The sequence below is a fragment of the Aythya fuligula genome, chromosome Z (genome assembly GCF_009819795.1).
Source record: "Aythya fuligula isolate bAytFul2 chromosome Z, bAytFul2.pri, whole genome shotgun sequence".
Taxonomy (NCBI): domain Eukaryota; kingdom Metazoa; phylum Chordata; class Aves; order Anseriformes; family Anatidae; genus Aythya; species Aythya fuligula.
This window is the reverse complement of record NC_045593.1, coordinates 65279385-65544237: the sequence shown is the minus strand read 5'-3', so window position 1 is coordinate 65544237 and position 264853 is coordinate 65279385. Positions and strand designations below refer to the sequence as shown.

General features: G+C 39.6%; 3 protein-coding genes across 4 annotated transcripts; 2 read left to right on the top strand and 1 right to left on the bottom strand.

The window, feature by feature from the left end:
• Positions 1-99677: 99677 nt before the first annotated feature.
• Positions 99678-133454, top strand: SNX2 (sorting nexin 2). Of its 2 annotated transcripts, XM_032205769.1 has the most exons (16): positions 99678-99796; positions 107618-107735; positions 118115-118278; positions 119386-119452; positions 119665-119708; positions 119805-119946; positions 121721-121799; positions 124991-125066; positions 126351-126464; positions 126692-126785; positions 128561-128766; positions 129607-129750; positions 130231-130242; positions 132425-132505; positions 132599-132670; positions 133292-133454. In XM_032205769.1, the coding sequence occupies exons 1-16, from the start codon at positions 99689-99691 to the stop codon at positions 133340-133342; spliced, it is 1572 nt and encodes a 523-aa protein (XP_032061660.1). In that variant the 5' UTR covers positions 99678-99688; the 3' UTR covers positions 133343-133454. The 2 variants fall into 2 exon arrangements, with proteins under 2 accessions (XP_032061660.1, XP_032061661.1); XM_032205770.1 differs by lacking the exon at positions 130231-130242.
• A 6969-nt stretch (positions 133455-140423) lies between these two features.
• Positions 140424-234146, top strand: SNX24 (sorting nexin 24). Its single transcript, XM_032206543.1, has 7 exons — positions 140424-140553; positions 187654-187737; positions 192960-193064; positions 225584-225678; positions 227421-227453; positions 228354-228418; positions 233118-234146. The coding sequence occupies exons 1-7, from the start codon at positions 140494-140496 to the stop codon at positions 233186-233188; spliced, it is 513 nt and encodes a 170-aa protein (XP_032062434.1). The 5' UTR covers positions 140424-140493; the 3' UTR covers positions 233189-234146.
• Positions 234147-235769: 1623 nt separating this feature from the next.
• On the bottom strand, positions 235770-242903 carry PPIC (peptidylprolyl isomerase C). Its single transcript, XM_032205746.1, has 5 exons — positions 242790-242903; positions 240018-240131; positions 239468-239561; positions 237663-237847; positions 235770-236299 (listed from the first exon to the last, which is right to left on the bottom strand). Exons 1-5 carry the CDS (start codon positions 242895-242897, stop codon positions 236171-236173), a joined length of 630 nt encoding a protein of 209 aa, XP_032061637.1. The 5' UTR covers positions 242898-242903; the 3' UTR covers positions 235770-236170.
• Between the last annotated feature and the right edge of the window lie 21950 nt (positions 242904-264853).

Here is a 264853-nt window from a genome sequence, read left to right as displayed (position 1 = left end):
TGTTCCCCAGGACAGCACCCGAGGCAGCTGCATTTGTAGAAAATACTTTCTCAAGTGCTTTATAAGGAGAATATGCTTCAGGCCACTCTTTTCAGATGATGTTTCAGTTCACAGTTGTACTTGAACTTTATTAAATCTTACCAGTAATAAGAAGTATCCTCAAAATACTTACCTAACATTTTCCATGTCAATGGTTTCATAAGAAAGCGTTTCTCAATGCATGGCGTTTAAATAAAGTTCAAGTGCTTCTGGGTGCAATGTTCTGACTGTTCCCAACTAAAGGGCACTCGGAAGTCTCAATCTCTTAAAAGTGTTTGTTTGGCATTTTCCCAGGCATCCCCTCCTAAGCTTCGTCTCAGAAGCTATTTTCCCAACGTACTCTGAAGTAGTTAGGAGACAGACAAACATATTTATGGGCAACACTAATTATCTGATGAAAAATTCACCATTTTCAGTAGAACTGTGCTTTCTTTGTGAATGTAATGGTGGTGAAAGTAGATACTATCAAGCATACGTCAAAGCTTTAAAAGACAACATGTACAAAGAAAACTCATAAAGCTGAGCAAATGCAGCAGCAGACATCACAGTAGAAGAAACAAGGAGCAAATCATTTTCATTCTGTAGGGGGAAAAAAAAAAAAGAAAAGAAAAAGAAAAAGCATTCTCCTTCTTTTCATTTTATTATACTTTTACAACAAACATCGAAGATGCACATATTTCAGGCAACGTTAAATAGGCAGAACATCCATATGGAGATCAAATGCTTATGTGTGCTCCAATTTGTTTTGGAGTTTTATTTATAAAAGTCTGCTACTAGAAAACAAGTAATTCTCTTTCTTTAAATTTGATTTCTTCTGGTGCAAAAATTTGCCACAATTTGGGAGAGAAAAAAAAAAATCCTCTATAATGAGGTGTTATTCATCACTTTCTAGCCCTTTTCAATAGAAAGAAAGGAAAGATTTCTGCTTCAACATAGGATTTTCAGGGGAGAAGTTGTGTGGTTGTGTGTGCTCAACAGATGTGTTGTCTGCTCTGAAAAGGCTTTAAAATAGGGACAGACCATATCCAGCAGAGACTGAGGAGGAGAGAGCTTAGTGTTGATTGAAACCAAAGAAGCTATGGTACTTGGAGATCTCTGTTGCTCTCTCTTAGAGAAGTGCTGGGCTGTCAGGAGACCACTTCATGCTTCTCCTGTAACAGCACCTTTTGAAGCTGCTGGAAGTCACCATCTCTTGGGCAGGTAAGTCAGACACGGGAACAGAACAAATTTATTCTGGGAGCAGAGAGAGCACAAGCATCCAGGAACAGGGGAACTCCACTTCTGACAGGGAGAGATTTTTGCTCCTCCATCCTTGTCCCACAGATGGATAGGTTGGTAGGAAGGTGGGCATTCTTTCATGTGTATATACAAATGTGTATATACCAAAAGAATTTAACATGTTGCATAGGTCTAAGACACAACTTGGCAGTTACCTGTTAAACTAATGGGTGTTCTCTGGCATTTTGTGCTCTTTATATATATTTGTGTAGTAAAGCTTGTGTCAGTCAGCTGCTGCGCATTCAGAGTGATGGCACCTTCAAAGCAGTGAAGGTGTGCTGTGCAAGACACCGGTGAGCTGTACAGGAAATATTTCAGATGAAAGCCTTCTTAGGAGTCAGAATTTTCCTGATGGTATATTTAGGTCTTGATTCAATATCAGTTTTGAAAGAATTTACTTACAAACTTCTTAAAAGTTAAGTTCAAACTACATTTAAAACTCAGAAATCACAAAATCATGTCAGTGGTATGAGCACCCAGTTATCCTTAGTGCATTCATTTCTCTTTCCAGGCACTTTTTGCGTGCCTCTTCCAGGGCAGCCAGGTCCAGGATTCAGAGCATAGCTCTCACATGGTCTCCAGCTCCTGTCACTATGGTGTTACGGGAGCATCTCTCAGCAACCTGCTGACAAAATGGTTACTGCAGGGGCTGAGCTGTCAGCACGTCATGCTTGCAGGCGAGAAGGCAGGCACCGTTTGCATTCGGCCACGCGCTTTTTAATCTGCAAACGAGCTGTGTCCCGCGTGTAAAGCGCAGGTAGCAGCGAAACTGCAGCTGCAGTCGGCGGTCGGGGATGCTCCGGGCCGTGCAGCCGCCAGGCGGAGATAGAGCAGGGCTCGGCACGACGCTGGGGACCTTGCCTCAAGGCAGGGGGAAACTGTTGCTACTAAAAAAGGCACGTCTGCATTAATATGTAGTTGCCCCGATACCTTTTTATCTAATAACAACATAAATTCTGGGGGACAGAGGACTGCATGTTCCCTTTTATAACCATGATTCTCGCAATTAGTGTGTGCTACTGCACAGCTGGGGAGACAGCAGGGATCACCTCCAGGGCCTGACGCCTCCCCAGCTGTGAGACCTGCCTGTGAATGATGGACTCAAACCTTCCCTGCCAAAATAACCAGCCAAAATAACGATTTAGTGGTCCACAGTGGCAATGACTGCTGGAGGAAAAAAAAATAAAAATAATCTGGCATTATTAATCTAAAAAACATGGTGTTGCTCCAGGCAATAGACCTACAGATCTCAGAGGTGTCGTAATTACCTGGACGAGATGGGTTCACACAGCTACCAAAGCTAATCAGCATCCTCTGCTCTCAGGAAGCGAGATTTGCTAACTGCCTAGCTGGCTGAATGTCTCTGCTCTGGTTTCTATCACACCTTATTGATTGGAAAGGAAAAATTGGCAGCTTATTGATTTGCGAGTAGCTGGGCTGTCAGACTCTGTTTTTCACTGCAAGTCCACTCTGACATCTCTCAGAGCAGAACCATCCCTTAATGGCCATGATAACGTGGAGGCTCAAGTGCTCTGTGCTACAAAACACACGCAGAAAGTCTGTCATTTCTCAAGTGTGCCTGCCCATGATTGTGGGAGGAAAAGACTGCTTTGTGCTCACTTTAAATTAGCAGGTGCAGTACAGTTTTCAGCTATTCAAACACAGAGATACGAAGATTTCTTCAAAATACGGGGGAGAAAGACAGCTCTCACGGCACTCAGATGTTCTCCAAGGTAACAAAAATCATTCAATCAGGAATTTTGTTCTATTAAGAAAAGTGTCTTTGTGTACGGCTCTGGCTTTGACTCATTTTGGCTATTGCAACTCCTTTAGTTTGAGCTTGGAAAAAGTGTTCCATATGCTGGTTTTATGAACCATTTATTTTGCAGCATTGAAGTGAATGCCATTTCTGGATCATTCAAGCCAACGGGATTACCTGGTTATTAATTGGTTGGGTTTGGTTTTCATGGAAGTTTTTCATGTTTAAGAATAAGCCTACACAGCAGGCACATAGTATTCTTTTGTTACTTTATTTCTCTCAGATTCCAAGTTTCTAAGATTATTTCTAATAAATTTTCTGTTTCTGATTCTAATAAAAATAAAAGAAATAAAAATATTTCTAATATTATTTCTTATGTAGCTAAGCTTCTGCTAGTTTTTACATGGATTCTACTTAGCAGGTAAGGAGAAGCAGCTGTATGTGTTTTTTCAGGAAGTTCACGTATTCATCTCAATATGATGTGAGCTGGATGTTTGTGTGTCAGCATTAGCTTAATGTGCTTTAGGAAATCTCTGCGTTAGAGCAAACAGGAAGTTAAACTGAGGACAAAAAGTTTCTGAAGAAGGAAAAAGCTTAATGTTATACCTCTTTTGAACATCCATTCCAAGATTTCTTTAGAAAATATACATTACTCTTGCTTTTACTTTTTTGTTGTTGTTGTTATTTTGCTCTCTTATTTAGTCATTTACACTGTACCCATCCTGAAGAAATTTAGCCATCTGTACTATGTCATATGAGCCAAATACTCCTTCAAATGAAGTCCATGGGAATTTTGTCATTAATTTTCAGCAACACTGGGAATTTTTCCCAGTGTTCTGCAATTAAGTAATGCCTTTCATTTCCAGAGACCCTCAGCACTTCCCACTTGCTGCAGACCTGCCCCCAGGGTCCCCACTCCTTCAGGGAGCTCATTTTCAACTATGGGCTTCAGGCTGTCGTTCAGCCCCCAGGGTGTTGGGTGCGCATATATTTAATGTTTTTATATCAAAAGCAGTTTTGCAAGGGTGCTTGTGTCTGCATATGCTCGGGCAGGCTGTGAGCTTTGACCAGCAGAGGCTGGTCTGCAGTGACGGAGGCACTGAGATCTTTGGGAGTCAGGGAGACAGCTGAGATCCGAAGAAGCAGTTCAATGCTTTCTCATCATCTGCAAAAACATTTTCTCGGCAGGTTGGCGTAGCCTGCTGGGGGTGTGCGTGTGTCTGTCTCACAGCTCCCTGCTGCTGGAGAGGCTGTTTCTTCTCCAGACTTTCAGGCAACTTCAGTGAGGAAAGACCTCTGGCAGCATGAAGGTGGAATACACAAGCCCTTCCTACGAGAGGCCAACTTCAGAGAATTATTTTTCTTTCTTTCTTTCCTTATTTAGTCTTTTGATTTGAAAGCTAATATACATTCTGATACAAACTGCTAATAACCCCTCTTAGGTCTGCATGGATCGTGTTGGAGCCTGTGCCGCCACAGCCACTGATTGCTGTGCAAACTCCTCTGTACCTTCCTCTGTGCTCTTTCTCCTTTCCCCAAATTATGGAGGGAAGGAAGGGTTAAATCCATGTCCTCACAGAGGAGTAATAGTTCTTCCCAACAGACAAGTCACAAGCAAACTATTTAATTGTAAATGTCTCGCTGAAGGATTGGTACACGAGTGAGACATGACTTCATCCTTTAACCCACATGCTTCACTGGTCTAGGGAACCCTGGTGGGCTTGGCCCATTTTAGTCATAGTTGTCATGGGAGATCCTTAATGACTTAGTAAGGTAGCTTAAAAAATCTCCATACAGAATCCAGCATATGGTATATTTATTGGCAAATGCTAATCCCCCTAGGAACGAGTTCTGTAGTAACAAATGATGAATTATGTGGCTTCATAAGCACTCATGTCATCAAATGCACCATTGACCTTTTTACATTTTCAGGGGGATTTTCTGCTCTGCGCAGTTTCTCTGGTTTGGAAGTGAAGCAGTTTAACAATGTGTCCTGAAGGAAACAGGTAATCAATAATTTCATTTTTGGTTACCGTAAAAGGTAAATGAGACCCATATATTTGTTGGGCAAGTAAGCAATCCAGGGGTTAGTGAAGCTGAAGCAGGAGCTAACAAAGAACACAAATGCTCGCAGTACAGGAACACAAAGTAGAATTCCTTGTTGGGGGAAAGAAGTACGAGTAGGTCAAATATATCTCGCAATGACAAAGAGAAAAATGTTTATTTTAAGCATGCTTTTTGGGCAAGAAGCAGAGCTGGGAAAGCACCTAACTCCAGTGAATAAATCTGTTATGAATTTTAGCAGAAGATGCTTATACGGTAGCCTGCTGTTAGCAACCAGGAGGGTGGACCCCGTTCAGATTAATCTGGTAGGTGATCAGAAACAGTTGCCTGGATCCTATGAATAAAATTTTGGTCCTGGGCTTGTTAAGACATGGGAAATCTAAGATCTCTCTTGGGAATGGGAGAAGGGCTTTGTGCAGTAACCAGACAGAGAAATGGAGCAGAGAGCAGGATGCAGGCATGCCTGCCAGTCCTCCTAGCTGGACACTAACCTGGCTTCAAGATGTCATTGAACCACTTATTCAGCAAAGCAGTAAGGCAGCTGCCGGTCCAGAGCACCATCCCCAGCAGAGAGGTCTTCTCAAATGAGTGTTTTAAGGTCTGTTAGCAAAGATCAGATCTCAGTACCCGTCTGTAATGCAGACAGACCTGCGCGCACAGTGCACAGTCTGTGCTGGTCAGGCACCCACACACAGTGGTGCAGGCAGAGCTGGGACAAAGAAAGCCTTATTTTTTCTCGTTGACCCTTATAGGTGTTAAATTCAAAGCTACACCCTGCGTGGAGCCAGCTGACAACTTTGAGCTGTTCAGTCCTTGCCTTAATCACCGCCACAGCCTGCTGTGCCCAGGGCTGTTTCTGAAGGCTGGTGCCAGAGCTGGTGCCAGGTCAGGAAGCCCAGCTGGGGGAAACCAAGCCGGGGCTTCACAGGCTGCCTCCGCTGCCAAGTGAAACTGAGGCACCCACGGCTGCTGGGTGAAGCATTTATTTCTGTGCTGGTCTCTCCCTGCACACCATGTAGCAGCTGAGATGGACTAAGACGAGGTGGTGGTGCCAGGTTTGTGCTGCCCAGCTGTGGGTGGGCAGATAGCTGTGGGTACCACCTCTTCTCCTTGTGCCCAAGACTGTGAAAGGCAAGCAAGTAAACAATGGGTTATCTTGGTTGTACTTGTGAGGTTGATGTGAGCAGAGTCTTGCAAAACAGCTCATATTTATTTGCCATGTGTTGCACCGGCACACCAAGTGCCTCTAAAACCAGTGCTAGGGATCAGTGACTAGCCAGAGGGAATGGGTGAGCTCTCATGGATTGCCACCCACATTTCTTCATGTTGCCATGTTTTCTATGGGGCTTTCAGTCCATGGCCTGACTAAGCTGGGCCATACATCACTGCAGAAGCTGAGCAGGTGACGGTGAGCTAAAAGTGCCACTTTCATTCCAGTCATGAAAACTGCCCATGACCACAATGAGGGTGCCTCTCCATCACACATCAGGCTGCCCATTCGTGCCCACAGCAGAGCTGACCCTCTTCTCTCCTGTCCCTGCTGATCACCTTTTTGATCCTCAGGTCCCAAGGTGTATAAACACCTTCTCAGCACCACAGAAACCTCTCTTGAGGTCCCACTCGCCCTAGAAGTATGAGGCAAACCACTCCAGACCAGTGCAGGCACACTGAAAAACAGTAATTTAAGCAGACTGAATTGCTCAGGGCTTGGGCTGCCAAGGGAATTTTTGGGCCCTGAGAACGTTTATACGCCTCGGGCCTGAGACGTTTTCTCCATCCCATCATGACTAATGGTCCTAATTGATCGGAACTGCCAAGCCCAGCTGCCAAGCAGAATATTTTTACAATCCTGGGTCTATTTATTCACTGACAAATACAAAACTCAGTGTCAGAAAGGAAAGTGCAAAGCAGAACTGCAGGAAAAGAAACACATCTGCAGAGAGGGCCATGAAAGAGTGGAGGCCGTCACAGCGCGATGGGGTGGGACCGGCTGAGAACCTGGTGCCACCACGGGTAGGCTCCCCCAGGGCTTCAGGCAGCATGTGGGACATGATTTCAGAAGTAGTCCTAATCTGAAACATCCACTGGCCTCTGCTGGAGATAGATGAAACATTTGCCTGTCTGATTTTAGTCCATTTCTGGGACAAGTGCCACCCAAATATGTCACTTGCACCAAAGTGCATCAAGACAAAGAACCAAAGCTATTACAAAATGACAAAGAAGCTCAGTAAGAACAGATTGTTTTTACTGTTCATGACTGGGAAAGAAAATACTTAAAATAAAAATAAAAATAAAAAAAATAAAAATAAAAATAAATCCCTCTGAGACAGGACTGCAACTTGTTCAGGGAGGCAGAGGAGAAGGTGGGTTTCCTGGTTTGACCTCTTCTGTTTGCTGGACTCACCAGCGCACCTCCGCTTGCCAGAGGAATCACCTTGGAGTGATTAGGTACACTAGCACACGAGAGCCAAGCTCGTCCAAACTGAAATATCTTTTCTCTCCCTGTGCTGCCTGCAAAGGGCAAGAGCACAGTGATGACGGTGGAGATGGGTGCCCCAGCTCATGCATGAAGTAGGTGACCAGGTCTTTTAAGTGATCCTCCATAAGCAGAACTGCTGAAGTCATTTGTCACCCTAGGGCTGGGACAATGGCTCTTGAGTTTTGCCCTTCTGTCTGCCTCCGGATGTGAAAATTGATTCCGTACAGACTGCATGGCACCTTGGCTTCCCGCTAACAGCATGAATTAGGGCTTGCCCACACAGGCTGGGGCGAGGGGCTGCCCACACACAGTACGCCCTGCCACTGTCCCCATCCTGGCACCGCTGAGAGCAGCAAGCCGGGGGCAGAAAATCGCCACTTGTCCCCTGTGAGGGGACACGAAGCTGTGGCACGGCCCGGCAGCAGCGGGCACGGTGGAAAAAAGGCGTTTTTAGGGTGGTCGCATCGCCCCTGGGGGAGAGGGGCGGCCAAACCTTCTCGGCATCCCTGCAGCAGGAGGGATGCTGGGCTTTAATGTTCCCCCAAAAAACAAACACGGCTGAGCCCAAGTGCGCCGGCGGCTGCCGAAAAAGCCTGTTTTTCTCAGGAAACTCGTTTCCTGTAGAAGAGCAGCAGAGGGGGCTCTTGCCCTGCCGTGCGGCACCGGCGCTGCCGGAGGGGAGGGAGGAAACCAGGACCCTGTTGCCTCTCGGGGAATGAGAGCCTGAATTTAATTAATGCCCAGCAGCGGCTCTAGGGAGGGTGGGCAGCACTGTCTTTTGCTGTTACCTGCTCCAGACCCCTTTTCCTGCGAGGGGCAACCCGAGAAAACGCTCTTCCCCCTCACCACCCAGTGCAGGTCCGGGTGTTTGCACCCCCCTCTCTGAGGCACCAGCGTGGGCATGGGTGTTTTGGGCATGGGCAGGCTTCTAAAGAAAAGAGAAATCTGGTCAGAGCACATTGTTACCTTCATTTTCAGGAGAATCAGCCACAAAGCATGGCATGCTCTCAGTATTATTTGACTTTCTGTGGAAGTAACTGTGAGCAGCACACATTTGCACCTCTCATGAGGCAGCAGCCACAGTCCGCAAAGTGAGAATTTTCCAGCTTATTTTCCCGGTGTATCAAGTGCACTGTATGAAACTCATTACAAGTATGGAATGAGTTTTCACTAAGAAGGCTTCAGTTTTGAGTCACATATAGGATTAAAGAACAGATTGTGAAGAACTGATGTAGCACTCACCCATCATCAGATTTTGTCTTATCTCTGTGCCTGAGCCAACGACGCAGCACGGATGGTGATGGGGTAGTGCACAGAAATGCTCATGATGGAACCTGCTTGTGAGACCCTGTGTAAAGTCGCAAAGTGTAACTGTGTTGGCAGCTATCGCTGCAGAAAGGTTTGTTTCAGTAAATACTGTTTCCTGAGGGCTCATGTTCTCTACAGGAGTAAGAGTGAAGAATTGTCATGTATGATTCACATTTATTCCAACAGTGTTTGTTAAGCAAGAATCATGTACCTCAGCATAAAAGACAACCAATCTATGCTGCACCAGCCTACAATTTAGAATCATAGAATCATAGAATATCCTGAGTTGGAAGGGACCCTTAAGGATCATCAAGTCCAACTCTTGACACCGCACAGGTCTACCCAAAAGTTCAGACCATGGGCCTAAGTTCACAGTCCAATCTCTTCTTAAATTCAGACAGGCTCGGTGCAGTGACCACTTCCCTGGGGAGCCTGTTCCAGTGTGCAACCACCCTCTCTGTGAAGAACCCCCTCCTGACGTCCAGCCTAAATTTCCCCTGCCTCAGCTTAACCCCGTTCCCGCGGGTCCTGTCACTAGTGTTAATGGAGAAAAGGTCTCCTGCCTCTTGACAACCCCTTACGAGGAAGTTGTAGACTGTGATGAGGTCTCCCCTCAGCCTCCTCTTCTCCAGGCTGAACAGGCCCAGTGACCTCAGCCGTTCCTCGTACGTCTTCCCCTCCAGGCCTTTCACCATCTTCGTAGCCCTCCTCTGGACACTTTCCAACAGTTTCATGTCCTTTTTATACTGTGGTGCCCAGAACTGCACACAGTACTCGAGGTGAGGCCGCACCAGCGCAGAGTAGAGCGGGACAATCACCTCCCTTGACCTACTAGCGATGCCGTGCTTGATGCACCCCAGGACACGGTTGGCCCTCCTGGCTGCCAGGGCACACTGCTGGCTCATATTCAACTTGCTGTCTACCACGACCCCCAGATCCCTCTCTTCTAGGCTGCTCTCCAGCGTCTCATCGCCCAGTCTGTACGTGCAGCCAGGGTTTCCCCGTCCCAGGTGCAGGACCCGGCACTTGCTCTTATTGAACTTCATGCGGTTGGTGATCGCCCAGCTCTCCAACCTATCCAGATCCCTCTGCAAGGCCTTTCCACCCTCATTCGAGTCCACAACTCCTCCAAGTTTGGTGTCATCAGCAAACTTCCTCAAAATACCTTCTATTCCTACATCCAGATCGTTTATAAAAATATTGAAAAGTACCGGCCCTAAAATGGAGCCTTGAGGGACCCCACTGGTGACCGCCCGCCAGCCTGACGCAGCCCCATTTACCATAACCCTTTGGGCCCTGCCCGTTAGCCAATTGCTCACCCATCGTATGATGTTTTTATTTAGCTGTATGGTGGACATTTTGTCCAGTAGGATCCTATGGGAAACCGTGTCAAAAGCCTTGCTGAAGTCCAAAAAAATCACATCAGCTGGTTTCCCTTGGTCCACCATACGGGTGATCTTATCATAAAAGGAAATCAGGTTAGTTAGGCAGGACCTACCCTTCACAAACCCATGCTGGCTGGGACCAATGACTGCTTTGTCCCCCAGGTGCGCCTCAATAAGTCCGAGAACCAACTTCTCCATGATTTTACCAGGCACTGACGTGAGACTGACAGGCCTGTAATTGCTAGGGTCTTCTTTCTGACCCTTCTTGAAAATTGGCACAACATATGCCAGCTTCCAGTCTACCGGGACCTCTCCAAATTCCCAGGATCGTTGAAAAATAATTGAGAGAGGTTCCGCGATGACATCCGCCAGCTCTTTCAGCACCCGGGGATGAATCCCATCCGGACCCATGGACTTGTAGGGATCCAGGTGGAGTAGCAAATCCCGCACACGTTCAGGGTCAGTTGGGAGTTTGTCATCCCCACCGTCCCGGTCCTCCAGCTCAGGGCACCCTGGGTCCCAAAGCCCATCATTGGCATTGAAGACAGAGGCAAAGAAGGTGTTAAGCGTCTCTGCTTTGCCTACGTCATCGTCTGTGAGGAGACCTTCCCTATCAAGGAGCGGCCCTATGTATTCTTTAGTTCTCCTTTTTCCATTTACATATCTAAAAAAAACCTTTTTATTTTCTCTCACAGACACAGCCAGCTTCAACTCTAGCTGTGCTTTGGCCACTCGAACTTTCTCCCTACAAACACAAACAGCATCCCTGTATTCTTTCCATGACGCCTGGCCCTCCTTCCAGTAGTGAAACACTCTCTGTTTCCGCCTAATCTCCATTAGAATGTTCCTGGTCAGCCACGCCGGCCTCCTGCCCCGCCTGCCTGACTTGCGATATTTAGGAATTGCCTGATCTTGTGCTTCTAGGAGGCATCGCTTAAAGAGTGACCAGCACTGGTGGACATCGAGGCCTTCAAGAGCAGTTTCCCAGGGGACCTTACTGACTAGTTCCCTGAGCAGCCTGAAGTCCGCTTTCCCCATATCTAGGGATGAGGTTTTGGTGGCACTTTTCCTTCTGTCACCATAAATTTTGAACTCAACCACTTCATGGTCGCTATGACCGAGGCGGCCACCAATCACCACATCTCCCACCAGACCCTCTCTGTTTTCTAGCAACAGGTCTAGGAGGGCACCTTTCCTAGTTGGCTCCGTTAGCACCTGTACCAAGAAGTTATCATCTAGGTGCTTCATGAACCTCCTGGACTTGCTCGTGTCAGCCGTGTGGCACTCCCAGTTAACATCCGGCAAGTTGAAGTCCCCCATAAGGACAAGGGGAGTCTTAGTTCTGTAAAGAATAATTTATCGGCACTATCGTCCTGGCCAGGCGGTCTGTAATAGACTCCCACAACGACATCCCCTTTATTCGTTCGTCCCTTGATCCTTACCCAGAGGCTCTCAACTTTGCCATCGCCGACCTGAAGTTCCACACAGTCCAGCCCCTGCTTCACATACATCGCCATCCCACCACCTCACCTACCCTGCCTGTCCCTCCTGAAGAGCCTGTAACAATCTATCGCAACACCCCAGTCACAGGACTCATCCCACCAGGTTTCGCTTATGCCGATGATGTCGTAGTTGCGGGACTGGGCCAGGACTTCTAGCTCATCCATTTTATTCCTCATACTGCATGCGTTCGTGTAGAAGCACTTCAGGTGCGTCTCCTTACACTCAGCACCTTGTGGATCTGACCAAAGGACCCCACTGGCACACAGCCCCTCTGATTCTAGCGTACCATCCCTTAGGTCTTCACCGGCGCGCCTGGTTTTAGCCCCTTCCCCCTCCGACTCTAGTTTAATTTAGGCAGAAGACAGAAACAGAAGGAAAAAGAACAGTACAATAAAAATACACTTTTTTAGAATCACAGAAGGGCTGAGGCTGGCAGGGACCTTGAGAGGCACTGCTCTAGCCCCTGGTCCAGCAGGGCCACCAAGAGCAGGGTGCCCAGGAGTGTGTCTAGGCAGATTTTGGAGGTCCCCAAGGGAGGGAGGCTCAAAAACAATTCTGGGCAGCCTGTGCCAGTGTTTCTCACCTGCACAGCAAAACAGCACTCCTGGTGTTCAGAGAGAGCCTCCTGTGTCCAGTCTGTGTCCAGTGCCTCTTGTCCTGGCATTGGGCACTCCTGAGAAGAGCCTGGCTCCATCCTTTGCCCTCCCTTCAGGTATTTATACACATTGGTAAGACTACCCTGTGCCTTCTCTTCTCCAGGCTGAACAGCTCCTACTCTCAGCCTTTCCTCACAGAAGAGATTCTCCAGTCCCTTCATCGTATCCATGGTCCTTCCCCTGGGCTCTCCCCAGGATGTCCATGCTCCTGTCATATTAGGGAGGCGAGAACTGGACCCAGCACTTCTGGTGTAGCCTCAACGGAGTTGAGTAGAGGGGCAGGATCACTTCTCTCTGCCTGATGGCAACTCTGCTCCTAATACAGCCCAGGTTACCATTGTCCTTCTTGGGGAAAGGGCATGTTGCTGTCTCATTTTCACCTTGACGTCCACGAGGATGCCAGGTCCTTTCCTGCAGAGCTGCTTTCCTGCTGGCTCCCCCTCCACCTACACTGGTTTTTCCTCCCAAAGTGCAGGATGCTGTATGTCCCCTTGATGATCTGCATGAGATTCCCGTCAGCCAATTTCTCCAGCCTGTTGAGGTCATTTTGGATGGCAGCACCGCTCTCTGGCATATCAGCCACACCTCCTAGTTTTGTGTCATCAGCAATGTTGCTGAGGGTGCAGTCTGTCTCATTGTCCGGGTTGTTAATGGAGATGTTAAACAGGATTTGAGCTGGTACTGGACCCCTGGGGTACACTGTTACTGGTTCCAACTAGACTTTATGCCACCCTCTGACCCTCTGGGCCATTCATACAGTTCTCAGCCCATCTCAGTGAGACATAGAATCACTGAATCGTTAAGGTTGGAAGCGACCTCCAAGATCAACTGGTCCAATCATCACCCTACCACCACTGTCACCCACTAAACCATGTCCCTAAGCACCACGTCCAGCCTTTCCTTGAACACTCCCAAGGACAGTGACTCCACCACTTCCTTGGCAACCTGTTCCAATGCCTGACTGCTCTTTTCTGACAGGCCCGTAGTTCCCCAGGTCCTCCCTACAACCCTTCTTATAGATGGGTGTCTCATTAGCAAGTCTGCAGTCATCTGGGATCTCTCTGGATGACCATGACTGATAACAGATGATGGAGAGCAGCCCAGCAATCACATACACCAACTCCTTCAGAACCTTCTGGTGGATCCCATTTGGCATCATGGACTTGTGACTGTCCAGATGGAGCAGCAGGTCTCTGTTTCCACCTGAACTGTGGGGGGTTTCTTCTGCTCCCCATCCACGACTTCCATGTTGGGAGGCCGAGTACCCTGAGGATAAGTGGTCTGGTTAGTAAAGACAGATGTAAAGAAGGCGTTAAGAACCTCAGCCTTTCCCTTATCTTCAGTAGTCATGTTCCCCCCTGCGTCCAGTAAAGGATGGAGATTCTCCTTGCCCCTCTTCTTATTGTTAAGAAGGAGGGTATTTGTAAAATGTTATTTGTAAAAACATTTTTTGTTATCTTTTACCGTAGCAGCCAGGTTAAGCTCGTGCTCAACAGCTTGTCTATGAGGACCTTAAGGAAGAAAATGAAATGTTTGAGTCCTCAAATGGGCATTTTTTATGATGATCTGACAAGAATTTGTGTAGAAATTGTAAAGTACATCACCATTTATATATATATATATGTGTGTGTGTATATATATATATTTAAGTGTCTGGACAGGAAGACAGACTGAGGGGGGAATAAAGAGATTAGAGCACTAAATTATACTCTAATTTTAATACTGATTTAGAGTTTTTATGCATAAAGGAGAACATAATTTTCCTTCATGTTGTTTTTAAAAAATAGTCAAGAGGAAACATGTACAAAAGGTGTGGAAAATGGGCAACAATTTGATAATTTGAAATAAAAGCAACCTGTCATTTCTACAGCTAAGCAGCATATATGGCTCTGTGAAGGCTTCACAGGGTAGCACCAAGCTGGGCTTGCCTGGGACCAAACATCAGGCCAGTGTGAGGGCACTTGCACACCTCCGTGATCTTGTGCAACCCCAACGCCGGCTGAGAGCCTTGAAGCTGTCTGATGTCCATGCCTGCACATGGGTAGCCAAAAGCATGAAAAGGCTGGTGCTTGGGCTAGCAGTTATCATCCAGTGATGCTACAGCACTGAGCACATTTCTATGGACCTTCGGTAAGCTTTCACCACAAGCAGTCGCTGCTTCCATCAGCTGGGCAAGGATGCACGGCTGCTCCTGGCTTCCTGCTGAGCAGGGGCAGAATAGTTACACAGCTCTCACCACCTCGAAGCATCACATCATTACTGTGCCTCCTCCCTGTTCATGTCTCAGCGCCGTGCTGAGGTGTTCCTCCCACCACATTCGCATGGGACAATGGGCTGGAGGTGCTAGGTCCCTGTTATAGTGCACATCTACCTGGAGATCCAAGTCTGCCTTGGTGTTCACTGTGTCACCTCTATCTTTGTGCATTAGTGCTGCTGCTTCTTGCTGGATCTTGGTTTTACAAGAAGTCTTCTGACAATAATAATAGGAATAATATTTGATTATAAATAATGTGCAGTAATAATTATTCCTGGGGACCTGGTCCTCCACATTAACTCAGAAAACCATCCCTTACTGGCTTGCATTACACTGCTGAGGTGCTGCTAACCTGATACTACTTCTTGTACATCTTGACTAAAAAGTTAACATTTGATTTGGAAACAGTACATTTTTTATTTTAAATGGAATAGAAAAAAATTGATTTTAAGCCCTAATTGCATACATGTCAAATAACACGTCACATTTAAAGGCTGTCATGGGAGCCAAACAGTGTAATTGTATATGGACAGTGTTATCTAATTTACCCTGGTTTGTATGATTTAGTGGCATGTTTTGCTGTGGGCTGCATTATTTAGTTGTTTGATAATCTCTTTTTACTTTCTATTGTGATTTATGAGATGGAATTTCTGTTTGTTTTATATCAGTGTGTTATTTTGTCAATCACAATATCTTTGTGCAACAGTGATGTACCCCAAAAAAATGACACTGGAGAACAACCCATAGAGTGTATGTAATGTGTGTTTTAAGCATTATTTATGGAGAAACATATCAGAGGAACCAATTTGGAAAGCAACGGTTGGTTATATGTAAAGAACAAATGCTGCAATCAGCACTCTGTGGGTTTGCTTGCATATGTTTGTGGATCTGTACAGTTGTCTACATGATTAATGAGCACAAAATGAAAATTTCTTTTTTCCTTTTGAGCCTTTGTACTTTTCCCTTCTCTCTCCTGATGGTGGAGTCATATCCTCTGTCTTTGCTGCACCGCATTTCCTCCTCACCTTCCCAGCCGTATTGGGACTGAGCACAGGGACAGTGTGGCTGTCACATTTCCCCACCAGCAGATGCAGACTGGGGGAACTTGGAAATTTTTGTGGGATTTGGACACTTTGGGCTGGTGCAAGAAAAAGGGGATGGCACACATGCTGAGTGGTCAAGGCACTGTGAATACATGACAAAGGCTGAGTGTAGAAAAATATCTTTATCGTGGTTCTTAATATCTCCTAGTGAGATGAGGGAGCAGTACTCCGATCGATCTCTTTCTACATTGTTATCAGATTTAGCATTTCATGGTATGCATAATTTTAAAAGCTCTTTAATGACTGTTAAATTAGGTTTTTATCTGGGAAAAACACTAAAAGAAAGCACTTACTGAAATAAAGTATAATAAAATAAAATATACTTTAGACCTGTGAAATATATGGTTTACTATGAACTCTCCCTATTTCTGCTGAAACAGACAGCCATTCATATAATCATCCCGAGTCCCCAGCTGTTGTATGATGATGGATGCAGTACATGCAGGCAGCCTTCCCGTGTTCTTACAGAGGCATAAACACTCTGCCAAATTGGTGCTGTTCAGTTTTGTACCTCTGACTTCACAGTTCTGTTCCTGGCAACAGAAAAAATCAAATTGGCTTCTCTACAAGACAAAAATTCACCCACTATATTAATTTACGAGCTGAAGTCTTCAGTCTCTAATTATGACCTCAAGTACTTAGTATAAATATGATCTGTGTAACATACAGATATGTCAGCATGATGTAATTGGGAATTTGCATTAATATAAAGAAAATAAATATAAAGGAAAAATGAAATTACCTCTCCTGACAGGGAGCAAGTACATGAGTCTGAAATAACTTGGGAAGCTGGGGCCGGTTTGCTGATTTCAAAGAGCTTTGAGGGGCATGCAGACCGTTTAGTGCAGCTTTGGTATAAGGTGTGCTTATACCTTTAATGCACTTTACATACTTGTTGGGGAGAAAAAGTGAACCTATTTTTAGAAACAAACTTTGCCAGAGAAAAGGGAGCATGAGAAAGTGCAGCTCCCACCTTAGCTGTGAACTGGTATTTCCGGGTTAAGAGACCAGCAGCCCCATGTCCCATGTGCAGTCCCTACGCACAACTATAGTTTTACTTTTTTTTTTTTTTTTTCCCCTGCCTTTATCTCTGCTTTTACACACTCACTGGGTGTGAGGTATTTGGCCAGAAGATGATGAGCTATTTCCTCAGAACAAGAAAACCTCACAGGTCTGGGTGACTTCAAAATTTTCAAAGCAAAGATGGAAAGACGGAAAATGAAATAACTTAATTCTTTAACATCAGAAAGGCTGCTCAGAAAAATCCAGGAGTATTCTTACTTTATTGTTACTGTTATTGTTGTTGTTATTATTATTGTTATTATTGTTATTATTATTTCTAGGCACCCAAAGAGCATTTCCAAGGAAGATATAAGACAAACAGGATTCTAATTTAGATGGAGGAAATAAGAAACAGGTATGGTATTTTGTTATCTTTCTGCCAAAAAGTAAAAATTCAAAAAATTAACTGCAGAGGCAGCATTCACAGTGTGTATAAACCAAAGGCTTTCCTTTAATCTATTACTAATCCCTTATTTATCTCTCCTGCTGTACAGGCATTGTTAACAAAGATACAAATGGAGCAGAGACACGCAGGCACTCTAAGGGAGTTAAATTCCAATATTTCAAGTCCAAAATGCAGAACACCTTCTACTGAAAACAACATTATTTAATTATTAATACACATCACATTTAATTATTAAGATCTATAAAACATTTTCACAGTAGTTAATAGCTCCCATATGTACATTTGTAGATTATTGAAATGTTTCTTTTTTTTTTTTTTTTCTTTCCTTTTTTTTTTTTTTTCTTTTTTTTTTTGACTATGTTATATATGGGAGATTTTTAAAGATAATGTAATAATCACCTTTGATCTATACCAAAGTACTAAATTCTCATTATTTTTTAGGAATAAAATATAGGAAAGTAATTAAACCTCCATTTTTTCATGTATCTTTTATGAGAGCTATTGAGTTAAAATATTTACCTTTTGCTAGAAAAATACTTCTTGTGAAAGAAAAACAGAAGTTGGTCCCTAAATGATATTTCAGTCCTTTTCTGAAAGTTAGTCCAAAATGAAAGTAGGTGGAAATAGTGTAAATTATTGACAGGGAATGCACTGCTTGTATCTGAAGAACAGACCATTCATAGTGATAATGAATTTGGCATTTGAGTGTTCCAGAGACCTGCACGCTTTTGTTAAAGGATACCATGCAACAGGAATTTTCAATCTGCTTTATTTCAGACAATTTAAAAGAGACATGGCTACAAAAATGAAACGCAACTTTGACTGTTTAGGTTAATCTTTGTTTTGTTTGATTCTGTTACATATATCATTTTGATTGTAAAGTTGCAGTGAAGGGGAAAACCTTTGCAGATATAACTTGTATAATCAAGTGTTGTTAATTCCACATCCCTCAGTGTGTATTTTAATGGCGAAATGTGAAGGATTATCAAGTCATCGAGTGTGGAGGTGTCTGTGACTATATTATTTAATACTAGATACTTTATGAGAAATCTACACCATTGTTCATTTCACACATGATGTTGCTCGTGGAGGTGTGAAGCAAAGTTACAAACAAACTGGGAAAAAAAAAGAAAAAAAAGAAAAAAAAAAAAAAAAGAAAAAACTCTTTAGAGACTGGATAAATAGTAAGAAGCATGTTTAATACAACTAATTTATAGATGAATGTGGTGCCAAGCCAGAATACATTAACAAGGTAAGGCTGCAGGGTCTCTAGGTAAGATAATATATTGCTTTCATTAAAAAGCAATCTGCATGGACCATATCCACTAACACTGGAAACTCTGCAGCTGTCACCTTTATCAGGGGAACAAGAGCAAGCCACTACATTTTAATCACTGGAGTTTGTCAGGAACGAAAAACAGCCAGCTTCCCACAAATCAACAGACATGTATCCTGATAAGGAGAGTGAATTGGAAAAGGACAGCTACACCCCGCACTACACCACCTATTCTGGAGTGATCAAAGCGCTGTAATTGTAGCAGATAAATCTACTGAATTAGGCTCTGGGATAAAACACCCGTCTTTTCACAAAACAAATGCGTGCTTTCTTGGGTCATCCATGACACAATTCACTTTTTAGTTTGAGTATTTCCAGTAGCTCGCAAAAGCAGTGGCAGAGAAAAATAGGATGCTTGTATCCAAAATCTGGCAGCATTTTTCCAGAGTCTCTTTCCTGATCATTACACAATAATTAATACCTGCACTGCAGCTACTGAGTTATTCTTTTGTGTAGCTCTGCCAATAAAAGTAAACATTTTATTTTTAAATACTCCTAGTCTTTAAATTTTGTCATATCTGACATATAGAACAACAGATAGCATTTTACTTTGATAATTATTCTCCAAAAAGACAGAAATAGGGAATTAGGAGGAGCCATGCCTGAGATGAGAACTTGAATATTCTTGAGGAATACATATTGTGAGAGAAAAATTTTAACCTTTAGTGTAATCATAGTTATATGATAGCTATAGCTATTTAGCTATACCTACTGTGTATACCTTATATATACCTTGTATAGTTATGTGGTAGGCAGTGATAGTAGATGTGACCCCTGTAGAGATAACTTACTTATAATAAGGATTTCCTTTAATGAACAAAGAATTAACCACAACAATGTCATAGAAAAATCTGTTGTACAGGGCAAATATGGAAATATTTGCTTGTTTGTGGATGGATGACTTAAGTTTTTTTTAAGGCAGGGAGGCAGGGATGGACAAGTTTTGTTGTGGGGTGTTTGTTTGTTTCTTTAATGAACCAGCACATGAAAAGAGGATTAGTTTTTGGGGAAAGGTACTTTCATTTGTAAGAACTTTGGAATACTGACTAAAATGAGTATCATGTAAAAGATGTCTTCTAAAAAGAAGTAATTCTTATACATGTAATCAAAACTTGGAGGGAATTAAATACATTGGTTTCATAGGATTCACAGTTCTAGTCCCCACTAACCTATTAAATTGGCTGGGATTAGCCCATTTCCATTTGCTTATATAGGCCATGCTGGCACTCCAACTGAGAGCATTTAGCTAAACAGCTTATTTGTACCTGCAGATCGGGTTCTTCATCAGCAGTGAGAGGTGAATAAAATAATTCTTCACAGGGCAGCAGTACTAATTTTGAGAAATACAATGCACTGAGGATCATTACTGTGATCTGTTATTTGCTTCTCATTAGAAGATCAAATTTAGATGGCACATTTCTTCTTATTTATAGTAAGTACTACACAGCTTTTTAGCATTCAGAAAACACTCCAAATAAATCAAGTATATAGAATGTTGGAGACCTTCAAAGCAGTGCATATGTAAGATATATTCTCCATTGCTTATATGCTTACAGTTAGCAATCATCAAATGATAAGGCCACGAATCTCAGAATTTCATTTGATTTCATGATTATAGAATTAGGTTGCTGCATAAACTTAGGAAGTGCCTGGGCATTTGTGCAGTTCATATACCCAAGCTCCCACCAAAGGCTCGTAAGCTGGGACTCTAATTTCTAGGGGCAATTTCATATGTTCATATGATTTTTAGCTGCATGGCTGCTTCCCCCCACCCATTCCCCACCCTCATATGGCCATGCCAGTGCACACAGAGGTCACAGGACTGTTTCTCATTTCTTTTGTCTGCCTGTAGGCCTGGCCAGCTATGCCTGAAAAGGGTGCAAGGCAATTGCAGTGGTGCCATGCTAAGCAGGTAGCTACACAAAACAGACCCCAATGTAGTACCGGTTGTACCAGAAGCCATGACATCCAGGCATCCCCCCTAAAGCCCCACAAACACAGAAGCAGAAACTTGACTGCCCATGTGGTCAGCTGCACTGTGGGATGCATCCACAAATACAAGATTTTGCCTGGTTTCACTAAGGGATATACATACATTTATTTATTTATCTATTTATTTTTTTTTACTGCTACAGAGGTAGGGATGACAAAATGTGTTCTCCTAGGCTCACTAGATCAGCAAAGAAGAGCCACCTACATCTATTTTCAGTCTCTGTTTAATTTTACCAATTATCTCAAAGTATGAGAGAATGATGTTACTAAAGTATTTTGGAAAACAAAACAAAAACAAAAACAAAACAAACAAAAAATCATGTTTCTATCTTCTGTATCCTCCAAAGGCTTATGTATGAGGAAATCCCAGACAGAATTTTATAATATCCTTGAAACCTGTTGGTTAGCTGAAGACCAGAAAATCAAATATGTCAGTATATTGTTATGTTTCACGCTTCAGAATCAATTATTTTTATTTCTTCTGCATTTCAACAGTCTTTTTAAGGGTAAAATAACATCCAGAATGGAATGAAATCAAAGATTTCTTTTCAGCTATCATTTTCCTTTGGAATAAAAATTCATGTAATCCATCATCCAGAGAGCTACTGAAATAAAATCACCAATAGTCTGTCAACCCTACTAAGAAAGTCCCATTGTCTTTCTGTTTTCTTGTACTTTACAAGAGAAGATCTGAGTATTTCATGTTGATAGCTTGATTGGCTGCACTGGGACTCTTTAAAAATACTAAAAAAATCAACAGTCTGGTACAAATCAAACACAGACCTCTATCAATCATGTGCTTGGAGTATTATCTGAGGTTTTTACCCAGAAAGATGTCATTAAAAGTTGCAGAAATTAATTGGTGCCATTGGCTGTAATGGCCTTTCCTGACACAGTTTCTCAAATGTAAAGAAAATTATGGATAAGGCAAATTCCTCATGGGATTTTTATAGATGTCTGCTTTGTTCTGTTATTGTTTATTGCAAATGTTATTACTGTGATCTATTGCCCCATCATGCTTTGTCTGTAATGCTTATGCCATTTTGCAGCCCTCAACAACTGAGGGCTTCCGTCACTGACCAAGAGAGCATTTATTTTTAAATTCTATGTTTTATATATTCCTGTAGCAATCTCTAGGTGTTAATTCTGTATGTTTAAAATTTCATACTCAAACAGATCTTGTTATTTGGTTGATTGATTAAATGTTGCCAACACTCTTCCTAGCACAATTGTGAACCTTTTCTCACTATGTACATCTTCTACAGTTGGTTTAACTGCTGTACAAAGCAACATTATTTCAGTTGATGTGTTCTGAATATCTATGAAATATGTTTGTTACAAGGCTGTTTTCACTCTCTTCATTTTATAATTTATTAATTATAAGATTAACTTCTTAACTACAGGTTAGATTATCCTGAGAGCTGATCTTCAAGAAAGGTAAAACTTCTAGGAACAGAAAACTGTAAAAATTTAGCCTATGTCTTGCAGCAGTGCAAATATAGCAGTAAGTGAATCCAGAATTTTTGATTTGAGATTCATAAAAGGTTTCATATTTCATATCAGAAGGTCTTCAACCCGTGAATTGGATCATGCCATTATATAACACTGCATTTTTCATTCTGGGGCTTGAAAGACCCATTTAAATTTGGGAGCATAAGTTTTGCTTTATAAAAACTTATGTGAATTAAACTTTAAAGCATACTTTCTTCATTAAGCATCCTCAGAATAATCTGTGTGTAATTTATCGGACCTTTACGTTAACTTGTTCACAGTGCTTTCTGCAGAATGCCATAAATTGAGTATGAAACGATCTGGCAATGTAACCAAAACACAACAGATTCAGGGAAAGAGGAATACCTACTGCTATATTATAATTTCACCTGTGTAAGAGTGTTGTTTCTGTTTGTTTGTTTGTTTGTTTCCCTAATCTGGGCTTCAGGCTCATCATACACAAATGTACTTGAAGTAACATAAAAGGATCAGTAACATAAAGGATCAGTAACATAAAGGATCACTGAAAGAGTGATGTTTAGCCTGTTGTCTTCCAGTATTAATCTGCTCTTGTGGTTTACATTAGTAGCCTCTCTTCTGCCTTTCTATTTTAACTTTGCGTCTGGTGGTGCAATGACATTACTTTATCTAGTTCTAACTTCAGCATATGGCTTTTGAATGCACATTTTCTCTTTGTGACTGTTGGTTTGTTTTTGTTTGGATAGCTTCAGAGCTGTGTTTCATTATTTGAATTGATTATCCTGTGCTAAAGTTGTAAATCCTTTCAGAGCCTCAGCAAGGGTTCACTGAAAATGGGAACAATGGGCTGCATGGCTCCAGAGATCAGTAATAAAGTGCTTTTCTTCTGCACAGCTTTTTGTGGTGCATGTTTCCTCATAACTGATAGCCTTACCATAAGGTAGGCCTTTGATGCTTATTTTATGCAGCATTGCAGTTGCATCATGGTTCTAAAGTCAGGCATAGCCATGGTGAAAATGTGGCTATTGTCATGTACACTTTTGTTGTGAGTCTCAGGAAAAAAAAAGGGGTCTGCATTTTAAAAGTTTAAGAGGCCTAACATGGCCTCTGTCATGAGGGCAGTCCTTGCCAGGCTGCGTTGTTGAGCTGGAGAGGCTGACAAGTCCCATCCTGAGGATCTCTCTGATCAGTGGGAAAGGAATGTCCCTACCCTTTGCTGGTGATTTCCAAGACTACTGCTCTGCCACCTTCCTTTCTTCATGTTTACGGTTTCATTCCCAGCTCTTTGTTACGGGCTGGATGTCCCATACCCTTTAATGGCCCTTCTTGGGTCTAATAGGGAACCACGGCTGTACGTCTGGTGTGACATTGGGTCTTAGGGACACTCTGTCAGAGTGGCACAAATCTAAGCTGGAGCTCCCAGTGACACTGTTCCTGTTGGAACTACTGGCCATGTTGCTTTTGGGACATCCCTGCAGAGAGCAGGGCTGCTTTGCCATCTGCACTGCAGGACAGACCATGCTCCCACCCAGTTTGGGTGTCTTGGCAGAAGGACTCCTGTCCTGCCCTGTCACAGGTCATGTACTTCCAAAACACGTTCTTGCTTGAGAAGTGGGGCAGAAAAAGGAAAAGATGTCCCTGCATTGCTTGAGTCATTTAAATCCTGTGTTTCTTTCTCATGGCTCAGCTACCACATAACTTGATGAGTGCTTGCTTTTGCTGTCCCACACAGACAAATATGGAACAATCCACCCTCTGGAGACTGCTTGCCATTAAAGCAGCCAGCACACATGTATTTCTGCAGCACCTGGGACTTAAACCAGTGCTTAAGGCATGCTGAGATCCTGCCTCCCTTTGTCTGAGCATCTGTGAGCTCCATATGGTTTTCCAGGTGCTCATTATACATATGCTGATGTCATTCTGTGAAGGTGTGACATAGACATCAGGTGATATGGCATATATTTGGCAGTTGCAGGAAAAGCTGGAAGTGCTCATAGGCAGGCACATTTTTAAAGCCAACTGTTCATCATACGATTTAGATTACCCATTATTTTATAAAGTTGAAATCTCTTACCAAGCAGATCATGAAAAGCTATGTTTGCCAGACTGTTTTCAACACCCTATTCAATTCCCTGTAGTTCACGCCTAGAAAGCTAAAATGACATGTCTGAGGTCTCATAACCACTGTGTGTACTTGTTTGTACTGAAAAGAGAGACTGGGATGTAAGTCAAGTCCCTTGCTTGTATTTGTTTAAATTCATAGGAAGAGAGACCCTTGGACAGTGTTCTATTTTTAATTTCTCATTCAGATACACTTGTACATATGCACCCAGAAGCAAGGCATTAGAAAGGTCCTGGGTGCCCATGCTAACCACCCATATCTGGCACCCTCCCTTGGCTGCCAGCTCCCATGTTAAGACCTTGAGCTGATGTGAGGAGCACCACCAGGGATGGTGGGCAGTCTTTTCGTCCACACATTATCCTCCCTGCACTTCAAATGCTAATGGAGCAGGCTGCTCTCACCCACATCTGATTTTCACCAAGGGCTGGTCAAATGATATCAGACAGATGCAAGGACATCAGCTTGCCAGATTTCAACCCCTTGCTCTGCTTTGCACAAGTTTGCAGGAGCAGCAACCAACAGGTCTCAGAGTGGTATTTCCAATCTGGGCAGTGTAGCACAGGCTAATTATGCTCTCTATATTGCTTTTCTGACCACCACCACCCTTACAAAGAAGAGCTGTCAGCCTGCCAAAGTGCTTTGGGAATGGAGTTAAGTTCTCTTGGAGGATATAATTCTGGTTTATGGAACCCAATCTGTTGACAAAGTAACTAGAGAGAAACTATTTTTTCTGGTCATCCATGTAGTCAGGCTACAAGCCTCTTTGTGAAGATCCTATAACATACAGGAAAAACAAACAAACAAACAAACAAACAAACAAAAACCTACTGTGCTTCTAGTAATGTTGAAGAGGACCTTCTGATTTCTCACTGTGTAATCATGATGCTCCCAGAGGTACAGAAACAGTACATAAGAGCATTGTGTGGTCCATTTAAAGCCCTAGAACAAGAGAATGCAGACCTGGCCAGCACTTTTTCAGAAATGAGCATGTGCTGGATCCTTAATTTGTGTAAATTGGCACAATTGTGTCTAGCTCTAGTAGGGAACTGAAGCGATTTAAAACAATTGAGAGTCTGGTTCCCTACGCAGAGCAATGAGAAATGTAGGACAGCTAAAAAGAGACACAGACCATTAAAAGCATATAATGACAATAGAGGCTTTATATATGTATATATATATATATATACACACACACACACACACACACATATATGCACACACATTAAGTTTGTCTTTAACCTTTAAAGTTTTAATTTTTGCTGTCTGAGTCAGAACATGATGAATTTTTGATATATTTTCAAAGGTCAGGCCCAAAGCCATGCTCCTTTAGAGGCCTTATGACTATTTGTGCTTTTTTTTTGATGTTTGTACCATCATCCAGACCTGATAAGTAGATGAATGACCATGATAAATGTGCATAATGAGAAAGTGATAAGAATTCCAGCATCTGACATGAGTTATGTCTCTCTTGTCCAGAAATGGAGATGCTCTACTTTTATCTTTACTTTCTAATTTCTTAATTAGAAAGAAAGCATATTTTCCACCCAGTGCATATGTATTTGGCAAGCATGTTGTCTAATAACAAGACATCTCAGCCAATGACCTTATTATAGATACTGCTGTAATTTTGTGTTTAAAAATGTCTCTCCTCCCTGTAGAGAATGAGCCACAGGACAAAGCTTTATGCAGTGATACATAACAAAAATTGCTAGACATAAAATCTGATGGGATCCTGATGATTTGAAGAAAAAGAAAAAAAAAAAAAAAATAAAAAAAAAAAAAAAAAGAAAAAAAAAAAGGAAAGAAAGAAAATAAAAATAATAATAATAAAAAAGGGGCGGGGGGGGGGGGGAAAGGGTTAGGGCCCAATCCCAAAAGCTTTTGAAAATACATGCTCATTTACTCACATATATGGTCTGATTCAAGTTGCTGGGATTAGTTATATGAGTAATGACACACACATGTATTTAGAAAACCTAGCTACGCAGATCAGATTTTAATCTCAGATGCCCAGAAAGTCTGGATCCTGAAAGCCTTATATGGTCAAAATTCCCTTTAATGAGATTTCTCCCATTGATAGCACTCTGGCTTTAGAGAGGCAACAAAATCAGAGCCATTAAAATATTTTTCTTAAATGAGCCACTGCATGTTGCTGGAGAATTAGAGCTGTGGATTTTTTTAGCAGAGTCTGTATCCAGGAACCTTAGTTTCCCAGAAATAAAATGAATGGTCTGAATTAATTTATAGCAGGGATGCTTTTAATCCAGTGATGGTTCATAGTCTTATGTCTCTGCTCTGCAAAGATTGACACACTTGCATGCTTTTTTTGTGACATGTATTTCAGCTAGAAAAAAAAAATACATTTGTGGAAGCACAGCTTAATGGATTGAACCTACTTCTCTCCTAGTGAGTGGCAAAACTGTTCACTTGAGTGAGAGGAAGATAAGATTAACTGCAATAAAGCTATACTAAGTTAAGAAATTCTGCATGCTGAAAGCTGCAAAACTGTATTGGCTTCAAAGGCACAGAAAGAGAAACTCAGTCATCTCTTTTGATTAACTACTGCACAATTTCTGTAATACAGTATTTTATTCTGACATTTAATTATTTGCATCACTTTACTGTAATAACACCAGATTACTTGTGCTTAAAAGCTATCATGAACTGGTAAAAGCAACTATCCCAGGTGGCTTTAATAGTATGTTGTATATTACTTTTTTGTTTGTTTGCATAAAAATGCAAAGTTTATAAACATTGCCAATACAATGTGTAGCAAGCAAGAGAGAAACATTTTGTAGAGGATGTTTATTTAGATTTTCTTGGTTTCCTTTCAAGCTAAGATTTGTTTACTAGAGGCATTACAATTTAGTGAGACAAATTAGGCTAAACTTTTTATCTCTGGTGGTTTGCACATGCACTGATTGAACTAGTATTTCTTCTAAAGATTGCCTAGGAAGATAAATGAACAAGAGGAGCAATTAGAGTAAGGAAAAACTAAAGATTGGCTGACATGATTTAAGTTTACCGCTAAGGCAGTTTGTCATTTTGTCTCTATAATCTCTATCAGAATTGACTAAAACCGTAAACATAAATCATTATACTAATTTATTTCAACACACTGTGGTCTGGGAGAAGAAGATTTCATTTTTTTCCACAGACTTCGGGGGATTCAAGCATTTGCAGAACTTTTTTTTAATATAGTAAAAAAAAAAAAAAATAGCCTAAAGGATCATTGATTAGTATTTCAGCTTCTTTAAAATCTAATTTTTTTGGTGGTAAGCCAAGAAATGCCCTATTACTGTTGCTAAAATAACTATTAAGAATTCAGAATAAATGGGCATGGATTTGATTTTTTAAGTGACTATATAAAGCTTAATGCATGACAAAATGTAATGCAAGGCCATCAGTTAATACTTCACACTAGACCAGTTAATAAGCAACCTTCTCTCCTGAGATGCATCAGAACAAAGTCTGTGGGATGGTGGGATACCTTTGTGGGAGAGAAATCAGTAGATATCTGAGGACATCCTACAGTATAAATCTCCATTGGCTGTCACTAGGCCTGTTATAGACTCTCCAAAAATAGAGCTCTGTATATCTTCATTAGGAACTGTACTAACAACACTGCCTGCCTGCATTTTATTCAGAAGCTACAGCAGAGCAAGGATTATATTATGTTGTTCTCGTCAAGTGAAATATTCCTTATCAGGGATTTAAGGGAATGATTTTCCAATGCCATTGACACATCTAAGCGCTGACCTCTCCGGTTGAGAATGGTCCATTCGACTCATTGGAGCTCCTTGCAGATGCCCATGGCAGTAGGACTGCCACCTGCATTGTTCCCCCAAAAGAAGATGTCGAGAGATTTAGCTTCCCCCATGCCTGCACTCCTTCAGACCTCTGACAGCATTGCCTAATTTCACTGCCCACCAACCCTACAAAACCAAGACAAATCCAGATCAGTTCTGGTACCTAGATCCAATAAAGGAAGGAGGTAGAGGCTACCTCATGGTCTGGGAGGGCAGTTAAATCAGGTTAACTAAATTGCAAATATTCAGAGTATGTTTCTAAACATGGGCCAGGGGTAACATTTCCTACAGAAACCTTACTTAACAATAGGTAGTTCAGTAATCACTGGAACTGGAAGAGGCTGGTTTCCTGTGGATTTGTGCTTCCTGGCTAACATGCTTCATAGCCAAGAATGTCTGGTACAGCCATGTCTTCTGTCAGATTATCTATAGGTCCTGTGCTCATCTTTGGCAATTATGTTCATGAAACCTTATGGAGTTTCACTCTCTCTTGGACCGTTTCACCTCCTACAGCTCCATGTAATCAAGAGTTCAAATGATATTATGACAGACAAACAAATGGAGTTATATACAGACAAATATTACACATACCTTGAGGGCATGATTGCACAAGCCATAGGAAATTTTACTAAACCAGGATCCATCAGTATTTTCAAGCAGAAAGTTTCAGGGTTTTTAGAAGTTTAGCTTGCCTTGATAAAAGTTTCAGTTATCAGTCTGTGTCTGTACTCAGTTTAATTTACACTAAATTCAGCACAACAAAAATATGGCAAAAGAGTATGTCTTTCATTACTATACTGCTGCTTAACCTAATGCACACACCACAGATATGCACATTTCATTGAGAAATGTGTATAGGATTTAATATTACATTGGTTTCAGAGGCACATCCATTGCAGGTGGCAGTTCAGAAAGGGAATTTTCCTATGAGGCAAACTGATCCTCCGTAGTCCCTGCAAAACCCTGAAGCAGCCAAAGGGGTAGGGTGTAAGCAGTGGGATAAACTCTGCTATCTTTGTTTTCTTTTCCTTCCATTTCATGAGTTTCTTCCCTTTTTCACTGGAATGTATATGTAACTAAAATCCCACTCTTTTTTGATTTTATATCTAGAACAGAGCTTTTACCAATTAAGTTTTGTGAACTAACTTTCTTTCTTTCTTTCTTTCTTTCTTTCTTTCTTTCTTTCTTTCTTTCTTTCTTTCTTTCTTTCTTTCTTTCTTTCTTTCTTTCCTTCCTTCCTTCCTTCCTTCCTTCCTTCCTTCCTTCCTTCCTTCCTTCCGTCCTTCCGTCCTTCCTTCCTTCTTTCCTTCTTTCCTTCTTTCCTTCTTTCCTTCTCTCTTTCTTTCTCTTTCTTTCTCTCTTTCTTTCTTTCTTTCTTTCTTTCTTTCTTTCTTTCTTTCTTTCTTTCTTTCTTTCTTTCTTTCTTTCTTTCTTTCTTTCTTTCTTTCTTTCTTTCTTTCCTTCTTTCCTTCTTTCCTTCTTTCCTTCTTTCCTTCTTTCCTTCTTTCCTTCTTTCCTTCTTTCCTTCTTTCCTTCTTTCCTTCTTTCTCTCTTTCTTTCTCTCTTTCTCTCTTTCTCTCTTTCTTTCTCTCTTTCTTTCTCTCTTTCTCTTTCTCTCTTTCTCTCTTTCTCTCTCTCTCTCTCTCTTTCTCTCTCTCTTTCTCTTTCTTTCTCTCTTTCTCTCTTTCTCTCTTTCTTTCTCTCTTTCCTTCCTTCCTTCGCTCCTTCCTTCCCTCCCTCCTTCCTTCCTTCCTTCCTTCCTTCCTTCCTTCCTTCCTTCCTTCCTTCCTTCCTTCCTTCCTTCCTTCCTTCCTTTCTTTTTCTTTTTTATTTTTAAAGTGGCTCTCAACAGCCAAATTCCCACAGAAGACAATAGAACCACAGGGACCATTGCTTATTTTCAACTTGATTTCCTGTGGTACTTTTTTAAAAACTTGCTGCAAAATATGTTAGCTGAGCTTTTCATCTTTTTTTTTTTTTTTTTTTTTTTTTTTTTTTTTTTTTTCTGTGATGGCTGTTAGATCTGGAACATTAATTTCCATAATTAATGGTAATGTGTGGGAACAAGAAAATGCTGATGCCCAGAAACGCTAAAGACTTCTAAGCTTCTTTGAAACTTTGTTCTAAAGTCAAGATAAGCATTAGTAATGTAATGAACCAAGATTAGCAGCACTGCTGGCTTGGCCCTAAAGCAAAAAGTGCATTTTCAAGGAAAAATATTTCAGTGCTCTCTATACCAGCAGGCCAAAGAAGGCAAGCTGACTGAAAGCCAGAAAAATTCCTGCTCTGTTGAAAACTCCGGAAGGAAACAGAGACTAAAAGTGACAAGTCTTCTGCCTGCTCGGGAAAGACATTGCATGTTGAGAAAACGCTCATCCCAGCTTTGAACTCCAGAGGGCAATAGTCCACAGCACGACCGGTATGCAAGTGTCTACTGGAAAAAAAAAAAAAAAAAAAAAGTATCTTTCATGATACTACCAGCAGAATTGGGGTCATACCAATACTCATATGATAAGGATTGCCAGAACCACAACTGGTAACAGAATGTGGGACTAATAGGAAAAAAGAGAGTTCACTTGGCTCTTAAAACTATCAAAGAGAAGTTCAGTAGCGCACTGCAGGAAAAGCAGGGCTTTATTACATAGGGGGGTGGAAGTCAAGTTGTAGGAGCTTGTCAGAAAGGTCATGTAATTTGGATAAGTCCTTGTGTGTGCTTATTAACAACTTTAATCCAAACAATACAATGTATAAAAACGTATGATTATTTATTCTGATTATACTTACAAAGTCACATTTTCCACATCCTTAACAGGGTAAATTCATATAGCACAGGGCTTAAAACTTCCATGCTTGCTTGTAACTAAATCCAGAATCTGTTCTATCACTGCCTTCGTACTGAAAGCACTACATTTGCCTGTTTTAGATACCTGAGGGTCACATTTCCTTCTGCAGAGATAACCTCTTGGGGCAGCTGCATTCCACTCTACCCAGGAAGTTACCATGCAGTGAAGCTAAGGAGGATTTTGCTTCCTTCTTATTCCTTCTGACTGAGAACAAAGTTTAGAATGGAAGTATGCACACGATACAACGTGACACTGAGGGAGGTGATCCTATCCAGTATAGAAGTAAAACTCAAATCTGCATTTAACTCTTTGAGTTCAATGTGAGTTTAAAATAGGAGTGGCGATTGTGAAAGCTCCAGTACATGAGGTCACGAGTCAGGCAGAAAGGCTCATAAGAAAACTGTGATACTGTACTCAACTTTACACGTTGGTAAACAGCTCATAGCTAACAGAAAACAAGTGATTGAAGCAACTTAATCTTACAAGGTTCAGTACATTTCCTCAGTAACTGATCTTGTGGAGAAAAACAGAGTTTCCTGGAGTCCAATAAAAAAAAAAAAAAAAAAAAAAATACACTCTAACATGGAAAATTATCACTTAAAGTAGAGATTAATATAAGAATTGTGAAGCTAGTAGGTAGCAGGATAAAAATGAGGTGACAGCAGGTTCTTTTGAATATGAGGTTAAATACCTGTTACCATGTTACAAAGTGTCTGAGTGGGCAGTTATGTACTCAGCAATCTTTGCACAAAAAGTGCAGAAGTGCATTTATGACAATTGTCTCAGGTGCAGAGCGAAGAAAAGCTGTCAGTAGAAGGGGCTCCAAGCGTCCTAAAGGAGTAGCCAAACAAGCATGATGTTACAGTACCAGAACCAAAATGGACTTAATCATAAAAAGTGCTAGATTAATAGCATAGGCACTGGTAAAAATCTCCGCTTTGAGTGACCAGCTTTGTACTTGAAAATGAGAGAGGGAGGGGAAGAGCAGCAATCATTGATCACAATATAGTCCTCAATCATGTATGAGAAGGCAAACAAACGATGATATAATAAACCAGAAATACTGTAAAACACTGACAAAAACTTGCTGAGACTGCATGGGGATGTATGAAACATAAAATTTTGGTGTCTGTTAAACATAAAAAAGTCTGCAGGTGTTGAGAAAGATGTTCAGGGACAAAAAATATATTACAAGGTCATTTCCCTCTACCTGTGTTACTTCAATGTGTACTCAAGGTGAAGAGTGTTCTTGTTCTCTAAGAGGACAGTTCCTTATATGTGGATTTGTAATTGTTGTAAATCTTGTAACTCACTTCCTGTTCTTTCACTGTCACCCTGACCCTCAATGATCTTGTTTGGAGAGGTCTTTCAGAGCTCTTTTCCAATGGTGTCTTCTTTCTGAAAGTGGAAATTCAGTGTCCTTGGCATCTGCCAGACTGTTACTTGTGCTGTTTCTAACTTTGGAGTCTAAAATATTTCCTGTGTACCAGGTAAATGTGAGTAATATCAACAACCTCAAATTTAAATTAAGGTTCTGCAGTTTTTTAAGAAGAAGATTTCAGGTTAAGACTAGGTGTGATGCTGAAATCTTTGGATCAAAACAAAGACAGGCCAATTAAGAAAGTTACATGAAAAATACACTAATCCACTACCTATAGTATGACCAGTGGTGTGGGGCGTGTGTGTGTGTGTGTATTTGCAGTGCAAGAAAAAGACATTCATTAGATTTCAAATCCTGTATTGGGTAGGAAAGGAAAAAAATTGCATTGAAACAGAAGCTTACATGGGGAAGTCTTTGCCTCACAGAGCGTCTCACTATTAGCATTAAAAAAATTCAAAACATTGAAGTAGCTCTTCAACATTACTCAAATATGCAGCTAAGGCTGCCATGTGTGAATGTTATACCAAGAATTTCCATTACTACTGTTGTATATTAATCTTAATTTATGTGAAAACAATAGCTTCATTCCTAGCATAAACTTCATCTGTATTAAAAGCATATTGTACCTTAAAGTGACAAAAAAGTGCTGTAACACTGTAACATGAGTTTATGTCCACTAATTCTGTGGGTTTTTTTTCCACCCTCACCTTTCCACATCTCTCCATTCCATGCACTTGCTTTCCAGGACACACACTAACTAGATTAAGTACATTATGGGATAAAACAATTAAGTTTTAGTTATAAATATATTGCATTCTGTTTTTTTCTTGAAGCACAGTTTTATTCCCTGTATATTTAAATCATGACCTCCTAAATTTGTATCCAGCCTTTCTGACCTTTTGTGTCTGTGTCTGCCTGATGCTCTTAGAGTGCTGACAGCAGGCTGCAATGCTACCCTACACCTAGTTTTGTGAAGAGTGGATGCATCCACTGAGAGAGCATGTCCTGTATCCAATCTGGCCACAGATTTGCTGGATCTCCAACACTTAAAAAAGCCCCGGTAAGTTCATTTCTACTGTGTTTCCACGAAGGGTCAAAGTAAAAGGATTGCAAAAAGTAATAAGGGGCTCTGTTCTGAGGTGTTCAAACCTTCTCACACCAAAGCCAGCTCCAAGCTGTGTTTCATTCATTGTATTTGTTTTTATAGGGATATCTTACTGAGGTATTGTGTACACAAGTCCATACCACTCAAGTATATTTTATTCAAATGCATCTTTCAAAAGGAGAGAAAAGGTGTGATGGACGAAATGTATGATTGCTAACAAGAGCTCACACAACTTTCAAAATGCGATGTGGCAGGCATCTCTTCACACACTGGGCAAATGGCACACGGTACCAGGAGACATTAGGTTTTTAAAAGTGAAGTTAAACTGATAAATTAGACCTCATTTATTGAACAGCAGTTACAGCCAATTGCCCAGGGAGTCATCTGACACCTTTGAAGACCCTGCTAACTTAATTGGTGATAGTTTGGGGGCTGAAGGAAACATTTAAGCCTGTAGCAGCAGGACACCGTGCAGCATGAAAATGGAGAAGACAGGCACTCTCACTGACAAGGGGAGTCATATATAGATTTTTGTGTCCATTGTTTTCGCTTATTTGTGTGTGTGCTTTACTCAGTCAATCAAATATAATTGACACCACTGGGTTCTGTTGTTTTGTGGATGACAGGAGCTAATGCAAGGGAAAAAAGCTGGAAGTAAACTTCCCTCTGAAAGGCTGTGTAAAGGTTTTTCCACCGGGCTTGTGACATTTTTTGCTCAATTGTATTAATTGATGTAGTGACAAGGCAGTTGGAAAGATGATGGATACTGATCACTACACTTTTCTTTTCTTTTTTTTTTTTTTTTTTTTTTTTTTTTTTTTCATTTTCCTTTTTTTTTTTTTTTTTTTTTTTTTTTTTTTTTTAGGTATTTGGGCATTAACATAAACTCTGCTTTGTGTAAGCAGTAAGAATGCAGACAGTGGAAGTCTAAGGTGAAGGTTTAAGCACCTGCATACTGAATTTATGGGACTTCACAGTCACAACTGGACATTGCTACCTAGTGAGCAAGAGAGGTTGCCTTGGGACATACTTTTAGTTATGATACCCACGTTCCCACCCCTTTTCTGTTCATTTTTTTTTTCCCTGTTGTTGAAGCTCCCTAGATGTTTCAGATATTTGCACCATCTCAAAGAAAATTTCCTGATGTTTCCCTGGATTTCCCTGTACCCTCAAATTCAGGTTGGAATCTTGATTGCATGAATGAAGCAGGAAAAGAGACCTTGGTTCCTATCCACAGTTAGTTAGCCAGTTGGCTCTCTCCCAGCTCTGCAAAGGACAAGTATGTGTGATGCCTGATTCAGGGCACAATATAGTAACTACCACATGCATTCCAGTGAGGATGCAGACAGAAATCATACACAAATTTATTATTCTGCCTCACGGCTTTCCATAGAGGACACTACAACACAACACATTCCCAGCACAAAGGAAATGTCCCCATGTACACCTGACTAAGTCCAGAGACATTGGGAATATGGCAACACAAGTGTAGCTTTGCATATAGATGCCAGATCTGGGCTAATACAGACATCAATCAGTTGGTTTCCTAAAGGGTGTCATCTCTGGAGTTTGCTCAGTATGTAAATTGTTTAATCACAACCTTAGTGTTTTTTTTTGTGTGTGTGTGTTTTTTGTTGTTGTTGTTGTTGTTGTTGTTTGTTTGTTTGTTTGTTTTTGAAAAGACACCAACATCAATTCCTTGCTTGTGGACTTTCATTAAATTGGGGTGGCTAAAACGGGGGGGTTGTCACAGTCTAAACTACTAAAGGAGAAAGTCCAAGTCCTCGACACAAAAAAAGAAAGTACAACTGTGAATCAACATTAGGGGGAGCATAGGTATTGTCTGTGAACACACAGATTAAGTGAATATTGAACCGGTCATATTCTTCCATTTAGTCCTTGTCTATAGTCATGGTTCCTAGCTTGGGATGATTAATGCATTCCATGCATTAATCTCCTAATTAGAAACCTCACTTTAAATGTCCTGCCATCTTCTGCTGGATACTATTACCTATCATCAGCTTAAGACCTGCAGATAAGAGGGGATATTGCCAAAGAAAACTCTCTCTAGAAACCTCATCCAGATACATAGTTTTGTTAAGAAAATTCAGGCAAATTCAGGGAAATCAAGGCATATTTTTTTCAAAAAGAAATGGACCCATGGGTGACACTATGCCTTAAGTATTTTTTTAAGCCACTTGAAAGAATTGTGCCTATAATTTAGGTGATCTGAAATCATTTTCTCCTGCTACACTGACATTGCATATGATGGTGGCAATTTAGGATGAAAGTCACAAAAGAACATCTTGCTTCTTCTAAAAATCCTCAGTATAAAGCAAAACACTCTTTTCCTTCCCACAAGGCAAATAAAATGATACACATACACAAAAACAAACAAACAAACAAAAACTGGCTATGTTTTGGTGCAAGTTAACCAGAAAGAAATATGTGGAAAGAAGATACTCACCTCCATCCTTCTCATTGAGCTAAGAGGAATCTCTTGCAGCCAGACCTGTAGCTGGGTAAATTTCCTTTTGTCAGATTTCTAACTCAGTTCTTTTCACACAGTGCACCTTGGTGGTACAGTGCCTCACAAGAAATGGTACCTGGTTCACTGCCCTCTTCTCTCTGACATGGGACACAGTTTTGAACTTGGTCTCAGGGAAGCATCATGACCCCAGGGCTGTGGGATGCCAGAGGAAGGTCCTTGTATGTTCTCATGTTGGAGCTGTTTCAGGAGTGGATCTGGCCAGTGTCAAGCCTGGCTTCTGCTGTTGGTGGCTGTGGGAAGTAATTCTCCTCACTAAGCAGTGAGGAGTTTAGTGCCAGGACTTGTCTAATAGTGCAGGTACTTAAGGGTTTTCTGGTGGACACATGAGAGTCTGGATACTCTGTCTTTTTGTATCTGAAGACAGCAAAATTATTTTTCCAGTATAGTCATAAATCCCCAGGGAAAGTGTGAAAAAAGGGAAATCATTGTTACCCTCTGATTCCAGGCTTCCCAGACCTTCTCCTTTGGACTTTTTGGTGCACCTGATAAGTATCTCTGACTTGTGTGCCTGGTGATGTGCCCAGTGTGTAACGTGTAATGTGTGAAACAATCAGGTCTCCTGAAAGGCCAGATATTTTTGGGGGAGAGGTGGGGAGGGTGAAATGTGGTAAGGCTATAAAATGGGGCCAAGGGATACCTGAACTCTTTCAGCTCCCCAGCACATCCTCCACTCTACCCAAAGGATATCAGGCACCCCTCCAAACCTCATAGCCAAGTGGACAGTGAGCATCACAAGGATCAGAGATGTCTCCCAGTGGCTGCTGAAATCACCGAGTGTTCTCTACATACAAGAAAATACTGGGATATAGGCTTAAGCTTAGGGGCTCACAGAAGGAAAAGTGTCACATTTGTGAGAAAGAAATTTTCTTGCCCTTGTAGAAACTCACAAATTATAAGGAAACCAAACCTCAGCATCTTGAATCAAGACATGAAACTTAAAATGTTAAGCCGATAAAGAAAGAAACTGCTTCGAGACTTATAAATTTTATGCCAAATGCTTAGGACTATTTAACTTGTCTTCCATATTCAGATGTAGTACGATGTGGAGAACATGATTTTCCTAGAACAATATACCCACTACACAGAGGAATCAAATCTAGAATGCAGTTCTTCCGGTGCTAACATACAGCGCTGTTCTCTGAAACATATTGTTACCACAAGCTGCTGATTCTACCAGGGAATCAGCACATCACTTGTATTAGCAAATAAGTAGAGAGCTTTTAAAGTGCATAAATAGAACCAAGCATTTTCTGCTGCCAGAAAAAGCAACACACATCTGAAAATGGGGATTTCTTGCAACATGTAATGAAACAGGTAATGCTTTCTGTTACATCCCCTTTGAGGTCCGGCACTACAGGTCTCTAAAGATAACAACCTATACAGAAAAGATAATTTGGACATCCACAGGTGAAATGGAGTATAGAACTTCATTTTTTTCCCCTTTAAACCCACTACTGGTATCACCCTGGCACTGACCTTACTAATGCCATCATCTTTCAAAATTTCATCATAAATATTCCAGGTTATGTGTCTGTCATGTGTCTGTGTCAGGAGCATGGCCTGGCATCACTGAAAAATTCTGTCAGTGGATATTTTGGTTGATTTCTAACAGGAGAGTTTTTTTCCACACAGCCCTTGTATGAGCAGAGAAAGCAAGCTATTTTCAGACTTTCCTGAAACTGAAATAGCTTCATGTTAGTACAAACAGTGTGAAACAAATGTACAGACACTCCCCCCTGCAGATGTTTTTAATTTTCTGGTTAAATCTCTCAATGTAATTATGACAGTGTGGGAAACTTTGGCAACAGTGGGTGAGTTTGTAGTTAACATCCTTTCTGTGCTTCATTATGAATTTGGAAATACTCCTCTGTGATGGGAAGATAAAATCCAGTATAGCCTGGGAGTTGTAGATCTGGAATCAGCTATCTCTCCATAGTGAAATTAGTATTGTTTTCAAACAAAACCAAGAAAATTGAAGGTGAGTAGTAGTATTTCTTGTTGAGGCTGTGAACATCCTAAATTAAACTTCATGATTTTTTTTTTCAGCTATTCTTTTCTTGTCTGCATGGCAATTACTTACGTCCTCAAGATAAACAACAATGGAAATCCTAATGCAAATTGAAAAAAATAAATAATGGAATGAAGACTGAATTCATTCAAAGTAAAATGTTTCCCAAAGTATTCCATAATCAGTCATCTGTGGGAACAGTGATGCCTTTAGTAAAGATCACTAATGCATGATACAGCTCATCATTCAATTTACCATCCATCTGTTGAAAGAAATCCATGCATTGTTAATTATTATTCTTCCTGAAGTATACTGAATGCTTTGCAGAAGACATAGACAAACATGACTTCTATCCAAGTGGCTTACAGTCTATGCTTCAGCTGTACCACAGTAAATGTGATGAAAATAAAGACAGCAATGGGTGTAACCCAGTATAAAAAATAAAAATTGAATTGAAAAAGTGAATCTTCACTGTAGAATTGAGATATTGTATTATTTTCTTCCAAAGTACAGTCGCATAGTAATGTTGGTCCCTTCATACGTAGTCCTAACATGTACGCTTTTCAGAAGCATATTGAATACTGATCAAGCATTTTTTATTTTCATTCTGTAAATTCTCTGACAGTATCCTTTGGATGTTTATAATACCTATGTCATAACAACATGCAGATGATTGCTGTGTATGTTAGATAACTACAAGTCTATCTACAATTGTATTTCAATGCTGTTTTACCTATATGTATATGCAAGTGTATGCTTGTTATTTGGGCAAAGCGAGGTTTATCTGTCTATCCACCTGTCACATTCTACACAAGCAGAAAAGCTACAGTTATTTTTTAGAGAAACCTGGTGTTTCTGATGTGGCATGTTCAGAGACAGCTCTTCCATGCACAGACATGCACCAAATCCAAGTGCACATGCCAAGTCAACTCTTGGCAGTCTGTGCCACTCCTTTCAGATCTCTGATAGGTAATTTTGTCTTAAGATACACTAGGATCCTGACTCATGCATAGTGAAATCATGGATGCACAGCAAGCAGAGGGCTTATGTCAAGACAGGGAAGAATGAAGCAGCTCTACCTTCAGTCCCCTTCAGATCATTAGTGCCTGGTGGATTATCTCAACCACCACAGCAATGCTTCTTCAGTTTCCCACAGCTGAATGTGGTCCTAGAGGTAACTTCCTTGCATCAAATAGTGTGGGACCTTGCTTTTTAAACACCTCCGTTACTGAGATGCCTCTGTAATTAGGCTTATCTAATAGAGTTTATCAGGAAGTAGTGTCCTTTTCTTCTTTGCAATTAGCATCTTAATTCTGCACGTTAACTCGATATTTTAATAAGGCTTCAAAAGATCTCAGTATGGAGAGTGCATCAACGAAGTAAGCAACATAAGTAGCATGTACAAAACATTTTGTGCATGTGGAGCCCATTACATGTATGCATTACTTTTGATAATGTCTTAGATTAATCAGTCTGCAAGCAGCATACCTGCATTATAAAATTCTGTATTTTGACAAATTTAATATCTGCAGCCCATCAGAGCACTTCATTTCCAGTTTTTCACCCAGAGACAAGGCAGGTGCTTGGATGTATATGCAAGTATGTTAGATGGGCCTCAAATGAATGCAAACAGCTGCCAACGTTTATTGTAAAATCAGAACATTCTTTAGTAAATAAATAAAAGTTTATTTTCAGTACAGATCTCATGACACTTTTGTACTAAACTTAAACTAAAAAAGTCAAGGCTGAACAGTGAAATTTAGTAATGTAATAAAAACAGAGAGGGGTCAGAAAATACAGAACAAAGTAGAGCCTCTAAGTGAATTGTCATACTACTGCTTTTGCTGAATGCATGCAAATGGCAGATAGGTCTAAACTTTGTGTAATCACAAGGTGTATGTGTACACTTGCATTTGCTAAGCAGGATGAATTTTTCAGCTGATTTAAACCAGCATATTGGATCAATGCTGTTAGTGTTTTACATCAGTGGAGAATGCTGCCTGTACTATGCAGCTGGCATGCTAAAATAAAAAGCTAGGTTTTTCTTGAACTTGCTACCAGGCTTGCCACAGTGGGAGGCAGAACTGGTGGACATATCCCATTTAGCAGTTTCATAGGTGAGTGAAAATGTAGTGTACGAGAAATATTTGACACCAGATGTGGTTGGATTCATGTAACAGACACAACATTTGTATGGTTCACTCTAGCTTTGACACCTGCTCTTCACCAACCCAGTGTGATTGTGCCTGCATGTTGGAGTGAAGCTGACAACATCCTTGCAGGCCCTCCAGGGGCCTGTGCTATTACTTTCCACAGTAATAGATGAAAAACGAGCACAGCAAACTGTTGGTGTGGTTATCCAAAGTTCATTTTCTCTTTCTGTTTATTGTCCTGCAATTGTTTCTTTAACCCTCTCTATTGATCTAGGGAGGGAAGGCTTAGTGCTATGCCACAGTCACCTGCTCCTCAGGGAAGGAATAAATGATCCCAGAAAAGAAGGGGGAGAAAGAAGGGGGAAAAAAAAGAAAGAAAGAAAGAAAAAAAAAAAAACACATACTGAAGATTGACTGGCTGGCTGGGGGCCCTAGTGGATTCCTTCTTACACCAGAGCATCATTTAAGTCTATGTTCTCCCATCTACCTTGTTTGCAGTAAATAGCTGCCCATTATGTCAGGTCAGGCAAGCGCTGTGGCGTCACAGCTCAGCAGCCGTGATCAGCTTGCCAAGCATGCAGGGGACAGCCTCTGGGGAGCAGGCACATGTGTCAAGTTCTTGAGCTGTCAAGGCTCAAAGCGACAGTTTATCTGGAGGGTTTAAAACATCCTCACGAAGTTTCCCCTTCCTTCCTTCCCCCCTCCCCTTGTTGACAATCTGCTTGAAAGAAGACAGATGCTGGAGCAGTTTTCTTTAGACTTGCTTTAATTCCACAAGGTGCAATACACCAAATGCAATTCTGCCCGTTGTTTAAAAGGCCACGTTGAGGAGCAAGGCATGTAGCTGGGGAGGGAAGAGGCGTTCCCTTGTGCTAGCATAAATATTTCCAGATAAGTTTGATGCTGACATTGTGTCATCCTTATGTGCATTGCCCACAATAAATGCACTACATTAAAGTTCCTAGAGCAAACAAAGAATTGTGGCTGAGATGACGTTTTTCAATCCACTCTTCAACCACATTTAGTTGAATATTTTATAGCCTTTTAACATAGCACCAAGTACTCAATGTGACATATTTTTCTCTTAGATCATTCTAGGCTAACAACACAATAGGATTGTCTGTGGATTTGTTTGCATTAAAATAAGATTTATCTTGTAAACAGAGCTGAATTGCTTAGGACAGCGTATCTTACAATGCCAGTTTCATATTACTGCCACCTTCACAAGATGATTCTGCTCATGGTACAAATCCAGAGCCATTTTTTAGTAAATATCACCTTAAAAAAGAAAAAAAAAAAAGAAGACGAAGAAGAAGAAGAAGAAGAAGAAGAAGAAGAAGAAGAAGAAGAAGAAGAAGAAGAAGAAGAAGAAGAAGAAGAAGAAGAAGAAGGAGGAGGAGGAGGAGGAGGAGGAGGAGGAGGAGGAGGAGGAGGAGGAGGAGGAGGAGGAGGAGGAGGAGGAGGAGGAGGAGGAGGAGGAGGAGGAGGAGAAGGAGGAGAAGGAGGAAGAGGAGGAGGAGGAGGAGGAGGAAGTTATTCTATACTGTCTTTGCACTTTGTCATCCTCTGACAACAAGGAAGCACATTTTCACTCCAAGCAAACTTTTTTTTTGTTTTTGTTTGCCTTTTGATACACATGAAAGATACTTTCTTTATTAGCTTCCTAAGTTGCACCTACATGTACATGAGGAGAGGAAGCCATCAGGCCATCTTCTCTCTTCTTACTATGCTCTCCTACTGTCTTCTGCAAACATTATCCAGGCAGCCATTAATAGCAAACCTTCCTTGGAGACCCTCCTGCCATTTGCCATCTTCACAGAATAAAATAAATTATAGAAGTAATGAAGAAAAAGTGGAATGTTTCTCCCCGAACACTGTCATTTCTATGTTTGATTTCCTTTAATAGTTGCCTTTCTCCTTCAGAAGTTTAGAAGAGTTCCCAACAGAAGAAGCATAGCTCAAGCCAGAAATAGACAGAAAGGTGCGTCAGGTTTCTTCTGATGCAGTCTCAGTTCTTCAGACATGTTAAGGAGTGCCCCTGAGCTGCCTGCAGACACAACTGATCAACCGCTTTGGGCTTCCACATAGACACCTTCAAACTCGGGGCCTGCAACCTGGTCAGCATGGCATCCTCACTTCTATGTATGGTTTTCCTGTGCAGTTCTTGATGCATACAAAACAAAAAGGCACTGGTTAATCCTTCCTCTAACAGGTAACCAGTCAGACCTGGAGTTAGTATCATGACCCAATGTTAACTCTCCTGGATTTACATTGTCCAGAAGATGCAGTTGCAGTCAGGCTGGAAAGCCTCTTGTCAGAGAAGCCATCTGACTAATCAGGGAGGTCTGTTATGACATCTATCCATACTTTAGTATCCATTCCTTCAGAAGGAAAATGTTCATAATGAGCATACATGTATTTGCAAGAGATCAGCTGACGGCTGAACTTCTTCATGGAAGCTCCTTGCTAAATGCCTTCATGTTGCCATGGTGTATTCAAAAGACTTCTACAATTTTCTTCTGATTTCCACACAGTCAGAAAAAAAATAATAATAATAATTATGCTGGCCCTGTTAGCACTAGCAGTGACATCAAGTCCGTTTCTCTGGTCTAGACAGTTTCCTGTGCCTCTCTCAGATTTCTTAAATGTGTTACATTAGCTATTGCATCCAAACCTGAGCTGACAGGTTAGTTACTGCCGGGAGGGCACTATTAATCTCACTCAGACACAGCCTTACAGTAGCACTAAGCTCTACATGTATGGCCTGCTCTGTGCTGAACTTGTGGCATGTACAGCCTGGAACTGAAGAAAAGGAAGCCCAGCCACTGTGGTATAAGTAATCTTTCTTTTCCCAGACAATCAGCAGGCCATTTAGATAATTTTTATAGCAAAAATTGTTGCAGATCAAGTGTCACAATTTATTTATCACTTGGTTGCTCTGCAAGTCTGAGACATCCCCTCTATTTTTGTCTGACTGCTTACCAGCCACTGGCCAAGGCACAGAGCAAGTACATCTGGAGCTCTTTTGGATCTGTAAACTGAGCTGGTATGTCATGGCACAGAAATGCCAAAAAGTAAGGTTTCCAACCTGGAAGGCAAGCTTCCACAATAAAAGAAACAGAAAAGTAAACTCTTCAGCAGCAAAATTTTACTAGCAATGCAAGTACATACACTGATATTTGGGCTCTTCAAGCCTATTCTTAAGTCATACAACTAGATGATGCATTTGGCATCATAGTATTTTTGAACGCATGATGCACTATGCAAACTTGCAGTTATTTCAACAAGGATATTCAGCAAAAACATTGTATTTTTGTTTTTGTTAGCTGTTTGTATGTTTTTCTTATGTGCTTTTCACTTGTGCCTCCATGGAGAGGAATGGTTGTTCATACCACATTGGAAAGCAGGAATTTGATTATAGCAATTGCAAAGTACTACAGTGACTGATTTTAAAATATTTTTCCTATCACATTGAAATCAATAACCTTGATACATTTCCTCACAACTAACATGATTCCGAAGTCACCATTTGTTCTGTCTCTTTTGTGTCTTCCAATAAATTGAGAAAGTGGTAAGGTTAACTATCTTACATGGCATTCAGATTTACTTTTCACAGTGGCCTTGCACACAGCAATCCATGACCACGCCTTTCAAAGGAGCTCTTTTCTACCATATTATGGAGGCTTTGAAAGATGTATTGCCATCATTAGAAAGCCTTTCTCAACTTTGAAATGTGTTTTTAAGAAGATGTATTTAATCTTAAATAGCAAAACTGTATGGATTTTGCTTTCTCCACTAAATTTCAAGATTTCAGAGATAGTAACAGAGCTCAGGATAACACTGTTAGGATTCTGTTAGTGCCCTACTTGTTACAAGGTCCAGTGGAAACTTGCTAAACCATCGTTTAGGATATCAAGACTCTATACATTTCAGAAATGCTCAGAATTATAACTAGGAAGCATTTCAATTCATAAAAAGCAAGTTGTAGCCAGGAAAAGAGGATTTATCAGAATGACATCTTAAAGTGATTTTTGCTGTTAAAATGCATCAAAATGAGTAACTGAGCCATACTATTGCTATTCAAGGAAAAATTTACCTAGTGATTAGAAAATGTTATTAAAAAGAAAATGATTGGCTGTAAAAGTCTTTCCCTGATAAAATGTGTTGACCTAAATGATATTCCTCAAAGGTAAGTCAGAGTGTTATGTGATGTTCTCTTATCGATTGTTGATTCTGTGTGTACCTCTGGGAACAGAAACCACAAAGAAATGTTTTGAAAGGAAAAAGAGTGACCTTTTCTATGGAGGCATTTTAATACTATGTGATGCTGAAATAACTAACTGAAAGTTTAACAAAGGTGTGGGGGGGATTTTTCTGAAAAAGTAGGCATTTTTATATATTCAGAATGAAATCAGAGTCAAAGTACAGCAGATGCTATCTGCTCTGTCAGCTATAACTTCAAACCAGCACTTTAAATTCATGCACTAATATTGGAGAGGTAATCTAAAGTGGGATTTATTTTATTTATTTATTTATTTATTTTGCATAGAAAGTGTAAAAACACTCTCCTGGAGGACAATAAACTCTCATATCACCCTCTGTGTTGAGAACAGTAATTTCTGCAGTACGATTTTGCAATCCTTTTATATCACAATATATATATATATATATATATATATATGCTTTCCAAGGTTTGATATTTCAGCCAAAGCTAGTGATATTGTTTATTAGCCAAGGTTCTGCAGTCTCATATCCTTAAAAGAAGAGGCTTGGTAGATGCTATAAGAGTGGAAGGAAATTAAACTACTTTTATGTAACTGAAATAACTCAAAGATCATGACTACTTTTAGTGCAATATTTGAATCATGTTACTGGAAAGCTTATTTCTGGCCATCTGTCAGGCTGACTTATATATGCTCAGTTATATACAAGGCTTACAGGGAGTACCATTTGACTTATTCTTCATCAGTTTCTTTATGGTCTGAAGAGAACTAAACAATTCATCCTAAGCCTAATGTATTCCAAATCCCAAGAGGAAGAGGGAGGGTAAGTGTGGATCTATAGAGGGTTATGACCTTTAAGAGAACTCCAATTACAGGTACGGTGGGTAATTTCTCTTGGATCTTTACATTCCTAGAGACTAAGTAGTTACTATTCTTGTGTTCAAGATACAGCTATATAAACTTACATATATCATGAAAGTATTCCTAAACATTTTAACTAGAATATATTTTGTACATGGTATTCATGAGTCACAGGAACAGTTTAATACTGAAAATCAAACAATGCAGAATGGAAATAACGAGGCACTTATACTAGAAAGAGTTTTTGTGGCATAGTGCAAATATAAATATATTTTGTTTAGACAGGATATTCCATCTGTATTTTGTATCTTGTTATTGCTAATTTATAGTAGTCATAAAGCTGAGTAAACTGAGATTAGTAGCTAGTATTAAGAACTAAATCTAGAGTTGGGATGCCAAGTCTCAACTGGGGATAGGAGGCCAGAGGCTTAATCTTCACCTTTCCTTCCAAGGAAACCAGAATTCTCATTTTTATTTTATTTTTTTATTAGTCTTAGAGAGTTGATTAAACTGTTTCCAGGTACTTAACTTTCTTGACTTTTTTTTAAATCCTTTCTGAAATTAGAAATGAAGTATGGAGAAATGTGCAATATCACCAATCCATTCCTGGACAGGAAAGCAGAGTAGGCAAGTATTCAGCTCAGTCTTTGTAGCTTCCTTGCAGCGATATCAAAGGGATACACAAGCAGATTTTTTCCTCCCCAAAACTGGATAACAGATTTGCTCACTTTTATAGTTATTGTTTGTGTGAATTTACCCACTCTTTAGTTTACCTCTGCTCCCCCACAGCATTTGAAGCCAGGTAAGATACCTCATTTCTGCCATGAGTTGGAACAATGACTTTTTCTTTGGATCAAGTTTTATAAAAACTCTGAAATTACATTTTGGTAATTTATGCTACTCTACCTAATGACACACAAATTAACCTCACTGTGACTGAAGATGTTTTAATTTTAATGTACAGAGGATAAGACAATAGAAATACTGTGCAAGAAAGGAGAGGAAGAAATATCTCTGGTGCAGAATGTGGGCTGTAGGTCTGCCTGCCCAGCAGATCGGCATGCACCACAAGTTAGAGTATGCCAGCATCCATCAGAACTCAGCAAAGTGGATACTTCAACAGAAAAGGCAAGTGGGAAAGGACACTGAGCAGATGGCTTGTGACATTCTCTCCCAACTCCCCCCCCCCCCAAAAAAAAAAAATATGGCATAGCTCTGAGTGGGCAGTATGGGGACTGAACTCTGGTTAGAAGAGAAATCATCTTTTTTCTGCATTTAAATATTCCACAAAAACAGTAGGGAGCCTGTCAAACTTGGAAGCATTGTCCTTCCAAAAATCAGATTAGGCAATTCCTTCACAATTCGTTAATGGATAGGACTGTAAAGAACAGAACTTTTCCATACTTGTGAAAGCCCAACATGTTAAATAAGAGAGCAAATCTGATGTTACCCTGTGTTTCTTCTTCATTCCCATGGCACGGGGAATTCTTCTATTTGTTAGCACTTTTTCTTCTTTCTTATGGAGAATCTGGCTTCAGGGCAGTAAGAGGAAACTGAATATCTGGCAAAGGAGGGCGCTGCAGAGGAAAACAATACTTTGGTACTAGTCAGGAATCTTCCCAGCATCTCCAGAGCTTTCTTGGGTTGAAGAGATGGATCAGGACAGCAGCTTCATACCTGGCCAATTCTTCAGGTTCTTTTCTTCCATAAACAGTCTGTTCGTAATTATAAGACATGAATTCAGACAGGAGCACAGCCAACAATGCCATAGTCCAGTACTCAAACCTGATGCATTCTCTATCACTAGAGCATCCACTCAATGGATAATGGATACATCCACTCCAGGATAGCAAACTTCTCAATTACTCCTTCATTTCCCTTCATATTCAGTCCCTAGGTTTCAGGATTGCAAAACCACCAACGTGTTACCAGTGTTGGTACTCCATCCCTGATCATAGAATCACAGAATGTTTTGGGTTGGAAGGGACCTTCAAGACCATCCAGTTCCAACATCCCTGCCATGGGTAGGGACACCTCCTGCTTGACCAGGTAGCCCAAAACCCCATCCAGCTGTCCTTGAGCATTTCCAGGGATGGGGCATCCACAATTTCTCTGAGCAACTCGTTCCAATGCCTAAACACTGTCAGAGTAGATAAGTTCTTCTTTCTATCTAATCTAAATCTACCCACATTTAGTTTCAAGCCCTTACCCCTTGCCCTATCCCTACACTCCCTGATAAAGGAGATATGGAAGCAATGTAGAGCAGACAAATTAGAGTACTGTGTCTTTATTGCGTGCAGAGGCAACTGGGGTGGAGCAGCTCTTAATGGTGTCCCAAGCCTGCAGGCCTTCAAGGCCCAGGCTGCTTTGCACAAGCAAGAAGAGCTGGGCACATGGTAGCAAGGCAAGACCCCGAGCTCTCTTCCTCTTCCAGGGCTCTGGTAGGAAAAAAAGTGAGCAGGAGAGCATGGGGGCACCAGTGGTGTCTGAGTGCTGCAAGAGCAGCCAGCAGTGGTACAGTCCAAGGTGCTCACCAAAAACCCTGGCAAGGGGCCGTGCTCCATGATACGAAAGAGAAAGACGAAAACCCCCGGGGACCTGTGCCAATCTGCCATGGGGAAAAATTCCTTCCTGACCCCAGTGAGCTGGTGATCAGTTGCTCCCTGATCATAGAAGTAAGACCTGCCAGTGGGTCCTACATGTTGCTGCAGCCAAGAGCCCTGCCTCAGCCCTTTCTTCCCTCCAGCTGGAGCCATCTCAGGGGCCCCTATGAGTGCCAAGAAGCCACTGTCCTGATGGCTGTGGGAGGAAAGCATCCTCTGTGGGTGGCAGAGCACCACTGGTGGCTCCGAAGCTTCACAGCAGGGCACAGACAGTGGTATTGCTTGCAACGACTTTGCAACCCCTTTCTTACAGCTGCTGCCATTGGCTGCAGAGGGGGGATGATGGTGGCCACCTCTGCTCCCATAGTTCCAAGAAGGCATTTCCCAGGGCTTTGCAGGCCACCAAGTCCACCCTTTAACAAGGCTATCCAGCCCTAGGCCCCTCCTGAGGGTAGCTGTTGCTGTTCTCGGCTTACCACATGCTTGTGTCCATTTTCCAAAGGGAGCTTGCTGGGAGCTGTAAGTGGAGCAGAGAACCTCCAGAGGATGCTCCAAGCTCCAGCTATTGTCCTTTGGCCCCTTCCACCCCTTCTGCGGGCTCCTCCAAGGCTTGCTCTCTGATATCATGGGGCTGGCCACAAGCCAGCCTTATCCCCATGGCCAAGGCTGGCAGGCTTGCAGGGGGACACAGCCTCTTGTATCCTGCCCTGGGCCACTGTGACTGGCAGCACTTTAACACGCAGGTGCCAGACCCCTGCCACAGCCCTACACACCACTTTGGGGCCCAGTGGGATCCTGAGCAGAGTGAAGGTCCTGGGGGCTGCTGGCCCCAACAGGGCATGAGAGGCTGTATAGTAGCCCGACACCAAAGCATCTGGGGCTTTTGCTCCACCACAAGTTGAAGCAGTGTTGACAGGAGTGCACCCTGGCAGCCCAAAAAGCCAAGCGTATCCTGGGCTGCATTAAGGCCAGGAGAGCAAGCCAGTGGAGGAGAGGGCTTGTCCTGCTCTCCTCTGTGCTCGTGTGGGCCTCATCTTGAGTCCTGTGTGCAGCTTGGGGTGCCACAAGGCAAGAAGGACACCAAGCTCATCGAGTGTTTCCAAAGGAGGGCCACCAAGATGGGGAAAGGCTTAGAGTGCATGAGGCAGCCGAGGTCACTCAGTTCACACAGCTTCAAGAACAGAAGGCTGAAGGGTGACCTCCCTGTGCTCTCCAGATTGCTGATGAGGGGGAACAAAGGGGCAGGTGCCCATCCCTTCTCTCAGACGCCCAGGGCTAGAACAAGACCCACTGCAATAGCAGAAAGCTGCCTCCTGACGAGCTCCTCCCTGACAGGCCTATTGGGCACTGAAGCTGGCTCCCCAGGCAAGCGGTCCCAATCCCAAATCTGTTTTATTTGGAAAAGGCTCTCAGACACATGGCTTCCTCTGGAGGGAGTTCTGTGCAGAGCCAGGAGCTGAACTTGATGCTCCTGGTGGTTCCTGTGCCTAGAGGACCCAGCAAGCTGTCCCTTTCCTCAGTGGCCACACATTGGGCACAACTGGGAAAGCCTGCAGGGCTCCCTGTCCCCTGGGCATGCAGTCACCACAGGAGGGATGAGAGTCAGCTCCCAGCCTGGCCTTGCCCAGGGGCTTTTCCTGCTGCATACCAGTCAGCCAGAGAGCTTGTTGGTGGAGGGCAACCTTGCACATGCTCTTGGCCTAAAGTGGTAGAGTGCAGCCCTCCTGTGCCAGAGCCAGTGTGGTGAGGCCTGGAGGTGATTCTTGCTCCAGCTGGACAGCTCCCACAAACAAAGGGAGATGCTGCCTTCCAGCAGGTACCCCTTGAAATCTCTCCTGGGGAAAGGATGGATCATAGCGGGGTCCAATAACAGCATGGTGAGGAATCTGAGCCTGAGTAGCAGTCAATCCCTTTCTCTTAGAGAGAAAGCAGCAGGAAAGAAAGGTGATGGAGCAGGTCTTTCTCCAGCTCAGCTGTAGTTCATGATCAACTTGTCTTAACAATAGTCCTCCACTGTCAATCAGTAACAGGTGTAACTGGTGAGTATCAACAGGCACTCCCTGGTCATCTTTCCAACCCCACAGCCTGGGCTTTGGGGGTTACCAGAAGAGTGCATTTTGGAAGGTACCAGAATGGCAGGCTTGGTGGAAAATACCAAAATATCCTGCTCTGAATCATAGTCAAAATGGAAGAGTACAGAAAATCAGAGAATGCATCAGGGAGTGGTTTTGTTGGAAGGAACCTTAGAGACCATCCAGTTCCACCCTGCCCCTGATGCCATGGACATCTCTGGGCAATCTGGTCCAGTGCCTCACCAGCCTCAGTGAAGGATTTCTTCATAATGTCTAAGAGTCCCTACCCAGCTTTCCTGTAGGCCCCCAGTAGCCATCTTCAAATTCTCCCTAGATCCCTTTCGCTTCTCACCAGGGCATGCTAAAACCAACTCCCTGCCTGAGCTTTTATGTGTTATAAGATCTGGATTGGTAATATGAAGAATAAAAAGCACAGGAAAATTTTTACTGCCTACACAGTTGCTTGTTTTACACATGTTTTTTTTTTTATGTTTTACTTAGGATTTTTTTTTCAACATTTTGTACTTTTGCTGCTGTTATTTCCCTTTAATGTTTGTACTTTTTTTTTTTTTTTGCTATCTCTGACTTCACTTTTCTGATTTGCTCACACAACCTGTTTGCATTTGATTTCTTGTTCTTATCTTTCTTTGTATTTGATTTCATTGTTTGCCCGATTCATACCAATTAAACGCTCTGTTTGCACAAGCTGCCTGCTTTCCATGTGAGAGGCTTGGGCAAGGAGGATTAGGAGACCATTAAGACCTGCTGAAGACACATTGCCTGCCATACACAGCCAGTCACACTGGCAGGCAGAAGGTGGAGGGGGGAGAAACTGATGAAGGAGTAAGACTAGACCAACTAGTGTTGGGGGAAACAATTACAGAAAGCAGCACTCAGAAAACATCAGGTGTAAAACACTTCAGGTTCTCTACAAAACAGTGACGTGGGCTTTCCTTGCAGTACAGTGCTTTCTGGCTCTCATGAGCAGCAAAACAACTAAAATGGGTCCTGCTATTTCCCCTTGAGTGGGGCGATCCAATCCTCCATTTGCTGCAAAATATAGCAAACAAGTATTCCACTGAGGGTCACCCTTGAGTGTGGTACAAGTGGGCTTCTGTCTTTCCTTTCAGATCAATAACATTTCAGTGCCCCACAGAAGTTGCTGAGGTCCCTTGGTAAGGTATATTGATGACCACAAATGGTTTTGTGGAACCAGATCCAGGGTGCAACTAACAGCTCTGCTCTGTTATCATCTAGGGCTCCTGAGGATGCTACAGTGAGGCTTGGCTGAGTGGCCCTAGCACAGCTGGAGCAGTGAGGCACATGGGCGTCACACTCTGTTGAGTTTCAGGTAGTGGTAGATGGCCACCACCAACAAAATTATGTCTTTTTTGGCTGATGAAGAACTGCAGAGACCAAGAGGGAGCAAATAAAGATTACCATTGTTTCCATACCTCTAGTGCAATCTTTAATGCCCATACTCACAGTGGTCCTTGCTTAGGCACACGCATCAAATTGAGACTGTGTGGGATGTGATCAAGCAGTGTATTCTCACAGATTACAAGGAAGACCAATGATCTTCCTACTCCAAATGGCTCAGGAAAAAAGATGGAGCTACCAGGAGCAGTTGACAGACAAATATAAAAACCCCTATTCCTTATGGTTAAGGGAACAGAGCATTCATTCCCTGATTTAGACTGCAAAGGCCAAGATCAGAAGTGAGCCCTGTGACAATCGACACCTTTTCAAGACACTACCAGCTTTGCAGCCTGAACTGCAGTCACACCCCATCCTTCTCTTTCCTACACAGACACAGTAGGTCTGGGTAGGCGTTCATAGGATCCAAAGACAAGGTCCAACAGAATGAAATACTGCCAGTTTTGAGACCAGGAGCAGGTCCTCCTGGAAACTGTAGTAAAGCACCTGGAGAACAGTGAGGTTAAACTAAACAAAAGTAGATTTAGATTAGATACAAAGAAAAAAAATGTTTTACTCTGAGCAGTAGATGATCTTCAAGATCCCTTCCAACACAAACACTTCATGATTCTATGATTTTTTCCCCTAATTTCCAGAGACTTTAGTCTAAAGAAGCTTCCCAGTCCCCTGTGGTAGGTGCTGTATGACAGCCTTGTCTCCCCAGAAGTTTTTCTGATGAGCAGTGGTCACTGATCCATCCACTGTGAATCACTGTGGACACACACATGGGCAGAGATGAGAGAATCTTGTTCCTTCATCTTAGTTCACATGACAGTCCTTGCTTCCAAGGGCTCATTTTACCCTCTATGTCTAGTGCAGGGCACAAAATTAAGACAGTTTTACAGCTGTTTCCAGGTGCCTTAAAAAATTTTCCACCTACCTGGAAATGTTCAGAGGAAAACTAAGCCACAGCACTTCTCCCAACAAAGGAGCAATATCGTACATTTTGGGGGAGGCAGAACAAAACTGTAATCTTATCCAGCACTTATATCAGTTGTGTCTACATGGGCACGGTGAAATAAGGTCCTGAAAATCATCCTGGCAGTTTTGTAAACAAATAAAATACAAGATCTTATCCAGTGTATAATTTTATTTGCTCAGGTGATAGATTTATTGTGTTAATATGAAACACGACTTTAAAAAATTGTGATTGCCTGTAATCTAGCCAGTCTTGATTGTATCAACATTTTGCTGTAAGGCAAAAATGTGACTCTGAAAAATATCCTGATCTTGTGCAATCTGGGACTTACATGGGAGAGATGTTATCAAGATGTATCCAAACATTACTTACAACTCAAGGAAAAATAAAAAGAGATCTGTATGGCAACACTAAACTGTGTTTGTCTTCTTCAAGGCATGGAGTCTCATCCATTTACTGCTACAGACTGCTTTGTAGGTTTAAAAAATAATACCTGGTAAGAGATTATGCTCTCTTCTGTGATTGAAAAAAAAATATAACAGAGAATGAAGTTTCCTGCTGCCTGCTTCCCCTCCTTCTGGTCTATTTCAGTGTCTTTTTATGCCAAAACAATCTAATTAATATTAACTCAAAAATAAGATTACATTTCCAGCTGCCTGCAGACAGATTCCTCTATATTAATCATTCTTGTAACTCCACAGTGACTCAGTTAATTTTAGTGCAAGGTAATTCTGTAAATTTCTTTTATAGATTAGAACAAAGCACAGGAGATGCTGGTGACGTATCTATCATTAAAAAGGTTCAGCAGTTATAAAAGAATAAAAAGAGAGAATAAAAGTTTTAAAAGTTTAACAAATCCTGGCAGGTAAGTGAAAAAGGAGCTTTAAAAAAATTACACAATATAAATGTGGACGAATGATCACTGTGTTTGTAAAGCAACTTTTTTAAGAGTCTGCTAATCTATAAATTATCTTATGGATAAACATATCTAACTTTTATTTTGTGGCATTTATGATAAACACATTATTAATATCACTTAAAGGAAGATGATATATCATCAGCTACTTCTGAAACATCATTGACTTTTGCTAACCTGAAGAAAAGGCATCTGAGGCTATTAAGCATCAGCATGGACTCCAATGGCCTTGGCACAGTCTCATAGCTTTTTGTACATACTTTGGGAAAGTCAGTTTCAAAATCAAATTCCTTCTCCTGGACACAACTGTAAGAAAGACCTTCATCTGAGGTTTGTTTTCCATAGAATGGTTTGTGGGAAGGGACCTTAAAGATCATCCAGTTCCACACCCCTGCCATGGGCAGGGACACCTCCCACCAGACCAGGTTGCCCAAAGCCCCATCCAACCTAGCCTTGAACACCTCCAGGGATGGGGCATCCACAGCTTCTCTGGGCAGCCTAGTCCAGTGCTTCACCACCCTCTAAGTGAAGAATTTCTTCCTAATGCCTAATCTAAATTTATTGTATGTTGAACACTTACGCAGTATTATAAGACAGGACAAACATATCTACCACAAACTAAACATGGGCCTTTATCTGATATGCACTATCAGTAGTAATCTTCAGTAGTTGATCATTGCAAGTCAATGGCCATTTAGGATTTGCTCTCCTTGTAGGTCCACATGAAATATATATTTGGGATTTCTAAATGAATGTGTTACCAGGTGATCCATTTTGCAGTTGTTCGGTACAATAGTGAAAGGAAAGAGTTTGTGATTGGATTTCTACTCTTCTGCCCTTAGTCCATACACATTTCCTATTGATTCAGGTAATGCATCCATCAGGGAAATAAAAATGTTAAGCCTTATTTAATTAAACCAAATTACTTTCATGGCTTTTACATACTTTTGTTTATTTTCACTCTTCTGGGAGTCCCAGTAACTTGTGTTGAAAGCTTTGCATTTTATATGTAACCAAAAATTTAAGAACAGGAATTAATTTTTTGAATTGCAGAGATATATAAACTATCAGAGAGGCTAAATCGAAAACATTAAGTGAATGTCCTTTGAAATAACATTTAACTTTAGAAAAGGATCAAAAAGCCAGAAAATCTTATATTACTTTGTTTGAATCTTTGTTGCTGTATTCTTTTATGTATGAAATACATTCAGAATGGCAGCTGACTGCAAAGCAAGTTCCAGGTCTGAAACAGTCTCAGCTGGAGACCACTAAGAGGTAAACATGTGATGGTAATAGCCTACAGAATACAGTTGCCAGCAGTAATGTCATTTCAGTGATCAGTGATCATAACATATGCAATCTGCAGGGTTGAAGACAGAGGTTCATATGTATTTTGGAAGACCCACACTTGAGCCTTGTTTAAATAATTCAAGTTCATAGAATTCTAAGATTACTTTGTACACCTTTGAACTCCAGTTATTGCAAATTATCGGTTAGTGATGATGCAAAATGTACTTGCTTCAATATGCATGTTTCTGTGCACCCACATGATAGAAAAACAGAGGAACATGAGTGTAAAACCAGCATATCCCATGGCTGTCCCCATTCTGACTTGGTCTCATTATGTCTGTGTCATATACTTGCCTGGAAATGCTACAAGCAGCTTTAGAAGGAGCTCTAAATGAATTGAAACTCTGAAGAAGCCAATTTCTTCACTATATTGAAGAATTTTTATAATACTTTTTATTTGGAATATTTAGAGGCTCAGCTGACTCAAACTGTCTTAATTGCTATCTAAATTAGACTGTTCTTTCCTCTGTAAATATTCCAAAATATGCAACAAGAAGGAGGCTATTCTTCCAATGGAGTTTATTTCAATAATCTATTTTGAAACATAATTTCAGGGGTGTCAGTGTGGGAAGTCTCAAATAATCAAATAACACAATGTTTTAGACCAGCTGACAATCCTATCATTTCTGCTTGTTTCTTTCATAGACACTCATAATGGATACATCTGTTACTCAGGAGGATAGTAATTATTCTAAAGCACTAATTTGTTTTCATTGAGAATGTTTATGTAAATAACTAGATGAGTACAGAGTGAAAATTTAACCAGGAGGCGTTACATGGCAATTTCCTGAGCATCCTGAGATGATAGTAGGCTCTGTCAGATTGCAATGGGCTTTCTTCTTTGCAAATTGATTATCACACAGAACTTCTCAACCAAATAAATTATTTTCCAAGCTATTTGCTACCTGATATAATACAGAAAAACAAGCTGGGTGCCTGATCTTAAAACCACAAATTAATTCATCCTGTTAAGTCTTTCTTTCCCGTATGCAACATAAATATAAAATTACAAATATATTGCTCACAGATATTTCCATGTTTCACTAGCACAGCTAAGTGAAGAAAAAATAACAATAGGGGCCTTAACAACTGAAGTATATTCTGACAAAATGTGCCCCATTAATGCTGCAAGAACAAGAAACATCTCCCCACAGATGTTAAGAAAAAGCAATAACTCTACCCCTGTTGGAGGAAAACTTATGTGCTTCCTGGAATGATTAATGCTGCTCATGAGTGAGAGAGCTTTTTCTTTTTGCCTGGATACCTGTCTTAACTGTTGGCACTCATGTCAAAGGACTGTGAGCAAGCAGGACAGGACCAGGCAGCCGGGCCAGACACAGGACAGGGTGACAGAAAATGTAAAGGGGTTCAGTACATCATGGCTGGGAGCATGCCAAAACCATAGCTAACCCGAACAGATCGTAGTTCCGATTAGGTGTAGTGCAGTAATGGAAAACCATCAGATTCATTCAGTATTCAAGGTGGGCAGCTGTATAACAATTTGTTTCACAACAAAAAGTTGACAGAACAAATCCAAAACAACTCTGTGTGCATGTTTACATGGGAAGCTATTGGCATCAGCAGTGCATTTGAAGGTGTGCTTCAAGTCCCTTATGCTTTTTGTAACATTTTCAAATTCATTGCTGTCTTCAAGATGACAGGAAATTCAGGTCTGCCTTCCTCCTGGGAGATCTTTATTCACAGACAAGTCAAAAACCCTTGACAAAAGGCAACCAAGGGAACTTGCTGACCTTTTAGCTGCCTGTCTAACATCAGTGCAAGTATTGCTTCCTGATAAAATGAGAAATTCAATTTAAGGGGAAACGTAGCAGGTATTTGAGTAGGCTCTCATTTTATTTTACTTCCCGGGCTGTCTCTCAAACAGAAAACAAATGTAAATAAACAGGACTCCATCCTTCATTCCCTGGTGCACTTACCAGAGCTCGCAATGCACACAAAGGTAACATCATTCTTGCATTATTGTCCACCCTTCTGTCTGCTGATTTTAATCTCCCCAAAATAAACCTGTCGTTTATAAATCCTACCCTTATATTATCTCACTATTCCTTTTATCCTTAATTTTAGGAGGACAGGTCCCAACTGCATCAAAAACTCATTCATTTTTGAGAAATTAGCTTAACTATGGTTGACCATGGTAACGTCCATCACTTGGAGGAGAGACATAATGACAACACGCACTAAGCTTGCTGGGGGGCAAAGGTAGTCTAGATATGTGTTTCAACATATCCAACACCTTTTCAGAACAAACCCCTTTTCATCTACATAATTTGCCCCTTGTGAACTACTTGCCCGAAATATGTCCTGCATGGAAGCCTTGAAATGGTAACTTGGAGAGATTTAGCTGAGGGGTGTATCAGGGACAGGAGCATCTCTGCTATGAGGAGAGGTGGAGAAATCTGGGGCTGTTCAGCCTGGAGAAGGGAAGGTTCAGAGGGAGACCTTATTCAGTATGAATACCTAGAGGAGGGGTGCAAAGAGGAAGGAGACAGACTCTTTTCAGTGGTTCCCAGTGGAAGCACAAGAGGCAGTGGGAACAAACTGAAACACAGGAGGCTCCCTCTGAACAACAGGAAGCCCTTCTGTGCTGTGCAGGTGCCTGAGCATTAGCACAGGTTGCCCAGAGAGGCTGTGGAGTCTCCCACCTTGGAGATCTCCAAAAGCCACCTGGACATGGTGCTGGACACCCTGCTCAGGGTGGCCCTCCTGGCCCTCCTGGAGCAGGGCCTGGACCAGGTGCCTCCAGAGCTCTCTGTCAGCCCCAGCCCTCCTGTGTTTGTGTGATGCATACAGGATATTCATAGCCAACAGATAAATTGGGTTCTTCAAAGGAGAAGAGTGTCATTTTATTTTTGGGAAGAAAATTAAAAGAGCAGGTGTCTCCAGGTTTGAGAAGAAGGATGACATTAATGAGGCTTGCATTAATATATTACCATTTGCAAATATCTCTCTGTTAAGATATTTTTTCTTCCTTTAGTTTACTAACAAGTACAAATATTTTATATGTTGCTACTTTATTTGCTTTGGGGTTTATGTAAGAATGTATTATTTCATTTGTATATAGAAGACAAATAGCAGGATAGTTGCAAATAGAAATTCTCTGATGCTTGTAGAAACCAATACACCAGTCTAAAAGTAAGTCATGGTCTGCTATGAAAAGTAACCCCTAAATGTAGAAATCTGTAAGTTCAATTTTTGATATCACATCTTTATTTATCTGGCCTGATTTGTATGCATTTATTGTATAACTTTGGCCTCATTAGCTGAAATTTACTAAGCTGGTCAGTACAACTCTATCCAGAAGCAATGTCTTAAGAGTTTGTTCCCTTAAAGTTACAACAGAAGAAATACCTGTAGTAAAGAGTCCAATAGAAAAAAAGCAAAGACTGTTCTTGGACTTACAAAGCAATTCACATTGTGGTGTCTTTTAATTATTTGTTCTTTGCCATTAACACATGTGTTGTAATTGGTGGTTTTAGGAATCGTAGCTGTCTAGCTCTACCAAGTAATGTAGTGCAGCTGACCCCTGGAGTTCCTTGTGGTTTCAGTTTACTGCAAGTAGCTAAAGTATACTTGCTAACTCACTGCTTCCCTCCAAGCAATCTGCAAAATTTACATCTAATGAATGGAACAAAACAGATTCCTATCTCCTGCATTAGACGTACAGGAATAAATATATGCCTTATGGAAACCTGCTTTCTTAACAAGCCTTGCTGTTTACAGAGCACTGTATTCAAGCATGCGGGGGACATCCTCAGGCACTGAAGCACAACTACCTATTAAAATTGCCTGGCACCATGCAGGCCTGCCAGCCAGCACCCTGCAAAGCATGTGGAGCATCCCTGGGCTTGCTCCCAACAGGCAGCTCATGTGCAGCCAGCTGGTTTTGGACTTAAAAGGGTTTTACCTGAACAGTTGTGGGCTTTTCTGTGCAACTTGGTCTTAGCTGAACCCTTTTAAAATATTAACATGGATTCAGCCTATTAACAGAGCTTATGCATGACTGCTGGTAAGCTGTGGAAAGGGTGGGCAGAGCTAGCGGAACCTGTGCCTAGGTACAGCAGGTTTTGCAGCAGTCTCCTTTTCACCTAGTTCGTCTGCTGTCTTTACATTGAAGAATATCACTGCAGTTGAACAAAAAGCACAATCCAGATGTATTTTTCTTCAGGTAAGTAGTATTTTTATCTGCTGTAAAGATGCATGTGGAAACAAAGGTGATCAGCACTGTGATGTCAAAATCTATGAAATAGCTGAAGTCTCTCATCTTCCTCATTTGTGTTCTCCCCTCAGCAAAGCTGCAGTTACAGTGAATGCAGATGTGTGAGTTCCAGAAATTTCCTCATGTGACACTGCCAGCAAAATTAAAACTATTAGGAGCTATTTTTCCTTCATTCATATCCATGGTAACAAACTTTACCATGCATACACTGTATGTGAAGGTCTGCAATGCTGATTTCTCTTCCTTTTGGCTGAGCTGTGAAGTTGTTTTCTCACTGGTATTTTTGCTGTGTATTACTGCCCTCCCTGCCCGAGTAGTGGGATAGAAAAAAGTTTATTGAAGGTACTTCATGGGAGGCCAGAAAAAGACGAGGAATTTTGAAGGAAAAAAGAAACAAGAAAAAAAAAAAAAAAAAAAAAAAAAAAAAAAAAAAAAAAAGGAAATGTAGAACTACCTTATTTTTCCTGAGCTTTCAAAAGATCCAGGTAAATGCTGCAGAGATAGCACAGAAATAACACTTCAGATTGACACCACAGAGCTCTGTAGCATCCCTCCTAATTATTACATATTACTCCATAGGACCAACATTTTTCAGAATGTCATTATCATGAACCTTGGACTACTGATGGCTATGACAACTAGAATTTGATGATTGAAATGCTGTCTGCATGATCCATCAAAATAGCAAAAGGCTTCTCACTGGAAAAGAAAACACACTTCCCTGTGTAATACCATATGTCCTGCATTGCTTCAGTGATGATGTATTCGGGATACTGAAGATATACGAAAGACATATAATAATCCAATCCTACCAGCTGCTTCATATTCAGTCCACATATCCTGCTAGAAGTGGCAACCACCCTTTGAGAATGGCCTTAGCTTCCAAGTGGAAAAATAAAAGGCAAAAGAAATTGTCATAACTGAGCCAACTGTCTTTGTAGGCAAGTTGCCTCTTCAGATTCATATTTGCTAAAGCAGTCCACTTCGTGCACTGCAGCAAGGTCTCCTCCACACACACATGTTCTGGTATCTCCTGATGGTGGGCATAATCTTCAGTGCAGTTGTGTGTATGGAGAACAGAGACTTTAAAGGGTAAAACGGGGGAACAGTTTATCAAATGCCCACACCTGCTAGACCTGCTGCCATGAGTTGTCACTGTTCCTAGAAATCATTTTTCTGAAACATTCAGAGAAATTGGTTTCCTTGAATGTTGAGCTGGAAGCAGAAAGGCAGAGATAAGGAGGTTTTCTGATAGTTCATTAAGATTTTTGGACTTCTGTTCTCTGCTCTGAATAAAATTTTTTCTGCTACAGGAAACCCCAATAGTTCAAGCTACGTGAACTATGGATGAACACTTGAACTAAAATACTTGAACTAAAATACGGAGCTTCTGACATCCGTCTACCTATCATTTGTCTAATGAGTATAGTCTTCCTTGAAGAGCACAGGACAGGGCTAGCAGCACCAAATCCCACAACAAATTTTGGAAAAGTTAGATGATCACCTCCTTGCTGCTTCACTTTGACTAAAAAGAAGGGATCATATTTATAAAGTCATAATTCCTTTTATTTGAACTCAATTATTTTGCACTATCATATGGTTGCAATACATCAGGGCTTCATGAAGACCAAAGTAGTGTTAATTTAAAAAAAAATGAAAAGTTACATGCAGGACTATAATTTCTTCGTTATTATTAATAATAAAAAATAATAATGCAGAAGTGCATGTCATATTATGATGAAATCATATGTGCAGATTACTCTTTCAAATATTAATCACAAATATTTTAGTTAAGCAGCATAAATTCCCCCATAATGTTAACTTCAGCTGCCTGTGATTATGCTCTTTATGGTGGCTCCCTTGGAAAATATGAAAGAAATCCTTCCACAAGGGTGAGCTGAAGGACTCTTCTCAAAGCTGTAGTGATTGCTGTTGCTACAGCATTTCTGAGTTACTAATCACTGGCAAAGGAGCCATTCAGTGGCTATTGAAAAGAGATTATTTCATCCTCTCTAGAGGTGCAACAAGTCACAGCAGTACTGTGGCTCTGTGGAGAACAAATTACTCTATGTAAATAATAATAATAATAATACAGATATTTCCATAAGGTATAAAGGCATACCATCCTGCATAGCAAAGTCTCCTTGATGTTTTCCATTCAGACATGAAAAGGAAGGTAGTCAATCACACTTCGTCTTACCCCTGTCATGTCCCATTATGCAGAAGTACCAACTTTTAAGATAGGGTAACAGTTTCATTGCATAATCTATATTATATTAAACTAATTTGTATTCTAACCCTGGCTGCAGCATTCACAGGCTGGAGGAGCCCGGAGACACTATGTAATATGCAGCCTCAGCAGAGAATGTGTCACAAGGCGGTCCCCTGGTGGAGTTAACCACTAGGGATGCAAGGTTTGGGTGCATAAACTGGAGTAAGGAGGGTGTAGGAAGGCCTGAGAGAAAAGGGCAGATGTAGTGATCACACAGCACAGTCCATATTGGCGTGTCTTAGTTGCACTGGTCACAGCCTATGATGACATTTACCTACATGCAGCTTTGTTGCTGGACCCAGGAGACACAGGTTTTAAAAGAGACACACTTTGTAAAATGAGGCTCCTTCTGGGCTGTGTTTTCACCTTTCTTAATCACAGGCTCCCCACGGCCACATTGGTCCCAGCTGACTGCCAGGCACCCAACAACACTAACTTCTCCAAAGCCTTTTTTTCTTCCTGTGACAGCTGTTTCACATGCTCTGGGGCACTGCAAAGCCACTGGGCAGCTGGGGCATGTAACACTAGGAGGAGGTTTTTGAAGTAACCTGGCCAAAAGGTGTGCTCAGTGGGGCTGAAGTGAGTCGCCAGATCTATCACAGGCAACATCTTTCTCCCAGAGATGACCTCTGTGTGGTAGGAAACATCAGACATGGCAGTATGTCTCATAAAAGAGAAGCATCTTAGGTGAAGTTACCTATTTGTTGTGGTTTATGAGAGAAAATTCCTCCTGTGCCTTGTCAGAAGCACCAGGTGTTGCATAAGAGGTAAGGTGAGCTGAAATAATCGTCCCTTTAAAACAAAGAACATTGTTCTGTGTCATACAAAGGGAATGGAAGTAAATAAATGCACATCCCAGACCCCCGTCCCACACAGCTCCCCTGCCACAGCACTGGTGCCAAGGGGCAGGACCAGGCACAGTGCTGGCTTCGGGGAGAAAAAAGGTCAATCCTTGCACATCTAAAGCCAGCAGAAGCAACTCATTGAACAGCTGTCCTGCTGTAAAGGACCTGTTGGGCTGGGGACAGGCTGAAATAAAAGTCCATCTAGCAAATGTTTGGCTCCCAAAGCCCACTCTATATTCTGTCCAGACCAAGGCTGAGGGTGCTGTGGTTGGATGAAAAGGAAGCAAAGCAGGTGTCTGAGCCTTCAGTTCTCCCCCTAGCCCTCCCTTCATCTGCAGCGTGCAGAAAGGATGATGGAATACCCTGGAGACCATTTACAGTTCACTGGTCTATGCAACCTACAGGATTTAAACTGAATTTAGAGATAAATCAGGGGTAATCCAGTGGGTTTTCCACAGTTTATCCCTGCAATGCTTGTAATTCCCTCGGTATATATATTGCTCTTGAACCTGTTTCTGACAAGAGATATTGGTGAAGTGGGCAGATTTATGAAGGTTAAATCATATTTGATAGAATTTACTAGTTAATGTTTTATGTGCTAGCAATCCATCTAGAAATAATGTTTTGTCCTAATTTTGAGAGATATTTTGAAGATCTCTGCACCTGGCATAAGGAAACTGCACTCTCTGTGTTCCTGCTTGTAATCCTTGTCCTTGCAGTTCCCCCAGCAGAGCTACAGGTTCTCAGGAGACTGTGGAAGAGACCCAGACTGCTGCATGCTATTGATCACAGATGAACAGGCTCTGGTAACAAATCCTAGAGATAGCTCGGCACTTTTTTTCTGAGGACCTTTTCAAACCTTTCTCCAATCACTGGGTGGAAAGCAGTAAATTACAGCAGCAAGTTCAGGCTTTGGAAGTGCTTAGCAGGCAGGGTGCAGCAGGAGAATGTACAGGAGTTTGAATTATTGCATGCTGAAACCTTCCACATTTACATTTGAGTCATAAATTACGGAAGTGAGCATAAATAAGAATTAAATATCTGCAAAGTCTTTTTTTCTTCTGTCTTTTGATTACAACACTGTTTTATTTATGACTCCCAAAAGAAAGCCAAACTTCTATTATGTGACATTTCTTCTGTAAATTGTTAAAGAATCACAAAAATGAAATACTTCACAGCGGGTTTTTCCTCTATTGCTACCTGCCTGTGGTATTGGCTTGGTCCCTATCCAGACTCTCACTCTAGTAGGTGATTTTTTTTCGCTAGTAGAGAAGCATCTTATTATAGTTTGCTTTTTCTGTGATTTTCTCTTAAGCCAGATGAATTAGATGCACAAGGTATTTGATGTTTCTGCCACTTTCTAGGCTGCTGTAATATTTTCACTGGTAGTTCCTGAAATATAAAAAGGAAGGAAGGAAGGAAGGAAGGACGGAAGGAAGGAAGGAAGGAAGGAAGGAGGCAGGGAGGGATGGAGGGAGGGAGGGAGGGAATTTTTGGATGACCAGGTGATGAGTTGTGCACTGAACAATATTAGAGGTGATACAGAAATTTACTTGTGTGGTCAAAGCAACATCTTCTTGTCCCACCCAGTGCATCCCTGGGCCACTGTTCTGGAACATCCCTACACTGATAGAAATGCTCCTCTGAATTTCGTCTTTGGTTTATTTATTGTTATGTCATATTCATTTTTCCTTGTATCAACACCATCCTTAAATAGTTCTTCTCCCTCACAGGTATTCATACCTAACTGTGTTTATAGAATAGCCTTTTCTATCCTCAGCTTTCATTTTGCTAGACTAAACAGCCCTAAAAAGATAAGAAATAGTGCCATGAAGGGCATAAATCTGAAAGTAACATTCCTATAACTTTATAGTCTACTGCCTCCTGCATCCTTTATTTGTATTTATTTGTATTTATTTCATTCTTTCCCAAGCAGAGTACCCCCTTAAGTATTGTATACATGATTACTTGTCCAGTCCACTTCTATTTCTGTAATATTTTGTTTCATCTCTTGCATTGGTAATGGCCATTCTTCCAGCATGCTGTCTGAGCTTCTTGCGTTAGTATAAGAACATTTTGGTTATTTCTCTCTGGTCACACTTTAATTCTTCAATGAATTATATTCAACCTTTTCACTGATGCTTTTACCTGCAAGACTTTACCTGCAGTTATCCATATTAGTCTTCATTTTTCTCATCATCTTTCTTTCTCTGGTCCCTTTTCATCTACTATTTTGCCCTTTCACACCTGGGATTTCTATAAGAAATCCAGATTTGGAGGGTGCACAGACTTCCTGACTATGCTCCCTTCATTTAGAATTCTTATCACTCGTGGCAGCCTCCATTCCCAAAAGATAGTGCCCATGGCCCCAGGCAGGGTCCATCTGCCAGATAGGGCTGCATCTCCTGCGCAGCTGACCTTCCTCATCCTGTCACCCTTCCACTGCTCCCTCTCATGGACAAGATGCTATTTTGAGCATCTTCCCTTTTCACCCCCAATCTCTTTATGGGGGATCTCATGCTGCCATTTGCCCTGGTGGGAAAGTTCACCATGGGTCCCATCAGGACCATTCCCTTACCTCACACATGCAGCCAGATCCTATCCTTGTTCCTGGTGGTCAGTGGCTCCTTCCTGGGGCTGCTCTGGCACCATCCTTACCCACCTCTGCTGAAGGACTCCTAAAGCCACAGGTTCATTGCTACCCAACAGTGCCAGTGCTCCCTGTTGCCACAGCATTAAACCTTGGGCCATTGGTGATCTCCATGTCCTGCATTTCACAGGACTAGCAAAAGGCTTTTCCCTCTTCTCTGCTCTTTTCCAAGAGCAGGAGCCGAGGAGTGCAGGCACCAAAGGGTGACCCAGTGCTGGGTGTGATTTCCACTGCACGGCTGTTCCTGCACAGCGGGAATAACTGCTAACAAAAGGTCTTCAATAACTGCTATCTAAAGGTCCCTGCTTAAGACACTTCTCACTCCTCTGACGCCAAGGCGGCTGTTGAGTATCTGAGTAGAAGCATGGGAAGGGAAGGGAAGGGAAGGGAAGGGAAGGGAAGGGAAGGGAAGGGAAGGGAAGGGAAGGGAAGGGAAGGGAAGGGAAGGGAAGGGAAGGGAAGGGAAGGGAAGGGAAGGGAAGGGAAGGGAAGGGAAGGGAAGGGAAGGGAAGGGAAGGGAAGGGAAGGGAAGGGAAGGGAAGGGAAGGGAAGGGAAGGGAAGGGAAGGGAAGGGAAGGGAAGGGAAGGGAAGGGAAGGGAAGGGAAGGGAAGGGAAGGGAAGGCTTTTGTGAAGCCCTTGTTTCACCATTTCTTATTTTCTACTTGCTTCTGATATAATTTCTTTCTGACCTGTGTTATAACCAATGTCTGATCCTGCAAACCATTAACACTTGGAATTAAGTTTATTTTTGCACAGGATTATTTTGAAGATCTGGAAAGATCATAATGGTCAGAAAGCAAACTGCTGTTTGAACATTTAGCTGAATCTGCTCATTCCTATCTGTTTTGCGGCAATCATGACAAATTCTGTTATGTAAGAAATCATTGCTTAATAACAGACACACATTCAGACACATGTTTTGTTAGGCACTGCTGTCTTCAGCATACAGCATTGACAGGAGATGACAGAGATGATAACTTGCCCCCTGACACCTTATATCCTCCTTCTCAGTCCATTATCCTAAATGCTGGAAGGGTCTGGACTGAGACCTCCTTGCCATCTGGCTGTCTTTCAATGTTTGTTCCTATAACACCTATCTCTATGCTATTTATGGACTGAAGGGCACATATGGAGCAGGCTCACCACCCCATAAGCCATTCTTATATCTGTGTCAGTATGTGGAAATAGTAGCATCTGACCACAGGCTGTGTACACACACCACCAGCTAATCCTAGCAACACTTTCAATATGTATTTTGAAAGAAAAGTGAAGTCCAAAGAGAGCCCTCCAATCTGTTGTTGTTCACTGTTGTACACACAGGCAGAAAACAACCCGCAGCAGAAACAATGCACCCCAGCAGCCTGAACAATAAAGACAAAAAAATCCTAGCATACAGAGTTTGAGTTAAGCTGCACACTTCCATTAAGAGAATGTTATCAGTAAACTCACAAATAAAACTATATCACATTGTCATCAGCCTTTTCTTAATGTACTTTGAAAATATTCATCATCTAAATCTGTTTCTCTCTCAAGCCCAGCTCTGGAAGTGAATCAAAAAGATTAAACACGGCTCTCCTGGCTCAGGCTTTATCACACCAGACTGACAGCGATGTTCCCTCTTCTTCCTGCCTCTCACTTTTAAATGTTTTCGTAAATGAATGTATTGTTCTTATTTCTCATTAGCATTGCCAATTCGGGGAAACACATTGCTCTTATGAAGGTGGAGTCTGTTCACATGTTCCCTTCTGGGACTGGTGTAACAGGTTTCTGCAAGGATTGTATCAAAAAAAGAAAGCAGAGAGTGAGAGAGTGTCAAGATTCATTTTTCCTTGGCCAAGAAATTTCCCCAAGAATTCTGCAGTGTGCAAATTGGAAAAAAAAAAAAAAAAAAAAAAAAAAAAAAAAAAAAGTAATAATAATAATTAATTTAAAAAAAAAAAAAAAAAGAAAAGAAAAAATGCTGTAATTCAGCTGTGTCATCATACAAAGGTTGTCATCTCATAGTGAGTATCCTGTGTCTATGATTTCTGTGCTTAAATCAGCCTCATCCTATATCATGCAAATCCCAACAGCCCTCTGAATGTCACCAGTCTGCACATACTCTACATTTTCTTTCTTAATTGCATTAAATTGCTCAGGAGAAGCACATATTGTTGATCCTTTTTTTTTTTTTTTTTTTTTTTTTTTTTTTTTTTCTGTAAAGCATATAGCTCTACCCTTGGAATAAATTATTTTTAAAGCATCACTTGTACTATATTAGTATTATGCTGCTTTCATACATATTTTGTCTTCTCAGAAAAATAATTTTGTTTTTATTCCATAGTGATTTTTATTATTCTTTATGTCCGTATTTTGGGGGTTTGTATCAGGTAAATCACTCAGTATTACTATATAATATTGTCCTCTGACAGAATCGTTGTGTGCTCTCTTGCTTGGAAAGTAAGTTGATAATTAAAAGCTGCACTTTTCCCTTAGCTCACGGTGTGGTTTTTTGCTTAATTTGAAGAAATTAAATTCACTCAATAACACTCAGAAATTAAACTCCGATTTTCAAATGTAACAAAGTTGTAGCTTTGAGTACTGATTTGCTAACTGAACTTTTCTGTCATTATTAGACAAGTGGGTCATCAAATGAAACGAGGAGATAGAAATTCTGTTTCTCAAAGGACTGTTATGAACAAGGATTTTAGAAGATTAACTGAGGGATATGGATTCTTTGGGGAGAACATGGGAATTCTCAAAGAAATAAAAGAAGCAAATATTCCTGATTTCTAGTGGAACATCAGATTCCTTAAGCAATCATCATACTCAATTAGGTGATAAGGTAAATTATTATTTGACTCCCTAGATGTTTGAGATCAGACACTCAACTTCTTTCCAAAACACTGGCTGCTGTTTTGGCTCTCCTTCCCTCTTCATTGTTCCTGGAAATCAAACTGGATGTTTTGACAAAAATCTTTTTCCTGCTTTCACACAGTCTAAAAGCTGTCCCTGTAAGGATTTAAACTGTACTCAGGTAGCTGCTGACTTGAGCAGAGGCTTATGTAGTTGAGCCTGAAACCTGAAAGGCCTGGTATCTTTGTAGGTTTTTCTCCCTTTTCGGGCATATCAGGAACATTTTGCTCTGTGGCTCTGATGAGTGGTATGATATGAATGACTGAAGAGCACACTGCTCCATCCACAGTGCTGCTGCGAAGCTGTTCTGCAGAGATACTGTAATATCAGCCCGTGAGGACGCAGTGGAGGCTGTCCTCCCTCGAGCTTTTAGCGTCCCCGCTCTGACAAGGGACCCCGCAAGCATCTGGCTGCTGCGAGAAAATGTGCAGACATCCTGAGAGATTAGATATGCCCATCCGAGCTTCACAGAAATGGAAACTAAAAGTGATTGAAACATGTCAAAGTCCGCGGGCCCTGTCCCTTCCCAGAGGGCTCATCCTGTACCCGGGTGAGGGACAGCCCCGACTGCCTTCTCCCACCGCCCCGCAGGCAGCACTGCCTGGGGCACAAGGCAGTGCTGGGCCCATGGGGAGATAAGGGCTGATGGATGGCCTGGATGGCCTGCAGGACCAGATAACACCAGGGACCCAGGAGCACGTATGTGGGGAGCAAGTATGCGGTGGGAGGAGATGCTCCCTGAGACCACCACGGCCCATCTCCCACTGCCACGTGGGCAGGAGGCAAGGTCTGAGCCCCGTTTTTTGTTATGGGAGCATTCCCACCTTCCTGAACAGAAACTCTTACCTCAGAAAAAGGCTGGAAAATTACCTCATACCTTCAGAAGCCTCTACCAGGCATCCTGGCCCACACACCTACTCCTCAGTCACAGTCCTTGGTTCATTGCTCTCTTAAGCACCCAGTGAGCTTGGGTGTGCTTGGTGGTTTATTCCCTGCCTCTCTGCCACTTCACACCCACCTCATCTCGCCACATCTTGGTACTGTGATGCAGCAAAGTCTTCAACCCTTTGTTGGCATCATCTTCAAGGGAAGACGGTGACTCTCTTTCATAATATTGAAGACTTTCTTGCAACTGGAAAAACTGTGGAAAGTCCAGAAGGAGAAAAGGTGCTCCATAATTCTTTCAGACAAAAGAAAAAAAAAAAAAAAAAAAAAGCCCAGGAGACTACTGCCAGAGTTGTGCTTCCACCTGTTTTAATTAGACAGTTCTACTTCTTACATTAAAAAATAATAATAATAATTAAAAAAAAAACTTCCCCAAATTTGAAATAATCCTTCGAATCTTAATAATACATTGTTAGTATTGCTTCTGCCACAAAGATATCTGTGAAGATAAGGATTTTTTTAAATGAAAGTGAAAAAAACAGGTGTTTTTAAAAATGTGAGGTCATGGAATGTGGGAAATGAGATGAACAAATTTATTCTACTTTGAAAAGACTTTTAACGTTATCAAGTAAAGCTGGCTGATGATCTCTTCAGGAGTGAAATCTCTTCAGCAAATGAGTGTTTAATAATCCTCATGCTCTCATTTTTGTAATCACTTCAGTCTGATATTAAATATGACTTGTTCAGATGTCTCTCTGATACAAAGTATGTGTGTCAGTGTTTGGACAGAGAATAATTGGATTTATATCTCTGTTATGCTTTCAAATTGCTAGGTCAGATTAGGGTCTCTGGCTGTAAATTCTTCAATTCTATTCTAAGTCAAAGGAATGTGACAGATTTAATACCTAGAATAAGTTATTAACTGCAATGATGCATAAACCAGTGGCACTTTTAGAAATAGCAGTCTATACTGCTCCTGTTTTCCAAAGGGGAAAAAAATGAATCTTATTTCTTTGTTTCTTGCAGTTCTTGCAAGCATTTTTCTTGATTAATCCATGAAGAACTTGAAACTGATGTGTCCATAAGTACAATCTTCTGTTACTTTTTATTGCAGTAATAACTTCTGTCGGAATTAGTTTCACTTTCAAAATTAGTATTTAATTTATAAAAGTGAGAGGAATTTATACACACACAACATTAAAACATCACTATCTATAAACAGAAAGTGCCTGTTCCTACCATGAACTGTTTATGAAAGACTAATATAGAATTACGGGCTGTGTGGAAAGAAATCAAGAAAGATTGGGCGAGAAGGGAGCTTTGCCAACCTATGCATGTGCTCAGCTGAAAAATAGATGGAGTGACCTGTTGACTTTTTAAGACTGAAAGTACTTGGATTTGTTTCTCCCACAGATTGGTTAGCTGCTGTATGCTTTGTGGTTTCCATGCCAGCTTGCTTTATCCCTGTGGCTGGTTTGGACCTCAGAGATGTGGTTTCTACATATCATTTTGCCAATAGTCTAACTGCCCCCTCTCATATTTTGGAATCATGGCTTAGCATTACTTCTTTTCTAGCCCTCTCAGCCAATTACCCTTTGTAAGGAGAGGTTCTTACACTTCCCTCTTTAGTTAGCAGATAATAGTTGGTGGACAGCTTAGGAGAAGGCAACATACTAGCCTACTAGCTCTGCCAATATGATTCATTTTTGACTTAATTATGTTAGTGAATTTGTCTATGTTTGACAGACTAAAGGATCACTGGCCTACTCTGTGTTTGAAGGAAGGTCTGTGGGAAAATGTACTAACGTTTTGCTATTTAAGCTGATACCAAAAAAAAAAAAAAAGTGGTTCTGCAGCACACAAACCAGATATGGAAATTTTGATATGTAAAAGAAAGCCATATATTGCCTCAGTTGGTATTTGCTTAATAAAAGCTAAAAAACAAGTGCCATACATCATACATTTCACATGCTGATATCCTCCAAAATCCTACAGCATTGTGTACACCATTATTGCTAGACATCTGTTCTTTCTTTACAGCTATTTGGAGGAATGCCTTCAGAAACATGCCCCCTTTTTTTTTTTTCTTTCTTTTTTTTTCTTTTTTTTTTTTCTTTTTTTTTTTTTTTTTATTTTCTTTTCCAAACAGATCAGGTATTTTTTTTTTAACCAGAATAATATTATCTTCTTTTGATGTCCAAATTGTAGACGTGGTCTCCTACATTACTTCAAGAAAATGATGTAAAATAGGTCCTTGAATTTAGGGCTCCTGTGTCCCAGAAAAACAGCATAATTTCAGAATTATGTCTCTCACTTTGACTGTAAAATTTGCCCTTGATCCAAGAAAATTATGTTTTTGTAAAAAGTTCACATCTCAGTATGTTTTCAGAAAATGTTTTTACTGAAATGTTGCCAATTAGCCCTAACCAGAACACAGAATATAGTACATAGCATAGAGCAACTCTAGAAGAAATATACTTTAATGAGTGTTATATCCTTTCTACTACAACAGCGGCATTTTGGGAAAACTGCCTACTAGTCTAGAGCCAAGAGAATTTATGAAGCTGTCATGAAAACCTACGAGAACCATGAAACCTGAAAAGGACACTTTTGCTTATTAAGTAGCATAATAATCACAAGACATGATGACAATATATTGTCCTTTTAGGAGTGCTCTCATGAGAGCCTTCATCCTTCCCATTCAGAAGCTATGTTTAATAAGTATTAAATATTTTCCCTGAGGTAGTCCGTACTGGAAGGTCTAACAGCTCTTAGCTACTAAGTAGTTAAGCACTAGTGGTAAGGGAAAATGACTGGGCTGGGAGATACTACTTATTTATTTATTTATCTTTATGATCCTGGTAATATCTTTATAAACCTTTATTATTGCATTTTGCTTTTTTGAAATATTATACAAAGCAGTTTAATATAAATATGACATCATCATGGCTAAGTGCTTGGACAAAAGTGATAAATTATAGGAAATCTTGAAGCTGAGACTGCTGTGCTATCTTTAATTCAGTGTTGTGTCTAGTTATGGCTGGGACCCCAAAGCAGTAGGGAACAATCTGCACCTATAAATCATGACCAGTCATATGCACTCTTGTGTCTTCAGTCTTATTTTGATATGAGAATCAGTTTCTGATGTTTTGGGTAATTTGGGCATTTTATTTTATTTTTTTTTTTTTTTTGGTTTATGAATAGTTACTTTTATACCAAATGATATATTACACTGTGACAGTGTGATCAAAGAAATTTTTTCTCTTTCACGCTTTAGGCAAGGTCACTACACAGGGCACCGCTTACTAGTGGCATCAGTAGTGCCTGACCATGGGTGGCCAATGTGGCAGTAGGAAGCACACAGAATGGTGCAACCAATGGCAAACTGCTTTATTATTTCACATAACCAAACACTCTAGCTGCTCTAAGGTGGCATTATGTGGACTGGAGACCACAAGAAGTGATAGAATTCTGTCAGTGAGTTAATTTTGATGTAAAGGTCCACAAAATGCAGGAACAAGAATTATCAGCAAGAAAGAAAAGGTCATAGTGATTTCAGAAGATTGCCACTAGGATCCTTCCATTGTTATTTTGTGCAATAAACAAAGCTACTGCGGTGAACTTCATGACTTTAAGGTTATTTGTTTTTTAGTTGATTTTTTTTTCCTTTTCTTTTTAAGAGTGGGACAAATCTCAGTAATTTAAGAGGTATGGCCAACTGAATTTAAATTACTTCAGTTGGAGGATCCAAACTTTATCTTTTAGGAAGAAGTAGCAAAACCCAAATCATATCTTGGAAAAAATGTTGAAATGGGCTTTCATTTCATTCCTTGTTTGATGTATTGAAGGTAGTTTTCGTGATGTCATCCAGATAGTTTAAATAAACTGTTTGCATATAAGGTTAACAAGCTGCAGTGGTAGCAGGGTCTGTGTGGGATTATATTAGAATTAATTTGATCAATTGCTCTTAGTTCCAGAGGTCTCCAGATGAGACAGAAGCCAGCATATGCAGTTTGGCAGATGAAGAATCAGTGCAGTCAACACATGCCGTGAAGGTAATGAACATTCTTTCAAACTTCATTTTTCATCCTGAGCAGAGAAGACAACTAAGCCCAGACACTGCTGCTCAGAGCAGCCAAAATGATAACCATAAATAATCATAATAGAGGGCCCATAGTTTACATGCATTTGAGAAGGATAAAATAAGTATTTTACCATTAAGATGATGTTGTTAAACCCAGAATTTTCATTATGATTTGCCCCGGAGCACAGGAAGGTTCCTTTACCTTGAGATGCAGGTTCTGAATTAAAAGATCACTGAGCATTTTTGTTTGACAGACTGCTTGAAAGAAGAAGCTGGGGTAAACAGTGTTTAGTCAGGTCAGGGGAAACTTCCCTGACAATGCACTTCACTTCCATGGCTGAAGTGAAATTCAGGAGGATCAGGTCTGCAGGCCAGCTCTCACAGAAGGCAGTGGGAGGCTCACCCATGAAAAGCTGCCGTGGGCTCAGAATTGCCCAGTATTCATACTGCTGTGTACACAGACCTCCTGGTAATTCATTAGAAGCTTCTGACATTGCTGGAACTGTAAACTAGGACTGCAGATTTTCTACATTCAACAGCAGCAGCAAGCAGCCAGCCGTCCATAAATTGAACCTATTATGTGATAATGAGAAAAAAATTGTTATTGGATGGAAATTTGTTAGAATCCAAGCATAACTAAAATGGTACCTTAGTGGAAATTGGAATGAAAACTGTGACAACAAATGCAAAAATGTAATATGTCATGCATTGTTATGCATATGTACTCTATTTTCTGCCAGCTGTGTTTTCTTTCTTTTCCTGTCTCTCACTAATAACCTCTCTATAAGCAAGCCAGATGTGCATATGACAAGTCAGCCACAGGGCCATGAATGCCAAACAGTTTGTTGTTGCTCCTGTCTTTTAAACAAATGTAACAATGTTTCTCTTCTAAGACAAAGCCATTGTACTTTTAAATTTCAAAACATAGATTTAGTGTGTTATCCTTTACTGTGAACTTGCTATAAATTTTCATTTAAACGTAGGTGCACAGTTTCATATTAGGTTGAAATTGTCAAGTGGCTTGTATGTGTTAAAAGTGTAAAAGTTCATGATTTGTTTTAAAATATGTAAAATTCAGCTAATACAGGTTTGTGTTTGTTTTTTTTTTTTTTTTAATGTCTTCTTTTAAATCTAATTTATCACTTGGAAAAGAGAAATAATCTTTGTGACTATTACCATGCAACTTTTTTTAGTTTCCACATTTTAAAGTAAGACTATACAGAACTGAATCACATTCTGTCCTATCCTACCCTATCCTATCCTGTCCTGTCCTGTCCTGTCCTGTCCTATCCTTTAACTTCTTCATTCCAAAAACCTGTGATAGCAATATTTGCAACCTGGTGATTTTTTATACCACAGACATTTATATTCACTGCAAGCCATGCTGTTCTGCCTTAAAAATCTAAGATGTACAGTCTCAAAGAGATTTAGCTCTACCTGCACAAAGGCAAATTGTAATCAACCCAGCTTTGATGCCCAGATTTCCTCTCACCTTCCAAAACAGTCATCTCATCTGCATACAGCTATTACTGAGTGATTAGATGCACAGTCATGCCCTTGTACTTTCCAGTCACATAGCCATCCCACTGTGCTGCTCTTGAAGAGAGATTCTGGGCAGAAATCCTGCAGTCCACCTGGCACATTGATTATCCTCATGTAAGTTTTAATCTTCACTGCAAGAGCAAAGATGGCCTTGTTAGAGGCTGTATTATCCCTGCCTTCCTCCTTCACATCTCCCACTGTTTTTTCAATAGCTCACATAAGTGCTCTCTCAGCCTCTTCTGCACGCAGTTCCACGAAGAGGCAGCAAGCTATCTGCAGCACATGCACACCCAGCAGCAGGTGGCCATCAGGTATACGGCACACCAGGTCGTTAACGTCTGCCGTTCGCAGGGAGAGCAGGGAACGTGGCATGTATAATCAACACCCACTGTTCATTAAGTGCCTCTCGGCTGCTATAGGTGGTGGTGCTTGTCAACCGGTAGCAGCCCACAGCAGTCAGCCTTGATAACATTATTTCCCTATCAAAAATTTGGCTACCGCAGACATAATGAAATGTTGACAGTAGGTGGTTTTACATGTTTGCAGTGTTCAGGCACTGGGAGGTAAGACTTCCACCATGGCTTTTACTTGATAGGAGACTGTGCATCACCTGGCACCACAGCAGTCCTGGCTGTCAGGACACGCTTGCCTTCAGGCTGTCTTGCTTGCTCTGTATTATCTGGATATGTAAGAGTGCACATCTGAAGAAACGCTTATTGACTTCAGTGAGATTTAGAGTTTATACGTCCAGGAACACTCAAGAAAACAAATTCAGGTTAACAAGAGGTGTGAATTTAAAGTTGTGATTACTTTAACTGTGTTACATTCACATTCTCATTCAAAATTAAAGTGGTCCTAATTTGATTTAACTAAATTTACTTCCAAAGTAAATTAATACATTATAAATGAGAGTTGGCTACACAGACATTTAATGTGGTTTAGCCAATCCACATTAGAAGTTAAATCAGATTGATTTTTCTGCATGTTCCAGACAAAACCATCAGCTCTTAAACCACCTAGCTCTGAAATGGAATGTTAAATCCTATTTCTTTCAGGTGTGTAGTTTAAAATGTTACTCACTAGCTCCTCTAAGGATTACCCTGCATGTCTGCAATCCATGCGTTATACTTAGATATATTTTTTAAGAACTGAAATAGTACTTTTTTCATTTGAAGAGCTTCTGCAACTGATTGTGGAGGATTCCTACAGAAATGTCACTCAACATCTGACCTTAAATCAGCAATAACTGAGTGTTTTAAAAAACTGTGTGTCTATGTCAGCTTTGAGAGCTGTTCTAAGTTTCCAGAATGAAGAGAAATTAACAGAGTACTGTTACCCCATAAAGTGCAGAACAAAAGTCAGGGCCATTGGTATCTGTAGGTAAAAGTTAAACTGGACTGCATCAGAGAAGTTGTTCCAAAGCTAGCATTACAAAGTCAACCATACAGCTCCGGTCTCTTCATAAATTAAAAGCTAATGGGGCATGTGACACTAAAGACTCACATTAGCTGCTGGGCCACTGTCAGTGTGACACACACTTATGTGCTGCCTCATGCAACAGCAGAATGAAATATAACAAAAAAGCTGATGGAGGATGAGTCTTGATATCACCACCACCACCACCACCACCACCACCACCCCCCATTCATACAGAGGTAGCAAACGATATTTTCTTAGAGAATAGCATCACTTAGTATGTTTTACCTATATAACAGATTTAGAAGAGGAGAGCAAATACTATTTTTCACAAAGATGCAGCATGCTTTGCTCTCCTGGTGAGAACTGTTAGTATATCACTAGTTTGCCATTAGCTCAAACAGCCCCAATTGTTGATTGATTGATAGATAGACAGATAGAAGAACTATATTTATTACATGTATGTCCTGTAAAGATAAGTTAGAGGAAGACTTATGAAGTGCCTCAATGAGTTAGTATAACAAATTTTACTGGCAGTCAATAAAGGTTTGTGCTCCTAACCTTCCTGGTGATTTTGATGAGAAAGTAAAGATATGTCTGCCTAAGAAAGTGCAATTGTATCACATCCTAGTATACAGCTTCTAATTTAATTAAGTGTCCCTGGAGAGTTTCTTTTCTGATAACACACACTAAGACTGTGCTGCTGCAATGGCTGTTATTGCTGTCAGTGCTTGCACTATGAGGTTGGCATGGATAAACTACCATGCTAGTCATAGTTCAATTGTGTTATGTAGATGAGCCTGAGGATGACAAAACATCTTTGAAAAAAATGTTCATTATCTAAATAACATCAAAAAAAAAAAAAAAATGGGGGCAAATTTAAGTTAATATCTAGTAAAGTTAGGTGTGAAGGACCTTAGGATTTTTAAAGTTAGGTTATAAATTGTAAGATAGATTTGTCTTCTGGTGTTTTGCTCCTTGGTTTAACTTTAAACTGAAATAACTAAATAGCTAAATTAGGTTTGCAGGTATGCAGATATTCATGCAGATGACTTTCATGATTTTAACATCTGCTCTTAAAACCTTATCTTTTCCTTTCAGATCATTTGATATTTCAAAGATCTAAGCATAATAAATCTTCCAAAATCAAATATATAAATGCCCAGAAAAGTGCCACATGTTTAGGTCTAAAGCAATCTAGATCTTATCACTCAGCACAGTCCTGTTGAGGAGCCATACAAAAATTTAATGTCTCAGTGTGTACACAAGCTGCATTCAGAAGTCAAAGCTAGTTCTTGTGGTTCCAGCACTGCATTTTCATACTTCTTTGTGAGTAGTCACGTAAGAGATGTCCCATATTTAAGGAACTTTCTACCACCCGTCTGAACTAGCAGTTGTATTCATGGAAATAGAAGAAATGAAATTATCTATGAAAAAAGAATGCACAGGTGAAATACCTCTTAGTCACCTTCATGTCTTGCTTCATGTCCTACTCAAAAGCAGGACCCTCATCACATACATGCCATTTCCAGAGTTCATTCTTATGCTGTTAACATAAGGACAATTTGAGAAACAAAAAACTACACTGAAAAAAGGAAAAAAACTTTAATTAACTGTGGAGCAAATTGATTTCATTTTCTGCTTGGTAAAGGCTATTTAATATTCCTTCCTGAACATACAAAGATTTCTCTGAGACTGATGAAGCAAAGTAATAATGATAAAGGCAGAACACACTCACGGTAAAGTCTAAGCTATGCAACCGACTCCATGACATAGAATGTTTATTGAAAGTGCTGTTGGTTACTTGTTCATGAGTATGCAAACAAGTCAAATGATCTGGTACAATATATTGGCAAGCTTTATGTCTAATGCATGCAGATCTATTTGTGTAGAAGCTGTAGTTAAGCTTCAGTAAAGCTGTTCCAAAAATAAATAAATTAATTAATTGATTAATAGATAAATAAATAAGACAGTTAACATTAGACATTTGTGGGAAACACCATGAAACAAGCTATTTTCCTAAGGTCACTGCTCTTAGGCTCCTGTGAGGCATTTACACTGCAGCACCAGGGGAGGTCTCTGGTAGCACCTGTAGGTGTTCTCCTTTGCAGCTGGTCTGGCTCCTGGCCCTGTGCAGGCTCCCACCACACTTCTCTGCTGCTGCTCCTGCTGCAGCTGCTTGCAGCTCCTGGATCACTAGCCAAAAAGGACAGGGAGCTTCCACTCTAACCTTCAACAGCATGTTGCATTTTGTATACCTTAAAGGAGGCTGTAGCGAAGTGGGGGTTGGTCTGTTCTCCCACATGCCTGGTGACAGGACAACGGGGAATGGGCTTAAGTTGAGCCAGGGGAGTTTTAGGTTGGATCTTAGGAAGAACTTCTTTACCGAAAGGGTTGTTAGACACTGGAACAGGCTGCCCAGGGAAGTGGTGGAGTCACCATCCCTGGAGGTCTTTAAAAGACGTTTAGATGTAGAGCTTAGGGATATGGTTTAGTGGGGACTGTTAGTGTTAGGTCAGAGGTTGGACTCAATGATCTTGAGGTCTCTTCCAACCTAGAAATTCTGTGATTCTGTGATTCTGTGACTTCTGCTGTGTCTGCCTGCTCCTCAGCAGCTCTCTCCTGCTGTCCCTCCTTTCTCTGTGCCACACATGTATGTCCCACACTCCAGTACAGCAAAAATGTCAAAAGGGCTCACAGGGGTGCTTCTAGATTTCTATATCAAAAGTAGCCTCCCTGAGAACATTTTGAAATGTGTGTGTCTCTCCAGTCAGATACCTTACTCTGCGTCAGAGCAGCCTGGATGCACATGCAGCATGGTAAATGCTTCTCTTCCAGTAGGAGTCACAGCACCTGTGAAAGTTACTTTGCTGGTTTTCAAGATCTTTTTACAAATCCTAAAGTTGGCAGCAGAGTAGTTTTGATGGTCCTTTTATTAATTTTAAGGTTGCAGGGGTCATTATAATGATGTAGTAAAGTAATTCCTCTGACTGTAGGTTCTGTTACAAGCATTCATCTTCTGTTTGGGTTACAGCAAATTCCTCTTCCATAGTATTTCAGGTCCCCAGTATAGATAAGAGTCAGAGCACTTTTGGCACTGGAAGAGAACATACAGCACACAAAGGTATCTACTACCCTTAGACAAGTAGTTTAAGACAAGAAACTGTAGGTACTTGAAAAAATGGGAAAGACTAATGAAATGGTACAGTTGTACAACAGATGTACCCATTCATTTCCAAGTATGAAAGCTCTACTAATCAAAATGGGATTTTACCTGTCCATTGAAAGAGAGTACTCAAGTTTTAAATGTATTTTTATGCCAGACTTTTTAGGCATTATTGTTAAAGCTGGTAAGAAAGACCAGCCAAGTGTTTTCTCTACAATAGTGGGTGAAATATAATTTGATTTTATTCTTCTTAAAAATGCACACATTGATTTTGTTCAAAGTTCCAAGAAAAAATTGACTATTCATAAGACAAAAGCATATTTCAACCCAAAAGGTAAAAATCTGAAATCGGTACAGAGGAAAATACCACTCCAATGAAAGGCAGCTAAGTTTATTTGCCACAGAACACTTGCCCCCAGATGTTTGCAGGCAGGGGAACACATATGTGTATCTGCTATATACAACATAGGCTTGGAAGGTTACTTACATTATATCAAGACTTATACAGTGAGGTCCAAACCCACAACTGTGGCTGAAGAACATACGCACTGGTTCAACGGAGCTGGTGGCACCATTGAGGTGGCCTCTATGCCTTTCTGCTTTGGATCAGCTACCTAGAAGTCATCACTCCTGGTACTTCTTGAAAGCAGTTCAGCTGTTTGCAGTCCTCAGGGATCAAGACCATAGCCAAAGATCATGGCTACAGACAGTGGCTGTCCTGATGTGCCTGAGCAGCCAGCCGGAGGCTGACACCAGAGTTTCTCTGCTGGCTGCTTGCCTGCAGCTGGTGCTTACACTGGAGCAATCCCCACATGACAGACGAGTCTGCTTTTGTGAACCCATCTGCACTGGCAGTGGAGCAATAAAAGCTGTAAAGGAGAAACAAGACTTGCTGCCTCAAATACTACCTGTGTTCTGGACCAGAGCTGTGCAGCAAATCCCAGGAGATGTAGAGTTATGTGGGAAGTTAAATTGGCTCAAAAAAAAAAAAAAAAAAAAAAAAAAAAAAAAAAAAAAAAACAAGCCCTCTCCAGTCATGGTCACTTAAACTGTAAGACTTTTTGGACAGGGCCAAAACATACTGCGTTTGTACAGCAGCTAACACAGTAGGCTCCCAGTTGATGATGTGGGCTCATGCATGCTATCACATTACAAAATTCTAAGAAGCTATTTGGTTATGTTATTACTGTTTGGTGGATGCCAGAAAGTGAAAATGGTACTTTTTAAAAGCCAAAAAAAAAAAAAAAAAATCATCTCTGCAGTGTTTCAGTGTAACAAATAAATAGTCGCTCTCCAGCTCATCAGGAGAAGTCTAATTACAGCTCACTGCAAGCAGACAAATGAATGTATGTGCAGTCTCAGTCTGCAGTGCAGGCACACACATGCACATCAAAGTGCAAGAGGAATGATGATGAATCCATGATCCCCTTCTATATTCCTTTTTCAAGGCATGGGATTTGATATCTGTTCAAAGTACAAAAGGGGGAATAAACAAGCATCAGTCATTTTTAACAAGAGAGGTTCAGTAAATGGAAGAAAACACAAAATCTGTCTTCAGTTTATGCTAGCCATAAAAGAAACAAATTCAAATGCTGAGCTTTTGAGGGAATGCAAGGGAAAAAAAAAAAAAAAAAAAAAAAAAAAAAAAAAACCTTCAATATAAAAAAATAGAAATAAAAAATCCACATTTTGGCAGAGTCATTTTGGGAAGGGAAAAAGAGAAAAATAGATGTAGGAGACAATCACTTTTCTGTATCCTACACAAACAGACCTTGACAAAATAGCCTGTTAGCTTCAAAAGACATCTCTCTGGTTTGGAGAAGGAGCTCCCACTGACACCAGGATGGTCCTTGTGGACGTCAGGGGGCATGGCCTCTCTGCCCAGTGACTTTGCCACAACAAGATACGCTCCAGATGCAGCTGTGTAACACCAAGTTTACTCCACAGTCAGTAGCAGTCAGTGCATTCAGACTGAAGTATTTTGACAGGTAGGAGGATACCATGGCACAAAGCCATGGTACCAGTGTTGAGGAGAGGCCCTGCCAAAATATACTCCCTAAAAGCTAGCTGCTTACTCTAATCACACATCATTTATTGAATATGAAAGACAGTCTGATACAAGCAGGGTGCAATGACCTTGCAATTTATTTCACTTCTCTTTGTCACAGACAAGACACATCTGGGTCAGACTGAGGTTCTTATCCACTCTCTGACCAATATATGCTTCCCCCCCCCCCCCCTTACATTAGTTTTCTTTACACAGACCAATTAGGAGAAATTCCTCTTCAGAAGTTAGCAGCTCAGATACAGTGCAGGTGTTTACACTGACCTGTCTCAGCTGCTCACAGTGAAATCTGTCCAGAACACAACCCAGTATCTCGGTGGTCTCCAGATAGCATAGGGGCCCATCCTTGCTGACCTTGCCTTGCTTGCCCAGGGCTGGAGTGGAGACTGGGACCACAGATACTGGAAATATCACATGTCCTTGCATGGTGCATACAGACACCTAGCAGCCTGGGCACGCAGAAAGATAATTCTGGTTTTGTTGTTGTTAGTGATTATTATTTGTTTGTTTTATTTTGTTTTGTTTTTCTTCAGGTACCCTTTTGGGAGCGTCTTAAGGTATCGCTCTGAGTTTCTCACTACTGGAATGTACAGGCTGTATTAAATGTGTCTGTGCAATTCTATGCATCAGGTGGTTTTCCTGAGTTTTAACTCATTTATTTCTTTCATGGCAAACAGTATCACCAAGTGTAAGATGTATGTGCACAATAAGATGGAACATGCATGAAAATACAAATCTTGTTAGGGACTTCCATGTTTTGGCTGCTCCCCAGTGCCTGAGCTCTCCTCTTATCTGCAGGTCTTTTTATTTAAATAATTAGTGTGTTTTGTTGATTCCACTGGATTTGAAAGCTTGAATGACTCAGAGAGTTTCAAAAGATACATTTACCTCCTTTCACTGCATCAGTCTCTTTCAGTCTTTTCATAGCACACAGACAGTGGAAAAATTTCCAGTGGATACTCCCTGGAAACTTGACAGACTTCACTTACCCGTAGACAACCAGGATAAATATGTTATTGATATATATGCAGATAACAGGCCGTGGGCAACTTTTGGCAAGTGACCATCTACTGACATGACAAATGTGCTGCATTTTTGCCAAGTGCCATAAACAACCACGTACATGCTGCTTTTTTTCTAATCCATAGACAGGGTAGTTCAGAGGTCTATTCTTATTATATATATATATATATATGTATATATGCTGCTTGAGTAAACATAGATTTATTTACTTAATGAGGTTACCTGCAGAAAGTCATGCAGCTCAGGACCAGAAAGCACCATAGGTGCATTCATTCAGCTGGCTCTGCAATACTCTTGTGTCAAATATCCCGTTCCACATGTACATAAACCTTTTGCTTTAGTTCTACTAGTTAATATCTAGTTAATATTCAGAGAGTGCTTTCTATTATTCTCCCAAGAAAACATTGCATTATTTCATTTTGCCTGAACAGCTTTTCCCCATTTAATAACATGGTCTTCTCTCTTTGTTTTTCACAGTGCATTACTGTGTTTTCCACTTGTTTTCCTGTTCTCTTGACCTGAGGTCACAAAGTTTGATAGCGCAAAGGGCAGTCCAAGTCTTTTTCCTCATAAATGAAATAGAACCAAAAACATTTAGCTTTGTATTGCTTTCAGAAACCAATGACTACTGAAGGATTTAGGATTCTTTCAGAGAGACAGAGAGATGTTTACAGAGAGTACTAAGGGTCAGGGTTAGAATTACATAAGGCAAAGGTAAATAAGGTAAGAAAGAAGTTGTGTACTCCTTCAGCCTTAACAATCTTTACTCCTTGGCACTAAGGATGTCATTAAATGATAACAAGAAGAAGATTCCTTCAATTTACAATGAAGAAAACTTTCAAAACTATTAGGGTCACCAATAAACTTCTGAATTCCCTAATGAGCTGGGATCCAGCCCATTTAAGAAAGGGTTCTACCAGATATAACATAGTGGATGCAGCAAAGCATCATGTGTAAGTCCCTCCTGAGTCCCTTCTCTGTTTCATAACACTGAAAGCCATGTAAACAAGTGTTGTGTTGAAAAAGCTGGAGAAATAAACACAACCTGATGTGAGAATATGGTTGGGGAAAATCAGCTCATGAAATCCAAACTTTACATTAGTTTTGGACTTCACTGATTTTTTTTTTTATTATTATTTTTTATTTTTTGGTGCAATTGTTACCTCAACTGTTGCTCTGGGAATTTTAATGTAATGTTTTTCTTCATAGCCTTTAGGGCAACAATTAATGAACACTTTGTGATAGTTACTATTTGTATAACATAAAATATATCAAGTTTATCTACTTTCCCATGGTGTCCAATGAGAGGGCAGTACAATCCTCGCTGATCTTTGATTCTAACATCAAGGAACTAAATCTTGATTCATAGGCACTGCTGGTGTAAATGCCCTGACTGCACTCTATGTCAACCCACAGTGCATCTATCTTACAGAAAAACTCCCTAAAAATTATATTTTCAGCTGCTCTCTGATGGACTAGCTCATTACTTTCTTTAGTGGAGCCTTAGACTCCTGTCTTCCTCGTCATCATCTGTGTTTTAGTACATCCATTAACAGACCTTTGGGGATGGATGTTGTGGAGACAGCACAAGACTGGTGAGAATCTTTCCTAGCATCAAAGCTAGCTAACAGCTCCAAAACAGAATGATCTCCTAGGAATGACACGAGCCCCTGCACATTGTCAGAACTACCATGAATTTTTACTTCAGGGACATACTTTTGTTACTTTCAATTTGTCTTCTGAAAGTACTTCCAAGCTTTTTCACTTCTAAATGTAAGTTCTTGCTTGTAAGTGCTTGTAAGAATCCCTGTCACTGAAGCGCACTGTTCTTGCCTACAGAAAATAAAGGTTGACTGGGTAAGCCCCAATATTGTCTGGGGGCTTTCCAGGATTCTCAATGAAATGACCATTGTTCAGACTGGATCAACATCTTCTATTTGTACAAACAAACAGCATGTAGGAAGTCACTGTATATGCTCTAAGTTCTCTCTTGTTCCTTGTTTTCAAATGAAAAAGATCTTTGCTGTTAGACATTCAGAAATACAGAATGCTTCTCAATTACTTTAATTCTTCTTGTAAATAGATGATAAAATGAAACATCCAAGCCTAATGAGTTATAAATAATGCAGAGTTTGAATTTCCCCCTCTGAACATGCTCGTTTTCTTCTTTTTTCTTTTTTTTTTCATTTTAGATCATTATTTATAAGCTGGATTTTCAAAATCCAGTTGCTAACCTTGGGTTTTCTTTGCAGAGCAGCACTGAAAATAATGGCAGGATGTTCGGACCAGAGGTTGTCACCAGTTCTTCCAGCTGATCCCTAACTCGACAATGGCACTAACACAGATACAGCAACAGCTACTGAAAGAGAGGTAGGGGGGAGGCGGAAGAGGGGTCACAGGAAATTCTCAAAAAGGAAATTGAAAATTGATTTAAACAAACAAACAAACCCTCTGCAAGCTCTTACATTATTGAAATCCAACTTTCACCATATAGCTATCAATTTTGCTAACACAAGGGTATCCTGGTCTATGTGATCATGGAATTTAGAAAAATAAGACTCTGTTTTGCAGGCAGTTTTCATTAATTTTACAAACCCTCTGTTTTACATAATTATCTTCTGCCTTCAGGTTTACCTTTGGTGTGAGAGCACCTTCCAAGAAGCTTAGGCCAGATTTTTCACTGGGAGTTTTTTTTCCAACAGAACAGATAAGTACCCAGTTGGGACATCACCTGTCACTTTCAGTCTGGCTTTCAGTCCTGCTTCTGGAATCAGGTTCATGCTGAAAGAGCGAAGAAGGGCATATGGTGCCCAGAGGAAACAAGCAGCTGCCAGAGAACAAGAGCAGGAAGCAGCAGCTTGGATGCAACATGAAGTAATCATTGTGTTATTATGTGGTGTGTCCAGACCACAATAAATATGCAGTCAGAGTAGGGAAAAATGGAGTGAGAAAGTCTTGAGATGATTATCAACAATTACCAATATCATTTCTGTGCTTCTTACATTTCCATTTGCTTCATTGGAAAGATACCTTGCTGCTGATGGCTCTTTTACAGCAAGTCATTTCATTCAGTTCTCTTTGCAGAAGCATCTGTGAAGATAACAGAGAAAATAAGGGCAAAGGAAAGACGGAAGCTAGAAAAAAAAAAATCTAGAAAACAAGAAAAAATGCTGTAAAATAGCATGAGGAGGAAAAAAAGAAAAAAGAAAAAAGAAAAAAAGAAAAAAAAAAAACATAGTTAACAGAGCAATGTGTTGGAAGACAGGCAGGGAGGTTTATTGTATTGTACCAGGTTCTGTTTAGGCACGCATTATTTCTCTCTCTACCTTGAAATATTCATCTCAGTTTTTTGTTGTTGTTGTTGTTGTTTTTTTGTTTTTTTGTTTTTTTTTTTCCAAAAATCAGACCAAGAAATCAGAAGAAAAAGATTTTATTCTCTAAAAGTGGATCTGTGCATTTTTCAGATAGGAGTCAGATAAGCATAAGGCAATGGGATAACTGGAAATTTCCTGAGGTCCTTTCCAGCTCCAGCTCCAACGATCCCATGATAAGGCAGAAAGTTATCACAGGCAGATACATAACTGACAAAAATAACTGATCGGGTTGAAAAAATGTGAGACAGAAGATCTTTTTTTTTCGGAGAATTCTTAAAAAAATACTATATCAAGGATTTATATTGTGACAGAATGATCTAAGTGATTTTTGGTTTATGTTTTAGGATTACTATCTTGCTTCACGTGAATCTGAGCACTTGTTTGTGTTGGATGCTTCCCTTTTAAAAATTCCCCTGTGGCTTCCTTTACAGATATAAATAAAGTTGGAAAAAATATGTGAAGTGTGGATGAAGGAGGATAAACAACAGATCCAGACTCCCTGGTACCATTCAATGGCAGCAGATGCCAAAAATAACAAATAAGTTTTACAAGCTTTATGCACTAATCACCTTTTTTCGAGAAATCTGTGAGGCAAGAAAAAATGAGTTGAATTCTGTGCCTCTCAATAACCACTTTCAAAAAATCCATATATTTCCAATGCAATGAGAGAAACCAGTGCTTTTTTTTCACATTTATGGTGACAGTCTAAACCTGAGCTAAAGGTGTTAGCTTACAGTAGTCGCGTAGACCCAGAGGTAACAGGTCTCATCCTGTGACCTAGACAAACGCGACCCAATTCCAACTAAGACCACATATTCCTAGACCACTTTTGAAATACACTGCCCAAAGTGCATTGTAAAGTGATTCATGAAAGAAATAATCCAGTTGTGATCAACTCCCCCAGTATTAGAAAGTCTTCTCATTATCTACTCAAAACACCTTTATGTGCAAACTGAGCCTTCACTTGTCGCATATGAGGGAAATGCAAAATGGCTCATGATCAGCTTCTCTACTTCTTAGTTATTAGGCTAACGTCTTGTCTCCCTTTGTTTTCTCTGCTTCTCCTCACAGATTATGTTATGTAACTTCTTTTCCTTCTTGTTGCTCTCCTCTAAAGTCCTTTCAGTTTGTCTACATCTTTCTTACTCTTAATCATTTATTTATTTATTTATTTTGAATCACTGAATCATAGAACGACTCAGGTTGGAAGGGACTTTAAAGATCATCTAGTTCCAACTCGTCTGCCATAGATCATCTTACTCCAACTCCAATGGGCAGGGACACCTCCCACCAGACTAGGCTGCCCAAAGCCCCATCCAGCCTGGCCTTGAACACCTCCAGGGATGGCGCGTCCACAGGTTCTCTGGGCAGCCTGTGCCAGGGCCTCACCACCCTCTGAGTGAAGAATTTCCTCCTAATGTCTAGTCTAAATCTCTTTTAGTTTAAGACCTTTCCCTGTTGTTCTATCATTATCTACCTAAGTAAAGAGTCCTTGTCCATCTTTCTATAAGACCTCTTTAAGTAATGAAAGGCTGCAATGAGGTCTCCCTGGAGCTTTCTCTTCTCCAGGCTGAACATCCCCAGCTCTCTCAGACTGCCTTCACATGAAAGGTGCTCCAGCCGACTGATCATCTTTGTGGCCCTCCTCAGGACCTGCTCTAACAGCCCCACATCCTTCTTGTGCTGAGGGCCCGAGACCAGGATGCAGCACCCCAAGTGGGGCCTCACAAGGGCAGAGCAGGTGAGGGACAATCCTCTCCCTCCATCTGCTGCCCACCCCTCTGTTGATGCAGCCCAGGATGCAGTTGGCCTTCTGGGCTGCAAGCACACCCTGCTGGCTCATGTTGAGCTTTCTGTCCATCAGAACCCCCAAGCCCTTCTCTACAGGGCTGCTCTCAATGCATTCTTCAATTTTTTGAAATTGTAATAGGCAATTCTCTAGTTTGTTAATTCTCAATTTTAGAAAATTAGAAATTTTATTTGAAATCCTCTTTTAACTCCTCTGACTTAACTACAAATTTGTAGACCATCTACAGATTTAGTAAGTGCAATTCTGTTTCACCAACTAAATCATGGATTGGAGTGAAGAATCACAATAAATACCCGTGATATCAGTTTGCAGGATCTCTTCATTCTGTATGGGAAGCATTAGCTATTCCTTCTTGATATGGCTTTTTGACTCCCAGTCATGGTAGATGGATGAAATAGCAAGGTGTAGCCACTTCCTGTCAGTTTCAGATAGCCTCTCAGGGAAGCTGATGTGTCTTTTATAATGCATATTATAATAATTACTCAAAACTATGAAGTGAAATTTGTTTGTTTGTTTGTTCCCATAACTCAGCAAAACATTTAAGGTTGCCAGCCAGTGGTGTGCAATGGCTTTGATCTAGTGTATTAGCATTTTTCATATTGCAAGCCATTTCTTATTTTTTTATTCTTTAGTGTTTTCTTTATCTTCTTGGATGGGCAATGCCTGGAACGTTTTTTATCTGGCTAACCAGTGCACAAAGTTTTATGATGCTTTTCTGGCAAACATTGCCATGGCTTTCGTGACTGAATGTGGTATCTGTTTTATAGAGAAGCATGAAGACAGGGCCAGTGACATTTTTTGCACAGTAAGTTCTGACACACAAAGTCTAGTTCTTTACCAGTACAGCCACCTAATAAGCCTAGAAAAGGGATGATCACTGGATAGTCTAGATATGAAGTTAGCCACCAGAGGGAGTTTATGTAGCTCCACATGTAACACAAAATACTCTGTAATCTCAGAAGACAAGAAATATTTCAGAACATAAATTTTAATACAAAGTCTGAGAATATATTTATGGAATATAAGGACCTGAGTGGCAACTCTAAATTATTCTGGGTATAATCTGTGTTTCCAAGTGTGGTATAAATACTTATGTTAGAAAAAGAAGCCTCTCAATTTACTGAATTCATAAAGCACCATGCTGCTTATGCCAGCTTTGACATAAGTGTGAAAATGAAATCTAATGCATTGTTTTTCTTTGAGGAAGAAAAAATACAAAATCCTTTGACTGAGACTGATGATTTTTTTTTCCAGAAGTAACATGCTCATCTAAAATAGGTTCCATGTCAACATGCAGACTTATCAGAGAGAAATACGTTCTTGGCAATAGCTTGGAACTGTTACAAGAGAACAAAAGGCTCACTCATCCAAAATAGCATTTGCTTCATTTTTTAATACTTCTGGATAAATAACAGTATGGGAATTTCCTAAGGCTGATGGTTTATGTTCATGATTTTTTAAGAGAAATGGCTTCTAAATAACATTTTCTCTCCAAACCAGAAAACCCACAATGCATTCCTGTCATACTGAAGTCATAATTACAAATCCACTAATGCTTTCAATTGGATTTCATTTGGATATTCTAGTGCTTGGATCTAACAAGCAGTACTATGTCAGCGTTTAAGTTTTTCATCCATCAGAACCTCAGAGAAGACTTTCATTTCCTCTAAGGCTTAGGTCAAAACGCATAAGCCTCTGGGAAAATAATAATAATAATAATTAAAGAAATATATTCCATGCAGTATTCAAAGGGGTTACACTAATTGTGATCTTGTTTCAGTATGCATAAATTGCTTAGATCACACCGAAAGATGAAGTTATACCATGTACTCATAACCCTGCCCCCACATTGTCTCAGGGAACACGGTAAAATGAATCAAATGACCATATCTTTACTTACCTGGCCATGTTCTCACTGCCAGCCTTCAAGGCACCTCCTGAGTGCTCCAGCTGTATCCACAAGTACAGGGGAGTGGGCAGAGAGTGTGCTAGCACAGGTTTTCAGTCCTCCCTGGACTAGGAGGATATGGAAGTCCATCTGTCACATGCAGTGGCTCAGCAACAGCAAACACTGGTCTCAGCAGGTCTCAGGGTCACAGAATGAGCAAATGGTAGCCACCAGATGCAGCTCCAGGTGCTCCAGGGGACAGCTGTGGTGGCCAGGATGTGAGCAGAGTGCCCAGGGAGTGCTCCTGGCCACCCACTCCTGCAGACACCACCAGCCTGTCCTCCGGGGCAGACCCTGCCCTGTGGCTGCATAGGCTGTGCCCCATCCCCTCCTGTTTCAAGGCTCCAGCACTGCCATCCAGGGAGGCACCAGGCTTCCTCTGTTCCAGACAGTGTGAACGAGGCAGCTGATAGCTCTGGTAGTGGCTTGTACCGTGCTGAGAGCCCCGGGTGGATTTTTTCCTTGACAGAGGCAGGCAGCTTCCCAGCAGGTGCCAATTGATAGCACAGCAGTGGTTGCTTTCAGGAAGTCCTGGGGCTGCAAGGTAAGAATTTGTAGTTGCCCATCTAGCTACGTGCCTGTGTGAATTAGGGGTTTATATGCACAAGTTTTATATATATTCTGCTGAGTACTGCAGCTAAATAATTGTTCAATCATTGGGTTAACAAAATAAATATTGTCTAAATGTCAATATTAATTCCGAACTATTTCTGAACCTAAACCATCATGTTTTCTTCACCACTTCTCACATGTTCTCTTCATTACTTATTTGTCATGCAGGATCTTTTTAGTATTTTTAGTCCTGCATTTCTGTCACCAGGAATGAGGGGGCTCTTTCCAGACCACGTGGGATGAAATCAGCCTTCTCCAGTTCAGACTGAACCCAACTCAGCTGGGTTCTGCAGGGGCTGGCAAAGTCGTCACTTCTGATTGCTCTTCTTGGCTGATCTGTTGGAGGACGAGTGAAAGAAAAGACTTAGCAATAGGAGACAGGGCAACAAAAAACAGAACACAATAATTTCCTCTGCTAGCACAGAGGGAACCAGGCTGGATGCTTGGGCAGAGCTCAGCAACCTGTTCTGCACACAGCAGGTCCTGCTACCTGCCCGTCCCTTCAGCTGCCTGCAGCTGCATCCTACTGCCCTGGCTGTTCATCTGGTCACTGCTGGCAGTGACATCTTCCACGGGTCTGAGCTCCTTGTGGAAATGAATGCTTCAGCGTAACACACATTTTGGAGACTCTGGACTGATTTATGAAGAGAAAGGTGGGCATGTTTGTTGGAGGAAATTATTCAAAACAATTAAAAGAGCACAAATATCTTGAAATAATTCCACAGAATTGTTATGTTTGTTATTCTGGATAACTCTGCTTGTCAGCTACTAATGGCCTATTTTCTTATTTTCCGGCGGGAAGTGGGAGGTTACTCTTCCTTCTTCTATTTTAATCGGTAGAACTGCAAACAAGAAGGAGGAACTGAGATGTCACTCCATTATCACTATATTAATGTGTCAGTATGGTAGCAGACACAGAAAGAGAACTTAGTGATCTCCAGGAAAAATAAAGTTTTTGTTATGCACTAAGAAATTTTACAGAATATACCATTTTACAGAATTATGCCACTTTGACATGCTCATACAGAATTTTATTAATATCATTTTAACTTCTTATTAAATTTGTCCCAAACATTTTACTAGTTAGCCTGATGGCAGAATCATACTGTAAAATCTATAACATTGAAATGAGGTGTTTGAAGCCATGTTTTTTGGCATACATAACAGCAGGTTAATCAAAGGAAATAAATTACACTCTAAAACACAACATATAGCTAGATAAACAGAGGGCCAGAAAACTGCATGCACTGTTCTGTAGATAAATTTCTAGCGTATGGAGGTCAAGTACTTTGAAATGCTTCCTAAGACGTCAAGTGATTCTCAACAGTTTGTCTCCGAAGCCCCCATTTCTTTATCAGTGGATTCCTCACTATCTTAGGACTGCACGTTCCTGTACGGACTTCTCTGAGCTATAGAAGGTGTTTTCTTAACAAGAAATTTGCAAATGTGATTATTTATTTATTTAGGCAGTATATTAGTTACTTTTTCAATGCTCTTGAGAGATGCATCCTTTTTATCTCTATCTATGTTTAGCACTTGTTATCTTATGGAACATAGACTTAAAGAAAAAAGCTTTTCCAAGCCCAAACTTACTCCTCCGTAGGCTAAATTTAGCTGGAGCACACTGAAATAAAATTTGTCAAAGAAGGACAATGTTGTAAAATAGATTTTGGCATAACATGTCTGAAAATAACTTAAAGAAAATCAAATATATATGTATTAATGCTCTTGTGGTTACAGCTCCAGGTTTCCTCTTTTGCATGTTGTTCACTGGACATTTACAAGCTTCCCTGTTACTTTGGGGGAAAGTCGTAATCAACATTAAATTGATAAACTAATTGTTATAACAGCCAGAGACAGTGCTATTTGGTGGAAATCAATTATGTTAGAAGTTTTTCATTTTTCCTACTTATCTTTTGCCTGGTCTGGCTATAATGTAGACAGATGCCCCGAGTCAGTTTACAGCAAAATTGTAAATGATGCAAATTACAGCTGCATTTGGGCTGTGGAACTTTGAAATAAAGCAAATACTGGTACATGCATACTCAGTGTGCAATTTTCAATGAAAAATTACTTTCACTTGCTCTTATCTTATATGTTCACAAAGTGGGGGGAAAAAATCAGTGGATTGGAGATTGTGTTCTGAAAAAAATGACTAGACATTTGTAATAACCATTTTCTGTTTCTAGGTCTCTTAATCCATGTAAAAGCAAACATTTTCAAGGACATCTTAAAGTTTCTGCTTTTTTTTGTTTTTTGTTTGTTTGTTTGTTGTTGTTGTTGTTGTTTTTTCCTCTTATTCTAGGGACCCGGATTGTTTTGATTATTTCTTTGTTGTTGTTGTTGTTATTTGTGTGGGGTTTTGTTTCTTTTGTTTAGTGTGTGTGAGTTTGTGCTTATTATTTTGTTTTTGTTTGTTTGTTTTTAAGCAGCAGTACTATATGCACCAGCATGTCTGGAGTTGATTGAATTTGTTTTTTCTCAGGCTAATTTTGGACTGAGTATTATTAATAGTATTTTGAGTCAGGTTAATTCTACAGTCAGTTTATAACTTTTATGATGACAAATACCACAGTAAGCCAACAAGGCACACTTAAGACTAAGGCTCAATAACCTAGAGGGTTTATAATTGAGGATATATGCATATACTTTGCTGAATGAGATTTTCTCACCTAACTGCAGTTGTCCTGAAGTTAAGCATCTATCTAAGCATTTCTATAATCATCCTCTAGGCAATGGAAATAGGCACTCATCGCATAATTCGTCCCTGCACAGCAGTTTCAGACAGGTAGGATTGCAGAAGAATCATCTTTCCCTTTGACTCCCACTTTCTATAACCTACAACTTGAGCTGAACAGCTTCAAGCAGATTCTTGCATTTTAGCCAGCTAAAATTAAGATGGCCAAACTGTACCCTACATATATAGGAAAACTCTGGTGAACAACTGAAATGCAGGTTTTTGGAACAATGAGTTGGATATGTGCATTCTTAAAATTCCAGCAGTAATGTCAGAGGGCAGACTTCTCTTTTCTTAGTTTCTACTTTTAAATCAAAGTGAAATATCTCAGGTCACCCACACACTGCAAACCGAAAGGGGCAAACTATTTTAACGTAGTGAATATCTATATAAGAGCAGATGCAACACCTCTTTCTGAGGAACTGCTGGGACCTGTAAACCTAGTCCCCCACAAAGCTCTTTGAAGGCCATCTTAGCAAGTGCTCTAGCAATGGCTTCAAAGGCTTTTCACTCCCGAGAACACACAACAAAATACTTTGTCTCTAGCAACGTTCCTTATCCAGTCCAAAGAACTGAATTTGTTTTTATGCATATTTTGTAAACAGATGAATTAGCTGGCAGCTTAGCTTAATGCTTTAACACTGTAGACCTTCTTTCAGAGAAATCTCCTAGCAAGTAAAACCTGTTTTTGTTTCTATGGTAACAACTGAAAACTCTCTGCCACCTGAGGATACAGCAAGGCCACCAGCGCTGTGATCCCACAGCATGGGAGCTGGCTGCTCTGTGTGTGCACTGCAGCCTGTGTTTTGTGCCAAGCAAGAGGACAACAAGCTTCCTTTGCAAAGGCTCCAGACTTGGCAGAACTCTACAGTGCTGCCAAGGTTTATGTTTATGGTGCTCAGCTGGGAGGTGACCTGTTTTTGTTGTATGTCACTCCTTTTCTTCCATGCTGCCACTTTGTCTACCTTTAGGATTCTGTCATGAATGCCCATAAGGTTCTCATATGCAAAAAGCTTCCTCTTCATTCAAATTATGCAGTGTTTCCTCCTCAAATCTTCCAGAGATTAGCCACAGAAATACAGTTCTTCGAAAGAGTAAAACAGTACAAAACCTCCTCACTTACCAAGTGATAACACAAAACTATTCTGAGCTCTCATCTACAAAACTATTCTGAGCTCTCATCTAAGTCCTACACTAGATGGGGATAGTACCTCTGGCTGAAAAACATACGCTGAGATGCAGCTCTGATTGAATTTATTTTTTAATAAACTGTGTGCTTTCAGCAGGTTATTTCTTCCCCCTCCCCCCCCCCCCAAAAAAAAAAAAAAAAAAAAAAAAAAAAGACCTAACACTTGCAAATGGATTGAAATGGATTGTTTGTTTTTTATTTTTCCTGAAACTGTTTTCACTATGGTTCTGACCCTAATATTCTCACTTGATTAATTTTTTCCCTTGAGAAATTAGATAAAAATAAATGGTAAAGTTAAATTCTCTCCTTGTGAAAAAGTGACAGTAAGAGTTAGGAGGCCCTTCTGAGCAGCTTCTGATGCAGCAGTAGAAACTAGCTGTAGAAAAAGAGAATTGCCTCTAACCTTACCTTCCAGTTGAGGAAAGGAAAATGGTAAGGGACTGCACAGTTGAAGAAACTTGGAATCCATTAAGGAAAAATCACATAATAGCTACAAGAAACCTATGCTCTGGGCAGGGGGATTTCCATATGTTACCTTCTGATGTTCCACAGAGGGAAGGTGACACCAACAAGGACTGCACACTGCCTCTTCTCCACCATCACTCTGTATTGGAGCTCCAGACTCCATCCCCTTTTACTGTTTTTTTTTCTCTAGGAACTCTTGTATTGTGTAGTTTTGGCTGAAAGATGATTCAATACATCAATATAAACAGGTAGCTCTGAAAAAAAAGAAGTCAAAGAATATTCTCTGAAATGAATTGCTCTGAATATCACTTAGCAGCTAAAATTGCGTGCAAATCTTTAATCAGACTTACTACTTCTACTGCTCCTACCTCTTTAACCAAAAACCCAAAACAAAATTGAGAATATTAAAACAAAAGGGATGCTCATATTATTGATTTGCCCTCAAAAATCTTGTAACAATTCACCCCTTGTAAAGTGTGTTAAAATTTTTTAATAAATTACTACAAAAGTTTAAACCTCATCTGGGACCAACTGCAGACCTAACAAGATTTTTTCACTTTCTCTGAAAGTAGGAAAGCAGGTTGAGACAGCTCTGTAGTTATAGGAGTGCATGAAGCAGTCTTAGTTGTGGACAATGGACATCAGTTATATGGTCCCAAAATTTTACTGAGCTGTGGATGAGCAAATAACTACTCAGTACTTAGGCTGCACTTACGTGAACTCAGCTCTCTTTAACATAATAACGACTATACTTGTCTCTTCTACAGGGACCATAAGCAGATGCTTGCAGAAGGGTGAGCTTCGGGCAAGCAGATATGATGCTTCTTCCAAATACTGACCTACCTCCAACAATTCTGGAGCTTTTGAGATGCATATCTGCTACTTTGGCAAGAAGTGCCTCAGGTTTCCTACTTGCTGACAGCATCCTTGTATTTGTTTTCAGTGTGACTCCTTACCAACTTTGGGAGGCAGTGACAAATGAAGCCCAAAGTAAATCAAGATATCTCAGAGGCTGCTTTGTATTTCTCATCAAATTACAAGGGTCAGGTTAGGATTGAAGGCTGTTAGTGCCAAAATAAAAACAAATCTTTGCTAGAAGGCATTCTGTTTCTTGTAAAGCATAAGCAGTGGAGGACAATCATGACAGCAGATAAATGATGAACGTGTATCACAGTAACCAGAGTTTCTCACTTGGTTCTCAGTTGCCATAAGCATTTTTGAAGATTAAAAGAAAAGAAAAAAAAAAAAAGAGAAAAAAAAAAAAAAAAAAAAGCTATTCTTCTACATCATTTTACCATTAGGGCAAAGAGAAAATGGCCTGCTAACACTTCTAGAACTTATTTAATCTACTGCAACATTAGATGAACTAGAGAGCAGAAATTCCCATTACATTACTTGATCAAGGGTGGTATTTGTCACTACCCCAGCAGCAACTTAAATATCTAACTTGTTATTACTGAACCTGTTTTTATCACATAAGTAAAAATTATTTGTTTCTGGTAAATGAAGAACACTGACCACATGTTAGCAAAGAATAAAACAAAGATGCCAGAATATGTATGTATGTATGTATATATGTATGTATGTATTTATTTATTGTAGAACATGCAGTTAAATACTCAGATGGAAAGATGGCATATGTTTCACAGAACACTCATCATGAGCTGAAGTCTAATGTTCATTTGGCTGACTGGATGAGTGGGTACGTTTCAAATACAAAGATTTTGTAAATATTTGTGTTTTGTAATTTTTCTTGGGAAGGATGATTCACTGCAGTGCTTTACTGCTGCATGCAAGCGTAGGCACTATGCAATAGAACATTATTCCTAGTTTAATATTTTCTAAATGGAAAAAAAAAAATCAAATCTCTAAAATTCATCTACTCTATTTCTAAGCACTCTGGTGGTTATTATTCCCTTATTGCACTTAGCCATTTTCTTACAATATTACTTAGTGAGGAAATAGTCTTTAAGTATTTCTTGAGCATTCATCCTTTATGACATTTTCACAAGGAAGCTAATGGAACAGTATGTGCAACTTAATATAGAGTAGGCATGGAACTGGTGAGAAAACAAACTCAGAGAGTGTTTTTCCATGACTACCATTGTTACAGAAGGATGCATTAAATGAAAAATGACAGTGGTATATCACAGGCCCGCTATATCTTCAATGCTGGAATGGGGACAATTCATATTATATTTGCAAGCGATAACAAACAGCTGAAGCACAGTAAAATAATCCAAAATGGTCAAAACAGACTGGAGTTGATGCCAGTAAAAAGAAAAGCAAAATTCAGCAAGGAAAGTGAGATTTTACCCCAAAGTCTGAGCAAACCACTTCAAGGATACAAAACGAGGCCGAGTGTCTCTAAGTAAGATCACAGCGGAAGGCAGCCCAGCAGCGCCACATGATTACCAAGCCATACCTCACAGCAGGGTTCATCACTAGCAGGAGAGCCATGGGCTTTTAGCTTAGGCATGAGATGCCTGAAATATTTTTCTGGTGCTAGATAGCAAAGCACTAATCTGGCTTGCCTGATGAGGCTTTTGGGTCTTCACCATTGGAGATGTTTAAGAAAAGGTTTGACAAACATTTTACTGGCTAAATTGATTGCCCAGATGATTTCCTGGGGCTCCCTGAAGACTGAAACTACAGGCACTGCCTTCAGGCTTGTGTAACTGTCACTGTCTCCTCCAAAACTACTTTTTCTTAGTCTTCAATCTCTTGTAGTTTAATTGATACTTCAATCATTAAAAAGACATGGGGCTGCAGTGGCTGCTCTGTTGGTACAGTGCTGAGGCAAAGTCGATGAAGTGTCTCACACGTAAGAAGGTATGTGAAATCTGTCACGTTTGACTGTAAAACCTTGATTCAAGTTGCTTAGAAATTTGTCAACTTCTTTTTTATTACCTAATTTAGCTGTTATGGGACAGATGAATAGACGTATATCCAGGCAAAACAATAATATTATTATTTTACCCATGCCCAAATAACTTAGAGCTATTTCAGTCCTTCAGCACCACTGCAGCCTGAGTGAGGGAAAGGAAAATAAAGCTCTGGCACTGCTGTATTGTTCATTTTTAAAGCTACATAAGATCAACAAGATTATAATCTTCAGTGAAACATATTTCTGAACGATAAAAATTAGCTTCTTTTATTGTACAGCCACTCCCAATAGTGTTTATCCAGGAGGCATTTCTGATTTCTTTATCTCCCCTGAGTGGCTGGGCTGCAAAGGCTTGCAGATTCCGCAGTTGCTGTAGGCAGAGTCATGAGAGGTGCAGTGCAGTGTCCGTGCTGCAGATGTTAGGGCCTTGGAAGAACCACTGGCCAATAGGTCAAAAGCAGAAATCCCCTGTTTTGGAGGGTTCTCATCTTCCCTCAAAGTTAATCTAGAAAATATGGGAGCTGACAAGGGCTGGAAACAGGAAAGGAAGGAACAGAAGAGAGGAGCAGAGGAATAAAAGTCCATTCACAGGGGTGTGGATATGGCTAGTACTGTGATGTCGAGGCTGGCTGCCTTGTTAAAGAAACCATTGAAATGTTAGGTATTCTAGAAAAACATAAAACTTAGCTACCTCAAGTTGTGGATCTGGATTAGCAAGCACTTTTTTTTTGTTATTTTTCATCCTCTGCACACTGCCTGTAAAATGGGCAACGTACTCCCATAGGAATACTCTGAAGAAAACATTCGTCAGTGCCTGTGAAACTCAGATTGTGTAGCAAGGAGCCTCGGAGAAAAGCCTGCAAGGAGATGAATTGTTTTGTCTGCAGAGCAGGGTAGGAACTGCATATAATAAATGAAGTATGTAGCTAACCGTGGTATCACAAAGAAAAACGTCAGTAGCTGTGCAGTCAATGGTCCCTGGGAAGAAGGCTTCTATGGAAATATTTGCATGCCGCCATGTAATTAAAGTGGTCACGATGCATCTACACAAAGGCCTGAATCAAGTTCCACAGGTAAACTTTGTCTCATCATTTCCACTGATCAGTTTCTTGACTTCAAAGCCTTAACACCCCTCTCATGTAGTGGTGTAGGGTTGGATTTACTGTCGGCAAAGAAATTGGTGACTGCAGATCCCCTTATCATACACAGGTACCTTTCTCTTTTTTCCTTTGGATTCTCACTTTGCAGCGTGCAGTAGAGTTGAGCTATTAATGGTACACATATGAGCACCTGTGTGGATGGGGATGAGGCTTGCCTTTAAATTTAGCTTTTCTTTGCAGTGGCACATCGCTATTTCATATATGACTGGCTTTTTGAAATCATTATAAGTTTTCTTGAAGCATTAGAGTTTTCCCATTTTATTTCCTCAGATGTTTTTCTCTGTTTTAGATTTTTTTTTCACCCAGATTTATTAACCCACAGTTTTCCAAACTGAATTTTCAGTTACTTTAAAATATAGAAACCTTTGTATGACTCCTTTGTATTACGGTACCTTTGTATTACTCCTTGGGTCCTTCTCTCATAAAAACATCCATAATGGATTTCCATGCCCACAAATCTCAGGAGTACTGGGAGAGCAAGTAAACAATAAATGATAATGTTACTTTGAAATAAGAGGATTTAAACTCCTCACATACCCTTGTTAATGAGTGAAAAATAACACCAAAACTGACATCTTGTCTGCTCTTTATTTTATTCTGCTTCTGTAGCATACTCAATTGGTGTGATAGATGACTACTTCAAGGTGTTTAGGAGAGCTGATTTATAGTCTAGCCACATGAGCGTTAAAGGCATGGGTGTGAATCTTGATGAAGTCAGAAAACTAGTCAGTCTGGTGGAAAACCATTAAACACCTAAGCACGATGCTAGATTAGTGCATTTGCCAGAAATGTAAAAAACGTAGTACATATCACGTGATCTTCCAAATCAGAGAAAACAAAGTTATGGTGAGAAATGTTAATGGTGTAACGTCAGAGGATATGGAATTACTGGGGAGGTGACTGAATCATAACTTCTCCTTAAAACATGCGTGTGCCAGTTATTTGAGAATTTTCCAGAAACAGAATAGCAGAACAGGAATGCCACAAGACATCGGAAAGGCAGTGAGGCTGTGCTATCCAATGATGATCTTATTCACAAAAAAAAAAAAAAAAGAAAGAAAAAAAAGAAAAAAAAGTAGATGCCAAAGAGCTAGATTTCTGGACAGAAAATACTTGCACACTTTGAATAGGTTTTTCCATTTTCCCTCCTTGAATTTTTAAGTCTTAAAAAGATGTCCGAATGTTATTTAGGTATAATGAAGTGTGCAACGGGCTGTTTCGGGCTGCTCAGTACAAGAAGGACATCGAGGCCCTGGAGCGTGTCCAGAGCAGGACTACAAAGCTGGTGAAGGGCCTGGAGCACAAGTCCTGTGAGGAGCGGCTGAGGGAGCTGGGTGTGTTTGGTCTGGAGAAGAGGAGGCTCAGGGGAGACCTCATTGCTCTCTGCAACTGCCTGAAAGGAAGGTGTGGGGAGCTGGGGGTCAGCCTCTTCTCGCAGGTTACTAGTGGTAGGACTAGAGGGAATGGCCTCAAGTTGTGCCAGGGGAGGGTCAGGTTGGAAATGAGGAGACGTTTCCTCTCAGGAAGAGCAGTCAGGCACTGGGACGGGCTGCCCAGGGAGGTGGTGGAGTCACCGTCCCTGGGGGTGCTCAAGGAGAGGCTGGACGTGGTGCTTGGGGACATGGTTTAGTGGGTGACACTGGTGGCAGGGGGGTGGTTGGACCAGGTGATCTTGGAGGTCGCTTCCAACCCGAATGACTCTGTGGTTCTGCGACATTAGGAACAGAGTAGAAGCGTGCACAGACGGTGTTTAACTGAGCGTTGGCTGTGCAGGAGCGGGGCATTGCTGCCCTCAATGGGGTTTGGGGAGGAGAGGGGTCTCGGCGCGCGGCCCCGCGCTGCCTCAGGCGCAGCTGCGCGCTCCCGCCGCGCGGTCACGTGCCCGCCGCCCGGGGGCGGGGCTGGGGCTGGGGCTGGGGCTGGGGCGGGGCGGCGCAAGATGGCGGCGGAGCGGGAGCCCCCGCCGCTGGGGGAGCCGCGTCCCGCCGAGCTGGAGGAGCTGGAGGACGGCGAGGAGCTCTTCGCCAGCACCGTGTCCACCATGGAGGTGAGGGGGCGGCTCCCCGGGCACGGACAGGCCTGCCCGGGCCGCGGCCGGGCCAAAAGCGGGGCCGGGAGCCGCGGCCCTGCAGCGGCCGAGGGGGTGTGGGGGTGGGGGGCGGTTAACGGCCGGGCGCAGGCCGCCTCCTGTCAGCCCTGCCCCGGGCACCCCCCCGCAGGGGGACAGTCGCCCCCCTGCCTCCTGCCGTGAAGTTTCCTGCCCCTGACCTTTGCGGCGATAGGATCGCTCCTGGTTTTTTTTTTTTGTTTGTTTTGTTGTTTTGTTTTTTTTTTTTTTCCTCCTTTGTGTTGTGCCGGCTGTCCTTCGCGAGAAGGCACAGCGCACAAAGAGGCTGTTAAACGTGTTTTGTAAAGCAGAAAAGCAACCGCTTGTCTTCTCTCTCTTACCTCTTTTTCTTTTTGTAGATGCGTAAAATGTGCAGTGCTAGGAAAAAAAAAAAAAAAAAAAAAAAAAAAAAAGATGTGTGGAAGCGTGCTGTGAAGGATAGCGAATGGTGTGGACCTGCAGTTGACAAGGATTGCACTGATAGACGTCCGTACATCTGCGTATCACTGGGGTCTTGGTCTGTGCACCGAGACTGCAGAAAAGCATAAACATTGTCTTCTATCTCCTGTGGCTTTAATTCTAGACCATGGTAGACTTAATGCCTAAAACCCAGTTAAAAGTCCTCTTAATGATTAAACATAGTTACTGAGAGCTCCTCTGACTTGGAAAGCTGGCAGCGAAACACACTTTGCATTGAGTGGCTTGGTTGACAGTCCCCTTGTGCTGCTTCATTTTTGTATGCAGTTTATTTGGAAGAAAATAGCTAAGGGGAAGTCTCTTTGCTTAAAGAGAAGCTTTGAAAAGCTTTGTCAGTAAAGTTTTTTTTGTCATCTAATCAGCTACAGCATTTAGGGAAGAGCCTCGCTCTTGTGACTTCCTAGCAAATTTGGAAGGAAAACTTGAATCATGACAACTGAGTTTGAACTAACTGCTCAGCACCATGAAGCTAGATCATATAATTCAAGTGTATAGGGCACCTTTGCCCAAAGAAGGGCAGTCATCCAAGGTGTGGGCTTAATTAACCTGACTTGAGGGTTGTTTTAATCCTATAAATATTCATGTCTCTAAATGGCTGTGGAGGTTCTTTAAAGTAACAGCAGCTCTTTGCAGTTGATCACATACTTGCTTGTGGATTACCTGAGGGGAAAGTGAAGCAGGGGATGGTGAGGTCCAAAGCTGGTTTTGATGAAGGTGGTGGTATTTTGAAAGGGTTCCTAACTGGTTTGTCTTCAAGCTGCACATATGATTCTGTATGATTAATTCCTCTTCTTACCCATCCTGAGCATTTTTTCTTGCTTTCACTCTTATTGCAGCTCACAAAAGGCATCTTGCTTCTTTCTTACTTGGATGTGCAGTGGAAAAGGTGTGAAACTGCTAATAGGTCTTCCAAATAGCTTTTGTGTTAACAAAATGTTTCCTTAGAAGACACCCACTTATTCGTCTGAGTTTGTTCTGACAAGATACAACTTTCACATGTACTATGAAGAGTATACATGGAATATTTAAATGCAGTTTATGAGGAAGGCTTACTTGTGTAATTAAATGGAGACTTGTATATTTCAAGGTGGTTTCTCTGGATGTGAAGGAAAAGGAGCTGGAGCTTTAACAGTGCAAGTGTACATACTGAAAGTTAGTGTTTTGCATTGAACCCTCTCAATTCCAGAATGAAAAACATTAAAATGTCACACTGAGCTGTAACATCTGGAATTTCTGGGGTGTAGCAGGAAGGTGTTCTAGGACTTGAAAAGTTGCTGTGCTGGAGTTAAATGAGGGCGCTTCCCTTTTTGTGAAAATAGAGCTTGAAAGCTCTGGGCAGCTGTCTGAGCAGCAGCTTGTCAGAGCTGGTAGGGAGCTTGTTTCCTTGTCAGATATCTGCAGTGCCTTTGAGTAGTAGAATGATTCTTGGGTTTTTATTATGCCAACTGTATTGTAATGTCTCATGGACTACCTCCCATTGAATTCATCATCACAGAGTGGTCTCCCATTAGCTGCCACAGTTGCTTTCATCAGTGGAAACAGTCAGACTGTATCAGACAAATGGTCTGTCTAAGCCAAGACTGCATTTCCAACAGTAGTCAGTGGTAGATGCTGTGCAAAGAATATTGCTGACGATTGTGTGTATGTGCTGGCACTCACCTGCAGTGCTCTTCCAACTACGAGGATTTTGTTCAAGGGCTTCCTGAGCCCTCTGTAGTTTTGTAATGTTCACAGTCTTCATGGACTTACCTAGTTGCTAAATTTTCAGATGCTTTTTTTTTTTTAAAAAAAAAAAAAAAAAAAAGTTATCTAGATATGTGTGAGAAGTCCTGGAAGTTAACTCTGCGTTACAAGGATAATCACCTCCTGTTACAAGTTTTTATAAATAAATTGCTAATTTTCCGACTGTGTCCTCTGCTGCTATTAGGAAAGACAGCAAATGACCACGTGAAAGTCACGTTTGGCAACATACGTGAAAAAGCATACCTTAGATTTTCTGAAAAATAGTACATTTAGTATTTTTTCATCATTACCTTGTTCTCCTCTTCCTCCTTGCCCCAGTCTGTTCTATTCCACTACTGCTTGAAAATTTTCTTTGCCATCTACTTCCTTGTTTTTGTTGCCACTGTTGTGCCACTTCTTACTCCATTTCCTTCTAAACACTTCTCACTCATTTCTGTATCACCCACCTCCATCTTCTGTAAAACAGGTACTGTGTGAACATGTGGCTGAGCTGCTACCTACTCATTACAATTGGTATTAATATTCCTGTTGTGGTTTTTTTTTTTTTTTTTTTTGTAATGGAAGAATACATGGAGGCACTTGAAAACAATGAGTAAGCAGATGTTGTAATCTATCAAGGACTGTTATTTAGGGCAGGGTGTGTATGCAATCTCATTGCCAGTTTAACAGTTTATGTCAAAGACCTGCAATATGTGCTTGGTTTTCTGTGCAGAAGGCAAAATATTAAGTAGGAATCCAGATGTCTTTCTAGATATATATTGAATTTAACACTGGCAATTACAGTGGAAGCAGTAATAATCTCAGTAGAATATCTGAGAATAAAATATTAAGTCCTTGAACACTATACTATAACTTTGCAGAAGACTAATTCTGTGCTCAAATTTAATTGGGGTAATTCAGCTGGAAATACGTCTCTTGTTCCTTGGTGTTAAATCCAGGCTGTAATGGATGCACAGGGTAGTTCATTGTAGGGTAATTGTGTGCTCTAATTTTAGGGCATTATGCTCCTACTTGAGTCTTTATTCTCTCTGCCCATGCAGTACTTTGTGAGCTTCTGAAACAGATTCAGTGAAAACCAGCCAGATGGCCTGGAGCAACTGGAGTACTATGGTGGTCTGCCTGTCAGCCTACTGAGACCCCACCAAAGGAGGCTTGGCAGAGCTCAAACAGGTAGCTGAACTGGTCTGGGGGAGACCCTGTTGTTAAGGGATGATGTCCAAACATCCAGGGCTGTAACATCAGCCAACAGAAAACACAAGAACTTGTTTTTGTGCCTTCGTAAGTCAAGGCTATAAAAATACTCATTTATTGCTACCGCAGTGTAATGCACAATTGAAGGGAAGAAAATTGAGGTTGTGATTACCAGTTTGGGTTGGAATGGGCCCATAGTCCTCTCATCAGAATTCTGTTTCTAGACAACAAGCAGAGCAGGATCCTGAATGTCCTGGCCATTGAGTGTCTTGGTTGTTGGGTGCTTCCCTTCAGTTTCGGCACAGAAGCTTTACAGGCAAAATGTAAACCTGTCCATGTTTCAGGAAATGGACAGGTTTGTGAGTCACTGGCATCAAGAAAGTGTAACACTTCTAAACAGTTATGCTGCCTGTGTGTGTGTGTTGTCTAGGCAATGAGTTTGTGCAAGTCTCTGTCTTCTGTTTCTTTTCTAATACTCAGATTTTCTCTTTGTTATGTATTTAATAGCTTCTCTGACTGCCATTTTTATAGACATTTTAGCTGTACTCCATAGGCGTAAAAGAAAGAACTTACCTACTTACCTGCTTTTAGCTTGTACCTGTAGGAGAGTGTAACTGGAATAGCTTCATGTTACTAATACTTGTATGGGTGCATGAGTACATCTTTTTTTTTTTTTTTTTTTTTTTGAGAGAGAGAGGCTGAATAGCACTCTGTTATCCATTTCTTGTGTAAAATAATCAGATGATTAGGAATTATTGACTGTAATTTCTGACACATTCAGGGCAGTGGCTTTCTGTGCCTTCATAAAGTTCACTGAGAACAGCTGTCTGTTTTGAAGATGACTTTTGAAGACAGTGTCCTAACCTGTTACAAAACTCTTAAAAACAGGTTGGTTCTGTGTCCAAAACTACTGTAGCTGTTCAGACCATTAATCATCTTTTAGAAGCTTGTATGTACATATACATTGTTATTTAAACTTTTCGTTTTTAGTTTTCTTCTTCATATAAAGACAGTTCCAACTGTTTGTCACCTCCATCCTTAACTTACCTCCTCTGAGAATGACAGCTGTTTAAAAATTCCAGAGAGCCATTTAAAGATTTATAGGTCCGGTAATTCTGTATTCAGCAAAAGGCAATTTTAAATGACAGAAATCTTCCTTTAGAAGTGAATCATCCTCAAAGCTAAATGTTAATACCTATTATTCTTAAAAAGCAAGACGTGAAGTACACAACAAATACAAATTTTATTTCGTATTCATATAGCAAATAATGCATAGGAAGAGCATGTGCTTCACTGGAAGTCTTCCTCTGAGAGTTGCTTCTAGACCTCACTCCTTTTTAACAATTTATAACAGCTGCATGAATAAGCTTTGTTTGTTGAGCCTTTCTGAGGTGCCTCTGGGGTTTGTTCAAGGCCTCTCCTTTTGCAAGTATTCTCCACTTGTGCTTCATGGAAATGGGGTAAACAAATTACGGAGGAAGCACACTGTAACTGATCTGTGACTATGCCTGTGAAGCCTAGTACGTAGTGCCACTTGAACAGTGCCATGGACAGCATCTTTCCCAGCTCAGTAATGAAAACAGATCCATAATCCTACCAGGGCTCGGTGGCATCTTTCCGTGTGTTTGTCTACTGCTACGAAGACTTTCCAGTTTTCGAGGTAGGAATGGTTTGCTATTGGCTTAGGTTAATTCCTCTGTTTAAATTGTTGATTTAGGCACATAAATGTGTTCTTATTACGCAGTGTGTGGATCAGGTCTAAGAGTTCAGGGTGATTTTTCTATCTGGTAGGTTTTTTTTTGTAATTAGAAGCCAGATGTAGTCAAAAGTAATCATCAGTGAGCAAAACAGCTGCCTCAGATAAAACTGAGCAGATAGGCTGGGAGAATATCTTGAAGATGTATTTTTTCACATTGTTTTTTTTTCACCATTCAGTAATCAGGTGCACAATTAAGGGATAAAGCTGGAAGCCATCTGCTGTGTACAGTAAGTGTCAGGAAGGCTTTTATTCCCTGTGCTTGGCCATGTTACGGCTATTTCTCCTGGAGGTGAACTGACAAGCATGAACTGTGTGTCATTCTGCATCCCTGTTGGTGTGGGGTACCCACTACGTGCTAAACCATAAATAGACGAGTGGGGTTTTACTCAGAGTCGAGCAGTGGAGAACCTTACTTGGAATGAGTAATCTGTGATGTTTCTGTGCAGAATCACTTATGCTGATAAAACTATAAATTGCTGGAGCCTCACAGGGAAATAAAGGCTTTGCTGTTCTAGCTGAGGTACACAACCTTGAACTTGCAGCTCTGTGCAGCCCTACACAGAGAGAGAGGCTGTTTCTTCGGGAATGTGCTACTTGCGAGTTCTCAATTCGCTTCAGTGTTGACCTTTCCATGTGATGCATGCTATCTATGCTATCGTTAGTAGAATAATGGAGCATGTCAAGTGGTGATTTTTCTTTAACTTGCTAGCTCATTTCCTCTAAATTAGTTATGTGTCTTGTGATACAATTTAGGATGGTGCTTCAGAGAATGAACAAATACAACTTTGTTACCTCTCAGCACTGTGTTTGCTGTGGGATCATTTGGGCATTGGTGTAGTATGAGATGGGAAGTGTACCTGTGGCTAGTGGACTATTTGCTTCTAAGTTTATAAACTCTACTACCTTCGTATAGTTCCCCAGTGTTTCTGCTTTGACTTTCTTAGTAAGCTCTAGGGCAAAAGCATAGCAAGCAGTTTGAGAGGCTGCTGCTTTTGTTGCTCATGACTTTATTTTTTTATTGTTTTCCCCACATTACATGTGGAATTCCCAGAGAGTTGGCAGCTGGTGGGAGAGGGAAGGGAATATAATCTCCTTCTGTAATTTGAATGGAACATGGGGTTTCTGTTTAAAGGAACACAGACTTTCTGGCATACTTGTATTTTCTTTCACCTAGAAAAAAATTTTTTTTAGAAGAAAAAATTTTGAGGTCAAGAGAGTCTTGATTTGGTTTGTCCCGTAGAAAACAATTTTGTACTGTTCCTGAGCTTCTCGGGCAGGCTTCTGCTCCTTGCTTACTTCCTCTGACCAGAATTTCAGGTGACTGTGATCTGGGTTGATGTGGGGGCCAGGATGCTGCTCTGTGCTGCTTCAAGTAAAGCTGCAGTTGTGTACGTATGTTGTATCAGAACACAACACTGTTCTTTGAGAGCCGGTGGTCAGGAAGACCTCTCCCTTAGGACCAATATCCATGCCATGCTTTATGCATGCTATGTTTATGAATGTACAGTATATAATCTGAACAGATTACTTTTGTGTTTTTTTTTTTTTTTGTTTGTTTGTTTGTTTGTTTTGTTTTCAGGCTTTTTTTAGTGTTTTGTAGCCCATGATGTTTGTTGAAGTGTAGCCTGAAACATTTCTTACCTATTTTGAATTTTGGTTCTGAACCTAAATTATGACAACTCCCAGCAAAAATTAGGAAACACATAATGACGTAATTTACAGATGCCCTTGAAAAGGGCATGCATTCATGAATAGATACGCTGTTGTTGAAAAGCTCTTAGCTAGCTATCTGGGATGGAACTGTGGGAAGTGAGTCTTGCAAATTTTCTAGTACTGTTGCAGTAACCCTAGCTGATGCATACTCAACAGAATTTGGTAACTGAAGCACTGGTCTTTTGTTACATGTGTATTTGTTTTTTGAGTAAGCTGTATACTTGGAACCTCAACTTCAGTATCGATTCATCTGTTTTCCTGAGTGTCTTCCGAGTATTTCTCTCTTCACAGGACAAATTCTAGTCTTCAGTGAATTAAAAAACCTGTATCAGTGGCAAGCCTAGCTTCCATGTCAGTGCAGTGTGACCCTGTGTAGGAATAATCCCTGAATTCAAACTGTTAAAGATACCAAAACTTCTTATGGCTGCAAGCAGAGCTGAGTTGTTTTAGTAGCATTAATCTACTCTTTTAATCTCTGAAAAAATGGGATGGAGAACTTGAAGATTTGTTTATTTTTTTCTATGTACAAATCTAAATATAAGCCTTTTGAAAAGGAGCTTAATCAAATCACATTCAGCAATACTAATAAAATGATTCAAGATACTTCTGTAGCAGCTTTTGTTTCACGCTAATTAAACTTGAGGAAATGAGTAACTTTTTTTTTTTTTTCTCCAACAAAGAAATGAAGAGAGTTGTTGACCAGCTCATATCCTTTGTTCATTGTTATCACACTAAGAGTAGGAAATGGAAATAGCTGACAGGGTTTCCTTTCTGTACATCTTTCCCTGTTTCTTTGCAATGAAAGAATGCTTGTTGCAATAATTCTTATGTGGACACGTGGCAACTGGCTCCGTGCTAATTATTTCTTTTTTTAACAGTCAAGTCCTTCATCTCCAGAGCCAGCAAGTCTTCCTGCAGAAGATCTCAGCACAAACTCCAATGGTCCAAAGCCGACAGAAATCATGCTAGATGATGATAGAGAAGACCTCTTTGCTGGTAATTACTTGTTTCTTCTGGTGTGTCTGCATAAACTTGTTTGCTGTTGGACTTAGAAAGAGTATGCTTTTCTGGGGAGGAGGTTTAAAACCTTTTTGTGCTGTTGAAGGTCATTTTCTTGGCTTGGCTGTAAGGAAATACGAAGCAGTACTGTTGCAATGGAAAGTTAAATTTTAATTTTATGCAATTGAGAGTTGTAGCCAGTCTTAACTGTTTCTTAGTCTGTTGAAGGTACACTTCCTGGAAATTTCATTAAGTAATGAATTAATGCATTCAGGTATTAGAAGTGTCCCTTGCTGCCTTCAACATTGTTTGCTATGTTCAACAATCATGTATTTACTTAAAGTCCTATGGTCTTATGAAATACTGTTCATTTTCTGAACTTGAAAGTTAGCAGGAGAAATAGTGCACTAAAAAAGAAAAAGATATGAGATTCATCTTTGCCCAAAGTTGTTCTGTCATTGTTAATACATCTTGCTACTGATCGTGCATTATTGTAAAACTGTTTTGGAATGTAGCCTTTCATTTTGAACTCAAACTAGGAGATTTTATCTTTCTTATTAGTAAAAACAAAGTGATATATGACTTATTCTTCAGGTTAGATAAGTTTTGATTAATTGAGAAAGTGAAATTGGGATTTTTTTTCAACTAAACTTGCGTGTGTGGTCTCAGGAGTAAACACTTCTATTACACTCTTGACAATATATATTTTTGTAAAGTAAATTAAAAATTACTTGCACATACTGAATTAGTGGCACCTCAGGGAACTTATTTAATAGAAAAAATTAGTGTATTTTTTTCATTTGACAATGATATACAGTTTTTTTCTTGTGCGACTATAGTGTTGGTTAAGTCTGTGTAAGTACTAGTTTCTCAGTGGTGTGTACCCTGGCTGTGTAGAGTGGCAGTGTTAGCTGGTTAGTAACACATTCTGGTGATAGCAATAAAGTAGTAAAATGTAATTAACAAAACAAAAAAAAACACACCACAATTTAAGTTACATCCTTGTTTTCTGCTTCATACCTATACATAAGGTATTCGTGTCATTTCCCAGTTATGAAGAAAGGTAATTCAGATTGTATTATAAGCCAGGGGTTATTTCCTTTTTCCGCAAGACTCTTTTTATTATAATGAAAAGGTAACAGACCAGCATAGAGGAAAAGTCCTATCAATTCACTAGCATTTGATTCATGACAGTACTGCATGTTTGAAGAGAGATATATGAAAGCTTTGATAAGTAACCAGTCAATACTTCCAATCCCTTATTAATCAGTCACTACTTAATGTTGCTTGTCTACTAACCCATATCCTAACATGGGATATGGTTTCTGTCACAGTTACAGGTATATTTACGGTTCAGGAAAGGAGATATAATAGGTTTATGGACATCAAGAGGTGGTTTCAAATGTTTCTTCTCAATGGTAACAATGTTTCTACAACTACTTACTGAGTGAGTCAGTTGGCTGTCTGCTTTGAATACAATCCTAAATTCATCTTCATTGATTTCCCTGTTACAGTCACTCAAAAATAGAATCATTTAGGTTGGAAAAGACTTCTAAGATCCAGTCCAAGTCTATCACTATACTGTGTACCTCAGCGCCACATCAACGTGTTTTGTGAATGCCTCCAGGGATGGTGACTCAACCAGTTCCCTGGGCAGCCTGTTCCAATGCCTGGTCACTCTTTCTGAGAAGAAATTTCTCTATTTCTAACCTGAACCTCCCCTGGCACAGCTTGAGGCCATTCCTTATAGTCTTGTCACCAGTTATCTGTGAGAAGAGGCCAACCCCCAGCTTCTTTTCAGGTAGCTGTAGAGAGCAATAAGGTCTCCCCTGAGCCTGCTTTTCTCCTGACCAAACACCCCCAGCTCCCTCAGCTGCTCCTCACAGGACTTGTGCTCCAGGCCCTTCACCAGCCTCATAGCCCTGCTCTGGACACGCTCCAGGGCCTCGATGTCCTTCTGGTACTGAGGGGCCCAAACCTGAACACACAGCACTTGAGGTGCAGCCTCACCAGAGCTGAGTACAGGGGGATGATCACCTCCCTGCTCCTGCTGGCCAAGCTATTTCTCAGTTTTAGTTTCTAAATTAACTAATTAACTGTTTCTAAATTAACTCTATTTAGTTCTGGGCTATTTTTTGTAGATAGATTTATATTCACATCTATTATGTTTGTTCTGAACTTACCAAACTTATATTTGCATATATTGGAATGTACATTTGTTTATGACACCGTCAGAATATATTAACTAGTTTACTAACTCTCTGAAACTGTTTTAAGAGAAATAGAGAGTAAAAACCAGAGGCATTTTCCTATTTCTTTTGTATTTATTTTGCCTGATTTTATGACTTAGAAAGACTGGCAGTGCTTTAAAAATGAAGCTTTCTAGTACTAGGAACATATACAGTATTTAAAGTCAACTTTTTGTAACCATAGAGCAATCTGGAATAGATATTTTAGGAAAGCCAAATTCTCTTCTGGCTGGAAAATATAAAGGAAGAAGGTGGCTGGAGTAAATATTGATGGGAACCAAACAGAAGGAACAAATGTTAGCAGCCAGATTGTTTCAACTGAAGTGGATTCTGTGAGAAAACAAACGGAACTGATTTAATGAGTTTGAGTTTGCCGTGGGAGGCATTCTTTGAAATGTGTATGGCACTGAACTGAAAGCATTTAACATACTGCATGTCTAACACGACAAAAAGTGGTCTGTAAAAGGTCAGTTAACATACAGACTGAGGCTAGGATGGGCTCTGAAGCAGGAAAAAGAGCAATTAGTGGAGCTTAGGATAGAATATGACATCTTTCGCAGTATCTTGTTCTAAGCAGGAAGTTTGCATGAAACAGTTGTATCCTAGTGAATAACTTCTCTCTTTCTGGTTCTCTTTTTTAGGACTGTTTTGTTAGACAGTGATGTTAATCCAGTCCTTGAAAGAAACAATGCCATGGATAGAAGCAGTGTGAAGGCTGTGTGAGAGATCTATTTTCTTGCCTTCAGCTTGGTTGCATAAGCCTTGCTTTCTATGAAAGCAAGACCTAGTTAAAATATGAGTGAGATTGAGTTTTGTTTTCTTGGACATGTTGAAATTACAGAGAAATCTCTAGTTCGCCTGTAGGGACAAGAATGGAGTTCCACAGCTTCCTATCACTATTAGATGCTATAAAATCCAGGTGAAGAAAATCCTATGGATGGCTACTGGAAGGAGAGATTCTGACTCTTTGTAGGTATAAACAATTATAGTTTTGTAGTCGTACTTGTGAAAATGTGGTAATCACAGAATCATCTAGGTTGGAAGAGACCTCCAAGATCACCTAGTCCAACCTCTGACCTAACACTAACAAGTCCTCCACTAAACCATATCACTAAGCTCTACGTCTAAACGTCTTTTAAAGACTTCCAGGGATGGTGACTCCACCACTTCCCTGGGCAGCCTGTTCCAGTGCCTCACAACCCTTTCAGTAAAGAAGTTCTTCCTAACATCTAACCTAAAACTCCCCTTGCTCAACTTTAGCCCATTCCCCCTCGTCCTGTCACCAGGCACGTGGGAGAACAGACCAACCCCCACCTCGCTACAGCCTCCCTTGAGGTACCTATAGAGAGCGATAAGGTCGCCCCTGAGCCTCCTCTTCTCCAGGCTGAACAAGCCCAGCTCCCTCAGCCGCTCCTCGTAGGACTTGTTCTCCAGACCCCTCACCAGCTTCGTCGCCCTTCTCTGGACCCGCTCAAGCACCTCCATGTCCTTCTTGTAGCGAGGGGCCCAAAACTGAACACAGTACTCGAGGTGCGGCCTCACCAGAGCTGAGTACAGGGGGACAATCACCTCCCTAGCCCTGCTGGTCACACTGTTTCTGATACAAGCCAGGATGCCGTTGGCCTTCTTGGCCACCTGAGCACACTGCTGGCTCATATTCAGCCGACTATCAACCAATACTCCCAGGTCCTTCTCCGCCTGGCAGCTTTCCAACCATTCCTCTCCCAGCCTGTAGCTCTGCTTGGGGTTATTGCGCCCAGGTGCAGGACCCGGCACTTGGCCTTGTTGAACTTCATGCAGTTGACCTCAGCCCATCGGTAATGTTAGTGATATTTCTCTCTGACTCCTGTAGGCTTGAAATTGATTTATTATCTATCTAACAATGCAACCTTAAATAAGGTGAGGGAGAAACGCTATGATTTCCTGAATTGTGTTAATGCAGTTCAGAATCTGTTGGTTTTTTTTTTTAGGCTTTTTTTGACTGTGCTTAAAGACTCTTTGCTACTGTGTTTCTGGGGCAGCCATTAGAAAGTGCATGAAATAAAATGTTTTAGATATTCCTCATCTCTGCTGACTTGTAAGTGCTTTGTCAGGGCTGTTAAAAGTGGCGTGTGAAGGTGGAAGAAACTGAGGTCTCTGTCTGCTGTTGGAGATGAGTAGACTTTGCTGCAGCCTTTGTCAGTATTGTGGTTCTTGGTTCTGTAAATGAACAGTCCTACTAAACCCATTTAAGCACTTTCACCTTTAGAATGAAAGTCATTGTGATGATTATTTGGCCAAAAATGAATTACTTTATCTTAGCCCATAGTTTTCTTACGCGTGGGAACCATAATAGTCAGTGCTTCAAATCATTCAGTGTCAGGAGTACCTCAAAGGTCTTTGAGTTGTGTCTGTAAAACCTAGCCATCCATAAGGTTCTACGAGTAATGAATATGATAAGAGTAATGAATTAAACCTTGAATCATTTTTCCCAAAATGTTGGCCTCCAGATCCATATCTAACTGCAGAAACATGTTGTGGACTGCCTTTGCAGGACATGGCTGTCTATGCTTTCTTCCTTTGGTGTTCACAGGTGACGAGCAAGCCTGCTAAGCAGTACCATTGCGCAGTTACCATTTTCAGAAGAATAGAAAGTTCAGTTTTTTCCACTCTGATTGTGAATGTTAGCTTTTTTCCGTTCCAAAAGGTGTTTGGGAGTGCATCCTCTTGTACAAGTAGCTAGCTACTGTATCCTCAGGGAAACTTGATGTATTTTGGTAGGGATTTTTTTTGTTGATTTTTTTGGGGAGGGGGTGTTGTTTTCCTTCAGGCTGTTACAGATACATCTTAGCTGCCTTTGTTTTTTTCTCCTGGAAATTTGTACAGAAAAGAACATCCCAATTCTGTGGACCAGACAAGATAATACTTGAAGCTCAGCCGAACAGCAAGTTTTCAGCTAGCGTGCCTGTCAGGCTGTTGTCATGTGATAGTCTGAGCAGAGCAGATATGTGCAGATGCCTGGCTGCCTTTTAGAAACTGGTTAGTGAGCTCTACGTCTTTTCTGTGAGAACCAAACACAAAAGCACTTGAAGCTACTGGTTTATAGTGCTTCTGTTCTCATTAAGATTATTTTTAGTCCTCTTCTTGTAAAAGTAAGAGTCATGGGCTATGACTTAAGCATAGCAGAACACTCAGTTCTGTTAGAATATCCATCTACAATTTGTGCTATACCCTGGTGAAGCTTTTTTTTTTTTTTTTTCTTGTAATAAATAAAATGTATCCTTTGTTCTGGACAAGAGTTTCGACTTCAGTTTACTTCCAAATCTATGTGAAAATCTATGTGATCATCTGAATAAATTTGCAAAGATAATAAAATTTGAGCACTCACGTGATACCAGAATGTTAAGAGATCTATGATGTTTAGAAGTGTGATCAGTAAAAATAACTTACTCAGCTGAAGTGAGCTGCTTGTGAAGAATTGCAAACTTGCACTTTCTGAGATGATGCTTGACAAATACTGGTGGTGAAAGGTAAAGAAACAGGAGCTGTATGATGCTGAGATTGAGCTCCCTGCTTAAGTGCTGATAGGAACTTGGAGCAGTTGCCTGTAGAATGTTAAACCTAACTAGTTGTCTTTTGTAGCAGGCAGAGATATTTTCATGTTCTTTTGAAGCTAAGCATCTTGAGAGATCTTTTGTCAGAGACCACTGATGGGTTATAGAGCAGGCATTCGTGTGCATAAGTCTTACAGCAATAGATTGGTTGGAGTGCTTACCATGTGCTGATAACTGCCATGGCTGACATGAAATATGTTGGACCTCAGTGTTTCTTCCTTGAAGCTGGGCAGAGCAGTTGCCACTATTCCAGAAGAGCTTATGATTTTGAGAACTATACAGTAAAGCAAGACATCCAAATTTCATTTTTCATGCAAATATTAATACAGAGCTTAACAAACAAAACAAAACAAAAACATATGCAAAGACTGCATCACCTGATTTCTCAAATTGAAAGAATGTGTGTGAGAAGCGTGACTGCCAGAGGTCATCTGAACAAATCTGTTTCTTGGGAAATAATCCTTTAGCAAATATACTAGTTAAAGACTGCTTTTCTGAGGGGAAAGAATAGCTAGAAAGTGTAATAGCCTGCTATTCTTATTATAGAGCTAATGCTTCTTCTCCCCTTCAGAATCTGTCTTGAATGACAATAACCTACTTCTGAAATTAGCTTCTAATACTTTGCCTCTGAACAAGAAGCATGATGTCCTTGTCTTCTCCTGCTCTCTCCACTCACCCCCTTCCACTGCTGTTTCCATTTCACTCTTCTAGATTTATGTAATATGCTGGGTGCATGCAGCCTTGGGGGTGAGAGGTAACAGGAAAGGACAGCATAAACTCTTCTTCCTAAAATAACTGACTTGTTGCTATCATTCGGACATACTTTTTTTCCTGTCCATAAATCCTCTCAGAAAACAGAAGAGGAGGACTCATAGGCAACACTTTGCAAGACTTGTTAATTCTCAACCAACCTGGAGTCACACAGGTCCAGAAATGCTGGTGTGAACGAAGTCTGCTCTTACGCCAGTTCTAATCCTGCAGTTGCAAGTTGGTGGTCTTTCTGAGAGGAAAGCTTCTTGCATTTTCAACTGCTTGTTCTTGCTGCTTCCTCTTACAGAAACAATCCAGCAGAGTAGCTTCAGCTGTTTTCTGAACAGTGGTAGGGGGCTGATCCTGGGTTGATTTCATGTAGTAATCAACTCAACCTGGGTCAGTTCATGTTACTAAGGGGTGTGTGGATACAGGTCTGAGAAAGAGGAGTGGTGGGGAGGGTGTGTGCCACTGCTTTACCTGACAGCAGTGATGGTTTGACACCTTTAATTCACACTGCCTTTGTGAAGTCATATTTTCACAGAAATGTTTTCTCAACTGATGATGGTGAGAGATCGGTGTGGTGTGAATGCCTTCAGTACTTGTGTTATAGTCCTGTCTAAAATTTTAAGGTACAGCAGGCTGATTACTGATGGCTAGTGGTTCGATTTCCAGACATTTGTGTTGGAACATAGCTGGTGGTAGAAAAAGAGTGAATTAAAGCAGAACAGCTCTATTTATGTATGTGTGCATGTGTCCATATATACTTATATACTTTGGTGAAACAGTCAGTTGAATAAGTTCTTACATATGTTGAATGCTGCTAGCAGACAAATAAGAGAACTACCTCTTTTCAGTATTTAAATGTGGTTCTTCCACCGTCTCAGTCTAAAAGCTTTTTTTCTTTTCCATCTGTGTCAGCATGACTACCCGCCTCATCTGAGGTTTTGAACTAAACTTCTTTGTTGTATTAATGGTATATCCTTTCTCTGTGGCATTTGAGGGTAGGAAGGAACAGCAGGATTCTTCAAAAAGATTTAGCAATAAGAATAAAAAAGGGGAAGGAAAATTATGAGCTTTTCAAGAAAAAAAACATTTGCTCATATTAAAATGGAGAATTTAAAAGGTGCTTGTGTTTAGTTTGAAAGTACTATGTAAATCAATAACCTGAAAATTAGGAAGAAGATTGCCAGCAGGTCAAGGGAGGTGATCCTTCCCCTCTGCTCAGAATCCTCACTCAGAGTGCTGAGCACAGCTCTGAGCTCCCCAGAGCTACAGGGCAGAGTCCAGGAGAGGGCCTCTAACATGATAAAGGGCGTGGAGTGCTTGGCACAGGAGCAGAGCCTGAGAGAGCTGGGACTGTAGCCTGGAGAAGAGAATCACAGAATCATTTAGGTTCGTAAAGACCCTTAGGATGGTCCACTCCAACCATCCACCTAACACTGCTGACCCACCACTAAACCATGTCCCTAAGCACCATGTCCACACAACACTTAAATACCTCCAGGGATGGTGACTCCACGGGCTACAGCACTTCTCTCTGCCACCCCTTCACGGTCACTCCCTGCCCCTGCTCCCATTGGGGTCCCTCCCAGGGATGCCGTCCTTCCTGAACTGAGCTTGCGGGTACTGCCCACAGGCAGCAGCTCTTCAAGCACTGCTCCCACACGGCTCCGTCCCACGGGGTCCATCCATCCATCCATCCATCCCCCAGGAGCAAACTGCTCCAGCACGGGTCCCCCACAGGTGGGCGGCAGCTCCCCCCAGACCCCCTGCTCCTGCGTGGGCTCCTCTCCACGGGCTGGGGCCTGCTCCTGCGGGGGCTCTCCATGGGCCGCAGCCTCCTCCAGGCCACATCCACCTGCTCCACCGGGGGCTCCTCCACCCATGGGGGGGCTGCAGCGTGGAGATCTGCTCCATGTGGGACCCATGGGCTGCAGGGGGACAGCCTGCTCCACCAGGGGCCTCTCCCTGCACAGCCCGCAGGGGAATTTCTGCTGCTGCCTGCCTGCAGCACCTCCTGCCCTCCTGCTGCACTGCCCACGGGGGCTGCAGGGCTGCTGCTCTATTTTCTCACCCTTCTCTCCCAGCTGCTGTTGCCCAGCAGTTCTTTCCCTCCCTTAACTCTGCTCTCCCAGAGGCCCACCCAGTGTCGCTCATGACTGAGCTCTGGCCAGCAGTGGTTACCTCTTGGAGCAGCTGGAGCTGGCTCTGCTCTGGCATGGGGCAGCTGCTGGGCTCTGCTCACAAAGGCTGCCCCTGCAGCCCCCTGCTACCAAAACCTTGCCATGCAAATCCAGTATGAAATATAAAAAAAAAAAAAAAAATAGCCTCAATACTGACCCCTGAGGAACATCACTTGTGACTGGCCACCACTGTGAGTGGCCACCATTCACAATGACCCTTTGGACCCATCATCCAGGTATTTTTTTGTCTAGCAAGTAGTAGTACATCCATCCAAGCCGTTAGCAGCCAGTTAGCATACAAAATGAGACTTCTTCACACATGGTGTAACAATTTCAAAAAATTTAAAGTAGATCAGATCTTTAAAACTGCTCTTTTCTTAACCCTTACATAAGGACTTGTAATACTAATAATACTTTCAGAGCACCAGGCTTTAACAAGGTTAGAAGGAAGGTAGCTTATTTTCTTGTGACAATTGAGCTGTTACATATACAGAAACTGCAAGAACAGCTCTCTTCAAATTTGCATATTTGCATAGTAAACCTTTTTGGTAACTGCACAACCTGGAGTGGATCTGCTTTAGTGCCTGAAGCTAAAAGTGGTTGGAACTTTATGCAGGGAAGTTTGTAAATGCATCTTGAGATAAGCTGTGGAGTCAATTTCCATATCAAATGATGGTTCTGTGGTCATTATTATCCTTTAGGGAACTAAACTTCTTTAAAATGCACATTTACAAGAACCACAGCATTAGTTAAGTAAACCAGAATTGGAACTTCTCTATACCCAAGAAGTGTATAGTTTACCCACAGTCAAAACCAATTAATCAAGGAACACATGCAGGATTTGGAGAGCAGAGATTTAGATCCTCTTTAAATACAGATGAACTGTATACAGTCTTAAAGAAATATTGTTTCTAATGAACTGTTGTAAGCCCTAAAGAGGTGGTAGAAAATAAAACTGTTTTTGCTAGTCAGAATGCCTCATCTACTGAAAACACTTTTATTGTATAGATTATGGCCTATTTATAGGTTATTGGTTATTTAATAGATGTAACCTATAAATAGGTTATTTTATAGGTTATGGTCTTGGGGAGGGGATGCACTGTGGTTCTATTTTAAACTTCATTTAAAACATACTACTTTGCTTGGTATGTTTGATTATCAGCCTGTATGAGTAAATAAGCTGTAAATAACCTGTATAAGTAAATAAGCTTCATGGTACAAAGCCTAAAACTGGCGTAGGTGCTGAAAAAGAGCAGTCTGTAGGATAGAAAAAAAAATCATCAGTTTTCACAAAATGTCTTACAGAAATGAATGGATTCCATGACTGCTTTAAAAGACTGTTTACCTGACAGCATGTGAAAAAAGAATTGTGATATTAATCTTACTTTAACCCATTATACATGAGAGTCAAGTATCACATACAGTTTTAGCTATATATTTAAAGAAATTATCTAGCACAAATGGATGCTATTTACAGGTGATCTTACTAAACTTATATATTGTAATTTTTTTTTGTTTTGTTTTTGTTTTTTTTTTTATGATGGACATATGTATCAACTACGTGAAAACTTATTTGCTAACTCAAAATCTTTACCTAGAAGCCACAGAAGAAGTTTCGTTGGACAGTCCAGAGAGGGACCCAATACTTTCACCAGAACCTACTCCTGCAATCACTCCTGTGACACCTACTACATTAGTAGCTCCCAGAATGGAATCGAAAAGTGTAACATCCCCTGCAATTTTCGATAGATCCAGAGAAGAGGTATCCAGCAAATTGTAAATTATGGAAATGTTTTGTTTGGTTTTTGAAGGTTATTTTTTTGTTATTTTGGGGTTTTGTTTTTATTTTTTAAATGATAGTTCCTAAATTTCAACTCACAGGACCATCCATTGGTAAGGGGAAGTATTAAAAAAATAATCTATTTTTTGGCATTTAAAGTGTGATAGGCATTTGAATATTTAAAATACAAGGAAAATTCCTTAGCCAGGTAACTGTGTTGGAGATCAATAGAAATGTTACTGATGTACAACTCTTGCTATCGTGTTACAGTTTTTAACTTGGATTTCTGAAGTAATTGTTAATGGGGAAATGGAGAGAGCAGTTTTCAATGTTATCCTCCATGTAGCTGAGGCTGATTGTGGTTTTAAGATGGCAGATTACATTTGGTGTTACATTCAAAGTCAGGGCATTGGCAAATGTCATTCGTTCCAGAGTACATCCTCTTACTGGACAATGTCAGGGGCAAACGAGTTTGCAAGCAAGACTTGTCTGTGATTTGAAGATACCTGCTTCCTGAAATGCTTCAAGATGGCATTTTATTCTTATTTTCCTCACCTTCAGCCGTGTCACACTGTCCTTTCTGCCATGGTGTTCCCTTAGATCTCTGTTCTATCAAACTTAGAAATATTGCATGAAAAGGTCAGGAAATTGTGCATGACTACAAGCAAGTATCTGAAATTCTTTAGCTATCATTTCTCCCCTCCCAAGCTCTTGTGTTACTGATACCATTTGATTAAATGCTTACAAAAACATTGGGAATGAGAATGCTTTTTTTTTTGAACCATACTATCTGCTGACATTGGAGGAGATAAAAACCAAAGTAATATACACTCAAGTTAAATATATGATAAAAGTTGAGGCTAACGTGGCTTGAAAAGGGGCTGCCATACTAAAGGCTTTTGCAGAAAGGCTTAAAATTAAAACCAGTATTAGAAAGTATATTCACTTCATGTTGGATGGTGGGTCTAAAACAGATTTTAGTTACACAAATACTTAATCTTCCTGCTACTTCCCCTATACCCTTATCCTTGTACCTGTGTATAATATGTTCATGTTATCTTGCTAAATACGGCATATCCTTCTTCCTAGATTGAAGAAGAAGCAAATGGGGATATGTTTGATATAGAAATCAATGTATCAGATCCAGAGAAAGTTGGTAAGTTCCTTCAACCTAGTAAATCAGATGGGGGTAGACTGTCACATTTCTTGAAGACTGTTGTGAGATTTTAGTATTATTTCTTACTCAGTTACCTTTTGGTAACTCTTAATATCTAAATGGAAAGATATGTAATGTATAGTTTGGAACAAAAAGTACATGAAGGGATTAAAGTAACTTGCTCTAGGCTAAGTATTTTAATTTTCTTACAGGGGATGGCATGAATGCTTATATGGCATACAGAGTAACAACAAAGGTAACTAGCGCAAGAAATACTTGCAGATAACTTTATATCGTAGCTAAGTAGATGCATCAGAAAATTGTAACTAAAACTATTATTATTTTTTTTAAGACATCCCTTTCTATGTTTCACAAAAATGAATTCTCTGTTAAAAGAAGATTCAGTGATTTTCTTGGCTTGCACAGCAAATTAGCAACAAAGTACATGCATATTGGTTACATTGTGCCTCCAGCTCCAGAAAAAAGTATTGTAGGTAAGTCTAGTTTCTGTAAGGTTTAACGTATGCATGTCATTTATATACTGTAATACAAATGAAATATTTTAATACCTGTGTTGTGCTTGTGAAATAAGTTCTAATCTGTGCAGTCATATTCACATGTAAGACAAAGATGGGTCTGAATTCAAGGTTCCCCTAGAACAACAAACGGCACAAATACTGTTATACCTGGAAGTCAGCAAAATGGTGGGCCTTACTGTAGCATAAGCAAGCACTGGCAGTGACTTAAGAAAATTTCTTTGCAAGAATCTGAAGGTGTAGGTAAGTTAGGAAGGCTCACAGACTCTGTAGGATGTTTTCAGAACAACATGAAAGTCATGCTTTAAACTTGAGCTGACTCCCCTTCAGTGCATGAGTGTTATTTAGTTCTGTCCAAAAATGTATCGTCCATAGTTTTCTAATTCTGAAGGAATTCTGATTTAAAATAAGATATCCTAAAGCAGAGAGCTATTAAAACAGCTGAAAGTAAACAAACGTTTCACATCACACACATTTATTTTTAAAGTCTTATTATGAAACATTCTATATCCAGTTTTATGTCATGTGTGTTCTACAAAAGACCTTCATCTGTACATTCTATTACACTGGTTGATAATGCCTGGAATTCCAAGCTTGATTTTTATTTTGTGAGGGGTGGGAGTGGCCTGCATTTGAGGCCTTATTCACAAATTCAAATGGTGAATTACTGAATATCCCGTGGAACAAAAAGGTAAAACTGAGTCGGTGGTGAGCTGGAGTTGGACGTTCATCTAAACCACCTTACTGCTTACATATCTATTTGGGAAAATCATGTTATGTTTTTTTTTTAATTACTATTTTTAAGAAAACAAACTGGCAGAGAAACAACTTTGGAAACTGCTCATGTGACTGATCACAGAGTACCGATTCAAATATTCAGAGTTTTCTGCACAGAACTCGTAGCTTGAAAAGCACAAAACTGATAGAGCAGAAATACACAAGTAGAAATTAGTTCTAAATCATAGCATACCTCTCCTATGTCTTAGAAGATAAGAATGATTTTGAATGTTCGGTGTTTCGTGGTGGTTATGGTAGGACTCTGGTTCCTGAACCATCTGAGTTTGGGTTTTTAGCATGAAAGATGCTGTTCACACTCTCACAGTTTTAGAGGTCTTCTGTTTATAAGGTTGAATATATTTCCCATACCACAAGACATCAAGAACTCCACAGTCATGGTTCTTTGACCACTATTGACTTCATCAGAGGAAGTGATGTAAAGCTGTGTACGTTTTACTCTCCATTCAGTGTATAGTTGTTCATATGCTTCAGAATTTTCAGAGCTGGGTAGTTCGTTTGTTAATTGAAAACCTCTTAGTTTTAGAATGTAGACTACAGTAGAATGAAAATATTGGTAATGAACATACCAGTTAATTGGATTGTAACTGAAATTTATTTTCTTTTTTTGGTTTATTAGAGTGTTTTCTTATTTTGAACCTGAATGACTAGTAAGACTCTGATCTTCATTTAGATTGTCTTAAATCCAAATTCAAAAGATCTTTATAGCTTTTAACCACAATAATATATTACAGGAAATCACATATTCCACAGAACTGTTCCTAGAAGACCATGTAGCATGCAATGTTTACATTCTGTGTGTTCCAGAGTAGTATTTGTCATTTTAATTTGACTTAAATACCTGAATTTAGGTGAGCTTTATCTTCTAATTGTATCAGTTATGTTAATGATTTTTATATAATAAAGTAAAATCAATATGATGACATTTTCTTCAAAGGCATGACCAAGGTTAAAGTAGGCAAGGAAGATTCTTCATCTACTGAATTTGTAGAAAAAAGAAGAGCAGCTCTAGAAAGGTAATATATGCATCTAAAACTTGTTTAGCTTCAAGATGACTTGTAAGATACTTTGCGGACTCTGTAACTGGGATCTGGGCCATCTGTACCTAGGTGAATTCTGGAGGCTGCATGCGTCTCCTAAATCTTTGTAGGAATGTGTGTAATTCCTATTAATAACTGGAAATGTAGATTTATTCATATATGGGATTAATGCTACATCTTTTCAAACTGGTAAGTGCTTAAAATTGAGATTGCGGGAATCCAGTAATCAGAACTTTCTTCATCAGTTTGCTTAGGCATTTTGTTATTCAGGAATTAAGTCATTTCAGAAATATGTCTCTTTCATAGAAAGTCAGCTGGCTGGGAAGGGAAAAGGGTGAAAGAGACCCTCAGTCACTGGAAACTAAAGTGGTGCTTTGATGACTTGCAATGTGTAGTTGTCACTAGCTGAATTTTGGTGGAAAAAAAAAAATCACCCAGCGCTGGTATCCAGCTAATATTGTTAAAGCATCTCTGCCCCATAAGGGTACCTCTGTAGATATACTGCATCATCCCTTCTTGTTGGCATGGGTAAATAAAGAAGTTTGAAAGCAACTAGAAAAACTTGTGCAGATATACAAACTTAATTTTAGTATGATTTTATTTTATGCTGTAGCTGTGATTGCATCATTTGAGAACAATATTCCATATAACAACAGTTGTAGTTAAACGGGAAAATTGAAAGTGGAAGGTTTTAGTTTGTCTCCAGGGTCCAAAAGCTCAAGAACTTCATACATCATCCGTTTGATACGTCTTTTGACATATAATCTTAATCAAAATACATCTCTTTGGAATCATGTTACTAATATCTTTTTGTTTGCTAAATAATAGAGCATCCAACTGATACTGAACCTCAAAAATCTCAAATACTGATAGGATGTCCCATTTTACAGTTATTTCTCACTGAAAATTGGCATGTGACAAAATTTCCTTCTTAAAATTGCACACAGAAGTTACTAAAGTAGTTCTGTCACTTGGTGTAGAACTGCAAAGCACGTTGTTCATGCTTAAATAAGTCTGTTCCTAAATGAATGGTGCTGTGAGACAAAGATGGAGTAACAGCTGGGATTGGAGTAGATAACTGAGCAGATGCTTCCACACAGCTTTGTCAATAACAAAGATGACTAGTTTCCCCCTGGGTTGCTCGTTTGAATGACTTGGACAAGTTTAATTCATTAACTTGTATGCATGCTTTAAATGCTCATTTGGCACTTATTTGCTAAAGGAATTCTACTGGTATACAAGTTATAATAGATGTTAAGTGTGCCTCCTATACTGGGGAGTGAACTTGTCAGGACTTTTTGATGTTGTTAGGAAGACTTCACGCTATTACATCTCTTTTTTTTCTTTTTTCTTTTTTTTTTTTTCCCTCAGAAAGACTATGAAAATCTTATCTGGCAAGGAACAACTTTTTCATCATGCCAATTTTAACTGGCTTTTTCTTTCAAAATGAAAGTTATCTGCCTACCATGGTGCTCAAATGGTATTCAAAAGCAGTGGTTTTGTTTTTTGTTCCTAAACCTAAGCAAAACATTACTGTGCACCAAAAAGTCGAACCAAAGACATCTGCTTCAATTTGCTTCAGTGAGCCGAGAGCTGTGGGGAAAGTGGGCAGCAAAGCAATGTGCCTGATTGAGTTCACTAAAATTCATGGCCTAGAATATTGAACTTACATACTGCAAGTCTGCCAGATACCCTCAAGCAACACTGCCAGTTGTGTCCAAGGAAAATACTTGAAACCTCCCTTGGACTAAGGGTTATTCTGTAGCAGCAGATTTCTAAAGAAAAATCTCTTCAGCTGCCTGCCATGTCAACTTTAATGTGTTGAGTGTTTGGAAGAGCAAGGAAAAGTTGAGCAATCCATTGAGTGAAATAGTTTCACTGCAACCCTTAAGCTTCTTTAGGAAGAAAATAAAAGTATCTGGTTACCATATCTAATGGCAGATGGAGAAAATACCCTGTTCATTGTCAGTGTACTCATGCTTTCAGTTGAGTCCCTTTCCACATTTCTAAGGTCACTTTTTAAGCAATCTGTGAAGGTAATGGGTTGGGTCTGGCAATTCACAGCAGAGGCTTGGGAAAAATTAAGCTTTCCAAAAGGTACAAAGTGCTGTTGATAGTGTTCTGTCAGAATATTTTAATTGGCAACATTATGTACTTAGGCTCCCATGACATTTTGAAGTACTACGTTTCTATAAAGCACTAATGTGACACTTTGTCCATAATACCAAAGTCAGTTATGACAAACTTAGAGCAGTTTTTAGTGGAAGAATGCTGTTGAAATTTCACTCTTTAACCCGTGCTTGTTCAATAGTTATTAGATCAACTGGAAATGCAAAAAAAACTGCAAAGGAAAGGAGCTGCATTAATTTCACTTCTGAGTGGATGAGTCCTGCAGAACTACTTGGGGTTGAAGGTCTAGTCTAGCCAGCAAATAAAGAGCTCATAGCTAGAACACAATCAGCTCATTTTTTCAAGACTTCATTTTATTCTAAAACAACTGAGGCAAAATTAGCTGTAACAAAAAACCTGTCTAGTGCACTGTGCAAGAATTTTTAAACAAGCTCATCTTTTTGTTGTTGTTGTTTTCTTTTTTTCCTGGCCTAAAGTGACTGTTATTGGAGCAGGAGGATTTCATTTAGCTGTCAAAAATACAAAGTATAATATTTTAACACTGCACGATGTACAGGTATGGCAGATCCCACCTTAAGGAGTTTCTGGTTTAAACAAAGTAGTTTAGAAACCATCAACTTTGCTGTGTTGTGTTATGGTATGCAGTGCATGGGGCTAGATCATTTTTAATCAGAAAGTTCAGGTTTTGTGGCAGCCTTGCTGGACTAAGACTTCATTGAATGTTCAAACTGCTTAGTGGTGCTAGCCTGTAACTCTTTGTAGCCCACAGCCTAAGCATATGTTGGAGAAAGGTGTCAGAATGCAGAAGTATGATTTGAACACTCAGCAGAGAAGCAAAAGGCTGAAGGGGCAGAGACTGAATTGTCCTCTGAGTGTTTAGAGGTGACTTTACAGGAGTGTTCAAGCCCCATTAGATATTGAGGGAGACTGCGTGCTGCCTGTATTGTACCAGTTCTTTAGATGAAGGACACTTTCCAATGCTGTCAGTCACATTAAATTTGTTCTGTTATCTAATATTTTAATTTTTAAAATCATAGGTATCTACAGCGAACAGTAAAACACCCAACCTTGTTACAAGATCCAGATTTAAGGCAGTTCTTGGAAAGTTCTGAGGTATTTAAGTTCTTTAAAGTTTTCCTATTTATTTCTAGATATGGTAATATTCAATATAATATATTATACTCTCTTTCTGTTGAGACCTAATCTCATAAATTCATAAGAAGTAAAACTAGATTGTACCCTTCACGGGACAGAATTGCAGAAGGCAACCTAGGTAATAATCTGCCTGTGCCTCTGATGAAACATTGTCTGATAGTGCTGATAAAGCTGTCTGCTTTACAGTGACTTCTCAAATGAGTCAGTCTGTACCATTTTGAGTGAAGCTTGTCATGCATACGGTGACGATCTGTTATTGAGGTTACTGATAGGTAAGTAAGATCAGGAATTAAGCTGACTTGGAGATGGGTTTCTTGCCTCTACAAGTCCAACCTTATGTTTGCTGGGGGGATAACGTGATCATGCTTGCAGCACTGCTGGCCAGGCTAGGAGTTTTGTGAACAGAAGACTTCAGTCAGTAGTGCAGTGGAAGTCTGGCACCTTTCACAAAATTAAATGTATTGCTAAAGATATTATATACCTCTGTACATGCGCATAGTGGATTTTCTGTAACATTGTCTTTTGGCCACTGTTGATGTCTTAGCTATGCTAATAAGTTTGAAGCCTCACTACTGACAAAAGCATCACTGATAGATAACTAAAAGTGGTTTTGTCAACACTGCTGACAGGCAAAATATTACACGTGAAAGGTAAATGGTCTGACATGGGAGCCCACCTTGTACAGTGTATTTAGACTAAATTGAAAATAATATTAAATTACTATTATATTACCCTCTGAGGATTTCTGAATACCTAAACAATACACAGTTCTCTCAATGCTGATGAGGTAGGTTTTGAAATCTGTCTTCTATTGAAAAACAAAAATACATCAACGTTTTATGATCAGTATACAGTGCAAATCTTGCATTATAATGAATTACTTCACAGATTTTTTTTCTTCTAATTTATTGTAAATCTAAGCTTCGCTGCTCCTGCAATGGCAGATTGTTCTCTGTAGCATATAGGTGGCTAGTTAGGACCTTTGGCTAGTTCATAATAACTTTGGACAAGTAGGTTGTTTGTTCCATTTAAATGTAAAGATGTAGAAGAAAAGTAAATAGTCTATATTTTTAAGTTTTCCTCTGAGAATGTAAAAGTAGTAAATCTGAGAAATTAGATTCCACTATATTGAAACACATAGGACTAAAGAAAACACTATATCCTTTTCTTTCCCCCTTGTGCCCAGTTAAACCTCCATCCTTTTAACCAGTCTGTTTGCCCTTATTTGTCATTCAATTCCAGCTGCCGAGAGCGGTTAACACCCAGGCTCTGAGTGGAGCAGGAATATTGAGGATGGTGAACAAGGCTGCCGACGCTGTCAACAAAATGACAATCAAGATGAATGAATCGGATGCAGTAAGAGCTGATTTTTCGACTTGAATAATGAGACGAATTAATGAGGCTCAACAATTGCATTTTAAGGCTGTAGAAGGAGAAAATGGGTTATTAATTTGCTTATTGGCTTGGATTCTTAACTGTGTCAGTTGACCACCCTGGCAGTACATGGATAATTTGCTGCTTTAAAACAAGAAATGTTGCTGGTAATCTAATTTGTAATGCTTGACTCTTTCATCTTTTGTCAGTGGTTTGAAGAAAAACAGCAGCAATTTGAGAATCTGGATCAGCAACTTAAGAAACTTCATGCCAGTGTTGAAGCATTGGTCTGCCACAGAAAAGGTAATTCTGCTTTTATGTGGCTGCATGACCTTACGTGCTTAAAACTGTAGGAAACGGTGATGGTCTTAACTACTAAGTAGAATTATACAGTAAATTTTAATGAAAAAATCTTACAATTACGCCTGTTATTGTAAACTGCTCTTGCACTTTTGGTATACCTAGTTTAATCTTTATTTTATTGAGAATATCTGTTATCCCTTCTGTTGAACATGAAAGTTGCTGCATTTTAGTTGTTTTTGTCTTGCAGAGATCTAACACCATATCTAACAAGTGATTCTACTACAGTAGACATCCATAAACATATCTCTAGATCTCATGGCAAGATCAATTTCCTTCCAAGCAAAAAGTTGTTGTATAAATCCATTTAAACATCTCATGATTCAATATTGCTCCAAGTTTAAATTCTTAAACAGGAATTTTTTTTGTTTTGTCCACATAATGACATATCATTAGCTACTGCTAAGGTAAACTTTTCTGGAAAGATAACTAATCATAGAACATCAGCTTTGGGCTTGCTTGTATTACAGAGAAGCAATGCCTGTGAGTTTGTTTTAATGTTTTAACCACCCGTGCAGCTGTTTTGTCAAAGATGGATATTAAATAATTAAAAACAACAACAACAAAAATATATAAAAAAACAACTCTGACTTGTAGTGTGAGCAAGACCATAAATGTGCCTTTTTACCTTACTGCATCAAGACAAAATTTTGAGTAGACTTGCAAAACTGTATTTTAAAAAGTACATGAAGTTGCTTTTTCACAATCCTCCCAGGAATCATTCTCCGTAGTTAAATAAATAAACAAATATTTGTTCAGATGTCCTCGAGATTAAAGAGTATTTTAAGAATTAACGAAAATGGAAAATAGATACACTTGTTTGCCGTTGATTTGACAGCTGCTTGGAGATTTGAGGAAGCAAGGATTTTTTTGAGAGATGTATTTAAATTGTAAGTTTTAAATATCTGAAGACGTTTGTTTTTGCTGGCTTTTTTTTTTTTTTCCTACAAACATTTCTGGTGTTCTTGTGATTCTGCAAAAACAACGAAGTTAAAAACAAGCCTGCACTTTCAGTTCTTAAGTGATTGGATTAAAATACGTGTTCAAAGGTCCCTCATAGGAGATAACTTTGTATAGGAAGGCTTGCATGGGATTTGAAGAGATAATTGCCTTAGTTAATGGATAAGCTCAAATCTTCAGCTCATAGATGCCAGCCATGCTGGTATCTGTTGTTTTGGTTTTGTTTTTTTACCTAATGTTTGTCAAAACATGGCAATGTATTACGTTTCGCATGATTAGAGGTACTTCAGTCAACAGTCCAAAAGAAATAAATTCCACTTGTGGTGGTGAAATGCATAAGTTTTTTTTTGCACTGTCAGCTTCATGAAACAACTGTGCTGTAAACCAGTTCAGTTTGGTTTGAAATTGTTCTGTAGCTTGCTTAGCTTTTGTTTTATGGGCTTGTATTTTACCTGAATTAGGTCTTTTGGATAATAGTCTCATGACAGAGTAAATGTGACATTAACAGGCTCAGGAAAACATTTGTGGGTGGAGAGTTTTTTGTATACTATTCTCCTATTTTTGTATACTGTTCTCCTAAATGTAGTTTCAATGTGATCTCCTTGTGTATTTTGTCATGAGCTTTGGCAATACAGCTTGCATTTTTCAGTTGGTGAAATTAGGGTTGCAACAGGCAGAGATCTCTGCTCTGGTGATCTATACCATAGAGTAACATAACAAATTAGCTACTTGTACTGAGTGTTACTTCTGTATTTCAGAACTTTCAGCCAACACAGCTGCCTTTGCTAAAAGTGCTGCCATGTTAGGTAACTCTGAGGACCACACTGCTCTGTCTAGAGCTTTGTCTCAGCTTGCTGAAGTTGAGGAGAAGATAGATCAGTTACATCAAGAACAAGCTTTTGCTGATTTTTACGTATTCTCAGAACTGCTTGGTGATTACATTCGTCTCATTGCTGCAGTAAAAGTGAGTACTGCTAAGAAAAATATCGGTTTTAGTGTTTAAAGTCCCACTACTAAACTTTGAGGTACAAGGTAAATGAATGCTTGTGTGTTTGCACATTTGTTACACAGTTGAGACTAAGTTTTTGTATTAAGTTCCATCTAAATAAAATGAATGAATCTGTGATAGTTATTCCAATGATAAAAATGATCGTTATAACTGAGAATGTATTTTAATTCTGTAATAATAGGATCCAGAAAAAATGTAAATGGTGAACATCTACCTTGAGCAGTACTAATTGTGCACAGTATTTGTGCACACTATGCTATTATATCTAAGCAAGAACATAATTTGGCAATATTTGTTGGATAGCCAAAATCTTCTGTAAATGTGAAACAACTATAATTCGTGGATCTACATTTCATTTAAGAAAATACTGGACTTTAAGTCATACTGTATAGTATAATTAGGTTTTGACATGGGAAAGGAGCGTAAGAATTTTATCCAGAGTTATCTTTGAACTTGCCAAATTGTTGTATCTCTTCCTTTGTCTCCTCTCCCTTTCCTCTGTTGCCCCTCTCTGCCATCGTTGTTTGCTTGCTTTGGTAGTGTTTTGGTGGAATGAGGAACAAAAAATAGTTTGGGGCACAGAGGTGTTTGTTCTGAAGGGGCTTGAATGTCCATTGTACATGGTGTTTAGCTGTGCAAGCGTGCTGTCAAACGAAGTACAAGAAGATGTAGTAGACATAGTGGAGTTTCTTTGAGTATAGTTGTTCCAGTTTTATACAGAAATACCTTCTTATACTGTAAATTTAGATAGCTCTAACAATTCCAGTTGTTTAGTAAATTAATGCATCATTACAGGGTGTGTTTGATCACCGAATGAAATGCTGGCAGAAGTGGCAAGATGCTCAGGTTACTTTACAAAAAAAACGTGAAGCAGAAGCAAAGCTCCAGCTTGCCAACAAACCTGATAAGTTGCAGCAAGCTAAAGATGAGATAAAAGAGGTAATGTTATCAAACATTATTTTAAAGGTCAGACTCTCTGCATTGACTCATTCATTTTGCATTAATGCACTACTTTATGCCATTTTTATTTAAGCACCACTTACTCATTTGCTGTTTTCCATATTTATTGAAGATGTTGAAACTAATTTACGGTAAAAATATGCACAATTGTTACTGATTGTAAGATCTGTAAGGCGGTTGAATACTGTCTCTACAGAGTCTGGGAGACGGGAGGAGGGGAACATGGACAAGTTAAATTGCTTCTAATAGTTAACAGATGACTTGGGTAGGCAGTGGAGTGTCTTCTGGCTTTTAAAGCTAAGATCTCACAAAAACTAATGGAGAACTGTTCCCATGTTTTGCTTTATTATGCAGCATATCTAGCCATATATATGTATATATGGTGTGATTTCAGTAAAAATAAACCTTACGTATTGAAGTGTCATAACCTATACACTTTTTCTGTCATGCTTCACTAAGGAAATTGAAGAGGTAGGACAACTTAAATAATTAACATTAATACATTCTGATTATGCACCAGTATTCTCTCATTAAAAAATGGGAGAACATCATTTTAGATTTCCAACTCTTATTATGCAGTTATTTTGTTTGGCTTCTTCATTGGTCACTAACCACAATCTGCTTTGTTCTTTCTGCACTTCAGTATATTTTGCATATGGTATTGAAGTTTCTCATTAACTTGGCTTTCTTATTCTTTAAAAAAAAAAAAAAAAAAAAAGCCACTGTTTACTGGCAAAACTTACTGTCAGTCTTATGTGACCACATTCTTGTTGGTTGGTACTCTTGATGTGACTCATCCATCCACAGTGCTACAAGTGAGCCGACTGCTCAGCCAAAATACTTCCTGAGTGTTGGGAGTAGTAGGAAATAGCGATCCCTTCTCAATCCCAATGTGAAAAGAATTAGCGATGCTGTTCCTAAGAATTTTTTCCTCTTTACTGGATGAGTAGAGAAGGTTGTTAGTAAGCCCTCAATTTGAATCTGCTGGTGGAAAGATTGCTTCCATTTAAATAAACTCAGAGTTGCCAGATTCAGTGGTAGTAGTCCTTGTGGCAGAGAAATTGCGGCTTGAATGTCATCTGTGACAGCTATTTTTTGCAGGAAAAAAAAAAATCCTAGAAATACTGTATTGAAAAGTGTAAATTCCTACATGTCAGAAACTATAGGGTGGCAGACCATCATGCAGTGATAATTTATACTAAACCTGGCATTAGGAGGTGATGAAACAGGGATGGGGGTCCCCTACACCTATAGAGCCTTGCACTGAAATTTCAGGTGCCCCTAGTTGCAGTGGTAGAATGGTACAGTCTTAATCTACCCTTTTCTTGTCTGAGTTTTGTATTGTTTCAGTGATTAGATAACTGTTCAGGCTGTGTTTCCCTGAAGCACATCCGGTTACGACGTATTATATGGCGTCATAAATGTGTATCTGAAAATAAGGGGATTCTGGAAAAATGTAAACTAAAGATAAAAATATCAAGATATTTATTGGAACGGGTAGATTGTGTTCATCTCATAGCACAGCAGTAAATTGATGCTGCAACACAAAATGCCTTTGTGAATAGACAGTACCGCTGGATTGCTGACAAGAACATGTTACATTAGAGTATGTTGCTTCCTGGCAGCCTTTTTCTGAGAAAGGTGGCTGTTACTGGGTCACTTAGCTCCCATGATTGGGTTAGTATGTTGAGATGAACAGATACAGTTGCATTTTTGAAATGTTAGCCTAAATGAGTCTGTGGTGTCAGGCTGATGGTCTTTTTCATAGCTATCTACACAAAGGGTTTGAATTTAACAATATAATAGGTATGTAAAACCAAGGGCAAAAGCAAGCCTACTAGTTACGAGGCAACGTATACGATAATGATCTCTTACTGTGTAGCTGGACATCTTTTCCCATAAACCAAGAACAAATATAAGCTAGTGTCATGTAGTATTTTTACATGAATACCACACTCCCAGTATGGCATAACCCTCAGGCAACATCACCTTATCTGAATTTTCCTTTTATGATCTTACCTGCAATAGCCTTTCTACTCCTCGTGTATCTTCGGTCACCACTGAAAAAGAGAGTGTGTGCTTTGCTTTTAACTGTAAAACAAAACAAAAGGCATTGTGAGCTTATCTGTAATAGAACTATGAGGAAGATAAGGATATACATGACTGTAGGCAGAGATGATGTTTGGACCTGAAGGTCTTTTCCAACCTAAGTGATTTTATGAAGAAATTAGGAAAGTACAGGGAAGTGACTTCCCAGACTCTTGTATGTTTGATTGGACAGGCAGTGACAGGAAGCTTACTGGTTTAGATTCTTATTAGAACAGTGTTTATGAAGGAAATGGCCAATAAAGCTTTAGAGATTCTTTTCCTTTGCTAAACAATCTCTTAAAGATTTTAAGTATTCCTGAGTGACAATAGTGAAATATTTGTCATCTACAGATGTCACTGTGATAGAGATACCATCATTTAATGTGATGTCCTATTATACAAATATTTTGAAATTGTTATTGTTAGACTTTCCCTTAAGTATGGAAAAGGACAAACAGGTCCTTTTCAGCTCCTGAATGACTATCATTAATACATGAAAATGTTGAAATATTGATGAACTGAATGGAGAACACAGTTTCATTTCTGCATGTCTTTCCTTTGCCAGTGGGAGACAAAAGTTCAGCAAGGAGAAAAAGATTTTGAGCAGATCTCCAAAACCATTCGCAAGGAAGTGGGAAGATTTGAGGCACGTATAATTCTGAGTATATGGCATTTTTACTTTAGATAATACTGATGTTCCATGTAAAATTGGTTAATGCCATAATTTATTTATTAACAGAAGGAACGAGTGAAAGACTTTAAAACTGTTATTATCAAGTACTTAGAATCATTAGTGCAAACACAGCAGCAGGTAAGATAAATTTTAAGTTTTGTACCAGTTAATATTTAATGTTACATATTAGGTTAGTTAAAAAAAAAAAAAAAGACGGGCTGTAAGTGTAGCAGTTCCTAAAACAAAAATAACTACTTCTAGTCTGTATGGTATTGGAGAACACATACTGCAGTTTTCTAGCTATTACTATGCTCCTTTGCACAGCTCTATTCAGGCAAGCAAGGGAGAAGCTCCTGTAGGGATATGGGGAATGGAGCTTCTTGTCTGTTTTCCTTCTAAAACTGAAGTAATACTTGAACTTTTAGACTGGAATAAATTGTAATAAATACGTACTTTGAATTATTGAAGAGGCTTGCACACGCTAGAGGTAAGAATAGCAAATTAACCTGGCAAATTCTTTATAACTGTATTCTGTAGTATTTTGCTCAATGTGTAATAATAACTGTTGCTTGAGCGAAGTTGTATATTTTTTACTTGTATTCTCTTGCATAATGTAATAATGTAAATAGATAATATGATGAATCTGTGTTCTTACTGAATTGAGTGGAGAGAAGTTTGCCACAAGAAGAGGAAGGTATATGTGTTTTCTTTTCCGACGGTTAGTACTTAATAGTGATTTTTTTCCCCATTTTCTTCAAGCTAATAAAATACTGGGAGGCATTCCTACCTGAAGCCAAAGCCATTGCCTAAAAGAAGGATATTCCAAATGACAAGACACTCTGGATGTTTGTCCTGGATAAACCTAAATTCCACAGTGAAATCACTTTAAATCATCCAAATAAACCACTATATATTTTATGAATTAACATGTGGCTTTTTTATATACTACAGCATTTTATTAACAAGCTGCATGTCCTGACCCTCATTGAAGTGGACTGTGGCATGATGTTCTGCAATACATTGCTGAATTGAACACTATTGTGTCTTAATACTTGCACTAAAATGTGCACTGCAAGGCCAGAAAGCTGATATTTTTGTTCTTTACAATACAATGTTCTGTAGTTCGTTTACCTGATCTTTATGAAACAAATGTAGTTGCATCGATTAATGTTCACTCAAACATTCCTGTACAAAATCATGTTTTTGTGATTACAATAATAAAGGGATGTACCTTGTGAAACATTAAACACTGCCTTTGTGTCTGTAGATATTTATTGGTGTTCTCAGAAGTAGTGTTCATAACAATTTCAGATTGTATCAAAGGCTGAAGCAAATTCAGTGAAGAACGGTGAAGATGGTGTTAAAGAGGCACAGGCAAGTATTTGTGGTAAACTGTTTTGTAATTCTGATTCTCCTTGTTACAGGTATTCTTTTAACTGAAGTTTATCAGTGCCCTGGTAAAATATAATGCATGAATACTCAGAGACAAAAGACATGCATTAAATGAAATCTCATACAAAGTTTCTGAAAGATTAAGATCACCTGCATGGTCAAATGCTGATGTCCTACTCAACTGATAAATTACATCAATCTTAACCTGGTTGTTCATGGTCTCAGGATTAGTATAATATTAAAATCTTGCAAAAAATGTAATTAGGGGAGGAAGAAAAATCAGCCCTTCAGCTGAGAGTGTTGTAAGATAGTTGTAAGGGCTGCTATTCTACTTCTCTGTGTTTTCCTCAGTAGAAAATACATTTGCAGAGACTGTTCATATCTTCTGTAAGACACTAGAACAGTTAAACATTTTTCTGAAATACAAAAGATTAACATTGGAGATGCTACTTTGTCCATTGTCATCTTAATGACATACTGATTTCATCAATGGCATGTATTAACAATATTAACAATTTAACTGATATTAACTGTTACCCGGGTAGTGAGAGGCTGTTGCTTTCAGCTAATCATAAGATGATAAGCACACAGATGTGTATTGCTAATGGTCAAACATAAAGAACCAACCAGTACTATTTCTGAACAGATGGGAATATAACATCTTAACAGCAGCTGTAAGATCATATAGTCTGACATATGCAACAAAATTAGTGAATACTTTTAAGATTACCATCTTCCATTTTGTCTCTACAGAATTCTGATGACATAGTATTTCTGGGAATTTTCAAGAGAGGTTGGACAGACACAGTTATTTGAAAAAATATTTGTCAAGTTTTTAACAAGCATCTTAAAATGCTGAAGTACTAAAACCTTAAGCTTGTAGCAACCTGTGCATCAGTGCTAGTCATTTAGCTTGTAACTGATTATAAAAGCTCAAGTACATAGTAAGTTTATAGTGAAGAAACTGATCCACGCATATTTATGATATATGTGTTATGATATATGTGTTATGATATACTTTAGCTTGCAGGGTGCTAATGAAAACTGACAAGCAGCTTGAAATTTGTTCCAAGGTGAATACTTCGAGAATTAGTCTACTACATTTGAATTGGATATGCAAGGCTCAAAATGGGTAAACATACACATTCAGGATATTTTTTTCTTGAAGTATTTTCTCCAGCTTTCTTAGTGCTGAGTCTTCCCTTTACCACAGTATCAGAAATAGAATTCAGGATCCAGTTTCTTTTCTCTCTGATGGGAGAAGGAATAGCTTTCACATTAGTCTTCTAGCAGGGAATAGTATGACTATTTTATCCGCACTAGACAGCTGAAAACAAGAAGGAGATGTGTAGGCTTTTTTTCTGAAAACCAGAAGCCTGTGGGAGAGCAAAAGTATAATAGCATTTCTGGAGTTCAGTGTCACAGAGGGTTACTAATACAAAAAATGTGTAGTCTTTTTTTGCATCACAATACACTAGTGAAATTTCACATGTGGCTTGCATAAAACTCTTGTGTTTCAACAATTTGATCATTTACTTTGTTTGTATTCCCCCCTTTAGTCCACTTATGAGACTCCACTTATAGTACTGCCTCTAGCAGTACTATAGTACTGCCAGCATGAGAGAGTCATGGACCTGTTGGAGTGGGTCCAGAGAAGGCCCACAAAGATGATCATAGAAGGCTGTAGCACCTCTCCTGTGAGGAAAGGCTGAGAGAGCTGGGGATGTTCAGCCTGGAGAAGAGAGGCTCTGGGGAGACCCCATTGCAGCCTTCCAATACCTAGCGGGGGGCCTACTGGAAAGCTGGGGAGGGACTCGGGGGGTATGGTGATAGGACAAGGAGTAATGGTTTTAAACTAAAAGAGGGCAGATTTAGATTAGATATAAGGACAAAATTGTCTACTGTGAGGGTGGTGAGGCACTGGCACAGGTTGCCCAGAGAAGCTGTGGATGCCCCATCCCTGGGAGTGCCCAAAGCCAGGCTGGATGGGGCTTTGGGCAGCCTGGTCTGGTGGGAGGTGTCCCTGCCCATGGCAGGGGGGTAGAACTGGGTGGTCTTGAAGGTCTCTTCCAACCCAAACTATTCTGTGATTATGGAGATTAAAGACTTAACATCTTTCCTAGTATGATTAATGTCTTTATTAGCAGTTACTCAAACCAAGTGAATGGAGATATTGCTAAAATACATGTGTTTTCCCTGAGGAACTCACCACACTATATTGTACATGTTATAAGTGTTATTTCCCTGAATCTCCAAACCCAGGTACCACCATCATCAGTATGAATAAAACTAATGTGGATGAAATACTTGATTACTGCTGTAGAAGTAACTAACATTTGAAATGTTGAATAAAAGACAAAGCACTACTTTTTTTTTTTTTTTTTTTTTTTTTTTTTTTTTACAAATTTAATTTTTTTTGGTCTAATTTAGTTTTTTAGATTACAACCACAAATTTTAAAACATGCCCATTCCCATCTGTTGCTTTTTGAATTAAAAGTATATGGCCACTGAATGATGATGTGATGGGGATTAAATCAAATACATAGTTACCGTTCTTATACTTACATTCAGTCTACAGTAAGTCTCTAATTTAGTCACTGTCTATTTTAAAATTGAATATTCTGCTTTTTTATCAGTCAGTCTTCTACCTCTCCTGTATTATTTTTCTGTAAAGGCCGTATAAGGGATTTTGTGTTTTGGCATCTCTTGGGTTTGTGCTCCAGATACGTCATTTTCTTTCAAATTCTGGTGGAGATGAGCTGCTGGCTAGTATATTCTGTGCATTTAACTGAACAACCAGCATCCACTACAATTATGTCTACAGTGACAGGTTTCTTTTTAAATATATATACTATATGGTATTTCATTTGTAGGCTAGAACAGACTGTAATAATTTAAATCTTTGGCAAAATCTGAGTTTATTGCAACCATACGAGGAAAAGAAGTTCAATACTGAAACATGAGGAAGTGAGGTTTCAGGGTTATTCAAAATGATATGCTGTAATACTAAGCCAATTCTGTGGTTTGTTTTTGTTTTTAGTCTCTAATCTTCTGCCTTCCATAGTTGAATGGGAATTGAAATTGCTAATAAGCAGAGTAACTTTTGACAAAGTGACTTCTGTCTGTATTACTAAAATAGCTCTTTTTTGGTCGTCGTTTCATTTTTTTTGTTGTTGGTAGTGGGTTTTTTGTTTGTTTGGTTTTGTTTGTTTGTTTTGATTGTTTGTTTCTCCTTAAAATCAACAAGGAAATCACTAACGTAGGGAAGGCAGGGAAAAAAAATCAAGATCTGTCTGCTGTCATTAAGAAAACTGGGAAAAAGTGTCTCAGAAAAGGCAGCTCGGACAAAAAGATATTGTATGAAAACTAGGGTAAAAGAAATATGCAATGAGAATGGAAAGGCTTGAGGTAAACCACATGTCTGTGGTTTAGAGATACCAAGATAGGAAGAGCACAAGGAAGGAAGATGGCACAAATCACAAGAAAGGAAATGCTTTTATCTTAACTTTCACATCCGATGTGGTACTCTGGGGAAGGTCTCAGCAGGTTAGAGGAGCACTGCACCATCTGAAAGTCTGTCGTTACCTTACAGTAACTCAATTCCCCCCTGCCCCACCACCCTTCTCACACGTGCACTGATGCTGTTCAGAAAATTACTTTTTTGTTGGCTCCAAACGTTGTGGCCGTTTAGGAGGAGGAGCAAGTTTCTTGTTTGGTACAATGAGTTCGTGTGGAAAACTGACTGACAGCTTTCCAGATTTAACCTTTTCCGCATCTTCGCCAGCATGGTCTGTACACTCACTGGCTGCTGAAAGTCCTTTGTAACTCTTTAGAAACAACTACACTGCCACCACAGCAAAGCTAGATCTTTTGAGAAGCAAGGAGGGTGTGAACTCCTTAAAAAGCAAATTTTGCTGTTCTACCCGAAGTTTTATGAAGTGTGTTAAACTTTGCTACTATTCATGTAGGAGACCAGTATCAGTAGGACTACAGTGAGGTGCAGGCTTAAAAACAATCTTCCTGGTAGCAACTGAAAAATCAGTAAACTGATGTTCTGATCATATTAAGGACTGTCTTTTTAATCTGGTCTTTTGCTCTGACATGAACTTTACTTATCATTTTGATTAAAATTCGTACATACCTATTTCTAATCAGGAAACCAGTCGTTCAGAAAGTCCCTAAAAAGAGAGCATTGCTTAGTGGAAACAGATCTTTGAGAGGTGTCTGTGTCCATCCGTCTCTCTCCCCCATGGATTCATTCCAGAGTCAGGAACGTGGAATTGCCTCTGTAGGAGGAATTGCACAAGAACAACTTTGGAGGAGAAAAAAAATAGTCCTTTTTTTTTTTTTTTTTTTTTTTTTTTTATTTCCAATTCAAAAATGTTTAGTTTTTACGTACTGTGAAAAGATGATTGTAAAAATGCCACGTTTGCATTCATTTACTTACTGGAAGTGTGGCATGCTTCATTGGTTGGACATGCTAAATGATGATTCATAGCCTCTGTGATCATGGAAAAGTCTAGAGACAGGTAACAGTTGAAACAGTGGTGTATTTACCCATTTATTTTACATTCTGGATCAAGTTAGCTTAAGAATATAACCTAGGGCTGCAGCATGACCTGCAATCAAATGCAGTGTTAGTAATTCCGGGAATGCCAAAAGCTACAGTGGACCTCCTAGTGCCTGCTCCACAGCGGAATTTGAAGGCTGCCTGCATAATTGTTACCAGTAGAGCTCAACCATTTTTACAGTTTTCCTTTTAAGGTTACTGACATGATTTTAATAGAAGTTACCCCAGTTCAAATCGTGTTACATTTAGAATACATTCTCCTTTTGTGTGTGTGGGAGGGAAGAGGGGGATAATCACCATATATTGTTTGTGCAATTAACTTTCAAAAGCAAGAATTCTGGGTGGTTTTCAACACGTTGATAGCATTTTGTGAATTAATGTTTCTTAAATTTTTGTTCCTCAGTGTGTGAGACAAAGACAGTCCTTGGTCTGTCAGCCATGTGGAGAAATCCTATTTTTTCTTCAGCAGTAACTTTAGAGATTAACAAACTAATGATGATGTATCGTGCAAATTAAGTATTTAACATTCCAAAACATATTGATGTATTTGAATTCAGCTCACCATGTAATCTTCCTTGTTCCTCTTGGCTGATGCACAGTCAAAAGTTCCATTATGTACTATTGAATTTGAAGCCAGATTAATGTCTCAAACTTTTCTTTGTTAATAAGTTACATGGTATTAGGGCAAAAAGTAGCTTTTTGAAATTATTGGTTATTAGATGGCAAACAACCACAAATATTTCCCCTGTGAAATTCTACTAGCTTCGCATAAGTATCAGTGCATTACAGCATTCAAATGGTTCATCCATTTTGTACTTGGAGAACAGAAACTAAGATTAAAAGATTGGAGTTTTAACCAGAAACTAAAAATTATGATAGCATGGCAATTATACTTTAGCGTGCCCGTGTTTACTGGACTAATTAAACTATTAATATGTAACATATCTTCCCTTGGGACGATTATAATAATGTATTTGCCAGAGGTCGCTTTGGGGAAAAGTCAGATTCCTTGTTCAATGGCTTTACTCTCCGTTGTGGTCCAAGAATTTGACGCCTACAGCATGGGCAATGTCAAATGGCGCAATGGGACTGGGAATGAACATCTGTTTGCTTGTGTCACCTCTGCCTCAGAGCAGCACTAGGACTGTCTGCTGGTCATCAGCAGCTTAGGTCAGCAGCACAAGGAGCAGCATTGTGCAGAAACAAATGTCCAAGGACTGGCTAGCTTTGATTTCAGGACATTTTTTTATTATGTGTGGTTCTTTTTTTCCTTTTTTCCTTTTTTCCTTTTTTCCTTTTTTCCTTTTTTCCCTTCCCTTCCCCCCCACTTGTTCCACTTGTTTTTAGTCAAAGCATTCTATTTTGCATTGAATTCTTCAGGTCGTAGGTCTTGCTTAGAGCAAAATACAATTAAATTTAGCTGGCAGTAAAACGAAGAGAAATGGAGGGAAAAGAGCTTGTAACTTTTTTTTTTCTTTCTCCTTAATGTTTCTAGTCCAGAATGAAGCCAATTAGTTCTCAGAAGATGCTTCTAAAAGCTGGTCCTAGAAACACCGAGCTAGTGTAGCCACAGATGTCAGGGAACAGCACTCGTTTATCATTTGCGCCCACTTTTAAGGTCGGTTTTTGGCTGCTTATGCAAAGGGGGAGCTGGGGGGCGGCCGCTTCTCGCAGGTAACCGGTGACGGGACCAGAGGGCACGGCCTCAGGTTGTGCCAGGGGAGGCTCGGGTTGGAAATTAGGAGACTATTTCTCCTCAGGGGGTGTGCGTGGTGCCGCAGCCCCGAGCTCCGCCTGTCCGACGCCCCCCCCCCCGCCCCTTCTCCCCTCAGCGCCTCCAACGGCCGCGTCCCAACGGCCGCCCCGCCCCGCCCCGCGTCACGTGCGCGGCGTCACGTGCGGCGGGCCGATGGCGGCGGCGGCGCCGTTCAACGGCCGGCGGCGCCGGTGAGGCGGGAGGGCGGCGGCGTTGGCGCTGGCGTTGCCCGTGCTGCTGGTGATGGAGGTGTACATCCCCTCCTTCCGCCACGAGGAGAGCGAGCTGGAGCGGGGCTACACGGTGAGGGGGCCGGCGGGGCCCGCGGACCCCGGTTGGGCGTTTAAATCTCGCCGAGCCGTTAGCGCTAACGGCAGCGGGGAGGGGGGGGGGGTATGGGGGGTGAGGGCGTTAACGGCCGCGCCGGCAAGGGGCGAGCTGCCTGAGCATCGGCCGGGGCCGCAGCGGGGCCGCGTCGCTGGAGCTCGCAGCGGTGACCGGGGAGCGGGCACGGGTCTGGCAGCGGCGAGGGGCGCGCAGCCGCCTGCAGCCTGCTGCGGCGCAGCCCAAACTTCGTAACTGAGGCGTTCCTCGTGCCGTTACTTGGCCTCTTCAGCCAGGGGTGTGAATTTCTGCGCTGCAGCCCGCTCAGAAGCGACCGCCGTGGGCAGCTGCACCAGAAGTCGTAGCTGAAGTTTCTCTGGGCCAGGCGCACTTGCGGGAAAGGCAGTAGAGGTCTGCTCTGAGCGTAGCTCGGTGGTTTTCCGTTACGTCTCAAGGAGCTTGCTGACCGTACGTGAGCAGGGCTTACTCCCCTGTAATGGTAAATGTGCTGCTCTACTACGTAGTTTGCATAAGTGTTGTACCAGGGGCTGGAAATCACAGCCAGTGCAAGTGGGCATACCATAAGCCCTCCCTCCTGCAAAGCTGAGGTTGGTGAGACCTTACTGCTGCCCTGTGCTGTGCAGGAAGAGAAATTTACCGAAAAGGAAACAATAACAGCAATTATTTTGCATTGGAAAAAAAGGTGACTTCACTGGGAGAGTTGGAAGCATGGGCTCAGTGTCCAGACCCCATCAGCTCTCATTTTTTGGGGGCCCAATGTAGGATTCATAGTCAGAGGCTATGGTTTTAGTAGATACTGCCCTAAAAAATGGGGGTTGCAGGGTATTGAAGACTTTCAGTGATGAAGTAGATGTTTCTCCAGTTCTGGGCTACCTGAGTCTGGTGAATTAGAAAAGATAGGTAAGAGGAGAAAGTGGCACTGTGAAGTGCTGACTCTCCTTGAAATGCAGCCTTCAAATTAAAGGGAATGGGTGACATTCTGGAGGATTACAAAGTTGATGAGTGAAGTACGTTTTTTCTATGAAATGAAATCGTAGAATACCCCAAGTTGGAAGGGACCCATAAGGATCATCAAGTCCAACTCCTGGCACCATACAGGTCTACCCAAAAATTCAGACCATATGACTGAGAGCACAGTCCAAATGCTTCTTGAACTTCTACAGACTTGGTGCCGTGACTACGTCCCTGGGGAGCCTGTTCCAGTGTGCAACCACCCTCTCAGTGAAGAACCTCTTCCTGATGTCCAGCCTGAACCTCCCCTGTCACAGCCTGACACCATTCCCGTGGGTCCTGTCACTGGTCACTAAAGAGAACAGATCGGCGCCTGCCCCTCCACTCCCTCTCATGAGGAAGCTGCAGGTCGCTGTGAGGTCCCCCCTCAGCCTCCTCTTCTCCAGGCTGAACAGGCCCAGTGACCTCAGCCGCTCTTCATATGTCTTCCTCTCTAGGCCCCCAAGGGTATGGGTAATTCAATTGGTTGTCTTCCATCATCACCCTTATGTACAATATTAACCTCTAAAACAATATGGTGATGATCCTAGAAGTGCTTCTCAACCCAGTTGAACTTTTACCACTCTCTTTCCCACAAGTGCTGGTTTGCTCAGAATGACAGTGCTTTCAAACGTGGCTGAAACAAAGGGATGCCAGAGATGATGTGATTAATGCTGTAGAGGATGATGCAGCTTGGTGTGCGTTGGTTCCCTGCCAGCCTGGTCATGTACCAGGAGGTCTCAGAGGGTGTCTTCTGTGCTGTGGTTGTCAGAGGCCATGACAGTGAAACGGTCTGAAAAGGTGTTTTCTTGAGGAGGGTGTTGTTGCTGGTTCTCATTTCTTTGTTTCTAGAAGTGGTGATGGTGGTAACCTCCTGCGTGAAATGGCGGACTGTAAGGGACCCCTTTCTCTCTGCAGGTAACAGGACATGCTTCCTTGACATCTCCGGGCTTCTGGTTACTTCTTTGTCAGAACACGATGCGCTCATCCTGCCACCATCTCACTGCCTGGAAAGGAGAGATGGAAAGAGTGTTTGGCCTTTTCTGTAAGGAAGGTTGTTACCAACCGGCTGGCTTGCTTTCAGCTTGCTTTCCTGAAACCTGGTGGTTTTCTTTCTCTGCTTGGTACCACTAGGCAGCACTGGGAAGATGGCATAGTCAGAGACCTGTCAGGCACCAGCTGCAGGAGCAGAATAGAGTTCTGGAGAGGGTGAAGGTTACAGAAACTGGAAGCTGCTTCCCGGTTTCAAAGGGAAAACCAGGGAGAAATCAAGAAGTAGAAGGACCCAAGACCAAGTGGGGTCTTGGCCAATGAAAAGGTCAGGTCAGGAGAGAAAAGATTAAAAAGAAAAATGAGGTGAAATTCTGTAGTGCCACACTTCAGATAGTGCTCAGTCAACAAAGTAAATGGGGAGCTCACTCCCTTCTGTCTTTGTTTCAGGAGCTCAGCTTTACTAAAGTGCTCTTCTCAGATACAAAAGCCTAAAACTTTACACCTCCTCCTCCCCCTCAAAAAAATAATAAAAATAAAAAAAAAAATCTTGAGTAAACTTGCACTTGTTCCAGTTTTGTTCAGGGCATATGTAAAACAGTGAAATACAGAATAAGGAAAATGTCTGTTTTCCTTGTGGACAACTAGATTTCATTGTCAGTTTAAATTGATGACACTACCTTCCAAACTATTGAGCCTGTGCTAATAAATGCAACAGTTGTTCATAATTTGGCAGTGAATGACCTTTAAATGTAGACGCTTACTAAGGATATCTCTAGGGAACAATTTAACTTCGAAATGACACCCATGTGTTCTTGTTATCATTTAAATATGCTCCCTTTGTCAATAACAGAATAATAAATACTAGTTAGATTTCTAATGTTGATTCTGATGCTAGGGAACTTGCTGAATAAATTAGTGTATGTTTGATTTATATTGACCAAAAATTTTTTACAGTGGTATATTGCAGGTCAAGGTGACATACATTTAAATGTGTTACAGAGCAGAGGGCATACTTGACTGACACATGTGCTTACTACGTTTTTAATTAACACTTCAATACTACTCCCAAAATTGCTCTTGGAGTTGCAAATGTTGTGGAAGCAAGATATGACCTGTAAGACAGTGAAGTGCCATAGATTTATTTTTTTTTTTGAAAGTATGTAGACTTTATCTTCACAGAAGCAGCAGTTTAATTACTAGGCTATACTCTTTGCTTATGAAGTATAAAATTGCACAGGCTTGAAGTTTGGTACAAATTATGTACTTCAGCATTCTTTCTTCTTAAAGCAGGTATGTACAGAGTCAAAAAGTGAAGCTGTTAGGTGTTCTTCCATAGGTAGCCCAAGACTAGGCCACTGTAGCAAGTGATAAAGGGGGAATATTTGTAAGTATTGTTGTTGTAAAGCGTGGAGTAATTATGTGAATGAGTTTACTTCAGAAACTTCAAGCATTACTATTCCAAGTCTTTTTCTGAACCTCTGGGCCATGTGAATTTGGTAGTTTAAAAAAATCAGAACTGGGTCTGCCTGCCTTGAGGAGGATACTGGTGAGGATGAAAACTTTGTTCTCACCAGTCTGGCTTGTGCAAGCTCACCAAGTGTTACTTTGAATCACAAATCCTTCTGAAAAGCAGCAACTCCAACCAAGTGCAAGGGAGATAAGTAGAAATGTTGGGTCTGTTGTTGCAAGTTAGATACTCTTTTTGTCACAGTATCTAAACAAAGAGCTTTCAAATGTGGTGGTGTCTGTACAAGGGAGTCATGGCAGGTGTGTACACATATATTCTCTCTCCTACATCAGAAGAAGAGAATAAAGTTGATTTGAGAGATACCAATGATTCTGTAATGTCAGAAAAATGAGGTGGGAGACCATTGCTTTCTTCAGTTCCAGTGGAGGAGAATGAATTAGCAGATGATATTGTTAACCAAAATTTATTTTTTGGTTAACTTGTGCATTTGGCAGAGCTGGTGATTAAATTTCTTTCCTCCAGTCAGTTTTCCTCTTGACAGACTTTGAGTCAGTGATATGAAACTGACTGCTTTGTGTGCAATGGGAACTTGAAGGGTATAAAGCAAGTCAAAAGATAATTTTGCAGTGCACTCGAAGGCAGCTAAGGCAGAAAAAAAAAAGTAAAACCAAAGTGAAAAAACAGACCGATTGTGTACATAGCGATCAGTTAGAGTTGTTTCTGGTTTTGTGTTTAATCAATTTGGGGATGTAGGCAGATTTGACAGAGACATATAGTTCCCGTGATCTCTAATTGTTGTGCAATTGTTCAAAACCACTGATTCACAGTCACGAAAAGGGCCATGTCAGTGGAAAGGGCCATGTAACATTTCTTAGAGCAAGAAATCACTCTCAATGTGCTCTTTAGGGAATTCAGCAGTAAAATAAAGAAGTAGCAGAATGATGACCTGTATCAATTTACCATCTGAAAGACCAAGAGTTGACACTTTCTGACAGTAAACCATAACTGCTAAGCATCCATTCCGCAGTTCTCTCACAAGATTACTAATTTGTGGTTTTGATGAGGAAGTTACATTTTCAGAAAGATAGGGGGTAGCAGAGCATTCAGACATGCATCACAATGAAGATGTATTTGAATTTCATTGAATCTCTGAGAGGTAGTAGTGACAAAACTTTGTTAATAACACAATGCTACCAGTGGAATTATTTCATCAGAGGGATTCATGCTTAACTGCTTGTGCTGGTGTTTTCTGTCTCTATAACATCAAGTTATGCTACTTGTAAAATCTTGTCAACAAAGATAGCGTTAATACGTTCTTCACTTCCCTGGAGGAGTGAGAATGTACCAGGCTTAGAAATCCAACATGAGGGAGGATGGAATTGATCACTCTATTTTTTTATTATGGTAATGCACATTTTAATTGGTCTTTGAACTTTTTAATGTCCAGTGCAATTTATTTGAGGTTTAACTGTTAATTAGTTATCATTGTAATGTCATTTATTTTATTGGAATTTCAGTTTGTAATGATGCCATTTTTGGTAGGTGTCTGATGAGCCCTTAAAAAGTTGAAGATGTGTTTTTTTTTTTGTCTAGAGCACTGACTAGGCTATTATATTAAGTAAGTTCATATTGAAGGAGCAGTTTTAGAAAACTGTATTTTTAATAATAGATATTTATTTTTACGATAACAGGAAATCCTACAAATTCTTCAAACCATTACAATTCAAAACTATCAGCTGGAAAACACTACCAGATAATCCATCCGTTTATAAGTGATAATTTTTGCAGACTTTATGAGAATTTGCAAATAATTTGCATGAATACTTCGTTCTCAACCTATCTGTCTCCCTTTTTAAGTCCACTTTTGAAAGTTTAATATAGTGGAATTTAAAGGGTAGCTTATGTGGAGGCTGAATATGCATTCAAATCTTAGTGGATCTTGAATAATGGTCTTTAAGTCTTGGTTGTTCTTGGAATACAGAAAAAAATAGGAAAGAAGTCGATGGAACTTTGTACTACAGCTTGGTGACCTGGTTGTGTTTCTTGCTCAATAGGCCACTGAGGACAAAGTTTAGCCAGCTTGGGCCCAGCTTTGCTGAGATGCAGAGAGGCGCGGAGAGGTGCATGTCCCCTGGCGTGCCGGGAAGGGGGAGACCCCAGCACAGGCAGCTGGCTGGCAGGGCGCTAGGAGGTGGGACCACAGTGCTGCCCCTCAGCCTGCTGGAAGTGCGCCTGTTCTGTGCCCCTGGGCAGGCTGCTAAGCAGTTTTGATCGTTCTTACTGTCAGCAGCCATCATTTTGCGTTATGGTTTTACAAGAATTGTAGGAGGATGTGTATCAACTTTTCATATTCACTTTTTGGTAAGCCTTAGATTTCTGTGGCTTGGGGCAGGCTAACATCGCGTTTTGTTAGGGTCCTCTGAAAGAGGATTTTGATGACAAAGCAGAAGTGTTGTCATCTACTTTGAAAGTGTCATTGCGTTCTTTATGGGAAATAAAAGGACTTCCTGATAACAAGTACCTTGTGGCTAAAACATGGATGCTCTCTTCCCTTGAATGGCATTTATTATTATTACTATTATTACTTCTACCTAAATACAATGCAACAAGCATTTCACGTTTGGTAAACCAATAAATGTTGTGTGTTATGTTGTTTTAAATGAAGTTATATGGCACACTGCGGCAGTGCTTAGGTACCTCTGGGCGTTTGAATAAGATAGGAAAGAAAGAGCCTACAAGAAAGGGGCACCATCTGCGTTCCAGGTGCTCATCGAAACACCACTTTTCCTCCCATTCCTCCGCGGCAGGTGCGGTGAGAGCTCCCCCTCCTGTTCGTAACACTCTTCAGCCCTAGAAATGCATGTGTAGGAAATCTGTGAAGATGCTTTTGAGGCTGAAGCTGCCACCAGTGCGGGTAGGGTTGGTATTGTATCACAAATGACCCTCAAGCCTCCACAGCATCTTCCATTTAGTAGATTATTTATTTGTGTATCACAGTGTTTGCAGGTCACAGTTAAGACCAGGGCCTCTAGGCAACAGTTAAACTGCGTGGTACAGAGAGTTTCAAAACTCATTCTTACCTAAACTGGTAATAGCTGATTCCTGATGAGATGCTGTGAGAAGTAACATCTGTCCTTACCCTGCATCATTACTGCATTGCTATAGCATCGTTATTGCAAGACTACTCAATGCTTCAGTATAGTGAAAATGGTATGGGACTTCTGTGGTGGTCTTTTCTCCCACTAGTGTACCTTGAGAACTGTGAGATAAGAATTACTGATCTCCATTATTTTATTTTATGTATTCCTTGTCTCATCCTGCAATTGATTCACTTCTTAAAAATGGATTTTTTTTTTTGTACAGGAGCAGAAGGTATTCATGTGTTGCAGTATTTCCAAACTGGAAAATAATGAAACCTATCATCTCTTACATAAGGACAAAGAAAGTCTTGATTGTGGGGTGAAACAATCAATTGTTCAGCAGCAAATTTGTATTGATTACAGTGAACTGCTTTTATGAAAAGTGACCATACTTACCTCAGTGAACTGCCTTTACGTATGGCCTCACACTGGTCTCAGTTTCTTTGCATTTAGATTCCTGTCTTGTTACTTAGTGGTCAAGCTCTGTCCAGGAAGAGAACTACCTGGTCATGTGCCTTGCAGTCAAGCTGTGATGGTAATTACACTCTAACTTTCATGTTCTCTTGAGATGTGAAAACATAAGGAACATGTCTTCATTTTAATCATAAATTAAAGAACTAATAGATTTACAGGAATGTCAGAATGTTATAACAACATTTACTTTGCTTGAAACCTGTGAAGAAAAAACAAAATGTATTTGGAGTAGAATGCTATGTAACTGTAAAACAGATTTGGAGTTCAGTCCAATGCCATTATAGGATCAGAAAATGTATTAGCCTGTTGCTTTTCTTAGTTCTGCCAAATTTTAAGAAAAAATATGTTCTGCAGTGACATAAGCTACATGAAATTCCAAACTGTTCCATTTTTAAAAGTATGTTAGAGAACATTTAAAAGCTAAATTTTAATATTAAAAAAAAAAAAATCCATTCTACCTCAAAAATACAAAGACCTAGCTTCTGTTTTTAAGTAATAATGAGAAAGTATAAAAGGACTGTAAAAAAAAAAAATAAATAAAAAGCATCCACTTTTGGTATTGAATAGAAAATATCAGAGGCTTTTCATTTTGCTGAGTGCTTAAAATATGGATGTGTGATGGGTAGCAAATCATTCTTTTTACCATTCACCGTGTTTTAAATCTGTTTTGACACAGATTACAAAACTCAAGTACAGATTACAAAGCTAAAGTGTGGCTGAGGATGCTATGTTTTTCCTGCTGTATTTTTCCTATACATCACAATCTGGTTCTTTAATATTTTCAATTTTGCCTTCCCTTGGCAGAAATATTATGTCAGACTTGCAGGCTTTGTCATAAATTCTTCATACCAGTTAGGAAAAGGGAACAAATATTCTTCCCTTTTAAAACAGAACTTAATAAGAACTTACCAGGAGTGCTAGAAAGGGTAGTAATTGTCTTCTCTCAGATAAGACAATCTTTATGTTGTCCTGAATTAGAGACAAAGTAGGATAATATATTTTAAGTTCATTGTTTTCAGTTAAGAAATCTAACATTTTCTCTTTACCTTCCAGTGCATAATTTCTACCATATATGTATCCAAAAGTAAGTGTAAAGGGAGTATGTTGATAGGAATCATGAATAGTTTTAAGAATCACTCTATTCCTACATGCATTTAATATTCATGTTTGAGTTTTTCCTTTACTACTAAATGGTTTGTGGCTAATTGCAGCTTTGGAAAATCTCTAAACCTAGTTCTAAGACTGAAAAGAAGGAGTAGCATCTGGTTTGTAACACAAAACCCTAAATTATAAGCCTGATTTTTGCACAGTCCGTGGAAGAAGGAAGACGTTTTTTTCTGAAAGTTCAGTGTTCTGTAAACTAGGAAAAAGGTGACCAGATTTTAGTTGCCTAAGCCATGAATGCCACTGCTTCTTCTTCTGATCTTTTTTTTTTTTTTTTTTTGTGAATGCTATGAATGTCATTATTCTTCTTAAATTCAGTAGCCAAGATAATACTGCTAAAGCAAAACTTTTGATCTGCTTGAGTGTTTGAATAATACATTTTGTGAGCTGACACAGGAGAATGCAGTTACTTTAGTTTAGAGATGCATTTGGTGTCTAGGTAAGAAGTGGCAATGTAGTGCACATTTAAAACTATTTTTTGCTACTCACCAACTAAATTGTCAAAAATTGCTGATTTGAAAGGGGGTAAAAACCTGCTTAAAGTAATCACAGATATAACTGTTATCTGTTAAGGGCTAAGAACTTAATGCCCCATTTCTCAAATGAGTTTTTGCAATAACGAGATAGCTGTATCACACTCCTAAGTGAAAAGCTCATGAACCTGCCTACATGGTTATTTCCAACCTCTACTGTGCTAACAAGCTCCCAAAGTTGTTGCTTATAAAAGTGGAAAATGGACCTGATAAAAATGTTTAGTCTGCAGGGCTGCATTTTATTTATCATATCACAAAAGAACAATGTTTTGTTGCATCATGGTCAAAATAGAAGCGACCTTGCTTGTTCATGAGTGCTCAAAGCTTACAGATAAGAGGCAAAATAATAGAGTACAACAGAAAGAGTGTAGTGTAATTATTTGTGGCTTGTCAAGTGAAGCCCTCTCAGGCCCCAAGTGATTCAAATCTGGGAACTCTGCACAATTCTGTACACTAACCATAGCCAGCATCAGAGAAATCTAAGCCAGCTTCTCCGACAGTGCTGAAATTGCATCAGTTTGTCATGCACTGAGCATGCCAGCTTCACACAATATCATTTGCTTGCAAATCGGCCTGGCCCCAACGCCCTGAGACACATTCTTTGGTATCTGACTCTTGGCCTGTGATTTGTCATGTCTCTAGTGCTATCGGCGTAAAGTAATTTTAATAGATTCTGATGGTTTGCCTGTGGAAGGTAAAGAATGCACTACAGATTGTGTCAGGTAGCTTTCTATGGCATGTAACGTGGCAGAGGCCCTCATGATGGTGATAGCCAAACAAAGAGTATGGAGAAATGAGAACCCTATTTTGAGTGGTATTTAATGCCCCCCTTCTCAACACCCTGCAGTGGACGTCTTTGCTAACTCAGCAGATACAAGAATTTGCAGCTTAACAATGCAACATTATTTGTGCTTAAGTGTTGTTTATGTGTCAAAGATGCAGACAAAATTCAGTGGCTTTGTTTCTCCCTTTTGGGGAAAAAAGTGCTTAAAATGTAAAAATGTTAAGTGATTTCTGTGGACTAAACTGTATATATTTGATTATTATTTTCTTGGTGTTTAACTCCGTTATTTGGAGCTTAAATACCCTCTAAATAAAATCACTGAATTTTTTAGCAATTATGTTCTTCAGTAGTGTTTTTTAAAAAAGAGAGAAAAACTTGTACAATTTCTGCCTAAATATATCTTATGTTAAATTACATAAATATACCTTTTAATATAGATTTCTGATTAATTTATTTGTAGATTTTAATTAGTTATCTGTGAATTGTTGGATAATTAGATCTTTGTTTACAGTAGTTTTCTTTCATTATGAAGTAAGTGTATGACATTTTTTTACTCTTTGTTTGACACCACTGAGATGAGATTATTTCACCATTGACAACTCTGATCTTTGCATCATTTTTTTTCAGCTGACTTCCTTAATTGATTACCACTTTGGTGTTGGAGCCTGCAGCATAGCTCTCCAGAATTCTGCTGACACCAATCGATTAATGTGAAGGTGTTAATGTTAGTGATTTCATCTAAGAAACATTCAAAACCATGTCAGTAATCTGTTCTTAAAAACTGCCAGATCATTGAATCTTCTTGTTTTGAACATGTTAGTTTGGGTTAACAAGAATTTCTCTGAAGTGTGGAAAAATATGTATTAGTTAGTCCTGTGGGAAGAGAAAATTTTTATTCCATTGTTGTACATCGCTATGGCATACATGCACATACTTTAATATTTAACAGACTGTTTTAAAAAATGTTCTTATTAATATTCATGGTATCTCTGAGGAATTTATAAAAATGCCAGAGCACAACGCATTTCTTTTTAATTTTACCTAGGGAATTTCTGACAGCAATGTAACTCTGAGCAGCCCGCTAGCAAGTCTATGCAAGTCAGCCACTTTCCTTTCCTCTTCAGCTTCCACATTTGCTTAGCAGTTTTGTTTAGCTAAGCTAAATGCTCAAATGAGCCTGCATTTTTTCACTCTCTGTTCTAAATATTTTCAGAAAAATACTATTGCATTACACAGTTCCTCAGAGAAACTCTGGTCAGAACCCACTGTTGCTTTATTGTACATGAAAAGAAAGAAGGAAAAATTCTTTTCAAGCTTGAAGTAGACCAACTTTTGAAAATGTTTTGCTTTTATTCCTTGGTGGAGTTTTTTGTAGTATAGTTTCTATTGAAACTTACTGTACATTTTTGCATAGTGCTTAACTGAAGTGCTATACATGGATCACTAAAAGAGCTCTGCCATATTTTCTAGTTAAAAAATGCTGTCAGTTGTGGAAAGTACAAGTTAGTTGAGTCCAGTGCAGATGCTCTTAACATTTGAGTTTTATTTGTACTGTTGCAAGCTAAATGAGTTGTTGCTAAGCAAAGACCAAAGCCAAACCCCTTATATTTGCACAGGGGCAGAAGGTAGGCATGCATGCATACACACATGTTGTACATATGTGGCTACAGGTATTCAGAAGCACATGTGTATGCCAACACTGGAAGGATTTATTGAGCGTATTGCAGAGAGCTCTGTTTGTGGTCCTGTATGAGCTAATGTTTTAATGACATGGATGATGGGATAATGTCCTTATTTAAATTTGCCATCAACACGAAGGTGGAAGTAAGAGTGAACATGCTGGAGAACAAGAGTAGAATCAAAAATAAATTTGAATTGGAAATACTATTCAAGAAAGGAAAATAGGGTGCTAATTCAACAGGAACTGATGCCAACTGCTGATCTTAACAAATAATAATCAGTAACACAGCATAGGATCCAGCAGATCAGGTAACATGTCTTCTGAAGAGACGGGGTGCTTTTCCATCACAGGGTGGCCATGATGCTAATGTTAGCTGTACCCGCTGGGGTTTTGAAAGACGAATATGAGAAAGAGTAGTCCTTACCAATGCTGAGTGGAGTGTATACTAAGCTGGACACCCATGTCCAGACTTAAGTACTGCACTCTAAGAAGCATGGGAACTTGTGGGGAAGAGTGTCCATAAGAGAAAGCAATGTAGAAGGGCATATAACTATTACACTACTTTCTAGATTGATGATAGTTGTGAAGAATCAAATGCACCTTTTTTTTTTTTATGTGAAAGGAGAGAGCACTGGGCAGCAACTTTTTAGCAATCCTCAGTATAAAGGCTGTTAGAAAGACAAAGGAGGCAAATCAGCCTGCCAATTGAAGATGCTGTAATCCTCTGCTGGGCAGTTTCTTGTAATCTACAGCAGAAGTGAAAAAGATTTTTTTATGAAGTGGTGTTGAATAATGAAGGTACTGCAGCATGAGAGTAACTTTCAGCAGTAGAGTATGGAAACTGTCTGCATGAGGTTTAAATGTTTCTGTCAAGACTAAGAAGTATAGTTGGTCCTGCTTTGAGACAGCAGGGTGAGCTAGGTAACTCACAGAGATAGAGGACTAGAATAGATCTGCCTGAGGTCCTTCAGTATTGGGAGAGAATATGCAGAAAACTTGTGTAAGTAAATTCCTTGGAAGGTCTGAAGTAGAGCTGGCCATCTTCCAGCAAAGTCTTGTTAAAACTTATTTGTGTAAGCCTCTAGCAAAAACTCAGTAATTGTTCTTTGCATTATTTCAACAACTTTACCTCTATCCAGTCCCTAGCCTCTTATCACTTACAAATTCTGTGGCTTTCTACAGTTCCTGAGAGTTCACCTGGAGTAGCTCTGTTCTCTTCCCCTTGGAAATATTAGAGGTTCTCATAGTGGAATGGTCACTGAAAGAATCATGAGCTGCTGCCTCTCCAGGTAGAGAAGAAACATCTTTTATTTTCTTAGCCTTTTGCAAGGTCTTCCTGGAAGTAGTCATTCTTTCCGGTCCCCAAGTAGCATTAAATTTTGAGGCGAATGCAGTGATTGGGGCAGACTTGTCACACTAGATTATTTTTTGTGCATTGTTTAAACACTGCTAATACTCTTCAGTAAAGCATTTTGTTCAGTGTTCACACTGACCCCAGTGCTTATTTGTTTAGGACTTCAGCCTTATAAACAGTGCAGAACTGGACCAAGTGTATCTCTTTCCATAACTGTACATGTACGTAGCAATGAAGGGAGGTGCAGACTGGGGGGATCTGATTCTATAGGCTAGTGAAGAAGTGAAAAATATTTGGTTTGACTCTTACCTCGGTGCACCTCTTCCTGTATATAGTTTCTGCCATAAAATGCAAGCTCTTTAAATGTTTAAATTGCTAGATGGCTGGATTATGAAGAGATGCCTAGAGTGGTGTTTTACCTGTGAAGCAGAAAGCAGCACAGGGACAGGAATGGCAGGAGGGCTGATCAGAGCTCTGGTTGTCCATCCCTTTGTCCCTGCCCATGGCAGCGGGGTTGGAATTAGACAATCTTTAATGTCCCTTCCAACCCAAACCATTCTGTGATTCTCACCTGCCTGGTTTAAAAAAAAAAAAAAAAAAAAAGCATACAGGCAGGCTGTTATAAGAGGCGAAGGCCCTGCAGGAGCCTTTCCCAGAGTTAACACCTGAAAGCACAGATGTGTTCCACCCCAATCCTGTCTAATCTGAAGAGGCGTGAAGGCGGCTTATACATTTCCTAATGACAGAAATCAAAGCACAAAGACCAAGCAGTTTGTGCCAGTTCCCATCAAGAGTTTTCAGGAGCTGATCAGAGACCTCTGTTTTAGAGACTAACAGAATATTCCAGGGGGATTTGTGTAGTGGCTGTTGTTGCTGTGTTACCTACCTGCAGAGTTTACTGAAGATAATGGCTAATCTTGTATTTAGTTAATGCATTAAGTACCTGTTTTTTGCTTTGTGGCTATGCTCTTCCTTGCCATTGTGGACTTTGGTGCTTAAAGATTAGTGCTATCGTCTTTGCCTGACATTTCTTACGTGGTGCCTGCTAGTGTATACCTTGCCTGTGGCCTAATGAAGGAGCCACTATGTAATGAATTTCTGGAAAGTTCTTATGTGCTTGGTCCTATGTTTGCTCTGTTGAGCCCTAACACTCTCTGCATCTCAGACCATATGTTTTGCCAGATGTCTCAGGCAGAGCAAGGCAATAAAGCAGTGCTATGCCACCTGCCATTCCAGTTCCCTTCTGCTGCTCTTAGACACATCCACAGGTTGCTTAGCTTCATTTTATTCTCAATGTCTGTAATTCATTTATTGTTTATGTCTAGGTGTAGCTTTTTACCTTTAACACCAAGAAAACAACCAAAAATCTTCTGCAGTTCCTGCAAGACTAATACTTTAAAAAAGAAGGCTTGGTGCAAAATAGGTGTGCAGTAGTATGGCGATGTGCTTCTGGCCTGAGCACTAAATAAGCCCCTTGTGTTTCACTGCTGTCCTTGCATAGTGGGTGTTTGGTGCTGACTGAATTAGAAATCCTTAGTACACAAGGATCAGAGTTATTAACAAAGAAGGTGACTAAGATGAAAGATCTTTATTCCTGGTAGCTCATACAACCAATTTCTGTATTTCTCAAGGGAACAGGGTGAGATTATGGGGGACGGTGTGTTAAGTAGGCAATAAGAGTCAACATTTACTCAGGTCCAGGTTGCACAATTTTTATGACGGAAGCCCCTTTCTGCCTCCTGCATTATAACAGTTTTTAATTCTTATTTTGTAGACAGTGAAACATGATTCCATTTACAAATCATCAGCAGATTTGCGGAGGAGCATTGGGGACTGATTGATCAATTTATCAGGGGAGGCAAGTGAATAGCCAGGCAATTTGTGTAGTGGCTGACAGCCTTTGACTGGAGGCCTCAACGCTGGATCATCGAGGCACTTAACTAGAATAATGAAGTATTAATTATTTTTTTCTTAAGAACAGTTTCAGCACAAGCTTATTTGGAGAGATCCTTTGGACACTCAAATCTGCACAAGAGACAAGGTACCATGAGGACACACTCTGAAAAGGAGTTTGTGGAAATTCCCAAACCAGCCAGATATTTTCTTGCATCCCTGCAGTCACTGCATGGCTTTGCACTGCTGAACAGAGACCAGGTCTTGGAACCTGGTACAGGTAAAAAGCTGTAGTTTGATCAGAGCAGACTACTGATTATTAAGTTTGGTACCGGAGCTGGCTTGGCAACAGCTTTGGCATTACGTTACTTTCTACTACCATAAAGAGGGAGTAATGGTTTTTAATAGGCTTATGCCCCTTCTGTTAGTGCAAACAGCTTGAAAACAGTCACTTTTCTGATGTAACACAAAGCTACAGACTCCCTGTTTCACCAAGAAGACTACAGGAGACAGAGGTTTTGAAAATTTAAGTTCTTCAACTTTTTGACAGGTTGTGGATAGTACCAGGCTCACCTAGGCTAAACTTCTAACAGTGCTTGGCCCTCTTGAGATCCGTCTCTTAGGTTTATCTCAGAGCTGAGAACATGATTTTCTCCTGCCCTGGCAACTCCTCTGAACACTTTTGACACTCTTTTTGGAGACACCTGAATGGCAGAACTGCACAGGTTTGGTAAACCATTTCCTAGAGAAGCTTTCTGCCAGATTTACTTCTTGGTATCACAAATTGGGTGTCTGGAATTAGCAGATGTTTCTGAAGTTTTTTGAATTGAGTGTTTCAGTATTTCCACGTTCACAAAAGATGACTTTATTTTCAAATACAATTTCAAATCTCAATTTTATTTTCAAATACAAATTCAAATACAAGTAATATTACTTGTATTTGATTTCTGTGAAGAGTTGGCATAGTCCAATAAGGATACAGTAGAAAAAATGGTGATAAGGAAGTTGGTAATGCTTGGTTCAATTCAGGTTTTACATGCCACTTGTCAGGCCTGGGATCAAATATGATGAGCAAGGCAGACCACGACAGCATTGGAGCACTTGCTCACTGAACGGCACCAAGATCATGAGAAATAAGTTTTTTAATTATCTCTGAGTCATTAAGCACTAAGGGATTGATTAAATTATACGTTATTTCTTGATGTTCATGTCTTTGGAGTGCATGGCTTTTAACCTCAGTGTTATTTTGTTTTTGTTTTTTTTCAACATAATATTGTCTAAATTTTATACTTTCACAGAGGATGTTGTAGGACTCTGTGTATTTCAGTGGAAATAATAGCAAAGTTCACTGTTTGGTTTTGAAAAAAATGTCAAGTTACAGTTGTCTTAAATATTTCATAGCATGTCATTGTTGTTTTTTTCTTATATTCTTCTTTGTGTAACATTGTAAATATTTAAGTATGGCTCCCAAAAATAAAATCTCTATAACATGTGGAGATCCTGTTGAAGACCCTAGGGATTTGGTGTGCTAAATTAGCACTGGCTGAATGCATTTCAAAAACAACTTTGGACTGTAATTGTTCACTTCAACAGCCTTGAGTGGTCAGAAATGAAGAGTCAGGGTGTAGGCTAGACTGCACATGACCACTGAGAGTTCAGACGTCCAGACTTTGCCCCCAGGTTCCAGCTACCCCTGAGCATCTGGAACTAGTGGTGTTTTTTGTGAGCTCCTGGTATGAACAAGTCTTGTGCAGCTGTGGGCTGAGTTGGTTTAGATGCAGTAGAAATTTTCAGTAGCTATGGAATATCCCTCTTAATTTGCAGGATTTTTTAAGCAGGGAGAGAATGTTGAATTTTTGTCTGTTAAGCTTTCTGAGCAAAGGTTTCCTTTAGGAGTGGCAATTAACATTGCTTTCTAGAACTAGATTCTTGGAAGAATACTGGCTGAAATGAAGTCAAAAGCAAATGTTCCTCTTGTTTGGTCAATCTCCTGCATGCTTTATGTTGTAACTATATGTGTGTGTGTTATTAAAAAGCTTGATGGTCAAAGAAATGCACTGAGAATTCATGTTTAGTGTAAGCTTTACTGTTTCCAAGTTGGTTTTCAGCCTAGCTGGGTAATGACTTCACACAGTGTGTGTCTAATATAGAATTTGTTTTTTAAAAAGTGAACATTCAGCACTTCAATTAAACAAACATTTTAAGACTTCGTTTAAATTAATAAATGATATATATTAAGCGATACGTGTGCCGTTGATTAGGTGATCAATGTCAGAGCACGTTATTGGTCATCTGGCTTATTAGATAGTTGTGTATGAAACCAGGTAGTATTTAGACTAATAATTAGATAATTCCATGAATTTGTGTGTTATGTATTATATAAACAGTAGCAAAATTAGTCTGATTCATGGGGGCTTATTGTAGTAATTACTATTCATGTTTAATTGGGAAAGCATGGTAAGTATATGTTTTTCTCATTTAAAAACTGGTAGACTGGAGTTTGTTTCTCCTAGATTTTTATAGAATTTTGGGGGGAAACATTTAAACTCTTAATAATAATGTCTGTCAGCCACAGAAACAGGTATATGGTAAGCATTCTTTACAAGCCCTCTGCTTGTTTATTTTGTTACTTATATTAAAAGGAGGAATTAATTTTTAAGAGTCCATAGGATGACTGGACTATTTTTGCCTCTGAATTATTACTATCACCCATTCTGTAACTTGAAAGAAATATGTAAATTCTTTACCTGATGTTTGCCCCTGTAAATTAGGGCAGATTCATTCCCAGGAGTGATGGTTTCTTTCATTTTTTATCTTTGTTCGGGTGCCTAGCAGACCGGTAGGGGTCACTCTATGTATGCATTGAATATAGCAAGTATGTAAGTCACTTTAATTACTTTTTTTTTAATTGCATATGCTAACATACTTGAAAACAATAAATTCTAGAGAAGAATTGTACTTGTTATTTATTATATGATTCTATTATACTTGAGTTGGGACTGTCTGTACCAAACATAAAGAACATTTCATAACATTTCATGTCATGACATTCAAATGCATGTCATGACATGCTTTTTAACATTTCATAAGCTAACTGCGAAATGTTGCACATGCCAGATACTGGATGTCTAACTTGATACAGCTTCAGAGTTGACTTTGAGAGTGTCAATCTTCACATCTTGAAGAAAAGCTGAATGGTTTGAAAGCAGCTCTGCTTGGAGCTGCTGCACTTCCGTTCCCTAAAATTCTGAAAAGAGGCTGGTAAAGTCTGGTGAGACAGATCAATGGACTGCATAAATGCTTCAGTGATGTTTTCTTGTATTTCACTCAAAAAGTGAACTTTAAGGCCATTTTTGACAAGTTCTGTGGAAAGATACCAGGCACGTTTTTCCTTCTGAAGTGTGTATCTCTAAAGAGAAATAGATGGCTGATAATATCCTGCCCAAGTCTGGTGGTTAATCATGCAACTAGTTGATAATCAATGTGGTCACATCAAACCAATATATGAGATCCATCTGTTTCTAGTTTTTCTGTAATGGCAACATTGAGAAATATCCCTCTTCCTTCCATAAAATCTATATCTAAAGATTTGAAATATTTTCTATATAAGGGTGAATAGGGATGAAATAATATGAACAACCTGATCTTCTCATAAATCAAGTGTTTATCAAGTTTTAAGTGAAATAGGAAGACTAAGATTTGTTGTTTGTATTACTTACTGGAATTTCTTAATGAGGGATACATTGTACATAATTATATGGAGCTAGCTTGTCTTTTAATTTTCATGTCCTCTACCTATTCTCTTTTTCCAGACTTACTGCAGTAGTTTCTGTACGTGCATTATTCTGTGCCACAGTCGTGCCAGTAGGTGCTTACATGTGTTATCTTGAGCCTTATCTCCATGTTGAAGCCAGAAGGAATCTTCATCTTAAATGGTCTGTGAAGAAATTCTAGTTTTCCAGGAAAATCACCCCAGTGAGTTCCAAAACTCACTCTCAGTTCCTGGATTTGGGCAGGTCACAGCGGTCTGGCAATTTGCTTCACAAAAGCATAAAGAACCTCGTGGAGTTGGTAGAAACTGAGATAAAGAGTAAGAACATCTTTTTACTTTTCTCTGGAACAATAATCCTCGTAATCCCTGTCTGTCAGGATTAAACTGGTTAATTTCTGTAATACTTGTACAACAGCAGATGGGAGCAGAAAGAGATAGGAGAGTATGAAGGGGTAGCATTGCTTGTTTTTCTTTGCCTGATGAAGTATGTTTAAATTGATTGATAAGCAGTATCTGAAAACTTGTGCTGATCACTTTTAAATGCATTCCACCCTGACAACAGAACCAAAGGTCTGCATAAGCATCATCTCTTTCCATAATTTGGCTGAAATTTTAGTGCTTTTGGTAATTTGTGCATTACAATGAGGGATATCTTTGCTTCTTCCTTTCCTTAACTGTCTTCCCTTTTCCAGGCATTATATAGCATTGAGGGGTGGTGTAAACAAAGTGGTAGAAAAGAACATCATTCTTTACATTGCATTTTTATTCTACAAAACTGGTATTTTGGTTGATAAAGCATTCTAAAGAGTGATATCTCACAAGCACAGAAATATTTTCAAATGACTCATAAATATTTGATTAGCGTAGAATAAAAATGTATCAATCCTGTAACAAAATGCTATGACCAGCTTTTCAGCAACTGTTACTTGAATTAGTAAGACTAGTTCAACTTCACAGTAAGAATTTCGAAGTGTAGTATGAGATTGCTTTTTCCTTCTTGTAATGTTTGTTCACTGCATCTCCAGTGAAGCCATCATAGCTCAAAGGAATGGCAGGTTTTCTTGTTTCCACCTGCCCCCAAGTATACTGGTTGTTCTGGTCATTTAAGCTTAACATTTTAACACCTTTACTCCATCGGAACTGGTCTTTGAAACAAAAACCCACTGTCATTTTCATTTCAAACACTAATGACTTTCATTATGTTTATCAAAAAATAAGAAGATTGAATATTTCTGCCTCTGTGGCATACATAGTGATATTCTGCAGTGGTTCATGTTAATGCTATGTTGCTGGCATGCTGGAAACTGAGGTTATTAGTTTCAGTTACACAATTCTAACAGTTACAGTTGTACGTACTACTAAACCTGACCTACACATGATTTATACTGATGGTTAATGATAATTGAGTAGTGATAATTAGGAGAGTAATGTATGCTCTTTTAATAGGGAATATTTTGTTAGAGCAAATGATTGATTGTATTACTTCTTTCAGTTGCAATTCTTTCTCCAAAAAAAACCTATCCATTCCAAGGATTGAAATAAGGTTTTCTTTAAGAGTTCAGGGGTCCAACAAAAATTAGTAGCATGACAAAATATCAGCATACTGAATTATACTTCAAACAACTTGATGAACCAGATAACCAGGAAAACAAAGTCATTTTGCTTCTTTATCCATGTTAGAAATATTATCATCTCTCTCTAAAATATACCCAAAGAATGTTTTTTGAAGTATTTTGACAAGAGCACCAAATGCGTGTGTTTGGAACCAGTCAAAGGAAATTGTTTCCAGGATCCTGGAAGGATAAAAATCACACAGAATCACACAGAATTTCTAGGTTGGAAGAGACCTCAAGATCATCGAGTCCAACCTCTACCTAACGCTAACAGTCCCCACTAAACCATATCCCTAAGCTCTACGTCTAAATATTTTTTTAAATGTTTTATAAATAAATATTTTTTAAATATTTTACCACTTTATTAATTGCAGCAATGTTGCTATGGTTTTAAATGAATGTGTTATTCTTTTGCTTTACCTGGTTTTCTACACACATAAGTTTTGGTTATATTCAGGCTTTTTTTCTTCAGTCACAGCTGTTGTTATATGCCTTTTTTAAAAACTTGATTTGATTTTCAGGTGTATGTGTATACCCACTTAACTTAACTTAAAAAAAAAAAAAAGTAAAAAAAAGTAAAACAAACAAACAAACAAACAAAAAGAATCCCAAACAGTAATAGAACTGAGTGTTGACAACATGGAAGCCACCCACCAGGGAGGAGAGATTTTCCTACATCATACAGTAGAAAATGTTGTACTGGTGTTAGATGTTACTGCTTGTGCCCTGTACGGAAGACAAATCAGTAATTTTGGCAAGGAACAGAGTAATGTTGAAGCTGGAAGAAGGAGCGAAAAAAACAAACATGGAAGTACACCGCAGAAGTTGTTGCAGAGCCTCAAGAAATACGTGCCTTCAGTGTAAAGATGGGACCTTCTCTGAGTGGCATGTTTTGCAATGGAAAGATACGATTGTGATACATGTTGTAGTGACTAATGCTTTGGGATTCAAAACAGCAGAGAGAACTGTAAATTACTGTAAATTAGCAAACATTTTAAGTGTTTGTGACCACATGCACGTTTCCTTAGTCTTTCAGGATTCCTTTTTAAAACGTTAGGTTCTTGGCTTATTGTAAACCTTTTTAAAGACAACAGCCTATGGCATTAAAATCTATACTTTTCCACTAACAAAGAAAGATGCCTCTGATGCATAATGAATCCAAGTATTAGTTTTTCCTTTGACTTTGACTTTAACTCTATTGAGTTTAACCAGGAAAACAAAAGTCATTGCTTCAGCTTAGTGTGCCTGTCTGGAAAGAAGTGATGATACTGCTACAGGCATGCTTTGAGCAATGGCTTGGGCATTTACCCAGTTCATATATCCCTGTCATAAAGAGTCAGTTTCTGTTCTTTTGAAGTCAGATGCAGTGATGTAGGCTTTCTGTGAATCATTCACAGGGAAGAAAAAGTCTTCTGTCTCTTCTGAAACAGAAACATGCCTGTGATGGATGTTTTCCTGTAATAAAATAAAGGAATATTAAAGTAATGTCCTAAATATGAACAAATCATTTAGATTATTGCATGCTGCAGTTAGGAGCTGGTAATTGCTTTAGAAAAATAAGAGCTGGATCTAAAAGGAATTAAGTTGTAGCTATCACATGTGAAAGTTGGTGTATGCTATCTAAAGACTGAAATAGCAAAGTGTGTTTATTGTAATTCTCTTTCAAATTCTGCATGTCCTCATGTATCCATATGTCAACAGCCTGTCATACAGTCTGTGTTTCTATTAGCTCCTACTCTATTACTGTAGAAATACATAGCTTCTTGCTTTTCCTGAGAGAACTCTCTCCAAGGTACGTCGAGCAAAAGTTGGGAATAAATACTAAGTAGTGTATCCCTGATTTTCAGGGCAACTCAAAGTAAATTACTGAATGAAAAGAGGTGTTTCTTGTGTTTTGTACAGATAGTTTGTACTTCAAATAAAACAGACAGTTCTAGATCCAGGGTTAATTTAAAAGTAGATTTGCTTTGGTTTGGGTGGTGTTTTCTTTTTTTTTATAATTGGTTATGAATTGCTGCCATCATCAGTATCAGTGTCAAGGCTTTGAGCCCAGATATTTATGTGTATCAGACAACTGAGATGAAGAGAATTTCCTGTTTTCTGTATAAGCACAATGTACAAGAACCAGACTTGGAAAGGACAAAATGTAATTTGTCTGCAACTTCTTGTCTAAAGATATTCTTCCTGATAATTTTAGACTTCTTATGAATAAAAGTTTATGTTGTAGAGGATTTTATGGCAGAAATGCAGAAAACGTCCTTGCCTCTTTTTTCTTTGTTTAAAAAAAAAAAAAAGGCACTGCTAAAATAAGCTTCTTAAATATACATAAAATATCATCCTATCTGTGCTGTCCATTGTCTGAAATGCTTCCTCTTCCCAACAACTTCAAGACGATTACAGAGTTTGCTTTTTAGACGTTTGGCATCACGTATATTGACGGTGACTGTTTTTTTTTTTCTTTCATTTTCCCCTTAGATCTATACATATTAAATATGTTTGGTTTTGTGTATGTGCAAACAAATGCTGACAGGCAACCATAGTATCTGAAATGGCGGAATTACTCTTAGGGCTATGCAGAACCAACTGTGTGAAGATGTTGAAGGTATATTTGAAAACCGCTTGGTAAGATTAAGTCTTTGATTTCATTTTTCTGAGTCATTGTAAATATCAGCTTCAGGGATGAAATGTTCAGTTACAGGTAATGCACATTGAAATTCTTACTAATTTACAGTGAGATCAATTCACCTCCTTTGGGGTGGGGGGGGGACACAGGCAAAAAAGGTATTGTGCCAGGGTTAGTAGAATAAATTGTCTTGCAGTTGCTGGGGGGGGTGTTTATCCCCTTTTGAGAAGAAACTGGGAAGTTTCATTACAGCAGGACAAGTAGTTGCTCGCTACCTGAAATTTAATCCAAAATTAGCCAGTCTCCAAAAATCTTAGCTTACCCCAAGACTTTTTTCAGTATCAAAGCAAAATTCTTCTAGATTGTTTGCAGTAAGTGTGTTACAAGAACACCAAGAAAAGAAGACTCTTCTAACTGTTAGTATTTTTGTCTGACAAAAGTTTCAGTGATTCAACAGAGGTGAAAATAGCAGGACTGTTGCCATCTTTTCAGTTTGTTTGTATGTGGCATATGGGATTGTCCGTGTTGTTTCTACAAGAAATAGCAGAAGATATACTAATTTACAATATTCAGTTGCATTTCTCTGATATTTTTAAAGCATAGATTTCTTTAGCTATGTAGGACATGGATTTAGTCAACCTTTGGTCTCATGCTGCTTGTCTAAGTCAAGGGAAATGCCTTTTCTGAGAGCTGAGTCTTTTATCTCTTCCCTTTTGAAATGGAAAGAATTTTATGAGTGTCTGAGGTGGCCAATAGTTTTGTTTTGAATCTGAAAACTGTTTTAAATTATAAGTAGCTAAATTATGTGCATGTCTTAACTCCTCAGGCTGAGCAACACTTACTAGTCGTGAAGAGTGACTCTTGGACCATCTTTTTCCCCTCCGGATTTACTTCTTTGTTTCAAAGGCTTACTTGCTTCTTTCTACTCTAACATGAAGAGCAAGATTTTCTGAGGTCTGCTCTGTTGTCAGTGCACCCCTAGAGTTTTATGATTTAAAGTTATTCAGTTAACATGCTGGCTTTTTTGAGTCTTTTCTGTTTACTTTGTGCTAAGACTACTTTGAATCTTTCATTTAGACTGCTAATATAAACATAGATTCTGTAAGGAATGGGTATGTAGTTACATCCTTGCAGGTTGCTATTTGGAAAATGAGCTTACACACTGACATGGTTTTCTATTCAAGGTAACAAAAAGAGGAAAGTAATAAAATTAAGAAAATGAATGTTTTAGCTTTAGGACAGTGGGTATGGAGAGATGCTGCCCAAGAACTCTTCAGCATTAAAATCAATACAGTTTGAAAGACTCTCATACAAGTTGATATAATAACCTCTGAAATACTAATGATCAGTTATCACTTCCATTGGGAAGCTGTACCAGTCCCAAGCACAAAAATGGTCATTTAAAATGTCTTTACTAAGCAGTACAGAATTCTACAGAAGTAAATCTTGAGTAGTTCTAGCTCCCTAAATGGTAATTCCATCTTTTTTTAAAAGGTCAGCTCAATTAGATTTTGGCAAGATTGAGTCTTCAGTGTCTCTTAGTATATTCATCAGGACACATTGGCTGGTAGTTTGCAAGTGTTCATGAACAAATCAGGTTAGTAATACATTGGTACCAGTACAAATAGATTGTCCTCATCACCACATAGACGAAACACTCATGAGAACTGCAATTCTTTAAGCACTAGTGGCATGATATAATGAAGTTGTATTCCATTAAGCACTTGTATACAAGGGAGCAAAATGTCATCACCTGAGTGTGGCTGCATTTCTGTGATACAACCTCATCTGTTCCGTCAACTAGTTTTGCTCTGATCAATAAGCAGTTTTCTGTGGCCTTTCACTACTGTCAGATGTCATTGAATGATGTAAATACACGTCAGAAACTAGAAACTTGACAGCTCACCTAGACTAAAGAGAGAAGTGCGGGAGGTGGTGTACTGAATAGACAGAAATGACAGCTGATGTCTGCTGTGTATAAATGATTTGGTATCGCTGCAGACAAGACTTTTCATTTTCCATAAGCATGCAACAAAATGCTTGTGGCTTGTACATGAGTCAATCATTCAAAAAGACTGAAGAGGAAAAAAAAAGGGCTTTTTGTATCACAGGACACAATGTTTAAATGGTCCACTTACAAGTTACTTCTATTTTATTCTTGTCTTTTGACACTAAGTCTTGGGTCCTAACTCTGATAAAAGAAAGGAAGGTTAAATAAGTGATGAAATTTTTCTCCTGGACAGTATGCTGTGGAGAAAATCTCTAGTCACAGTGACATACTCTTTCGTCAAAGAATTCACTTCCATCAGAGAATTCAGGTTTTTGTTACTGAACTACAAGATCAAAAACTTGAGGGTGTTTTTGTGTTGTGTTGGGTTTTTGTTTGGTTGTTTTTATTTGGTGGTGGTGGTGTTTTGTTTTTGTTTAAATTTTGAAATGTTTTTGAAGTAGTTTTCAAAACTGACAGTAGAGTAGTAATGAAAATAGATATGTACCACCATGTTGAATTATAGATGAACTGTGCAATTTAATTCTTATTTGAAATTTTTGGTCATACTTCATGATTCCAACAAGAGATCAGCTGTTGTAGGTGTTAATAAAAAGAGAAATGCGCTTAGTGCTACTCTGTATTACATATATAATTCATGAATTGTGGGTTCATGGGTTGTTCCAATTTTAACATGAGAAATTTACAACACAAATTCTAGATCCCAGTTTTCTGGAAGGAGGGGAAGTTTTATGGTTGGAGCTAGATAGAAATTTAAGTAAGAGCACAGTATTTGACTTCTTGTCTTGAGCGTTGGTTTGATTATTCTTAAGTAGCATAGATGTCTTATTTTTACCATGTTTGCTTCTGCATAAAAAGGAAAACATCGAAGTTGTGATTTTAAAGGGAAAGCAAATTGAAAGTAAAATGAGATGTGCTGTAAAAAAAAAAAAAAAAAAGAAAAAAAAGAAAATAAATAAAAGAAAAAAAAAAAAAAAAAAAAAACTTTGATGTAGTCTGAAATAACACAAAATCAGTACTCTAAGGTACTTGTAATACTAGTCTCACTGATGCATCCTTGTACTCTTCCTCTCCTGGCCACTGGCAAAACTGCGTAGAATACAAGGGTGTTTTGTTTTGTTTGTGTCATAGCATGCATGTGGACATGTGTCTGTAATGAAGTAGCTGTCCTATCTAGTTTAGACTTCACTGCCTGCATGGTATTGTAATTTTTTTAATGTTCAGTGTCTTACCCGTGACACTGAAGCATGAGTTGTGTGAAGAAAAGCTTGAGAATTCAGATTTGCAGCCAACTTTGAGTGTTTGTCATGTGGCCGGTTCTCTTACACTGGAGGTTTGGTCTTCACCAGTCACTAATTGTACTGCCCTGTGTCTACCATGTCCAGGCTGATACGAGTCAGAATTCCCATTGACTTCCAGAGTCCTTGGTTTAGGCCTTCAGGACGTGTATCACCTCCACATCTCCAAGGGTTTTCTTACAGGACTTCCCAACAGTAGCTCTCCTCAGCTGGGAAACCTACACTAGGTCTTCTAAGGGAGGCGTGAATCTAGATTTTAAAGTAGCCAAGGAGAAACACTGTAAATTAACTGCATCCCTATTTTCTCAGATGTCAGGTCTTACCTCTGCCTGTCCTTTATATTGTTAATTATTTGGTGTGACTTAGCCATTCCTTGCATGTAACAAAAAGCTATGTGCTCATCTTCCATTATGGATTATGTTTTGCAACAAGTGCAATGGGAAGTAAAGTAGGCAATGCTGAATCAGTAATTGCTACCCTGCCAGCATGCCTAAATTCATTTGCTGAATATGACAAACCTATGAGTCTTGAGATGGAAGGGAGACTGCTAAAGGTTTTCTATGTGTAGGCTGTTTGTTTTAAATCAGAAAATGATTCTGATCTGACTTCTTATCTTGATCTGGCTCATCAACTCACTCAGGGGCAGTATTGTTGCTTTGGAAATGAGAAACGTTCCTGTGTTTCCAGCACATAAAATGACCAAAATGATGTAAACAAATTTAGGGTGCATAGAACATTGCCACAAAAACGGAGTAGTGTCAAGGTATAGCTACTAAATGGGACTCTGTTGTCTGATCTCATAGTGGCCACTTTTTGTGGGGAAGAAAGGGAGAAGAGTGACTTGGGTGGGGGGAGGAAATCGTTACGTAGAAGGAAATTATTTTGGCTGCAGTCTTGTGTTTCTGGACACACATGTCTTGAGAATGGCTATTGACGATCTCAAGAAGTTAGCATGAGGTCTGTGATATATCGTAGTGCTTTCCTGTGCTTTAAGATACTTTTTAGTGACTTTAAATATATATATTTTGCTACTTTTTAGTAGATTTTAAATGAGTCTACTGTGTATTTTTTAAAATTTATTTTACAAAATCACTTTTATTTTATTTGGAATATTTGACTACCAGTACTGACAAATAAGATTACAGATATCATAATCCAGTATAACCTCTCTAAATATTGTAACCTCCAGAATACCTTGAAAATCTCCAAATGAAGATTGTAAAATTCCACTTTCCCATCATTCACAATCTCACTCTCAATTTATTATGCTTTTAAATTTTTTTTCTAGACCTTTTTCTGCAACGGTTCTGAAATACTCTTGCAATCCTAAATATACTGCAGTGATACAAAGATTTGGGATAACAGACAATCGTGTAGTTGCCCCGAATATGTTCTTATTATATCAATTTTCCATATCCATATTCTGTTTTTTCTCTGTGTATTGTATGTATCAAAATAAACAAATGGTCAGATATATATATTTTTTTTTATTTACAGATTTTGCAGTGTTTCTGTCACTTCAACTTCTTGTTCCTTATTAAGACTTCAGAGATACAAACCAGTAGCTCAGTAATTGCTTTCTTGAATCTGCCTTTAATAATTACATTTAGTAAAGCTGTATCGAAAATTAGAAAGGCAGAGACTAATGGAAAACTAGATTTTTCACTGAATTAGAAAGCAAGACAATCCATATATTGACAACATTTCAAGTTGAAACAGATCAGGAAAACTGTTTTGGACTGTCTGTGCAAAGAGGCAAACACAGGCCTGATGTGCAGTGGCATCTGCATTTTATACAGCCAGAGAAACTATAAGAGATTTCATGTAAATAGGTGTCTTGAGAGGGGACAGTACAAATCTGATTTGGAAGCAAGTCACTTGAGGTTTTTTTAGTCAAAGAAGTTCTTTTTTCTTAGCACTAACAAAAAGTCAAGAAAGTACAACTTTCCACTGATTAAAATACCTTGAAACGCGAATTAGGGGGCAGAGGAAACATGTTTGAAGTTCTTATTTTAGACTGGACCATAATCTGCAGAAGAATGTTTGTTGAGGTTGTTATGACAGCGCTATGAGCCAGTCTGTATGAAGGGGGTAGAAGAGAAAAGGTATTTGGTCATTGTTAGTTATTACTGAGACTTCTCACCAGAAATCTAAGGCATTTGAATTCCTATGTTAAGAAGAAGCAAAAACATTAAAACTGTTTTTAGGCTTCTATTCCTGATATGTTTAATATTTTAGATGACTCTTATTATCACAAGCAAGCAATTTATTTACTTGTTTATTAAGCACAGTGTTTCCAGTAATGACTTTATGTTTGTGGTTATAGTGCTACTTTCAAATTTAAGAAGCAGGGGGGAACGCTCTTTACGTGTACAGATCTTGCACTGTAAATAGATCATCCATTATTAGTTGTATTTAAAAGCTTGTGGTTAGAAGATTTGTATTTTAAGAGAGGTTTCTTTTCTGCTCTGTCACCACAAGCTTTCCTTTTCCATGTAGGTATCTGAGCTGTTGTGTTGATAAAGGTCATTGAGGTATCTTTGCATTTTCTGTGGTGTTTTGACCATGCATTACTTCTGGTGTCCTCTTAATAGACCCTGCCTAGCGAAGGTTATTTTTACATCTTCAGTGTTTCTGGAGACCCTTCTTGCGTTTAACTTTGCCTTAAATTCCAATCACATAGTATAAAATATTATAATAAATAAATGAAATAAATAAAATATTTATTGAATAAAAACTGAATAAAAACTGTCATTGTATTATCATGGAACTAGAACAGCTCAGGTTGGAAGAGAACTTGAAAGATCCATGGGTCCAGTCTTCTGTGGGAAAAGGAAGCCTGGATGAGATTATCTAACACCCTGCCTGGTCACGTCTTGAAAACTGCCAGTGATGACTCCACAACGTCCCTGAGGACTTTGTTCCAGTGATGGATTGTCCTCACTGTAAATAATTTCTTTCTTATATCAAGACAAAACCACGTCTGGTGCAGCTCACACTCAGTTTCCCTTGTCTTCTCAGCATAAATCCTTGTGAAGAGAAAGCCTCCGTCCTCTTTGTAGCCAACCTTTAAATACTGGAACAGTGATGAGCTTCCCCCACACCTCCTCTTCTGCAGGGTGAAAAGACCTAACTCCTTCAGGCCTTTTTTTACAGAGCAGGTTCTGTGGTACTTTGCTTATCTTCGTGGCTCTCCTTTGGAGCCTCCCCAGTCTGTCTGTTGAATTGTGGGGACCAGAGCTGGACGCAGTAGTCCAGGTGCTGCCTGACAAGCACTGAGCAGAGTGGGATGATCACATTTCTGTCTCTACCTGTAACACCTCTGCTGGTGCAGCCCAGCATCCAATTTGCCTTCGTTGCTGCAGCAGCGCGGTGCTGACTCGTGTTCATCTTGCTGCCAGCCAGCATCGCCAGGTCCCTTTCATCTAGGCCACACAGCTCCTAGCCTGTACTGGGACCTTTGGTTGTGTCATCCCAGGTGAAGGAGGACCTTGCAGTTGTCTTTGGTAAGCTTCAGGCAGTTCTTGGTTGCCCACTTGTGGTTTAACCCAGAAGGCAGCTAAGCACCACACAGCCACTCACTCACCTGCACCCATAGTGGGATGGGAGAGAGGAAAAAAAGGGTAAAAAAAGGGTAAAAGCTCATGGGTTGAGATAAAGACAGCTTAATAGGATAGAAAAGGAAGGGGGAATAATAACGATAAAAGAAAATATAAAACAAGTTATGTTCAGTGCTGCAAGTGCTCATCACCTGCTGACCATTAGCCAGCCACAGGCCAAGCACTGGTGCTCCCTCTGCAGCCAGCTCTTCCAGTTTCATTATTCAGCATGACGCCACGTAGCACACAACATCTACTGCCTACTGCAGCTGCCAGCCTGCAAAGATAATTCCTTCTAGCAGAATAGCTCTAGATTAGTGTAGGGAAATCAAATTTGCATTAAAGCATTTTATCTCTCCCCTTTTGTTCCGTGTCAAAGGTACCAAACCTTCACTATCAGTTACTTTTTTACACCCCCAGCCTCCTCACTGGCAGGGCAGCACCAGAAGCTGACGGGTCCTCAGCTTAGTGCAAGCACTGCTCTGCAACAACTATAACATCAGTGTGTTAGCAGCAGCATTCTCATCCTAAATCCAAAATGCAGCACAATACCAGCTACTACGATAAAAATTAACTATCCCAGCTGAAACCAGGGCACCACTCTTTGAGCTCATCTGGGCCAAGGTGTAAGATGTCCTCTCCCTTGTGATGTGTTCACCTCACCACTCAGCTTGGTGTCATCAGCTGATTAAGACACATTGGTAATACAAGAAGCTTCGTAGCCCGGTAGCTTTTATAACACTGGGAATACCCTAACAAAGGTTCAGAAGGTAACTAGCAATAATTGGCAATGTGCTATACCGTTCAGTGATAACCATGCAATGGATGAACAGTTGGCTGGCAGGTTCTGATAAATGGGGTTACATTAGGCTGGTGGCCACTCACTAGTGGGGTTCCCTAGGGCTCCATTTCAGGGCCAGTTCTCTTCCGTGTTCTTGGATGCAGGACTCACATGCATACTGGGTGAGTTTGCAGATGACACTGGAGCAGGAGGAGCTGTTGACTCCGTTGAGGGCAGAGAGGCTTTGCAGAGAAATCTTGGCAAATTAGAAAGCTGGACAATGCCCAACAATATGAAGTGTAACAAGAACAAATGCCAGATTCTTGGGCCAGCCCACCTTGTCTGTATGTACAGACTGGGGGAGGAGAGGCTGGAGAGCAGCCCCAAGGAACGGGCTCTGGGGGTTCTGGTTGACAGCAAGTTGACCATGAGCCATCAGCATGCCCTGGCAGCAAGGAGGCTGCTGAACCTTGTGGTACATCAGGCCCAGCACTGCCAGCTGGTCCGGGGAAGGGGCTGTGCTGCTCTGCTCTGCGCTGCTGCAGCCTCGCCTCCAGCACTGTGTGCAGTTCTGGGCACCACGTAAAAATGTTGTAGAGCCTCCAAAGGAGGGCTATGAATTTGGTGAAGGGTCCAGAGGGTAAGGCATGTGAGGAGTGGCTGAAGTCCCTTGATTTGTTTAACCTAGAGCAGAGCAGACTAAGGAGATGTCTCATGGTGGTGTTAGGAAAAGGTTCTGCACCCAGAGGGTGGTCGGGCACTGGGACAGGCTCCCCAGGGCAGTGGTTGGGGCACCAAGCTGCCAGAGTTCAAGAAGTGTTTGGACAATGCTCTCAGACATAGGGTCTAATTTTGGGGTGGTGCTGTGTGGAGCCAGGACTTGGACTTGGTGATCCTTGTGGGCCCCTTCCAACTTCAGTGATTCTGTGAACAACAAAGAAAGTATTGTCAGATAACCACCAATCTGAGAAATTTCTCCCTTGTTTATAAGACGTATAAAAATGGTATGTTAATGTTATCCTCATTCAGAATGGAAATAATGAATGTGTAAGAAAGCAGTGCCAGTTACAGAAGAGATGGGAAGAACCACAAAAGTGAGGCATGTCTGCAATTTCCTTGTGATTGTTTTGAATTGCCATTTGAGCAAATCAGTGTTATTTGTAATTAAGAAAGGATTTTGTAGAATGTGAATAAGCTACTCTTTGAACAGTGACTTCTGGATGTGTCTTCTTTTTCTGTACCTAGTGGCAAAGATAAAAGGTTCTTAGAAAGAAAACTGATGTTGAAACAAATGGGAATATCTGTTGTCTCCATGATATATCACCAGCAAACAGCTCAGCACCACCCAGCCGCTTGCTCACTCTCCCAGATGGCATGGGGGAGAGGATCAGAAAAGTGAAAGCACAAAAACTCCATGGTTGGGATAAAGACAGCTCACTGGGTAAAGCAATAGCCACATGTACAAGTGAAGCAAAACAAGGAATTCATTCGCTGCTTCCCATCAGCAGGCAGGCGTTCAGCCCCTCCCAGGAAAGCAGGGCTCAGCACGCGTAATGGTTCCTCAGGCAGACAAATGCCATCACTCTGAATGTTCCCCCTTTCCTCCTTCTTTACCCCAGCTTTTATTGCTGAGCATGACGGTACATGGTATGGAATATCCCCTTGGTGAGCCTGTGCCAGCAGTCCTGGCTGTGTCCCCTCCCAGCTCCTGGTGCACCCTCAGCCTCCTTGCTGGCAGGACAGCACCAGGAGCTGAAACGTCCTTGGCTCTGTGTGAGCACTGCTCTGCAACAACTGACACATCCGTGTGTTTTCAGCACTGTTTTTTTTGATGTGTCTGTGTGTGTTTTCCTGAAATAATTTTATAGCTATTATCTTCTTTTTGTAGACTACAGTAATACATCTTATCTTCCTTTAAGACCATTAGAAATGCTGCTGATCTTTACTGTCAGAAATATTATGTTCAGCTTCAGTAGGACATTGCACTTGTATGTGACGTTAATGGTCAAGATCTTGCAAAGCCAACACGTAATAAAGGAGTAAGAAAATGTCACCCTTTTAAAACTGCAGCAGGTTTTTTTACTTATACGTCTTACTGAATTGGTTTTCATTATTTTCTCTGATCTTAAAGAATAATTAGAGGAGTTTGTTCTACTTAAAAATCTTCCACTGGGTTCATTCTGTATTTGTTAGTAATTGCAGTAATTCAGAAGTTTTGAGAAAAATAACTTTTTTTCTTTTATATACTTCAAGAATGTTGATTTGCCAGATATGTAGTGTCAACATATCCCAAAAACATTTGCTGCTGCCAAATACTGCATTGGTTCATTGTTCTGCAGGTTAATGTCTTTTTGAGACTTTTTTTCTCTCATGAGGTAGAGGAGCAAAGAGATACTTTTTCACTGAAGAGTCCCCTTCCTCAGGTAGAAAAATCAATACCACACTTTGTGGAATAGCTCTTCTACTACCTCCTCCTCCTCTGTAATATACCCTAGAAGGAGGAGTTGAGAAGTGTGGAATCTATGTGTAGACTTGTAACATGAAATCAGCTAGATACCAGCACTGGCAGTGTGTGGAGGAGATGACTTCAGGGGATATTTGGGCTTGTATGTGCACTTGGAAGGGCCTTTTTTTTTTTTTTTTTCCCCAGATTTTACATGCAATCCTTATTAAGTAGCCTTCCAGAATAATGTTGAAGTGACACAGTAAGAAGTGAAAAATTACAAGAGTTACAGTTTCTCATGTCCTGAAATAGGGACCAATGAAACGGTGTGCACAGTGGTCTGTTTTTGCTGTCTGCATCTGTGTAAGCTTATTGTCTGCATCTGTTCTGGGTCTGCTGCTTCTCTGAGGGCTTGAGCTTTTAACCTTGGGCCTCTGAATCATGCCCAAGTGGGATGCTTGAAGTAGATCTTACTAGAGAAAATCATAAATTGTTTAGCATTACAGAAGCACAATTCCCAAGCAGTCCATGGTGTTACCATTCACGTTAATCCTGAAGCCATACTATCCGTACATACAGTTTTCATGTCTTTTCTTACATTTTTTTAGTTCTTACTTGTGAAGAAGCCTGCAACACATTGTGCTCTGCTCACTTGTTCCCACAGCACTTCCAGTCCTGTGTGCGAGCAAAGTGGACATGCAGTGAAGAAAAGTAATGTGAAAGTAAATGCAAATGTGTATGTTCAGAGAAGAAGGATTGCAGTTGTGTGGAAAGCTTAACAGACACCACTGGTGTTTGGGTGCTTAAATTTGCAAGCATAGTGTCTGAAGGGTTTCCCCTTTATGTACTTTTTTTTTTTTTTACCCCTGAGAAGGCCACCGGTGTTGAAGGGGAGGGAGTATATCATTTGGATAGGTACTGCCCCAGATATATGGCTGGTGGACATGGAGCTGTCAGGTCCCTAGTATAGACGCCTCATAAGATAGATGCCTGAGGTTTTAATCCAAGCTGTGCTACCAGCAGAGAAGGGACGGAGAGGGATAACCATGTGTTACATTACCAGTAGGTTCTCACAGCAAACAGATGCAGTGACTTACATTTCTGATTCAACAAAATCTCACGTTCCCATTGAGGGGATTTAATTTCAGATTAACTTCAGATTAAAAGCCCTTTTTCTTGCTATTCTTTGGTCTGTTTATTTTAACAGTAATGTACTGTGGTCTTTTCAGGTATTGTTCCCACATGCCATAGCATAAATCCCTGCCCAGTGTCTCATAAAAAAAAATTAAAAACATCCTCCACTCTTTTTTTTTCCTGCTACCTAGTGGTAGCAGGAAATGTAGCAGGTAGTGGTTTCCTGCTACCTAGAGGCCAATAGAAAACCTGCATTATGTACATACTCTGTGTTTTGTAGGAGCTAGAGTTTTTTCAGAAAGGCATAGGTTGGCCAAAATTGCCTCCTAGCTGTATTCCTGGTCTTCTTGTCCACATCTTGGGGAACTTACTGTAAAATGGTTTGTTTTGTTGTTTTGTTTTGTTTCTTTTTTATTTATTTTTTTATAAATAAATAAAACATGCCTTTCTCTAAATAAAGGACTTAGAGAAACTGGACTGTGTTAGTTGAAACTTTCTAAAAATATTTTCTGTCTGAATCACGTACCTGGTATGGAAAATCTAAACCCAAAAATTAAAAGTTGGCAAAAGTATAAGTAACTGAGAACAGTCTTGTAATGGAAAGTATTAGATTGTTCTAACTGCTTTTAGCACTGCCAGTAACTCCTGTAATATATTTTATTAAATAAATTCCATCTCACACCCTCTTGATGTTATTGAGCTGCTAATTAAAAATAGCACTATTTTGTGTGAACTGCTGTATGAAACAGGAAGGTGAGGAATCAGCTGATGCAAGGTGAATGTCCCTTCTTTACCTCTCCATATTTCTTATGTGTGAAAAACGTAGGTGGAAGAAAAGCTAAGCAGGGACAGAGGCTGTACAGAATGATGAGCAGTTGCTGCCTGGGGCAGTTGGAGATACAATGGCACCTCATATAAAGTGAGGTAGGTTGCATTTTCTCTGCCCCATAAGTAGAGAAGTGGAACTTCCTGTAAATATGTAGAAAAAACAACTTTCACTGCAACTAAAAACTGTAAGTAAACCAAGCAAAGTTTACATTCTTTCTGCAAGGAGGCACCAGATAACTCAAAGCAACACAGCCTTTGAACCAAAAAAAGCACTTGAAGTTATTTATGGCAATGTTTTATGTGGACAGAAAATGCAGAAGTTTTTCTATTCTTTACAAAAGGTGATAACCAGGAAAATAACAAAATTCAATGAGTTTTACACAGGGGGACAGTTTGTGATTGAGTGCATAATAAGGCAAAAAGAATATTTGAAGCCTCAGAATGAGGGAATGAATGATATCTGTACCACATCGGGTCTGTGTAATGCCTTCTTATTGTTATTTGTCCTTATTTTTTTCCTGACAGTACTTCTGAATTTGTGCAACAGGATTTAGGGGCTGTATTTAATTTCAGTAGGTGACTTGGTATCCGGAGGTGGTGAACATCCAGATTTTTCTAGAAGAGTGAAACAAAGATGTCTTTCACACCCAAGAGTCAGTGCTTGAAAGGTGACTCACATTTCAGCTTAAAGTTAGTTTGTGGGCATCGTTTTCTCGTAGTGCTGTGTTTAGAAATCTTCTGGCTTTTATTGCTGAAATATTCAAGCCAAGTTAGATCTTAAGTCTATGTATGCATGGTTATGTCATCTTTTTTTTTTTTCTTTTTTTTTTGAGAAAAAGACAGTTACCAATTTTTAGACCCATGAATGATACTTTATGACCAACGCTGCTATGTTGTATTATCTTCAGTTCAAACAACAGTCAGCAATGAAATACGTAGCACAACTTTCAGTCATCTGTTGCTTGTCACTTTGTTCGCGTTGTGCAGTATTTGCACGTTTCCAGTATCAGACTCAATTTATAACTTACTTAAAATCTTTCTGAAATTTGTTGTAAACATAATACTTTATCTGGCTGATACATGTGCAGGCATGTAATTACTCAACGTTTGCTTTACTATCTTTCAAGTGATTGAGAGGCTAGTTACAAATTAACATAATCCTGTCTGAATCAATTTTCATTGTCTTTGGAATTATAAATATTTAATTGTACAACCAGTGTTCACTGATAGGTTATTCAATCTTATATTGCAAAATTGCTGAGAGGATACTTTAATTTTATATATTGTCCTGAATATTGGTTTGTATTAGTATTTCCACTGCCTTTGAATTTATACAATACATTGACATAATTGCAGTGGATGTAGTCTCTGTAAGTGGTTCAGATGTTGTCTTTTCTCAGACATCAATGTTTGAGTCAAATTGTGCACTACCTGAACTCTTCCTCTAATGCCAATGCAGTTCTGTCTGAAGAGTCTGTGATTCAGCTACTTGCTGTGTTTATGCTGTAATTCCAAGGAAAGCAGATCAGGAAATGCTTTTCTTTCTTCCCTGTGTTCTTGCAATGTATGCAGGTCAAGATCTGTGCCTGCATCAAGTCTAGAGGGATGTGCTTGCGTCCCTCTGAACTTTACACTCATACTGCTCCTTTTTGTGGGATTCCTACACTTCACAAACTGCAGCTCCTGCAGACATACTTGGGACAGAGCTAACCTGGTCCCCGTGGCACTGAGTTTTGTCCAGACTTTGCCAGGAGTTTTGCAGATTGTGCAGTCCTGACTGCTGCTACCATTCTGTTGCCAGCAGTACCTGAGCTCAGTCTGGCTCAGGAATATCTGTATTCATTGTGACCACAAGGCTCACGGCAACATAAATCCTATTAGCCCCAGCATGTAAGTTCAGAAGCTTAATAATTTGAATTTTAGTTTGGTCCAAGTTTTATTATTTGTTTGGCACTGTTTGTGATGGCTTTTGCCATTTCTTAAGTAGTTGTGCCAGGTTTTTCATTTCCATTCTCTCCACTTTCCTTACACTTGAGGAACTGTCTTTTTTCTGTAGTTGGATGCATTGACAACCACATCCTGGTAGCTGGTTTCACATCTTCTCTCAGCAGCAGCAGGCTCAGTCCAGTGAGAAATGAAACTGTCTGGCAACTTTTTGAGCTATGTCTTCATCCCACTTTGAATTGCTGTTCAAAAAAGATTTAACTTAGCAAAGGAAACCCTTGATGAGCAGGGTGGCATTCTTTGATAAATTGACTCCAGAAGTGAATGCTGATGTTTGAAATAGAGTTGTCAGTTGTATGTAAGAATAATACAGATAGCACATCGTAGTGTAAATAATTAGGGCTCTATTTTGCAAGGCAGAACAATGCTAGTTTAGTTAAAGTTCGGGTGACTTAGCTTCTTGAAAGGAAGTACATGAAAACGTTGCATACATCCTGTCTGCTCTTCTTTGTTATAGACAGAACAGCACAGAACTCCTCCATTTTGCAGCTGAAGATAGGCAAATCGCAGTAGTTAAACATAGTATATGGAGGATCTTTGCTAAGCTGCACAAAAACGTAGAAAAGCAACCTCCTTTGATGACTTCAGCTGCTGCTCTTGAAAAAAGAAATACTTGGATGAGCTACTTATGCTGTCAGATAAACAGTAGAGAATTCAGAGATGGATTCCTGCAGAGATCTGAATAAGAAAAGAAGCAAGGTCTGGGTGTACAGTATTTCTTTGCCCTGGTATTTACTTGCCATGAAGCATGTGGGGTTGATTTTTAATAGATCGTGCATACTGGGTCTTGTCTTGTTTCTAACTTCATGAAAAAAATAATAGTCTCCTTTCCTGATTCCTGCAAAATGGGGCCTGATGCCTTGCATCCCAGGGTCCTGAAGGAACTGGCTGATGTAGTTACCAAGCCACTCCATCATATTTGAAAAGTCCTGGCAGTCAGGTGAAGTCCATGGTGACTGGGAAAAGAGAAATACCACTCCCATTTTTAAAAAGGGTAGAAGGGAGGACTGGGGAACTACAGACTGGTGAGCCCCACCTCTGTGCCTAGCAAGACCGTGGAACAGATCCTCCTGGAAGCAATGACAAGGCACAGGCAGGACAAGGAGGTGATCTGACACAGCCAGCATAGCTTCACCCAGGGCACATTGTGCCTGATGAGTCTGGTGGCCTTCTATGGTGGTGTGACTGCCTCAGTCGACAAGAGAAGACCAACTGATGTCAGCTGTGTGGACTTGTGGACTATGTGGACCATTGTGGCCTTTGACACAGTCCCACATGACATCCTCATCTCCAAATTGGAAAGAGATGGATTTGAAAGGTGGATCATTCAGTGGATAAGGAATTGGCTTGAAAGCTGCACCCAGAGAGTTGTTGTGGTCAATGTCTCTGTGTGGAGGCTGGTGACGAGCGGTGTCCCTCAGGGATCTGTACCCTCTGGAACCAGTACTGTTTAATATCTTTATCAGTGACATAAACAGTGAGGTTGAGTGAACCCTCAGCAAGTTTGCAGATGACACCAAGCTGAGTGGTGCAGCTGATACACCAGAAGGAAGGGATGCCATCTAAAGGGACCTGGACAAGTGGGCCCATGTGAACCTAATGAGGTTCAACAAGTCCAAGTGCAAGGTGCTGCGCCTAGTTTGGGGCAATCCCAGGCAAGAGCACAGACTGGGAGAAGAACTCATTGAGAACAGCTCTGCGGAGAAGGACCTGGGATCCTATGGATGAAAAGCTTGACACGGGTGTTTCTCTAGAGAAGAGAAGACTGAGGTAGGATCTTGTCAATGTGTATAAGTATCTGAAGGGAGGATGCCAAGAGGACAGGCCCAGACTGTTTTCAGTGGTGCCCGGTGACAGGACAAGAGACAACGGGCATAAATTGAAGCACAGAAGTTCCGGCTGAATATGAGGAAACACTTCTTTACTGTGAGGGTGGCGGAGCACTGGCACAGGTTGCCCAGAGAGGCTGTGCCATCTCCTGCTCTGGAGATACTCAAAACCTGCCTGGGTGTGGGCCTGTGCAACATACTCTGGGTGACCCTGCTTGGAAGGGGGGTTGTACCAGATGATCTCCAGAGGTCTCTGACAACCTCAGCCATACTGTGATTCTGTGTGTACGGTCTGTTAGAAGAATTCACTGAGAGCAGCCCTGCAGAGAAAGACTTGGGGGCTCTAGTGGATGAAAAGCTCAACATGAGCCAGCAGGGTGTGCTTGCAGCCCAGGCGGCCAACTGCGTCCTGGGCTGCATCAACAGAGGGTGAGGAAGGGGACTGCCACCCTCCTTTGCCTTCATGAGGCCACACCTAGAGTGCTGCATCCAGGTCTGGAGCCCTCAGCACAAGAAGGATGTGGGGCTGTTAGAGCAGGTCCTGAGGAGGGCCACGAAGATGATCAGAGGGCTGGGGCACCTCTCCCATGAAAGCAGGCTGAGAAAGCTGGGGATGTTCAGAAGAGAAAGCTCCAGGGAGACCTCATTGTGGCCTTTCAGTACTTAAAGAAGACTTTAAGTACTGAAGAGCAACTTTTTGTATGGGCAGATGATGATAGGAGGAGGGGGACTGGTTTTAAACTGAAAGAGATTTAGATCAGATGTTAGGAGGAAATTCTTCCCTCAGAGGGTGGTGAGGCCCTGGCACAGGCTGCCCAGAGAAGCTGTGGATGCCCCATCCCTGGAGGTGTTCAAGGCCAGGCTGGATGGGGCTTTGGGCAACTTGTTCTGGTGGGAGGTGTCCCTGCCCATGGCAAGGGGGTTGGAACTGGGTGGTGTTTTAGGTCCCTTCTGATCCAAACCGTTCTGTGATTGTATGAAAATCGAGTTTCTTGCAGCTAGTTGGCTGCAAAGGAGGGACATTTTCATTGTAGTTAGCAGCTCTGTTTTTCCTTGAAAAGTATGAGGATTCTTTATAGAATCTACAGATAAAATGGCAAAGTATTTTGTGATGTAATAGAAGAGTCCTTATATTTAATTAATCTTTGAGTTCTTCTGTTTTATGTATATATATTTTTGTCATCAGGGTGGCTTTTTTCAATATTCAAATATTTTATCCCAATGTATTACTTCTACTAGAAAGTTAATCTCTCTTCCATAAAAAGGCTCATGGTTGTTCTATTAGTAGAATACTTCTGATAAGAGACATTGAGATGATCCAGATGAACAAATGGAGCAGAGCAGGCTAATTTTTGTCTGTGTAACTGTAAGCATTAGAATATGTTAGCAACTTTTTCCTTTTTCAGTAAAAGATCAGGATATTTTTCCTGAAGTTTGATTCAAAGAAATTTAGTTAAATAGGTGACCACAATGACTAGATTTTAAAAGGATGTCATCTGCATAACAGTTGTGCTCTGTAGGACTAATAAAGAAAAATATTAAAAGCAAGTCAGATCTTGTGCCTTCTTGGTTTGGTTACAAATTAGATTTCCATAGTCAGTGTTTCACTGGCAAGGGAGAGGCTTTTTAGCTTGGAAAGCCAAATAAGTTATTTTTCAGGAAATGACAGAGAAGTTCCTATGGGATTTTATGAACCATGTGTTTGGAAAAGATTGGTTTAAAGTGGGTTGAAAAAATCAGAAAACTACTTACTCTTGTATGTCAGCTACTCTTTCATTCAACAGTGACAGTTCTGCAGAGGCCTCCCTTGAGCTTCCCATTTTGTAGGAGTTAGTTGCACTGGGTCTTGGTATAAATTGTTTTACTACCTCTAAACCCTAAGAAATATGACATAAACTTCCTAAAGGCCATCTTCAGAAAGAATACCCCCGAGTTCTACCTATTTATTTATTTATTTCACTTAATTTGTACCAGCAGTGTGCCATTTTATGAGGGGGGGGAGGCCTGTACTGCAAAAGTGGGTAAATAGGGAGTATAGTTATTTTTTAGCATTAGTGGGAAAGACAAACTACATGCTAAAGGTTGTTGAAGACACTGCAGTCTGGTTTAGGTAGGGTACGGTAATGCTGGTAAGTGTTAGTGAAGATAAAATTTTTTCAGTAAACGTCAAGATTTAACAGGTGTTGTAATTCAGTAACATACTTACCTTCTCAGCATGTTTATGTAACAGGAGGAAATCTCTTTATTGAATTATGGTAGCAATAAGGCTGCTTCCCCAGACCAGATGGGGACAGTTAACTTCTTCATATAGTTGTGTGGAATGCACACCTGAAATACTTTAGTGATCGTTTGCTTCTCCGCGATGGTCTTCCTCTGTCACACTCTGGACAAGGAGTGTCTTAATTGCATAATACCCCAGGCCTTGATTTCTGTAGTTAATAAAACCAGTTACTTCTTTCTTGGACTGTAAGTAATACTTCACATTGTAATTGGGTCTGAAACAGTTTGATTTCAGGTTAACAGGCATCACAGTGTTCAGGGTGCAGGAAAGGGGCAGTCTGTAGGTCTAATACAGTTTTGAGCAGAGCTGGGGTAAAATTGCTATCTGGAAATGTGATGGCTCTGAATCTCATGGGGCCCTTCCCTGTCAGTGGAACAGCTATGCCGTGTCGAGCTGTGCCAGTGAAGATGGGCGCAGGGCACGAGGAGCAGTTACCTGGGTCAGCAGAGAGGGGAGGTGCCTGTGAGCCCATCACCTACTGGTGAGGACCAGTGCTTCCAGCATCTGTGCAGGTGAACTGCCGGTCATCAGCTGCTGCTTTCTGCCTGCTGGTGGCTGTCAGGAAAACATGGTCTGCATGTGTGAGGGCTGCTGCTGGGCAGGAGAGATGATCGCTCCCTCTTCCCCAGCACTCTGGCTACTCTCAGTTGCTACTATCTGATCAGTCTCTCCTTTTCCTTTACTTCCTCCAGCAGGTATCTTCATCCATCCTTAGGGCCCCAGCAGAACCAGCAAGAGCAAACTTCAGGGCTGTTCTGCTTCTTTCTTTACTGTCCCAGCTGGTTTCCCAGTTCTGCAGCAGGAAGAAGACCCTTTCCCGACAGGAGAACAGTGCAGGAGCTTCAGTACGGGCTGCTTCTTTAGGATGGGAGCAGCAGTTACTACAGGGAGAAGGAGGAGTTGTGTCTGTAAGCAACTTACCTAAGGCACATAAAGTCTTAAGTCTCAAAAAGTGAGAGTGGAGGGGATAACCAAAGGTTAGACAGTGGATGTGGGAAGGAAGGAAACTACAGTTGGGGGATTGTGGCTGGAGAGGAAAAAGAAATTTCCCTATCCTCAGGTCTTAGTGACCCATGCCAGCCTGACTGCGTGTCCTACAGCTGCCCAGCACCCACCACAGAATTGGATTTTGCTGCACCTCCCTCCCTGAGGATGAAGTCAGAATAAGTTCATTTGTTTTCATTTTGGGGATAGCGAGGTTCGGCTTTATCAAGGCTGCTATGAAGTTTGAGTTGGCTCTGCACACAGTCCTCATCTCCGCCTCTGCGCTGGAGGCATTCAGGGCGTATGGAGCATTGCCACGAGGTGCTTGCACCCATGAGATACCGAACTGCTGCTCCAGCAACATGCAGCTGTGGTCACGGCTGTCACCCAGCTGCTCTTACTGGTACCAAGGACCATCAGCTGGCCCTTGATCAGTAGGTGGAAAGAGGTTTAAAGTCATCTTTTGATCTTTACTATATGCTGTGGTCTTGTTCTAGTCATAGCACAGCAGAGAATGAAAATGTGCCATTGTCTAACAGTGATGAAACATTAAACATGTGGAAATCCTATTAGTGTTTCATGAACCGTAGCTGTCATTTCATTTGTCCTGGAATTCCTTCCATATGGCCATGACAAAGGTTTGAGGCTGAGTTTCTTGACACTTTGAATGCATTAGCTGTTCCTCAGACAAAAGTCTGTCAGGCATACTGAAACATCTAAAGGGATGTATTTATTTCTGTAAGCAATATATTAAAAAGAATTAGTGTTGGTAAGCTTGGTATTGAGAAGGAAAGGCACAGTACTAAAATTTTCTGGGTTATTCTTTTCCAGTGAACATTAGACGAACGTATCTGTTTTCTGTAAACTTCTCTTTTTCTGCTTCTGGTTTTTGTATCTCCTCATTCTAAAGAAGATTGCCCCCAAACTCTCTCAGCTGTAATCTTTCAGAAATTTATATAACTTCTATATAACTTTTTCCATATATGTACACATTATGATAGTGTTAATTTGCAATAAACTATTTAGATAATCTGATTTCCTTCAGTGAACATAAAGATCTCATCTGTGTATTTCTTATGTAATAGAAAAAACAACGAGGTATTGCCATGCTAGTTAATTTTCCTCCCTATTTCTGGACATATTTGTCATTCCTGTCTGTTTTTTGTTAAACTGATCTATGTTTGTTTGTTTGGACTTTTTTTTTTTTTTTTTTGAGATAAAGTTACTTGGACTGCATATTTTTGCATCAGATTATAAGAGATGGCCATTTATATCATGTAAGCATTTAACATACATAAAAACTGAAGGAAGGTAGTATCAGCTTGGTTATATGCAGTTCTCTACATGCTTTTAGAATACCTAAGGACTTACAGGAAGGCATGAATGGCTCTTGTATGTTTTATTTGCTCCTATTTTGTTCCATTTAAGCTATCTCAGAAATTCACAGTGATGCAATAGATTTTTGTTATTATGTGATACTGCTGCTCAAGTGCTGCAGTTTTTGCAACAAGAAGAGAAATGTAAGTTATTCCTCATGAAAACAATGGAAAAGGATCATTCACTTGAAGGTTTGTTAATGATCAAAACCTGATAAATACAGGAAAATGGCAAAATCAGGCATATTTGCTGCCAATAAGAAATGAAGTAAATGATTTCCAGTATCTGAATATATTCCATTTAATTGGAACAAAGCGGAGGCAAAGAAGAGAGCCAAAATAGTTCTACCTCCTCCTCCTGCCCAGTCATATTTAAATCTGTTTTGTAGTTGGACCTGAACATTTTGACTATCTTATTAAAAAACAAAACAAAACAAAAACTTAAGAGTTCTTCTCCAGGAGTTTCCTTCATGGTTTTGATAATTATGAATTTTAATGGCAGTTCTGCAATGTTGGTAAGCAGAAGATCAGCATTATTCAAACTGATTTCTAGCCTAAAGATGCTAACCCTGAAAATCATTTGTGTAGGTTAAATTCTGTAAGAGGATTTTGTGCCTTTGTGCAAACATTATTAATAGTTGTTGTGGGAATAACCAAGAAAGGCATTTACAAACAACATTTCTTGTTTTAGCATACTTGTAAAAGAGTTTTCTAATTGATATATTCATGCCTATGGACTTTTGTGTCCTAGTTGGGGTGAACTGCAAATCTTTCAGTGCAGTGTAATTTCTGGTATTTCACTGACTATGGGAAAACCATTTTACTTGTCTTATTCAGTGATTAATTATTGCATTTTTCATTTAACAAACTGTCACTTATAAAACGTCATATGTCTTTTCAGAGTTATCTGTTCACAGAACATGGACATTTTTACAAGAAAAGTAATTTCCTTGCAGTGTTGCATTTTTTTCCCATAGTTCTTCCGTCTTTATTTTGGCACTTTCATCTATGTTCACCCGTTTCCTTACATTGTTTTTCTGTCAGGCCCTGCAATTGCTCAGTTAAATTTGTGAGATTTGTCTATAGCTATTTTGAATCCATGAAGAGATTCTCTCTCTGTTGCAAACAAATGTATCTTGCTGCCTCTCACACACTTGTCTGTGTCCGCAATATGAAATTGCGACACTAACTTAATTCTGTGCATTTAGTTTACTCTTGTGAATTGAAACCTGGTAAACAGTGAGGAGGCAAAACCAGAATTTATGCAGTCTAAATGCAGTCATTTAATAATATAAAGTTCTTAAGCACATACTGTGCTTAAGTTTCTTTGTAAATCAGTTTAGTATTTAAATTCATCTTAAATTGAAAGATTTACAGATTGTCCACTTGATCACATTTATTGCTAATTGCTTTACATTTCTGAAACTTAGGTGCCACCATGAGTAAATTAGAAGCATAATTTGCAGGGTAGTTTTTTGTTTTTGAAACAGCAATTTTCGATTCATGATAGATCTGTTGTCTATCTTTGTAAGTTTTGGGTGGCTGCTAAAGCTGAATCCAAGGGCTGTGTGCTCTTGGAGGCAAAGGTAAAGCCTCTTAAAGTTGACAGAAGCAACTGAGGGTATAAAGGTAGTGGATTTGTGTTTGTAAAGGTGGCATCGTGGAAAAAAAGCATGTCTTCTATGAAAATGACCAGCAAATATGTATGTCTTCCTTCTGGCAAAAAAATATTGCAAGCAGTACTTGAAACATTGCTAAGATATAAAAAGAAGCTGAATAAATGCTGCATACTTTTTGCTGTTTTGAAACCATTCCTTTATTTCATTAACCAGTGGTGACACACAGGACACAATAGGTACATGCTTTGAAAAGAAGGCCAACTAGGGAATTTTTATTTCCCTTTTACCCCATATTCCAACTATTCTCCTTTATAAAATGACAGATTGATTGTCTCCAGATGGAATGACAATTCTCTAAAGTTGCACACACATAGCTAAAATCAGAATGGGGCTGCACAAGACAGACTGATTCACAAGGCAGTTACCTGCCAAGGGAGTACTTACAGCTGAGGCAGGAGCCTCTTAGACTTCTTCAGGTTGCTCAGCAAGCCCGGTAGCCAATGGAAGTGCTTAAATAACATTGGTGCTGAGGTTCTTAGCTGACTGAGGTGTGATCGGGTGTTATGAGTTGCTAACAATTGCCAGAGTTTTAGTATCAGGTTAATACAAAACCAATGTGACACCTTAACTAGGCATTTGCTCATGACTATTTAACTGTTCATATTCTGTCATCCATTCTTCCCACAAATCATCCTTGAAATTCTTTCAATGCAATATATTTCCTGTGCAATTGAAAGCATTTTGTTCCTTGTGGAACTATTTCTTTCATGCAATGTGTAGAATATAAGATGTAAATAATGTTTTCTTCTTATATAATTAGGGTATTAAGTCTGAACTAAATAAAAAAGTTTGCATCGATTTTTCTTTACGTGTGATTCTCCTTACAACTCCGAACTTACAATGTATTCCTAAGGGTGCCTTGGAGTTTTTTCACGTGTAGAGGAAAATTGTTAAATAGCCAATAGCTGTTCTCCCAAAATAGTCTAAATAGATAAGGAAAAAAAAATCAATGCACCCAAATAAGGTCATTTGCTCGCAGTGATTAGGACACAGAAATAGTCCTTTTCAAGGAGGTAGAATGTAGCACAAGCTATTTTGATGGATTACAAAGATCTGAACTAATTTTGGTAATGTAAACATTGGTGTGAAATGACTCCAGTCCCATCCATATCATGTTCAAACAAAGGTAGATGCATTTCAGTCTGGATTAAATAAAGTGCTGTCTGTTTCTAATATGGTTTGGCTGGCCTGTGAGAACCATAGCATTTTGACCTGTGTTTGAAAGGCAGGTTCTAGTGGACAACAGGAAGTGTTTATCCAGCATGATTTCTGTGCGTTTGCTCTGATCAATGCTAGTTGGACATATTGTGACAGAGCCCCCCTTTTTTTTCTGCATTCAGGCATAAACACTGTTTGCAAATTCATTTCAAAGTACTTTCATTTGGCCTAAGTCGTGGGTCTTGATGTAATCATCTGTCCTGAACATTGTCTCTAATTTCTCCTGGAAATAATTATTTCCATCATTTTCTGAGCAAAAATGAAAACAACAAGAAAAAAACACAAACTCCTGGATAGACTAGGCACTTTTTTTGTATTGCTTTTCTGCTGATCTTGTCTTCATTTAATAGACCATGTTTTCCTGAGTACTTCAAAATATTTCTCATCACTTGCCCTCAGAAATGACCTTGTGGCCTGAGAATCAAGAAAATGTCATGTTAGTGACTACTAATTAGTGGATCCAGGGAGCTTCTTCTCCTGGCCTTTCAACCTTCCAGAAGCAGCAACAAAAGCTGTCACATGTATCATACAAAGAAAACAAGCATTTGCCGTGGTTTTTTGTATGTGCTTTTTTTTTTTTTTTTTCCCTCTAGGTTATATAGATAGTAGCACAAGCTCAATTGAGGCTATATCTGAATTTATAGGTTAGGAGACAATTAACTTACAGTATAATGTTTGCATTATATCTCTTAAACATACAGCTTCTGTTACCTGGCTCTTACTGAATATGTGTTAGCATAGTAGTAGTAGGGAAAGAGAATGAATCGTTATTTCATTTCATTCTATTTTGTTGTTCTTACCATCTTTTAATTTATTTTTCATACTTCCAATTGCATTAAATATTTCTAAAAGGAAATATTTGAACATTTAGTTTTTTATATACAATATAAAGTCCAAACTGAACTGTCTTTTATCTGTGTTTGTTGAACAACTTGTTAATAGCAAATTAAGGCATAATATCCCTTAAACATTGTTGTACTTCTGCACCTCTTAACATCATGTGTTTTTGGAACCACTATGTTTTGGGCATAATGTGCAGTCACAACCACATCATAGATCTGTTTGTGCAAACATTAATTTCCTAATTTCCTTTTTATTATTTGTATTTTTTCAGGTCTTTAAAATAGAGGTACTAGTGAGTGGAAGGAAACATTTTGTGGAGAAGAGGTATAGTGAATTCCATGCCCTTCATAAAAAGGTAATTATCTCTTTCTCTATAAAATGTGTCTGTATTTTGCCTTAGTTATGTTTCCCCTCACTTGAAATTGTTAACATTCATGGCTTAAATACATCTTGTGATTTGTGTCCTGGAAAAGAGTTCTCAATCTACTCAGTTTCTTTTCTACTTCTTGGAAGCCAGAGAGGAGGGAGAAGAAAGAGCGGGGCTCAGAGATGACTTCTGAGATGTTTCTAACTCTCTGTTTTTATTATTGTTTACATTCTGTATTGATAAAATACTCTCTAGTATTTTTTTCTTCTTGCAAAGTCATGAAATACAGCATATTCCCATAGCAAATGGGAACTATGGTTTTGTTTTTTATCCTATTATGCGAATAATTTATATTAGATCTATAAACTGAATTGTTAACATGCTGTGGTAGGGAAACTATTAGTATACACCAGCAAATGAAGCATGAAAAAGACTGAATAGACTGTCTCACTCTGTTGTTCTTCATACAATTAATATAATATAAAATGCCAGCTAAGCTTGCCTACTGTGTCTTCTCAATAATATATAGAATGGAACTCAGTGCTTTCAAGAGTGGGTATCCAGTAATTGTTCTTAAAATTGTTTAGATCACCATTAAAGGGAAGGTACAATTTCTCCTCTCCAGGCTGAACCGGATGCTTCTATTACAGTTGTGCTGCTCAAAGGCAAGTTTTGATTTTTTCTGCCTTGTGGAAGACACTTACTGTGAAGGAGAATTCTGGAAAAGCAGTAGCCTACTAGTCATGGGGCTGCAGCCCTTTCCTGAGACCTGGGTCAACTGAACTTTCATTGGTTTATAGCTCTCAGCAGCAATGGATTATGTGCCAGCTTTATGGTGTGTAGATGTAAGCCAGTTTGGGGCCACAAAAAGAAACTATGGAGCCATTTGCGTGTTGGCCCTCAAAAGTCTGAAGAGCCAGAGTATATTTTGCTTTATTGCACAAGTAGTTGATATGTGCTAGTATTTCTTTACAGAGAGACACATATTTTCTCCCTTGTGTTCCCATTGAATATGATACAACTTGAACAACAGTGGCAGAATCAGAAGTACAACTCACTGTGCTACCGCCAAGTCCTGCAGTACGTGTACTTTACTTTATGCAAGAATAATCATACAACTGAAAGTAGAACAGCATAGATTGAGTAGTGATTGCATGACTAATGAAGCTAGGAAACATTAAGAGGGGAAAAGGGGGTTTTATTTGCTTAAAATGCATCTTCCCAAGTAGGCTGTGTCCTGTAGTTGATGTCTAATTCCACTGTAATTTCTGGAGTTGCACAGTTTATTTTTGGTTTGTCTCTTGATTTACTTGTACATTTCCCCTCATTGCTCTACACAAGTGTCTTGAATGACTCAATCTCTTGAACGAGTCTTACTCTCAGCTTTGTCTCCTTGCACACCAATTCCTCTGCAGCAACTTGCTTTCTAGAGAATTATTATTAGAACACCAGAAAACTCATACATGATAGTCCTTTTCTCTCAAACCAAATGTAGCAGCGAAATAAACACACCTGTAAAACAGGTATTCAGACAAGACACCTTGCACCACCTTTCAGTTTGTTACTTCCTACTCCTCGTCTGCTTGCTGTCTGTATAAATTACTCTGCAAACTTGATAGTTGCTTTCATATTTTTTTTCTGTCCAGATGCAAATCACCCAGCATATTTTGGCACAACATACATTTTCTTAAATATATATATTTATATACATATATATTTTTTCTTTTCAGTTATGCTTAAATTTGTCATAAACAGAGTAGTTGAGTAGCTCCTGCTATGAGCCTGCTTCAGTGCTTTCAGTATTGCAGAAATCATGGGGAAAGTGTTCTCTAGCAATACATTACATGGATGTAACGTCACCCGTTCTTCCTGTCCATTTTGTGCTAGAAAAAGCAGAAAACCTCAGAGCTCTTAAGAAAGTACACTTATGTTTTCTTCAGTTGTGTGGGGTGTGTATTTGAAAAGGTTTTACAAAGAAGAGTATTTTGAACTTGTATCTCATTCTTTGTGAAGTTTGTTTGCGTCCTACGATTATTTACACACACATCAAGTTACCAGTTTGCTTTCAGCATACAAATAGCATTTTATTTTTGGTTCTTTTCATCCCCTTTAATTTAAAGGCAAGTTCCACTCTAAACTGCTGTAAGTGCATGACAACTGGAAAGGTACCTTCAAAGGTACTGCATATTCAAGGTGCCCTCAGTGCTGGAGATGTCTGTAGTGAGCAGTAGAAATAGCAGTAGAAATAAAGCTCCTGTTGGGAACAACCAGGGTAGAAAATGGGAATAGATGCTTAAGGGGGGAGATTCTCATCCTGAGAAGGACATGCTGCACTAGAATCATGAGGAGGAAGGACTCCTTTGCTTCACAATTTAAGTAATTCATTCAGCAAAATACCAATTAATGTTTTGATTCTATTAATCTTATTATTAATATTTTTATTATTATTTTGTAAAAATAGTGAAACCCCACTTCCTCTGCAATCTGGATGTAATGGACAAAATTATGAAAAAAAAAAAAAAGCAAACTTACAAAAAAATTAGTCTTTTCAAGCCTGCTGTGATACACCAGGAATACAAATTATTTCTTTGATGGGAAACTTGAACTACTTTTGGCTTTTTTGAAATCATTTGCATTGACCATTATAATTTGACCCGAGTATGAATGACAAGCTAGGCCTTTCAGGCTACGTACCATTCACATTAAAGAATTGACTTAAGTCTGAACAAAAGTTTTGTTATTTTCACATCAAGAGATTTTTATAAGGAATTAACATCTTTCTGCCCATATAACATTAAAAATACATCCATATTCTCATATTTATTCCCTATTTCCTTTTTGTTCTCTTTTTTCTTAAAATCCTTGATAGTTCTTTTTTAGTAGGAAAATGTTAGGAATTGACAACGTTGCAACTACTGCAGTGAAATCTGCAAAAATCTTAAGTTCTACACATTCACTTTTGTAAATTGTTTATAATTCTAGAATAGTTCTGACTTTCCATACTTGGACAAATAATTCTTTAATTGATTATCTGAGACATCTTTTGGTCTTGAGGCAAACTGGGACTGTAAGGCAAACAGTATGTGAAATCAGCACTAGACCAGTGTTGTGAACAGAAAGATATTACAGACACTAATTGTCCTCAGATAAATATTACTTGTGTAGGGGTCAGGTCTGAAGCAACATAACTAATATATAGGTAGAAGTGCTTAACATTCTTTGTCATAGTAATCATTATTTGTTACAATATGTTGATGGATTATTCTAAGCATATGAGCGTGGGCTTATCATTTATCCTTTGTACCTCTGTATAGCATGTACTTTATACCTACACAGTGTACCTGTGCTTTCACATTTTAGCAATTGTTTATTGGATGCTTTATGTAACACGAGCACAGAGCAAAAACGGATTGTTAATCACTAGCAGAGATACCAGCCAGAGTGTATTTATCTTGTAAGCAGCTAAGCTTTAGTGGAATCTTGTACTGTTTCCTATTTGTCTCTCCTCATCTGGAGCATTCTCCTCATTTGTTACTCATCTGCAAGTGTTATCAGAGTTTGCTCCAGCTGTGATCATAGCCTCTTCAACACTCTTGAACAATTTAGAGGAAAAAATCAGGTTTTATATTTTGCCTTTAAGATCAGTCAGTAAAAGTACATGGGCTTGGACAGGGTTTCTTTTTCATTTCATGTTTAATTGTAATCTAGCAGTGTTAAGAAACCAGAAAGTTGCAGAATGTTTCCAGAGCAATTGAGGTTTCTGTGCTGGAGCTTCGTTACTTGTGATTGTAGAGACGTTGATATGTTGGCACTGCTTTTTCCTATAGTGACATCTCAGCAAGCTTGAAGATGAAATGTAAATTCTCAGTCTCCCATGGGTATGCATGTCAAAGTCAATTTTGAGTTTCTTTCCTTGCATTCCTTGCCTCAGATTTACTCAAAGGCAATATCCAACAGAAAGAATGTCTAATGTCACCTTCTATTAAAATGCAGTGGCGCCTATTCCAGTTATTGGTTTTGGTCTGTAGTTTTGAAGAAAATGTTAATATTGGTTGGTTTTGGAAAAAAACAAAACAAAACAAAACAAAACAAAACAAAACAAACAAAAACAAACAAAAAAAAACATTGCTCCAGAAAGACAATTCTTAGTGTTATCAGAATAGATTATTTATCTGTCTATGCAGTTGTGTATGCATACAGACAGACATGTGTATGTACATATCTATAAAATATTTCCTGTGGGAATCTTCAGAGGAACAGTTACAGAGCTCTCTTGAAAATCTGTTCAGTGGCAGTTTTGCTGTTTCTTTGTATAAGCTATTAAACACAGCTGTCCATCAGTTGGTACAATTTGAGGGCACAGATAATTTGCTCTCTTGATTCCAGAAAAATGGTTCTCTCCTCCTTTTACTTCTCCCACCTGTTCATAAGCGCCTAAATCTAGAGTTAGAAATTATTGTGGTGTTTTGTCACCATATGTAGCAAGGCAAACCTGTGTATGTTGCTGTGAGGTTGTAAGGTGTCGTGCCAGATTAACTAATGGGGAAACGAAGCACAAGAGAGGCTTATGTTGTGTCTCCTGATGTATCTTCCCTTGTGTCTCTACGGTTGTGTGGGGCTAACGTTGGGTGTTTAAGGCCGAGCTGGTTACTGAATCCATCTCTTGGGTGCTTTAGAAGCAACTTCCTCCTCAGCTGTAAATGCAGTGGGGCTGTGAGCTAAGTTAAGCCCTTGCTCCATGGTTTCTGGACCTCTTGAACGGTTTCCTGAGGCTCAGATTTGTCAGTCATTGGGCGTTTGAGATTGTCACTGCTTTGCTTCAGTTATCATTGAGCCCCCTCTTGTACACTGCTCAGCTGACTGACTCAGGTATGCGATCAAGGGTGACACGGATCCTCATTCCAAGTATTCTCATGTAGTTGCTGCTCTTTTGTTGTACTAGTTAGTGCTTTATTAGTGACAAAAAAATTGATAGTGTTTCTGTTCACTGAGAAGGGCTGTGCATAGAGTTTTTTTACCCTGCAGCCTATAGATGTGAAGAGTTTTTAAAAAGTCAATTATCATTTCAGTGAGTTGATGATGAGACACTTAGTTGCCATGCTATTTTCCTTTGTTTATGGCTATTTTACCTGTACTCTCATCTCTAATGTGCATACTTTAAAGGGTCACTATTATCCTTCCTTTTTTTTCTGAATTTCTTTTTGTTTCAGCTCAAGAAGTTCATAAGGACTCCAGAGATCCCTTCAAAGCATGTGAGGAACTGGGTCCCAAAGGTCCTGGAGCAGAGGCGGCAAGGCTTAGAGTTGTACTTGCAGGTAAGTCTTCTCTCATTGGTGTGAAAGTAAAAGCAGCATACCTTTTCAGAGTGGTAGTATCCAAAACTTTTGTAGACATTGCAGGCACAAAGGGGGCTGTTTTACTGAGAGGCAATTTTAAATGTGGGAAATGAGTTGCATCCTTACTAGCAGTGATGATCTATGTTCAGTTAGCATGACTAGCAGCTGGAAATCTGGACTGTTTGCATTTTGTTTCTTATTCTGACATAGGCTTCTGACTGACTTTGGGTAACCTACTAGTACCACATTTTCCTGTGTGTAAAATAATAATCATTTTTTACAAAGATGTTTTTGTTGTACCAATGAAAAATACTGTGGGAAAAAAAAAAAAAAAAAAAGAGTCTTTATCTAAACCAACCTCTGCTTAGATGGACTAGGGAAGAAGCAGCTCATCAAATTTATATTGTCTACTGTACATGCATGTATCTGTATTGTTCATCTAGTTGAAATAGGCACATCATCTCATATTCATTTCACTCTGGGCAGTTGCATTTAGAGACCTAGTTTATACCTACATGTACTTGGACATTGATTTTGCTACATACTATAAAGAGAGTCTTGAGGAATGATTCGGACATACAGACATCTAAATATATGGGTGATAAATATTGTCTTTTTTAAATAGATGGAATTTCTACACATGCCACGATTGCTTCAAAGGTTATTCTCTTTTAAATTGAAAATGCCCAATGGTGTAATTCCACAGCCATTTCTATGGTGACAAAACCAGATTAAGCTGTTCTTCAACATGTCGTCCCAGTTCACTGCACCTTCAGCTCTTTTATTAAAGGTGACCATAGAAATAATCTGAGTGAAAAGATAACATTTTTGTGAGGATGGCTAGAGTGACATATTCTATTTTTACTCAGATAATTTCAGAGATCAGATTTATGTCATCATCCGCAGTTGCACTGGCACAACTGGAAGAGTGGTGAACTGCAAAATAATGTACAGTGAGCTGCCATCAAAGAAAATGGATGTTAACCTGCGCTGCTCAGGAACCTGCCTGATTTTCAGGAAGGTTTGTAAGAGAAAACTCCTTAAGGAGGAAATAATTACTGTGTGATGCAAGAGAGTATTACTTCTGACATTACACTTTCAAAAGCAAGTTTGGAAAGGAGGAACATACAACTTAAAATTTATTCTGAGATGTCGGAAGAGTTTCAGGCAACATAGTTTATTTTTTAATTTAGGTATTTAGTTATTAATTGCTAAATAGGAATATGTAATCCCTTTTTTCTTACTGCTCTATGTGATTTATAGTATCATCGGCATGTAAAAATTAATTTTATTTAATCTGCATCTATAATTTATTGTTATGGGTGAAAAAAAATTGCTGTTGGAGAGACTTTAATTTTGAAAAAGAAAAGGGTCTTTTTGTTTTCAGTGGCTATCATCACAGCCTGTGCAATCATCAGTGTGCCTTTCTTCTGTGGATATTTGCTATGACTTGCTTTTTTTTTATTATTTTCATGAAGATGTCTTTTGTAGAACACCACTACTAAGGCACATGTACCCATTCCTCTTATGAAGTTGATTTTGTTAAAAAGATACAGGGGTAAATTGCTTCGCACTTTTAATTGCTGATAAACTTTAGAAGAACATCTCCCCCTACTGGAAGAGTTAGCCAACTCTTGCTCTTCTACATTGCTGTACATGCAATTGACTTTTCCCCTCATCTGCTGCTAGTGGCTATCACAGGAACACACAGGGTAAGGTTGAAGTGGACAACTGATGAAAACAAGGCCAACCATATTAATGTGTATACCAAAATAAAATAATTAATAATAAATATTTTAGTAAACTAAACTAAATAAACTAATTAAAATAATAATTCTATAATTGAAATCTGGATAAAAATGAGGTGAAATTTGACTATTTGAATTGTTTTGTATCATGTAGTAAAGAAAGCAAAAAAATTCCATTGTCTGAGGTTGAATGTTTACACTCTTACTTCTTTGTGATCTTTTGTATTGGCTTTACATGGCAAAGTTTTGGTGGCACGAGGGTTTGCAGGGGTGACCTCTGTGAGCACAGCCCAGCAGCTGCCCCATGTCAAAGCAGAGCCAGCCCCAGCTGCTCCAGAAGGGACCTGCTGCTGGCCAGAGCCGAGCCATGAGCGGCACTGGGTGGGCCTCTGGGAGAGCAAAGTTAAGAGGGGGAAAAGAACTGCTGGGCAACAGCAGCTGGGAGAGAGGGGTGAGAAAATAGAGCAACAGCCCTGCAGCCCCCGTGGGCAGTGCAGCAGGAGGGCAGGAGGTGCTGCAGGCAGGCAGCAGCAGTTCCCCTGCGGGCTGTGCAGGGAGAGGCCCCTGGTGGAGCAGGCTGTCCCCCTGCAGCCCATGGGTCCCACATGGAGCAGATCTCCACGCTGCAGCCCCCCCATGGGTGGAGGAGCCCCCGGTGGAGCAGGTGGATGTGGCCTGGAGGAGGCTGCGGCCCATGGAGAGCCCCCGCAGGAGCAGGCCCCGGGCCGGAGCTGCAGCCCGTGGAGAGGAGCCCACGCAGGAGCAGGGGGCCTGAGGGGAGCTGCTGCCCACCCGTGGGGGACCCGTGCTGGAGCAGTTTGCTCCTGGGGGATGGATGGATGGATGGACCCCGTGGGACGGAGCCGTGTGGGAGCAGTGCTTGAGGAGCTGCTGCCTGTGGGCAGCCCCCCAGGATCAGTTCAGGAAGGACGGCATCCCTGGGAGGGACCCCACGGGGGGCAGGGGCAGAGAGGGACCGTGAGGGAGCCGCAGATCCAAAGCATCAGGGACTGACCACAGCCTCCACTACCCATTCCTCTGTGCCAGGCAGGGGGAGGAGGTAGAGAAGTGTTCGAAGGTAGGAAGGTGTTTTTAGTTCTCACTGCTCTAGTCCTTTATTAAATGGCAATAAATTACATTAATCTTCCTTACCTTGAGTCTGTTTTGCCTGTGATGGTAATTGGTGAGTTATCTCCCTGTCCTTATCTCAACCCCTGAGCTTTTTCTGTTATATTTTCTCCCTCTGTCCATCTGAATAAGGGTGGTGAGAGAGCGGCCTGGTGGTGCTTAGCTACCTAATAGCATTAAACCACCACATCTTTTCATGATGGAACCTCCCTTTTAAATCATTTCAGTGTATGCTGTTTTTTTTCTTGGAGTAGATGGACAGAAGCTCACTAGATTTTTCTGAAGAATAGCAAAATCGTGAATAAACCAAATATTCTGAGATTGTGATATCCAAATGTTTATTTTCTTAAATTTAACAACATCCAATGTCAGCTAATATTCATTAGCTGTCTTGTTCTCCTTGGTTTTGAAAGCTAGGTGAGGGTTTGCGCTTATTATAATGGTCTGATTTTCATGGAGTCCTGAAAGATTGATTTATGTCAGTTGTTTTAACTGGCTTTCACATTGAACAAGCTTGCCTGGAATTTACAACTTTTTTCTTTTTAGTACTGTGGAACAACTGACTGGTAAATACTAATGTATTTATTCAAGAGTACGTATAGTAATTCATCAATATGCATAATAATAATTGAGAGCCTTTGTGAATGCTGAGAACAGTCAACTGACTGACAAGTGAAAGGAAGGATTATATTTACTCTGTTAATGAGGGAACAGATGCAAAGATAAGTGAATAACAGAACATGGCCCTAAACAGTCAAGCAAATTAGTACAAAGCAATAAGCAAATGCTCCTCTGCTGATCCGTGATAACTGTCGGTGTGCATGAGCTTAGACTACAGCATGCAGAATTTACATTGAGCTGGTTTTGTCTTTGCTAAAATAGAAAGTGCATGTTACTGACAGTGAAAGAGGACTAAACCAGCTCTAACTACCTTGTGTTGGCTATCAACTAAGAACATTCTGACAATTACCACAAATCAATTAGTGTGTGATATAAATTCTGACTTGATGGTAAATTATATAGGTATCTGAGCTTGTAGCTTTCAATACAGCAGAGATTAGAATCCAGTTGTTTAAATTTAAAATTTATAAAATAAATCATTGGATTACATTATTGCTGACAAAAATTTCTCTGAAAGTACTGTTAGATTGCACAAAGATTTGCACTTCGCTAAATGCAGATGTTAATATGTCTTCTCTTGAGACATTTCCAGAAGAGTCTGATATTGAGACAAGGTAGAACATAAAATTAATGTAGCTGGTTATGTAGTCTCTCATTTGAGAGCGGCAGCCAATCGGACTTTCATAAAAAGTCCATGACTGCTGATAGTTTGAAGAAATACTTGCTTGAACATACCAGAAGTTAAAGGTAAGTGTTGAAGATAATGGGGCAGACAGCTAATTGGCATTGTAGCTTCTGGGTGTTTTTATTTTTTATTTTTCATCTGCTCTATAACCTTGGACTGACCACTTATCACAAAGCAATACAGAAATATGTTATGCTTTGATAGTGTATTTAAAGGAAATACAGACTGCTTGAAATGCTCCCTTTTGCACAGTATTGTTTGTGTATGAGTTCAGTAAGTCATCTTTTGGATGGGCCAACTGCACCAGTAGTTGGGTTTTTATTTTGGAGACATTGAAGACATTGTTGAGATTCCTAAGGGCAGCACTTAGGGACCTTATCTAATTGGTTATTGAAGCAACTGCAGCTGTGTTGTCAATCTGATCGGTATTTGTTACAATTAGATTTTGTATGATGTACTCTTGGAGGAGCAGTTTTTATGGAGCTTATTTCCAGTGAATTGGTAATGGGGAAGAATTTGATCTAACCACCTGCCCTCTACTGATTTGGAGTTAGGTCATATCCTTGTCCCAGTAAGCTGACACTAGATGTTATTGCCATCCAGTCTCTCTGCCCTAGGGACTTGCCCTTTGACAGACCTTCCTTTTAAAGTTCAATGGAATAGATACTTTTTAACCCCCTTGGGCAGAAGAAATCTCATCATTTGCTGATATCATCAGCCCAACAAGATAACAGACATTGTTAACAGAATTGACTGTGAAGTGGCACCCACATCTCAACATGAGAAGATGTAGCTGCCAGTCTTCACTGAAATGATTTGGTTATGGAGATTTTGAAGAAGGCTCATATTTGTGATGAGCTTAAGGATGGTAACTTGGGGTCTAAGTGACCTGAGGAGATTCTTCTTGTGACTGGCAGGAATCTAATATAAAACTGAAGACTAAACCTTCTGAACTAGTCTGTATGTATGTAAGGTCTTTATGCACATACATTTCCAACCAGAGATAGTACATAGAGCTAATATTTCTCTCTCAGTTGATGTCAAGAAAGCGTACTTGCCTTTTACTTACTCTTGAACTTCGTAAGAAGAGAACAGTCCTGATTCCTGGAGATAAGATTGGTTAAAGTGCTGCTTGGCTGTGAGACTTGAAGACTTGATGAACTTCAACATTCCAGAGTTTCAGGAGTCCAAATCTGCAAAATGAATTATGGAGTTTATGAAACTGGACTAGAGATTTGTTTTCCATTTAAGGAAATAATCTGGAGATCTGAGAAGCACTTTGACCTATATTTCAGTATTCTTCGAAATGCAGTGCTCTTAAAAAATATTTTAACTACCAATCTTTCCTGAAAAAGATAAGTAAAACCGAATCCGTTATGATTTTGCTTTTCAAAAGTAAAACGCAATCCTATCCTCCTTAACTGTGTTAGCTTACAGCAGGGCGGAGCTAGGAAAACCATGGCTATAGTGATGAATAATGTCTAATTGCTTTATGTGTAAGTTCATCAGAAATATAAAGGAGAAAATCACTCATTATTACATTGCATTTTTTTACTCTGTTTTGGGGAACTGTTCAATAGCATACACAACAACAAAAAAACAAACAAAAAAAAAAGATGAACATTTCTGCAGTTGATGACTGCAGAAGAAAAAACCTACCTTATGGAGTATTTTTCCTAAAATGTCATTTCTTCAAAAACAAACGAACCAACAAAAAAAAACACCTCTGACTTTAGTCACCAATCTCAATTGTTCATATTCTGAAGCTGTTGAGATATCCTCAGTTATGTTGATCTAGTTCTGTACTGTTGCTTCATAAAAGTTTTAGATTCAGTTAAAAGAAATTAAAGTATTGAAAATACCTTTTTGATGACTTGGAAACTGTTGCAGAGTGTTGCTCATCTAATACAGTGTTTCATAACATAAGTAAGGTTCAGCTTTCTCAGTCTTTTCCCCTTTTCACTATCCTTCTGAGGAGTTAGATGATCTTACAGTGTTGAAGAAATAGAGTTTTACATCACCTAGTGGGGAGTTTCATTAGTTTCTCACTGCTTAATTTGATTCAATTTCTGTTGGCCTTTTGCTGTTCTAACAAGGAGGAGTGTGAATCCCATCACTTATAATCTTGTCCATCTTCAAGAAGATTGGAGAGGTCTCTTCTCTAAGAAAAGCCATCTAGATTCTTGATGCCAGTCTGCAAGTGCTCCACAGTGTACTTGAGCTAGAATTTTGCCTTTTAATAGCTAAATAACACTTCTCTGTAACTATAGCTGAAATACTGCTTCAGAGCTGTCTTGGTTGGAGGAGGATCAGAAGATGTGTGAAAGTGATGAACATAAGCTTTTAATGATGCACAAGACTTTTCACTACTTAATCTTTGTAAAGTGGGGAAAAAAAAATGTCTTACAATAGTACATAAAAGTCAGCCTGAGCTGTGCTAGGCAGAATAAAAGCTAGGCTGTCGTATGAAGAGAGGAGATCTTGGTTTGTGGGTTGCTTGAAGCTGACAAAGAAAACTAGAATCAGAAGCATTCTGTAAGTGTTTGATAACTGAAACAGTTCTTGACTTTGCATTATCAGTATTAAAGGAGAAAGAAAGGTAATGTCTGTAGATGCAGATGGCTTTGAACCTGTGCTGTTGGAGCTTTTTAGAAATATTGAGGTATCTGTATATGGTGTGCGTGCTTCTATGAGACATTCTGTTGCTTTTGCCGAATGAAGATAAATCATTGGCTACTAATTAATTCTGTAAGGGTAATGGCAGAAGGATCATAGAACTACTCAATGATCATTCAGCTATTTAAATTTTAACTCTGTATACTTCATTTATGGCATTTATCCATTCTGTCAATGTTAATATTCATGATAATTGTCCTTTCTTTGTATTCTCAGAAATGTGCTCTGTATCAAGAGTTAAGTTATTCCTGAATACCTGTGTGTTGTTACCAAAGCGTATGGTGAATGCCAAAAGTCTGAACTGTTTCAAGGGAAGACTGGAAAAGCTCATGGGAGAGTTCGCATTTGCATAGAAAGTCTGTAGAAGTAACTTTTGAGGCTGCTGAAGTATCGAAGGAAGTATTTAATATGTTAGTCCTGGTCATTTATACTCTTTCTTGATATCTGTTTATCACAGCCATTTTTGGAGACAGACATTTTTGGAGCAGTGCTAAATGGACCTTTGCTAACACGTTATTATTTTTTAGCTTGTTATTGAATTTGATGAAACATCGCTGTGTTTTCATGAATTAAACCTTGCCTGTATCATGAACACTAGTCTTAAAAGAAAGAAATGCTGAATCATATGGCTGGTAAGATATGGTTGAATCATACTGATATATTGAAGAGGAAAAGACTAATGCCTTCTGGGATTAAATGATTTACTTTACACATGTGAGGTAATTGGCATTGTATTTAAAAGCTGAACTCATGAACGTCATGAAAAATGAACTCACTGAAAGAATTTTTAAAATTAAAGCTTCTGTGCAAAATGTGGGTTGAATTTTGTTCTTCTCCACCTAATTCTGTGCATGCCTTACGTGTGGGCTGTTTCTCGCTAGACTTTTCTTTAACTATGCACCATATCTGAGAGCAAGAGCTGCATAGAATTCACTTTGACTTCCTTGTGTCATTCATTAGCCACCACAAAGCTTTCTGTACCAGCGATCCTTCCCTTTGACCTTTGTACACGTTCTCTGTTGGGATCTATTTCTAACTAATTTAACACCAAATTGGCTTATTTGCAGAAAAATAAAAATAAAAAATCCTATCAAGTCGAGAACAGATACTTATCTTCCTGATTGCTGTTTCTGGAAAGCAGTGTTGTTTTAAAAGCAGATGAATACACCAGGAGGAAAGAACCTAGTTTTAGAAAGTTGCAAGTAGAAGTTAGAAACAATGAAATAAGATTTAACCGATGTCCTGCTGCAGAGGCTGTTGAATCACCCCCATCCATTAATCACATTGAAAATTCTCTCCATTATCCAAAATTAATCAGTGTCTTGCTTCTCTAATGCCATTTAGTCGGCAGTAATCAAGGTTGAACTCTACCTGTAAGAAGCTATAAAAGCAATGGTATAAAGTATAAAAAGGCAAAATGTTCTTTGTCCTTATTAAAGATTGTGAGCAGAGTGTTAAATAATATTAATGGCTGGGATTGTCAGTACTTAACAGTACTTTCCTAGTACAAGTGATTTTATTGATCGATACAGTCTCAATGTAACAGGGCAGATTATTCTACTGATTTTATCGAAACCTTAACTAAGTTTGTTAGTGTACCACATATCTTTAAATAGATCTAGATGATGATGTAGATTAAGAAAAGCAGACCACCATCCATCTTTTTTTGATCGGTTAATAACTTAAATCCATCATTGCTAAGACCAGCTCTTTTAAGGTTCTGTTGTGCATACGTGTTTTTTTTGGTGGTATGGATACTTAGCTGTTTTTAGATGGCTGTGGGTTTCAAAGAAGTGTGCTTGACACGCATACTTGCATATTGGCTAAGAAGAGGTGTAAAATAAGAGGAAAGCAAAATAATTTTGCAGGTAATTTAAAGGAGAGCTTTTTAATAACACTTTCTGCTTGCAAATGTGTTTCCTACAGAAATGTTCCAAGCTTTTTCAAACATGCTTGGGAAAATTACCTGATTTATGTTTTAAAAGTATGTATTTTTTCCTTCAGTAATCTGTGTTTGTTGTTGATGGTGGTGTGGGTTTTTTTTTCTGTATAGAACTCTGCTGCATGAATTTATCTCTCATTTTGCTCTTACATGTCAGAGCTGATCAAAGTAAATTTTACTCAGTTAAAAGCAAAATTTGTATTAGAAGTCGTGACAGGTTTAGAAACCATGTCTAAATGTTCATTCTCTTTTCACTGTGCTGTATATTATCATGCTACAGTATCACTGTCACCCAAATTAAGATGAACATCAAATTGTAGTTATTGCATATTATACACAGAGTGAGAAATGGTCTCCATCATGGCCCAAACAGACCTCGTGAGAACTGAAAGACCTGCCCAGACCTTCAGTTTCAGGGAGGGAACTCCAGAATCTGGAAGTCCCCTGAAGGCCGAGGTGAGTGTTGTGGGTGCAAGCGTGCCCAGATGAACGAACTTTTTGAGCAATTTGCAAGAGGAGCTCAGCAGCCAGCATAGGATCCAGGAATTAGAGTGAGAGATTGAAGGATGGTATTGGGAACTGGCATGGACTGAGCAACAGCCCTGCCTTAAGTCCTTGCATGGGGCAGGTAAACTGGCTTCCAACCCTGATCTGATGTACTTGACTGACAAGACAAGGGAGACTGAACCCTTGTCTCCTCTCAGAGCAGAAGGAGGAGTGTTCCCCATCCACTCAAAAGTGTCCCTAAACAACAGATACGGTGCTGTGGGGCTGGAACAGGGAGAGTGTGTGAGTAATTGTCAAGACCCAGAAAGGGATAACCATACAAAGTCTGTCCAACCAACCACCTGTGCTAGAACCAGTGCCACTATAAAAGCACAAAGGTTGTTAGTAATTGGCAGTTTCTCACTGAGAGGCACTGAGGCTCCCATTTGCCATCCAGACAATCTCTCTAGAGAGGTTTACCTGCTAGAGGCACCACATTCACAATATTACAAAGATTTTACTGAGCCTGGTAAAGCCAGAGGACTAACTCCCATTCCTACTCTTTCATTTAGGGTCAAAGGAGGATGCAACAAGGAGATTCTGAAATATTAAAAGGGTCTTTTTGCCCCTCAGAAAGATGTGGAAGGGGTCAGGAGCACAGGTAGTGTTCTCCACTGTCCTCCAGTTGGAAACTGGGACCCAAGAAGAAGGTGAATGGATGAGGTGAATGGTAGGCTGTGTGGCTGGGGTTTTGGATTCTGTGATCTCAGACAAAATGAGCATGTTGACACTGGATGGGGTGCACCTGACCCCAGAGTGCTGCAGGCAGTAAGCTGGCTGGATTTGTTAGCCAAGCTCTAAACTGGGTTCAGTGGGGAAGGGGATATACCTCTGAGTAACAGAGAAGAACCAGGAAGTGCCAACACTTCAGGAAGCAACAGGGAAATACCTGTCAGTTGTCCCAGAGGAATTAGGAGGGCTCCTCTAAAAAGGTGATGCTGCTGATAGCCCAGGTGAAGTGCCTCTGCACCAATGCACACAACACAGGAAATAAACAGGACAAATTGGAAACCACGGTGCAATTAGAAAACTAGGACCTGACTGCTGTCATGGAGATGTGGTGGGATGAATCACAAAACTGGAACACTACAATCAAGGACTAGTACTGAGAACTAGTAAACAAGAACTGGTAAATAAAGACATGGAGAAGGCTGAGGTACTCAACTAATTCCTTCCTTTAGTCTTCACTGCCAGTCAGGCTTCCCACATCTCTCATTTCCCTGAACCTCTAGGCAGGGGCTTGGGGAGCAAAATCCTTCCCAGTGTAAGTGGAGAGCAGGTTTGAGATCACCTGATGGAACTGAACAGGTACAAATTTATGGGGCCCGATGCCACGCATCCCAGGGGCCTGAGGGAACTGGCTGATGGAGTTGCCAAGCCTCTCTCCATCATATTTGAGAAGTCCTGGCAGTCAGGTGAACTCCATGGTGAAAAAGGGAAACACCACTCCCATTTTTGAAAAGAGTAGAAAGGAGGACCAGGAGGACCAACGTCTGTGCCTGGCAAGATCATGGAATAGGTCCTCCTGAAAGCAATGTCAAGACACAGGCAGGACAAGGAGGTGATCTGAGACAGCCAGCATGGCTTCAGTAAGGGTAAATTGTGCCTGACCAGTCTGGTGGCCTTCTGTGATGGAATGTCTGCCTCAGTTGACAAGGGAAGACCAACTGATGTCAGCTGTGTGGACTTGTGTAAGGCCTTTGACATGGTCCCACATGACATCCTGATCTCCAAATTGGAGAGAGATGGATTTGAAGGGTGGATGAAGATGATAGAAAAAATATTTTCTAGTGTTTTATTATTGCATGTGTAATGCAATAGCCTATGCTCTGTTGCAACTGTTCAGTAGTATATAACATAAAACTAACAGGTAGTTTAGACCTACATTTGACAAATCACTGCCTTTATTCAATCCAATAGTATTATTTTGCCTACGCTCTTTGTGTGACTGAAGACTATTTATTAAATTTCTTCAGGTATTTGTAAACTGTATGTGAGCATTGAGTAGAAGTACATGAAGTAGTGAACAAATCTATCTTTATAGCAGGATTTGTATTTTTCACATAAGAGACAGGCCATATTTGGAGGTGAGAGGAAGAAAACAAAATAGTGAATACATGATGAATACCTGAATATGATCAATTCTGTGCTTTGGATGAAGAACTGGCTCTTGGGTTCAAAAAGTAGGATGGGGTCATGTAAGCAAGAGCTAATACATCCTTACATACAAGGAAGCTGAATCAAAGTTTGATTGATAAAGTTAATCTGACAGTTCTTCACCTCAAAGTGTGTAATAACTTCCAAATTTTTGTCTAACATTGTTTGTATCTGGTAAAGGGACTGGAAAACAAGACATATGAAGAGCAGCCGAGAGAACTGGAGTTGGTTAGTCTTGAGAAAAAGAGGCCTCATGGCTCTCCATGGCTACCTGAGAAAAGGCTGCAGCGAGGAGAGTGTCAGTCTCTTTTCTCAGGTGAGAAGTGATAGGGCACAAGGAAACAGCCTCAGGTTGTGGCAGGGGAGGTTTTGATTGGTCATTGGGAAGAATTTCTTCATGGAAAGGGAGGTTAGGCACTGGAGCAGGCTGCCCAGGGAAGTGGTGGAGTTGCCATCCCTGAAGGTGTTTGAGAGCATGGGTATGACATGTAGGGACATGGTTTAGAGATGGATTTGGTCATGTTAGGTGATGGTTGGACTTGATCTGATGGGTCTTTTCCAACCTGAATCATTCAATGATTCCAAGACTCAGTGTAGACCATTCTGAAGGAAAAAACAAACAAACATCCATGGCTATAGAACTAAGTGCAAGGTTTTACTGGAAATATGCTGAATTAAGTGAGCAGGAGTTCTTGAGCTTCTGTTTTAAGGATGGTGTATGGAAAGAGCACAGGCACACACAAAAAAGAAAAATTTTTGCAAGAAGGGCATGAAAGCAAGAGATAGGAACTGGTCTGGCAGAAGTGAGCAGAGCAGGACACAACTAGAATTCCTCAGTTAGGTTTTGGGATGGTGATCAGTGAGCCTTCCAGTTTGGTCCTGCAGTAAACTGCACTCTCCTACCTCAGAAAAAATCCTGTTTTAAGTGTTGTCTTTTTGTGTCTTTTATAGTATCTTGCATGTCTCCTTCTGAAGGGCATGTTGAAGGATTTCAGAGTGAGCTAAGGGGGAGAAGGGGTAGCCTAGTAGAATAACAAATGCCTGTTATCTTCTGCTAACACTATCTCCACGCACATCAGCATTGCTTGCCTTTATTTTTTCTTTTCACCAGCTCATTGTCTCTGTAATCAGAATATAATATGGATTTAGTTAAGAGTAAAAAAGCTCATTTTATTGAAGCTGTTGACTGTAGAATATCTTGACCGAAACAGACTTGAATTTAAGTGCATGTGCAAATAAATCTGCATTACTAAATAATGGTAAATTTATAATTCTGTTACAGATTTTTCCCAATTTACATTACTGACAGAAACTTTCATAGAGTTTCTAGTTGTGATAAATACTATGAATTCTACATTAAAAACAAATCAAAAATATTGATATAAAATTGAGGTTTGCAATGCAGTTTCTTTTTTTAAAATTGTTCATACCTATTGTTGTCTTTATCTAATATACTTTTTCTTCTGTAGGTGAAAAAGTTTAGAGAAACAAAGCGTGGAGTAGAAGTAGAACCTTAATTTCATTAGGCACGTTGTAACTGGTGAAGATTAATGCATATATCTCTTGCTAATTCTTTTCAATTACTCAGTTCATATAAATTCCCAAACCTTGTTAATTATTCTGAAGTCAAGTGGTAATTTTTAACAGTATTTCCACAGCAAGGGAATTTTCCTGGTGTAACCTTGCCCTCTGGTAGAAACTCTCAGCAGATTAGGCATTCTGACTCTAGTCCATTCATTTTCAGCACAAGCCTAATTGCTGCCGACTGCCTGCCACAGGTACCCTGGTTATCGTACATTTAAGGGATGCAGGTTCTTCTGAGAACAAATAAGGAAAGATTAATTGTTTGTTTTGTTTCATCCCAAGAGAAATGTGGGAGCTTAATCAAGAAAAATAATTTCTTCTGTTGATTTGGCTTATTTGTGGAAAGGAGTAATTGTATAGAGGCAGGCATAGAGCTATGCATTTTGAAAGAAATGTTGCCGTTTACCTACATGGGAAGCAAAGATACAGCAAAATGAATGTAACACAGCATTGGAATTGATGGGGATGGTTCACATTTCTCATAGTAAGTAATTTGGCTGCTGGGCTTTTATTTGAACCAATATTGCTAGGTGGTATTGTCATTTGTTTTGTCTGCTTCTTTGGAAATCTAATCAAGGAGACAATAGTAGGGGGAAAAACGCTTTTCCAAATTGTCCTTAATTGCTAGAGCACAAAGTGAACTAAACACTCTGGTATTTCCAATTAAAGAACTTGTTTCCAGCAAGGACCATTAAATCTATCTTTCCCAATCTGATAAATAAGCTATCAAAGAGTGGAACAGATTAATTGAGAGCAATTAGTTCAAAGCTCAGTATAAAAGTCAGAGTAAACCAACGTTATCAATGAATGCAAATTTCAAATAAAGCACTAAGAAACACTGTTGCAGCAAAATGGAGTTGAGAGTAACCACTGAACACAAAAGAAAATTTCATCTGTGATACAGCAATTAGCCTTGCTTCTCCTCACAGCAGAAGCATTAATTGCCATTTATTTTGAAGACCTCTGTTAATGGGCTGTCAAATTGTATTTGACACATTTGCTACATACATTTCTCTTACAACGTGGTGCAAGAAATAAAGGCAGAGGGAAATCACAGATCCCACAGTTCAGAGCTATCACTGGGCTTATTCTGATTATACTTAAAACTCATGAAAGCTCTGCTTATGCTACCACTGTTGTGTTTGTAACTGTCTGGTAGACAAGGGAATGTCTTAAGTGTGGTTTGTTAATGTCAATAACCAGTAGCACTTGTGTCTGGTAGAGACTTAAGCCTAGCACGTTAGAGTTTGATGCCTCTTTAATGCAGGTGGGTCTCCCTACTGATGCATACCTACACAGTGTTGAACGGTGGCTCTTTCTTCCAGATATCTGTGCATGCCAGTTCGTATTGGCCCACATGCTGTAAGCTGCTTTCTGTACATGGTCTGGGTATTTCCTTTAATGATAAACTGTAGGAGAGCTGCCTGGATGTTCAACTGAAGGGCCAGCCTTTTGATTTTTGAGAAAGAGTGCATCTGCTTGTGAAGAGAGCCTCCCTGTCATCTTAGAAATAAACTTATTGACTTTGAGTGTTAGTATACTCAAAGCAAGTATTGAAAGTTGGTTCAGTTGATGGTGTTAGCTGTATATGTAAGGCTTTAGAGTCACATGCTCCCAGGTTTATTCCACCAAGAAGAAAGAGTTCGGCTATACACGTAGTCTGTTCCACACTAATCAGTCTTAATTTCCAAGACAGTTTTAGAGAACTACCTTAGCCTTGGTCAGTGGTATCGCTGCCCTTCGTGTTGGCGTGACTCATGTAAACTGATAAGCACAAACATACCAACTGCCAGAGCTCGTAAGGCTGCTCTCCCAGACGAGCAGATTCAGGGGTGCATCCGTGGCCTTTAAAGCAGCTGTGTGGCTGGAACCTGCTTTTGCGGAATTACAGTTTTAAAATGGTTGGATAAAAATCTTATTTCTTATGCTGTTGCAACCCACTGGGCATGTCTATTCTAGGAAAATGAAAAGGTCAGTGGTAACTTTCCTGATAAACATTCTGAGAAAATGTCACTCCAGTTACATGTAGCTGTAGTAGTGGGCGAGTTCGTCCTCCATTTTTAGGGTCTTTTTAGTTATTACTTCTAGAATATCATCATCATTAGGAAAACACAGTATTTATAATTGTGATAGTGTGGTGTCATATCAGCTCATGTATTGGTAATAACTAGCATGCAGCAACAGACATAGTGCCTTGAACCAGGTATTCCCAGTATTTTTCTTTAATATCTTCTCTGGCAAGTCACTAAGTGATCACAGTTGTGTTTTTTATTCGGAGTAACTGGGTTTATGAGCAGTTGGCTGTAACATTGGTTTCTGCAAAATTCTTAGAATGTCCCCCAAAAAGCATGAGGAATTTAGAAGAATGAAAGCTCTCCCAGTTTCCCCAGATGCCAGGACATCCAGATTTCCAAGTGTGCTTTTCAGCATGGGATCCAGCTCTCAGACAAGGTTCAGGGGTGAAGATTACCAATTTAGCATTTAAAAAACACTTATTAAGCAACAAGACGTCATGGTAAAGCTGCAGTGAAGCAAAGCCTATGCACAGAATTCACAATCAGCAGTCCTGTAGCCATCAGCATTTTAGCAATTGTCTCTATGTTATCCCATCAAATGCTCCTCTCTGTATTTGGACTCTTAACCAAGGTCATGCAGCAATACACGCTAATACTTTTGAGCAGCAGCAGTTATATAACTTCATGATTAGGAAGCAGTTTTTTTTGTTTGTTGTTTGTTTGTTTGTTTTTTAATAAGGTCATTGTACTTATATGCTGTGCAGTGATGCTTATTGGCTTTACAGGTAGATATCTTTATTACTAACTGGCATTCAGAGCCATGCCAGTTTAATCATGCAACTTTAATTAGTTATCCAACTTTAAGCGCTGGAATGATGAGGATGTGTACTGGAAGAGTAAGTTACCACAGCGTATTGGGGTCTTTTTTAGTATCAGAAATAAAGGCTACTGGGTTTTATGATGAATTTATGCTCTTAGTGATGCAGGTGGCTGTCAACAATTGTGCTCAAATGCAAGTAGTCAGGAACAGTCTTAATCATGTAAAAGTAGAAACAATATTTCAGTCTGGTCTAGCAGCCACGCTTGGCATCTCAAAACAGATTGACAGTGGACAATAAATAAATAAATAAATAAATAAATAAATAGATCCCAATTGCTCTAGTTTGGGCAATTATTTTTGCCTAGTTTTTACAGAGGGGTGATATTCACCAAAGAAATCAGAAAGGAGTCCAGCATCAAACCACGTAGATGATGCTGTGGAAGTGGGTGGGTGGAGAAGACAAGCTCATTAATGTGTGGATGGAGACATCTAAATTATTTTTCCTGCATGTATTTGCCATTTTTCTCAACCATCGTGTTACCATTTTTGTACGTGTATCAGAGTCATTTGGCTTCATGTCACTACCCAGTTTTTATGGGTTGTTGTTTTTTATTTCATTTTTTAATTTCATTTCGTTACATTTCATTAAAGTTGTGTAAATTCACTTCCGTGACAGTCTCCATGACTGGTTCATTCAGTCTAAGTATCGGTCATAGTGTTGTCTTCTAATGATCAAGTGCAGATCACTTCTGTGTCCCGCAGAAAACTGTAGAGATAAATTCTACTATTAACCCTCTCTGAACTCCTGTACTGTATCCACATCCCACTTTGATTTCTGGGCACCAGTTCTCCCAACATACTTACACTGATGGCATACTCCACTTTTATTTGATTATTGTGGAGTCCAGAGTCTAATTAAGTTCTCTGTGCCATAGTATTTTAGCATGCTCTTGTCCCTTAATTGAGGCAGTAGGAAAGGTGATTTAAAATATCAGTGAAACCTTAGCTTCAGATGACAAGTCTTTATTGTAGGGTAAGCAAGAGCCTACAGGGGCAGCGTAACCACTAGGAAGGGTGCAACACAGCCTTTCTTGCAAGTTATTCTTGCATGGGAAACTCAGAGAACAAAAAAAAAATGGGCCAAAAATGAGTAATAGTGGTAAAGAAGGTTTCTGAAAATACAGAATATGTGATTCATGAGCTCATGAGTCCCAGTTTCCAACTCATTGGCCAAAATTACTGGCCAAAATTAAGTAGTCCTCTGGTTGCTGGTTAAGGAACTTAAAGCAGTTGTAAAATGTAGAGATAACAGCAAAACCATGAGATTATAGAGAGCAGCTTGTCATCCTCACACTGTTAATGTTCTGGGAATTTTTAACAGAAATCCAGATAGTTATGTTACTTCTGTTAGGGGGCTCGCTTGCAATCTTATTTCTCCTTTTGGGAGAACTTGTTCCTCTTTCAAGAATGTGGAGAGCTTTAGCAAAATCAGAACATTATCTGTAGAGTTGCTACACTGATAAATGCAGCCTTCTGCTGATGCTGCTCATCTTCCATCAGCACAGGAGAGGTAAATAAGCATTCACTGACCAAGTTAGGATCGTCTCTTTTCACAAGTAATTGCATAGTTCTTCACCTTTATCAAGGAATCCCTTGCTGGTGAGTTTTGGGAGGGACAAGTGTCAAGGCACAGAACCATAATGAAGTACCTGTGATTGAGCAAGGATTACATTGCTCCGTTAATTCTGTAAAAACTTGTCAGTTTGCCACCCAAATAAATGCCTAGAGTGCGTAAAACACGGAACAGAGTGACCTCTAGAAGAAAAATCAATGGCAATTCATATTTCATATGTCTATAATTGCTTGTGAGAGCATGGCAGCAGTTTGTTTATAGAGCAGCTCATTCTACCAGGGATTGTTTCCTGACTTTTTCTTCTTTTCAGTGGTGATGCCTCTCATGGATTGTGAATTACAGCCAGATGCAGCAGTAGACAAGTTTTATTGGTGGCAATTTTTTATTATTGTTTTCACATTACTGTCTTCAGAATTGCTGCGCCGTGCTGTGTTTGAACCAGTGCACTAATCTATAGTCACAAGTAAATCGCGTTCACAACTATTTCCTTGGAAGAATCCTGATGCTGTTTTTTACTTTCCTTTCAGTACAAAAGGCATTTTCCTCTGTGAAGTTATCCATTTGCTTGTATTTTAACCATCAAACTCAACACATTGTGAGGCCTTCATTTTTAAGCAATTTCTCAGAGAGACAAGGAATTCTCACTCTGCTAATTTAAAGACAGAATTTTTGAAATACCTCCTCCCTCCCCCCCCCTTGGTTTGCTTTGTTGTTTTTTGTTTTTTTTTTTCATTTTTTTAAGATGCTGTTGTAAGATTTGTATCCCCACTGAGGACCAAGATGTCATAGGGATAGAGAAAATGCCGCTCACTTTATGGATTACTGTTAGGTCAACAAAACTTTGGCAGCATTGATTAACTTGACAGTGAGTACAGCAGTACATTTATCACTTATGGCTGTGCTGTAGAAAATCTAATAAGAGGCAAACAATTCCCTTTAGAGCAGTAACAGGTTCACTGTGGCTAACGGTGCATGCACTGGAAATTTCTGACTTTAAATTATACCCTTGCTGCTAGTTGGGTCATTGACTCAAAGCTACTGCAGTTTCACTGCTATGTTCTGTGTTATTAATTTGATCAAAATTGTTTGGGTTTCTATAAATGTGATCAAACCATATATTGGAGTGCATACGAACTCATATGCGTTTTTGAAGAAGACATGCAGAACGAGCTTGTTCCAAGCTTGTAGAAGGGACAGCTCGTATGTAGGAGAGTTAGCTGTCTGTTAAAACTAAATGTTTGGGCTCTTACGAGATTATAAAAGAAAAAAAAAAAAGTGTAGCGCTGCTTATAAATTATCCTCTTGTTCACAGGTATAAATAAACCCAAACGTCAAATGCATCTTATTTTAAAAGTTTCATTGGTTGGTCAGAAGGACTTTTTTCATATGTGTGAATGTATGCTTTATTAATTACCAGTAATTGTCTTAAAAATTCTATATAAGTTGATTTACAGATATGTTTATGCAGTTGTCTTGTTTTTTAAGAGCTATGAGAAGTGAACAATGAGCAAGTGATTTTTTTCTGTCCAGTGTACAAGTGCTGCTGCTTGACTGCAAGTTACTGTTTGGTACTGATACTTTATTTTTGGTCATAAATTCATTTTTATGCAGACTTGCTTGGATTCATTTTTAATAATGACCAGTGCACTGGGAAGCGCCTGCATTGCAAATATGTAGAAAATATTTTTTGCTTTTTTGTTGTTGTGATTGTTTTTAAGATTTGTACTCAGTTGTTCTTTTAAATGGAAGATGTTCTTTCATAGAAGTGTACCCAAGCTGTTGAAATAAGCAAAAGTAAGTAAAGACTGTGCACATGAATAATTGTGTTCCTATACACGTTTTCTTCGTTACTCTTTTCTGTTTGTAATAATAAGTGCTGATCTGAACATGCAGTGAGGAATTGAATTTGTGGCTTTATCTTTGTGACATATTCTGCAAAATTACTGTTCAAATGAAAGAGTGCTTAATTTTTTTAATGTTAGGGTATATAGCTCACTAGAGAAGAGCCTTTGTGAGTAACAACTGTTATTTCAAGTACTTTATGTTATTTTAGGAAACAGTCTAAATTGGAGAGTTTGTTCTGCAATATCTGTAAAAATGATGTCGTTTTCTTTGTTGGGAGAGAAGTATTCTACTTGAATCAATTGTCAGGAGGCTTAATGTAATAAGGCAGTTTGTGGTCTGACTAAAAGAAACACTGTGCAAAAGAAATTCCCATAGCAGTTTGTTTTTAACAGAAAAACTGAGTTCACCTGAAACATAAATACATTGAAAACCAAGACTTAATAAGGCAGAGCAGCTTTAGAAGGAAGCAGAGTGGGTTGCTGTCCAAAGCACATCTTGCAATGTCTGTGATTTAACCAAATATCTATGTTAATCATAGTATAGCTCTATTAACAGCATAACAACAGGTTCTTTGCAACAAATCATCAGGCAGGCTGACATAAGTAACCTTTACATAGTAGGGCGAAAAATTAAAATTAAAATAGTGCTTCCCGTTTCATTCTTCTTTTTTTTTTTTTTTTTTTTTTTTTTAATTTGCCAGGTAGAAGTTGTGTTTCTCCCTCTTACTGTATATTAGTGGCAACAAGACATATTTCCACACATTTTCCTGGGTTCATACAATAAAGGAGTTACCCTACTGCCTGCCTTACTGAACAGAGACCTGATATTGATTAACTATCACAGTGGCATCAGAACTACTCTTAGGATTCAATTTTTTTGTTGTTTTGCATATTTTATTGATCAGAAGTGGTAAATGAGCATCAAGCGTGCAAGAAGACGATGAATTGTTTACTTGCATAAAATAACCTTTCAATAAGGGAAGATGCATTGCTCACACTTTTGGTGCTGTTCTGCTGCCCGAAGCAGATGGCATTCAGCTGCTATTGATTTGCTCCTATAGTTACAGAGCAGCATGTAACAAGGCATGCTCATTTCACTGAAAGAGAGGTGAGGGGTTTTTTTTTGCCAGGGTGGTGGGAATGAAAAAGGGAGGACAGTTTTGTTTTTTTTGTTTGTTTGGTTGGTTGGTTTTTTTCCCCTTGGCTTTTTTTTCTTCTTTTTTTTTTTTTTTTTTCAAGTTTTTTCTTAAAGGGGTGCTAAGTGAATAAGAAAAAACAGAAAACCTTGCAACTTTGTTAGCAGCTCTACAAAAACAAAAAGCAAGGTTTGCATGGTTGCAGAAAAAAGGGGAGTTACTTCCTAGTTCTAGCACTTCTAATAATACTAATTTCTGCTAAGGGCTATACCCCACAGCAGATCGAATCCATGAGCAAGTACCTAAAATTGTGAAAAGCATGCAGAATTTAGCATCATAAAATCTACACCTAACTTCTTTGCTGGTGTATTTTTATTTATATGTTTTACCCTACTTGCGTAAAGACTTAGCTCCCTCACAACACAAAATCACTCTGCAATACGCTGGGCTTGATTCTGAGAACAGTTGATTGCACAAATGAGAAAGGAATTTGATAACCTGCTGTCAGATCTCTCCTGTAACAGTGGTGGTGGTGGTAGAGAAATAGGGAATGGGGACAAAATGAGGTTTTTCTGAAAGTTTATTTGAAAGGGTTTTTAATCCAGCATTTTGGCACTAATGTATTAACAAGCAAGATCTATGTTTGACAGATTTTAATGAAATACAGATATATACTCATAAAACAGAGTAAATAGAGCACAGGAATGGTTGTTCTGGAACAAAACATTGTGTGTAATTGAGAGGCTTGTTTCAGGAAGAGTACTATGGTGGGTGCTGCTGAGAACAGGGATGCAGTCCCCAGTCTTTCAACATAGAAGGAACCCAGCTGTCAAGATCCACAAGTGTGTTAGTAGGAGGATTAACAAACTTAGCCTCTTGATGGACCAGTTAAATATTATGAGAACATGACTGCCATACAGTAAGCTCTTCCTTGCATGCCTGTTCTGCAGTGACTCTTACTGCTGGAAGTGCCTACTGTTTATTTTTGAAGTCCTAAGCATCAACCTGCTCTGGTGTTGTTTGGAAAAATAAAATAATTTACTCAGTTCTGACAGCCCTGCTGTTATTCATGTCATTTACATTGTCTTTCATTTTTAATGAAAATAATTAATCAGTTTTGACCCCTGACAAAAAATTAAAAAAATCTCACAGCATAATTAGTGCTAGTTATTTACCAATAATTTAATTTCAATAAACTTATTAGTGGCTGTTAAAAAAATGTCCTCCTTATCTGTTCAAACTTCTGTTGTTCTCTGACATAGATTGCAACTTGCTTGTGTCATTTATGAAATGCTGTTTTGCTGTTTTTCTAGTGTCCATATGGTTAGGTGTGACTAAATCTTGACCATTGTTTCAGAATACTTCTGTAGTATAAAGAGGTAAGATGTTGTCTGAATCTTCCACTTTAACCTGTTGGTTTGAGCCCAGATTAGAAAACTCTTTGAGAATTTTTTTTCAAAGACAACAAACTTTCATGAGGGTTTTTGTTTTGTTTTGTTTCCAGAAAACATATGTTTTTGAATCAATGACTATCATTGTCAGCACAGCATTTACCTCAATTGTAAGTTGATTGTATCTTGCTCTCCTATGGCGCTAGGGAAATGTTTTAAACATAAGAATTATTACAAACAGAAGTTTACTTAATGTGATCTGGAAAAGCTGTGTGTTTTTAAATGGAATTTCCTGTGTACAGTGGTTCTAAGTGAAACCGAGTTGCTGTCACAAATTAAAACAAATATATCGTTATTATATTCCTGTGATACCTATTCATGCTGTCAGTGCTGACTTCTGTTTTAGTTTTTTTTTCTTTCTGTTTTTCTCTTTCTTTCATTTCTCAGTTTATAAGTGGTCAACATTTGCTTTGTGCTTCTTTGCTCTTGTATAAGCAACCACTTCATTAGCTCCAGTATTAGGGAATCAAAGTAAATTGTTGTGTTAATTATTCAGCAAAAGATTTTTACCTTGTGTTTACTGCTGAAGATGAGTAAATGTCTTGCAAATGCAACATGGTATTTTCTTTTTAAGCTGATTAAAATTTAATGCATGCATCTGATATTTTAAAGCTTAGTTTAACATTCTTCCTACAGTTACTCTTCCAACATTGCGAACTCTAACAAAATAGCTTAGGGTCTTTATTTAACACCACATTTTCTGCTGAAAAGACTACCAACTCTCAAAACTATATATATATATATATATAAATGCATAACTTGGTCATTTATGTTACCCCTTCTTTACCTCTGCAAAAATGACACAATGAGTTCATTAACCCCAAGTGCAGTGAATTCCCTGTGCTTTCTATATTCTCTTGTTTGGACTTCGGAGTGGGTACCTGCTGCTTAGTCTAATTAGTTTCAAAGGGAATGTCGAATCATTTCTCAGGAGTTTTCTCTGACCCAAAACCTGTGACAAGAAAATATCAGGGAGACAAAATAAGAAGTTACCATAGAGTTGAATAGCGTTTTTGTTACACCACCTTGTGCAGTTTAAGTGGGGGAGTTTTCCTCTGGTGATTTCTAGATTTTTGATGACATTTACATGAAATTGTCGGTTTTGTGGAGTGCAAGACTTGTTTTCATAGCTAACTTCATCAGTTTTAATCAACCACCTCATTTCCCAGCAAAGCCAATATTATGAATTAGTGTTTCTTATGAGGCAAAAAGCAAAGAAGAATACTATTTAAAGTCTTTTGAGGCGTTTTAGGGGTTTCAGTGGTTTTTAGGCTTTTTCAGTTCATTCAAAGCTGTGTTATTTGATCAAAACCACATTATCTGACCAAAAAACTCTAAGATCCAATCCAACATCTGCATCTTAATAGAATAGTCTGTAACACATTCAGATAGGGCTCATCCAGAGGGTGTTCATGGGGAGATTAAGAAAAACTCATGCTGCAGGGCTGCCTCTCTGTTTCTGTGATTGCTGTCTTATCATTCTGTTGCATTTGTCTCTGAAGAATGAAGTATGGCTTAATTTTTTAATTGTGGCCTTTTTTTCTGACTTGCTCATAGGTATTAGTTAATGAGTATTTACTACATAGTAAATGTAGTATATAGAAAATAGGAAAAAAGAAAACCTATTCTGTGCAGAAATTGGTGATAATTTTTAACTCCCCTTAGAAATGGAACATGTTAACAAGAGAAAAAAAAAAAAAAAACAAACAAACAAAAAAAAAAACACATTTTGATGTAATTTGTTATGTCTAAAAATTAACCATGAAAATACTTACAGATACTGCAGCTACTCTGCAGCTAAAATTATATTTTCTTTCAAAGTATTTTTAATAAAGTATGAATTGTTTTCAATATATTGTACAGCCTATGTAAAACTTCGAGTTAATTGAAATAGTGTTCATTTAACTTTCACTTCACATTCAGAAATGTTTGTATTTAATACAGGAAAAGAAAGCAAGCAGCATTTGGTTCAAGGTGATCTTTTGAGATTTCTTAAACCATTTGTTGTGTTCCATTAACTCCTTTCTGTTTTATCTTTGCTTTGCCCTAGTGTTATATGGCTTTTCACATCTTTAAGTAATGTGTACATTTCTGAAACAAAACTAACTACTCACAGTTGAGAGGAGAAAGAAGTGTTAGATTATTGTTCCCAAATCACCTCATCGTCTTCTCTTCCTGCAAGTGGGGACAGTGTCCACCCACTGCATCAGCCTCCAACTTGGTCTTTTGTCCACGGCAGCCCTTCACGTAGGATCTGCAATGCAGAGCAGAGCTCTCGTATCTCCTCAGCAAATCTGCACCCTCTCTAAAGCTGGGAGAGGAAGGAGGTAGAGGGCTTGTGGATGCGAAAAGCCAAGAAACTACTTTTCACCATGGGGATTTGCTGGTGGGGGCTGGCAAGTGGAAGCAGCCTCTTGCCACCACCTGAGTGGTGGTGGTTGAGTGAAAGAAGGTAGAAGAGCGAGCTGTCCCCCAGCCATGCTCCATCTTCCTTCTCTGACAGGGCCATCCACTACTGCTGACAAGTACACTTGACTGTAACTCAGCTGGTGTAGCAAGAAGTAGTATTTGGAGCAGACTCGACCACAGGTTCCTCTGGGAGAGCAGGCTGCTTCTGATAGTGGTCAAAAGCAGAAACATGAGGGAGAATACAGAGAACACGCTTTGACACCTCCCCCTTATTACACTCTCAATTTCCATGCATTTTCAGTTCACTGAATTCCTCTTCCATCAATCTATTTAGTCTCTCCTTAAATACATAAAATTTCAGCATCTGTAACATCCTGTGGCACAAGGTTTAACTACTTGTCCCACGAAGAAGTACCTCCTTTTTTTTTGCTAACAATATTATATAATAATAATTAATAACACTTCTTTTTATTCTAATACTCTTTAATAATCTTTTAATTTGCCTTTTATAATTGCTGCAGGATAGTGAGCTTACCTTCTGAGGGACATATTGTAGTCCCCAGCATCTCATTCCTCTGGTCACAAATGTTCAGCCTAAAGCCCATCACACTTTGGTATTTTTTCCCTATACACCTCGCTATGGGCTGTATTCTCCTAGCCTCTGTTTGATGACATTTAACTAATTATTTACCTTTGCAAGGATTGCAGGTTTGGGTTTGGGGTTTGCCTTAAAGCCTTAGGTAGGATTCTTTGCCAATAATCTTTTGGAAATGAAATGAGGTTCAATCGATATGGCCACCTCTGTCTCTGCGGTTTTTGATCCTTTCAGGAGTTGCAGTAAGTTTTGAAATGGGATCTCCCTTTACTGCATTACCATTGTCCTTCTGCATTCAGACGTCTTTATCCACGTGCCCACTAACTCTATTCCATATTGTAATTATATTGTAATTGTTTCTAGCTTGCCTGTTACTTGTGACTTTATAAGTCTTCAGATCTCTCCTGGTACTTTTGTATTTTGTTTAATCTTGCCTTAGATTGTTTGCCATTTTTCAGTCCTCACGTGTGAAGCAGCCATAAACTATGCATAAACACCTTGTTAATTCAGAAATTTCATCCGGTAGTTCCCATAGGTGTTTTGGTGGAATACGGTGTGTTCTGATGACTTTTTATTACAACAAGCAAATACTCTTCTGTGCATTTTATGACATCAATTAGAGACATACTTTGATGAGGATCCCTACCCTCTCCCCCCCCCCCCAAAAAAAAACCACAGATGTTTGCTATTTAATGCTGAGGTTTCATTGTTTAAATTTGGCAGTGATTAATTCTGGAAGGGTTATCACATATGAAGAAGAAACAAAAAGGTCCTAAACTCAAAATGTAGAGGAATGGTGTTATAATTGACAAAAGCATTGCAAATTTGGAATATCTGGAACTGACATTTTCAGTACCAGCCTTATTCACTCCTAGAGGATGTATTTATGACAGTCTTTACGTGTCCAGATACTGCTGTAGGTTTTGGTGCAAGGTTTTCTCTCAGACTTCCTTCTCATGAGGGCACAAAGATCAATGTAGTAGAACAGCATATGGTTATGCAAGGAAAACAAAACCAAAAAAAAATGTAATTTCCAAACTTTCCAGGTGTTGCGGCTTGAATTTTTTTTTTATTCATTGCAACTTGTTTGTATTTAGTTTCTTTAAGCTTTCATTATACACTCTCGTAAGTGTAAACATCTTCTGCTTTTAACAACTCTGGTGTTGTAGCATTTGTATTATGCATCATTAATGCAGCATTGCTTTTCCTGAGCCTTCTATCCCTGTGGTCTTAAGAAGTCTCTTAAGATGACTTTTCAAGCAAAAATACCTAAATTCTCTAGCATCCTGGAATGTGTGTTTTCTGGATATGCTGATTGATATATATATTATTGTCTAAAGTATTCCTGCATCTGTTTGTTTTCAGCAGCATTATTGACATGGTGTTAATTACTTGTTAATTGTTCATTGTCTTAGTGGTCCATTGACTTTTAAAAAACACTTTGGTTCAGCCATTTTAAAATCAACATTTATTTTGGTGTCTTTCTTTGTCATTATGGATCTGCTTTCTCTTTTGTACTACCTTTTGCTTTTACTTGTTTTTAAAAGCCTTTCTTGTTCCTACTACCTTTTTTGAATATCAACCTGCCTTTCAGCTTCTTTTCCTTTTGCTCTGTTGATTTCTTCATTTCTCATCCAGCTTTGTCTTAACCTCCGATCCTTTGAGCAGTGTCTCAGGAAATAATATTGACTGCTTCCTTTCATTTTTATTTTTCAAAGGAACTGTAGTCTGTTGCACTTTGTTTCTAATCATTCAAGGGCTAGCCTTCTATTTTGCCGTGAAGAGAAATTCACTGTATGTGCTTACTACATTATGTTTGCAGTCTTCAAAAAAAAAATAATTTCAATATTGTTTTTTTCACATCAAACAGATTGTATTTATACACTTAACCTCATCAGTCTGTTCTCCACTTAGTAGTTAAGCATTAATTGGAACTGTAAATGTGCAATTAACTACCCGTTTAACTGAAGTACTCATTAACTTAAAACTTATTTGGTAGTATTTTTAATCAAAATGAGTAAAGTGTGTTAAAATTAGGTAAGACATAAGTGAAAATGTTAATAGCCTATAGACTCTTATGAAGCTTTCTGCATATAGATCTTCAATGATGATCCAGCAGTTGTTTAACCTATTGCTTCTATGTAGTTCCTTTTTCCTCTCTGAAGCATGAAAGCATAGATGCTTTCATAGATGATTTCGTCACTCACAGGAGATACCTGGTGAGTTTTAAATTCCTCAGAAGTATAGTAAATAGATCTGAAAAGTTGGTGCAGGAATTTATTTTTTTTTTTTAACTCTTCTCCAATCTTGAGGTTCAGAGGTGCAATTTCTCCCAGTGCTTTTTTCATTTATTCTTTCCTTCATTCTTTTGTTTGTTCTTTTGTTCATTCTTTATAAAATAACAAACTTTTGCTGTAAAACCTTTTACATTAACTTTCAGATATTATTTTGTGGGTCTTTGTTGGCATATAATACCTACGGTCAACATCTTGTTTGCTTTCACGCTCTCCTGTGTAGATTGCACACCTCTGCTGTTGATTTCCATTTGATAGGCAGTCTAGGAGTGTTGGCTAGATGGTGCTTTGTTACTGTTATAAGCATCACTTCAGTGTTGTTGTGTTTGTGGTTTTGTGTTTATGTCTTTATACAGAATTTTAAGCATGGTTGATACCTCCTGCTCTAACAAAACTGCCCATCAGTGGTATCACCATTTCTGGTGGTATTGAAAAGCAGTAATTACTTACTATGATAACTTAAGTGATATACTTACAGATAATTCTTGTTGATATTATACAATATTCTCACTGAAGAAAGAAGTAAATTTTTTCGTAGGTCTTCACAATGGGTAATACAAAGCACTATTGTATCTGCTATTTAAAAAAAAAAAAAAAAGAAAGAAAGAAAGAAAAAAGAAAAGGAACATTTCTCTTAGAAGTCTGGTTCCTCTGTCTACTTGGTTTTTAGTTAATATGTTTTTTTGGTAACCTTTTTATCATTTCATGGGACTGTATAAAGCAGTTCAGGAAAAGGAGGTTAATAGAAGAATATAGACTCTAAAGTGTTCTAAAAGATGTGGGTTTTGGTCCCAGTGGAGACTGACACTCCAGCCTACTTACTGTAGCTGGAAAGTATTGATTTTCTTCTCCCCCTTTTTAGCTGCACCACTGAATTAGGTATTGTGAAGCATCTTTCCCTGTGAAGAGAGGAAAAACTGTCATGAACTTTTTCACCCTAACAGCACAGCATTTCAAACTAAACCCGATTGAATGGAAAAGCCTGTAAGGACTCTTAAAAACCTTGTAACTCAGCTCCCCATTCTTATTTCTCCCTCTCTAATGGCTGTTCCAGCAACCTTGAGAAAGTATGAGACATGATTGTAAGAAATTATTTTTAAGTCTTTTTCATTAAAAACAAAACCAATAATAATAACAATAATAATAAAATCTGTGAAAACAGTTCATTCCTGGCGTATGATCTCCTAAGGTTAGCAAAGTGGTCTTGTTCAGGTTTTCAGCAGGCTGTTCAGTTACTGTTATAATTGGCTGATGAGTAGGTTTGGACCTAACTAGAATGCCAGCGTTCGATTTCAGTGTCCTCTGTGAAGATATGTCACCATTTACCCTGGCTTTAGTGACAATTTTCTAAAAAGAAAACTCGTGGGAAATCATTATGCTGTTTATACGTCTCCCTTGTTGGAGAGCATTATCCTGTGATATTTTAGCACTGTTTTCCACTGCATGATGGCATCTAGCTAAGGTTAAGGCAGAACAAGTCCCTTTGCAATTTTGTGACTATATTTTACTTGCTGAAGGAGAAAAGATAACTGACAATTAAGTATTTTGGATGTCACTGAAAGAACATGTGCAACTAATCAATGACATCCTCAGGGAACATGATTTTATAAAACTGATAAGGTAGAAAAATTGGGATTTTTGTGATTTGTGTTACATAATAATAATTACACCCTTTCGATGAAAAAAGACATTTCTGCTGATATAAACATCAAGCTTTCCCTTGTGTGAGTGTGATTTTTTGTTGTTGTTGTTTTCCTGGAGCATGGAATAGTTCATTAAAGTATGACAGTAACGGATAAACACCCTTTACGTTTTTTTAAGAATATATGGCATTTATGCGCTTAGTTCAGCTGAAATCAATGAGTTTGAAAAATGTATTTTGGAGTCACTTCCCAAAACTGCCAGAGGTTGTTTGTGTTAGGTGTTTTAGTTCTTTGTGTTATTTTTTTTTTTTCCCTTCTTGTTGTTTTTGTTTAGTTTTTAATAAGGAATTACACGTTTTGATTTTTGTTCAAGTCAGTCTAATTAAGTTACTGGGGTCCATATGTGAAAATCATTACTATGATCTTGGTAGAATTCAGATGTATTGGAAATACACATTACTAATAAAATAATTGTAAAGTTTTGTTTCTTTGAAAATATATATCTTTAACTTTTTGATTGCAGAGCAAATGAGATGTAGTCATGTTTATAAGCCACTGTCATATATTCACTTGAATGCAAGCAACATTTGGGCATTTTACATCACAAATATAGATTGTGGTTTAGAGATTTTACTTACCGGAAACTTTTCTGCTCAGCTCTTATCCAAAGATCAAGTTTGCAAAACAGTTTTCAATCAGAAGTCCAAAATCTGTTGTATTATGGGTTATTCCGGGTATATTAAGCCAATTACAAAAACACTTATTTTGGATTTAGGAATAGTTTTGAGCAACTTAAATACAAAGTTAGGAATACACTTATATTTTTCTCTGAATATCCACTTTGGGCCACCACCAGTTACAGAAAATACAGATAAAGAGATGCACCTAATTCAGCATGTCTAGTTTTTTTTTTTTTTTTTTTTTCCCCAAGGTCTTTTGTGAAGGCGTAGTACTTTCTGAAAGCACAGTTTCTACCATGTATATTAAATAGCTGGATTGTGTGCTGTCCATTTTTGGCATTAAAGTCAAACCAGAAGATAATTCGCTCACTTGCTGGTCATTATTTAAATAAGTAAATATTACATTATTTTGTGATTCCTTAAAATGTCTGTGGCATTATATTAATTGGAAATCCCTTATTTATTTTTTTTTTCAATACAGTCATATTTTTCTTCATAAAATTCTGGAAATGATAAAATTCCCAGTCAGCAGAGATGGCATCCAAATACAGTACGGTGCAAAATTGCCTTTGTTTCTCTACAAATTCTGCTTCTTGAAGTTTATTGAAGAGCTTATTGAAAAGTAGAGTTACTGACCGTTAACAAACTTTTTGGGAAAAGACACTAAAACATGCTATTTCCTCACATCTCTTTTGTGAATTACATTTGGTTGGGGCAGTTTATCAGGGTTTGGGTTGACTTGATGTATGTTGTGAAAAAAAAAATTGAAGAAACAGAATGAGATTAATCTGGAGTGATTGGGAATAGCATCAAATAGTTTTGTAAGAGCTGTTGAGAGCTTTTATGTTCATACAACAGCATATCCCTAACAATCACTGCTCTGTTCAGCAGCCTCAGCAGGCAACTCTTCTTTTGGAAAAAGCTGGGAACAGGAAGTGCAAGCACAAGGTTGCATGGAAGCACTGGGTGCCCTTAAGCATCTTTACACAACTTCTTGTAGTTCTCCATTGCGTCTAGTTAGTAAGATGGTTTTATTGGAGCACATCATACACATTGTTATGCAATTCACACAGTCTCTGAATATGCATCCACCTCCACTCCTCCTTCTGTGCATAACCTGAATGCAGAACAAGATAAATTTTGCAGCAGTGTAGTGCTGATTTTACAGAATGCAAATGGAGTGGCATTTTTTAATGCAGCATTTTCATATAGAGGTGAACTGAAAGGCTTAACACTTGTCAACATTTCAGATCCTTCTGTTTCTTCTGTAGAAGTTGTTATATCCATCACAATCTAGGACAGAAAAGTTCAAAAGCTGTATTTTTCCTTGTTATTTTTTAACTTCTTTGTGATGGCTTCAACTGTGGAAGAAATATAGACTCTGAATTCAGATTTGCAAAAGTAACCTAAAAAGAACCATTTACCAAATGTCGTTGTTGTTAAATGTGTTTCTCTAAGGCTTTGTACACTGTATGTAGTTTTTACATGAACTGGATTTCATTACACAAATATTTGCTATAAAACCTTAGGCCAAACTGCTCTGAGTCTGGAGTAGGTGACCTCTAGATGTCTTTTCCAACCTGTTTTTTTAAAAACGTGTGTGTGTGCCTGTTCTTCTCTGCATGCTATTGTGTCTTCCTACTAATACTGCAATATAGAAGAATACATACACAGAAATAAGTTATACCTGTGTATAAGCTGAGTTTTTTTTTCTTCCATCACCATTGTTATTTCTTCTCTAGTTTTGTTTCTTCTAATGCAGCATGTGAAAGTGGATAGCTTTACTTGCACAAGTGACTTTATTTAACTGTTTATTTATAAATCTGTTTAAGTTTCCTAATAAGTTTAAATAAGTTTAAAATAAGTTTCTTCCGTGCACGTGTTCGCTCTGGGTCAGGCCTTTATGAGGCAAAGCTTGTGACTTTCATTTGTATGTGAAGTACTGGACTCTGACATCTATATAGATGTGTGGCAGTGTGAACAGTAAATAAATAAGGATTAATCTTTCAGATGAGACATTGGTTGAATATATGAACTGTTTTGTTTATCTTGTGGAAATCAACATTTTATGTTATTTTTTTGTCTGCATTTGTGAAACTGGCAGAGGTCTTTTGTTTTCTTTAAAAGTCATTCCTTCATTATGAATATGCATGTAAGCATTTCATTTATTTTCTATGTACTTTCAATTGTACTTTTAATTCATTTACTAAAAATTTTAAATCATCTCATCTGTGCAAAAACAAGGGATGGAGTCCATCCAGCCATTATGTCGTTGCCATAAAAGAACGTGGCAGGTCTTTGGTGAGAGACCAGCAGGTCTTTGGTCAGAGCTTTGTCTTTAGGAACCACAGCACAAATATGAGGAATATGCTGTAAGCTGATCTGTCAAGAAAAGCGGAGAGTTTACCTTGTTTGCATGCATTAATTAGTAAGGCATGCATTAATAAAATTCAACAAAGTTGACACTTCCTTTTTCCACTGTTTTGCCAGGCAGTGTGCTTCAGGGAGGTGAGCATGGAAGCACTGAGCTGTAGCTGCTTTATTTTATGTTTTAAATAAATAGAGTTTTATTCAAAAATGAATGTGCCTGTTACTTAGTTTCAGAATTGGACATCTGTGTTTGAGACACTTCTAGCTTGGCACCAGTGGTGGCAAGTGAAAAAGAATTGTAGTAGCAGAAGCTGAATGTATTTATATGTGATTCATTAAAAACTTTGTGTTTCCTATTTAAATGAAGCACACCAAAATAAGTGCTAAAAAGTGGAGAAGAATTGAACAGTGTTGCAAATGGAAAATGTTTTTGTAATTTGAATAAAAGTGTGCAATATTTAAATAGATATATAAATCTTGGTTTTCTATTGTACTTTTATTTATTTATTTATTTATTACAGACAGTCATTTTAGAAAATGAAGAGCTTCCTAAAATATTTCTTGATTTCCTGAATGTTCGACATGTACCTACCCTGCCAAAAGCAGAAAGTTGTGGGTAAGCTCTCATTTACTGAAAAATACATGGAGGCCAGAAGGCCCATATCCACTCAGTGCTGATGCAATTCCGTTGACTTAAAATGGTCTTGCTGCCAACTCTAACACTGTAAAATAAATGGGCATTAGGTTCATGTTAAGTATGTTTATATATCCCCAAAAGGTGGTAAAATAAATCCAGCCTGTTCAAAGACAGAAATGAAGTTAAATGTAATATTCTTGGAAAGCAAAGGAGAGTTTGGATGAGAAAAATATGATTTTCTCATAGATCTTGAAGTATCTAGTGAAAAGAATATTAAAATATATTCATAAACACTCACTGCATAGAAAGAATTTGTATGTGTATGATTTATGGTTATTATTAATATTTGGACAAAGCAGAAATTTATTCTGTGATCATTTTTATGTTCACCCTGTCTGTGTTTGAAAATGGGGTCTTTCATCTCTCTGATGACGTCTACTCCAATAGCTCCATTGCCCTCCTCTTGGGAAGGGTTTTTGACCAGTGTAGAAAAAGAGACTCTCAGTATGATTATGGTGAATGTAATGGCTATGGAATCCGAGAACAGCGTAGCTGGAAGTTCTTTTATTGTCTGTAGGAAGAATAATTTCTTTCACTATGCTGCCTGACGTGGTTGGAAGGTCCAGCAGCATTGTTTGAACTTGCTCCATAGGAAGCTGAGTCCCTGCTCCACTTCAGAGGACATCCTGTGCATCTGCAGTAGAGAGGGATGGGTTGAAAAGCATATGGATAAATTTGAGGGCCTCTTAGACTCAGAGGTGTCAACGGCCCTGAGTGGTCTCCAGCATTCAATTGTCTAAACCCTGATAACCTCGTTGTCTCCGTGAAAGCAGACAGGTTGTCCAGCCAACTACACTGTTGAGTTGTGGAGCCAAACCCAAATCACGGTTGGCAAATGGAGATCCAAAATGGAGCTGGAGAGAAAGGCATGGTCCCTAGCTTCTTCTGCATGGTAGTAAATCTGCTGTTGCTTTTCAGTAAAATGTTAAAACTCAAAGTGAAACCTTAAAGCAGAGCTTTAGATTAGTATCTACCTCCCTAAATGGGCATTCGTATGAAAATTAATTTAGGTGTACATCACAAGCCATGATTTTCCCAGAGAATAATGGAATTGTCACTCCAAAAGTGTAAAATTTGCAATTATGGTTCACCAGTGGTGCACCTAATATTGAAGATCCACAGGGATTATTCAGCTGCAACACATACAGTGGTTTTGAGGGTGATTGTGTCATAGCAAATATGCTCCATATGCAGTCAGTGTGGTATTAACAGTCATGCTACCCACAGCAGATATATAAAACCATGTAAGTTCCAAAAATGTTGTCCAGAAAACAATAAATAAGCAGCCTTCAGTGATGCAGACACAAGCCAGCAGACTTGCAGTTTTCACTTGTAGTTAATGACATCAGCCAACACCAAGAGCGGGACAGTGCACCCATCACTGTATAGATAGGTGTGCTGGTGAATCTGTTGGAGTAAAGTGGATTCTGTGATTTCCAGGCAGTAGTGGTTGTGAAATAATACTGCCTCCCTTGCAGCTACTGACCAGACAAATGCTGCTCCCTTTTATGGCTCTTGAAGGATTTGGTTGTGGTTTATTTTTATGGTTGGTTGATTGGTGGGGTTTGTGTGCGTGTGTGCATGTTGTTGTGTTGTTGATTTTTTTTTTGATTGTGGCTTAATTTTATTTTAACTAAAGTTTCCTCTAACTTTAATTGCAGCTCTTTTGATGAAACAGAATCTGAAGAATCAAGGTGAGCTCGATTTCTAATCTTTCTAGGATGTCAGATTAATAAACTACTTGCAATTATTGGCATTTCCTGAATTTTCCTTGCAGTTGTCAAAATAAAAGTAGTTTAGCACTGAAATTATATTTATTTGTTAAATGTCACAGCTAATTTCATCAGCTGTGTTAGCTCCATCTCTTTGTGCTGTGAATTGAGTATGCCTTATGCTTATATATAGAAATTCCTTACAGAACCCTAACAGAATCCAGTTAGCTGTGAAATATTTCTAGGAGTGTTTTTACCCATTGAAGTGTATTTTTCTGTAGCAAGAAGATTTAACATAAGTTAATTAGAGGCTTGGGTTCTTCCCTAAGCATTTGATAGAGCTTAGTGAATCTGGTTGCTCTGCCTTGCAAGTGTATGCACAGAGCAGACCAGAGAGGGCTGGCACTGGCTGGAGAAGGTTGTGGGTTGTGTGGGCAGGGTGGGAGACAGTCCTGGGACACTGGTCACTCTGCCCAGGTAAGGCATACAGCAGCCTCGAAGAAGGCTGGAAAAACACGGTGAAATTTCAAGCCTGCTTAGTGGCCAGGAGAGCCTACAGGCAGCGGTACCTGGCTGAGTTGTTCTTGTCTGCGTTACAGCAAGCAGAGCAGGATCGGGAAGACTCAGGCTGGCTACACGCCACCCCTCCTGGGTGTGACCTGTTCACCCCCAATTTCAAATTAATGGTTTCACTTTGTGGCGGCGGAGCGGCGAGCCTTGCTCCTGGGAGATGGTGTCTGCCCCCCTGGACAGCAGTGGTGTGCAGAAACGCTCCGGCACGAGTCCTGAGCAGCTTGATCACCTCACTTTATCAAAGCTAGTTTGTAGAATATTCTGTTTACTGTCCCTTGATACTGACATCCCTGTTCTTGACCTTTCCAGCAAACTGTCCCACCAGCCTGTGCTGCTGTTCCTGAGGGATCCATATGTCTTGCCTAAAGCCAACGGTAATCAAACCTGTCATCTGCTAACAGTGCTTTACTGATCTGACCCCGCGCCGCATAAACCACATTATTATTAATACAGGCATAGTCAAACGACACGGGTCCAAAATCTAATAACCTGCCAATAAAACAATAGTTCTTGTGTAGAAAACCATTAGAGCACTGAGTGGGGTGGGTGATTTATAAAAGTGTGGATTTTTCTCTCCTAGTTGTTCTCTGAGACAAATCTACTGAGAATTCAAATCAGGAGACTAAGAACATTGTTTTTCTTTTTTTTTATCTTTTTTTTTCTTTTTTTTTTTTTTTTCCTTTTTTTTGTTGACCCTTTGGGCTGTTTTGCCTGAAGGATTTGAACTTAGAGGCCCGGTCCTTTATAAGTGCTTTTTCCCTAAACACCAGTCGATCTACTGTGAGCATGTTTGTGTTTCCATTTGGATTATTACTATTTCTTATCATTTATAACCTCTAGAGCTCTTTAGGGGAAGAAAAAAAGAAAAAAGAATGTATACTTTTAAGCATAATTGATGTGTTCACAGGACATTTATGTTAGCCTTCATCTCTTAATACATGGTTCAAAAGAGTGTTTGAAATAACTTGTTATAAACCTTTTTCCCTTTCATTTTTTTAAAGTTCTTTGCATTATTAATTTAGATAGCTTATCCTCTGTCTTCTTTCTAGAATTATATATGTGCAGGGAAAAAAACGATATTTTTAGTACTCTGTTACACCTGGATTTGTCATTTTACTTGTTAGAAGTGTTATTTCTACTAAATTTTGTATTAAAATACATGTTTTGACTTTTCATCCTTTTTCATTATGGGTATGAATATACTTTCAAGGAAGAACTTTCTCCCTGAGCTCTAAATTAAGATTATTTTAAACATGGTATTCTCTTTGATTGTATAAAATACCATCTATTGAAATCAAAAGTCAGGTTCTTGAGCTACCCTGAAAATCATGAAATTTTAAAGAGTAAGTATAGAAGAAAACAAGTGTTTGCTTATAGTTTCTTAGCCAGTCAAGTGTGAGATTTTCTCCTGAGATTTTCTCTTTATTTTCTTGAGATTTTCTCAAGATACGCATATAAATACCTGACAGCAAGGTATAAAGAAGACAGAGCCAGACTCCAGTCAGTGGTGCCCAGTGCCTCTCATGCTCCTGCACACAGGAGGCTGCAAGTGACCAAGCACTGGCACAGGCTGCCCAGAGGCTGTGGGGTCACCGTCCTTGGGGACCTCCAAAAGCCCCCTGGACGTGGTGCTGTGCACAATGCTTGGCTTGGACCCAGCACCCCCAGAGGTCCCCCTCAGCCTCAGCCATGCTGTCATTCTGTTGATTTTTCAAGCTATCCTTCAAAACCACTGGGTCGAGGCTCATGTATTTTGGGCAGTTACCAGTTATACGCGTCGTTACATAGTTAGCAGTCTGTTTTGCAGCCTGTGTCCACTTAAGCAAGTAGCGTGGCCCAACAGGACTGACCCCTGGAGTCTTCATATAAAGCCACAGCTCCAGAGTGAAAGAGCGGGTGCAGAAATCCTGTGTCACTGAGGTGCACAGCAGACACATTGTAGGGTGGTTTTGTTTCCTCTTGGGTTCGTGCTGCCTGATTACAGGTACTGAATGGCAATTTGAGGCTGGAGTACGGAGCATAAAACTGAAGAACCAACATCAAGTGGAAATGGTTAGAAGAGTCACTTGGCAGAGTCATTCCTGACCCAAAATGACAGCACTAATGCAGAGGCACCCACAGAGTTACCTCTGTCTAAAATTGTTTCAGATGCTACTTAGGCTAATATTTAGAGAGAGCTGCAGTGCTTATCGTAATCTTACTGTTTAACACTCTGCTTAATTGCAGACTTGGACTCGTCTAGAACAGTGTGTAAATTATGAATGTCATTTAATTCCACGTTATTCCCAAGGGAGAAAATGGGCTTTACGTACAGTTATCTTGAAACATTAAGATAGCGCTTAGTGTTTCCAGCCCACATGTAAGGGTTTGCTCTAAGACTTGTGCTCAAGATTTTGTAGTTCTGTGAGGGTATTTATCTTCCTTTCCTAAAGTGTACTATGAGTAAGGCTGAACTTGCTTTTCTTGAAATCGTCAGTAGCTTTACAGTGAATTTTGTAACTACATTTTTTAAGTATTGCTCTATTTTGGATGAAGATAAATGTCTCTTCTGTTGCATGATGTGTTTAAATATTAACTAGACCTTGTTAATGACAGCTGAGACAAAGGACTTTTAAGGCTTTTGCCAACGCAGCCTTTTTTTGTCTTTAACATACAATATTTAGAATTTTATATGGCAGGTTTGCCATATCTGAAGACCCTAAAATATCAAATTCACTTGCAAATTATTCTTTACCTTAATATTTAATGAATTAAAACACAAAGTAGAATATGAGCTCTAGTTTTAAAAGAGGGGAGGAAAAAAACAACCACTAGGTCTAGAGGCTCCTCTGAGTTGACTCAGCCTAGTCAGAAAGAAAACAGTTTTTACACAACTACTGTTGCCTTTAAATCGACTTTCTTTGTACCACAGAGAAAATACAGAATGAGCTTTCTAAAATTTTGTCTCTGCTCAGTTCCCACTTTGATAGATTCCTTTGTAAAAAGCAGCCAAGGTTCTTCTATGACGAAAAGTAAGTGTCCATTAGCAAATAACTATTCATTGCATTCACTCTTTGAAGAAGGTCAGCTATGACAGTTGTTTAGATCAGAAGTGGAGTTAGTCTTTCCTGGGTACAGAAATGCCTGTGCTAACATCTTTTGATAAAATAGGAAATTGTGTATTTGTGGGTTTTAAATGAAATAAATAGCTGTTTCTGGAACATAATAATCTGTTTTTCCCCATTGTACTGTTATTTGTCTTTATAAAGGACAATGTTGCTATTATCTTAATGACTGGATTTTAGGCATTGTTATGTTCCTAGACAACTTTCCAAAAATTAGATTTACAATTACAAACATCACTGGTTTTCAGACTGACTTTTTCATGACGTACCTAACACAGCACCTACATAAGCATAACATAAGCACCTATTCTGAAGGACAACGGAGGGAAAAATCTAAAATGCTGAAAAATGGAATCTCAGATTTAGTGTCACTTGCTTGAAAATTGTTCTGACAGTTCCTGAAGTTACCTACATATCATAGAACTGCAAGACTGTGTTTCAGTGTCCTGTTGTGTTTAACAGAATTAATATGCTTGATTTTTAAAGCAACAAGGCCTCACAGTAGATTCAATGCTGTAAAGTTGTATCTCTTTTTATTAAATACTTATTTTGCTGTACATCCCGTAGTACATGCCGTAACAGAACGAGGAAATGCAGGTTACTGCAACTTCAGCATTTAATTTAGAAGGAAAATGTCCAACTGCTCTTACTGGTTTATTTTTTAATAACATTAATGGTAACAGTGTAGAGTTACCCTATCAGGGTGATCTGGGATAGCTGAGCTTGCACAACCCGAGAGATCATTATTGGATTGAAAACACTAACAGGAAATGTATAATGACGACTTACTATGAGAAGTTAGGAAAAATTATGCCTGTATTGTTTAAGATGGAGGTTGCAGTTCATGTCAACATCCTAAAATACCTGTTTGTAAAGCCTGTAGTACATTTGAATTACCTTGTTAATACCTGATGAGTTAACTCCTTTAAGCTAATAAGGATTTTTTTTAACTCAGTCCAAATCTACTTTTTGCTCACTGCTTTTAGCTCTAAAATGATATTAGCAGCAGGACTAGGGGGCAAAACCTAATTCCCACCCACATTAGTAATTTAATTTATCGAGTGTCTGACGATTTTTATGAAAGCTGCATCTGCCCATTTTTGAATATCCTTCAGGCTCATAGCTGAAGTAAAAAAAATTAATTAGGGTGGAAAGTTCTATATTAGAACCATTCTTTCAATTTTGGGATCATAAAATGTGATCAGAAATTCTTACTTCCAATGCCCGGTGATTTAAGTCAACCCTTCATTAAGAAGGCAGGAGCTGGCTGAAAAATGTTTTCACTTCAGTAATGTACATGCTGCCATTCCTCTGTGCGGATATATTGTCTTTCATCAGGTAATTCCTTCACATTAAATTTAACACGAAAATTTAAGTGCCTGTTTCCTCTGCAGCTGTGGTGAGGTTTTTTTTGTTTTTTTTTTTTCTCCTTCATATAATATAGGATGACTTTTTCTAACATGTGACATTTCATGCTGATTAGTCAGCCTGAAATCTTTCTGCCTCAAATAATCATCTCTGATGGTATAGGCATCCCCAAGTCTTCTCAGTCTAAACATTGCTGTAAACCACAATGGAAAAACAGCTTTGAAGTATTCCCAGTAGCAATCTTGGAATTCCTTCAAGTATATTGAGATTTTGTTAGAAATTGAATTGCCAGTGTAATCCATCTTCCTTGTGAGAAAAGATTCAGATAAAGAGCTGGAGCCTAGCAGCATTAAGTATTAGAACATCCCTTTAAATCAATAAGCTACAAATCTGGCAGCGCATTCATGCAATACCCAGTGCTACACTAAAGTGGCTTTAGTGCTGAAACAGCATTACTAATAGCACATCCCCAACACGGATAAACAGTTGAGTGATGTAGTAACCCAGCTTATACTAGGCTTTACCTAGTGAAGTTTCACAGCAATGCCTATTGCACTGACATAGATAATAAAGCATGGTATTTTCTTTTCTTTTCTTTCAGATGACTTTCCTAATGTAGTTATAGAAGGCATCCTACATGGAATATTTTATCCTCATTTACTGCCAAGGTAGAAGGGATACGTGGCTAGAAGAAGCTGAATCAAGTCTCCGAGTCATGCTTAATGATACTAGTAAGAATAAGGTTCTGTAATGTGATAATTACATTCAAAATCAAGAGGCACAACCTCAGCTTCAGTTCAAGCATAATATCTTTTAAAATAAAATCAGTCACTACAGTTGCTGCTTTTAAGGAAAAAAGATATGGAAACAACAGTATAGAAGTTATTTATACTTTATATATAGACATGCTCTAACTATTTAACACTAAAAGCTGAAAGTCATACACTGAATTACACTACCCTTTGAAAATAATTAAAATAATTACTTTTTAATCATTTCTATCATAAGTTATACTAAACTTTTTTGTACCTGGATTTTTCCCAGCACATGTACCCATTGCTGGCAGTGGATAGATTGAAAGTGCTGGCACTGAAGAGAGAGCGTGAGAAATTGGAGGGGAAAAACAAGGCAAGAAAAAATTGAAAATATCTTAAAGCATTTTGTTAATTTTTCTTAATTTATTTTGAGTCTGCTCCTTAATATTAGATTGGAAAAGAGACAACGCAGGTGTATGGAGAGTTCCTCTTAGAAAACATGCTTCCAATTCTGTAATGCATAGCTTTCTTTCAGAAAATTGTCTAGATTTTAGTCAAAATGATTTTTGATCAACCAGGCGATTTTACATGGCATTTACATGTATGCATCTAATTTTGTTGTGACAAATAATCTGTATGTGTATGTATGTTTACTCTGAGTTGACTTGCAGACTGTATTCCATATCTTAACATTTTATGAGTCACAGAGCGCGCAGCTCTGTGGTAAGCAAATGCAAGACGATGATTAATTAGTAACATGATAAAACATATACATGTATATACACATACTTGTGTATATATGTATTTGTTCAGATTTAACTGGAAACTGTATGTGTGATACTGGAGTTTACAAAATAAATTACTTGGAACTTGAATGTACTGCTTCAGTGTATTTTCTGTGCATTTGTGTTCAAACAGCACATTTCTGAACTTATGAGAGATGGTTCTGACATCGCCACACAAAGCATGATAAAATACTTGGCTGCCTGTTCATCTAATATTCCCAGCACCACACTATCCGAATATGCTGCACTTATAAAACAGTGTGACTGAACAGCCGCTACATCCTTGGCCTAATCAGAGAAATAGTGTTGCACAAAAGCAGTAGCGGCTAAGCTAGGCACTAACAGAAGTCAGATCCTGGAGACGTGGGTTGCCTGCTGCTGCCTACTGCATGTTTTAAAGCTGCTTGCAAATGGTGAAAAGTCAGGACTTGCTTAAGAGGTAAGCCTGTGACTGCAGAACTTGTTCAGGTGGTAGAGCTCTCTTTCCTGTCTGAGGGATCAACCTCCACGAAAGGCAGCAGCAGAAAGCTGCTTGGCTAAGGGGGTACAAAATGTTTTTGCTCTTACTTCCAAACACTGCTTCCTAGTGATGCTTTCTTGAGTCTTACTTGGAACATTTTAGTAGAAAAAAAACAAATCCACAGCACAAACTGAACAGCGTTAAGAGGGAAGTCTGATTGCCTAATACTAGGCAAATCTGGGGAGGTCCTGATCAAGCTTTCCTCTAGTGATGTTTTAGAGAAAGCAATGCTTCACAGATCTCCAAAGAGAGCATCAGTATTTACGTTCAGGAAAGGCCTCAGAACTGTGGATGATGAACCAGCAGAATTATCCTTGCAACTGCAATTGACATTAGGAGGACCTTTGGTAAGTCCCTGCACAGTTTTCCTGATTACTTGCAAGCACAGAGGGTGCCAGTAGGCAGCTCTACAAGCATAGTGTTCACTCCTACCCTACACCATGCAAAGTCAGAACACCTCGCGTGGGCTGCAGGACATCTTCCAGGAGACCAGGCACTTCTAGTGGTGTGCTGCCTTGGGTGCAGGTGGATGAATCCTTCACCAGATCTTGGAGCCAGCTCTTACGTCTCAAGTAAGTTCTAAAATACTGCAAACCTCATGAGAAAAGAAGTCCATATCTCTGATAGAAAACACTAACTCATTAAAGAGCCCAACACAACTGTCCCAAAGTGGAACCTTATGCTAACCTTGTTTAAAAGCTACCAGTTAAGCTGTCAGCTTGTAAGAGTATTTAAGAACCGTTACAAAAATAATGAATCTGAAGTTTCATCTCTAACATACAGCAAAACTGAAAGAAAGTGTCTGAGCCTTACCATAGATAACATGATTAGCCATGATACAAAATCCACCATGCTGTAGAACCAAGGACTCTTCTGTTTTTATCAGTGTTTAACTGATGATCTTATTTAACAATAGAAAGAACTGCTCTTCCTTGAGTATAGGATTGTATCTGAATACAATGCTTTTTTGAAAGACAGTAGGAACACTATCTGACAAGTTAAGATTAGAGAAATTTACCACCCAGCTCAAATCTTACAACCTCATCTGAGAAGCAGCACCCCTTCACAGTTTGTAGAATCAACTGAAGTGAAAAAAAAAAATGGTGGAAAACAAACAACATAAAAAAAAAAACCACACAACAAAACCCTCCAGTATTTATTTGAAATTCAAGTTTATTTATTCAAAACATTTGTTTTATTGCCCCCCCAAGAAACGTATTTAAAAGAAGCTGATACTTTTACAGAAAGTAACATGCTCAGTTGAAAAGTTGAAAACAAAAATTGCAAAGATTTCCAGAGAAAACAACACGACTGTTTCAAATGTTGAAAAAAAACAGAGGTACTTCTAAAATTTTTCATGAGAGACCTTTTCTGCAAGATTTAGGATTTAGCTGGGTATGTCTTGATTTTCAAGGTGTAACAGGTCCATCAAATTATTACAGAAACAGCCCTACCTACTATGTACGTGGCAAATGATAAGCATTGTCTACACATAGCCTCGTGTTTTAAGGAGAAAACACGATGGATAATCGAGGTCAGTCAAAAATCTGGGCCCCAAAGAATTAGATTTTACTTTCCATTTCAACTGCTGGTCTCACCAGCCATCTACTTCAACTACAAATGGCTCTTTCACAGCTATTTTGCCACTGTTCACAATCACACAGTCTTGAAGGGGGCGGTCATGTTCATCTGTCTGCTGAAGTTCTATCGAGTGCACCACAGACTGCGTAAAACATAAAAATAAGAAGTTCTGTTTAGTCACAGAAATGCCAATAACTTGAGCCTGGCACCAGGTAAGCACCCAGGTGCTCCTAGCATTACAGGTTATTAAGCAACATCTGAACTGAGACCTTTCCCCTGTTCAGTTCCCACAGACACCTTTTTACACGGTACCAGTGGTGCCACTCTGGAACCCACACAAAGTTGGCAGAAGCACATGGCTGGCTGTTTGCCCTTCTATAAAAACAATTTAAGCCAACAAAATATTACCAAGGAACAACTAAAAATACCCTATTAGCTGATCAGCCTAACGCATACAGAGTCTTATCTGAGGTCTTTGAGCAGAAACTGAATCCAGAGACCATAAGGGATGAGCAGTAAATGTTTTTCTAATCCTACATCACAACTGGGCTTACAGAAATCTGATGACTACTTTCACCTTCAGTATAATTGACACACAGATTTTAAGTGCAGTACCATGCCTGCCAGTCAGACAGGCAGAGGCCTCATGGTAGGCAACTAATTAAAGTAGTATTTTTAAAGGACAAAATTCAGTTAGAAATATTGACTATCTGTCTTTGGATATCTGCCCATTAATCTAACGAAACTAAAACTTAGTCTAAATCTCTCAAAATTTTTCAGCTACTACTGTAGCTCACAAGAACTGCATTCAATATGCTGGAGGGGACAGGGAGGAAAGTGTTCTGATGAGATTTTCAAACTTCCCATGGAACTGATCAGTGCAGCACATCATGTTTCCCCATTTATTTCAAAACATAGATTAAATGGAATAATTTAAAAGGAGAAGTATGATCTGTTGGGAAAAACATTTTTGAACTTAAATATTCCATTTGCAATCATATATTTGATCAGTTTTGCTGCTGTGCACATTTTGAGGAGATTAACCATAGATTTCTTCCTTTTTAAATTATATGTTTGTATACTTTACATTCACATGCTTCTAAAAACCCGGCCAACGAAAGTCTTATCTATGATTAGCATGTGCTACAAAGTTAGATTTTCACTTGTAGAAATACAATTATTTCATGGTTAACAGCAGTACTACAAGGGGAACCTGAGCTTTGTCTATTTGTAATCTGCAAAGGTATCGGTGCTGATTTCAGTGGTAAGTGGTCTGAAACAGGAGGTGTGAAAGCCAAAGGATGATTTAAGTTTCCATTTCTGTAATCATCGTCAGCTATTTCTTTCAATTCTAAATCTTCCAGCTTCAAGCTCTTCATGTTGTTTTTCTACCACATGCACATTAGATTAACACCAAGTTGTCTTGAACAATTGAGGGCAAATTACGCTAACACAGATACGGTGCAAATTTTCCTCAATTAATCTTACCATTACTTTTAACTTACCATTCCGTCAAGGACTTTGCCAAATACTACATGCTTTCCATCTAACCAGGAAGGCTTTGTCACACTGATGAAAAACTGGGATCCGTTGGTATCTGGGCCAGAATTAGCCATGCTAACCCAACCAATTCCATAGTGTTTGAGCTTGAAGTTCTCATCAGGAAATTTTTCTCCGTAGATGCTTCTTCCTACGATAAAAAAAATATATAAATATATCAAATAATAATAAAAAACATCTTCAAAAATGGGAAAAGCAAAGTACAAATTCAAGATCTAAAGATTAAAAGATCTAAGATACTAAATATAAAGATTAATGAATTAGAGTAAGCTCAGCAACATCACTGTTGCATCATCAGTGACTCTGCAAACTGATAACATTTTATGTGTAAAAAGTAAGGTAAGATAAAACACCAGATATAAGGAGAGAATATTTTAAGCTGACCATGCTTTAGCCTCTGAATTTAACAAGCAAACTCAGTATCTTCAAAGGTTCTGCTAACATACAGCACTGAACAACAGTATACTTCAACGTCTTCCACAAATTTAAATTACATAATTATATCCCCTAAAAATAAAGTAGCCATATTTTGTGACAATTTTAGTATTTCCTTTTATAATATTTTCCTCCTAGTATACAAAATTACTTTAGACATTTGGGAATGTATGGAGACCAGAGGGAAGCTAGCCCAAAAGACTCAGTGTGTACTGGTGCAAACATTACATGAGGATTTTGGTGTTTTAAAATAGTTTACAAGAAAAAGCGTTAGTCATGTTTAAGCCACCACTGCTTTGAAAAGAGAACGCTGTCGCATTCTTTATTTGTACAGTGCCTTGCACAGTAGGGGAACTGCTCCCAACGCACTGCCAGATGCTATCCCAATAAACAGTATTAGCAGGCAAACAAACATTGCCTACCTTTAATGCTAAAACTGTGTCTTTGGTATTTTAGCCTTCCCCATTGTTCGCTGCAAGGAAAAGGAATGTGTGTTTTCCATTCTGTCCCAGCGGGGAAATCACTAACACTGTATGCAGACAGTTCAAATCGGAGCGCCTGAAGAATATGTGTGTAAAGGAAGAGAAGAAATCAGAAGCCAGAATGCATGCTATGCAAGAGATGCTGCACTAGGGCTGCCCTCAGTGGGCTGGCTGAACTGCCCTTCCAGAGGCTCGGGAGGCAGAAGTTTTAAATTCACAAAAGGAAAAAAAAGAGAGGGCAACACCCTCATTTTTCTAATTTCTCTATCCCTGGTTTGAAATTCCCTCCCACAGCACATTTCAGAAAGTTCCACCGAAATGGCTGAGCTGAGGACAGAGAGCACGGACTATGCCTCGCCTACCTGCCTTCACTCTCTGCACTTCCACTCGTTCATCGCGGATTAGTTTTCTGTAGGTTGACTTAAACTGGTTTGTGTATACATGCAGTGACTGCCTCGGGGAAGAAGCACTGCTGCAAAGCCAGCGCAGGGGAAGGTAGAGATGTCCATCTTTTGGAGACAGGATGCCATGAGAGCTGCTCAGCTGCTCAGCGGGCTCCAACCCACCACGCAAAGCCATGCTGCTTGAACAAGTCAGACAGAAAAGAGCTATCCGCAACAGTTTAGGACAAAGGAAGCTCTATGTGTACTCTGGTAATCCAAACAGTCTCAGTTTATGCTCCAAGATGCTTGGAAAAGTACTAGATGCTTCCAAAACAAATGTTTTCTTCATTTATGGGAGTTGAAAGAAAGAGAGAAAATGTTGTTTTGCCCATCTTTTCTGTAGGCATTTGAGGAAAGGAGAGGGAAACTGACAGATACTGAGTATGTTACCTCCTGATCCATCTCCAGCTATGAAGTCCCCTCCTTGAATCATGAAGTCTTTGATCACGCGATGAAATTTACTTCCTTTGTATCCATATCCTCTCTAAGAAAATAAAATACATCTTTAAATTAATAAAACATGTAGTTGTATGTGATCATATGGACGTAAGCCCATGGTGGATCACCACATGTCAGAGAATACACCACCGCCTGAGAGAAATACTGGCAAGAAACAAACTAAAGTGAGATGCAGGTGAATGCAGTTGGGGTGCAGAGCCACACAGCAGGTAGCTTCACCCAACCACAGTGCCTCCCCATGCTAGATCTGCACGGTAGGGACAGACTGAGATGCTGATACCCAACTTCCCATAATTACATCCTGTGAACCATCCTGCGGGGACTTCTGTGCCTTACACAGCAGAGCACAGCCTGAGGGATGGCTCTCCTGCACTGACCCGCTGAGTTAAAATGGACAGTTCACGGCTGAACTGGCATTTAACGAGTGTTTATTTCCCATATCCAAACTTTAGCACATGGTGAAAGAAAACTGCAAACCTACTTCTCCAGTTGCCAGTGCGATGAAGTTCTCCACAGTTTTGGGGACAACCTTTCCAAACAATCCAATTGTAATTCTGCCAACATCTCTGTCTCCAATCTTCACGTCAAAGAACACCTAGATGTTTTTGTGAAGAGAACACAAGAGATACCAACATGAGTGCAGCAAAAAGACCAAGCTTTTCGAAGTGCACAACAGTAAGAAACAGCCTCTGGCGGATCTATATTAATAGCATCCTTCAGTCCCTGAGGGTGCTGTTTTCCTTCCAGCCATCAAAACCAGATTAGGCAAACTGTCCGAGAACGGGTGGCTACACGTTTCGTTTCTAATTGTTCTTAAGGGCTGAATGGCACTGTTATATCACGGGTCTGAAGGCAAGGTTCAGGAAGCTTTTTCCCAGACATGCATGTGTTTAAAGCCATATGGAAAATGTGAAATAAGAAAGGAAGTAAGGAAGAAAAATGCTGCCATTCCAGTGTCATGGGCAATGACAAAGAACTACAGTGCTGATGCATCCCACAGATGACAGCTTGCCATCCACTCGCAATCTTTACTGTTTTAGGCATTTGTATGTATGTGATTAAGTAGAGGGGAGAGCCTACAATTCATTAAATTGACAAACAGTGGGAAGAAAACCCTCCTGCTGCAGCAACATGTCCCTTTCCCACATAAGAATTCAAAGCTGCCCAGAGAAATAACCAGGCTGCTCTAGGTAGCTGACTGCCCACAGTCTTCTATGTACGTGTCGCTAAAAAAGCGTACTTGGAACAGACAAAAGGCTTAAAAGGCATTTTAATATAGTTCAGAATATCTGAAGGCATCGCTGAACGTGCAAAAATGTTTCAACAATTACTGAAAACAGGAACAGCTGTCAGGAAATGAGGCATTTTGAAGTTCTGAAAAAGTTACATAAAAACTATTACAACTTCTAGGAAACGGCAATGTGTATTCCTATGATGTGGTATTTGCTGTTCCTCGTGGCACTCAACCAAATATTACTTGTCTGCAACTCTAAGAAATTAGTCCAATAATGATAATAAATGACCACAGGCTCTCCAATGTGAATGTCCCTTTCATGTTCCCCTACTAAACATTTCTACCGTTTCTTGATCTTCCATGTGGTTTTGACTGTTTAACTTTTGGCTAACATTATAAAAGCTACATACAAAAATAAAATAAAATTCCTTTTGGTTCACCTCATTCATTTCCTTGGCACTTGGCACTCAATAACATAATTCTTAGATGTGTGGCTCCCCAGCTATTAACAACAAACTTTCACTGATTTCTTGACATCCTAATAAATACACCCCTCTGAGTCCTGCCCTCAGGACTCCCTAGCTATGGGCTATCTATCGTCGGCGTAGGTGTTCCCAACACACCTCAATTTCCATGGAAATGTTGTCCAGGTACAAGGCTGCCTGAAATACGTGAGCATCTGGCAACACAACCAAGGCCACGGAACAATGCCTTCAGGTAGGAGCAATGTCAAACGCTTCCACGGACCCCAAAGATGCCTCTGAAACCTACCCCAGGCAGGAGGCCCCACAGATGGCAGAGCTGCTCAGCCAAGCAGCAAGCCCCGTACTTCCACGTTGCGTTGCTTGGGCTTACATTTGTGAACAAAGAGCAAGCTCCTGGCTTCCCACCTGCACCCCACACACCTGTCCTACCTGTTTGGTGTTGGGAAAGCACTGCGCTTCCCAGTTACACACTGCAAAATGTGCCTGTGCACATCTCCGGCGTGTCACGCCTGCACCGAGAAGCTGTGCTCTCCTCAGCAAGTCTCTGAAAAATCAGTGGCACGCTTAGTGAGCTAGCACAGCACTCCCAAATTTCCAAAAACATGTGGCCAGGATCTTCACTGCAAACTCTCAGAAAACAAACATGAGGTGTCTGATTAATATTTATGTAAATGTTTAATATTATTTGCAATTTGCAGTAAGCGTGTCATGCCTGAAATGAAAGAGTCCAGCAGGACACCAGTCAGGGAGGCTGGCTATGGTGAACGTACCTGTACGTGACTGGGAGAAAAGGGTTTACATCAAAAGGAAAAAATGACGAATAGTATTAAATCAGAGGGGGAGGAAAAAAAAAAAAAAAAAAAAAAAAAAGGTTGATTGTTGAAGAAAGGTCTCGTGATTTCTGCTGACCAGGTAACACGATGATAAATGAAACGAGCTCCTGATAAACGCAGCATATTGCACGTGGAAAAACGACTGTAGGGCTGCACTGAGGGGCACCAAAAGGGCTTGTTATAAATTATTAAGGGCTGAGGAGGGCCAGGGAAGGGCAGGATGGTGGCACGGCACCCTGGGCACTGCACTGCACATACTGCCGCAGGGTGACCCCAGCGACCCCGAGGAGGCTCTCGGGGAGCAGCAGGGATGCCCGCAGATCTGCAATGATTTCCACGGGGGGAACAGCAAATAAACCCCTGGAAAAAGAGAGAGACCGGGCACGGTGCGAGGGGCTCCGTGAGGCTCTGCGGGCGCCGGGCACGGCATCCTCCAGGTCCCGAGGGCGACATCCCAGCGGGTGGAGGAGGAGCAGAGCACTGCTCGACGTGAGACCAACCAAACCGTGCCATTAATCGCAGATAATTTCTGCAGGGCAGCCGGGGGAAGCAGCCCCGCCAGTGCGACCCCCCCCGGCCCCCACCCGCCGGGGAAGGGGGAAGGAGGGAGGGGAGGAGAAGGGAGGGGGGCGCCGCCCTATGGGATCGGGTGGGATCGGGTGGGATCGGGCTCGCCGGTGGCCGCCCGGCTGCTCGCTCACCTTGGCTGTCACGCTGGGCCCCCTCCTCTTGAATCCCGCAGCCGCCGGGGCCAGGAAGCAGAGGCAGGCGATGGCGCCGAGCAGCGCCGCCGGCCCCCCGCCGGCCATGGCGCTGCTGAGGGGAGCGCCGCGGCGCCTGCGCCCGCCGCCGGGCGGCTCCTCCTAGCGCCATGTGGCGGGGGGGCGAGGGTCACCCATCCGCCGCGCGGCCGGCGCGGGCCCTGCTTAGCTTCTGGGGGGGGGTGCAGGGGAGGGACGAGGCGGCGGTGGCGGCTCTTGGTGGTGGCTTTGGGGTTAGGGGCAGCGCTGGGCGCCCCTGTGGGCAGCCCCCTGGCTGAGGAGCGGCACCCAAAAGAGTTCAGCAAGGTGGTGGCTGCGACCCCGATGCCTCGCCCGCTAAGATGGGGAGCAGGGAGCCCGGTGTAGCAAGCTGCTTTAGCTTTGGTGCAGCCCTGTCACCTTCTCTGCTCAAAAGTCTTTCACATTTGGGATCTGTCCTAAAAAAAAAGTAACGTGCTGACAGTCCCGGAAAAATGTGCAAGCTGTAACACGGTGAAATCTGTGGCCTCCGAAATTCCAGCGTATGAAGGAAAAATAATTAACAGATACTAACACGCTGCAGTCAAGAGGTTGACGGTGGCATATGTGAGCGTATTCAGGATCAAACTGGGTAGCTGTGCAAAAAAAAACCCTGCATGGCACAGCCCCACGACAGAGCCTGGCGCTGGTTCAGAGCTGTCCCGGAGCTGGGGAGCAGTGCTGCAGGAGCAGGGCAGGCTCTGCACCGCTGCGGCCGCGCTGCCGTCGCCACCCAGCCCTGCAGCTTGGGGCTAGGCCTGCATGAGCAAGCAGCCGTGGTGGGTGTGTGGGGCACCATGCTTGGTGCTGAGCAGCTGATGTGTGCTTTTCGGGTGGTCTGTCCGGCTGACTGAATGCTGACTCACGGCTGAAGAGCGTGGGGCAACATGTCTTATGGTGTAGTTTCATCTGAAGGGAATCCAGCTGGTTGTGCCAAGGCCTCTCTGCAGTGGGAGCGAAGCACGGTAAATGGAGACACTGGAAAGATCCACTGCAAAAGTGTTCACCTGGTCCCTCCTACAGAGTGCCACAGACGTACCCTAATGCACACCTCTGATTTCCACATCTGTCACTGACACATTTTTCAGTTTTGCCCCGTGTGTAACTGCACTAGTACTCCTGAGTGCAATAAGACTTTTCATAAGCTGACTCCGCCAACAACTCAGTTATCAGGCACAGCAAAGAGGGGTTTTCAGTGGTCCCACATTGTATAGCACTGAGTGATCATCTGGTGTAACCGGTGCCTGACTCAGATAGACCCCCTGCTCTCAACAGATGTAAAATATCTATGACTGGAACTCATGGGTCAAAAACTAGCCTGGACCAGACTAATCTGGGCCTCAGTTTTTGCACCTCACCTATACAGTGAGTGCTCTCCTTCTGTAAAACTGAGGGCTTTCCTGAAACCCTGCCTGCACTGATTAACTTTCAGCACTGGCATATATGGGGCTTCAGGGTATGGTTCAAGACATTTACCCAGTCTCTCTTTACCTAATTACCTGTTTGGCTTAGTGCTAAAACAAAACTAATTCATATGTAAATAGGTGATGGAAGTACTTTGGTCCTGTTGCTAATGGCTGCTGTACATCACATATTCTTTAAACCTGAAAGCAGACCTGGAAATATACTGTTTTATGCAAGATTATTCTGTACATTAGTGCACTTCCAAAGAATATGTGAATGTGAGAGTTTACTCAGAGTAAACTGAGTGTTTTCTCTGCCAGTATGATAAGGTACTGAGAATTTAGCATTATGATTCCGTTTCATTGCACCATCACATGATGGTGTTTGACTTTCTCTGGATCAAAGATTTACAACAGAAATATAACAAAATCCAAAGGTTTACTGAAATTTGCAGTAGCTGGGTATAAACTTTATTTGTCTGATAACATATTTCTTTAGATAACAAAGTAGTTAAGGATTTTAACTAAATAGTTTGCAACCCACATACGTATCTAATCACATACATCTCAAATCATTAAAATTCAGAAGATGAAATCTTACCATTTTCCTCTCACCACAATCCACTGTTATTACTGTTGCCTATTTAGTATTTATCTGCTCTGAAGATGTATCTTTATACCAACAAACAAAAGTTACAGACTGTGGCATGTTCTGAGGAGTATGATGAAAATGGAAAAAGCTTCCTCTTAGAACATACAGGAGGGCATGTTAATATTATTCAATAATTTGAAGGTAATGGTTAGAAGGTGGGTAAGAAAAGACCTACATGGAACAGAGCATTTCTGATAGCACAGATTCATGCAAGTCATGAGGAAAATATTGACAGAAAGGTGCGAAAAACTGGAGCATTTACTAATTATATCTTTTATACTTTTTATACTAATTATATCTATTATATCTTGAATCTAAAAGAAGTAATAGCTGATGGGACGTTCTCAGAACTATTCAGTCTTATTAGTAGACTGGTTCAAATCTCAACATGCAGGGGAACAAGCAATGAGCTAGAGAAGAGATGGTCTGGCTAGGAAGCTCCATCTAATACTTCTAATATGGAAAGGTGCAAGTATGCTAAACAGTGCTATCCAGAGTACTACCCAAAGTTCCCTTTTACTCCCTCTCACTACAAATATTAGTGTTTGCAAGAATGGCTTCCCTGTTTATTGAGGTGTAAATATGTTTTATTTTGTACAAGATTGTATGTGGGATGGGAAGAATGAGATGAGTGCTTCATAGCACTGAAAAGATTTGAAAATAGCAAGATCAGGCAGTATCTGGTTTACATTATTTTGGAAAGTTTATGCACAATAATGATAATTTTGGGAAGAAGATACAACTGTTGAAATGGGAAATCTATAAAAAAGACAGAAACTTAATATGTTCAATGAATACTCAATATTACATGTACATGGAAAATCTTCTTCTGAGGCTAAAATGAGAACTACACGTTCTTTTGTAAGGAATTTGATGTTGTGATTACCAAACTGAAGGTAGACAAAATTCTGACAAACAGTAGGGTTTGTAGTAACTGGAAAGAAAAAAAGAAAGAATTACATAGAATTAAACTAAGGAAACCTTCCCTCAGAGGAGGTTTCGGCTAAATATTAGGAAAAATTTCTTAACTGTGAGAATGGCCAGTCTTCCTGGAGACATAGAGCCTGCCTGGAAAATGAAACGGTCTTCCTGGAGAGGTGCTCCATGCCTGCCAGTGTTAAGAAAGCATTTGGATGGTGCCTTCAATGACACGCTTTAACTTTTGGTTAAACCTGAAGTGGTCAGGCAGTTGGACTCAACAATCTTTGTTCAGATAGCACAAACAGAACTATTCTAATTCTAATTCCTTCAAGCTGAACTATTCTAATTCTAATGGCCCAGGTGAAACTGGGAAATAATATATTTAAAAAATATGATTTCTCTATTTCTCTGATTTATTACTCACAACTATCTTCAAGATTTTGCAAACTCTTTGCAAAAGCAGACAGTACAGTGTGTTGAGAACTATACTGAACTTGTGGTGGATATGCACAAGCACTATCTGGAAAGTACAAAATCAGAGGAGGATCTACAACAGGAGACCATTCTATCCTCTTCCATCCTCCCAAGGCATGAACAATTTGTTCACCTCTTTGGTGCAGCTGATTTGAAGACTGTTATCATTTCTCCCCTCAGTTTTCTTTTCTGTAGACTAAACAACCCCAATTCATTCAATCTTTCCACATGGGTCAAATACTAAAGCAGGCGTCATCTGGCTGTGTAGCTTTTAGTTGAAATATTACCTCTATCCTTAAATTGGAGTGGAAGTTACAGATAAGTGCATTTTGTGTTTTTTCTTTTCCTTTTTTTTTTTTTTTTTTTTTTTTTTACTAAGTGACAAAAGGTTGTTGTACCAAAAATTACATTGCCCATTAAAAGAATGTGTTAAAACTGACTTGTGCTTGTAATATTGTTCACAGGATGTTCTATATTTTAGTGCTAGCAGACATGCACTATTTAGGAGCTTGTTGTCTTCTGAAGTAATCAAGCCTTTAAAAGAGTAAATGGTTACTGGCTGACAAGCTTCAATTTAAGTAATAGTATTTGTAATGAGGTGGTTCATTGCTTCTGAGGGGGTCTTTACCGTTTTAAATGGGTACAGAAGAGAGATATATTAAGCGTATAGCATCTGACAGCTTTTGATTTCTAGTGTTAGTAGCATTGGCAGTAATTCTAGCACTTCCTTTCAGCTCTATGGCATTTTAGTGCACTATGATTTATGGTAGTGATACAGAAATATTTCATATCCAAACTGCTCTACTATATCATGTTATACAGGTAGAAAGAATTCAGGGCATGACATACGTAATAATAATGCTTTATGGTTCTGTAGGCACTTTCATCAATGTTAACTGCTTGACAGCTGCCAGGATAAAACTTGGAGTAAGCACTGTGTTCGGTAAGGCTGCTGTAACTGAGCTTTTATGTTTATTCCCTCGCTCTGAAATAGGTTTTTGATTCTCTGACCTGAATCATTGAAAGCATGTCATCATTACCGGCCTCAGTCTGGGGCCATATTGTTTCAGAATGCCACTGTATTACTTGTCATGGGTTTTTAATGTATCACTGGTAGAGTCATACGTTTAAAGACAAACTTTAATCCCATAAAGACTTAAGAAGTGACAGCACTTCATCTTATGCATTGTCTGTTTTATAATTAAGTTAAAAGCTATGAAGTATCAGGGCCAATGTGGTGGTACATAATTCTAGGAGACCACAGTTTAAAAAAAAAAAAAACATCTTAAGGTCCACAAATTTTAAGTCACTATATCTGTCCTTCATGAATAATGAAGGAAGAAGTTTATGGGGAGTTTTGTTTGTATTTTTTGGTCTTTTCCTTTATGTAACTTCAGAAAGATGGAGTGTATCATATGTGCTGTCTCTTCTATTAAATCACTTGTAAAATGGCTTAGACTTCCCCTGTCATCTGGTGCACTTATGCAAAATAAATGCGTCCTATGCTCCGGATAAGTGTCTTCCTTTTGGTGAATAGTTTTTAAGCTTTTTAAATTTCATATCCAAGCACAATTTGAAGTGTCACCCTTTCCACTCTAATGGCCAAAGCATTTATTTAGGTGATACCAGCAATGTGTTTTCAAAATATTACAGCTGGAGCCAGAACCATTTGTGCTTTGAGCCCATTTGTTTACAGGATATCAGAGCTATCTGTAATTGCACATCTCACTGCAGTGAGCATTTAGCACATAGTCATTCATTTGAGTTCTGTTTTTTACACAGTCTGCAGTTGCATAAGATTCCTAGGGAAAAAGAAAATAAGTGTAGCAGTAAAGCCTAGCTATAAGGAAGTGTTCAGTCAGATTTCTTTGTTTTCAAGGAAAAAAAAAAAAAAAAAAAAAAGTTAAAACATCTTCATAGCATCTTAAAATTATGTTTTGTCTTTTTGTTTGTTTTGTTTTGTTTGTGTTTTGTTTTGCTTCTTCTTTCACTTATCATTAGTTACAATAAGGATCCCAGTTCTCCAAACACTTTTGCACATCCACTGTGCAGTATGACTCTGGTCTCACTGCCATGGAAGTACTTGCATCTAAAGTTAAGTACACAAGTGTCTGAAAATTGGGTCTTTGTCAATAACTTTAAGTTCCAGTAATCATTATTTCTAGCCTGATAATGCCCAAAGGTGAAAATCAGGATTGCAGCTTGTGCCTCTGAGATCGGGCTTTAAGAGAAATGAGGAGAGAATCCTTCCATAAAATCCAAATGGGAGGTTGAAAAAAGTTGTAAAACAACATCCCATTGCATGACTGTTGTGAAGAATTGATCCATATTCACTCGATGTTTGTGAGATCTTTTATTATTATTATTATTATTATTATTATTATTTAGATAAAGGTGGAGGCAGGGGAATGGACTCACGTGCTTTGGAATGAGGTGGGTTCCTTAATTGTTTAGGAAGTAAATAGCAACTCAGGTATATCAGTCAGAAGAGGAATAGCATAATCAGCAGTGAGAAGCCATGTGAATGTGAATGGGGTTGGTGACCACCATCCAAATACCAGAGAAGACTGTAGTAGTCAAGGGGAAAATTGGGGCTTGCAACTGTTTAAGGTGGAAGTGACGATGCCTTGTATAACACTTTTTCCTTTATGAGTAATGAAGGAAATAGTCAGATGTTTAGAGAACTTTTATATGAAAAATGATAATGCTTAGAAAAGACCTGACTATCTAGGAACAAAGGAGAAGGGTCCTTCAAAATGGTTTAAAATTGACAAAAAGATGTAGCTGACTTGTTTAAAGATGAGTGAAGAATGAGGATAAATAATACTTCTCTCTTCTACTTGCTCTGAAACCTGCTGTGCTGACAGAAGTACAATGTTAGCTTCATTAGTACAGGAAATATGGCTCAGAAGGTACATTGAGAACAGATACGTGTAATTTCAGTGTCTCTAAAGTTCAGCAGTGTTATTACCATGCTAACAGTGGTATCTGATCAAGGACCCCATCTATCTAGCAGGTTTCTAATCAGTAAGATGCAGTGTTACTGTAAAGATGAATTCATTTACTATCTTACAGAGCACGCTAAGAAAGCTATCTTCAGCTGCCTATGAGGATTTGAGGGCAGTTCCTCCGCTGTGTATTTCCTTTTAACTTTGAAAGGGATTTCGTACTTATGCCTAAATAGTTCCCTGCATACCCTGGGCTTAGATATAATCCTATTTGTTGTGTGCTTCGGGCCATTGTGAAAATACACATTGTGGTAAAGAAAATACTTTTCTATAGCCGTAATATTCTTCCTGGAGGGGTTGCCAATCAGAGATCAAATTTCTGAGAAATGCATTCCGGGATCCTTTGTCTACATGAAACTGTGATGTATACATTTTTGTACATTAAATGTGTGCAGTAGCTATAGGAATTCTGCCAGGGTTAAGGACCAGGGAAGGGCCTCTAGTGCTGCTTACAAGACGAGCAGTAAGTGCCCAGCTGCAGGCGAGCGTATGGAGTTGGTGTTTTCCTTAGTGCCTTAAGTGAGAAGAGTCTTACACTTAGTGGTATGTAAACAGCAGCACAGTGATCCTCATTAAGAATAGATACATCACAATATCTAGACAAGTCTGATGGTTTCTCTCATCAGGAAAGAAGTATTCTGACTGGTGTGGTACAAAAACTCTGTGTATACGGGCATTTTAGTGGTGTTAGTTTGCAGGGGGGTTGTGATATGCAAATGAATGCCATTTAAACTATTCCTCTTTTCCTACCCATTGTCTATTCTATGGCGATTGTCCCTATTCTAGGCAATTTATTTTATAAAAATTCTATTCTAGAATGTTTCCAAATTCTATATTTTGTACACAGTAACTTGTTACAGCAGTTACCCTTATCGTAGATAGGGTTTTACGTAGTGCTGGTAACGAAGGGTAATATTAATGTGCTGTTTTTTGTGAAGGCAATTCTAGATCATTTAGAAATAACTCTGATTTTTGGTTTTGGACAGCTGCGCTGATGGCAGTGGGACCCTTTATATTTACAAATCAAATATTCAGAGGTGCTTAAAGGATCTCAGCTTTGAAATCCCATTTTTGAAAGAGGTCCCAAGAGGGCTGACATAATGAAAAGCTGAGGATTTTTAGCACCTTGTTCACTTTTGGGAAGGGAGGTTTCAGGCACTGGGGAACTTTTCAATATTTCTTTTAGACTTTACAGCACTAGGCAACTGGAGGAGAGTAGTATTTTAAAGACTTTTTAAAAGTGTCAACAACTCCCTAAGCCCAGAAGACTATGCAAAGCGTTTTAAAACAAGAACTTCCCACAAAATACGTTGAATATACATAATGCATGGAAATGCAATTGTCTGGAACAGCAATTTGCTTATAGTGCTGTTACGTCTCAATATTTAATTTATCAGGAAGTGATGCTGATGACATGTTCCACTTGTATTTTTGTTCTCTGTATTTATTGTGAAGCAAGACTGCTAACCTTCAGCAGCCTTAACTGTAGGTATTTGTCCTTCATACATGCCACTAAATGCTTTACTGATTTTTATTTTTATTTATTTTTTTTTTTGGCTTTATCATCCATGCATATGAAGCACTGTAGCATGAAGAAGAATTAAGTGTGTGACTGCAAGAAAAGGAAATTGGAATAAAGAACTCAAGGATCAGATGTGTTAATATCCTTTTACTGGGAATTGCTTTTAAGAAATATGGTTTCACATTGTGTTTTATATGCTGAAATGCTTTGTGTAATTACAACACCATTGAAACTTTTGTTATTTTTTTTTTAGTCTTCAGACTGAGTATATTGTGCTGGATTCCAAATTTTCTATATGTCTGGAAGCATACCTTAATACACAGTGTTTTGGATGGCACAGTTCACAAAGTTTTAGTTGACAAAGTAATGGTTTGGATGGTGAAACAAATTACAGAATCTCATTTATATTATTTAATCCCTTAAATTCCACATAATCCTTATTAGAAGCTCATAAACCTTATGCTGATGATTGTTTTCCAGTTCAAAATAGATGTTGGAGGATTCAAATAAAATTCCACAAATGCTACCTGGAAGCTGATTTACTCGTGTCCATTTTTATGTATCTTAAAATATGGCCCTGGTTTCTAGCAGAAGCAACAGAGTAGAAAGAGAGCAGATGTTTCTTTGATTGTATCTAGGGATATGTCAGTGGTATTCTTAGAAATAGAGAGATTTTGGCTTGGCAAACTACTGGTGGCATTTTTCTTCTCATTAAAACATCAGATTGATAAAGTCCATGTACTGCTCTGTTCTAAAATGTTCGGGCTTTTTTAAACATTAGCATTCTTATCATTTCATTGGCACTGCAGGCTTCTAGGCAACTCACTTTTTACAGATCTCTTCCTTCACATCTTTCCTCCCATCAACCTGACAAGTGAGAAAAAAGTCACCCCTAAGATTGCCAGTTGTGGCTGCTGTTAAAGGCAGGGGATTACAGCGAATGCTTAAAATTCAGTTCCAGGAAAGCTTTTTCCTTTTTGGGGCTATGCCCTGTCTCTCTCCCCGTTGACAGAAAACCCAGGCACTTTCTTAGATTTAGCAGTGTTTTGTGTCAGAATCCTCTAACTTCAGACAGCAGAGCCAGGGAAGTGACAGCTTTATATGTATCCTTTTGCAGAAGAGCATAGCAGTGCTGTAAATCCAGAGTTTATTCACAACTGTTGTGCTAATACATTGCTATAAAAGCAGGCTGATATCTCATGTGACGTGCAAACTACTGTTTTCACACTTAAGACACCAATCTGTAAATTTGAACTAGTAAATCTTCTTGAACCTGAAGACAAAATTTGTGCTCGTTTCATAAACACATTGGTTATGTATATTATGTCTAATGCAGCAAATGTTTCCCTTAAGGATAAACAATGTCATCCACAGCCAAGGTGTTGTCTTCTAAAGACATGGTTCATAAGTTATACTGTCATTAGGAAATCAGATTAAAGTCATTTAGAAAAGCAAAATGAGCGTTTGAAATGTAAATTAGAGCTTGGATCTTTTTTTTTTTTTTTTTTTTTTTTTTTTTCCTGAGTCTTTAGAGTCAGTGTAAACTCTGTTCTTGCAAAGCAGCGTTTGCCTCTGTCAAGGCAGGATACTTGAGCACATGAACGGCACTTTTGTGAAGCCTTCCAGCAGGGGTGTCCTTGTTGGCTGACCTTCTCTTCTCTCTGTCTTCTGTCTGTGATGCTTCCCTATTAATTGCATTTTCTGTCTGAGTGGGACTTTTACATTTGGTAGTGTAGGATTTGTACATTTGGCAGCCTGTAAGGATTGACTTGGCTAGGCATGTTTTTCTACTGAGACTAAGAGTGTCTACATGAGGTCTTTCCTGCCAGAAGGTAAGAGTGGTAGAAGAGACATTTCACAGCTACAATCTGATTAAATGAAGCTTATCCGTAGTTGTGTCTGAACCTCTTTCCAGTTCAGAGATAGAGGTGTGATTGGTGTGTCTGTGTTCAGACCTAATGTAGGCCACCGCATGACTGCAGATACTATCTCAAGTCGTATTTCAGCCATGGCCCAAATGAGCAAAATTGTCAAGTGTCCCAGTCCCGATTTCTAGAGGAAAATAAGATGACCGTGGCCATCAGGTCAATTCATTAGAAAGTGCTCCTCTGTGAAGGCTGGAGCAGGGAGCAGGTCACCGGCGAGGGGCAGCTAAGAAGACAGACACAACTTCAGACTGCAGCAAGCTGGCATAAACACGAAGTAGAGGTTTCAGGTTTCCTTCCCTTCCCACTGACTTTACAAGATTTATGAGAGTTTTTAGCTAATCTCCCTGCACGGTGACTTACGTCACTACCTCACTGCTAGACAGAAAACAGTGGCTCAGTGGCAGCCCCCTTCTGTATTTTCCAGTAGTTACTGTTGTGCGAGGAAGTGACAAGTCTTCACTGGAGCTTCTTCCAGCAGCGCAATGACAGCTGCGTCTGTCGCTTCCAGTGGTTGCTGTTGCTACTGCTAATAAGACATCAGGACGCTGACAAAAAATCAAGTGCAACCAGCTCATCATGCATCACAGCAAGTCAAAGCTGCTCTGAGACTACCTGTCTGAGATACTGCTTCCAGCATAAGCAGGCCTGGGTATCACTGTGCGAATTCGGCCTTAGCATCCTGTCTGAAACTGGATAACCAGGCAGTGCCAGTGTGCCTTATCTAACCTTCAGCTTGCCTGGAAACTTTGTCTCTTCCTGCTGGGCAAGGAACCAATAGAACCAACTGTGAATTTTATTGGGATCTTGAAGAGGTCTCAGCTGTCTCGTTTGGAGCTGACTGGCTGAGGCTGTTACGAGTCCATCAGTCACCGAGCTCATATTCAACTTCGCATCCACTTTTCCAACAAGAGCATCTTCAAAGTCATGAGTTGTCCTAGTGAGTTGAATGAGGTAAAGAGCATTTGTCCTTCCCTATACCTGTACTTTTTAGACCTATTAATCTTCCTCGTCTCTATCAAAAACGTTGGCAAAAAAGTGTATTTTTCAGAGGATCATTCCAGACAATCAAAGCTCCAGAAGCTAAAGTGATGCCTTAAAAAAAAAAAAAAACTTCTAACATAAGTGATCACAGCTTCTGTCAGTAATATCATTAATATCACGCAGGTAATGGCTAAAAGATCAAGTAAATGTTCAGGATTATGGATAAGTATCTGGAATTATTTGAATTTATTGCTTGATTCTAAAATTGTCATCCACTAAGAAGTTGAAAATTGTCTGTGTTTTGTTTTCTGTTTAACAAATGCATTTGGAAAGCATCGTATCTCAGAATAATATAATTGTTTTTTAAGAGGACCCTTGGTTTCCTAAGGAAATGGTTTTCAGAGTTGGATTAGGGAGGGAGGAAAATGTCTTTTAGGTACTGAGTGGCTTTTCAGAGCATGTGATAACAGGCCACTTCTCAGGGAACTGAGGAATGATTGTATACGATTATAGATAGCTGTAGATCATGAGCTTTATTAGGAACATTATCCCTACAAACTCTAAAGGTTAGCAAACCCTAGTTGTCTGCAACTACCAGTCCTGGGCAGGAGAAACAAGTAGAATCTGTGTAATAGGAAGAGCAGAAGCGGCTTTTCAGACCATCCCAGGCATCTCTGACACAGACACAGATATTTATTAAAGCTAAGAAGCTGTGGTGGCAGTTCCATTTCTTTCACAAAAATATTGGCTGTTGAAAGGAGGGTTTGGTGTTTTCAGGATGTCTCTTTCAAAATGAACTCGGGATTTTACATACCAGCCTGGAAAATATTGCAAGAAACCTTGAAATAAACTCTCTAAAAACAGTAGTACTTGAATTCAACATAAAGGCGTTATTAAAATTTCCTGGTGATAACACGTAGCTGTAGTGGCTACTTCCATTGATTCTGGTGGGGATAAGGGTCTGAAGGGGTGGCATAAAATCCAGTCTTTAGTCAAATTCTAGTTGAATAAGATATAGCTGAGTTTCTTTGTTTTATGAAGAAATGTTCAAAATGTTTCAAGGATGGTTATTATTTTTATTTTCAAGAAATATTGGTATAAATCATGTAGGCACTACCTTTTTCATGACTGTAATTGTAGATTGCTTATTTCCATTAATTTCATTTCTTTTTAATTCAGTCATTGTTCCTGCACCTTGGTGAAATTATACTTTTACTTATTTATGTTCAACCACATAGGGAATAGGAATAGCAGTATTGGACTTTGAGAAAAATGCAGAGAAATAAAATGAAGTCACTTTGATTAGATTGGGATATTCGTTGAAGACCAAAGGACATTTATTTTTCACAGAAGGACTGAATTAGATATTTCAGAAGCTGCCAGCTAAGACTCACCTAAAGACTATTAACAGAGCTGTCTTGCTCTTCACTCAGCATGTCAGGAGCAGTAGCCTGCGAGATGAGTACCATACATAAGGAGCTGTCTGAGGAGTTCAGCTGCTTTTAATGACCCCTTCCTGAAGGTAAAGGCTAGGGACTGAGAGCCATGATTATTCAGCAAGACAAATGTAGCCAAAAGTTCTCATAGGTTCAGTCCAACATGCAACTGTAGCATATCATCAGATACCAGGCTGTGATTACAGCATTACATCCAAATATCATCAAATGAACTTTTCCTACTGAACTTCAGGGGAAGAGGCATTGGTTCCAGACCTTTTGTGTTTCTCATAATTACCCATTAAACTTTTCAAAACGAGATCTCTGCAGTAGATGGAATTGAAAACAAAAGGAGCCAGAGTAGTCACTCACTTTGGAATCCGTAATGCTAACACTCGACTCCCTTTTCATATTTGGCTCCTGCATGTTATGGTACGTTGCTGAGGGTAAGGAAATTAATAACGTTGGTGAGAAGATTGTTCTCTATTACTTGAAATGGAGATGAATGTTATTTTTCAGTCTTCATGGCCTACGCTCCTTAATTTGCTTTCCCTCAAGGCCATTTCCCCAGTAATTGAAGAAGGGGACTGGTATGCATCTGAAACACAGAGGAGATGGTACAGAGCCTAGCCTGTGGCCCATGAGATGCTGCTGTCAACAAGAAAAACTGTAGGAGGCAGTTTGTGATGGGATAAAAAACAAACAAACAAACAAACAACAACAACAACAACAAAACACAACTGATGAGAGTTCCTATGGGTGCAACAGGACAAGTCAGATTCAGAAACTTTATTTATTACATGATGAGGATGCCCTCTTGTGCTGCACCTAATCTGACTTAATTGTGGGCTGTTGCCAAAAGGAGGTGTCCCACGCTTTATTCTCTCCTCCTGTGCACCCCAAGCAGCAGGTTGTCTATGGTCCTTTGTATCACAAAATACAAAAACTGCAGCAGTGCAGTGTGTCAGATCAACCTGCTGATGCTGTTTGGGAACCTCCCCTTGTTTTTTTGCAGAATAGTTATCTTGAGGATCAGTGAACGTAGCCAGCTCACTCTGAGGCCTCATGACTGATGGGTCCAATTTTATACTGGTGAAGGAAGGGCATGGAATGGAAACAGTACAGTTCCTCTCAGTATTTCTGGCGGATTCTGGTGACAATGTGCCCACCTTGAGCTTCCATCCCATTGCCAGCTTCCTTTTGTGTGCTTTTGTACCACTTCTAGTGTCTAGGTGGGCTTAGAGAACATGGCTAACTGCAGTGGCTTTTTGAATGGAAAAGGAGTGGATTCCTCCTCCCTCACACAACTAAGGACTGAGATAAAAAGTTTAAAAGTTATCTACCTGGGAAATTATGCTTGGTAGGTTATGCTAGTGCTTTTGTTATGATCAAAGCTTTTGCGTAGCTGAGCTAAAGCATACATCTGTGCTACACATGCACAGATCTTGCTGAAATCTTTCTTCCTGCCCTGCATTTTTCTTCACAACTCTTCTCTACAGCATCACTGAAAGTCATGTTTAACCTGAAAGATTTGAAAGATATAAGTTGACTAGCATACTGAATCAGAAGATAAAATAAAACTACTATTTAAATATTTTTACTTTATGCCAATTTTAATGCTGGATTGAATGGTTGGAGACAGTTTTGGGCTCCCAGTACAAGAGAGACACAAAAGAGAGTCCAATGAAGGTCCACAAAAATGATTAAGGACCCAGAGCACCTCTCTTGTGAGGAGAAGCTGAGAGAGCTGGAGCAGCTCAGCCTGAAGAACAGGCTGAGCCCAAGGGGGATCTCATCAGTGTGTATAAATACCTGAAGGGAGGGTGCATGGAGGACAGAGCCAGGCTCTTGTCAATGGTACCCAGTGCCAGGACAAGAGGCAGCAGGCACAGGCTGAAAGACAGAAGGCTCCCTCTGAACATCAGGAGGCTCTTTTTCTCTCTGACGTGCCTGAGCAGTGGCACAGGTTGCCCAGGTGAGCTGTGGAGTCTCCATCTTTAGGGATGTTCATGTACTGCCTGGAAGTGGTCCTGGGCAAGTGGCTGTAGGTGGTCCAGCCTGAGCAGAAGGCTGGGGACAGACAGCATCCAGAGCGTCCAGGGCATCCAGTGTCAGCCTCAGCTGCTCTGAGTTGCCATCAACCTCCTGTTTTCTCCCCTAGTTCCCTCTATCACTTACAGCTCATGACCCTTTCTGATGATAAAACACATTATGATATGATTTCCCAATGTGTCCAACTGTGCTGTATGATTCATCCACAAAAAGAAATATCAGAATTACTCCCATATGCACTCTGTCTTTAATCTTACAGAAATAAACACTGAAGCCATAGAGGGTGTAGCAAATTGCTCAATTTCCTAAAATAGAGCAAACAGTGACACGTTATCCTCTTCTTCATCATGCAGAAGTAACTGAAGAATTCTCTGCTAGAAATTAATATGGGGGAAAAAAAGCATAAGATAAAAAAGGCAAAACCTACATGGAGGCAATTTAGAAAAGATTTTTCAACATGCAATTAAACCCCCAAATCTAAAATGTCCCAGTTTCAGAGTCAGCTCCAAGAACAACACTGTACTTTATGGTCTAGCTGCCACAAATGGGACTTTCAGTAGCTTTACCAAAGACTCTTTTCATCAAATTTAAGGGCACAGGCAAAGGAAATCAATTCACTTCTGGACCACTTTCCATTGAATGAATTTCCACTGTGAAATTCATAAAATAAACAGTCTGAACACTTTCGTTCTGTGGCTACTACCAGTTGCAACTGGGTAAAACCACTGCACAGTTTTGCTTAGGTTTTAGACGCAGCTGCAGTCTTTGTGCTTCATCCTCTCTGGAAGAAAGTCGCTCGTTCATTGGGAATCGTTATTGCAGTACATGCTGTGTACCTCATACCACAAGCAGTGACAGCTAAAGAATATCTCAGCCTCTTGGATGTTGCCTCCCAGACTCATATTGCTTGTGATAGAGAGGTGCACTGGAACAAAAGAAAAATTGTGTGTCTTACGATTGTCTATAGATTTCTGTTTGACTTTGTTTTCCAGGTTCAGGCTTTCTGGCTACCTCAGTGCCATAAGAGAAATGGGGCTGTAGTTGAAGGACCGAACCAAAATCACTATGAGTATTAAATGATAGAGGTTGTACAGTATCCTCTGGCAGCACATAATTCTGCTATGGAGTGCAGACACTGAGTTGTCCTGCAGTCTAAATGAAACTGTCATCGTGGGACTTCCCGGGAGATCAGCTGAGATCACAAGCTGTTTGGGGTAGATGTGTCACAGAAGATGCAGCCATTGAATAACAAAATTCCTGTTTTCCTCTGTTGTCACTCCACCTCAGTCCTGCACTTCAAGCAGGGGTATCATTTTAAGGCATTGCAACTTTTTTTTTTTTTTTTTTTTTTTTTTTTCTGCTCATGTTTCTTGTATAGGCACTAGCCTGGTTCCCTTATAAGGGGACCAGGAATAAGGGCACATTTAACATTTTCTCCATGTTTCCTGTGAGATATATTAACTCTTGTTATTCCCCTTCCCCTTGAATACTTGAGTCCATTGCAGATACCTGTAGAGCATCTCTGATTTTTCCCTTGTTCTTTATTGTTCTCATCCCTTTTATCTGTAAAGTTTAACTCTGTGCTAACATCAGTTAAATAACTTTGAGGTGGCCACTTGAAGGAAAAACGTATACAATGAGGCTGTTCTTACATAAGTTGTCACTTCAGAAGTTCCAGAGGTGTGGGCAGTGCTTTATAAAGTCATCTTTTCTTCATTTGCTGGGAACAAGTTGTGACAGTGTGATCTCTACTTGCAGTAGGCTATAAAAGGCAGAGCCAGTGGGAATGGGAGATTCAAAGTCCTACAGCTGCTCTGCAAAGGTTTTGCTGTGTCCTGCAACAAAAAGCAAAAGCTGCCTCCCCTTGACACCACCCCTCCCAAATACTGTGTATGTATTTAGCTGTTCACATGACGTCTGTTCCATTGATTTCAAAGAACATTTTTACGTATGAGGCCTATACCCATGTTTACTCCATGTAGAATCAAGACCTATATTTTTTTAGCTGACTTGGTTTCTTCATCTGGAGAACAACCATCTGCTTTTAGCTGATTTAGTTTCTTCATCTGTAAGATTACCATCTGATGTATTAATGATATTAATTAGAGGCTTTGGAGATAAAAGAAGGAGCTAAGTGCCACTTTTTTTTTTTTTTTTTTAACTTGCTTCTAACACTTATTCTTGGCCAAATCCCCCCAAATCTTAATGTAATAAAGTCAGAGTAAAAAATAATAATAATAATAAAATAAGTTGTTGATGCTTTACTTTTCTTTTTATTTTTAATTGAATGTAATTTTTTGCCAGACGAAAACAGCTCCCTATTATGTTACTGATTACCTCATGAAGTTCCATTTTTTTTTTCTAAATGTGTGATAGCTGAACCACCCTCACAATGTCCTAATGGGCACACCATTTCTGAAAACCTCTTTTTGGCAGATACATTTAAAATGAATGTTCTGGGCTGCAAGTTAAATGCTGTTTGAGGACTTCTTGACTGCGTGTACACTTACAAGTTTGGACCATATAAATGTGTACAGAGATGTTTTGAAACTAGCCAGATCTGCTTATTATTCCAACTTAATTGCTGAACGGGCAGACTGCCCTACTCTCTTGTAACTTTTTATTGCAGGGAAGCTGTCTAATCTGGCTCTTCCTCCATCAACAGAACTTTTGTGAACTGTTCATGTTCTGCTTTGAGAACAAAATTAAGATCACTGGGAGTCAGCTGCCCTCTAACAAAGCTGCCAACATTAACAATTCTGTAATTCCAAATCCTGAGCCTGTTACAATTCTAAAACTACAAATACTTTTGGCATGTAATGCTCCAGCACCTCAGGGCACTATTATGTTTTGCCAAATCTTTGGTCTAAACAGTTACAGTTTTTCTTGAATCTCTAATCCCTCTGGGTTCTCACGTTGTTAATCTTTCTTCAATGGTGGAGAAATTCCTAATAATGCCACAAAGTAAAACAATTATCAGTCCAGTTTTTAAAAAGAACAAAAATGAAAATCTGTTACCAATCGAAGATCGAGCATGTTGCTGTCTGATATTTAGTCATCATTCTTTTTTTTCTGCTTTTTTTCTTTTTAGTGATTGTAACACATTGCAACTGTGGCAATGTCTTTCAAAGAAGGTATCTTGGCTTCAGCTCAGGCAGGATCCTTTCCTCTGCACTGTGAAACAACACTCCTCAGAGTTTATTTTGATCCTCGTATCCTGACCGATGATGAATCTTTTGCTGCTGCTGCTTGACCTCTCTATTTCCTTTGGCATTATTTTGATCATAATAGAATATTAGGTCTCTTGGCAACCCAGATTGATTTAGTTTTGTTTTCATTGAGGTCTATTATACACATAGTCATTATGCCTTTCTTTCTTTCGCTTTCACGCGTATATTCATAGACACACATACTCAACAGTATGCACATAACAAAGCACAAAAAAAGGCAGGCAGAAATGCTGTTACAGTCAAAATCATGTCTCCTGACAAATGTGTAAGTTAATTCACTGTAATTCAATTCTTGGATGTAGTATCAAGAGCTTACACCATTTTTCATCAGAAGGTATAAAAGATTTTTACAAAAAATACATAAAAACTAGTGTCTCTGCAGATACTGTTGCAGGCAGGAAAGTTGCCCTGTTGCATTACTGGGGACAGTAGCTACTCTAGGAACAGAAGCCAAGGTATAGGCATGTAGTATTGTGACAAAATGGGAATCTTTACCAAAGTCTTATGGCTCTTCAACCATCCTTCCTCAGGCTATTTCTGTGGCATAGTTTTGTGCTCGCTATTCAGGATATAAACAGCTTTAGTTTCTTTTCGTCCCTATCTGCCTCAGTGCAAATTTTGTCTGTTGTTTTCAAAATACTCACTTCCAGGCCAATTTATCTATATAGCATTGCCAACTGGGTGCTCATTTAATGCTGCACAGTCCGGTAGGCCTGCTTAGATATTCAGGTGTTAGATCACTCCATTTCTCACCACATTGTCTATTAGCACTGGTCTTTTGCTCAGTTTTTCTCAAAATATGAAGCTAGGACATGTAAAGCTACATCACTCGTCACTGGTTCCAGGAAAGAATTGCATCTAGTTTCCATGTTTGCATTCTTCATTGATGCTCAAGGGGTTCCTGCCTCATAAATCTAATGCCCTTTTTCAGCAGTTCTTATCTTGAAGGTTCCTGATAGGTAATGTTCTCAGTCTTTTTGTTTGTTTGTTTGTTTTTGTTACATTTGGTATTAATTGGAGTTGTGTTTCTTAAAAAGACTGACAAAATTAGTTCATTCCTCTTTGCAGATCAGATTAGGATCTTAGAATCACAGAATCGTTTTGTTGAAGGGACCTTAAAGATCATGTAACTCCTACCTTCCTGCCGTGGGCAGGGACACCTCCCACCAGACCAGGTTGCTCAAAGCCCCATCCAGCCTGGCCTTGACCACCTCCAGGGATGGGGCATCCACAGCTTCTCTGGGCACCCTGTGCCAGTGCCTCACCACCCTCTGAGCAAAGAATTTCTTCCTTTTATCTGATCTAAACTTATACCCTTTCAGTTTAAAGCCATTATTTCTTGTCCTACCAATTACAGCCCAAATAAAAAATTGCTCTCTATCTTGTTTATAAGCCCCTTCTAAATACTGAAAGGCTGCAATGAGGTCCCCCTGGACTCTTCTCTTCTCCAGGCTGAACATTTCCAGCTCTCTCAGCCTTTCTTCACAGGACAGGTGTCCCAGCCACTTGACAAGCCTTCTTCATGTCAACATCTAATCTCCAGAATATTTTGAAATTATCTGGAATATTTCAATAAATTATCTGACTTTTCTCATGCAGAAAGTGAAATCTTCCATAAAGTTAGAAAAATTAAACCTCCATTCTTCTTGGGTCAGAGATTTTTGAGAATATATGGAATATTACTGGTGTATTTAATCAAAAATGTATTTTAGATGAGTGCAGTGATCAAGCACTCCAGGTATAAAATACTATTGATTTTTTTCAACAGGTGCTATGCAGGAAAATGCTTAATATACGGCTTTTAAATGACTGTAACTATCATGTAACAGAAGGTTTTGTGTTTCAATGCCTTGTAGATTTTCTGTGCTGCATTTTTTCTTTTGAGGGGCTTCAATACCATTCATTCAGGAAAATCTAATCTATGTTCTAAAAGTAAAGCTTTTTTGTTGTTGTTCATTTGTTTGTTTTTTGTTTGTTTTTGTTTGTTTTTCTGATCACACTCTATCACAGATGATAAAGATTAAAGAATTCAAGACTATTTAATAAATATGCTTATCTTATATAAATGAAAAAGTATCTAGCTCATTCTTCCACAGCTGTGTTAATTCTGTATAATTACCAGCAATTAAAAGTGGTAAAAAATAAATTTTAATCATAGAAGAAGAGCAACTATGACTCAATACAGACCAGGAGAAGGGTTGTTAGAAGGTGACATTTTTATATAGTCACTTTGCTGACCCCAGTCATACTTTGATTTTTAACAGTTGTACCAATTTTAATGCAAAAGTCTTAGGACAGTCTCAGTAAAATATGAAGTTTACCATTGAATAATCTTGTCAATGGTAAATTCCACATGCTTACTCCAGTGAGTAGGTGACTACCTTTAACCAACTTGTCTTTTTCTCAGTTATATATACACCTTAATTGTTTATCAAGTGAAAATATGCTCGAAAATTCTGGTGAATACTAAACCAGATCTTATAAATACGCATCATGCTCTGTTTCATGCCGAGTGCATTCCTTCTGACTGGACCCCTATGGATTTGCTGCCCTATTTCTTAGGATACAAAGGCAATATATTACATATTATTTATAATATAACACATATATATATATATTTATAATATTTATAATATATTACTTATAAAGGTAATATATTACATATCCCTCTGATGAATTTCCAGAATTGCATATCTGCAGATTCTAGCACAAATGAGTAGAAATAGCTGTTATGCAAATCAAATTCAAATCATATTCAGAAAACATTCTGTTGCCTACACATGCCATTGTTGCCACGGGTATACAATTTCCCCTTCTGAAAAACTCTCTAATAAAAAATCTTATCAAAAATAGCCATTGAGTGCACTCCATTGAAGATACACTCTGGAAATTTAAGTTTGTCCTTGAATGTTTTCTTCAAAGTCTGAGTAGGTTTTGTAGAAAAATAATAAATTCTCCGTGAATCTGAAAGTGGTTCTCTGGTTATTCTGAATTCAGCGTGTGAATGTTATTTATATGTATAAAGGGGAATGTTATTCCCCTTTGTACATGATTAGGCAAAGTTAAAAAGAAGTAATAATGATTCTGTCATTTCTTCAGGTCACGTGGTTTTTGCTAAGGAATCGTTTTCCCTCCAAATCACTGTTCTAGAGAATTACTGTAGTGCTTACACGTGACATAAATCTATATTAAAATGATTCTTACTGCTTTTGTGTAATGTATGTGATCAAAGTGTGCAAGTCCTCAGTATTTTCCAGCAATGGTAAGGTGGAGAATAAATGCTTAATTTAAAAATGGAAGCTTCATACCCCTTAGTGCCTGACAGTGTTTATTTTACCACTTGTCCTGCTAAAATCGGTGAGACTTGAGATGTGCTGATGGCATCAAAATTTGCACATTTTTATCACTTTTAATTCTTTTTTACAAAAACCTTAAACATGAAAGAAATGATACAGTAAGAGCTTCCCAAAGTGTGAGTTTCTTTCTTAGTATAGTTCCTTCCCTTTTGCCATATTCTTTTCTTCTAGGAAACTTTTTATATAATCATAAAAGAAACTCTTTGATACTAAATTTCTTTATGGTCTGTACTACTTACATTGTTTTGTATTCACTTGAGGAAGTCTAACATTGCAGCGGTATGTTAAATCTGTAAAGCCCTTGTTTTGATGTTTTATAGCACAGTAGAATTGACGCGGTGAAGTTTCTGAGGTGCCCAGAAAAAAAAATTATCTGCACATCATTATTTTTTTTTCTGTACCTTTCCTCTTTATCTTTACATTTCCTGATGCTTATTTCTGAAGGAAGTGTCTCTGAGCTCTCCTCATCTCTTGTGCTTCTGATTGCCTGCACAGATCTGTGATATTTTGCAGATCCGAAGAACTCCCAGGAAAGCCCCAGAAGAGTAGGACTGCATGATAGGCAATGACACTAACAGTAGAAATGGCAGGCAGAAGATATTTTCAAAGGTGCATGCCTGAGTCAGTCAGGAAGAGGTAAGGTTAACACAGCCAGGGAGTAAGATCAGAAGCATTGTCTTGCCTCCTATCTGATCTGCTGTCCATGAACACAAGGTACAACAGCCTGGCAGCAGAGAGAGTAAAGTGGATTCAATTTCTTGCTGGAGTCAGTCTGAACTTTAAATATGCTGCAGGTTTCATATAAATGACTAGGACAGGTCACGGTTGAGATTATGTCAGGTTTCCATTGAGTCACTTTGTTTCATCTCTGCAATGAAACTCACTTGTACTCTAAGCTATTAAATAGTATAAACTGAGTCAACTGTTAATGTTTACACTATCAGTGGTTTGTGGGGCATTTTATCTGAAGTACTGCCATTATATTGGAGCGTATGGCATGTTTTAATAACTGTGTAGGTGCAG

Bases quoted from the DNA above. Each gene is read 5' to 3' on its own strand.
- SNX2 (XM_032205769.1), top strand. From the start codon at position 99,689: ATGGCGGCGGAGCGGGAGCCCCCGCCGCTGGGGGAGCCGCGTCCCGCC. The intron at 128,767-129,606 runs GTGAGTACTGCT...GCATCATTACAG, and splicing joins GTCTCATTGCTGCAGTAAAA to GGTGTGTTTGATCACCGAAT. The intron at 132,671-133,291 runs GTAAGATAAATT...ATTTTCTTCAAG, and splicing joins TAGTGCAAACACAGCAGCAG to CTAATAAAATACTGGGAGGC.
- SNX24 (XM_032206543.1), top strand. From the start codon at position 140,494: ATGGAGGTGTACATCCCCTCCTTCCGCCACGAGGAGAGCGAGCTGGAG. The intron at 187,738-192,959 runs GTAATTATCTCT...TTTTTGTTTCAG, and splicing joins TCCATGCCCTTCATAAAAAG to CTCAAGAAGTTCATAAGGAC. The intron at 225,679-227,420 runs GTAAGCTCTCAT...CTTTAATTGCAG, and splicing joins CCAAAAGCAGAAAGTTGTGG to CTCTTTTGATGAAACAGAAT.
- PPIC (XM_032205746.1), bottom strand. From the start codon at position 242,897: ATGGCCGGCGGGGGGCCGGCGGCGCTGCTCGGCGCCATCGCCTGCCTC. The intron at 240,132-242,789 runs GTGAGCGAGCAG...AAAAACATCTAG, and splicing joins GGCCCAGCGTGACAGCCAAG to GTGTTCTTTGACGTGAAGAT. The intron at 237,848-239,467 runs GTAACATACTCA...TTTTTATCGTAG, and splicing joins AGCTGGAGATGGATCAGGAG to GAAGAAGCATCTACGGAGAA.